Source organism: Drosophila suzukii, chromosome 3, assembly GCF_043229965.1.
Source record: "Drosophila suzukii chromosome 3, CBGP_Dsuzu_IsoJpt1.0, whole genome shotgun sequence".
In the NCBI taxonomy this organism is placed as follows: Eukaryota; Metazoa; Arthropoda; class Insecta; order Diptera; family Drosophilidae; genus Drosophila; species Drosophila suzukii.
Window position 1 is genome coordinate 17999266 of NC_092082.1, and position 277917 is coordinate 18277182.

At 38.6% G+C, this 277917-nt stretch overlaps 36 protein-coding genes across 55 annotated transcripts; 19 read left to right on the forward strand and 17 right to left on the reverse strand.

Annotated features, from left to right (window-relative positions):
• The first annotated feature begins 880 nt into the window (after positions 1 to 880).
• On the forward strand, positions 881 to 1980 carry LOC108005613 (angiopoietin-4-like). The gene is made up of 2 exons (XM_017068923.4): positions 881 to 1699; positions 1801 to 1980. Exons 1-2 carry the CDS (start codon positions 1020 to 1022, stop codon positions 1952 to 1954), a joined length of 834 nt encoding a protein of 277 aa, XP_016924412.4. The 5' UTR covers positions 881 to 1019; the 3' UTR covers positions 1955 to 1980.
• Positions 1981 to 20483: 18503 nt separating this feature from the next.
• Positions 20484 to 21946, forward strand: Lamtor1 (Late endosomal/lysosomal adaptor, MAPK and MTOR activator 1). The gene is made up of 5 exons (XM_017067885.4): positions 20484 to 20646; positions 20712 to 20875; positions 21369 to 21502; positions 21561 to 21631; positions 21711 to 21946. The coding sequence occupies exons 1-5, from the start codon at positions 20566 to 20568 to the stop codon at positions 21801 to 21803; spliced, it is 543 nt and encodes a 180-aa protein (XP_016923374.1). The 5' UTR covers positions 20484 to 20565; the 3' UTR covers positions 21804 to 21946.
• A 49-nt stretch (positions 21947 to 21995) lies between these two features.
• On the forward strand, positions 21996 to 25289 carry LOC108004814 (dynein regulatory complex protein 11). Its single transcript, XM_017067883.4, has 8 exons — positions 21996 to 22734; positions 22846 to 23170; positions 23221 to 23510; positions 23676 to 23832; positions 23898 to 24161; positions 24218 to 24375; positions 24435 to 25018; positions 25078 to 25289. The coding sequence occupies exons 1-8, from the start codon at positions 21999 to 22001 to the stop codon at positions 25180 to 25182; spliced, it is 2619 nt and encodes an 872-aa protein (XP_016923372.3). The 5' UTR covers positions 21996 to 21998; the 3' UTR covers positions 25183 to 25289.
• Positions 25290 to 25297: 8 nt separating this feature from the next.
• On the reverse strand, positions 25298 to 44094 carry kug (FAT atypical cadherin kugelei). Of its 2 annotated transcripts, XM_036815810.3 has the most exons (22): positions 43872 to 44094; positions 37725 to 41177; positions 37560 to 37666; positions 37297 to 37504; positions 37176 to 37237; positions 36928 to 37083; positions 36450 to 36822; positions 35377 to 36385; positions 35118 to 35303; positions 34885 to 35059; positions 34560 to 34822; positions 33766 to 34495; positions 33527 to 33704; positions 33022 to 33462; positions 32557 to 32957; positions 32189 to 32497; positions 26818 to 32113; positions 26477 to 26758; positions 26228 to 26416; positions 25987 to 26016; positions 25613 to 25744; positions 25298 to 25552 (listed from the first exon to the last, which is right to left on the reverse strand). In XM_036815810.3, the coding sequence occupies exons 2-22, from the start codon at positions 41149 to 41151 to the stop codon at positions 25416 to 25418; spliced, it is 14091 nt and encodes a 4696-aa protein (XP_036671705.3). In that variant the 5' UTR covers positions 41152 to 41177; positions 43872 to 44094; the 3' UTR covers positions 25298 to 25415. The 2 variants fall into 2 exon arrangements, with proteins under 2 accessions (XP_036671705.3, XP_036671706.3); XM_036815811.3 differs by lacking the exon at positions 25987 to 26016.
• A 2482-nt stretch (positions 44095 to 46576) lies between these two features.
• On the reverse strand, positions 46577 to 48625 carry LOC108005541 (zinc finger and BTB domain-containing protein 24). Its single transcript, XM_036815447.3, has 4 exons — positions 48486 to 48625; positions 48226 to 48415; positions 47865 to 48159; positions 46577 to 47379 (listed from the first exon to the last, which is right to left on the reverse strand). Exons 2-4 carry the CDS (start codon positions 48391 to 48393, stop codon positions 46652 to 46654), a joined length of 1191 nt encoding a protein of 396 aa, XP_036671342.3. The 5' UTR covers positions 48394 to 48415; positions 48486 to 48625; the 3' UTR covers positions 46577 to 46651.
• A 1498-nt stretch (positions 48626 to 50123) lies between these two features.
• LOC108005537 (fibrinogen-like protein 1) lies at positions 50124 to 51925 on the reverse strand. The gene is made up of 3 exons (XM_017068831.4): positions 51726 to 51925; positions 50548 to 51653; positions 50124 to 50322 (listed from the first exon to the last, which is right to left on the reverse strand). The coding sequence occupies exons 1-3, from the start codon at positions 51795 to 51797 to the stop codon at positions 50190 to 50192; spliced, it is 1311 nt and encodes a 436-aa protein (XP_016924320.4). The 5' UTR covers positions 51798 to 51925; the 3' UTR covers positions 50124 to 50189.
• A 564-nt stretch (positions 51926 to 52489) lies between these two features.
• Tom20 (translocase of outer membrane 20) lies at positions 52490 to 54801 on the reverse strand. The gene is made up of 3 exons (XM_036815455.3): positions 54605 to 54801; positions 54469 to 54544; positions 52490 to 52949 (listed from the first exon to the last, which is right to left on the reverse strand). Exons 1-3 carry the CDS (start codon positions 54732 to 54734, stop codon positions 52640 to 52642), a joined length of 516 nt encoding a protein of 171 aa, XP_036671350.3. The 5' UTR covers positions 54735 to 54801; the 3' UTR covers positions 52490 to 52639.
• A 1150-nt stretch (positions 54802 to 55951) lies between these two features.
• Gabat (4-aminobutyrate aminotransferase) lies at positions 55952 to 58127 on the forward strand. The gene is made up of 5 exons (XM_036815454.3): positions 55952 to 56144; positions 56199 to 56323; positions 56495 to 56666; positions 56753 to 56915; positions 57051 to 58127. Exons 1-5 carry the CDS (start codon positions 56108 to 56110, stop codon positions 58012 to 58014), a joined length of 1461 nt encoding a protein of 486 aa, XP_036671349.3. The 5' UTR covers positions 55952 to 56107; the 3' UTR covers positions 58015 to 58127.
• A 710-nt stretch (positions 58128 to 58837) lies between these two features.
• Nca (neurocalcin homolog) lies at positions 58838 to 64653 on the reverse strand. The gene is made up of 6 exons (XM_036815692.3): positions 64543 to 64653; positions 63258 to 63315; positions 59720 to 59819; positions 59534 to 59652; positions 59238 to 59426; positions 58838 to 59164 (listed from the first exon to the last, which is right to left on the reverse strand). Exons 3-6 carry the CDS (start codon positions 59787 to 59789, stop codon positions 58970 to 58972), a joined length of 573 nt encoding a protein of 190 aa, XP_036671587.1. The 5' UTR covers positions 59790 to 59819; positions 63258 to 63315; positions 64543 to 64653; the 3' UTR covers positions 58838 to 58969.
• Positions 60499 to 64625, reverse strand: LOC118877338 (neuronal calcium sensor 2). 2 transcript variants are annotated; one of them, XM_070996625.1, is made up of 6 exons: positions 64543 to 64624; positions 63258 to 63315; positions 61798 to 62012; positions 61585 to 61728; positions 60904 to 61032; positions 60499 to 60795 (listed from the first exon to the last, which is right to left on the reverse strand). In XM_070996625.1, exons 3-6 carry the CDS (start codon positions 61906 to 61908, stop codon positions 60619 to 60621), a joined length of 561 nt encoding a protein of 186 aa, XP_070852726.1. In that variant the 5' UTR covers positions 61909 to 62012; positions 63258 to 63315; positions 64543 to 64624; the 3' UTR covers positions 60499 to 60618. The 2 variants fall into 2 exon arrangements, with proteins under 2 accessions (XP_070852726.1, XP_036671590.1); XM_036815695.3 differs by lacking the exons at positions 61585 to 61728; positions 61798 to 62012 and having other exon boundaries at positions 64543 to 64625.
• A 1365-nt stretch (positions 64654 to 66018) lies between the features above and the next one.
• Positions 66019 to 67787, forward strand: fln (flightin). The gene is made up of 4 exons (XM_017068852.4): positions 66019 to 66136; positions 66682 to 66957; positions 67031 to 67186; positions 67256 to 67787. Exons 2-4 carry the CDS (start codon positions 66686 to 66688, stop codon positions 67386 to 67388), a joined length of 561 nt encoding a protein of 186 aa, XP_016924341.1. The 5' UTR covers positions 66019 to 66136; positions 66682 to 66685; the 3' UTR covers positions 67389 to 67787.
• Positions 67788 to 68314: 527 nt separating this feature from the next.
• Csas (CMP-sialic acid synthase) lies at positions 68315 to 69463 on the forward strand. Its single transcript, XM_017068851.4, has 5 exons — positions 68315 to 68461; positions 68516 to 68706; positions 68760 to 68964; positions 69032 to 69199; positions 69263 to 69463. The coding sequence occupies exons 1-5, from the start codon at positions 68394 to 68396 to the stop codon at positions 69369 to 69371; spliced, it is 741 nt and encodes a 246-aa protein (XP_016924340.4). The 5' UTR covers positions 68315 to 68393; the 3' UTR covers positions 69372 to 69463.
• Positions 69464 to 69466: 3 nt separating this feature from the next.
• schuy (schumacher-levy) lies at positions 69467 to 71639 on the reverse strand. Its single transcript, XM_036815842.3, has 2 exons — positions 70927 to 71639; positions 69467 to 70786 (listed from the first exon to the last, which is right to left on the reverse strand). Exons 1-2 carry the CDS (start codon positions 71453 to 71455, stop codon positions 69504 to 69506), a joined length of 1812 nt encoding a protein of 603 aa, XP_036671737.3. The 5' UTR covers positions 71456 to 71639; the 3' UTR covers positions 69467 to 69503.
• A 118-nt stretch (positions 71640 to 71757) lies between these two features.
• Positions 71758 to 73603, forward strand: hale (hale-bopp). Its single transcript, XM_017068850.4, has 2 exons — positions 71758 to 72147; positions 72558 to 73603. The coding sequence occupies exons 1-2, from the start codon at positions 71909 to 71911 to the stop codon at positions 73582 to 73584; spliced, it is 1266 nt and encodes a 421-aa protein (XP_016924339.4). The 5' UTR covers positions 71758 to 71908; the 3' UTR covers positions 73585 to 73603.
• Positions 73604 to 73928: 325 nt separating this feature from the next.
• LOC108005527 (mediator of RNA polymerase II transcription subunit 15) lies at positions 73929 to 80309 on the reverse strand. 5 transcript variants are annotated; one of them, XM_070996655.1, is made up of 4 exons: positions 77182 to 78434; positions 76582 to 76839; positions 76308 to 76526; positions 73929 to 76246 (listed from the first exon to the last, which is right to left on the reverse strand). In XM_070996655.1, the coding sequence occupies exons 2-4, from the start codon at positions 76590 to 76592 to the stop codon at positions 74164 to 74166; spliced, it is 2313 nt and encodes a 770-aa protein (XP_070852756.1). In that variant the 5' UTR covers positions 76593 to 76839; positions 77182 to 78434; the 3' UTR covers positions 73929 to 74163. The 5 variants fall into 5 exon arrangements, with proteins under 5 accessions (XP_070852756.1, XP_036670503.3, XP_036670501.3 ...); XM_036814608.3 differs by lacking the exon at positions 77182 to 78434 and adding an exon at positions 79975 to 80309 and having other exon boundaries at positions 73930 to 76246; positions 76595 to 76839; XM_036814606.3 differs by lacking the exon at positions 77182 to 78434 and adding an exon at positions 79919 to 80309 and having other exon boundaries at positions 73930 to 76246; positions 76595 to 76839.
• Positions 78567 to 80022, forward strand: LOC118877218 (uncharacterized protein C16orf52 homolog A). Its single transcript, XM_036814614.3, has 2 exons — positions 78567 to 78764; positions 78830 to 80022. Exons 1-2 carry the CDS (start codon positions 78659 to 78661, stop codon positions 79228 to 79230), a joined length of 507 nt encoding a protein of 168 aa, XP_036670509.1. The 5' UTR covers positions 78567 to 78658; the 3' UTR covers positions 79231 to 80022.
• A 755-nt stretch (positions 80310 to 81064) lies between the features above and the next one.
• Positions 81065 to 124349, reverse strand: Ac76E (adenylate cyclase type 2 Ac76E). 3 transcript variants are annotated; one of them, XM_036814604.3, is made up of 21 exons: positions 124112 to 124344; positions 113724 to 114071; positions 96479 to 96612; positions 95692 to 95889; positions 95498 to 95620; positions 94452 to 94646; positions 93901 to 94128; positions 93346 to 93473; positions 90894 to 91052; positions 88177 to 88931; positions 87218 to 87316; positions 86128 to 86246; positions 85483 to 85709; positions 85191 to 85398; positions 84562 to 84872; positions 84345 to 84507; positions 84072 to 84284; positions 83801 to 83905; positions 83664 to 83678; positions 82956 to 83198; positions 81065 to 82192 (listed from the first exon to the last, which is right to left on the reverse strand). In XM_036814604.3, exons 2-21 carry the CDS (start codon positions 113902 to 113904, stop codon positions 82061 to 82063), a joined length of 3936 nt encoding a protein of 1311 aa, XP_036670499.3. In that variant the 5' UTR covers positions 113905 to 114071; positions 124112 to 124344; the 3' UTR covers positions 81065 to 82060. The 3 variants fall into 3 exon arrangements, with proteins under 3 accessions (XP_036670499.3, XP_036670500.3, XP_065721173.2); XM_036814605.3 differs by lacking the exon at positions 83664 to 83678; XM_065865101.2 differs by lacking the exons at positions 81065 to 82192; positions 82956 to 83198; positions 83664 to 83678; ... (2 more) ...; positions 84345 to 84507; positions 84562 to 84872 and having other exon boundaries at positions 85268 to 85398; positions 85479 to 85709; positions 124112 to 124349.
• On the forward strand, positions 106223 to 107408 carry LOC108005558 (uncharacterized). 2 transcript variants are annotated; one of them, XM_036814618.3, is made up of 5 exons: positions 106223 to 106439; positions 106499 to 106593; positions 106658 to 106802; positions 106859 to 107028; positions 107143 to 107408. In XM_036814618.3, exons 1-4 carry the CDS (start codon positions 106295 to 106297, stop codon positions 106948 to 106950), a joined length of 477 nt encoding a protein of 158 aa, XP_036670513.3. In that variant the 5' UTR covers positions 106223 to 106294; the 3' UTR covers positions 106951 to 107028; positions 107143 to 107408. The 2 variants fall into 2 exon arrangements, with proteins under 2 accessions (XP_036670513.3, XP_036670512.3); XM_036814617.3 differs by having other exon boundaries at positions 106226 to 106439; positions 106646 to 106802.
• LOC108005561 (potassium channel subfamily K member 10) lies at positions 107705 to 108535 on the forward strand. Its single transcript, XM_036814619.3, has 5 exons — positions 107705 to 107851; positions 107940 to 107975; positions 108041 to 108126; positions 108176 to 108338; positions 108401 to 108535. Exons 1-5 carry the CDS (start codon positions 107731 to 107733, stop codon positions 108481 to 108483), a joined length of 489 nt encoding a protein of 162 aa, XP_036670514.3. The 5' UTR covers positions 107705 to 107730; the 3' UTR covers positions 108484 to 108535.
• On the forward strand, positions 108647 to 112100 carry LOC108005524 (uncharacterized). Of its 6 annotated transcripts, none has more exons than XM_070996656.1 (7): positions 108647 to 108780; positions 108851 to 109012; positions 109674 to 109730; positions 109785 to 109952; positions 111394 to 111420; positions 111481 to 111648; positions 111706 to 111956. In XM_070996656.1, the coding sequence occupies exons 1-7, from the start codon at positions 108672 to 108674 to the stop codon at positions 111939 to 111941; spliced, it is 927 nt and encodes a 308-aa protein (XP_070852757.1). In that variant the 5' UTR covers positions 108647 to 108671; the 3' UTR covers positions 111942 to 111956. The 6 variants fall into 6 exon arrangements, 4 of the variants coding, with proteins under 4 accessions (XP_070852757.1, XP_070852758.1, XP_036670516.3 ...); XM_070996658.1 differs by lacking the exon at positions 108647 to 108780 and adding an exon at positions 110009 to 110630 and having other exon boundaries at positions 108956 to 109012; positions 111706 to 112100; XM_070996657.1 differs by lacking the exon at positions 111706 to 111956 and having other exon boundaries at positions 111477 to 111616.
• A 13648-nt stretch (positions 124350 to 137997) lies between the features above and the next one.
• On the reverse strand, positions 137998 to 142271 carry RhoGDI (rho GDP-dissociation inhibitor). Of its 2 annotated transcripts, XM_017068862.4 has the most exons (5): positions 142091 to 142271; positions 139890 to 140092; positions 139718 to 139827; positions 139542 to 139656; positions 137998 to 138942 (listed from the first exon to the last, which is right to left on the reverse strand). In XM_017068862.4, the coding sequence occupies exons 2-5, from the start codon at positions 140071 to 140073 to the stop codon at positions 138746 to 138748; spliced, it is 606 nt and encodes a 201-aa protein (XP_016924351.1). In that variant the 5' UTR covers positions 140074 to 140092; positions 142091 to 142271; the 3' UTR covers positions 137998 to 138745. The 2 variants fall into 2 exon arrangements, with proteins under 2 accessions (XP_016924351.1, XP_065720188.1); XM_065864116.2 differs by lacking the exon at positions 142091 to 142271 and having other exon boundaries at positions 139890 to 140106.
• Positions 142272 to 142478: 207 nt separating this feature from the next.
• LOC108005528 (angiopoietin-related protein 7) lies at positions 142479 to 144387 on the forward strand. The gene is made up of 3 exons (XM_017068821.4): positions 142479 to 142722; positions 142779 to 143854; positions 143987 to 144387. Exons 1-3 carry the CDS (start codon positions 142648 to 142650, stop codon positions 144117 to 144119), a joined length of 1284 nt encoding a protein of 427 aa, XP_016924310.4. The 5' UTR covers positions 142479 to 142647; the 3' UTR covers positions 144120 to 144387.
• Positions 144385 to 145890, forward strand: LOC108005562 (metaxin-2). Of its 2 annotated transcripts, XM_017068859.4 has the most exons (3): positions 144385 to 144520; positions 144594 to 145303; positions 145788 to 145890. In XM_017068859.4, the coding sequence occupies exons 1-3, from the start codon at positions 144437 to 144439 to the stop codon at positions 145792 to 145794; spliced, it is 801 nt and encodes a 266-aa protein (XP_016924348.4). In that variant the 5' UTR covers positions 144385 to 144436; the 3' UTR covers positions 145795 to 145890. The 2 variants fall into 2 exon arrangements, with proteins under 2 accessions (XP_016924348.4, XP_016924347.4); XM_017068858.4 differs by lacking the exon at positions 145788 to 145890 and having other exon boundaries at positions 144594 to 145599.
• A 412-nt stretch (positions 145891 to 146302) lies between these two features.
• On the forward strand, positions 146303 to 147359 carry LOC118877410 (GPN-loop GTPase 2). The gene has a single exon (XM_036816119.3). It carries the CDS (start codon positions 146340 to 146342, stop codon positions 147261 to 147263), a length of 924 nt encoding a protein of 307 aa, XP_036672014.3. The 5' UTR covers positions 146303 to 146339; the 3' UTR covers positions 147264 to 147359.
• Positions 147360 to 160759: 13400 nt separating this feature from the next.
• sens (senseless) lies at positions 160760 to 165818 on the forward strand. The gene is made up of 4 exons (XM_036816210.3): positions 160760 to 161145; positions 161722 to 162806; positions 164629 to 164779; positions 165002 to 165818. Exons 1-4 carry the CDS (start codon positions 160986 to 160988, stop codon positions 165232 to 165234), a joined length of 1629 nt encoding a protein of 542 aa, XP_036672105.1. The 5' UTR covers positions 160760 to 160985; the 3' UTR covers positions 165235 to 165818.
• Positions 165819 to 173436: 7618 nt separating this feature from the next.
• Positions 173437 to 175964, forward strand: Poc1 (Proteome of centrioles 1). Its single transcript, XM_017068833.4, has 3 exons — positions 173437 to 174425; positions 174486 to 175812; positions 175866 to 175964. The coding sequence occupies exons 1-2, from the start codon at positions 173535 to 173537 to the stop codon at positions 174786 to 174788; spliced, it is 1194 nt and encodes a 397-aa protein (XP_016924322.3). The 5' UTR covers positions 173437 to 173534; the 3' UTR covers positions 174789 to 175812; positions 175866 to 175964.
• Positions 175965 to 182402: 6438 nt separating this feature from the next.
• LOC108005564 (transmembrane protein 19) lies at positions 182403 to 184024 on the forward strand. 2 transcript variants are annotated; one of them, XM_017068863.4, is made up of 2 exons: positions 182403 to 182610; positions 182676 to 184024. In XM_017068863.4, exons 1-2 carry the CDS (start codon positions 182502 to 182504, stop codon positions 183569 to 183571), a joined length of 1005 nt encoding a protein of 334 aa, XP_016924352.3. In that variant the 5' UTR covers positions 182403 to 182501; the 3' UTR covers positions 183572 to 184024. The 2 variants fall into 2 exon arrangements, with proteins under 2 accessions (XP_016924352.3, XP_016924353.3); XM_017068864.4 differs by having other exon boundaries at positions 182409 to 182610; positions 182688 to 184024.
• A 604-nt stretch (positions 184025 to 184628) lies between these two features.
• On the reverse strand, positions 184629 to 185774 carry LOC108005532 (uncharacterized). Its single transcript, XM_036815458.3, has 2 exons — positions 185705 to 185774; positions 184629 to 185654 (listed from the first exon to the last, which is right to left on the reverse strand). Exons 1-2 carry the CDS (start codon positions 185766 to 185768, stop codon positions 184666 to 184668), a joined length of 1053 nt encoding a protein of 350 aa, XP_036671353.3. The 5' UTR covers positions 185769 to 185774; the 3' UTR covers positions 184629 to 184665.
• A 1347-nt stretch (positions 185775 to 187121) lies between these two features.
• ImpL1 (Ecdysone-inducible gene L1) lies at positions 187122 to 188428 on the reverse strand. 2 transcript variants are annotated; one of them, XM_017068838.4, is made up of 2 exons: positions 188268 to 188428; positions 187122 to 188193 (listed from the first exon to the last, which is right to left on the reverse strand). In XM_017068838.4, the coding sequence occupies exons 1-2, from the start codon at positions 188296 to 188298 to the stop codon at positions 187199 to 187201; spliced, it is 1026 nt and encodes a 341-aa protein (XP_016924327.4). In that variant the 5' UTR covers positions 188299 to 188428; the 3' UTR covers positions 187122 to 187198. The 2 variants fall into 2 exon arrangements, with proteins under 2 accessions (XP_016924327.4, XP_065720325.2); XM_065864253.2 differs by having other exon boundaries at positions 187122 to 188190; positions 188268 to 188369.
• A 1290-nt stretch (positions 188429 to 189718) lies between these two features.
• Positions 189719 to 190753, forward strand: LOC108005545 (neurofilament medium polypeptide). Its single transcript, XM_017068839.4, has 2 exons — positions 189719 to 189878; positions 189943 to 190753. The coding sequence occupies exons 1-2, from the start codon at positions 189851 to 189853 to the stop codon at positions 190659 to 190661; spliced, it is 747 nt and encodes a 248-aa protein (XP_016924328.4). The 5' UTR covers positions 189719 to 189850; the 3' UTR covers positions 190662 to 190753.
• Positions 190719 to 193328, reverse strand: LOC108005534 (uncharacterized). Its single transcript, XM_065864254.2, has 4 exons — positions 193210 to 193328; positions 191602 to 191939; positions 191420 to 191452; positions 190719 to 191126 (listed from the first exon to the last, which is right to left on the reverse strand). The coding sequence occupies exons 1-4, from the start codon at positions 193271 to 193273 to the stop codon at positions 190764 to 190766; spliced, it is 798 nt and encodes a 265-aa protein (XP_065720326.2). The 5' UTR covers positions 193274 to 193328; the 3' UTR covers positions 190719 to 190763.
• Positions 191984 to 193197, reverse strand: SNCF (SoxNeuro Co-Factor). Its single transcript, XM_036815460.3, has one exon. It carries the CDS (start codon positions 192639 to 192641, stop codon positions 192189 to 192191), a length of 453 nt encoding a protein of 150 aa, XP_036671355.1. The 5' UTR covers positions 192642 to 193197; the 3' UTR covers positions 191984 to 192188.
• Positions 193329 to 219991: 26663 nt separating the features above from the next.
• Positions 219992 to 220945, reverse strand: Nplp2 (Neuropeptide-like precursor 2). The gene is made up of 3 exons (XM_070996022.1): positions 220789 to 220945; positions 220607 to 220717; positions 219992 to 220168 (listed from the first exon to the last, which is right to left on the reverse strand). The coding sequence occupies exons 1-3, from the start codon at positions 220918 to 220920 to the stop codon at positions 220058 to 220060; spliced, it is 354 nt and encodes a 117-aa protein (XP_070852123.1). The 5' UTR covers positions 220921 to 220945; the 3' UTR covers positions 219992 to 220057.
• A 1347-nt stretch (positions 220946 to 222292) lies between these two features.
• LOC108005535 (uncharacterized) lies at positions 222293 to 246757 on the reverse strand. 2 transcript variants are annotated; one of them, XM_036815084.3, is made up of 9 exons: positions 229437 to 231553; positions 229116 to 229381; positions 228512 to 229059; positions 226887 to 227929; positions 224598 to 226731; positions 223895 to 224038; positions 223557 to 223834; positions 223336 to 223497; positions 222293 to 222891 (listed from the first exon to the last, which is right to left on the reverse strand). In XM_036815084.3, exons 1-9 carry the CDS (start codon positions 229457 to 229459, stop codon positions 222711 to 222713), a joined length of 4779 nt encoding a protein of 1592 aa, XP_036670979.3. In that variant the 5' UTR covers positions 229460 to 231553; the 3' UTR covers positions 222293 to 222710. The 2 variants fall into 2 exon arrangements, with proteins under 2 accessions (XP_036670979.3, XP_065720503.2); XM_065864431.2 differs by lacking the exons at positions 229116 to 229381; positions 229437 to 231553 and adding an exon at positions 246510 to 246757 and having other exon boundaries at positions 222294 to 222891.
• A 5863-nt stretch (positions 246758 to 252620) lies between these two features.
• Positions 252621 to 253131, reverse strand: LOC108005548 (uncharacterized). The gene is made up of 2 exons (XM_017068842.4): positions 252982 to 253131; positions 252621 to 252931 (listed from the first exon to the last, which is right to left on the reverse strand). The coding sequence occupies exons 1-2, from the start codon at positions 253000 to 253002 to the stop codon at positions 252701 to 252703; spliced, it is 252 nt and encodes an 83-aa protein (XP_016924331.3). The 5' UTR covers positions 253003 to 253131; the 3' UTR covers positions 252621 to 252700.
• A 22155-nt stretch (positions 253132 to 275286) lies between these two features.
• Positions 275287 to 275666, forward strand: LOC108005547 (accessory gland-specific peptide 70A-like). Its single transcript, XM_017068841.4, has 2 exons — positions 275287 to 275416; positions 275471 to 275666. The coding sequence occupies exons 1-2, from the start codon at positions 275287 to 275289 to the stop codon at positions 275521 to 275523; spliced, it is 183 nt and encodes a 60-aa protein (XP_016924330.3). The 3' UTR covers positions 275524 to 275666.
• The last annotated feature ends 2251 nt before the right edge of the window (positions 275667 to 277917 follow it).

The window sequence follows — 277917 nt, forward strand, 5'->3', positions numbered from 1 at the left end:
CATAATGGTTAATGGTTTTTTTCACAGCGCATACTCGACTCTCTCCAACTGCCATTGCTGCTGTGCCAACACCACATGGACGTGGGACTTTGTTGGCTCAGTCCTGGCTGTTTGTCATATACCGCTAATATTGCCGAGCCGTTGGCTGTGGCTTAACATTCAATATGGGCGAAAGGGGGGCTGCTCTTGGCTGTTTGGATGGTTTTGGCTGCCTGCAAATGTCAAGGGGCCTTGGCCGGATGGCAGCTTGCACTTAATTGCCAGGCGAACAAGAGCAACGCATTTCAATATCGCCGTAGACATCGAAATGTTATTAAGCCAATGCATATTACATTGGAGCGTACTTCATAGGAAAATTTTCGTCTCCCAATTAGTAAGACACGACGTTGCACTTGGAACTCGGCACACATTCCTCTTAATTGGCGTCTAATCCATCAGAAGTACTAAATATGTAAATTCAAAGTGCATAAGTCTTAATGCAGTCAGAAGCCATCTAAAGTTAGAATATGCCACAACCAATAACAAGACATTTGAAATTACCTTTATTGATCGCTTCTTATCGATAACTTTTAAATGAAGGAACCCAAATATTTATCTGAAAACCAGATGGAATCTTCGGGGAACTTAGCTGTATACAATGAGTTGCTAAGTATCAACTAAAGTAATACGTAACCTATAAGGGGAAAAACACAGTAAAAACAAAATGTATAATTTAAGAAAGTTTTTCTTCACTTTTGAATATTCTTTATTTTTAATTAAAATAACACTAAAACATGTTTTTTTTTTAAAAATGTTATATTTTTTTTTCTATAATTTTTTTGTTAACGTGGAAATGTTTAAAAAACTTATAAAGGTACCTTTGCGTTTGTGGCCCAAGACTTAGTTTTTCATAACAAATAAGGAGACAGTCGCCTTTCGACAGTTATTTGGTGAGGGCTAATAAGACCCAAATCTCAAGAAATCGAAGTACGATTCAAATCCAAAATCGAATCTATCAATACAGATCTAACCAAAAAAAAATGTCCTATCGCGGTGATGTATACTATGAGGACGACCTAGAGGAACAGGAAGATGAAGAAAATGAGATTGATGTATTGAACAGCAAATTGGAAGATCTAAAGGCTAAACTCGTAGAGAAGGAACGAGAGGTTTCTGATCTCAAGAGCGCCCTTAAAGTCTACACCGAACTAGGTCCATCTGGTCCCCATAAGGGTCCTCTTGTATTCCTAAACCACTCGAAGATCCCTGGCCTTCGATTCGTCTCTACGATTGGCGACAGACCCTTTGCGGCTATTTTCGTGGATATTCCCACCGAAGGTCCTAACTGGATGGTAGTTCATCGTCGGTTAGATGGAAGTGTAGATTTTGGCGCACAGCAGGATCATAGAAATCCTTTCGGAGACCTAAATGGAGACTTCTTTCTGGGCTTGAAGATTCTACATAGCGCGACTAGTCGTTGCAGGCACGAACTGTACATTGAACTCGATGACTTTCATGATGTAAGAGCATTTGCCAAATACGACCACTTTGAGGTGGGAAGTGAGAATGAGCACTTCCGATTGAAATCCTTGGGCGCCTACACGGGAAATGCTGGCGATGCTTTGCACAGCCATTTGAATCAGAAGTATGTGTCCATAGATGTAATTAAGGATGGTGATCTCAAGGTATTCGAATGGTGGAGTAGTGATGGTTATATGTGGTAAGCAGCAACTTTAATTTCACTTTTGAATTTCACATTTATTAAAATTTAAAAATATTATGTACCTATCACCCTCACTTATTTTATATTTATATTTTTAGCAATTTGAATGGACCATATCATAAGACGAAAACACCAGTTAATGAGAATTTGGGCATTTTCTGGGGTAACTGGTACAATGGCAAGGGATACTCGCTGAAGGCTTGCAAAATGCTGATAAGACCACACGATTGGAAAGCAGAGAAGTGCACTTAATAAACGTTGTTAGCTTTATTTGATGTTCTAAATTGCGTGTCTTATTGTTTTCGGATACCCACATTTCCCCAAGGAACCTGGGATACAGATCCTTTATACATTCACCCATATAGCTGCCGGGTTGGGCTTATCGCATGCGACATGCGTCAATATTAAATTAAAGCGATAACAAATTGTAATTACCCAGCATGTGGCGCAGCGCGAAAAACACTGCCCTACCCAGTCTCGACCCGAATCCGTGGAGTCTGGGGCTAATGGAGTTGCGACGGCGACCGCAGTGCGGCACATAAATATCCAAATTGACATAAATTAGTGGAGATTGAAAAAATTGCTGGGGAGCGGTGGTCCGGGATATGCCATCGACCAAGTGGCCAATGCCTTTGGCTTTGTCTTTGTCCCTGTGCCGGTTATAAATGTCTACTTCGTGGCCCTGGCCCATTGGAGTCGTGTAAAGCAGTCAGCCAGCATTAAATACTCGTATCCTGGCGCTTACACACGTCCTGTCCTTTTGTCCTTTGTCCTGCGGCATAAATAAGAAGCCAAATAAGGTCAAACGATAAATTTCAATTTGATTGCCCCGAGGCACGTCAGGTGGCTGCAAGGCACAACCAGTTGCTTCTGAATCATGGAATAGATTGGAAAAGGATTGGCCAGACCTGAGAATGATCTTAAGGACCGCTTTAAAAAAACCATCTATTGAACACAAAGAGTTTTTAAGAATCATTACGATTTTCCACAGTCTTGTCTTTTTATATCTCCTACTTAAATAAGTAACTTTGGTGTTTCTTATTTATATCTTGCCAGCCTAAGCTGCCTGGCTCTTCAGTTTTCGATTTTCAGTTCCTGACATGTGTTGTGGATTTATGGCTTAAACTTGAAATGGGGCATGTGCCCACCAGTTTTGTAAGCTATGCAAATGAGCTTAGGACCCTGGACCGGCTCCTGACAAGTCGCTTAGGGCATATTTAAATTGCAAACAAATATTTGCCGTCTAAGTGCTGCTTTTGGCCAAGGGGAGTGGCTTTTGCTTGGCCGTCAAAACGCTGATAACATTTTAACAAGCTCAAAATGTTTTGCAAGTGCGAAATGAAATATTTGCCAGCCAAAAGAACTTAAATTGAAAACATCTTTGTTCAAAACGCGCACAAAGTTTCAGGGTCCCGAGTGCCCACCTCAGAAAAACTGAAATATCGACAACAAATCGTATTTCATTTCCGTCCTGCCAAGGTGTTTCCAATTATTTATGGAACTGAGTAAAGATTTTCAATATCCTTAGCAAGGAAAAGGGGAGGGGAAAGTGTGCCACATGGGTATTTTAACAGGAAACCATAAATTGACAGGCTTCAGTTTGTCAAGAACTAAGTACATTCTATATATGTAGAAAGAGTAATATTATTTTTGAACATACATTAATGTAATTTTTAATAATATTGTAAATTTTTATTTATTAACTGTCAAACCAAATCGGTAAATAAGATTACAAAAACGATTCCCTTGCCCATTACGCCATGTTCTATATCGATTTTGATGGGAAAGTTCGTTTGTTCATCATACAGCCATCATCGGAGCCTCCACCTGTCGGACATTCAGAGCAAAAACACATTTTCCCAGCTCCGCTCACGAGGAAATGACCGAATAATTTTTCCCCTCTACACACCAACACTGTGTGTTGATTAAGCACCTGAGTGTGTGTGTGTGTGCTTTGCATTTCAAATGATTGATTGCAATTTGATTCTAGATACTGGAAATTGCTTTTCAGCCGTGGAAAAGGGAGAATTGCGGAGCGAAACATGGCGGCAATCCAATCCCTATTCAAACAATTTTCAAAATCAAAAGCCGGGGTGCGGAATAGGCTTTCAAAGGGATAAGTATTTAACAATATGTTTGGCTGTTTCTGATTGAGGTTTATTTTCCATTTTGCGACTGTAAATATTTATGTGTGAAATGTTAGTAATGAAATGCTCAAATGGGAACAAAAATTTTGACAACCTTGGGTGGAACACGAATATCTATCATCAAGTTTCACACCGGTAAAATAACATCTAATAATAAATACAGGCCATTAGCCCACCCATACTGTCACCTAATTTCAAAAACAGAGTTCACACAGGACGAACTCATTAACAAAAGTAACAAATTCCACCAAAAGGCGAAAAAAGATGAAGACATCACCTGACTAAAGCAATTTGTCAGCGAGATACCCACGAAAATAAGGGAAATACTTCCTGATGAATAGCACAACAACAAAGGAGTGAAGAATAATATTAGGGAAATATAACCCTTTTTATCCCTACCCTTTTATGTTAACTGCTTTTTCCGAGCCCAAGGCTCCTTTTTTGACCAACAACCTTGTTGCCTCACAAATGCCTCGAATTAAAAATGCTTAAATTTCGAAGTTGCCACGTCTTTTTGTAAAAAAGTCGCATAAAATAAATGGCGTCCTTGGCTGCCAATAAAAAACCCAAAAAAACAAAGTGTCATTAGCATGACATGAAGCGTTTGTCCAGCGAAAATGAAAACAGAAAACCAAATTAGGAAAATAACGAAGAATGAAGAAGTGACTAATTCAGTAGTTTTAATTACTTAAGTAAAAATAAAATAAATACATAGCTAAAAAAATTATTTTTCTTTACCGTGGACATCATTTTACTTGTGCAGTTAAAAACGCAATAAAAAATCTAATAAAACATTTTACGAGAGGGAAGCAAAATAGTGAAGCAAAAAGAAGACCCAAACTAACCAATACAAAGGGTAAAAAACAAAAAGCTGATGCAGCTGAATAATAAACCAAATGCTGGACAGGACATTACCGACAGGATGCTGAAAGTTTTGCATAGGACATCACAAACCCATGGCCAATTTATTGAAAGGAAGACGTTTTTTCTCCCCACTTAAAGCATAGATTTGAGTTTAATGGCCATCGCATTGGGGACCAGAAAAAGTACAACAACAAAAAGACACCAATTGAACAATGGAATTTGCTTTTAAAAACAACTCAATGACTCAGTCCCGGCTACTTAGCTCTTATTCCCAAGGACCAACGGGCAAAAACAACAGCATTTTGATCCACCTCCTCGTTTTGTCATTTATATAAGTCAGATACATTTTAAGATACTTGACCGCAGCGAACATTTCTCAAGCTCTACTAGCTGTTGCTTTGAAGTACCTACAAAAAAATGATATAGGACCTGATGGTAATGAAAAACACTTGAAATTCTTTGAACAATTTGCACAACATGACTTTCGTATCAGTGTTTATAAAAAAACGTTACTTAAAAGGTTATAGATATGCAAACCATAAATGTTGTTATTCGGTTTCGTAATTTAAAATTAATGTTTAAGCTGTAAAAAACACAGTTTTTGTTATCAACTGACCACTCAAACTGGTTGAAAAATTAATATAAATATCTCACTCAAAACAAATGCAATAAATTAATGAAAGCCTCTGAAAAAAGTTCTAGGAAAAGATAAAACATATCTACAAAAAAGGGCTACATTTAATTAATTTAATGGTCATGCAATTAAGTGGGTAGTTATTAATGTGCGTTAAACTGTGAGTGCCAAATAAAAACAGTAAATAATAATTATGTCAGAGAGTTTTTTAAACACTATATTTGCAATGTGAACGAAATTATTAGCCCGCGGCATTTTTTCTTTAAACTTACTTTAAAATTTCAGGTGAACGACAAATCAGGAAGTCCCCAACTGGCTTAAAGTCCTCGGGCTAATCAGCTGGCAGAGTGTGAAAAAGCCGTGGCTGCGAGTCATCCTGACCTGTTCGGTCTGAACTCTTTTCGCATAAATCACGGCCGGGAATCTCCGCCGGAGGGGATTCCTATCCTACCGTCATCGGATACCCGCCGCAAGAAATGTCAAATTAATTTAGCAGGCCTCTAACTTTGGCTCCGGCACTCGAGACCGTTGCCTTCGCCTTTTTCAATCAAGGTAGACGCTGTGGAATCATTTTGCATTTCTTGTCACGTTTTATGAATTTGCTGCCGTGCCATCCTCAGAGAAAGTGGCTGAGACCGAGCAAACAGGCCTCTTACACATGGAAAAAAGAAAACTCCGCCAGAAAAAATAATATTAATTCATTCTAATGTCAAACGATAAAGATTATATTTTTCCTGATATAGCTAATATATAATTAATAAAAGAAAAGAACCAACTATAAGGTTTTAAGCTGCAATCCTTCCCTATTTATATTAATTTTTAAATATTTATGCTTATATAATACATGAAACTATTATATCTTATTACCTGTTATAAAGTAAGGTATATTAAATTAATATAAAAGCTTTGGAGATATATTTTTAAATCAATATCAAAGCTATGGTGATATATTTTTCATCATCATGTTTTGCTTATACCATTGAAATGTATTCATGTTTAGGAGTTATAAGGGATTTCAAAGCTGTTTTTGCTGTGTGTACACAATATCCAGCTGAATGGTGAAAATGTCGTCGGCATTCGGCATAGATAACGCGCCGGCGGGCTTAAATGGCTTTCGCAGGGGCTCGGTGACTTCCAAGACGGATCTGCAAAGGGTCCCCACTTGGCTACGGTGGCGGATGCGTAACGACAAACACGCATAAATTACTCAATTAGTAGGCGGGATGCGAAGCGATGCGGGGCGGCCTAACAAGACAGCCGGAAGTGGTGAGCCGTGCGCCCCACTTGACTGCTACTTCCCCGACTCCGCCTCGTATTGAGTAATCAAATGACGGGATATTAGGCACGCGTTCCTCGTCCTGCCACATCAGCCCATAAATCAGGGCGCTCGGGCTCCCCAGCAAACGCCACGGATTTCTAATTACAATGGCCGGACCAGATCAGATTGGAACCTCGAATCTCGAGGAGAGACCAGTACAATTATGTTCAGTATGATATCATTTATTGGTGTTGTTTAATTTTTGTGATTAATTTAAGGATGTCTCCAAAATCATTATAGTAAATGGAGAACATTCTTCTAAAATTTCTTCTCCTACTTTTAAACATGCGGAAAAAAATTAAATGATTTAAAGAAACATAAGTGATAAATAAAATTCATTATCAATACAAATATATTTATTTTATAATAGTATATCAATTTACATGGTTACCATTTACTTTAGGTATTTATGTTTTTGAAATAATATTTTGTTCGGTGCTTAAATGCCATTTAACAGCTTTTATTTGCTTCAATTGCTAATGCCATTGTTTGTTGAAGCAAATAAATGTTTCCAATCGGTTATATTTTATTGCCTATTTTCACTCATAGTTGTTTTATACGTTTATTTAACACGATTCCCACGACCTTCCGGTTTTATTGCCCACTTTAATAAATTTAAATTTGAGCTATAGGTACATTGGGAGGTATACTTTTTGATTAGTTGCGAGTTGGAAACCTTTTTTTTCTATAAAATAAAAAACGAACGTTTAAAAACTCGACTGAGAATTAAAGATTATAATAGATTATACTGGGCTCTTATGTCGATGTTCGTGCTCTTGTTGATAATTAGCCACATAATTTGTTTGCTCGTGGCCTTTGTCACTTCCCACTGGCCGTGTTGACGTGTCCGAATTGCGATAATGTGGCTATTTGCTTTGTTGGCAGTGTCCTTTGCCGACAGTCCTGTCGTTTCAGCAAGCAATTAGAAAGTGCGCACAGTTATTATTAGAAACGTCGACGCCATTTGCTAGGGATGGTGACCAAAGGCCCCGCCCACTCACCTGATGATGGCTATCAGCTTACAGAGACTTATTAACTTGATGAAAGTGGGCAATACTGCTGGACAAACACGTCGAGGTGTCCGAGAAGAGATACTAAAAGGGCCCAACACAGGAATTAATTATTCAGGCTGAGGTGCTACATTAATTAAAGCTAAGCATATTATTACTACGATTGTAATACGAAGAATTCGTGAAATTATCTTATGTTTGATTTAAAATTTAACCAAGTATAAACCAATCAGTCAGAATATTTATATATAATATTCTGCCATTTAAAACGTAATAAAATTATATTCATTTCAGTAGTAATTTAAAACACTCTTTTATTTATTAATCTTAAAATAAATAGACAGAAATAAGTTAGCTTCGCTTCAACACAGAGTCTCTTGGCATAAATAACTCCCCTAACTTTGTCATATGTTCATCCAGAGAATAAGTAATTAATTGCACTTCTAGGTGGTGCGTGCTTGAGGCACGACTTCCTCTGGAATCAAGGTCACTTCGAATGCCATTAATCAAAGCGGAAATAAAACAAAGTGGCAACAGGCAAATGGCCAGAATCCACGCCCAAAGCAAACCCACCTAGGGTCCCTATCCAGAACCAGATCCTTACCATACCATTCCATACCGCCACGAAACGTCGGAGGTGCACAGCGAAGATATTGGAGTGAAAGGCCCGCCTCAAGTCACGTCACTCGCCAGATGGGAGCGCGAAGTGTACGAGGTGTACAGCAGTGCGTATGATTGATGTTGTTCAATGCGCTTCTGACAGCACCATTATCTGAGGTGTGTGCCTTGCCGGATCCGTGTGTGTTCGGGTTGGGGTCTGTGTGTGTATGCAACACGCACGTGACAAACAACATCAACAGCAACCACAGTCAGCTTTAATAGTGTTGGACACCTAGACATTTTCTAAGCCCTCTTAACTACTTTCTTGATCTAAGAAAAAGGTTATTAATCACTAAAATGTATATATAAATTGCAAACAACTTCTTGACTATAACATTATTATTTTATTTATATATAAAACTTACGAGAAATATCACACATTTGATTTATTTTATTAAGTTTAATATGCCACTTTTGATCCAAAGATCATAATCATTTTTTAGGATTAAATAGTGATTTCTCAAAAATGATTGCCTGTTTATTTTAATTTATTTATTTGTTGTTTTTTTCCCCATTGAAAAATTTTAAATAATAATATTTGTCAGAGCCAATCGGCTATTTGATCACCTTTGGCTGTCACCACTGACTAGCAACCCAAGGAGTCGCCGAATGCCCTCAGCCTGGCAATGAAAACAAAGACGAGCCTGCAGGAGAGGAAAGCGAAGGACTTCTACTCCAGACCCCTCCTCGTTCTTCCTGGCGGCCATCTGGGTCCTTGTTTCAATTCCCCCTGACTTTGACAGGCGTCCGACAAAAGTTGAGCAGCGCCCCAAACAGGAAAAAAGGAGGGCCAAAGGGAAAAGACATAAAGGAAAGAGAACACCAGGACTGCAGGTCGCCATGCACCTCGGCTGCCAAGTTGGCTTAATTAAGCTGCCAAGCTGTTACCAGAAGCCAGGTCGGAAGTTTAATGCCCTTTAAAGGTTTTAGAGATCCTATTTCTATACTTCAGTTTCATATTAGGTGCAGAAAATATATTTTTTCCACAGAATATTCTTATGCGTTCTTTCGCAATAAGCAGAATGATTTTTATAATGATAAAGATTTAAGCAATTGTTCATATGTATATTTTACAAATAATTTATAATATGAAACATCTTGTTTTTATTCCAACACTTCAATGATCTATTATTCTAATTATTAAATATTTTTTTTAAAAACAAGAGGTAATAACCCAACTTGATCGTTTTTATTTAATTTATCAATCCTCAACTGTTGTTTATTCAAAAGATTTTCGCATGCAATTTCCAAAAGACACAAAAATATCCCATGCTCTGGGCACTTTTTCCAGAATGAAATGATCAAGAATTAATAATGTATGGGACTGTGGGAACTTAATTGTGCTTTTCCCCATTATTATGCAACCATGGGACTGACAAAAGATGCCATCAGATTGGGACGCCGTTGGATGTGGAATCAGGATCCGGATCCGGTCAGCTCATCCTCATGCCCGACAATCCCATTTTAATCAGCCAAAGTCCGCGATAATTGCCGCCAGCGAGCACGTGCCGGCAGCCCACGAATATAATTGCACCTATCGATGGCAAGGACCCTCCCAGGACGAAATCGAGGGTCCTCCGCATGGCAATCCAATGCAAATGAAACGACTCGCTTTGTCCCTGAATTTCCACAATGGCCCGAACGTTTTCCACTTCATTACAAAAAGCATTCGATGGAAACAATTATTATGTATGGCGAAATAATAGTCCGGCGGACCATTGTGTTTGCCCTGGGTTGTTTTTAAGCTGATGTGCGTGCAGATCCGTAAAAACAATTAAGGCAAACAAATTTGAATTTAAAATTGTAGCTGGGCGGGTCACAGTTTGGTTAAATATTTTTATTTTGTCAAGTACATAATAGCAGTTTTTTGCCACTTGCATTGGCTATAAAATTGCAATCTGATGTGGTTTAACGCAGTTGAATATTTATATTTGGAAATCTACATCTTTTTTACAATTGGTTCTTTTGAAACGAATTATGTTGCATTGATTTTCAGATACTCGGGCACTAAAAGGACATTTTACGGACTTGAAATCTTTAAAACAAATGTGTTTAATTATAATTTGTCTTAAATTACTTAAAGCCAAGAAAGTATAAATGTTAAAAACATTTAAATGAGTGTTTCCTGCTGACTGTAACTTATATTTCCGACTCAGCTGCACTAAGATGGCTTGCACAAAATAATTCCGTTTGCAGCTGCTTCAGTGAATTATTGAATTAAAGCCATATTATCCACAAAGGCGGTGACCACAGGGAAAAGACTGTGGCGCCAGAAGTGCAAAATAAATTGAGACGTCGCAGTCTCTACTTTAAGCCAAGAGCTGATCAAAGCAACAAGTTGCAGGGCCCCGGGACACTTGCCACTTGAGCAGACCGATTTCCCTGGAAATCTCGTGGTAGAGGAAAATAAATCCGCGTGGGCGGCCAGAATAAAATTCCAAGTTGGTCCAGTTTATGGCCCTTGGCGAGAGAGCTGATCAAACAAAATCCTTTGAAATTGTCCGGCCAAAGCCAAGGCAGTACAATTAGAAGCCATATTCTTTTTACAAAGAAAAGAAGATAAATAAGATATTAGGCCGTCTGCCTTTAAAATAAACCACATTCATATCTCTGACCAAAAAGAACACGCAACAGGTTCGCCCGATGAGGAAAAATCTCAAAAATGTCCAAGGATATGTTTTGCCCCAAATGGAGTCAAAATAAACGCATGCGCCCTTGAAATCACTCAAAATCTGGAGCCAAACTCCATTAATGAGTGAGTTTAACAATTTGCTTCAATGTTGGCAAAGATATTGGTTTCCGCCCCATTAAAAAACCAAAATGGAGCCAAAAAACTGACCAAAGTATGTGAATCCCTTGGGATGTTCCGTTTGATTTTGATTTCTTTTATATTTCCGCAAGAAATTAAATTAAATGTGGCTTGTAATATGATTGCAATAGAGCCGAACAATCGGATGCCACTGGCGAACTGCAGGAAGTGGGCAATAAAAGGACACCAGTCGATTGCTGCTCCTCTCCGGTTTGGCAGGAAGCGGAAGCATTAGCCCAGGTCCCCCTCCTCCGGCCTGCAATGGACTCCTCCGACCTAGCTTCCAATACATTTGCCATTGTCAGGACAACGAGGAGTGTTGCGAAACGATAGTTGAGGGCGGTGGAGCGCCGGTTAGGTGACATGACCAAGTGAGGATGACTACTTGTTCCACTGCCTTCGCGCTTTCCGTTGTAAGTGCTTTCCTTAACTGCTCATTCAATCTGAATGCTTTGATTATACACAGAGAACTGGAATTTAAACACACTTTAAAACTGAACCAAACTAATGGTCCAACTATTTGTGAACCACAGAACTAACTACATTATTACAAGGATACAAAAATGATAAACAACGTAAGAAATATATTTTTTGAATTTTCTACTTTCTATTAAAAAGAATTAAAAAGATCTTAGTCATATTCTATTTAATAAAATCATTTAGATTGTTGTACTTTATTATACCCTCAAATTGAATACTCGTATATTAATATTTTCAATTTTACAACACTGGAAATGTTTTCCCCAGTACATTTGTTTGACGCTTTTTCGTTTTCTTAGTCGGTTTTTTGTTGTTGCTGCTGCCATTGGAATTGTGCATTGTTTGCTGATGTTTGCTTTCAGTTCGCCCCTCAATCCCCCTAAACAACCTCAGTCCCCTTAACCCCCTGACCCCCTCAGGTTATCGCTCGAGTGTCAAGCGATGTCGCGTCGACATTTGAAGCTCAAGCACCCGCAAGGCGAACAATAAAAGGTGAACCCATGTGCGTGGAGTGCTCGATTCTTCAGAGATGCACTGCCAAGTCATTAATATAAGTTCGAATTTGTCGAGCCAGTCATCGGTAACAGCAGCTTTTATTTCATTAGGGTTCGAGGTTGAGCGGCAATAGAATATCTCAACGAAATCAACGAGGAATTCCAATTTTCAAATACTTGCAAGGAGAGCTGAGTATTCAATTTCTTTTTCAAAAGGAAATTGCAAATGAAAAATTGGGAACTATTCTTGACTTCTTATTAGAGTAATTGTTTTATCTAAGCTGATGATTAAATTGATACAAAATACTACTCGTTTTGATGAAATTCCGTGTCATCCTTAACTTAAAACTTTTTACTACACCTTTGTATTTAAAAATAAAATTTCTAAAATATATTTTACTTTTTTTTTGAGTTAAATTGAATATCTCATTGATCCTGATACTTTTTATTCTGTGTAACAGGTCCAACTAATTCTCCTTCACTTGTTAAGTTAAATAATAATATGTTTGAAGTACGACTTTAAGATAGTAGTGTAATTTATATGTAAATTAATATTTGAATAAATTATGTTACTTTAATAAATGGTTGTAATTCTTACCGTGCGTGAGTTTCGTTCTTGTCCGTCTCTATTGCCGCCCCAAAGACCCTCTTTTTCCAGGTGTGTAGCCTCCACTCCCCCAATTCAGAGTTGAAGAGGATGCCGACTTTACCACCCCAAAATGCTTCCTTCCCCCGGCAGTTAATTGCAAGACAAATTACTTCTGTACAAGTGGATGGAGCTTTCATATTTTTATAATTACTTATTGCCATGTGAGGCGGCAAAAGAAATTCTTAGAATTATTCTAGCAGAGCGTAATTGTAAAGGCATATATGATAGACTTCGCTTTAAGTTTGCCCAAAAGACCAAAGCATTTAATCCTATACTACGATTGCACAATTTGAGTTGTTGCAAATTCCAAGAAATTTTGCAAATTCGATTCCACAGAAACCAAAGGATTAGGGCGAAACAGAAAGCCACAGAAATTTGCATTCTCTATGCGGGCCTACACGTTGTGTACCTTCCATTGTGAACCGATTCGATTGCACTTAATTAAGGTATTATTTTCCAAATTCGGCAGAACCAAATCAGATTACGAGTTCAAGGTTTCTAGGAATTGTAACAGGAAAGGCACACTATTCAATTACTTAGAAATATTACGAGTATAAGAGACCTCTTTAAGTTGAATAATATTTAATATCATTTGCTGTTAATATCAACCACTTAAATATGTGAATTGCCAGCACCTTTTACTGTTTAAACCCATTGAACTGCATACCAAACTGCAATTCAATTTCTTGTTAAAGCAAACAAAACCATGGCGTCCCATAAACGCTCATGAAATTATTATAAAACATATTCAGCACACAACAGAAAAGATTCAGAAGCCAACGGTCCATAAAAATAAATTCGCATAAAATGAGATCGCTAGGGCACGCAGCCATATGAAGCATCAATATACAGAAAGCAATAAAGTGAAATGGCCAGTGGCGTGGTGAAGGGGGATTTGGGGAGGTGGGAGTCGACTCAAGGGGCGGTGGCGGAGGGGGCGTGGCTGAGTGCTGCAATAATGCTGCACTTGCCAGAAGTTAAGGGCACCATCAACGATTTCCGTATAAAAACGAAAGGACGTCACTGAAATCACTTACAAGTTTTATTAAGCGATTATGAGGCATTTATGAAGAGAATCACAAAAATTATTAAAAACAAAAACATTTAAAATGTATTAAATATTTTTAAGAGAGAACTATTATTGGAGATTTATAATGTTGTACAATTTGAAATGTTATAATAATATACCTAATCAGGCAAAGTTTAAAATCTTAACTAATGAAGCAAACAACAAAAATGTAATTATATTACAATCATCTACCAAAACAAATAGGTAGCTTGTTTCGTGAAGTATTGTATATTTTCCCATTGTTTGCTGTGAAGTTGAGACCTGCTGCTGGGTCAGTAAATAGTACATCAACCATATCAGCGGGACTTCGACTGAGTTGAGTTCGCTTTATGAACATTGGGGCTGTCAGCCAGTCAGTCGGTGCATGTGCATCCGTCAGGTGGAAAGTGGGGGAAAGTCAGGGAAAGCGGGGAGGCCAGGTGGGCGGCACCAGGCTCGGACGAAATTCCGGCTGCACCAAGCGGAAATTGCATTTACACGGTTGCCTACCAACGCCAGGCCCATGTTTCTGGTCAGGACGCGGGGCTGCCATTGATTTCGGGGCGAACTTTGATTACAATACAACACCGCCCATCGCCCATCGCCCACCGCCCTCAGCCCTCTGCCCACCCAGAGTCTTCAAATATAGACGAGCACTCTACAAACACAGCGGGTTCAAAAAGGTGGCTTGCGGTTGCTCCAACTGAACCTTGGTCATCCTGCCCCCAGGCGCTGATAGCCCTAATCACCTGGTCAGGAAGACGTGATATGAAAGCCAAGCCGGCGAAAGGGATATGATGATGATACTATGGCAAAGATTTCACTGGCAGACAGCCACATTAAGGGAATTATAGTCCAATTTACTCTGTACTTTTACTGCAGGTCTTATAGCATACATAAGAAATCGTAATGGATTGTGAGCTTAGGAACATTAAAGTGTAATATATATTTTGCAAGTTGTCCTATGAAAAAATATGGTCTTTAAGAACAAGACAGATAACAGATAGTGCAAAAATACGATATTTAATTGGCATCTAATATAAATGTTCCTATCCATTCATTGATCCACTTTATGTTGCAAACTTTGCTCTTAAAAGTTTACTCAGCCGCATTAAGGGAATTAAAGACCAATTTATTCTCTACTTTTACTGAAACTCTAATAACATACATAAATAATCTTAATGGATTGTGAGCTTAGGAAAAGTAAAGAACAAATATTGTAATATAATCTTTAAGAACAAGAACCCCAATAGATAGTGCCAAAAAATGATAGCTATAATTGGCAGCTAATAAAAAAATTGCCTTTCCATGAATTTACTTTGTATATTTTCAATCATTGATCCAATTTCGTGTTGCAAATCTTGCTCTTAAATATTTACTCAACTCCCAGGAAAACAAACCACACATACCCAGGCTTGATTTGACCACAGGGCGCAAAACTCAAACCGAAAAGTAAAGCAAACACAAGCTGAATCAGAAATCCGTACATTATCGTGACCAAACTATAAAAGCTTGTAAGTGCCAGAATATCTATTTTCAAACTGAAAACAAACAAAGCGTCCAGGCGGCCAAGGGCAAAGACAAGTCCCAAACTCAGATGCCCCCAAAGATTAATCGGCGGGAATTCAAGTGGATCGGGGGAGGTAAATTCAAATAATTTGCGGCAAACTGAACAAACAGACCAGACAAACCGCTGGCCAAGATAATGCAAGTGGGCGGCCAGGGGAGGTGGTCTAAAAAACTTTCACCGAAAAAGTTTTGCTCAAAAATTCCCCAAATAGTCGAGGTCAGGGAAACAGAGGGGGCAATAAAACAAATCATAGCATACATCAAAGCGCAAACGAAGCGTGTGATGACACCAAGGAGAGGGGTCGGATGGAAAGACAGGACTACAGAGGACGACAGGACGACCGACAACAGCTGTCGGCTTGTTTGATGGCCAAAGTTTGGCAACAAGTTCAATTACTTTTCACCTGGCCCAAAAAAACAAACAGTTCGCAATTTGACTAAAACCTGACACGTGGTTTCCTTTCCCTGGCTGAAAGTGAATCCTTCAGCCGCTGCGGTGAACGTTTCCTGCCTCTTTAAGCGATTTGATCTGGTCCTTGTTTTCTTCAGAAACAGGTTGCCTATTAAGTTTTCCCAAAGTTAAATCTGGCGGTTTCTTTGGTGTGGGAAGGTGTAATTTCAAATTAAGAATCAAGCTTGTGCACGGAAAATGTTATAATAGTAGGATAGGTTCTCGTTCACAAAGCTTTTAAGTACTTTAATCATTTTCTAAATACATTGCAAAATTAGATAAGTAATCCGAAATAACTATAAAATATTTTTATATATTTATAAGTTCAAATTGAAGTTGTTAATAATTTTCAAGAATTAAGTAATAGTATTTCTGCATACCCGATTTTTGTATGGTTTTTTTGAAATTTACTTCATATTTCCACTATGTACATTTTTAACCACCAGTAGGCGGTTGCTGTAAAACACATTTTATTTCAAATTACATTTCTCCAAATGTGGTTTAAAACCTCTGTGGCTAAAAGTTTCTTTACAGTTCCATACACAGTGAAAATTTTGACTTTCTCATCTAAGTTGAAAATGTTCTTAAAAATAGAAAGACATTTTTGAAAGACATTTCTCATATCAAGGTAATTTAGCGGTATTTACATTTATATCTCAACAAATAAACTATTAGTCCAGTAGTAGTGTTTAGTTATCAAAAAGTTGTTGAATAAACTCAATTTAACTTTTCTCTTCTCATTATTTCGATCTAATATTGAGAACATTGATACCAAAATGTACTTACACGGTTTTTAAGAACGAACGTTCTCAATTCAAGAAAAATATACGTGAGTATTACTCTCTGTGTATAAATCCCTTTGTAATGGGCGAGCATCCAGTTATTTGCATCTTATCCCATTTGAATTAATTAAGCTTTTTGCATTTCACTTTTTCCTTGCCGAGTAATCCGATGCTGTAATTCACCCGCCAGCTGTGTGTAAACAGAATTTACCATATTTGCTAATGGTTCGCCAGGTGAAAAATCTGCTGCCTCGACTGCTTTCAACCTTCCTCTGGAAAGAATCGATTTGCAAGCAAATCGGGAACAACTGCCAAAGCCAAAATAATCCAGCGGTGTCAATTGAAAATTAAACCCAGCTAAGTGAAATGTCGAACAGAAATAGAGCAAATTGCTTCGCGAAACGTTTTCGGTGAATTAAGGCCAACAATCCGGCGATAACAAAATCGAAAGTACCACGAGCCACCGCGGAGGAAATTGAATTGCATTCCAAATGCATTTGTCGCACTCACAGATGTCGTAGTTCACCTGCAGCTTAGACCCCGTGTAACAGAAAGTTTATGGATTTTCCAGCGATTTATGACGGCTTAAATGGGGGAGTGGAAAAAATACTCGGATATATTTTTACCCGTTGCTGGGGATCGATATTTTTCATTTCCCCACGCAAATTAAAGTAGTAGTTGGAAAGAAAAACTTATGGAATTTAACATTTGAATGGTTATCTGTTATTATAATGTGTTGTAAAATGATATAATTTTAAAAATCTTAATATAAATGCCTTTTACATTGAAAACCGAACAATTTAGATACATTTTCTTATCTTATTTAATGACATGCATTAATGACTCCAAGACCTCTTTTGCTCCATTTTTCTGGGCCATTCCAAGTTGATAGTTTACCTTAAATATAGCTGCATAATCAGGCTCAACTTTATCGCCTGGGTCGACGTTTATGGCCAGATGCATAAGGGCTCGCCGACGGGCCAAGAGCTAACCAAGTCAACACAAACAGGCTAGGGCAAAAAAGTTACTGGAGTTGTAGGATGCACAGCTTACACAGAGAGAAAGGGAAAACAGATCTTAAAGGGGCACTAAATAATTTCAGATCATTCCTAACCTTTGGAGTTGTTTATTTTAGTTTAAACTAAAGACCCAAATTACCCTTTTCAATTTTTAAAAATTATATATATCTCCGATTCTAAAGAAACCTTTTTCTCTGCGTAATGCAGGCGCAGGCCATGTAAAAGGCAAGTGTGGTGCATAAAAATGTTGTTCTTCCTGCTGTAAGTTTGCGCCGCACTGTTTATCCAGAGAAGTGGAGGTGGAGGTGGTAGCTGGAAGGCGGAGGACGATGTGGCATCCGGATGCTGTCCGCTTTGCATATTAAAAACGCTGCTGGCGCACTTTTGCGGCTGGACTGCGGGGCTCGGGGTAGTCGCTCCGATAATCCCCAGTTATTCTATGTAAATTGGGTTTTCTTTGTCGATGCAACAATGAGCCCGAGGATCCTGAACCTGGACGAAGGGCTTGGCCCATCCTAAGCGGGCGTTGAGGCTGCAAGTCTGAGGCGTTTATAAAACACCAGCTGAATCCAATCAGCCAGGACTTGAGCCAGGCCGCAGGCAATCAAGTGGCAAACTGCTTCGTGGGGGTTCATTAAATCGTTAATGTGGCTGAGGTTTTTCGCCTTCAGTTCCGCAGGGCAAGCCCATCCAGACCAATTGAGCTAGCAGAAATTGAACTGCGTAAAGCCATAAAATCAAATAAATACATGAGTGGGTGTAGGCAAAAGAGGAAGTTCAAATGATTTTACAAGCCGGAAAATCATTACCAACTTAAGTAAATGCTATCATGCTTCTCTTTCAATTTGTGAATCCCTTACTTATACCAATGTACTCTACTGTTTGATAGCGTATCCGAAAATTACAATCAAAACCTCCGATTCACAGATAAGAAACCACAGACACATGCTCGTCTTTAGATGTAATGATCGATACCCTTTGGGGCCGTGTGCATGCGGAGGATAATTGAATTGAAGGGAAGCTGCTCCTCATGGCAGTTATGAAATTTCTGGCCCCGCTTCCGCTGCCAGGGAACGGAAACAAAAGCGAGGCAAAATGAAGTTACAAGTTACCAGCGAGTGTGAGAGTGCGTCTGCCGCAATGGATGGATATGGTGAGCCGGTCTGGAGGTGGAGCCAAGGATCAGGGGATGCTGGGGAACCAGTGAGCCGCACAACAGTGCTGCCAGCAGCATATTTTACAAGCAGAACCAATTCACTTAAGGCGGTAGAAAAACACTCCTAAGGCTCGAAGAAATTTTAAAAAATATTTAAAATCAATTTCCTGTAAGATATAATGACACTTATTTTGTCTAAAGCTCATTAGGGTATAATTTCTTAACTATAAGTTCATTTCATTGGGAACTTGTTCATTGTTATTGCCTGTTAAGAATGTCATACAACACTAAATATGTAATTTTTGATATTAGCTCTTAAACAAACATCATAGTTTTTTTCTACAATGTATATTAAAATAAAAAAGATGTTATTTCTATGTCAACACAGTTACCCAATTGAAAAATATAACAATTGGGGATCCTTTTAAAGAATTCCTAGGAAAAAAAACTTTGAAAGCGAAAGTCTCAAAATTTCCATTCCAGAACAAACTGACAGCACTGGCACACATGTTCCCATGTCTTGCAACCTCGGCAATGAATTTGCGTTTCCGCCTCGCTGCTTTTGCCATCATGGTTAACCGCATCGTTGATTTAAGGGCGTTCCTGCGTGGGGCTGCTGTATTTCGCATCCTTCGTCCTTTTGACGCGAGCGACACAATTAAAAATGTGCAGCCCAATTCATTTGATTGGCACGAAGGAAGAGTCGAGATAAGTATCTTCCGTCGGCTGCAATTGCGACATCTTCATCAATCAATAATGTATATATTTTTATATGCTTGTGCCGGAGTATGTGGCCAAGTCGAGATAAATTTCTCCATAAAATGGTAATGAACATGTTGCGTATCAAAAGGCATGTACAAAATTACGGCTTCAGAAATCAAAGAAATTGCAAAAAGGGTTTGCATTTGCATTTAAGATTTAAAATTTTTTACTTTGGTTGAGTTCATATGAAATCCTTTACTAAAATTATCACAAAATAGATGATAATAAATAAATTAAAGGAATATAAATGTTTTACTACTTATGAAAACTACTTTATGGTGTGCACAATATGAAAACTTTACAAATTTCATAATCATTTACTCAACATTTTAAGTTAAGTTTAAACACTAAAAAATATATATTACAAAACAATTTTTAATATTTCAAGTTTGTCAAAAATGAATTTAATAATAAAATAAGTATAAATAGCGAGGTCGTTATTATTAACCATTTGAATTTCGATAATAATTTCGATTAAGTGGTTGACGCCGATAGCTCCGCTAAAAAGGTTCGCTTCATAGATTGAATCCTCCAATTTTGGAGGGTTCGAATAAAGACTCAACCCGATGGTTTGTGGCGAGGGTATTTTATAATATTTTTCCCGCGTAATATTTCAAAAGCTGTTATAGATAAAAATGACATTTCATCCTCGATTTGAAATGATTTTGCAAATTTTAAGATGGAGACAGCTTAGTGGTTCTTAAGAATTCATTTTTACTTAGGTAAAAATTTGCAATAGTAGTTAGGGACTACTTAGATATGCATAAATAATAAAAACTAAGATTAATAATAATATTTACTCGTACTCTCCTAATTTAGCAGTTCAAGAGACCTACAATTAAAAATTTTATCCATTTAAAATTAAAACCATTTTGAACTTAGCGGGAAAAGATTGATTTTTTAAGTGGAAAACCAGGGCTGGTCGAAAACTCTTGGCATGAAATCTGTAGTCCAATCTGGTAACACTAAAGAACTTGCATAAAATAAAAATAAAGAACAATTGCATTTAGAATGGATTATGTGCACTCTGTTTGGAGCTACTTCGCCTCCATCTGCAACTGCTGGCAATGCACCGAGGACACGGGTGCCCAGGTAACCCATAGATCACATTCTCCCAAGATCTGACCATACTGTAGTATTGCCCGTCTTATCTGCAGCCCAACGAGCCGAACGAGAGGACACACCTTCTGGTGGACCCCGTGAACCATAGTCCTGCCCTTCGGAGGAGCAATTCCGATGGCCTCAGCAACGACTACGCCCACTCCCTGCCCAAGAGGGACGACCAGAATGCCCTCTCCAGATTGGTGCAGAACACTGCGATGTACGTAGCCCCACGGGCGTGTTTTGCTAGGGTGTTCCAGGAACACTTTTTCTACAGGAGATTACAATCTTGTAACATTAGCTTGTGAATGCTGATAAGGGCTGGGGGTTCTATTACCTACATTGTAATGCCAATATTCAGAATAGTTAGGAGTGCAACCATACCCTAGATAGAGTGCGTTTGTCGACCGCATGCTAGACTAAAAGTAGCTTTTAACCATGTTAAAAACCTACTTTACGTTTAACATGCGGATATGAAGTGTTAGAGTCCTTAAGAATCCATCTAGCTTAAAAATTATTTTACATATGTGAACAACATCTGAACATTCCTTTTTCCATTTTCTAATATTATTTAAATTCAGTTATTATTGTAGTGTAGCTGATCCACTGGAAACTTGTAATCTTACATGTTACAGCAGAAGCGTGATTATCGCCCATCTATAGGATTCCGAATTGATAAAGCCAATACTAACATGCACTCTTTTGTTCTTCAGAAACATGATAAACGTGGGGGCCATGGACTGCCACAGCTTGGAGCACCAGGAGTACGCCGACAGAATAAGATTGTACTCGCAGCGGTTGCATCAGCAATGGAATAATGTTCAGCACCCCAGTATCTCACTAAAAGGTTTGACTTGATACTATCCGATGATTTATGTAATTTCTAACATGTTTTGAAACTACAGGCCTCCTTAAAGATGTTCCAAGTCATCAATTCTATCTGTCTAAGCCCATTTTCCCCGAGGATACTGCTCAAGTAATTAACTATTTTCGAATTGAAATTTGCAACACAATGATATTTATTGATTTAACCCTTAAATTTATTGCATTTTCAGATGAAACTATTTACCGAGAAAGCACACATCAGTGTTTCGCACATTCAAATCGACCACAAGGAGGCTGTGGTCGTACCCTTCCGGATTCCCTGATTACCTTATCATAAGTGAAATAAAGTGATAAATTTATATGAAATCAAAATCTATATTGGTACTAAGTAACCCTTGAATAATCAGGTAATCGACTTATTTTTATTTAGTGTACAGAAACAAATAAATACAATCTATATTCTTAACACGGCCGAGACTTCTTAATTTAGCAAGGTACAAAAAAGGCAAAAATCAAAAATGTCTTTCGACTTGAATCATAAATTTTGGGTGTCCACTCGAAAGGAAATTGGGCAACTAATTAAAAAACAGAACCGCTTGAAGAAGATAGATCCTCCCCAGGAAAAAGCCATATCGTTTAAAATTTTCGCAGAACTCTACGTTTTGTACGTAGAGCTAGTCGCCAAGTTAGGCTTCATTTACCACAATACTTTCCAAGTCCAAAAGCGGGAATTAGTTCGTGTTTTGGTCGAGAGTGCGACTCAGCAGCTAATGCAGCTAAAGGAGGAGTTAAAGGACTTGGAAATGAGCGAGTACATATATATAGATAAAGCGTTGATCGCCAGGAAGCTAACGCCGCGAGACTTGGTCATATGGAGATCGCCACAGTTTCTGTACCGCCGCCCATTGGATATTCAAAATATTCTAGCCGACAACCGATTGTACATGAACGATGAGGAAAAGGAGGAGAAGGCTGCTCAGGATTGGGTTCCTATAAGTGAGGCAGTGAAGCTGATCCAAGCTCATGAGAGGGCACGCAGGGCCCGAGTGTATAAATCAAGCATTAAGTACGACAAGAAGAAATTCCTCAAGGTGTATCAAAGAAAAAAAATCAATTATAAGTTCACTTTTAAACCTGATCAAGCCATGAGTATTCCCGTCAAGAGAACCATATTTTCGGCAGATTTCTTGAAAGCTGACGAATCCTGTGAAAACTTACGAAAAACTGACGACGTTGCGGAGACAGTAGTGGATGGTAATTTTAAAAATAAATATATATTTTTAGAATATGAACACTGCACTTTTATGTAGTTTTAAAAAATTACCGATATTTTAATTATTTAGTACAATGTTTACCCTATTCCAGATGAAGAAGCCTTGAACATAAAAAGGAATATTGCTGCTTGTAAAATCCAAAGCTGGTGGCGAGGTTACAGAACAAGGAAAATAGTTAAAATTCGAAAAAGATTTAAGGAAGAATTGTATGGTATGAAGAAAATAAGAAAACTGAAGCGACCGAACCAAAATGCAAACGCAATTATGGAAATGTACAAAAACGAGATGCTCAAAAGAAAACTGGACGAGGATTTCATTAACTTGATCAATGATGAACGCACCAGGCTTTTGCAAGTTCGAAGTCCATGGATGATGGAAGACATTTCCGATCACATTCGGGATTGGTTTAAAGAATTGTAAGGTAATTTATTACAAGACATAAGATTAACATGTTTACACTCTACAGTTACGAAAAGACTGGAAACTTTCATCCTTATCCTGATCCTGTAAAAAAGGGAACAGTATTAGTTGTCATAGATGAAACAATGACCCCAATGGAGTTTCAGCAATCCCTAGGTAAAAAGCCCTTGACAAAAGCAGAGAAAAAGAAAATTCGAGATAAGGAAAAGAAAGATAAAAGAAGAAAGAGGGAAAAGGAAAAATTAATAAAAATGAAGGAAGCGAAACGCAGGAAAAAATTAAGAGACGCTGGAATCATCGATGTCGGTTATGAATTAACTGCAAGCAAGGCAATAGGTAAATTATTTAATTTTCTAAATTACACAGTTTACAAAATAAAATCTATATGTACATACATAGTAGTCTTCGTTACATCGTAGACTGTCGTCCACAGTGGTTGTTTGCTATAAAGTTAGATAGCTTGTTACTGCAATGTCTCCTGTTCTTGGCTCTAATTTTTAGAAAACATTGAGGAAACTATGAAGAAATATGCTAAGGACTGGAGAAATGTCGACGAATATCTTAACAAAAATCATGATCCTATCAAAGATTGGGTTACAGAGGAAGAGCTGGCTAAGATACACCAGGAAGTAAGAGGTTTGGTCGACGAGTACATGAGGTAAAATTATTTTTAAACCACCATTTCAAACTTACAAATTGGAAAAACCATTATTTAAAATTTAGGGTAGAGTATGAACTGCTCCGGGAAGCTCTAGCAAAGGATAACAATGAAAAATATAAGGCCCTTAAAGTAAAGTATCCAAAAAAGAAGAAGAATAAGAGGAAAAGGAAGCCAAAGGATATGACAGGAGATAGAACCCTTGAATCCTTGTACCAAGAACTAAAAGATGGGGGAATAATAGAGAAAGTTGCTCATAAAGACTTTGACGAATTTATTGCGGACTTTAACTTTGTGGCAGACGACACTCGAAATGAAGACGATTTGACGTACCTATTTAATTATTTAATTTAATTTAACACTAATTAAGCTTCCCCTTACTTAGGACATTGGGTCCAGCCAAAGGTGATATCAAAATGGTTATTCAAGAGTCGATGTTAGGAATGGGAGAATTTGATATTCCAAAACCCAAGTCTCTTTTATTAATTGGACCCCTAAATAGCGGAAAAAAATTATTATGTCAAATCATTGCATCTGAATTAGGTAAATTGATATTATATTTGCAGGTGCAGTTAATCAGTTTAAAACTTTAATTATTACAGACGCAGTTTTTATGAATTTAAGTCCAGAGAAGACATACAAGTATGCCAATGACTTGAAGTATTTCCTACATGTTGTCTTAAAAGTGGCGAAGGCATTTCAGCCGACCATAATGTATTTCGAAGAAGCTCATCGATTATTTTGGAAAAAAATTCCGCCAGAGGCAGTCGAGATAAAACCAAGGCTTCTGGGGTCCTCTATAGCCAGTAAAATTTTAAAACCCTTAAAGAAAAACGACAAAATTGTAGTGGTCGGCACCAGCAACATGCCCTGGGCTGCCAATGGGGGTATTAAAAGAGCGTTCCAAAAAGTTCTGCTAATTCCAAAGTGCGATTATGGCACCAGCTTCCTACTTTGGCTAGAACTGATGACCGAAAACGCCCCAGATGATATGAAGGAGCACGCGTATTCTGCTCTGGCAAGAGTATTACAAGCCTATACCTCCGGCGACATCAATGAAAATATAAAGCAGACATTAAGTATCGATCGAAAAATGCGACTCAAGAATGAGGCATTGGATCCCAACGAGTTTTTGGAATACTTTTTGAGCAAGAATGAGCCTCCTATTTTTCCCCCAGAGGAGAAGGTTTATATGTTTATACATTTTGCAATGCTTGACAATAATGAAATAATGTTTCTTCTTAGCTCATGGAAAAGTTTAATAAATGGTTCGGCAGCGCAAACAAATTGCAGAAATTGAGAAAATCCTATGATGCTCAAAAGTTGGCAAAAGCAAGCAAAAAGAAATAGCCAGCGTGAAAAAATATCTTTCTAAATCGATCAGCAATATATAAATATATATATGTAAACGTACCTTGAAAGAAGCGATCCTAATAAATTTTTAATACGTACTTAAAGTCAGAACTATATTTATGTATTTTTTATTGAAAATATATAACCAAAGTTTTTTCCTATGGAAAATAGTATCTAACGAAATCAAATAATTTGTGTAAAATGTAGTTCTTATATATTTAGCATGTCATTTAATTGTTTGTTTGTTGTTGTGGTAAAAACTCTTCCAACTCAGAATCTTCAATTTCGCACAGTCGAACCGAAATATTGCTGTTGGAACCAATTTCTCCGACAGCGCATGGAAATAGGTATGCCTCCTCTGAATTCTCTGAAAAAAGTAAACGATTGTGATATTCGTAATATATGGACAATTAATTCCTCTGCTTACCACTTATCGTCCTCCTGGTTTTCATTTCCTTCCTTGAAATCGGCCCCTCGGTCATAGAGCTCTCTCCGTCTGTCTCACTTGGAAAATGCATCGTCGGTAAATACGAATCAGGATGTCTTAAATATACTTTGCCTGTTGATTAAAACAAATGAGCTTTCGTTAACGTGTTCTTATTTATATACTAAATTCTTAGTATATAAAGTTTTAAATTAAAAACCAAGATGTATTTTAATGTACATAGCAATGCGTCTGATCAATGAAAAAATAACATAAAAAGAAATTTTTAGAAAATGTAAACGTTGAGATATGTAGAGGAAAAAGTATTGGATAAAAAACAGTTTAATATTTTAACTTTCAATGAATCAAAAACTTACACGAATGACTAACTTTCGACGGTAAAGGCACTGATTGCGTGAAATAAAGTAGTTAAGTAGATTAGTACACATAGGTGTTATTATGGTGTCAGAAAGTTCAAGAAAATAATATCATTCAAATTAATTAAAAGAAAAAAATACTTTTTGGATTTCGTTACACCCAGTCATAATCTTTGTTCCAAGATAGGTGTTCTTGGAAAATATTAAGATATCGTCTTCAATAGTCAACGAATTGTATTACCTGTATTTGATTTATAGTCTTCATTCTCGATATTATTAAAAGAACTCAGTCTTGAAAGTGGCTGATTACTTGATCTCGGCAACATAAACGGCTCCAAACAGCTCTCTGCCTCCGAATCCAAATACTCCGATCCGATATCCTCATTTAATGCAGCTATATCCCTAGTCGGATCAACATCTCCGTCTTCCCCTGTTAATTATAAACATTTTTATTATGCGGAAACTTAGATTTATAAAAATATATACGTACTGTGGACGAAGAACGCTTTCTTAGACTTGGACTCGTTGCTATCGTTGCTATGTAAGCTCGATGAGTCAGCTATTTCTGCTCCAGGAACTTCGGTTATGTCTGGCAAGGGATTATGGCTTTTGCGAACCCAGTCGGAACAGTCCCAATGATACTGACCATTGGCAAGAGCTGAATAATCAACAAAGTTCGCACTGGAAGAGTGGCACACGTTTGGCATTTCAACTTGGATGAGTTTTCCAGTTGAAAAGCGACTAACAGATGGTCCGAAATCTCGTTTGAGTTCTGAAAGGCAAACAATTTAGTATTTTTCATAAAGTAAAAAAAATGAAATATAAACTAACCATTGTTCAGTTTGTTTTCACTGAAGGTTCTTAAATGCATTTGCTCGCACCATTCCTGCTTGTAGGCATTGTCTGCATCGGCGGAATGGCAGGAGTTTATATTTACGTGCTGCTTATTTCGATTCACCTTCTGGTACTCGAATGGCACATTTTCCAGTTCATCACCGGCCGAACCGTAGCTCCGCAATATATCTAAATTATTTACAAAATTCCTATTGCTGAGAAACAGGTTGTCGTTTGGGGCTGCAGTGTAGCTAATGGGCCTCTGGTTGACTTCCAAATTGCTTAACTTTACATTCGGTTTGCAGTAATTGTCCTTGTCCACCAGCGAGTTTAGGTTTGCCTCCTTGTACGAAGGCTTGTTCTTGTCTTTTTCAAGTCGGTTCCTTCGCTTCGAAGAGGAACTCCTCCGAATGACCACGCAGCATAGAACACAACTAATGATCACTAATACTACAGCCACTCCCGATATGATCCCGCTTATGTGCTCTAGGGAAAAGTTTTTTAACTTAGTGGAAATCGAATTCGAGTACAGGGGATCTCCGCAGCTGGCTCCTGTGAGGTAGGACGGACAGATGCACCTGAAGCTTCCGGGTTCGTTAATGCAGGTCGCTCCATTTCCGCATGGCTGGTTCTCACACTCATCCACATCAATCTCACAAGTAGGTCCAGTGTAGCCTCGGCACATGCAGTGCGATATTCCATCGCCCTCCTCGCAAATGCCACCGTTTTTGCATGGATTCGGTGTGCAGAACTTTCCGTACTCACACCTCCTTCCGGATAAGTGAATAGGACACGTGCAGCTGTAGTTGTTGGGCCCGTGATAGTCACACCTTCCGCCGAACAAGCAGGGTCCCGATGAGCAGGGATCAAGATCGATTTCACAATGTTTACCGGAATATCGGGGCTGGCAGGCACATTCAAACACGTCAGTGTCCAGTTCCTTGCAGATTCCACTGTTGGCACACGGTTGAGATCCGCAGATACCCAGACGCACCAGCACATTCGACGGATCGCACTTGAACTCGACATTCGTGAACCGCTTCAGGGCAGCAATGGTACTTCCGCCGGAAATGTACAATGGCAGCGACTCCTTGGCTATTTTTATGTTGGCCATGCAGCCAATAAAGCCGCGCTGAATGTCCTCGTAGCCGATAATCGATGGATGGGGTCGAACTTCAGCGCCCACAAAGATGTCATTTGACTGGATGTTCAGGATGCCATTCACACCTGGAGCACTGCCATGCGACACGTGTTTGTTATCCACCATTACTTTGGCACTGTTAAGGGATCGCTCCAGACTGATTAGATGCCACTCGCCATCGGAGATGTTAATGCTCGACACACTGATGACACCCTCGCCCGAACCCAAATCGAATCTATACTGAACGGCTCCGTTTATGATTTCCAGGATATTGTAGTCCACCTTGCCGCTGGCATACAACAGGGTGCCAGTTTGCTGCACAGTTCTTATCTGCAGGGAATAGGAGAACTCATTTTCCAGCGTGAATTTTGCCTTGATTTTGTTGATCTTATAGTGGGCATAGCTCTTTCCGCCGAAGGAAACCGCGGTGAATAGACCCATATCACAGGATTCATTGCTGCACTTTGAAGACTTTCTTTCGCAGTAAGTTCCTGAGAACCCTTTGGGGCAGACACATTGATATCCCAAAACCGATCCAGATGGCATGCAGATCCTCTGCGGGGAACAAGGATCCGTTGAGCAGGCATTCACCGTCTCATTGCAGTGCTTTCCATCGAATCCTGGCCTGCAGACGCATCTGTTCACCTGACTATACGAAGGAGCTGCAAAACTTATCACATCCGTAAAGGTGGTGGTAACATTGTTCTTCAGGATTCGTAAAATCTGTTTGCATTCCCCATGAACACAGGCATTTTTGTTGCTCTGACATGTGGATGGTAGTATATCCTCCACAACCAAGTTGGTTTCGTTTTCAATCTCGTTCTTTTTGTCAATCAGTGTTTGTCGAATTTCGTCACTGGTGAAAAATTCATCAGAATCGGGTATTATTTGCTGTTTTCGCACTGCAAACACCACATTTAAATTGGAGTCAACTGATCTCGCATGCCGATTGGTTACTGAATGTTTTTGTGCTTCCGATTGAAGGGTTATTAGAATTACATCCTTTTGGCGACATCGCATGATATTGCGAATTGAGCGCATGAAAGTTTTCCTGTGACTAAGCAGAAATTCAGATGCCGATATCCTACTGAACCGAATGACAACTGATTCCTTGAGCATATCATTGGTTACCAGTTCTACATTGATCTTGACAATCGAAAAGACGTGGAATTTTCCATCTGAAACTGACACATTAAGCTTGTATAGACCAATGTCTAGATTTGATATGGCGTAGATCTTTCCTGTTTGGTTGGAAATGTTAAACAACTTAGAGCTCTGATACATGTCTTCTGATCCAGACACCAAACTAAAGTTTAATTCATCGTACTTGTCTTGGTCGGAGGCATGGACCTTTCCAATAAATGCGCCGGAGAAATCGTCCTCAAATGAATTAATTGTAACTTCAAGGGGAGTGACAATTGGAGGGTACTGACTTTCCTCAATTATTTTCACAACTACCCAGGCATCGGAATACAATGGAGGGGTGCCATTGTCAAAAACTCGAACTTGAATCACGAATTCATCCTGAAGGTTGTGATTAAATCGAGAGGCAGTGCTTAAAGACCCATCCTGCTCCAGTCGGAAAAGTCCACCCTCATTACCAGACCTTATGTCGAAGGTATATGGAGTGGTATTGGGTGATTCGTCTGCGTCTGATATTTTGAAAGTCAGGAATATATAACCCAAAGGTCGGTTTTCTTGAAGAACAACACTATAGTTGGCGCTGGAAAATAAGGGCGCGTTGTCGTTCGTGTCCAAAATATTTACATTTACTGGAACACTGCTGCAACGTTGAGGGATTCCCTGGTCACAGGCTTGAATTTCCAGATTGTAGTGCGAAATAGTCTCACGATCTAAGGGCCTCGATACGCTAATTGTTCCGTTTGTCTGATCTATTGAGAACTGGCCTATGTTGTCACCCTTTTCAATGTTGTAAGTTACGAGCCCATTAATATCAGAGTCCTCATCTGTGGCTTTAATATCGAGAATCTTGGATCCCACGAAAATATCTTCATTGACATTAATACGGTACAAGTTTTGCAGAAACCTGGGGCTGTTGTCATTGATATCCAGAATAGACACGTTCACATAGGCGTTGTTGCTAAGTGGTGGTGTGCCTCCATCGATAGCTTGAATTGTCAAGAAGTAAAACTTAGACATTTCATAATCCAAAGTTGCATTTAACACCAAGTCGCCTGTCATGGAATCCATCTTGAATTTTCCTTGTTCGTTGCCACTCATTATAAAGTAGTGAATATCCGCGTTCACCCCAATATCTATAGAAGCGGCATAGACCTTACAAACCTCAGTGCCATAGGTGGCGTTTTCCAGAACTTTGCAGGAATACTGTCGCATACTGAACTCTGGTGGATTGTCATTGATGTCCAATATGTTTACTGCTACTGTTGCAATTGAATGTAATTTTGGAACGCCACAATCCTCGGCTTTGACAGTTACGTTAAATAACGAAATTGTTTCACGATCGAGATTCTTATCCAGCCTTATAATACCAGTCGACTTTGATATTTTAAAGTAATCATGGTTTTCGCCCATTAAGGAGTACTTGATTTGTCTATTGACCCCAAAATCTTTATCCATTGCATGTACTTTCGTGATCAAAGTATTTAATTGAGCATCCTCGGGTACACTCACTCTATATTGAGCCATTGAGAAAACAGGAATATTGTCATTAATGTCGTTGACTGTGATGATCACTTCGGAGAAGCATTCTTGCGTAAAGTCTTTGCCATCCTGAACATGTGCTACTAGCTTATATTTTGGAGTAGTCTCCCGATCCAGAGCGTTAACTACCTTCAGTGTTCCACTTTCCTTTCCAATGGTAAAGTCGTCTGCACCTTTGCCGGATAGATAGAAACGAAGTTTGCTTTGTAAATCGAAATCAATTGCCTCGATCTCAACAAGTGTAGTTCCAATAGAGATTGATTCATTTGTGGAGATATGATAACGGGGTTTTAGGCAGTAAGGAGTATTGTCGTTTATATCTTTTACATCTATTCCAACATTGGCTTTGGCAGTGAATTTTCCATCAGTAGCAATAATGCTTAAGTTATAGAACATGATTTGTTCGCGATCTAAGGGCTTGGCAATAAATAGCTCTCCGCTTTTACCGATCTGGAACTGAGCTTGTTTGTCTCCAGAAACGATGAAAAAGTCCATTTCCTGTTTTTCAATATCCGGATCAATTAGGAGTAGGTTAATTAAAACAGTACCAGGCAGTGCATTCTCGAACACAGAAATTCTTTCGATAGGTAACTTAAATGCTGGTGCGTTATCATTATAGTCTACAATTTTTATAGTTACAGGTACTTTTGCATCATGTTTTGGGTGGCCATTATCGGCAGCAATTACTTTGAAATTGTATTCAGATTGAACCTCTCTATCCAAGGAGGTCAGTAAGGTGATCCAGCCAGAGTAAATGTCAATGTCGAAAATATTTTGGATGTTTTCGGTATCACTTTCTAGGTAGTATCGAATATCTCCATTTGGACCGGTGTCAGAGTCAGTTGCTGATACTTTTACCAACGAAATAACCTTTTCACTGTTTTCCGCAACACTGGCACTGTAAAATGTGTTGTCGAATTTGGGGTAGTTATCATTTTCGTCCCTCACTTCAATTAAAACATCAGCATAGGCAAAAAGCACCGGCACCGTAGAAGTTTCCGCCACAACAATCAAATTGTGCGATTCTTGTTGTTCCCTGTCCAGAGTTTGCTGAAGGATCAATTCGCCACCATCGGATATCATGAAATGATCCTGATCTGCTGCTATTGAAAACTTAATCGTAAAGTTACCAATCATGTGTAGCTTTGTGAGCACGGTTCCCGGTGACGTTGACTCTATAATCTTAAGCAGTAGTGATGATTTCTCAAAAACGGGAATGCTTGCATCTGTTTCAATTATTTCGATTGAAATTGGAACTTCCGAATGAAATTGAGGTTCGCCGCGATCAGAAGCACGTACGAAAAATTGAAATGAACCAACTCCATAGGTTCCGGCATCTCGTGTAAGGACAATATCTCCAGTTTTTTCGTTAATATCAATCACATCCTTTGATGCCTCGTCGATAGACTTTTGAACAATTTGGTAGTGCACCGACCCATTTTCATTGATATCGTCGTCCTTGGCTTTGACCTACAAAGTGTTTATTAAGATTTTTATTTCTACCAACATTTTTAAAAGGTATAAACTTAATAAGAAAATTCTTACCGTTAAAATAGTTGTGTTCGCTTCCGTTGTTGTGCTTGCAACAATCTTGTACTCTTTTAACAGGAATTTAGGAACGTTATCGTTCACGTCTTCTACTATAACCTTGAGGGATGCAAATCCGAATTTACCGCCACCATCGTTCACCTTCAACAACACCACATACTCATCCCTTTTTTCACGGTCAAAAGTTACTTTAGATGTTATAACCCCCGTAGATTGGTCGATAAGAAAGAACTTTTTCATTTCTTCGGAAACAATTTCGTAATAAAGGCTCGAGTACGTGCCAAAATCGCCATCCGTTGCTTTTACCTAAAAAACATAAATATTTATTTGTCAAGTCCATTACCTTTAAATATACCGTAACATACCGTAATTATATTGTGACCATGTAACAAATTTTCTGGAATTTTCGCCTCATAAGTACTTTTGTCGAATTGTGGACTATAAACGTTTTCTGGTAATAATGATATTTTCAAACGAGCATATGCCGTGTGCACTCCATCAGAAACAGAAATATTCAAGACTGTGCTACTTTTATCGGTGAAGTTTAACATGTTTTGAAGGGATATCACTCCTGTTAGTTTATCAATGTTATAGGTTTGCAATTCATTTCCGTAAACAATTTTATACTCCAGTAAATCAGTATCAGAAATATCCTTATCGTAAGCCTTTGGTAGAGCAACAAATTGTCCACGAACAGCTGCGACAGACAGTTTTGTGAAGTAGGAAGGCTCAACAAAGCATGGCGGATTGTCGTTCAAGTCTTTAACTAAAATAATAAATGTGTGTAAATACATTATATAAGTGATACCAACAATTTTTCAATATATTACCCGTTATAAATACATTTGATCGGGAACTTAATGATGGCGAGCCGTGGTCCTTTACATTAACAACAATATGATGGTATTTAATCTGCTCATAATCCAAGGGAGTCTTCAGGTACAGATTTCCATCTGTGACATCTATATAAAACAGTTCAGAATTGTTTTGCCCGTTTATGGATTCAATATAATAAGAAAGTTTAGCGTTTGCTCCGGAGTCTTTATCAGTTGCATTAATCTTCAAAATTTGCGTCCCAAAGGAGGAATTTTCCGGAATGGTTATGTTGTAAATATCACTTTCAATCTCTGGATAACAGTCGTTGACATCAATAATGGAAACGGATAAAACCACTTCTGCATAAACCCCAGAAAGACTATCAGTCGCTCGAATAGAAACATCATGGAAATTCATTTGCTCGTAGTCCAGTTCATTTACAACAAAAATTGATCCTGAAAAAAAAGAATTATAAACCATAATTTCCGTTGGAAAAATTTAAATAGATTTTAAATGTACCTGTATTGTAATCAATTTCAAACGACTGACTGTCTGAAGATATTGTATAAATTAGACTCCTCCCCAAGGGACTTTCGGCTTCGATGGATACGGAAAGAGCCGAGTACATTTCCACGTCTTCCTTGACGCTAACAGTGTAAAATTGTTTTTCAAAAACGGGCATCGAACGATCAATCACCTAAATAAAGGAAGTCAATCGTTATAAAAAAATGTCCTATTTTAATCCTATGAAAACCCACCTTCACTTGAAGAGGGGCTTCTGAAGAACAAGGTGTTATGGCCCCATCATAAGCAGCCACGGTTAGCTCATAGTTTCGGTTGTGTCCTTCCACATGCTGCTTTATGGATAACTCTCCAGTTTTGCGGTCCAGTTTGAACAACTCCCCATTTCCCTTTTTTAGTTCATATCGAACTTCACCATTTTCTGCACTATCCAAGTCAACGGCCTTAACTTGCATTATAATCGTTCCCCTTGGATCGTCAATTGAAACAGTGGCATAATACGGCATATTGACAAATAAGGGGCAGTTGTCATTCACATCCAAGACAGATATGTATACAGATGTTACCGCCCTACGCACATTAGAGTTCAATCCGTCGAATAATACTGACTTGGATTCCACAAAGAGTCTGTACAAATCTTGTACTTCGCGATCGAAAATGACTCCAGTGGTTTTTAGGGCTCCCGAACTGATTCCAATGTCGAACAATTTTGTTGGGTTCAAGATACGGTACTCGACGTTTTCGTTCAGTGAGTTTCCAACCACATTAACCAATCCGATGGTAGCCACCTTTGTGTTATTTTCAAATGCAGAAAATCTGTAAGATTCCCTTTGGAATGCGAAATTTGAGTCTAAAGCAGACAGGACCTTAATCTTAACTATTAAAATTGCAGAGAATATTCCGTCAGAGGCACGGATGTGCAAGGTATAGTCCTGATCATTTTCATTATTTAATATTTCGAAATTTCTGAAATAAAATAACACAATTTTAATTGATTTCATTTACAGATTAATATCGTAGCGAATTTTACCTTGTTGTTATAATGCCGGTGTATTTGTCTATTTGGAAACATTCATTTGTGTTTCCATCCACAACGTCAAACCTTAAAGTATCGTTATCAGCATCCTTTGCATTAATTTGTGCAACAAACACGTTTTCAAAAGTTGGAAGGTACAAGGTTACATTGAGTTCTCTTTCATTAAATACTGGAGGACAATCGTTTACATTAATCACACGAATTGTAACGTGTGCTGTTGTAGTGGAATGTAGTTTGGGTTTTCCCATATCACTAACCTAAAACATTTAATTAAATAATTAAAAACCAAAAGCTACAATTTTTTTCATTATCTATTCACCGTAACATCGAAAGTATAGCCCGCGTTCGTTTCATAGTCCAAGTGCCGTAACAGTTCAATAGCGCCAGTTGTAGAATCTATTTTGAATACGTTTTTGGCCAGATCATCATTTATGTGGTATTCAACCATTCCGTTTACTCCGACATCAGCATCCTTAACTTGTAAAGTTAAATGACTGAAGTACAAAATATTATATTATAATCAACATTATTAGGATAAATACAATCACATACTCTTTTGATGAATCGTGTACTTTTAGTACGTAAGATCCAATTGCAGCCGACTCAGACAATGCTCCAACATATTCATTTTGAACGAAATACGGAATATTATCGTTAGCATCTAGGATATGTATAATTATATTTTGGCAGGATGACTCAGCTGCCATGTTGGTTCCTTTGACCGTAAGGTTGAATACTCTAGAAAGAGGAAATGCAATATATTTTAGTAACTACATACATTTCACTAGATATTTTAACTTATATATCTTACTTGATTATTTCGTAGTCAATGTTTCCATTAATAACAATAACTCCAGTGGAGGGGTTTATGCGGAAGCTTTCATTTGTGTTTCCAGAAATAATATTGAAGAATATAGATGACGAGGACCGAGCGGTGACTTGAGTAACAAACGTTCCGATGCCCAGATTTTCGAAAATTTCTATGGCAATGTTATTCGTTGAGAACTTTGGTGGATCGTTTTCAGACATGGTAACAATTATGTGTACCGGTATCTGCGATGACAAAGGAGGGTTGCCCAGATCTACAGCCTTTACTTGAAGCATGTACTCTTGGATCTTGTTGATATTCAAGCTGCCAGCTAATGTGATTATACCAAAAGTCGGGTCGATCTCAAAAACACTACCCACGTTACCCGAGATGATCGAGTACTGGATCTCGGCATTGTGGCCACTATCTCGATCTATGGCCCGCACTTCGGCTAACTTGGAGCCAATAGCTGCGCTTTCGGGTACCTTACTTTGAATAATTTTCGCAGTAAATTCCGGGTGATGGTCGTTGTGATCATGCACATTTACAATGATCTTGGCATAGTTTCTTTTCCCAGGCGCTCCTTGATCTTTAACAAACACGATTAGAATGTGCTGCGCCGTCTTTTCAAAATCCAATCTTTGAGTGACAATAACATTTCCGCTTATAGAATCGATTCGAAACAATGCCAGTGATGAGGGATCCTGGGTAGCGTGGAGATGATAGAATAGCTTCTTGTCTTCATCTCTGTCAGTGGCGTGAAGTTGCATTATAACTGATTCCTCTTCAATGTTTTCCGATATATTGACATGATAAACATCTTTCGGGAACTGCGGAGGATTATCATTTATATCGATCACTTGAACCAAAAGATAAGTAAAGGATGAAAATGTGCCATCAGTGACGCTAATAGTCAGATTATATGACTTTTTAGTTTCGTAGTCCAAATATTTGGAAAGTAAAATGTTTCCGTTGTCTTGGCCAATATAAAATGTGTTGTCTTCATTGCCATCTATAGAAGTCAATTAAAAAGTTAAGGAGATTTACGCGATTTTGTTTAAGTTGAATAAACTTACTGGATATATTGTACCACAGCTGATCGTTGTCATCATCGACTGCCAAAATTTGAGTTACCAAAAATCCAGGCTTGTCGTTCTCCGTCAGATCAACGACATTATCAGAAGTCTTTTTAACTATCAACGGTGCGTTTTGCGAATTAGGATTAACTGGAACTACAACTATATTAACTCTAGCAGTTTGACTTTTCTTAGGAATCCCGTTGTCTTCAGCCTTGATGTGAATTTCAAACTCATTGTCGGATTCCAATGGTTTTGCTATATGAATGTGGCCCCTTTGACTGTCAATACGGAATTTGTTTTTACCCTTTCCGGACTTAATTGAATAGGTAATTCGGCCATTTTCACCACTGTCGTTGTCGATAGCATGAACCTGTAAAGGAAGACATAAAAAAGAATTTGTTTATTTAAAGTAAAGATACAAATTTTATAAAACCTTTCTTTCTTTTACTTAAAATATTTTAAACGGTAAAGTTACCTGAAAAATAGATTGATTGACAGTAGCTGAAGACGGAACTTGCACTTTGTAAACCCTTTGGTCAAACTCCGGGCTATTATCGTTTATATCTAAGACCGACACGACAATTCGCGAGGTAGACGATAGAACAGGCGATCCATTGTCTGAGATAGCCACCTGAAAAGATAAGTTAATTTTTGTTACAACGTTAAATTTGATATGTTATCAATGATAACTACACATAATATATTTATTTCTTCTTTTATTACCTCCAATATATGTTCTGCTTGATTTTCTCTGTCCAGTTTGCGTTCAGTGGTTGTGATAACTCCTTAAAGTGTAATCGGTTATGTTTAAATTAAAATTACATTAAAGTAACAAATTTAGTACCTGTCTTTGAATCGATTTCAAAGTAGCCGACCAGATTTCCAGAAACGATATTATAAGTAATAGACTGTGTGGGATCTATATCTGGATCTACTGCGTTCAGGGTAATGATCTCAACGTTTTCAGCACTTGCTTCCGTAACATTAACGTAGTACACTGGCTTGTCCGTCAGGGGAATGTTATCATTTTCGTTTTCGACTTCGATGTATACCTTATTACAGAATGCATTTATTAATCAGTTTAAGAATTTGTATATATGTACTTACTTCCACACAATTGCTGAGGGGAACTATTGCGCAATCCTGTGCACACAAAGTGAGCCAGTAAAAGTTTTTCGTCTCAGCATCGAGTTGTGACAAAGAAGTTATTGAACCTTCGATAAATATTCATATTAATCAGTTCAAAATTGGTCATATAAAGCCAATACAAACCTTGGTCGTTGACCGCAAAAATTCCCAGCCCATCGCCACCTGTGATGGAATACGTGATTTTTGAGTTCAGGTCAACCGTATCCAAATCCCGGGCAGTGACATTCATTACAAACGTCCCCTTGGGCTTGTTCTCCTTTATTTTCCCTTCATACACAAAGTCTTCGAACTCGGGAGAAAAGCGGTTCTCGTTCACATCAATGATCATTATAACTATGGACATATCCGATGTTAGAGATGGATCTCCGCCATCGATGGCGCTGACAATAAGGTTATGCACTTGTTTGTTCTCGTAGTCCAGATAACCCTGGGTTCGTATAGCACCAGTGTGCTTGTCGATCCGGAACAGTTCCTCATCCTGCATCTCCTCCTTGAGGGAGAAGAGGATTTCAGCATTGGGGCCAATGTCTTCATCCACTGCCTCGATTACGGCCAACACTGTTCCACGGGGCAGATCTTCGCGCACTTTAAATATGTACTCTTGGACTCCGAAAACCGGGGCATTGTCGTTAACATCATCGACTAGAACGTAAACCAGAGCTTCCGAGGATAGTACAGGATTTCCGCCATCCTTTGCCGTAATGTGAAGAGCATAATTGTCCTGTCTCTCGCGATCCAATGGTTTGTTTAGACGAATGCAGCCCGTAGTCGCATTGACCGTAAAATCACTGCACTCAACCGACAAGGCATAAGTCACCTGAGCATTGATCCCCGAATCCGCATCCGTGGCATGAACGCAATGCACCACAGTGCCTATCCTAGCACTTTCTGTCAATCGGAATGTGGCCAATGTCTTCTGAATTACAGGTCGATTATCGTTTACATCGAGAATCGTTATTGGTAACATTTTCGATGTTGATTTCGTTGGGTTTCCCAGATCGTAGACCGTTATATTTAAAACATATTCATTTTGACGTTCCCTATCCAAATACCCAATTATCTGCAGCTCACCGCGATCGGGATCAATTCGAAAAACCGAATCGTAGTCGCCGTCAGAAATGGCAAATACCAACTTCCCATTGTAGCCCAAGTCCCGATCTTTGGCCTCTATCCAAGCCACTGTTTCGCCCAATTGGACACTTTCATTGATGGACAGCTCCTGTGGGAAGTTTATGAATTCAGGTCTATGCACATTTTGGCCATATCGACTGGGTGTCAGGGAAAGGTCACTGAAAACGGATGGCGACACACTCTTCACGTTGTTTTTCTCGGCCAAAGCCAAGGTTTCCGCCAACCTTCTGGCTACTCCAGTTTCACGACACTCGAAAGATCCATAACCGTGTAGAATACTGGCATCTCCACCAAAGTCCTCAGGCATTAGATGTACATTGATAATCAAATCGTCCGAAAAGTGGGTACCATCCGTGGCGGAAGCTTTGAGAATACGATTTGTTAGAGAGGTTTTCTTCAGATCGCAGGAAATGGACAGGGAACCGGATGTGGGGTCCAAGTTAAAGCAGCCGTCCTCGTTGCCTTCGCTTAGCCGATATGAAATTATGTCGCCAGCATCGAAATCAATGGCGGAGGTAACAAAAACTTCAGTACCCATCGGCGCCGATTTGGTGACTTTACCATAGCAGTTGACCCGTTCAAATTGAGGTCGGTTGTCGTTAATGTCCTTTACGACGATGGATAGTTTTACTTCCGTCTGCCTTCTGTACGGTAATCCCCAATCCGATGCACGTATTATCAGTTCATAGTTCCGCTTCATTGTTTCGAAGTCAATTTGAGCTGTGGTCTTAACTATACCGCTGAAGTGGTCGATTTCAAAAGGAACCGTATTAAGGTTTGCAATACTGTACGATATGTATGAATTTTCCCCAGAATCCCTGTCCTTGGCTGTGAGTTTTACAACGAAGGAGCCAGCCAAATTGTTTTCGTTTATACTAATTATTTTATTTACATTTTCAAAAATGGGATCATTGTCATTCATATCCTGAACGCTTATTTTCACCTTGGCTGAAGATTGTTTTCGGGACCCAACGTTTGCCTGATCAATGGCGGAAACGGTTAGAGTGTAACTTGATTTCTTTTCAGCATCAAGTTGCTTGGCTGTGTACAACATTCCGGAATCGGGGTTGATGCGGAACTCATCGCCCTCATTACCACCCACTATTTCCAAATAGACCAATGCATTTTTACCCAAGTCTGGATCGCTTACTTTCAGCCTTATCACAGGCATGTTTATAGGGGCCGTTTCTGGAATTGAGACTTCGTATATTTCCTGCGTGAATATGGGTATATTTTTGCTCTCTGGCTTTATTTGTATCGGAACGGATTTATAGGCGAATCTACGGGGAGTTCCTAGATCCTCTGCTCGTAACGTTAGGTTGTAAATAAAATGTTGTTGATTTAAATGCGCGAACTGATTTAATTCGATATAGTACTCGTCTTTGGTCTCTGCCCCTTTCAGAAGAAAAGTGCCATCCGGGTTCCCATCGACTATTTCCAAACGACCAATATTGCCATCGATCCCAGTGTCCTTGTCGTTAACGCGGACAATTCCATAAATTAAAGGATTTGAAGTTGGGGTCACGCTCGAAAAGGTTTTTGTGAAAATTTCTGGAGCGTAAAAGTTAACCTGTTTCACCGAAATGCTGACCTTGGCTTTGCTCGCCTGGTGGTTCTGGTGGTTTACCCACGATCCCCGATCATAGGCCAATACCGTGAGCTCAAAGTGTGAGTTCTCCGCATATTGAAGCTGCTGCAGTAGGGTAATTTCCCCTGTGGTTGGGTGTATAGCAAAGTGTTCACTGTCCATCAGAAGACTGTAGTAGATTTCCCCATTGATGCCGAGATCCGCATCGTCTGCCGTGACCTTTAGAATACTTTGATATTTGGGAGTATCCTCTGGAATAACTACGGTATACTGGGTTGGGTAAAATAGTGGACTCAGGTCGTTGCGATCCAATACTTTAATGTGAATATTCGCCTCCGTTTCATAGCTTGATATATTTCTGTCGTGCAAATGTACATGTGCTTTTACTCTTATTACGTATTCCTCAGTTTTTTCTCTGTTTAGCACAACGTTGTTTGTTCGAGTTCGAATAGCTAAGAAGGCAAAGTCTCCGACCAGTTTCTCCTCGGCTTTAAATAGCTTCTCCTTATCGCCACTTATTATCCTATACTTAACTTCTGAGTTCAAGCCAACTCTCATGCCGGCCAGTCTTTCATGCAATACTCCCTTAGCGTAAGTCTTTCCCAGACTATTTTCTGGTATGGTAACATTATATACATTATGGCTAAACCGATATAGATCTTGCGATTGGTTTTCTAATCTATATTCGAGGGTCGCTGTGTGCCTTTCATCGGGTTTGCTTTGTACAGTTGGGATTGCCCATAGACTACACAGTAGTGAAATCCATTGGAATATGTTGAAAGCTTTTCTTTTTACAGGAGTTACATATTTTTTAATCTTCATAGTAAACATATACTGCTCTTAGTTCACATAATATCCTGCAAGGTAAGCAAGGTAATCATTTTATTAGGCAAGAAATATTGAAGTCATTTTAAAATTTTTTCTTATAGTCATAAAATTACTGAAATTTTTTTTTATATTGCATATTACGATTATAATGAGATCAAATACAATAAACTTTAAAAAAACAAAGTTGTCCAACATTTTCCACTATGTTTGCCCTCGTGCTTGCATGGTTGCGTTCACATTAATCCATGCCTTCTCAGACAGAAATTTATAAACAAAACAAAATATATAAAATTTTGAAAGACTGATATGGTGGTGCTAAAAACGTTAAGCCAAAATAGCCACGGATAAAACATAAAGAAAGTAAAGTTAGAAGCTCATCGAGGACGCAACCGCTTTGGATACTTTAATCCAATGTACCTATTGAGTAATCCATTTAAATAAACAAACAAACATCACTCGCTGGGATCTTTTGTTTATAATAATAATTTTAAACTGACTTTAACTAAAATGATGATATGAACAATAGTAACATTCAAATAGTTTCTCATTTACTTTTGACAAAAAAAAAGCAGTACTCCTCATTCTTATTTGCTGACAATAGCTTTTTATATCTTCCGAAGTTATATTACTGTCTTCCAAAAATATTTATTTTTAATGGTTTTAAACATACAATAGTAATTGAAAAATGTGATTAGTAATACCTAAGCCTTTCCGACTAAATAACATCAAGGATGCTCCTTCGCTTTTGCTTATCGTGAAATTATTACTTTAGAGTTTGTATTTGAAACGATTATTTATATAAACAATTTCAAAGAGTTTTCTTTGTACTGAAAAACACAATAGTTCTTTACTCGTTGTGACACAAGTGGGAGTGCGTAAAAGATTAGAAAGTTTAACAAATAATTTATATTTTCGTGAGTGCTTCGGAAAACTTTGTTTTTGCGAATCTTGTAAATCTACCTTAGGAATCTTAATAGGGTTATTTTTTAACTTTCCGTAAAATAAAGAAAACGTCCAGGACGTTTTGCAAAAAAATATTTTATTTATGTAAAAGTATTGCTTTTGTAATACAAAGCATAAGTAGGAAAGTATTTATGATTTTAGATAGCGATATTGATACTAAAAAAACCCCCATAAATGAGTTATGAACTTGCCCCAGTTTTTTTAAAGTTATTCCTTATATTTTAAAATACCCGAAAACCATTTTCGTCGCCAACAGTAGCAAACCGGTTTTTTTTAAATCGATTTGACCTAGATTTTACATTAAGGGCGCGACCACCTTATCAGTCAATGCACTGTTCATTTAAGTAATAGGTTTTTAATTTTTGTTTGTTTTTTGTTTGTTTAATTTAGCAGTCACCTATGCTTTAAATGCGGCATTTAATTTAACTGTTGCTTGCTACATGGGTATTTATATATTTGTGTACCCAATAATTCTATATGTTTGGTGAAAATAGAAGCATAGTGGTTTTTAAAAGAGCATAATATTGTCCACATGATTATAATGATTACTGATTCGTTAAATATGACTGGAATTTTATATTCTGTGTTAAGTCTCAACAAAAACGAAAGCAAAAATATTTTCATTTTAAATATTGGTATACTGGGTGTTATCAAGTCAAAGAATCTAGTGATTCAATAAATTTAGTCCGCACATATCTTTCTTAGGTCTTAGGTCTTATTCAGTCGCAAAAATAGCAGAAATTACATTTATACTAGACACATTTTTTAGTCGCAATCTATTTCATTAAATAAGCAAATATTGGAAACAGTACTGATCAAAAATTGGTATAAACCAGACTATCTTTATTATCTACACTGTATCCCCAACATTTTTTATAAAAAATTTTAAAAAATAAACTCTCATAAGAACCGTGAATTTCTTCATAACTTGATTCAACTGTTGGAGCTTCTAACAAAGCCCCTTGACTTGACACCTTTAACAGATAAGGAAAACTAATAAACCAAAAGTGTGAAAAAGAAGGGCTGCGTTTTCCCCATAAAAAATTTATTAAAGAAGTTGTAAGAATATGTTCGCTAACTCTCGTTTTTATGGATTTCTTTTTTTATAACCGGGAGAGGGAACATTTTTAATTAAGCTTGCTTTTCCAGATAATTTAAACATAATAATTGTCACATAGTCACTTGATTGAAGAACCACTTGTTGGCAGAAGAAATTTCGAAACGATTCATGAAAATGTGAAGGTTGCAAAATCGGTGCGGCGCGTAGGTAATTATGAGTAATAACCCCGTAGTACATAAGAAAAGAAGTCGAAACGGGTTAATCAGCACAGAAAATGTGAATCAGTGAGTGATCCAGATTTCAATACTTATTAAGAAGATGATCACAAGTAAGCCCGAATCACAGATGTCGCAATATTATAAGACCCTTTTTAACTTGTCCGGTTTCTCACACCGAAAATCGGTCCACAAAGTCACAATTACGACCACAAACTCCAGTTTTTTGTATATAGGAGTGCAGCATTTACATAGGTATGCAATGCCTACATACAGACATATGTACATACATCGGTGTACACAGATAACATGTGTCTCTTTTTCCGTGGGCCTAATTTTCCGATAAGGTAAGTAAACACACACCGTGATAAACTCCGTGTAGGCAGCACTTTGGTGGAATAAAATACAGAAATGCACAATCCGCAGTTGAATCTTTTCGAAAATGTTTGGCCAACATACAAACGAACGTAGGTGTGTGTGTATACCTTTATAATTCGAAGTTGAAGCCACTGCGCAAACCACTTTGCTGGAACCCACTAGCACTCGGCTTTTTCGTTGGTCGTTCGTTGATTCAGGGGAGATCACTTTCATCGGTTCTTATTTCATTCATCGCCGAATTCTCAAGCGCTTAACGAGATTGCACATTAATTAAATGGCCAGCTGCTTTTAACGTCTTTAACTCCGCCCGATCGTCTATTACGCGCCAGACTGACCGTATTTTTACCTAAACACCGTACCGTATGAAAATACCTACATCGACTAGATCGATTATTTTGGTTGGCGTGATCGAGTAGCCGCGAACCGATTACTTGGCTTATCGAAATGTAACCGCCGAAATTCAAATCAAATCGATCAGCTGGTTGCTGCCAATTAAAAGTTGAAACAATCAAAGATATCACCCCAAGTTATTTTGAAAACCATATAAGTAAACTCAAATCTCGTTTAACCTCTGCAAATTAATAAAATTGTACCCCTGAATTGTTTACATAACACCAAATATTCAAATGATTAATATGGTTAGTTTAAAAGAAATAGAAGCTTAGATATTTGAGGTTAAATAAATAAAGTTGAAATAGTTTTCCCCTTAACTTTATTTTCCTGAGGAAATGGCAAAACAATAACATTAGGATATTAAGGAACATTAATATTTCCCATTTTTTACTGTATTTAATCTGTTTAATTCAAAAGGTTAATATTTTCTCAGTTCATATTGTCCTTTGGATAATATAAAAAGTATTGATTTTCAAATGCAGCTTATACGAAAAGAATGATAATACCAAAGACAAAACCGGCAATTAGGAATTTGAGTTGGTAAGTAAAAGAAATATGATACTTTAAACCGAAATTAAAGCCTTTTAAAATCCTTCTGAATGCGTTGACCTTTTGGTGAAATTATATACTGAAATATATTTAGTTCCTTATCTAATAAATAAAGTAATTTCCAGAAGAAATTCTTAAAGCCAACACAGGAAACCAAATATGGAACCCTGCATTCCCCCATAATCCGCATTGCAATGGTTTCGCAATTTAAGAAATGTAAGCCACTCGATTGGGGAAGTTTCCTTTTTAAAGGTGTATTTTGCAGCTAATTCCACTGAAGTTTGTTGTGTATATTCCGTTTCTGGAAATCTGCTTCACCACATGGGGTTATGCAACCTTTAATCACTGTTTCACTTATTCATAAAACATTATTATCATGGTAGCGGTCGATTTGAACGTATTTTTGAACAACAATACGTACGTACATATTTTTGCATTTTTCAGATAAACATCACTAGCACTTAAAATGCGTTTTGGCGTGGATTCGCATTTCGTCGTTTACACACGCAGTCATATTAAAACAACAGCGCCACTTTTGATTGAAACATACTTTTCCTTCATTCAATTGCAAGCTACCGACGCACAGTATACCGCGATTTAAACCAATATAAACCGCAGTCAATGAGAACAGAAATTCAACTGATTGGACTTTTCGTCAACGCAGTTGTCCTGGCCATCGTAAGTCCTTTCATGTTGCAACCACGAACTGGAGCATCGAACATCGCATCCGTCGAACGACAACCCGCCGCACCCCCTATTTCTCCTGAATGTTACAGGCGCACCTGGTCCTGTAAATTAAATATTTCCAAATGAAAACCAAAAATTATGTTTAAAAACCAGTATTTTGGTATCAGGAATAAAAAAAATAGAGTAGCAACATGCTCGCGGTGAAATAATTTCAATATGAAATAACAATATAAAGCGGAAGACGCTTCCCCTGTCTGTTAAAAATATCCCGATATTTCATTTGTTCCAAGACCGTAATAAAGTATTTCCGTGTTTGTTACTTCTTTAACATATCTTAAAAATATACCGATATTTTTGCAGACAGTTTTGCTGGTTACCAAAATGCCCGACGCAAAGAATATGTTATGTAAAGTATTTCCAACTTCCCAGGTTCAAAAGAAGTTCCCTTTGTGGGAAGTTTGTGAACTTTTATTTAACAGAGAAATTTTGACCTACCTTTACATTTTAACCATAGCACCACTGGCTTCATAAATGGTTAGTTAATTTATGCCAAATTGTCTTTATAATATTTAAGTATTGAGTATTAAGTTAGTATCTGTAAAATATATATCATATGTTCTAACCAACCGACGCGTCACAATTTTTTAACTTAATAAAGTTTGTTTCAATACCGTAATAACATAGATCATTACAATATTAGGGTTTTTAGGGGGTGGCTCCACCTAGTGAGATTTTCCTGTAAAAGGTTTTCGAGTTTCCTAAGTGGAGAAATATTGGGATTTTGTAAGTTTCACGCAGTCCGCATCAAACGGATGCTGTAAACATCCTAGCCGATATGAATCATCCTATTTTCCGACTCTCTTGAGTAATTCTCTTAATCATTTTTTGGGATTATTATTGATTATTGATCATTGAACTCAAGGCAGGGCAGTCCGTTTTTGAGAGCCGAATCGAGCAGTTGAATAAATCGAAAGTAAAAGAAAAATAGTAATAGTGAATAAGTGATTATAAAAAATAAAAATAAATTTTTTTATCAAACTCACTAGTGAGAAACCTAATTTGCATTCTGGAAGGAGGAAGGAAAGGTGATACCAGATCGGGAAGATCTTGGATCTGTTTAAAAACTTTTTCCCCAATTTCGCACAAAAAATTTCTGTATCACTCCCGATAATAACTAAACAACTTACAAATAATAATTTTTATTTTCTGTGTTGGTCTTGTACGGTCAGAAAGTGTAAATAGTTTTTGAATAAATAAATTAACATTTTTCTGAGTCGTTTAAATCAGATGGATTTTTCCTCTTATATATCTTATTCTTAATTTTACTAAATGCAGTGCGGATATCCGATTGAAATTCGGAAAATGTATAATGATCTCTTTGCACAGCTTGGAATAGGGCGTTAAGCAAGTTTTTATATTTTGAAATCCCTATTTTTTGACTTTTCCCAGATAAATTCATTTCGAAAAGTAATTTTTCGTCAATTATTCTCTTCAGGTTTGCTGAGACTCCGCCAGGGATTAGCAATGCCTTGAAAATGGGAACGTAATGGTTGAAATTGACTTCAATCGCTTCTTCTAAGTTTTCCAAATCCTCGAATGATGTAACAGGGAAGATTGGTTTTGACTGGAAGTTGTCAATGTTTTCACACAGTCTTGAGACTCCCTCTAAAATCTTTGGGTTAGTACTTGTCACAATATTTTTCAAACTATTTAAATCGTCCCTTAATTTTTTTATTTCGTCAGCCAAAGCTATATTAGTTGATGATAAATCGCCGAACGGATCAATTTCATGGTTTTGCTGTTGCTGACGACTTTGAGCAAGGAGTTCTTCATGTGTTTTGTTGTCCTGAATTGGCATGTCCCTCTCGCTCATAGCCCAATCATCTTCAAAGCTTTCGTTTCCGGACTCGGGTTTGGTTATTTGAAAATCCTGGCTCGAAAGTTCTATATTTTCCATGACTGATGCATTGCTGGCGGTAGGACCATCTACAAAGAAAGGGAACGATAATATTTAGTCATCTCAAATATTTTAAATACTTTAAAATGTTGTTTATTTTTATTATTAGGTAAGAACACGACACAATGTCAAGTGCTTCTACTATCTACGAGTAAGGGTGTAACATGATAACAAGCATACTTCGGCAGGCCGAATATTAACACCCGTGAAGATTTTTCGAATAAATATGTGACCAAAATAGTTTTAATACAAGGTATACAATGGAATATTGTCGGTAACAATGATGCAGTTTCCCATATCTTAAACTTCCCAGCAGGAAAAGGAAGGTAGAAAGTAGCTTGCATTCCAGACACCCTTCCTCTAAGCCAGAAGGCTAAGCCATCTAGGCGACCCTATTCCTTCTGGTTTCCAAATCCACGGTAGTGATTCCATGCTGGTCCCCTTCTCCAAACATCACTTGTTATTTTGTACACTGTATAGAACCTTTGCCGCATTTTCCCCACTGTCTTCTCACCATTTGTCGTGAAGCGACCGAGTTTTTGAGGTCGATATGATAGATGCTTATCCCCGCGGGATACATTTTTGCTCTTGCCGGGAGTACGTTCTATCTGGGTATCCTCCTGTTGATTCTCCTTCTGGAGACCTTTGATCTTCAGCGATTCGGCGGCTTTCAGGAAGGAATTCAGCTGGCTTTGCGGAATGTGCACCTCGCCGTGATACATATAGAGCATTAGGGCGCGAAGTTCCGTGTAGCTGACATCCTTGAGCATAAAGATGGGGTGTTTGTCGTACTGTTCCTGCAGTAGGGCCTGTGATGGATGGTAATTCAATTCCTTGAGAATGCTCCCATTTAGCCAGGAATATAATATACTCACCGCAAAGTAGGGACTGAATGCCGACAGCACCAGTTTGTGGGCCTTGAAGTACTTTCCTTCGGCGGCGACGGTGCAATCGGCCAGGGATCCGTTCTCCAGCAGATTTTCAAACACCCCGACCAAAGTTGCCTGGTGGTTGTTGCAACTCAGGCACAGCTGATGTTCCATTTCAAGGATTAGCACAGGTAATATGAAAAGTGCACCAAGAACATGGAGACTAAGTTCCGTTTGATCTACAGTAATAAGATAGAGATGTATACCCTTTCCTGTAATTTATTGAATGCTGTCCGTTTCCAATACCGCCTTGTTATAAATAAATATTGTAAATCCAAAACAAAAAGACGCTGAATGTCGCAGTGTGACCAGACAAATAATTCAAAATCTTACCAAACTACACAAAGGGCGCCAACTTTTTAAAAGATAATTAAAGATTAGGGGTATTCAACGTAAAAAAATTTCAACGGTGAATAAACGATACAATTTTTAATTTATTTTGGTAAAATTATAAAGGATACAAAGTTACAGCTAAAACACGTTAAGTTCTACACGTTTACATTTAGTATAAGGTGCTCAATATAAAGTAACAAAAAACTAGAAATAAAGACAAGTAAAAAAAAAATATTAGCTTCATTGGTCTTAATTTTGGATTTTAGCCGGGCGATGTGGTCCTCATTCTCTTTCAGATCGTCATCACGTTTCTGGACTTTCTTTCTTATTTCAAAAAGTTCAGCGTCCATGTCTTGAACTGCACATTTATATTTGGAAATTTCGGCATTCAGATCTTTAATGTTTTTCTTATATTGATAATTAAATTCTACAAGGCCGGATGTTTCCTTTTCTTTAATTAAGGCCTGACTCTTGCTCAAATCAAGTGCATTTTTCAGCTCCGAAATTTGACTTTGAAGTTGCTTTTCACCTAAATCTTTTGTTTGATTAGTTAAATCGAGCGACAAGTTTAAAGTCTTTATTAAACCATCTTTATAATTAGACTTTTCTTTTTCACTTGACAAATGAATTTCTGAAATTGTTAACTTCACAACCAGATCATTTATTTTGGTGTTATTCTTTCTAATAGTCTTTCTTAGTCCTTGAACTATCTTTTTTCGATCGCTAGCCATGTCTTCAATATCCGAATCGCTGCTGAGCTGCAAAAAAAATGTATGTGATCTCAATACTCTAGCGCAGTGGTGCCCACTGGCCAGACTCGCGAGTCTGGGAGTCCTCTGCCGGCGCTCTGCCACGACTTTGTAAACGGTCGGCGACTTCGGCTTACACACACAAATTCAAGTCTTACATTTCATTGTATTTGTGTGAGCACCACTGCTCTAGAGAAATAACATTATATTTACCGAATTGTTTTCAGTGGTTAAATCTTCCACTGAAGTCAGAGGATTCTGCGACGGTTTAAGTAAGTTGTCGGATTTCATTGCGACAGTGGACAGTTTCTTGTTTTCCCAGATGCACTTATAAAAGGAATTGAATGCTGTAATATATTAAAGGTGAACAAAATGTAAGCAACACAGGTGGCTCTTCATCATTGAGTGTGGCCAGACTTTATCCACAAAAGGTATATAAAAAAATAGGGGGGTTCTTGATTAAATAAAAAATTCGAGTTTGATTTTTTTTATGTACATTTTGACTGTAAAAACGCAAGAGGGGGTGTTTTTAATTTTAAAGTTGTAAAAATATATATATTTTTTTTCATATGCCATTGAATTTATAAGCAAATGTAAGTTTGTAAGTTCATCTACATTTTTTGGCAAAATGATCTATCCACACAAAACATTTTTAAAATTTGGAAATTAACTTTTTTTGTGATTTAGTTTTATATAGGAATTAAAATTTGTCTCAACCATATTTGTTTCCATTTCGATATAGATACATACATTTATATAGTCTTGGTTATCATACAAAACATTTTATTTGTTCATCGCAAATATTAGTCTAAAAATAAGTATATAAATTCACGGTATTGGCCTGATTAGCATTTTACACGATTTCAAAGAACATCTGTTTCCCAAATTCCAACGGCCCCACCAAATTCCATCCCAGGTGTCCAACTGAACTTTAGATCCGCAGTATTTTCCGTTCAAATTGCTGAAAAAGTAAGAAACGTTGATCGTGTTATTGCACTATATATTCAAATCAATTTTTTTATCAAATCTTCAAAAAGAAATCATTGTTTGATTAGAAAAGTAAACAAACCAATGCTTGCCATTTCCTTTCTTAAATAAATAAGAAAAAGGTAGTTTAAAATTTTCCAAAAATTGTCTTTATAACGGTTAATATACTTTTAAACACTCCTCCAACAAGTATACGTACCAATCATCTTTACCCCACCATTTTGTACTGGGAGTAAAACCAAAAGTATGATCGTGAATGCTTCTTTCGTTTATATGACTCCGCAAAGCATCGCCCGCATTTCCTGAGTATTCACCAAGGGACATCAATTTGTAATTATCTTTTGGGCCTCCAACAACAAAGTTATCATATCGTGCAAAAGCAGTTCCATTGTCAAAGTCGACTAGGTGGATATACAATTCGAATCTTCGATTTGTCGTCATCCTATACAATTTTTCGAGGCCAAGCCAGAATTCCCCGCCCAAGTCTCCACAACCGTTGATTAATTTTTTAATTATGTCCGCATCGAAGCTTCCATCGACTCTACGTTGAATGATCATCCAACCAGCACCGGCTGAAGGAATATCTTCAAAAACTGCTGCAAAGGGTTCGAAATCAGGAAGCGTTACCAACTTCATTGAAGGCACTTTAGAAGAGTTAAGAAATACGTGCGATTCAGTTGTGTCCTCAGCATCTAGCGTATACGCAGCCAATTTCTTTTCCATTTCAACTAGTTTGTCGTCCTTCTCCTGAACCACACCCTCCAATTTCATAATTTTCAGTTTCGATTCGTCTATTTTGAATTCAAGCCTGGCGATTTGTTCTTCTTTTTCTCTTAGGTTATTTTCATATTTCTGTGTTTTATCAATCCACTCAACAAGTTCACCGCTCTTCTCTTTCAATTTTCCAATATCCGAATTTAACTCATTGTTTTTCTTTTTGTGTTGATAGTTGGAGTCCACTGATCCCGATATTTCCTTATTGTCGTTGTCCTTCATTGAAGTACTACTCTTGCTCAAATCAAGAGCGACTTGCAACACCCCGATTTGACTTTGCATTTTCTGTATGCTCAAATCTTTCGTTTGGTTAACTAAATCGATCGACATTTGTAAGGTCTTAATAAAGTTATCTTTATCCTTTATACAACATTCAAGTAAATTGACCTTTTCCTTTTCGGCTTTGAAATGGATTTCAACCTCTGCCAACTTTCGCTCCAGATCGGAGATTTTCCGTTCGTTCTTTTCTTTACTTTTCCGGAGTCCCTGAGCGCTTGTCCCAACAAACTCCATATCAGAATCACTGCTGTGCTGAAATATAATGCCGCATACAAAAATTGCATCGAACTAAGTGCGTACATATATATGTGTATTGCTACTTACCGAATTGTTCTCTGTGCTTGAGTTTCCGGAACATGGCTCTTTCGACAAGTTGTTCATGCTATCGGGTTTCATGCTCAATTGCTTAGCATTAAAAATGTCCAAAATAAAATTGTTAATGCTTAATTTGCATATAAAATTGTAAGTGAAAAGCGACTGTGTATCAACACAAAATCACAAACTGTCAGCAATGATAATATGTACATATGTCTTTGTCCTCTGGTGTGACCAGCTATTATTATAGCGATAGTGATTTTCGACTGATAAGGCATAACTTATAATTAGGGTATTCCCAAGAATTAATCTCATTCACGATTACTAATCAGCCTTTTAAAGTTGTTCCCTAAAAAAAAATTCAACAATTTTAATATCCCGGTTCAATATTTATATATATTTTTTTAAATTTAAACACCATTTCAAGTTTTATTATTTATGTAAAATTAAGAATATTTTCATGCTTCCTGTTAACCAATAAATGCATACTATTCGGTCTTCCGTCTGGAAGAGTTATAAGACCACTGAGATTTCTCGAGTCCCTGCCATATCAACCTATTTTAAAACATTAGTACGAGGTCCAACTCCGATTCCCAAGATTAAAAACACTTTCAATATTTCCAACATTTTCATAACCTTTTATTGTTGTTATACTTTTACGCACATTAACATACCCGTCATATGAAAATGTTTGGCAAAATATAGCTTTGTAGATTGATCTTTAATAATCGCTTAACGCACTACCACACAAAACAAAAATCAGAGCTCAATCGTTAAGTGTTAACAGTTTACGCATATTTATTTTTATGTATTGGGAACATCCAGAGAAATCAATATATAAAAAAAATATTATGTTTTTGTATGAAGCCCTTAATTTCTACTGTTGAAATTTATATTTCAATTTCTGTAGCCATCTCCAAATATTATTCAAGGTCATCGATACTTGCATTTCCAGATGAACACTCTATAATTTTGGCACCGTCAAGCTGCTGCCCAGAACTTTGCCCCAAAGTGATTGGCCCATCGTTACCCTCGGCCGCCCGATTCCCGAACTCCTGCATTTTGACGATCAGCATCGCGAATACTTGAGCTGGAAGGGAGGATTGCAGCACCTGCAGCAGACGAGCCGGCTGGCCACACACCACGATGGCATTAGCCAAGTGCTCCACGCCAGTCTCGAAATCTCCACGGGCGATCAGGGTCTCGCCCAGCTGGATTTCTTGTAGGAAATATCTGAAAAAATTGGAAGACATTTATCAGTTGGGAAGCATTTTTTTCAATTGCACAGAGTGATATATGAATTTTGTATAATGATTCCATTTAGATATTATCAAGCCGTTTAAATTTTATGGAGACAGAGGTGAAAGGCTCTTATCTTCTTACTGTCAACTTTTAACATCTTACTTGATCAAATAATTTAATAATAATAATTTAAGCTTGATTGATTTGCTGCCGTAACTATTATTATTTGAATGTTAAAATATATTTAGGGTATTCAATTGCGTTGCAAAAGTGTAAACTTTGTAAGTTTGCCAGACGAGAATTGTGAACGCCCTCTATTTTAAAACATCGTTGCAGGATATTGACGTAAAAAAGAAAGCTAACTTTTAAATTTTTGTGAGAAGAAGGCTATGACCATCGCTTAGTTTCGACCTCCCTGGCTCTCTTCCTTGAGGGTTTTTCTTCCATTGAAATTGTTATTCAATTATTTTGTTTTACAGAAGACAAATATTTTTCTTTTGCATTTAAAATTCAAATTTGTTCCTTTCCTTTTACTGTCATTACCATGGATTTGAACCCAACTTTTCAGTATATTTTTAGTATTTTAGATAAAGTTCCTTCCCATTATTAACCCCCTATTTCTACACAAGTACAACAGATTTGTATACATAGGCTGGGGTGTTGTAGGCCTTGAAAACTATTTTGTATGGAAATTGTTGTCGGAACTGCTTACACTTTTACACTTTTCAAACGTTTGCAACGCAATTGAATACCCTAATTATAATACAAATATAATATTAAAAATGAAGAATTACTTTAGATTGTTATTCCAAATAAATTAAGTTTAATAATTATCTTTAATTTCTATTTCAAAAGATCTTTGATAAGACCGACTATCAAAAATCAGTTATTTGCTTCTTTTATTTATAAAAACTGGGTTGTGCTAAGGGTTTAAAACAATTTTTTGGTGCACATCACCACATTTCACTTCACTTTTCTACCAATTTGGGCGGTTATAATCCCAAAAGTGAAACTTTTGTTTGGTGGTTACAAAATTTGTGTGTAATAGATTCGTTAATAAGGCGACAGAAACTTTCGCAACAGTCATCAAACATATGCACCAAGACCAAGGTTGGAAACAGCCCCGCACGAGTTAAGTTCTGAAGCATCCCCGAAAACTGCGTTCAGTCGGACGGATATGGGTAGATCGGCTCGGCAGGTGATCCTCATCATTAACATAAGTACTAGGGTGGGTCGCTTTAAGGCTTATTTTTCATCCGTGTTGGGATTTCACTTTAGTCCATAAGTTTGTTTGCTAACATAGCTTTGAATCCTTTAAAGTTTTCGTTCCCCCATACAAACTTTAGGCACCAAAATCGAACCACCCTAATGTATGTATACTTCTGTACATACATATGTACATCGACTTGGTTGGAAAAACATGGACTTGCGTGTATGAATGGAGCTGCAATGTATCGGCACCACTACACGTGCCGCATTATATAATATAATTTCTATCGGGGAATCCTACCTTTCAATGGCTTCATGGTCGTTCAGGTTTGGAATACCAGGCTTGGCAGTGCCGCTTTTCCGGTTGCGACGGCGACCTAAAACGTGATGAAACGTTAAGTTTCTTTCATAATTTACTTGGCCCTCTTAGTTCTTACGCTCACGGACTTTCTTCTTGTACTCGGGGTCATTGCGGCGCTTCTTGTCGAAGTAGATGCAGTATCCAATGAACAGAGTGCCAGCCACTCCCGCTGCAATGCCAATTGCAGTTTTGTTCATTTCAATCATTATTATCTCGCCTTCAACTATTTTATTTTACATTTGGTAGTGCAGTGTGACTGTGGACTTGTCAATCAATAATCCCGTCCGGAAATATACTTTTAATACCATTTCAATTTTGTAAATATACCAAAAATATACCATTAAATAAATAATTTCAAAACAATAAAATAGTTATTATAGTTCATTTAAATGTTGACCTTATAAATATATAAATGGGGAAAACATTGATATTTATATAAGTTGGTTTTAATTTGAACATAAGAAATGGTAGGTATCGATTTTGCAAGATGCTGTCTCTAACACGGAACTGTATTAGCTAAGATATAATATAATTGTTATCATTAATATTTGCATTTATAAATTAGACATTGGGACATTACACATAGTTCCGTTTACCATACGTTCAATAAAGGTTTTGTCCTTCCGAAAATTTACCACATATAGCCTTTTCCCACTGAATTAATTCGTTTGAAACAGTTGGGATTTTTGTCAAATGTGAAACCCGAATTCGGAAAAAACACATCCACCATCCACTAACAGCTGAAGTGAACAGCAGTTCCTCATCACAACATAAACAATGGTGAGCATCAACTTGGCGAAACTGTTATGTTTTTGAACCTGCTCTTACTTTGTAAAATGTCACAAGATAATGGTTGCCCTTTCTGAATTTTGAAAGAATATCATTAAGATGGCTGAATAAGGAAATGCCGAGCCTACCAAATGCACTCCCTCCATTCTTAGTAAGCCTCTAACTTTTAACTTGTAATCTTGTAATAAAAATAAACAAACCAAAAGCCTTTTTGTCATTTATTTCAAAATTTCACATTACAGGAGAATACTTCCAAAGCCTATATATTGTTAAAGTGCCTAAGTTCCTGAATACGTATTTCGTATGGAACAGCTGATAAAATGCTGACCATATAACAATTTGGCAGTTCAACAGCTTAGCTCTGTCAAAACAGATATTCAAACCGTTACATTTTTATTAAAAAATAATCAAATTTTCAATAATCAATGCAAAATTAATAAAACTTAAACAAATTTTGAGCATGGCTTTTAGTCCATACAGCTTACCCTGTTGCTTTAGGTTTCGTAAAAATTCAATCATCGTTCTTTACTTTCACCCAAGAACATCTAATTGACGCAGAACCATGATGAATTCCAAAAGCTAAATTGATAAGTTCCAAACTGAGAGTGTGTGGTTGGGCCCAAGAGTGTGGATATGTGTATATATGCGCATACATAAGAACCTATATGTTTGTATTCTGTAAATATTCATTTCTCTTTAATAAATAAGTATTAGTGGCTCGTTGTTAGGTTCCCTATTGAACAATTCTTTCACTTAACCCGGGAGCACTCAATCGACAGTAACAGTAACCATGCGGAGCTTGTGGCTAAATACGTTGACCAAGCAAAGTAAGATAAAATAATATTAAAACTTATACTGAAACTGATAGGGTACCGTTCTAGGTTTATATCGGTTGAGTACCAAGAGGTACTCCACCAACAATGAGCCCAAGGAACCCGTGGTAAAAACTAAATCGATACCTGGCCCCAAATCACTTGAGCTTAAAAAGCAACTGGATTCTGTTCAGGTGAGTTTTCTTTTTCGTTATCAAGAGTTACATATATTACTATTGAAGCACATACGTATTTCTTTTTACATCGGACCATATACCCCACTTAAAGATAATTTTTTAGACAGCCCAAAGTGTCTTATTCTTCTACACGCTGTTTATTTATTAAAACGAATTGCTCTTTTATAGGCCACCGGAACCATCCAATTTTTTGCTGATTACGAAAAGTCCATTGGAAACTACATCTACGATGTTGATGGAAATATTTTACTAGATGTCTACACTCAAATCTCATCAGTGCCCTTGGGTTACAATCATCCGCGACTTTACAATGTTTTTAACAATGAGCAAAACGTGAAGAGTAATCATCTTTATTACAAAATTACATACCTTTTATAATGTTATATACTGTGTCATAACTGAAAATCTACGGTTGACTCTTTTCAGCTTTGATTAATAGACCAGCCCTTGGTGTCTTCCCTGGAAAAGAATGGCCAGAAAAGCTACATTCAGTTCTTTTAAACATTGCACCGAAAGGACTTAACAAAATCACAACGATGATGTGTGGTTCGTGTTCAAATGAAAACGCATATAAGAGCATCTTTATCTGGTAAGATTTAGAAAACATCTTAGAACAAGCATGGAAATTTATATAGTTAAATAGTAAAGTAAGAAAAATAACCATGGATATTATATTATAAAAATCAATAAAGCTATTATGGTTTTTTTTATATTTTCCCTATAGGTACCAAAACAAAATTCGCGGTAACACACCCCTTACCGAGGAGGAAAAGAACTCTTGCATGATTAACATTCCACCAGGAGCTCCAAAACTAAGTATTCTCTCATTCAAGGGAGCTTTCCACGGGCGTACTTTAGGTGCCCTCTCCACTACACACTCAAAGTATATTCATAAGCTGGATGTTCCTTCCTTTGATTGGCCTATTGCCTCGTTTCCGGAATACAAGTATCCTTTGGACGAGAATGTAGCGCACAACAAGAAGGAGGACGAAAAGTGCCTTAGCGAAGTACAGGATCTTATTCAGCAATACGCAAGCAAGAATCCTGTCGCCGGAATTGTGGTAGAGCCCATTCAAAGTGAGGGAGGAGACAACGAAGCATCGCCCGAATTCTTCAGGAGTCTTCAGGCTATTTGCAAGAAGAACGGCATCGCCCTCTTGATCGATGAAGTCCAAACCGGCGGAGGCAGCACTGGAAAATTCTGGGCACATGAGCACTTCAACTTGGAGAGTCCCCCAGATGTCGTGACCTTCAGCAAGAAGCTGCAGTTGGGTGGCTACTTCCACAACGATGACTTCATTCCCAATGAGCCGTATAGAATTTTCAACACCTGGATGGGCGACCCGGGAAAAGTCCTGCTCTTGGAGGAAGTTGTGAAAGTAATTCAGGAAGACAAGCTTTTGGCCAATGTCGATGTGGCCGGAAAGGTTCTGAAGAATGGATTGCTAGGCTTGGAGAAGGAATTTCCACATATCTTGAACTCTACACGCGGTCGTGGAACATTTTTGGCAATTAATTGCACCAACACCAAAGTGCGAGATCAAATAATTGGCGCTTTGAAATTACATGGCATCCAAACCGGCGGTTGCGGGGATATTTCCATTAGATTCCGCCCAGCTTTGATATTTAAGGAATATCATGCAAACATCGTCCTGGACCGCTTCCGCAAAGTTCTTCAAACTATTTAAGAAAATGATATAGAAACCCAAAGATGATTGTGCTCTGAAAATTGCAAGTGCATGCAATTTATATATGTTACCAAAATGAATAATAAAATGAAATTATTTTATCCATCTGTTAATTGTGGTGTTTTTCATTGATTATGTATGTATGTAATATTATTCATGAGAAAGAGATAAAAACATCAGGCACGATTTCATCATTAACATGACAGAGTATGATATGCCAAAGCCAAAGCCTCCCTATGATAAACGTAAGATAAAGCCACTAAATTATATTCATTAGCTTATAGTCCAGTTCAACAAATCAGATAAGGTAATCTTATCTTGGTAAGGGTTTTCCCTAACCGAAATCGAGATATTTTTTTAAACGATTAGTGAAATGTTCAATTGCGATCATATTTTTTTAGGATAACAAATAAATAAACATCAAATTTTGCAAGTTTAATTAAAGCATCCTGAAGGTAAAAATCTCAGACCACGTAGTAACGAGGCGTACGTAAGATTTAAATTAGTTAATATTTAAAGATTTTTAAATGCGAATTGCCCAAAAAAATATGCAACACTAATTTTGTGTCAAAGTCCTTGAAAAATTTTTTCTTTAAGAAAAATTATAACATTTTGAAATGAGCAAATTAGAGAAAGGGGTTTTTTTTATATATGTACGTTAAGCGGTGGTTTTATTTGATTCATAATAAGTACTTACCTTTTCTTCATTTTCATAAATTATTTTACCAAAACGCTTCCTTTATGATCATTTTATTATGAAAATTTTAAAACCTCAACATGGGTGTTTTGGAACGGTCATAATAGATATTATTTAATATTATAATTTAATATTATAAGAATTGTTTATTATTAGAAAGAAATATACATAATGGCCATACTGAAACAAAACAATTTAAGTCGCAATTACTCTATACACGTTTAAATGATTATTGCTTGCTTTTCAATAGTAATTAAGTTAATGAGACTGTGGATCACACTGTAATAATCGTACTATTGATGGATCACTTTTGGCTCCTTCTATGAACTCCTCCAAGCTTAATTTTCCATCTTTGTTTCGATCCATTTGCCGAAAAATTTTATCGGTTCGTTTTTCCGGAGTACTTTCGTCCTCTGGCATTTTCATCACCGATCCAACCATTTTATATATTGCCTAAAGAAATAATATTTATTTTAATTACCTGTGATGCAAAATAAATCCATGTTAACTAATTTTAGGAACTTACTGTAACAATTTCTAGCATTTCCTGCCGCGATATGTATCCGTTTCCATCTAGATCATACATTGAGAATGCCCATTTAAGTTTTTGCTCGAGTTTACCTCGAGATGTGACACTTAGTGCACATAAAAACTCTCTAAAGTCTATAGTGCCATCGCCGTTTGCGTCAAATGTTCGAAAAACATGTTCTGCAAACTATAAAACGGGTTAAAAAACAATGTATTATAAGGGGTAAATGATAAATCGAAATGTATTCCTGTTTATAATAACTTTAAAAACAAAGGTATAGCCCATAAGCTTACCTTGCTGGCATCACCATATGGGAAGAAGTTCCCATAAATCTTCTTAAACTCCTCTACTGATAAATGCCCACTAGGGCAATCCTTAAGAAAGCCTTTATACCATTCTTGGATCTCAGCATCTAAAAAAATTGTTTTTTAATTTTTCGTTATGCTTTATCGTACCGATAATATCAATTATGAACTCACCTGTGAACTCTGTGTTTTGTTTGAGGTCCTCCAAAACTTCAGGCTTTAGTTTACTATTTTGCTTTCCCATTGTTGCAGAACAATTTCATTATACAGTTATCTTAAAATGCAATATAATATTTATCATTAGCAACTATAAATTGGACAAACCAAAATTGTTTCATCGGGTACCGAAGTTTAAATACTCTTGCAGACCGATTGTTTCTGAATAACCAAATTAGGCAGGTTGCCATTTGAAAATGTACTACCTTTTTGCAGTGTAAACCTTTATTTCTTCTTTCTTATAAAATATAATTAATATAGTTGGACTAAATGGAAAAATTAGACTTTTACAGAAAAGCATTCCTGGTGTGAATAGGAAATATATTAGTACATATATTGATACTAAAAACGAAAAACTAAGCTATTGATTATTTGAGCAGATACTTTTTATCCATGTAAATAACTTAAAGCAGTGGAAAAAGTTGTATCTATGCCTAATAGACTAATTAAGCGCACTAAGGTAAAACTTTTTTTAAACATCGAAATGTTACAAAAGTGAGCACTAGAGAAAAACGCATAACCATATTTATTTTGATTCTGTCTTACAATCCATTACTTAACATAGCACTTGTGATCCAATAAGTTATCATATTTCGAGATTGAAGAGTAAACCGCCGTCGTGACCAAGCTGAGGAAAACCACTACCAAAAAGTGTGATCAATGCGAAATAGCATAGGTAAAAATTATAAATTGAATGATAAATTTTTAATGTATTATTTTGAATGACACACTGAAAATAGTTTAATGATTTCATAGTTTTATAGTAGTTTAATTTTAGTATAAGAAATATAAATTAAATATTTATACATTTCATTACTGATTTCATCAAATACACACATATTGTAGGATATAATTGTTTATGGTGCCAACATTTTTGACAACTCCTCATCTTGCAAACATCCTTTCAAGAACTCATCTTGGGTTAATTGACCATCGTTATTTTCGTCCATTTTTGCAAAAATATTTTTTGCTCTTTCTTCTGCTGAATCAGCTGGACGATTAGATGAGCACGCTCCTAGCATGTCATAAATTGCCTGAGAAGACACAAATCACATTAATAACGACAACTTAGAGGGTTAATATATAGTAAGATAATTGGAAGTAAATATAGATGTCTTTCATCAAAAGACTTTAGTTCCCACCTGAACAATTTTGGTCATTTCTTGTATGTCTATAACACCGTTGCCATCAACATCGTACATTCGAAAAGCCCACTTTAACTTTTCTTCCGGTGTTCCGCTTGAAGTTACATCTATTGCGAGTAAAAATTCCTGAAAAAACATTTTGTTTTTGAATAAAAAATAAAATATTAAATCTTACGCTTTAAAGAATCGTTGTCAAAATAAAGATGCATCTATTAATTTAGTTGATTCATTATTATAAGTATCATGCGCGAAAGGGCCCACAAACTGACATAGCTATACAATAATAACACAATATGCATTCTCATCACATATACAATATACATACGATCATCCCGATCCACAAATAAGGGACATCCAAATATGTACAATCGGCTTTAAAAAAAAATTATTAAAACATCTCAAGTGAACAATCAAGTGAATGGGACTGTCTCGTTCAGCTCTATTAAACCTACACTCTGAAATCATAAAAAAATAATCTAATTTCCTTTAAGCCTGTCCAGAAATTTTTAAATATTAAAATGCCTATGCGACTACAATTAAAATGCAATAGACAGTTTATTTAAACGAAATACGCAACCGTAGTTTGCTGTAATTATCAAAACCAGCATAATATCAAGAGAAAACTGTTACAGTAATTCTGTGTCGACAGCAACGAAAATGTAGTTGATGAAAAATTACCTTAAAGTCAATATATCCATTTTTGTCCATATCGAATGTACGAAAAACATGGTCACAAAACTCTTCCGCATTTCCGGATGGGAAAAACATTTTATACATATCGACAAATTTTGCTGGCGTCAATCGGCCGTTGGGACAATCTTGCTATATAAAATGAGACGAACGTACATAAAATGAGACTTTTTCCTTTGGTGGTGTAATTTTTGTACTCACCTTAAATCCTTTATACCACTCTTTAATTGTGGCTTCGTCATATCTCGTATGCGTTTTTAAAAACTCCATGTCTTCTTTGGTTAAACGGTCTTTACTACTTAAGCACCCCATGTTTTCACTGTTTATAACTTTTTAGGAGCTAATTTGTTTCTATTTAGTTTTTTCTTTGTTTAAATTGCTTTGCCTGGTCTGTACATTTGACTTAATGTTTATTTCTGGACAGAAAAACTCCAAATCAATAATTGTGTTTGTATAGCATTACGTTAACGATATGTATGAATTGTGGCACGAACAAGTGATGATTGAACGAGCGACTCATTTATAAATTTTTCTTGATAATAATAAGCAAAAATGTACTTGACTATTAACTTGTATATTTCAAACCTGATGTGTACCGAAGGACTAATCAAATGGTTGAGGCGCATGCGCGGAAATTGTCTCTATACATGACGATTATTGGTTAACCATATTTTCTGTACACGGTAGGACTTTTTTAAAAAAGGAAACAGGGTTGCCACGTTCACCTACAACATTTAACAATAATGTCAATTTGTTTAATAAAGTGACGTTATTTTTAGTTTAAAATTGCTAAATGCTAAAAGGTAAAATATTTTGAATGAGAAAAATTAAATTAATAAACTTCAAAGTTTCCCCTAGTAAGGTTATTCCGCAGCATAAAAGCTTTTTATTTTAATAGCAAAATATGCTTATTGCTTTCCGCTTTTTAAGTTATTTAGAATACTCAATAGATTTTAGGAAAAGATTTATTTGTATATCACTTTTATATTGTTATTAAGTATTATTTATAAAAATGTACAAAAAGCGATGCAGAGCTGCAAATTAAAATGTTGTGTCAGTCAATTCCCACGTAGATCGGTTACCTCACCATCAAAACAAACCGTCACACAAATTGCGATCCCGTCAGAAAAAGCAAAATGCCATTCTGGAGAAAGCAAATATCAATGATCTAATAGTGCAAAAGATGAGCAATGGTTTAGTTTCGCACAGCCACGAAACAATTAATTTTTATTTAAATCGACTATAAATTTAATAGAGACATTGTTTCATTTTTGATTTTAAAGTTTCGTTTTTATATTTTTTACCGAGAAGACAGTAAGATTAAACTATAGAAACAATGTATGATCTCTATTAGTATACGTCATTTTTGTCAAGAAATGTTTTTATCAAAGAAAACATCTGCAAGGGTATTTTCTTATGGTTTTAACCATAATTTTATTGGTGGTTTTATAAAGTCCGAATGGGTATTAAACATGATCAGTTAGTATGATTGATTATTGTAAAGGTTTACACACACATTTGGAAAATATTTAGTACAAATCATATATTTTTAATTGGCTGCTTAAGTATTGGATTAGTCATGCATTTTAGGCTATATTAAGCTAGGCACAAATATTAATGGTAGGATTTAATATTTGCTTCGTATAAGACCGTTTACTTACGTGAGATTATTTTCCGTCGACCAAGTCAAGGCATTATATACCTCAAGAGGTTAATATGCTGAAAAATAAAAAGCACAGCTGGTTAATATATCCATATAGTGTTGAAAGACTTAAAATTATAGAAAAAACAACTTCTTAATTTGTATCAAAAACAAATTCCAAAACCGGTTTTAAATAATTGTTTAAAGAACCGAAAATTTTTGATAAATGCTTTTATATGTTTTGGAAGATGTTCGTAAAACTATTAATACGAATTTTGCTGAGCTTAACTTTTATAAAGAGAAAATAAGCTATATAAAATAAATTTCGGATCCAATTTTTTAAAAATTCCACTTAAAACTTTGGATATAATATAAAAAATCGCTAAGGTCACGGCCAATCTAAAAGTAATTAGTTCACTTTATAGAATATATTGTTTTTATATAGGTTTTATTTAATTTATTCCACTTTCGAATGCGTATCTTGAAAGTGCGATTGAGAACAAGGCTATAATAGCATTCGGGTCACTGGCTAAATCTTGTTTCTTATTAAGTTATTACTCTTTATACCGGAATATGCGAATGCGAAGCCAATGCAATTTTGAATCTCCTTTCATGATGAATACGTTGAACGAAATGGAATTTTTGGCACACGCATACGCCTGCGTGTCACGTGGGGAAAACACGGCCCGCGCCTACAAATTTTTTTGCCTTCCCAGAGTTTGGTGTTATGGCTTTTTTTGCATATAATATTCACACACAATCGGGTTAAGTTTCAGATAAAAAAAAACTTGGCACTTCCGAATTAGGCCGAACCAAATATTCCCCATAGTTAGTTTAAAAAGGGGTTTATTTTCGATTGGGTGGCCCCGCTAACTACACGTTTCAACTCCCAATGGGGTTTTGGATTCTCGATACACCGCCGTCTTACATAAATTGACACTATTTTCGCCCAGAATTTAAATGCATTAATATAACCGGCTCGAAATGGTGGGGGCTTTCAATTTAAATAAAGTAGTTTGTTGTTTGTCCATATGTATGTGCATATGTATCGAGCTTGTTTGTCACACGGGCCACATGCCCTCAAAATATCCAGAATAAACGCCAATAACATACACATTTTATATTTTCAATATGAATTCGTCCTAAATTCTTATTTTTGATGTTTTATTATATATATGTACTCTTAAGTGCATATATACATACGTACACACATACAATATATGCACGCAAAATGAGTAAAGTGTGTATATAGCTCGGATCACTCGGTACTAGGGTGCCCCCATGGGCGTATTTGCGTTTATTACCTGAAGAAAAATTACACATTGAATTCAGGCACATTTCTGCCACCTGCTAAATTAAACAGTTCCACTTTTTGCAAATGCAATAAACTTATTCGACCAAAACACAATCAATACAACAAATTTAGGGGTGGCTGAAACTAACACGATATATATTGAATTAGAGTTGTATCGATATAATCTTGTTGTTCATATTGTTGTTGGATTTGCCTTATCTGAAAGAAAACAACAACATTAGGGTGACCGTATTTAGGTCGGTAATAGCCTCTATCCACTACCAACATTTTTATGCGATAGTTTGACAATGGTCTTTTTATTTTTCTTCTTGCTAATAAAAATTGGTTCTCCAAATACGTATACGAATTAATACCAGAAAAAATCTAAGAATTGTTAAACATCAACATAAAATCTCAGTAGTAGAGGGAACGACCTTAAATGGCAGCTGTGATTAGTTGTCAAAATATTCCAAACATAAATCGTATACAATGTTTTACTTCATTAAATTACAGTTCATTAAATTACTGTTCAAAGTTATCAATAAAATAATTAGAGTTATAAATGTACTTTGTGACATGATTTAATAGTAAACACTGGTGATCGTTGAATGTTACAGAGTTGTTATGATTTTTTAATAAACAAGGAAAAACTTTGGTTTCTATGATTCAACAACATCGAGCTGAAAAAATACATTTTATTTAAGTTTCGAAGTTGAACCTCACTTTATTTATGTGTGAACTGCTGTCACGTCAGCTGTTATCGGATGACGGATGGTAGATGTGCTGTGGGAATCGGATTTTCACATTTTCACATTTAGGACTCTCTGGGAAGAGGATAAATAGTAAGAGTAAATAAAGATTAACGGTTATTTTTTAAATAAGTTAAGTTTTTATTGTGATTTTTGTTATTTATTTATGTTTTTTTGCGGGTTTCTTTACATTTGGTTAATTTTATTTGTATTTAAAAAAAGGGTTAGCCTAGGCTGACAAAACCCAAAAAATATTAAGTTAATTCATTTTGTTTTCCTTTTTATAAATAGGATAAGCCCTGCTTAGTTTCTGTACTAGTTTTATATTTTGGGATTTAAATTCAATACATAGAAGATAAGGCTGTTGGTCCTAACAACATATACTAGTTAGTTTTATTTTAATGTTTTCCATTTAATCACAAGAATATTCATAGGTAGAACAAAATATTTTCACCTAATAAGATAATACTTAATAAAAGTATTAATATTATGTTCTGGGATTTTCACGCTCGTCATTTCTGTTTTTATCAAAATAGTTTCAATCTTAATATAATGGGTAATTATACAAAGGGCTTCTTCGGTTTCCAAAATAGACATAATCTTTCTGCTTCGTATTGTTAATCTAATTGTAGGACTAAACTGTTGAGTTCACTCAGCTGATTGCTCGGTTTATACATAGGTGTTAATAGTGCTTTGGCCAATTAAATTTAGTATGTGTGAATGTATGTCAATCAATGTATATAGATTCTGCTTCTCGATATATTTAGATTAAGTTTTCTAAGTGCATTTGTTTCGAGCAGCAGTTCGATCATTTAGTCTTTTTTCTTTTATATCAGTATCAACACTATAGTAAAGGTATTATCGCTGAATTTTCTAGCGAACCCAATATCCTAGATAAGCAGTGCTAGGTGATAGAAATTCAATGTGATACCCTTGCCCATAACATAAAACGATATATTCGCAGTTCACTTAATACAAGGATTATTCTATATCCCTAATATTTAATATTGAGTTTTTAAAAAGATAAAGTAAATTAATTTAAACAGACTAAAGTAGTTTAAAAATAATTCCGTTAGACGAATGATGTAACTTTTTATATATAGACTTAGATGCATTGAACCATTTAAGTCGTCCTGAATTCGAAACATTTAAAGAAATGCGAACAATGTGGGTGTCCTTATTTCGGAAAAGTTTAAGAAATGTAATCTGTTTTAGTTTATTTTTAAATGAGAATGCAGTTTAGGTTGAGGAAAGTTATGCAACTTTTGAAAAGGTCACCGAGTAACTAAATCAAGAAGATGATAACTAATTAGGAAGTTTTTATATATTTCCGTAAATAAGATGTTACATTTTGAGTACTTGATCTTGCTTGACTTATAAGTCCATCGTTAATATTCCAGTAATATGGCAGACGAAGAAGATCCATGGGGTTTCGACGACGGCGGCGAGGAGGAGAAGGCGGCTTCGTCAACTCAGGCATCCAACCAGGGAACTCCGGCCCCACCCTCAAAAGCACCGAGTGTGGCATCCGATCATAAGGCTGATAGCGTGGTGGCAGGCACTCCGGCCAACGAGGAGGCTGCTCCTGAAGAAATCGAAGAAATCAAAGCGCCTCCACCTCCGCCAGAAGATGATGGATATAGGAAACCGGTGCAGTTGTACCGGCACTGGGTCAGGTTGGTATTTCTGGAACAAGAATAAAAAGGTATCGAATTCATCTTGCAATCTTATGCAATCTTGTACTTGCAGGCCGAAATTTCTCCAATACAAATATATGTACAACTACAGAACCAATTATTATGATGATGTAATTGACTATATTGACAAAAAACAAACTGGAGTGACACGGGAGATCCCAAGACCCCAAACATGGGCGGAACGTGTTCTGCGCACACGAAATATCAGGTAAAAATATTAAAAATAACCCCAAAATTTAAACAAAAAATTTATTATTTTATTAACCACTCATTTTAGTGGCAGTGACATTGATTCCTATGCACCTGCAAAGAGGGACAAACAATTAATTCAAACACTGGCGGCCTCAATAAGAACTTATAATTACCACACCAAGGCATATATCAACCAAAGATATGCGAGTGTTCTTTAAGTAAGCACACTTAAATGTAATAATAGAAACGTCATAAAAGATGAATACTCGTAGGTATAAAAAATAATATCATTTTTAAAAGATGTTTACATATAGTCAGTCAGTAAGCGTTTGTATATCTGCGCATATCCAAACTCTGTATCGGCCTTAAATAACGAGGTTAGTAAGGATCGGAACACTTTTCAAGAGACAAAGAATATATTTTGTATATTTTCTTAGACGCGTAATTTCTGTTAATATATTGGTATATATATTTTTATATATTAACACAACTTACCTCTCAATACGTGGTATTTTTAAGATTATTTACTTGATTTTTAGCAAAGTAAATAAATTAAAAAACTTATTTATATCGTAAAGCCTAAAATAAAAACTGTGCAATAAATAAAAATAAATAAACTTTGTCATTTTATTTGTCTGTAAATTGAGTGGTGGGGAACAGTACATTAGGTAATGAGGAAAAAATCATTTAAAATTATAAATAACCCTCTTTCGTTTTATACTTTTTAGTATTACATCACATTTAGTCCCATAACTTTTAAATATCACTTGGCGATGAAACTTGATCTGTATTTTCATTCGTGCAGATACAGATTAAGTAACATCCACATGGGTGAAAAGCCAGCTTAATACTACTCTCTATGCCCGCTTAATAAAAATCTGAATAGTCCAAAGTCCACATACATAAGGTAGAAATACAGAGATTCTCACCCTAATAACACATAATAGAGTAAATTAAGCTATTGTGTGTGTTTGAATTAGTAAGAATTTCAGAGTGGACAACTTACAAACTTTTTGCTATGGTTTCAAATAACAAGTGTAAAAATGACTATAAATAAAAAAAATTAAACCATTACTAGTACACTACCTAAATATTTTAGGTGTTCTAAAATTATTTTATCACATTATAATTTTTACTCACTGGCTCACCTTAACAAATAGTTTCCATATGGGATGCAAGTTTTTGGTTTTTTTATTCAGACCTGAAATAGAAAGCACCACGCGATGATAAAACTTAAGTCGGTGGTTTTTCTTGTTTTACTTGCTTTTGAAAACGGGTGCACAGAATTTTGGTAAGAAAAATATATATAACCTTTAATCTTCTTTAAAAGATATTTATTTTTCAGTTTGAAAAATGATATTCATGCATTAATTTTAGCTAGAGGTGGAAGCAAAGGCATTAATCTGAAAAACCTTGCTGAAGTTGGCGGTTTGTCCCTATTGGCCCGCACAATTATAACAATTAAAAATTCTTCATGCTTTAAACACATTTGGGTTTCCACAGACGACAAAAGAATTGCCTTTGAAGCGCAAAAGTGTGAGTTTTAAATTTATAATTAGGAATCTAGCATCTTTAATTACAAATTTCAGATGGTGCCATTGTACATCGTCGTCCTGAAAAATTCGCTAGAGACGATACTCCTTCGATACATGCAATTGAGGAATTTCTAGATGTGCATACGAGTATCCAAGACTTTGCCTTGTTTCAATGCACATCTGTGTTTTTAAAAACTAATTATATTCAAGAAGCTGTTAAAAAATTTGAGACGCATGACTGTGTATTTGCAGCTAAGAGGTAAGAAATTCCACATACCAAATATTGCTTCCAAAAACATTCAAAAAACACTGATTTTCTTTTTCAGATCACATTACTTAAGATGGAAAGTGGTTGATGATGAATTGATTCCGGCTGAGTTCGATTTAAATGCCAGACCAAGACGTCAGGACTGGGAGGGGGATATAGTGGAAACCGGAATGTTTTATTTCTCACGAAGAAGGCTGGTAAAGAGTGGGTTGTTACAAAACAACAGGTAAAAACTGATAGTATATAAACTATATATCCTATTTGTACCAACATTTTGACGTTCGTTTAGGTGCTCAATTGTGGAAATCGATGTCAAAGACGGTTTAGAAATTGACACAAGCCACGACCTTATATTAGCCAAATACATTTTAAGCAGTGAAACAAAAACCGATTTATAAACTTAAAAATGCATATTGTGTTCAATAGTGAAGGGTTACGTCTCTAAAATATTAAATGTGAAAGAGAAAAGTAAAGTCGATCCCCTTGAAAAGCTTCTTTATTGTATAATTTTTCCCAGATAGATAGATAGTTTAGGTTGTGTGTACATTTGATTTGATATTATTTGTGGGCCAGGCTATTACCGAGGTATAGCGACTGATTCGCTTGGTCAGGAGACGTGGCATTATAGCCGTACTGATGGGTCTCAGAATCAGGCAAGTTTTTCCGTATCGAGCTAAATACAAGGGGGTGGGGTTGGAATTGCTTTTAAAGGACGATACACCTCCAATCGATCGAGGAGCTTCCCTGCTCGTCTTCTTGTGGCTTTGATGCTCTTCTTGGTCCTTGGCCTGCTCCTGGGCTGGCGGTTTCGGGATCTCAGCTGGCTTCTTGCTAAATATATGCTTTAGTCCATCACGGTTGGTGGGTTTTCCAGTGGCTTTCAATACCCTAACTCCTTTGGAAGGAGAATGTTGTTGCTGGTTCACTTTTATGGGACAGCATACACAGTTAGATTGCTGCTGCTGCTGCAACTGTTGCTGCTGCATTTGATGCATCTGTTGACTGTTAAAGAACCCTGGGCAATGGCAGCAAGGATGATGATATGCTGGCATCCTGTGGTGGGAGCACTGGTTGCAAGGACATATTGAGTGGCAGGAGCAGCCAGAATAAAACCCCCCGGCAACCGGAATATTGGTTTGCTGTTGCTGTAAAGCTGAAGGTGAAGTTGTCAGGATGGGATGAATCATGTGTTGACTGAACTGGCCGTTAAATCCCATAGAAGGATGCGCTTCCATATTCGAAATCGGACAGCAGGATCCGCTGTTTGGAAAGTTCTCCGGTTTCAACATGCAGCAGTTGCTGCCGTATACCGGATTTTGGATCTGACAGCAACCATTGCCCATCGGCAGTTGGCAGACTTGAGTTGCCCTAGGCGGGCAGCAATTGCTGCAGCTGCAGCAGGAGCAACTTGACATGCTGCTCGGTGTAGCACTCAGGAATTGCTGGCAAGGATACATCACAGGACTGCTAGAAGTTGCTCCAGGCTGGGTCATGGGTAAGAAACTTATGGTCACATACGGAGAGTTGTTGCCAAACTGTTGTTGAAGTTGCTGCTGCTGCAGTTGCTGATGTTGCTGCTGTTGCAGTTGCTGATGTTGCTGCTGTTGCTGCTGTTGCAGTTGCTGATGTTGTTGCTGCGTCTGCTGTTGCAGTGGCTGATGTTGCTGCTGTTTTTGAACAATCAAACTGTTGCCAGCCCTCTTCATTGATTCGGAAACCAATTCCGGCTGTTTATTATTCAAAGTAGATAGTTTTTGACGGACCTGAGCTGCCGTTTGAGTGGATAATTTCCGAAGAGGTGCTATGGCATTATCTAGAATAAAAAATGGAATTAAAAATGTATATATAATCATTAAGTAATACAGGTTTCTAGGGACTAATTTTCATTAATGGTTCGACAAATTCCAATAACTAAAATAATAGTAGTAGAGACATGGACTGTCTATAACATACCTCTCTGGCTGACATTATTGGTGGATGTCACACTATTCTTGGAACCAGTTTCACCTGTTTGAGATTCAGCATGGGAGCTTTTTTGGCATTGCTCTGAATCTTGTTTAATCCGATTGCGTTCCAAAGCATCTTCGAGAACTACGAAAGAAGGCCTGTTCGCCAGGTCCTTGTTGCAGATCTTCACAAAAGGCGGCACAACTTCGGTTTTCTTTTCTCCGTCTAGCGATTGCAGATTAGTGTTGATCTTCTCTGGAATTTTAGCAGGGCCTTCATCGATATCATTGGAGTCTTCTTTTAGAACGGCTATGCTAAAGCGCTGTTTCTTTGACACCATATCCGAAACCTGGTTTGTTGATGTCGGATTACCACTGTTTATTTCATCTTGTGGTGCTTGCGAGTCTGGATTGGGGGAACTAATTTCGATTAGCCCGTCACTTCCCACGGTTATCACAAAAGAACATTTGGCTACGTTTTCTTCGGTTGTTTTGGTATTTTGGTCCAAAGATTCACTTTTGCCTTGGGACTCCATTGCTGACTCTATCTGGGTCTAACCGCGAATTTTGGTGTTCTATCCGGGGAATTTGGTGCTCGTTTTTCTACAGCATTTCTTTTTGTGTTTGAGGTGATTGAATTGGATTGTCAATTTTGAAAGCACATTTAACAGAAATGTTGAAGTTAACTTAGTTTTGTAAATAGAGGGTGCTTGCAAGTTTAGTTGGGAGAATTCATTACCCTAAATATTTATTTTCAGCGCAACAGCACCCAAAAACATTTTGGCCAGGAGGTTATAGAAAGATAAAAGATCACAGAATATTTGGATTATTAAATCACTGAAAACTAATAGATAAAATATCCAGCAATCTGTAATTCTCAACTCAATATTGTCAAAAATTTCTACACTTTTTGTGACTTAACATGTACAAAATTTTAATACCCCGGGGTTAGCCGCTGCTAACACTTAGGCCAAATCGGAGTGTTAAAGATGTTCTGCACGGAGAGCTGTGAGCATGGATGCAATGCCACCTCCTCGGGAAAGCTGATCTCCAGTGGAAATGGCAATGGCAATGGCTTGCAGCCGCAGACGAATCCACAGCAGCAGTTCAACATGTGCTATGCTCCACTGTCAATGCAGTCCAACAACGAAGTGGGTTGCAGCAAGTGCGAGGTGGAGCCACCTCGGGTGGGAATGTGCCTGGTCACCGAATGTCCAGAGGGTCTAAGGTATACTAATATTAATTATTAAGATCTTACTCCAAATATTAAATTTAATTGTGTATCAAACGTAAAATTGTATTTATCTTAATACTTTCCATGTTTCTATTTTATTTTCTATTTCTATATTTTTCAGAAGAACCCTTTAATTTCTTCAAAAATTGTATATATTTATGTATCTAAAATATAGGTAACGAAGAGGAATTCAAAGAACAAAGAGTTATACATAAAATACTGGACATAACTTTTATTTTTATTTTAAAAAATTCCATAGCCTTAACAGATTTTAAAATATGTTTAAAATATTGATGTGGTCATTATGCAGCACATTTATTGAAATTCATGGTATTGTTTTCAGATTTCTTAAACAAACACTTACATTATAATACGTCTAATACTTAATAATATTTCCCTTCTAGCATTGACTGCAATGTTCCCCTGCCCAACTCCTTCAATTTGGATGAGTACAAGAATCAGATGATCTGCTCCAGCTGTTCACAGTTCAATGGGGGCTACTTGGATGGTTTCTGTCCGCCACAACCAGGGGCGACTAGATCCATTCCCATTCCTAGTCATACTCCCAATCCTGTCCAGTCGCCTGCTTGCAGCTTTCAGTGCCAGTGCTGTCCCATTGGAGGAGCCTGCTCCGGATACGATTCCCTGTCGGCTCCAAAGGCTCCAGTGAGTCCTTTGCCAAAACCACCAGCGACACATCGACCAGAGCCACCGGTGATGACGGTTGCTCATCCAAGTCCCGGAGCCATTGTAGTGCCGCCGATCTTTTGCCTGACTGGACCCAGTTCAGAAGGTGGCTTCTATCAGCCGGAACACACACCCGTTTACTTTTGCAGCCTGATTCCAGTGCCCCAATCCTGGAACCTGGTGCCCGTGGCGGCCCAGTCGCAGCCTTTGCCGCAGCAGCAGCTGATGACGAGTCCTGCACAGGATTCGCAGCTGCCGGCGCAGCAATTGGTGCCCTTCACCCGCCTCCTCGCCGAACTGCGAAGGGATCGGGAGAGGTCCTGCTGCGAGCTCCAGATTCCGTCGCCCCTGGCCTTCCAGCTCTATGCTCCCACGGTTAAGTTTTTGGATCAGCCAGCACCGAGTCCTGCCAAGAGACAGGCCCCTGATCCTGCGGTGACAACTCCTTGTGACCCACCACCACCACCATCACCACCACCGGCAGCATCTTGCTCCTCCTCCGCCGGATTGCCCCGTACCCGTTCAGCCAGCCCGAAGCGCAGTCGATCCTGTCTCCGGAACAAGGATTTGTGGGCCAGTGGTGGTGCCACCTCAAGCCACGCCCCCTATCCCTCGGCCGCCCAACATGGAGCTGGCAATGTGTGCATGAAGTGCGGCAACTGTTGGCACTGTCCGCGCTGCAATTGCTCCAACTGCTTCTGGCATCCTGGCTTGGGGCGAACTCCTCCGAGAGACACTCGATAGAAATGGAAGTCAATAAATCGAATCTTTATAATAACCTTGTTAAAAACCTCTCTCGAAATAAAGGCTATTCAAAGATATATGTTTTAGAAATTGGGAAATAGGTATGTACCTATTTTTGTACATAAAGCTTTAGTTTAAATAGAGTGTATAGGGTATCCAAAAGCTTTCCTTTAAAACATCTCAAAGTTAATAGATTATAATAATTATTCCGAATTCTACAAAAGCCTACGCTAAAAAAAATATTCCCCGAATTTGAAGAATTCGGTGTAAGGGACAATGTTTTTATTAGGTAAATTTAAATAAATAACTAGATCTATTTTCAGATAATTCTTTGATTTCGACATTAAATTGAATTTTTTAAATTCTGGACGAATACTTTTGTGAGTGTATGTAATAGCACCTTTAAAAATCAATATTAACTTTTAATTTGGTTTTAATTTATTTACAGTAATAAGGAAAAATATAAGGACAGAAATGAGCCATTTTAACACATTCAGTTTTCTTTTAATTATGTTTATACACCCTTGAAGAGTTCCTACATAAATCACAAGTAACTATCAGTTAACGCCGCCCATGCAATTATCTTTCATTACGCATATTCATGAAGTTTGCAACATAGTTCGTCATGACAGAGGTTAATCCGTAGGGTTCGTTTCTGGGTTCGTGGACTTGGGCTACGGGTGGACTCATCCTTGGGTATCTCTGGAGTTGCATAATCTCTGCGGCGGGTGGCAAAGGACCTCTTAGTTGGGCCCTGGGATAGGGATCTGACCTTTGGTCGGCGGTTGGACGATGTCTCACTTTCCGCGAAGTAGGACTAACTTCAGTGGAGGTCCTGTTGCTGGATTGGCAATATGGAGGCGGTGGCAGGAGCAGTCTTCTCTGCAACTCAATTGCTGTGGTCTGCGATTCTGCTGCATTGTAATTCTGCTGATGATCATGATAGGCCTGTATGCGCTGTTGATACACAAGGGATTCCTGATAGGCAGTTGGGTACAAATAAGGTGGCGGATCGTAGAGGAAGGAATGCTGCATATATGGCTCTTGATTTGCAGGATGGGTTTCCTGGCTGTGTGGATGATGCATAAAATGCTGCTGCTGCAGTTGCTGTTGCTGTTGGGATTGCTGTTGCACTAGAAATTGCTGTCGCTGCTGTTGCTGCTGCTGCTGCCAGGACCAGGCCAAAGCCTTCTCCTCCTGCTGGCGCTGCTGGTCGGCTATTCTTAGCTCCAGAGTTCTCAGGTCGGATCTCAGTTGGCGCTTTATTTGATCCCTGTCCGACTTTAGTTTTTCCTCCACCTTCTTGAATTGCTCCATCTTTAGCATGAACAATCGCTTCTCCTCCGCGTGATGGCGTTCGCAGGACATTCGATCGTCCAGTAGCTTCTTCAGGGACTTGCCCAGCTGATGCAGTTGCTCCTCCTCCCGGCACTTGATCCTCTGGTACATGACCCGCATTTGCTGCAGCTTATCCTCCGCCTCGTGCTGATGTTGCTGGTAAATAACCTCCTGTTGCTGTTGGCTGGACGACTGATGGAGTTGCTGCTGCATATATTGCTGTTGAATATGCAATTGCTGCTTGTGAAATGATTGATTTGGTGGGTTCCACTGAGGACTTGGATCACTGGCAACCGTAGGACCAACAAACTGATGTCTGAGATTTTGGTTTACTCGATCAACAGCGTTATTATTGCAATTGATAGATTGATATATCTCCTCGTTGCACAAATTTGGTTGGACAATGTGATGGATTAACTGCTGACGTAGTAGGGAATTGGCTGTTTGATCCGAGTCTTCAAGGGATACGGATGTTGCAGGTTGCGGGTTGAAGTTATTGGCAGGCACTTCCTCAGCAACTTGCAGTTCGAGCTGAATTTCAGTGGTTAACTGATTCTGGGCGGGATCGTACAAGTAACTGATTGTCTCTGGTTGCTCGGTCTCCACTTCCGATGACTGTTCAACCTGATCAGGAACGGCTAAGTCTTCCACCGCATCTTCTGCGTTTTCTAAATTGTTAGTATCATCATAACCATCTTGAATTTCCGGCTCACTTTTGGTCTCCCATTGCGTCATGGGCTCCATCTTAAAGTGCAGGTCTTCTCTTTGTGGATTGTGCCAGCATAAGTAGGGGTAATGCTGACGCCTAGTGCTGCTGGTCCTTATCACACTTTCCCGCTGGCTCTGCAGGATTTTTCGGTTCTCCTCCTCCGAAGAATCGTTAGTCTCGACCTCCTGCTTCACCAAATCGAACAACATAACGCTGATTTCTTCATCGTCCGGCAGTTGAGTCTTCACTTCACATTCAGCACTCAAATCGGGCATATTCAGGGGTTGCTCCCCTAAATCCTGAATTTCCTCGGAAGGCTCCTCTGCGAACTCTTCCTCTTTTATGTCTACAGGGTATTCGTTCGTTTCGAATTCATTATCGGTTTCTTGGGATATAGGATGGTTATCATCCCGATCTTTCTTCATTTGCTTGGCCACGTAACGAGGACGACCGGATCCCACGGGAAATTTCAACATTCGCAGGTGGTATTCCCGATTCTTGGCGTATCTGCTAAGGGTCCTTGTGCGCTGCTGAAGTTCGCTGCGAGCCAGTTCCTTGGGTATGAATAGTAATTCGTTGGAATATACACTGGCTCTTCGCTTTTTTGTCTCCGCTCTTTGAAATAATAATATTAATATTAACTTTAACTTAAAACCATATTTTAGGTTAAGCTTACATGGACAACGAGTGCCTTTCCTCTAAAACTAGAGGTCTTGTTGTATCCTCCTTTGTTGGACTTTTAATATCTGGTTGACTTTCATCCAGATCCTTGGGTTCAGCGATGTCGTCTTGATTATCAGCTTTTTGGTTGGTATCTTTTCGATACACGTCACACTCAGCATTCAAATCAACCTCTCCTTCATGAGTAGAAGTACTAAGCGAGTTTTCAAGATTTCTGCATATAGGAAAGCGAATTAGTAAAAATACGAGGCTAAAATTTTATATTTTACTTTGCTACCATACCCGTCGATAGCTGCCTGGTGCTCACTCATAGGTTCAGGTTCAGATTCAGACAGAAACTCGGGTTCTGATTCGGACACGACCATGTCGTGCCAAGAACTGCCAGTAGGCAGCCTTCCGTTTCCTTATTATAAATGAAAGTTGTATACAAAAGCCTAGTTATTGTTTGGCTGTGGTATCGAATGTCCGGTTTAGCCTATCAGATTCCGTGGAGTTGGCTTTAATAAACTTTTGACAGAAAGGTAATACTGTAAATAACAAATTGAGAGGAAATACGATTTTACTCAGAATATAAATAAACAATAGCGTGAAAGAAAAAACCCTGTCTAATGAAACTATTCAACCAAAAGTTCTATATTTGTAAACCAATTCTATTGCAGTGATACTTTTTTTACTGTTTATTAAAATAAAAAGAATAGTATGAACTTTCTCAACTTTTTTAACATAAAATTCGAAAATATGCTTTATTATTATTCTTTGCACAGTACACCTGATTAAATTTGAATATACCCTACATAGTTTAAAAAAAATTTATATAATATATTGATGGGATGCCAGAAGGGATCCAATTTCTTTCTGTGCATGCTTACCGCCCCACTGTGCATGTCCCACCATTGGAAAATGAATCCAGTTCTGAAATCACAGCTCAGCATAATTTAGATACGTTTGTAAACAGGAATCGAACTAATCAACAAACAAATCTCCATTAGTAAATAGCCCCTTTCCGACAGGATTTCGCGGTGGTTTCGATTTCGTATTTGGGCTCCTCGATGTCGCGACGGAATTGAATGTCGGTGGAGAACCGAGCCGCGCAAGTGTTGAGTTGCACATCCGAAAAGTGAATGAATGCAAATGAAATTTGCTAATAATAAGAGAGTTACATGGCCCGCCGGCGATAAAAAATACAGCCCCACCAGCTCCTGGCCGGCAATTATGGGGCATTGAAGGGTCTGAAAGAGCGCTGTCCGCTGGCTTCCCCATTAGATATCACTGGGCAGATATAAGCACAGAACCTGAACAGAACCCACCCCGTTTATAACGCTGACCGGCCGCATAACCTGGGTCAACCTGGACGAACTAAGTTGGCAAGGACACGTCAGCGGCGGGCATGTGACGTGGCCACATTCAATTCCCTCACTTGTAATTGGAATTGTAATTTTATTTTTATACACCGGTCAGCCCCAAATGCCAGTGCATTTCACTCGGGTGTATTGCTGGCCAAGGGAGTTGTATGCAATTTTGTCTGGGGTTTTAATTACCCTTATGACGGCAATTAACTTCGGGCATTATTGTTCTTGGCCAGTTTACTAATTTTGCTTTCAATAAAACAGTCTATTTTTCTTTTGGAATTTAAAAGTTTGCTTTAGATATTAACTTAGTTTATTGAGTTCTACAACTTTCAATTTTCTGAGCCTCCTCAAAATTTAGGTGGTTTTTAATAATAGTAAGGGGTAGAAATGCTGGAATCGAGAGCTTCATCTAGTAAATACCCGTAAAAATCGTTATTAAATTAAAAATGCATGATAAAACCGATCCTGTTGATACTATTTTGTAATACCTGTTCCTAAATAATTAACAATCTTGATTTGTAAGCATTAGAGTGGGCGTGGCTTTCGCAGTTCCCGAGATTTCGACCTTTAAATGGACAGACACGCATGGCTTCTACGCCTGATTTATATATATTTATATAATATAGGGTCGGAAGGGCTAAACTGGCAACCTAAACGTTCATATATTTTTCTTTGTTATTTCCAACTGCATACCCCGATAGTCTAAAAAACCGGACCTTAAATTACTAATAAATGTAAAGCTATTACGGTTAAAACAAATTTACCCCATTTTGTTTGAATTTCGCGCCAATAGCCACCTGGTGGACAAGCAGCGTACTAAAAACCCACACTTGATAACAGTGACTCCTTTCACTGCGATAACAAATCGACCTCTGCTTTGTTTATCAATCGCTGTGAAAAAGTCACGGTTATCAATCGCTGGTCCATCGCTAACGAGTATAAAAACAATTGACTTTCAAGAAATTGCATTTTGAATCTCCATTTCCTGTTAATTACAATGGATAAACTAACGACAATTAGTGCCACGCTCTTTATGGCGGCCGATGTGTTTGCGATTGTCAGCCTGGCGCTGCCGGATTGGATCATCACGGAATCAGGGACGGGTCAGTGCGAAAAACACGGAAGCACCACTTTCTTACAATGTATCACAAAATCTTGAATATTCCAGGTGACATACGACTGGGCCTGATGTGGACCTGCATGACGCTGTACAATAGACCCCAGGTGTGCTACACCCCCGACTTGCAACCGGAATGGCTAATCGCCCTCATCTGCATCTTCGTGGGCTGCATTTGCGTGACCACCACCGTGATCCTGCTGGCCTCGTCCTCCTGCAACCGAAATGTGATCCCCTATGCCCGCTGGGTGGGATTCACGGCCATGGTGCTCTTCTGCATGGCGGCCGTCGTCTTCCCGCTGGGATTCCATGTCGAGGAGATCGGCGGCCAGGCCTACCAGCTGCCCAACACCTTTAAGATCGGCATATCCTACATCATGTTCGTCCTGGCCCTCTGGATCACCGTGGTGTCCGAGCTATTTGCCGGCAAGGTCTGCCTGCCGCACTTCTAGAGACGCGAGGACGGCCTCACCGGATTCCTGATTTCATTTGCAGTTTGCTCTGTGATTTGTTATACCTTTTGTTTTTCCCTGATTTTTCTCGCTTTTAATTTTATAGATTGACTTAATGTTGTTTTAAGTATTTTGACATCTAGTGACTCGAACACGAGCTGGATACTCGAACAATACCTGTCTTAAACGAATCTCCCAAGCTTTAGGACAATTTTCGCATCATCCTGCTAAACTAAAAGTACCTTTTGTATATTTTTGTATTTTTAAAACCCACCTTTATCTTAGTTTATGTACTGTTTTGTATGTCGAACATTGGTGCAGTATTCCAGCTAAAAAATCGAGAACTTGTGTCTGGATAAATCTCACAAATTAAGCGTAGTTCTAGGATCAATTTAGTTAGTACGATTTTGTTATACGAATATAGTTATGGTACTGCAACATAAAAATAATGTATTTTTGTGTGCTTATTTAGGCTCACGGTAAAGGTCAGATAGTTCTCCCTTTTGAGCAAGAAGATCGAGAACTAACGCATCCACCTCGCGAAATAAGTTTACTCTTAAATTGTTGTGCTGATTCGCCTAATTTATATATAATCATAAGATCATAAGTAGTTGGTTTTTTGTAAAAGAATTTATGTACATAGTCCAAAATGTAAACGTATAAAAATATCCTTCAGAATCATACTAACATTTTAGAACAATATAAATTGTATTTGTGTGTAAATTTAAAACAATTGTATTTTACCACTTTATTTATTTAGCAATGGGTATTAAAATGAAGAATTCAACAGCACTTTGTAAATATTCCAACAGTCTTCTGTTGTTCTAGCCCAGAGGTAGCTATAAAGCTGTTTGATAAGGCACATACACTAAACACTGAACATATAAAAAAAGGCAATATCCGAGCGAGGAACTTGAAATTTTCGAGACTCTGCCACTTCGAAGGCCGCGACGGCAACTGAATGTCAAGGCAGACTGGAGTTGGGATCTCGATGGGTCTCGTGGTCTGCGCATGCGTCGTGTTTATGTGCTCATGGCTATCCGAGATCCGAGAATGCTGACCAAGCTCCCTGGCACAACCGATTCTAATAAAGGCTGTGACATATGAGGCGATGTGGTTGGAGAACACTGCTGACCCCAGCAGCATTTCAGATCGGCCGCGCACGTTATCGGTTCTGCATTGCTTACAAAATTTTGTTTGTAAACCGAGAGCCCTTCACAAATTCTTTCTCATCAGACAACCACATAAACAAACCCTCTACTCATTAAAATCCTAAATAACCTTCCTAGATCGAATTTTCTGCAATTTTACACCATTATGAAATATTCTTTTTTCTTGAGAAAATCCACTTAGCTAAGTTTTTATTATTATTAATTTATATAGCATATCACCATGACATAACTTAAGAATGCTCCAATTCAAATAAGTATAGAACCCCTATTTACAAATAAAAAAAATTAATAACAATAATTATCTTTGAATAAATTATAGTGGAACAGTATCAAATCAGATTTTCGGCTATTATTTGTATTTAACTTTAAGGTTTTCTTTTAGCACATGAAACTGAATGAACTTGTTCTAAACCTATAATCCAAAGTAGTTAAGCTATCAAATCCATTTTGAGTACTGATTATCTGTCTGGTCCCTGGCATCCTATATATTTACTTGTCTACTCTTTGGTAGATCAGTCCTAGCATAATTTGTACTGCCTGAGTTATTTATAGATAAGGGTGAACTCCACTTGACCCGCTCATTGCACTCGCGACCAGAAATACTTACAAAAATTTAGATCACATTTCGATCTTTGTAATGCCATATAAAAAAAACACGTGAATTAAATACATCGTAATATTTTATTGATTTCCTTTATTGATCATATAATAAAAATCAATTAAATCGTTTAATAATATCAAATATTGTTCAATGAATCTACTTTAAGAACTACTGCAGCGTGTTCAGAGTGTTATTACAAACATTTTATTCAATATTCGTATTCCAGCATAGGTTTTTCAAAAACAGTTTCCAAAACTTGGGAGTTCGTTTTATATCCATTGGGTATGCAAAGTGCACAATGAAGCTGGTCAGTTTTTCTCGGAGGTATTGTGTAATTTGTTGGGATATGTTAGGTACACAAGATGCGGTTGTTGAGCTTAGATTTGTCTTAAGAAGTAAGTTCGCTTTGGTGGCTTTCATCTTATATAGTTATATACATAAATATATCAAAACATGATGTAGTGAATAGTTTGGTAACAGTAAAATACGCTTGAGTAAAAAAATATATAGAGTTTTAATTGATTCTTTTTACAGAATTTAACTAGTGTCGTTTGAAAAAATAGTATAGTTTAAAAGTAGTGAATTATATAGTGCTCGATAGGGAGAGAATAGCGACAGAAACATATCTTGAGAGCCTCAGAAATGAATTTAAGCAGTTAGTAAATAGATATGTTTTTCAGCTATATTTATTTGTTGGTTAATTTTTGGGCTAGGGTGGGCTAATTTGCATTTCTTTGTCTATCGTAATTTTAATTCGAATCGTATATAATTATTCGCTGTTTAAGTGATGGCTACGCATAAGATTAGCTAACAAATTGTACGAAATAGTCAATAACCTTTAAATTCTACTAACTAACTAAAAACAAATTGTTGCTAACAAATACTTAACATGTGCGTGTGATGAGCAACGTACTTTAAATGCTTGCAAATTCATTACAACTAAAATGAAAAGCTCAAAATAAATAAGAAGATGCTTTGAAGTGACTTTTGGCCTACGCTACGTGTACATGATCATAAATATCCATTAAATAGTAGGTATCAACAGCAACTGGGCGATTTACAATTTCCCGTCGAAAGGTGTCTTTACAAAGTAGGTGACTAGATTGCCCTTGCCCTTGACATAGGTCAGGCCGCGGCACTCGCACTCATAGCCGGCTGCCATCAATATCTTGGCCGTGTTTTCCGTCGTCTGTAGAAAGAAAAATATTATTTTAGATTGGCTTATATTTTTTGATCTTCCGTTTTATATGTATTTACTTTTATTTTATGTTAAGACTATTGCCTAATTTGTAAGCAAAATTATATCAATAAAGTAAGGAATCTGTAAAACCGAACTATTTATCAAATATCAGAACAACTATAGGTTTGCTGTGGATGCATCGATATCTGATCCTATATTTGAAAATCATATTTATATAATAACAGTTATACTAATATTTTGAATACTTTGTATCTGTATCGCATAGGTTTTAAAGCTTATATTACCTATAACTGAGATAACTGATCCTATATTTGAAAATCATATTTATATAATAACAGTTATACTAATATTTTGAACAATTTGTATCTGTTTAGCATAGGTTTTTAAGCTTTTATTACGTATGACTGAGAACTGATAGAACTGACTATATTATCCACAAGTGATGATATTTTAATTTAACCATTACTTTATTTTGACGTTTTTCGAGTGACTTTTAAAAAAGTGGAGAACAATTTTCTAAATATTATTAAGGAGATCTTTTATCCACACACGTTTTTCGAGTGACTTTTAAAAAAGTGGAGAACAATTTTCTAAATATTATTAAGGAGATCTTTTATCCACACATTTTTGGGTACGTTTTCCGCTGTCTATAGAATGTAATGACATCACTACTAAAAAAATATTTAATCTAAAATTTTAAACTGTGATTTTTAAATAACCTTATACAATTAATGCTGGATCCACCGCTTACCTGAAGTCGTCCCATTACGCCACATGAGTCCATGCGTGAGGCCACATTAACTGTGTTACTCCAGATATCGTACTGCGGTTTCTGGGCGCCAATCACACCGGCAATCACAGGACCATGATTGAGCCCTATGCGGAGACGGAATCGTTGGAAGGACTCGCGATTAATCGAATCCAATATGGACATCAAAGCAATCGCAAACTCGACCAGTATGACCACGTTGTGCTCCTCCGTTCGCTTCTCGTCCTTTATGGTAAAAATAAAAAAGGAGAACTGCGTTAGGACTAACGAACGATTCGATTTAGTCATAGTCGTCCTTACGTCCCCTGCCTAGAAACCCTCCACCCCACCGGATTCAGCTAATCCCAATCCCTGCCCACCGTTCGACCCTCATTTGGCGACCCTTTTTTTATTGGTCTCCCTTTGGCCTTTGTTGAGCCAATGTGATTTGATTTCCTCTTTGTTTGGTAGTTGTAAAAATTTAATTAAAGTGCTAAGCAGCGATTAAAAGGCATTTGAACAGTAAATAACATTCGGTCGATTGGGATTTATTGGGGGAAAGAGGGCCAAAGGTTGGAATTTCAACTGAATTCCGGCATTTTTTTTTTTTTTGGGGTTGAATTGAAAACATTTAATTTGAATTAGGTAGTATTGGCCAATTTATCATCGTTTTGAGCAGAGAATGTGACAAGTTTAAAGAAGAAGACTTACCGCAAAGCTACGTGACTAGATATGGCAATCAAGTCAGGTTGTTATTTACAGGATTAGTGAAAGCATTGAAGGGATATAAGTGAGACAAGATAGACACAGATATTATGGAGAAGGCTTTTGAAAATAGTTTCACTTACCGTAGCGCCGTCTTCCTTTCCGGGCCTCAAACCTGAAGCACACATATAGGTGCTGGCTATAGTTTTAATCTTTTCGATTCCACTGAACTTTGGCTTTAACAGGAGCTGAAAATAAACCGAAATAGGTTTGGGGCTATAAGTGGTAATTTTTTAAATAGAAGGGGTCCCCTATAACTATGGTTTTTCCCCAGTTAAAAATTTAAAATAAATATTTAAAATAGACAACGAAATATTTTTAAATTTCAATTTAAATAAAATACAGCCGCATTACCTTATCGAAATCACAAATGATTTCATTCAACAGACGCAGGCACTCCAGACCCTGCTTGTTGACATCTGTCTCGTCGTAGAACTCCTTGTAGTTGGGAATGGAGGCGAACATCACGGCCACGCAGGAGTAGCTCTCGTGGTAGAGCTCCGTGGAGCGTTCCAGGTGCAGGAAATGGGTGGCCACGTGGGCTGGCAGGATGTTCTCCAGCAGAATCTATATATAAGAGAATTGCCATCGAACTGCTTTCATGCATTTTAATATTATTTTTCGCACCTTGTTGATGCCACGCATGGTCTCGACCTCCTCCTGTTCGACCTTTAACTTGGCCTTCCACAAGAAATCTGTGCGCGCCACATATTCACCCTGGCGATCCAAAGTGTGGAGCACCAGAATGATGACCAAGAGCAGCAGGAATCCCTTGATCTCCAGGGGTAAGCTAGGGTTAAGGAAAAATTAGGAATTTTGTTTGTAAAATATTATTTCTCCTTACCCATATTTAATATTTGTGTCGTTGTAAATAACAAAGAGATCGCTGTATCCAAGAACTGTGACTTGTGCGATCAGAGCCACCAGCATGGCAATCAACTTGAGGATAAAACCAGATCTTAGAAAGGCGGAAATTGCCGCCAAACTAATGGCACAGCAATATAGAAACACGGGGGCAATGTGTATGGCACGGGCGATTTCCCACGGCTGCATCTCCTCCTGGGTGTCGTTTAAAAAGTCGCTGAAATTGCTGGCCAAGTTGGTGGCGTTAGGTGGTGGCTCTTTGTTTACCCCATCAGGCACCGTGAAGTTGATCTAAAATAATAGTTTAATGCTCTTATAATTAGAGTATTTTATTATGTATTGCAAATATAAATAAATCCCTTTGAAATTTGCGTGTAAGTGATTATTTTTGACAATCGAACTGAATGAGAAACCCATTAGGTATGCTAACATATGAGAACAGTATTCTTGTTTTGAGGTACAAACCAACTTTAAAGTCACGGAACACTTAACTTTTGTAACTAGTTATTAAATGTCTTAGTTTTTTGTATGGTAAACTAACCAAGTTAAGAGTAAACTCTATTTGATAAGCCCTTTTTTGGATTCTTCTAGAGCCTTAGCTGGACTTACCACACTGAACACCGCGCAGGACGAGATGAGGATGTTGACTACGACGAACATGGCCAGTCGCAGGTAGCGACTGCTGGCCACCACTTGTCCAGGACCGTTTCTTTCCGTGGCCGAGGAGTGGACATCCGGCACGGACATGTTGCTCAGATAGAGGAACAGGGCCAGGGACAGAAAGCTGGCCAGGAGGGATCCAAGGAGGGCCAGGTTCCTGCGATTCACACGGCGGTGGGGGAGTGAGCAAAAGACCAAGGATGAGTCGATGGGCTCCGTAATGCGAGTTGATCTCACCTACAATTTGATTACAATCAGCTGGACGATGGCCAGCGAGAGGAAGAGGACAAAGGCGCATATCAGGTCGAACCGGAAGTGCGTATCCGGCTGGGCGCGGTACATTCCCTCCCGGGGCGTGTTGCGGTACCACATGGTGAAGGGCTTCAGCTCCGTGGGCGGTCCGAAGAAATTAAAATTGAAACATTTACGCTCCGGCGGCAGTAAATTTGATTCAATCATGGCGATGCTCTACGGAGAGAAAGGGAAGAAATGAGAAAAGGACACATAGTAATAAAGTTGGCTCCTGGTGCTTCAGCTTACATACAGTAGATATTGCCTACAGGCAAAACTTTACTAAAAGCTTCATTTCACTTCAGTGAGGTTTTGCAAGTGAAATTTATAGATTAAAACCAAAAATAGCGATAATATCAAACAGTAATTTTAAAACTGAAAATGTATTTCCATATTTTAACCCTTAAACGTCAAACAATTGCTCATCATTGCTTATAACAAATATCTACTGTACTTGGCTTACAGCCCTAGCAATCTTAGAAAATGCTCTGCTTTGCCTTATCCAATTTGCTGATATTTCCTGGCCATTTAAATTTGATTTGCCATACTTCTGGGGCATGAAAACCCATTCCTCCCCATTCGGTTCTTAACTCACCGCCAGTCCAATGTTCTTCACCAGTTTGGATTCGGCAATATTGGCAAAGGGTCTATCTGCCCCCCAGCACTCCACATATTTGGTCATCTTCGATGAGGGACGATTGCGTGTGACATGACCTGAAAGGGTTTAATGTTATATTAAAGTTTAATGCAATCAAGTTGAAAGTTCCAACTGGTATTAAATGTATGTTACAGTTAAGAAATTTAAAACTCCCCGTAAAATTAAACCAATTAAACCGGAGGTACAAAAAATAGTAACTCAATACATTCATATGTATATTATTGTACTTATTTACTTAACTTTTTATAGAGTTGTTAAACAATTAATTGAAGATATTTTTACACTTTTTCATGGATAAATTCCGTTGTATTTTTTTCTAAAAATCCTGCTGTACATGCAAATTTGAAACTTTGAATTGGTTATAAAAAATTGTGTGGCACTTAAATTAAACGCCGCACAAAGTAAAAATTCCAACCTTTTTAAGTGCCTTTCAACATTGTGATAGTTTTTACATGAATGCAGCAGATATTCCAACAGTTTTACGACAACTTTTCGGTCCAGTAAGATGCCATTAATAATGAAAAATCTGTCCCAAATCGCTGGCATTATGACACCCCGAAAGCTGCAGAGTTTTTACAGTTGAGCTAGCCAGACAAGCTCATTAAAAGTCAACCATTCGCATTAAAAATGCCATCAAAATGACTTTGCCGCATGCCGTACTCGATGTCCTTGGCAAATTAAAACTCATAAACCGACACAAAACCTCGTGGCCTCACGTGCAGTACCCAAAGTCCCCATTCCATTCCATCCCATCCAATTCAAAATATATATTCCTCTAAAAGGGCCAGAGCAGCCCAGCTGGCTGTCAAAGGAGCTTAATTGCCTGGTCCATGGTCCATGCTTCATGGATAAAGTTTTCACAAAGGCCAATCCGCAAACAAATGCAAGCCTGCGATAAATTTATGATGCAAAAGTTGCCCTGCCAGCGATAAAATTATGCATAACCTGAGCTCATTTGTGAAAGTGATTTTCAACTGTTGCGTTTTACGAGGCGGTGGGCGGTGAAAGGTGGGAGTGGGCAACTTACCCGCATGACTGCGGAAACTTTCTCCACTGTGGATGGACAGCTTTCGTCCTTCGATGAAGGCTCCGGAGGAGCGGCGTCTGTCGGCGAAGGACATCAGTCCTGGGGGGCAGAGAAACAAAAAGGAGGTGGTCACATAAATAAGAGCCATCGCAGGCAACGCCAAAGTGTTAATGCCCATTACAGGTGGTGATTGATGGCATGGGGATGATTGTAAAAACTGTACAGGTTAACTACTATTTAAAAAAAAAACTATAAAATGTAAGGATCTTCAAGCATTATATTGAATAGGAACTTTGAGTTTATAATGCACTTTCTGAACATCAATTTAAAATATTAAAATCCGAAAATTCAGTTTAAAAGCGACTTAAAAACTTTTTAATGGAGATATTTAAACAGACAATTTTCTGTGACAATGCTAAGTACTTTTTTTTAAATGTAATATTTAAAAAAAAAATTGTCTTAAAAATTAAAAAAATTAAAAGTAATTGTGTTAAAAGTATATCGCTTTTTAAATTGTTACAATTCTTAGGGTATACTTTTCTGTAATGGAAAACGCTTTCGGGTTCATGATTTCGGATGTACCCAATTTAAGTCGTTTTAAATTATAAAGAAAATATATTTAAATTTCAGGAACTCTTAAGAATTTTACGGTAAAATAGTAAATATATTTTACAATGATCATTTCTAAAAACTTTAAGCTAATTCATAAAAAAATAAAGCAAAATATCTCGAGGACCCAAGCCTGAGTTCATTTATGATGTTGTGGTTCAAAAATTTAATTGTTTTATAAAGATCATTTTCAAAGAAAAAAAAAAGTAGATATTAGAATATCGTTTTTAAAAATGATTAATTAATATAAATTTGACATTTCATATGATTGCCACACTAATATAAAATCTATCTAAACATTTTTTTGTGTGTGGATATTTTAAGTGTTGAATTGATTTCGTTATTCTCACCTTGAACGGACAACTTCCGGCGGGAACGCTCCGGGGCCTCGGTCACAGTGAGGCTGTTGGTGCCGGAGGAAGCTGCTCCGGCGGGGGCGGCTGCGGTGGGCGTGACGCTCGTGGGATTCGAGGATGGAGCCGGGGTGCCGCTGTTGGAGATGCCGCTCTCCGATCCGCTCATGCTGAGCAGATCCTCGGCGGGCAGGGAAAGAGCGGTGGACTTGGCCGCGGACTCGGAGGCGGCGGAATCGCCACTGCCGCGATGGCCACCATTGGGCTTGACCTCCTGGCCATCCTTGCTCTCCTGATCCTTGAGCATCAGGGGCTCGGTGACCGCGGTGGCCTCGTCCGCTTCGTCCTCCTCCTCGGACAACTCCTTGATGGACATCGAGGCGGCGGATGCCAAAGCAGCATGCAAAGGGACCTCCTGGCTATTCGTCGACGTGGGTGACATCTTTTCGTCAACGACCAAGGGTATGGGATCCACCGTAACCGGGATTAGGCTGTCGGTGACATCCGCGACCTCGTTGGAGTGATCCACTACCACCTTGGCCTCCTTCTCCTCCGTGGGACTGGGATCATTCTGCTCGATGCACTCGACCACTCGCGGAACGCTGTAGGTGTAGGCCGGCTTGGGCGGCACTATGAGATACGATTCCACCTTGTGATCCGCCAGATACGCATCCCGATTGCCACCCTCTCCTTGCTCAACCTCGAACTTGTCGCCCAGGAAGTCCAAAGTTTGTTTCGTGATGTGCACGCGCCTGCAGAAAAGACGCACACATCAGAAATGATGATGAATGCTTGTGGGCTGACATACAGGGCGTATGAGCAATCTACATTTATGCGCTATTCAAAAGTTTTTTGCTCCCACACAATTACACAGAAATAAATAAATGTTTTTGTTTCTATGATATTTTTTAAAAATTTAAATCAAGTTTTTAATTTTAGTTTTAAAAATCTTTTTTTTAAATATTTTTACTATATGAGGGTTAAAAATATTTTTTATAAGCCCCAATTCTAAAAATTCTTATAGCAAGAAAGGAAAAAATGTAATAACAACTTGTACAATCCTTTCTTAAGGTCAAACTTACATGAAAAAAATCTGTTAAGATTCTTTTTTGACAATATATATTTGTAATCTTTTTTCCCAAGTGCATTTACACAAGCTTATGCAAAATAATTTAGGCTGTGGGTGTCTTTGTCTATTTATCTGGGTCCCGACGCAATTTTGTTTATATTTATGCCCCGGAAAACGGAACTCGTGCGAAAGGCCCGAATTGAGGCGTCTGAGTGTTTTCCGGCTCATTGACTGTAGCATTTCAATTCAATTCGAAATAATTGAAGTCAGCGTGTGTGACCGCAGGTAAGATAAGAGAAAAACACATCAACATGTTCAGCTACCATTCATCTGAAAGTCTCGAGTGTGGCTTAATAACGTAAAATGAATAAACCCAAAGAAACTTGTTTGTTTGTGGGGGTATAAAAGTTAAACTGTTGAGGTGACAGGAGAGTTTTAGACTTTGGTATTTGCAAAGCAAATATGCGGAGTATGTAAATAAATGCATAGCCTTTAAAAAAAATTTTTTTAAAGAAAAATGTGGCCTACAAAAATTGTCATGGATATAAATAAAATTTTTAATGGCAGCTGCTGCCAAAGAAATGTTTGTTTTTTAACTTTTACCTTTTCAAAAAATGTATAAGATTCACATAGCCCATCATTAGTATGAAAATGTACGCAGCTCACAGTATTAATTTGTACAATGCAACTTCATAATTGAAATTCTCAACCTCAAATGCATTACGAAAATTTAATTAAAAGCAAACCTTGGTAATGCGAATAATTAATGTTAGCATATGTAGGAATTCTTTAATTGGCAAATTCCCTTGGATACTTGTGTTTCTTCTTACACTGCAGCTCACCTTAACCTTTGCAGTCGGATGTTATGCAGACTTGAACTGAAACCCGTTTAATTGGGACTACACGTGGCTAATTTAAATTGCCATTACGAGTGCTTGACTCGCTTTGTGCTGCCACACCCATTAGAGGCGCCTCCCCAAACCCCATTCTCACCACCCGCGGGCTCCGCGTTTTGTTTATTTATTTTTGTACGCCTCGCTCCTTATCGTTGTCATTCGTACAAACATAATGGCGAAATAAGAGAAAACACTTGCCTACACCGCTAAAAAAAATCATCAAAGTCTGTCCTATAACACTCATTATTATACCTATTACCCTATTACGAAATGTTACTAATTTTTTTAGAATTAATACTTGGTGTCACACAATTCGTTTGGTGCTGAATTGTGATGCGTTTCTTATGTGCATCAATATAATTTCTACGCGACTTCAGCGCGATTTCTGTGGCACCATATCACCATTTTTAAATTTTTTATATTTAAATTTAAGCTTAAACTTCCATGTATTTTCTTAAATTAATATAAAAAGTTTATTTTTAAAGATATCAACCTATCTGTATTTTTGTTTTGGTATATAAAATCATTTCTGGTATAAAATTGGTTGAATAAAGTGCATTACTAATTAAGATTTTATGAAAAAAACAAGAATCAATGTAAGAAAAATTGGTTTTCCACAAAATCGGACTGCTAGTTTTAAGTATTTTAAGTAAGGTACTCAGAAAGCTTGCTTATATCATATTAGATATAATCGATTTTTGATTGCACGATCTCATGGTTAGTTTCTCCCAGTGTGGGCACACACTTACCCGGCGACACCGCCACTCTCCATGTGGTTGGCCAATGTAACATCGTCGCTCCAAACATCAAATTGCCACTTTCGGAGGCCAAGGACGCCGCAGAGAACGTTGCCCGTGTGGATGCCGATTCGCATGTCAACATTTATGCCGGTCGCCTCACGCACGTGTCTGCAGGAATAAACGAAGAATAAGCGAAGGACAAACAATGGAGGGAGCACAAAGCAGCAGATGTATTATTAAGGATATGTGCGCACAACTACGGGCTAGTTGGTGCCGTAGTATTAACAATTTTATGGGCCATAAAACACAAGCAGACCAGGTCGACTCCAGCCTGATGTACGACTACGATATGGGCGGGAATCGGCCATCGAGTGGGGACAAACACACAACTTACAGGTACACTATAAAAAATCTATAGAATGGTATAGGATGAACGAGAAAATACAAAAAAAAAACTTGAAAACCTATACAAAGATTTAATTTCTCTCAAATCTGTATAATTTTGAACTTTTTTTAACCTTTATCTTTTTTTTAATAGTGTTTGTATTAACAATAAAATACTATCGTTTTAAAGGATAAAGGTAGCAAACAAAGTATTTGTTATGTTTTAAAAACCATTTATAAATCAAAAGAATGTAAGTACATAATGATTTAGAGAGTTAACTTTATAAAAGTAAATACCAATTTGGTAGCCAATTTTTAAAGAATGCTCTGTACATCAATACATTTTCAAAGCTTTAAAAAACACCAATATTATTTAAATCAAAAATTATATTTAGAGTGTTTTTATTTTCTAAGGATTAAAAAAAATCTTAAAAATATAAAAACAGAATAAAATATGTTTAAATCATAGGTCATATTTTAATTGACCTCTATTTTTTTCAGTGTCTAATCTAGTCTTGCCTGTACAGGAACTTTAGTTCCACGGAAAGTGGCTAGAAACCGAAGGTCAGCCAACAACAACCTACTGAGTTATTAACGTTAACCAGCATTTTCTTTGGCCTGAATGCCGTCGGGGTCAAATGAGCCGCATCGAAGGCCAAATCACTTGGGAGCCCTTCAGGGTTTTATTTGCTTTTGCCCTTCCTGTTCATTTGGTTAGCAGGATATGGATATGGCCGCATACAAGGCAAGCCAGGAATTGGATTTTCGATCCGGATTTGGGGATTGTGAATTTCTAACTCCCAAAGTTTAACGAAAACAAAAAGTTCCGAAACTCTGATTGAACTGCATAATTCATGTAAATATTTTCCAAAACCGACGGAGATAAAATCAAGTGACTTTGCGTCGAAAAGCATAGCATACTTTCTTGGGCGACGCGCCAGCCAAATTAAAGTTTGATGTTGTTCTGGCTTTTCGACAAAAGGAAATGCAATTCATAATTAAATGATATTTCCTTTGCTGCTCAAAACTTTTGGCGTTTTCCCCGGGCGGCTTGTTAAGTTGCCCGAAAGTCAACAGCACGAGTATCTTTTTGACCAAGTTTGCGGCAGGAACAAAGCCAGAGTTTCTGGCCACTTGAGGGGCACTGGCCGGGGCAAAGATTAAAAGGCCACGGCTCCGAAAAAGCAACGGAATCAGGGAAGGCCAGCCGTTAAAAATAAACAATAGAAATAAGCACAGAGTCCAATAAAAAGCAGGGAAAAAGGCCAGCGAAAAGCCAAAATGAGAGGTTCCTTTTGGTCCTAAGGCCACTTGTGCATAAATTCTCGCGTGTAATAAAATGGCCTTTGTGTCGATATTGTTTATTGTATTTTATGATGTTTCTCTTTGCCATTCGTTTTTTTCTCATCTGCCTTTATTGCATAATACGTTTTTAATGGGCCTCCATAAAACGGAGACTACAAGGGAGTGACTTCAGCTGGAATATCAGCATATATCTGCCGGCAATTAAAGCCTCGAACCAGTAAAAAATGAGAGTAACAGATCCCATGCGATGTCACGCTTTTAATTGGAGTGAAATTGGATATAATGCGTAATTTAAATTTTTCTTATTTAATTGGTTTTAATACTGTGCCACATTTACCAAGGGAAATTGTCGTAAAAAATGTAGTAAATAAAAGTGGTTAAGGATTTAAAGCCGTTTAATAACATAAATTAAAAAATGAAGATGCTGAACATCATTCAGTAAATTTTAAATTCAATTAAGTTTCAAAAGATCTTAATATTCTAGGGCATTGAACCTTAAACGAAGACCAAAACCAAGCAAACAAAGGACGCTTTATGGCCCAGTTAACTGTGACTGCAGCAAAGATTTCCGTTTCCCGCTAGCCACAAAGTCAACAATCACGGTGTCAAATGGCCTTGGCCAAAGGAGCTCCGTTTGAAAGTCAAAGGCTGGCCAGGAGCGAAAGACAAACAAGTCGTACACCCGATGACGGGTCCAATGCAAACATTTGCATTGCCGGCAGGACTGGCAAAGCCATGTCGGCCCAAACCAAACCCGGCGAAACCCGCTCACCTGATGGCATCGATCATCTGCAGGCCCATGTTGACACAATTGGTTGCATGTTGGGGCCGGGAAATGGGCAGGCCGGACACGCAGTAATAACAGTCCCCGAGGATCTTGATGCGCAGGCACTGGTTCTCCTGCGGGGATAAAGCAATTAATTGCTATTTAAACTGTACACACAAGTCATACATGTTTACATGTACATTATGCTTATTAAAGTCCCTTCAACGAGAATGCTTTATAATATGAATAATATCTCATTTTGATGAGCTTATTGATTTTATGGAAAAACAAAGAGAACTGTGCTTTCGTTTTTAAATTGCCGGGATTTATCTTGAAATTATCTTGAATTTTATTTATTAGCTAAATTAACATGTATAAAACTAATTATGGTAATACTATTTTCTGCAAAAATAGTTTTATAAATTGAATTGTGATTATATACCACGTTTATCTAATAGATCATAATTACATTTCGTTTATAATTCACGTTTTTGTTTAATTAAATTTATCTCTCAACACGATTATATGCATTCGCGGTCTATTCATATTTAAGAACTTTACCTGAGCTATTTGATCGAATCTTCCAAACAGATCGTTCAGGGTCTTGACCAAATCGCTGGCCGTCAGGGAACTTGAGAGGGGCGTGAAGTTGACGATATCAGCGAAGAGAATGGTGACATTGGTGTGTCGCTGGACATGGAGTTCGTGGAACCGAGTGGCCGAGGTGGACGCCTGTCCTCCAGCTCTTTGACAGGCATCCGCCATCTTCAGCATGATGCTGCGCTTCACCTGGAGGAAAGGAGAATTATAATTATCTAATGCAGTGCATTGAACCAAGAAAGATTTGCAATAAAAAAATGTTCAAGGTTATGTTCAGTAACATTAAAGAATTTTATATTCAAGGGAAACCCGAAATACTTTGCTAAAATGCCAACAAAGTTAGGAAAAAAGATAAAGAAAGGAAAGGGTTAAGGGAAAATGTGCCCTTTTTGATTAAATAAATAGACTGTATATTTATTTTCGATCATATCTAATGGTTTTTTCTATGCTAATAATAATTTTAAACCTTTTATATTGTTTTTATAAGCTAAATGATTTAGTTTTCTACCCACCTCGGCGGCAATGTAGGCTGGAATGACGCTGAGGAGCAGCTGCTCCTGCTGCTCCCGCTCACACTCGAGCTTCACGCGCTGCTCGATTCCCGTCCGGGTTCCATCCACGGTCCTGTTGTGCGCCGCATCCGACATGATGCGGTAATAGAGCCCGGAAATGGAGGCGCTGGCCAGCATCACAATCTCCCCGAAGAGCTAAGAGCGCCGGGAAAAAATACAAACGGGTAAGAATGTGTAAGGCAGCACGCTCCATAAATAATAAATGTCTAACCCGGAATGGCAATTACCAGACGGCACATAGCACATCATAGTGTCCTTGCAGCGCGGCAAAAAACACCATGCAACCTAATTAACAAATCACGGAGCAGGGGGATAGGGGTTCCGGGTATACGTATATCCCACCGCAACACATTAGGGGAGTTGGGGGAATTGAAACGAGCTGGGAAACAAATTATTTCTCACCGAGATAAAGCAAAAGAAATTAAACAGTTGCAAAAAGGGGTTAAGCGAAAAACTGCTTTTAAGAAATGAATTCTGTTTGGCTACGACTGTTGTTCTGCAAAGAAATAAATCTGTCTTCTTCCACGGAAATTCAAGATGGGGTAAATAAAATAACTTTAGCATCTTTAGATTGGTCTTTGTCTCTTAAACCCATTTCAAAAGTTAATCCTTCCGTTTGGGGAAGGGAAATTTAAAATTTAAAGAACACATTTTATAAAACCTATATAGAAAATTGAAGTGTATTTATTGTTCTAAGAGTATTTAAAGTCTTGTTCAATGTATACTAATGGTATCTTGGGAACCATTGTAGAGTTTTCTTTCCTTCAAATAAAAAAAAGTTTATAATTGGTTTTAAGTTTTATACGACATTAAAAGTAGAGCTCTAAAATTAATTGTGCCACCTGATCCGCGGTAATCCCCACTCTCGTCACAATTGTAGTCGCCCAAACACATATAAACTAATCCAACTGCTGGTGTCCGGCCCGCATTAATGGGGCTTTATGGTTTTGCGGGTCTATGGAGAATGCAAATAAACGAGGACTTACCATTGACAAATTGGGCGCGTAGTCGGGACTTGTGCCGATCCGGTAAACGATGTGGATGGCGGTCATGAATAAAGCCAGCACCACGGAGACGGGCCACGAAATGGGCAGCATGGAGTGGATGCACTGCAATGGACGCTCGAGTATTATAATCCCCCCGGAGGAGTGGGATTGCGACTGCGATTGCACCGGCTTACCAGGAACAGGGCGTACATGGGCAGCGGGGCCAACTCATCCCCGGTGATGGCCGCAATGGTGCCCAGCGAGAAGGTGGTGACGATGGCGAAGGCCAAGGCGGCGGCTGGGGAGCTCAGCACCGCCGGAAACTGCAGAGCCGTCAGAATGGATCCCGAGATTAGAGCCGCCAGCACCAGCAGCAAAGTTTGCAGCAGGCTCTGTGGATACACAGAGAGAAATATAATAAATAATATAAATAAAAAATAATATATAGTAAATAATATAAAATACTATATAAACATAAAGATTTTTATATAGAATTTTAGAAACTTTTATTGAAATCGGCCAATATCAACCCATCAAGACAACAAATTTTTTGTTAAAGAAAAATGCCTTTGCTTATAAAAATCCTTTCTGCATCCATTTAAAAAAATGGTCTTAAGAAAAAATATAATTTTACTAAACAAAAGTGAAAATTAAAAAAGAATTACCATGAAACAAGACAGTTATTTTTTTTAAATTAGTTTATCTTGTTTTTAAGGAAATTGGCAGAGATAACTTTATTTGTATATCGTTTTTTGTACAATCTTGTATTAATTTTTATTAATTTAATTATTAAATATTATTGTAAATACTTCTGAAACATTTAAGTTCACTTTCCATTATATATTACAATCAGTTATTTAAGCTAAAACATCGCTCTTAATATTTCCCTATTGGGTTGAAGTAGACGGAAAATATGGTTCTTTATTTTCTGTGCTGAAGCTCGGTTACCCATTCGAGGCAATCTAAGTGGTAAGTGCTCACCTGGTCGTAAACGACGCCAATTATTATGGACACAACACATGCCAGCAGCGAAGTTAAGAGGCCCGATCTGAAGAGAGACTTGCGGAGCCTCTGGCGGTAGCGGGTATATAAATCGTTTAGGTGGATGTCCTCAGCTGCAAGAGAGAAAAGAAGTTGAGTTTATTAGCATCCATTAGGTAATCATTTTCTAGAAATGGGGAAAGAGGAGGTCTTAAACTATGTGGAAAAGATATAGAGCTTCAGTTAAAAATCCTTAAGGCGAATAGTAGTAATATTAAATCTGTTAAATCTAGATTGTATTTATCAAACTAACAAATTTCTATCTCCTGAACAAGTAGTAACACACTCTTTAGCTTTTCATAACAGTATTAAGACTCGCATAAATCTATAGTCTTAATTGGTTTATCCTAGGGTAAAGTTCATCAGCCTCCTGGCAATACTTGAGTTCATATGTGTTGGGCGCCTTTCAAAGCGATTTAATGGACCGCCCACTGAAAATAAAGCCGCTTGTCTGGCATTTAAATTTGACATTTAACAGTGGCATACATTTCACTGACGCTCACGCAATGAAATTGTATACTTTGCAAAGGCTCCACATCCATTTCCATTCACCTCCGTTCAATTTCACAGACAATTGTCTTTGAAAAGCAACTTAATTGAGCTGTCAGGGGCCAGAGCGTGCTGTCGGTGGTGGATGTATGGGAAAATATGCAAATGGAATCAAATATCACCTTTGGATAAATGAAACGTTTCCTGAAGGTTATTCGGAAATAGCTTAATCAATAAAGAAATAATTTAATGGGGCAACCAAAAGCCAAACATTAAGGGATTACTAGTAGACAGGTTGAAGAGCCTTAAATTGAAATCGAGGCAGGCAAACAAACATTTTCCCTGCTGCAATTAAGGGAAAATAATAATATCAACACACGCTCGCCGCATTCATAAATCAACAAGCCAAAACACACTCACAGTCACCCATAAAAGTTTTGTACACGCACTTAAACTACGCTCAACATCAAAATTAGCATACTGCGTTCGTTTGGCCTTTGTTGATATTTCCCCCTTTGTACAATTTGTAAATCGATACGCACGGACTTATAGCTTGCTAATTGACTAGGGGCATTTAAAGTGTTTGATTTATTTATGGTCGCAGACAGGCCAGATAAGCCAAAAAGTCCAATGGATGTTTGGTTATGACAGATTATTCTGTTTTTGTTGGGGTCAGCCTATTTATAGATGTGTTGTGGTAACTTGATTTTTTGTCTGCCAGCTGAATTGGTTTTTTCCCTTACTCACAGGCCTTTTTTCTGGTATCAGTTTCCAACAAGCCGATCCGATAAATCAATATATGGCCAGTCTGAGGGCCCTTCATGAACAGAAATGAAGACAAGTCTGAGAGGTTGGGTCAAGTTGTTCTGTCTAGTGGTCTGAAATATGTCTGCTTAATTAATGAGGGACAATCCCGCAAATTACACGCACAATAAAATGTGTAAACATTCTATAGGGGTGACTTATTATACCCGTTACTCGTAGAGTAAAAGGGTATACTAGATTCGTCGGAAAGTATGTAACAGGCAGAAGGAAGCGTTTCCGACCCCATAAAGTATATATATTCTTGATCAGGATCACTAGCCGAGTCGATCTAGCCATGTCCGTCTGTCCGTCTGTCCGTCTGACCGTCTGTCCGTCTGTCCGGATGAACGCTGAGATCTCGGAAACTATGAGAGCTAGGCTATTGAGATTTGGCGTACAGATTCCTGAGCTTCTTACGCAGCGCAAGTTTGTTTCAGTAGACTGCCACGCCCACTCTAACGCCCACAAACCGCCCAAAACTGTAACTCCTACAGTTTTGATGCTAGATAGAAAATTTTAACTGAAATGTATTGTTCTCATCAATACCTATCAATTGACTTTAAAAAAAGTTTGCCACGCCCACTTAAACGCCCACAAACCGCGAAAACCTGTGACGCCCACAATTTGCATGCTAGATAAAAAATTTTAACTGAAATGTATTGGTGTCGTCAATACCTATCAATTGACTTTAAAAAAAGTTTGCCACGCCCACTTTAACGCCCACAAACCGCGAAAACCTGTGACGCCCACAATTTGATTGCTAGATAAAAAATTTTAACTTAAATGTATTGGTGTCGTCAATACCTATCGATTGATCCAAAAATAAATTTGCCACGCCCACTCTAACGCCCATAACGCTTAAATCTGTCTACCGCCGGTAGGTGGCGCATTTTAATTTCGCTTTGCTGCTTGCATATCTCCATTTCCCTTTGAGTAACGGGTATCTGATAGACGAGGTACTCGACTATAGCGTTCTTCCTTGTTTTTGTGTATAAGGGTATAAGTTGAAAGCTTTGGGGTTACCCTATTTTGGGTAAATGATTACATTTTGTAGGCAGCTTAAAATTTACAAATGAGAAATATTTTGTCATTCTTATTTTCGTTAACAACAAAAAATCCCTAAGTACATTAAACCTTTTAAATTAATTTAAATCTGCTACTGTTGTTTAATACTTCTATACCTCAACTTTTTAAGTAAAAGCCATAAGACATAAAAGAACGTAAGGGCTATAAATTCGCTCAAAATGCATTTTTATTAAAGGGCAAGGCATAAACGCATTATGGCTTTAGATAAGCTTGTTTTATTTTTTATGAAAGCTTAAATTCGGATTCTGATAAATACATTTTTGCTACAAAACGTCTTAGCCACAAAGTAGACATAAAGAACTTTAAAAGCCAAACAAAGCGCATTAACTGCATTATTATTTATAAGCAGGGGTTAAGGTATAAAATACATATAACAACTGCTGGGAGGGTTATAAAATGGAAATCGCATTTAACCGCCCTGTCGACATTGCATTAAGCTAAGGATTCTCCAATTGCTGCACAAGGTCTGAGTGAAAAATTCTGGAAAAGCCACAGGCAGGAAAAAATATATGTCGAGAGGAAAACACCAGAGGACAGCGGCACATACTCGTAGAACGAGTTTACGTTCCATGTTACATATATGGCGAGTGGAGCTGCCTTCACTTGTTTATTCTCTGCAATCAAACAGGAATTCTTTTGACACGAACCGAGATCCTGAAAGTGTAAGCGTGTGTGTGTTTCTGTTTTTATAAGCGATAGCACACACACCAGTGCAAGGCGACAGATGCTCTTGTGTGTGTATTAGGGTGGGTCGATTCGTTTTTAGAAATGGAAAATAGTATATATTTATTTTACAAGCACAAGAAGAAAAAATAAATTAATCCTAAAAAAAATATAGTAAATTTATAAAAACTTAAAAGAAAGAAAGAGAATTCTGACGTTCTCATCTGAGTTGAAAATGTTTGTAAAATAGAACGAAATTTTTGAAGTTAAAATCAAGTTAAGTTGGTGGTATTTACATTGTATATCTCAACAACTAAACTATTAGTCCAGTAGAGTATACTTATGAAAAAGTGGTTAAGTAATCTCAATTTATCTTTTCTCTTCTCACCATTTCGTTCTAACATTGAGAGCATTGATACCAAAATGTACTTACACGGTTTTTAAGAACGAATGTTCTCAATTCAAGAACAATGTACTTAAATATTACTCTCTGTGTAGGCTTGAAATCTTTTTGAAATGAGTTTAAAAGCATGCTACAATATGTTTCTAGTTTCGAAGTGCTTTAGAGGAAAGCCCAATAAAGTTTTCCTTTTTTTACCAGCACACCTTTAAACAGATTCTCTAATTCCTCTAGCACCTCTAGTTTACAAAGTCAGCACCTCTCTTAAAGCATATCTCAAGTTTTCCATCCAATCAAACCGAATCACCCCAGTGTCGAGTAACTGCGCGTTGGCTCATAAAAAATAAAACGGCTAAAGTGAAACAGTTGCAGACAACCTAGACGAAGACACGACAACGACAGCCACAGCGACATTGCCGAAGCTTTTGGCATAGATTTTATTTCATCCCGTAGCTGAAACGCTGGGATCCTCAACGGCTTCCCCTCCATCTGCTCCATACGATTAAGTATGTGCGGACACATTGTCAAGGCATCCTGGCAAGCCGTTGAGAGGGGGGGCAGGCGATTAGGGAGATTGAGTTCGTTGCTAACGAATTTTCATGTGGGCTGCCATCACATTAAAGATGCAGAGCATCAGCCCCGAGCAGGAGCACAAGATGGCTTAAATCCATGCCTCGGGTTAAGCTATTGGGTAACCGGCTTAGTGGTAAAGCTGCTCTCTGAATGGCCATAACCCATAACCACAAAGGCAGGCAAAAATTCAATAGGCATGGCATTTTTTATATTTCTATGTTATATGCTTATTTTTGTATTTCTTATAAATATATAAATTATACATTTATTATATGGAAATTTCTGTGATTGCTATTCCACAAAATATAGGATGGAAAAAATCATTGCTCACATTTACTTATTCAATCTATAGTCGAAGTTATAACAATCCCAATCTAATCAGCTTTTCTTTTTCATTATTTACCAACTGCATAAATATATGCCAAATGGAAAAACTGTCAAATTCATGTCACCAACTGCTGTCACTTTAATATTTCATCGCTTAAATGATTTCAAGAGTAATCTATAATTCTGACTGCCAAAAAAAGGGTTTCTCTTTATAGTTTTTATTTGTGTATGCTTGTTGATAACCAGTTATAATTAAAAATTAAACTATTGATGGCTTTAAATTGCACATTTAAATGATTTACGTTTTGCGGTTTTGACAGTTCTTCCATAACTGCAAATTGAAATTGCATGCAGCTGTGCAGATTTTAAATCACTTCAGATACATTTATTTTATCTCTGGCTTGTTACCTCCTGCCAGTTTTCATTTATTTAGCAAGCGTTGTGAAATTTTCCAGATACTTTACTGTTCGGTTTTAAGGCAGCCTGAAAGTATGCAACACCATTCGCCCGTGGCAATGGAGATGCGAAAAATATTGCACATACGACCCGTCGGCCCAGGCCGACAACATAAAATGCAACAAAATGCAAGCTGCAAATGCCGCACATGCCTGTCAGCCGACCGAAGAGCCACTCCAAGTTGCAACCGCCACCTGCTGCAACATTGTAAATTACATCCTTCGGGCTGAGACAGGAATTACAAGCTTTTTGCGCTGAATCGTGGGCCGCATGGCAAGGAGAAGGCACAAGGAACATGTCCTTGCCAAGGATTTGAAAGTTGGCGATTTTAGCGCGGAGCCTTGAAGTGGATTCCTCTTGGAGCCGCAGTTTGTGTGAGGCTTAGTCGGACGATCTACTCGGTGGGATGCTTTGTTTGCATTCACTTTGATTTTATAGCCCATTCAATAGGGAGATATATTTGAGGGTTTTTTTTATATTTTTCCAAACAGAACACTCGCATATGTAAAGAGAAGATATTTGGGATGATGTGGGTCACAATTTAACATTTTTTAGCCCTAAGCGACTTTTTTAACATATTTCTTGCTATTCAATATTCTCTTTTGCTGTCTTTCCGTAATATTTGACATCATTTTATATAAATTGTTTTTGTTAGGGAGCTTTAAATAAAAAGTTTATATTATACGCTTGACAAATTTAATATCAATGATGGTTTTAAAATCCTTTAAAGAAGATTTTTTGTTTATTTCAATGTTTTTAGCACCCCTTTTTTAATTTAATCAAATCATTATAATGTTCAGTATCAGAAAGGTGAATTTTTTTATGAGTTGGCAGAAAATCTTCCTACTTGATGATGGCATGATTCTATCTTATTTCCATCAACGCAACTACTAGATACATCAACTTCTCTGACACGGGCCATCATCACCTAGCTGGAACAAATAAAAGTCCATCGGGCGTAAGAAAAGAAGCCGCATCTGAACAAATTGGTGACAATACAACAACGGAAAAGAAAACAATGAAAGTGCCCGTGGCCACCGCAATTGCTAATGGCGACACTGAAAGGATAGAGCCGGGAATGGGAAAAAAGGCGTCCTGGCAGCGCATTAATCAAGGTGCAGTCAATGGAGCCTTTGGTGCCATGCGGTGGCGAAAAAAGGAAGCCAAATTGGCAACAGACGCTTAAGGTAATAGACGTGCCAACGAAGTCGACCTGCGGGGCACGTATTCTCCTGTGTCCCCCATAGTTTTCTTGGGTCTTCTGGAGGGGGAACACAGCTGCTTATTTGGTTTTCTGTGCGTGTCGCTGGCACGATGCTCGTAAATAATGTCCTGGCTAAGACAAAAGCCGTAGCCAGTCAACTCAACAGTCTGCCGTTGACATCGAGAACTTATTTTCCAGCCAGCTCTTTTAGCTATCCTTTTCCCATTCGCTTGGGTTGACACTTTTTTAGAGGGTAATCATAGGATAAACGGGTATATTGCATGGGTCTATAGGTATATTATTTATTTAGTTTAAACATCCCAGCTTCAGCGCACTTAATTTTTTATTTCAAGGTTTTAGATTTTGCAAAATATTTTCAGATACTTTATTAAGGAAGAGGTATCCTTTAGTTTAATACTTATATATTTTTGTATTTTTTCCTTTTTCAGCATGTGGTTTGGCTTCTTGCTGCCTTTACTTCGATTCTAAGGCACGAAAGCCAATCAGCTATAAGACCCAAAACGCTTAAGCTTTCAAGTTTAATAATGGCAAAATAGTATGGAATGTCCCCTTATGGATTCTTCATAAATGCAAAATGTGTGGCTAAATGGTTAAACTATTTTCAGATGATATAAACATATTTTTGTTTTTAGAGAACTAACAATATCCTTACTTCAAAAATATTCCTGTTATATTTAAAATGTATTTAAATCGCGTTATTCTCAAGGAGGAATACTGTTGATGTCAACATGTTGATCCCATAAAACACTTAACTTGCCAATCGATTAAGAAAAGTGTCTTGCTAACATGAATATTGAATTTGTAGCGCGTCGCTATCAATTTCCTATTAAACGGTGATTTGCTCTAGCTATGCAAAGTGGAGTCCCCCAGGGCAGGGCAATCAAGAGATAGATCCCAAAAATCTGTATCCGTAATGTGCATATATTAGCAATAAAACGCTGACACTGCCCCAGGCGCGTATTCACTGTCAAAGTTATTTGCATACATCTCTTTGCTGGTTGCTATTTTTTGCTTGGCTTTATCTTTGGGGGCCAGTTTCGCGAAATTCCCGTTTTTACCAGAGCCTCTGTTGTTGTCACCTTCGACCCCAGCATGCAAATTCTGCAGGGGGTCGACGGGGTCTATTGTCGGGGATATTTCGTCTTGTGTTGAATGGCATAAATCTCATATCGGCTGAGCCTCAGATACACTCGTGTACACACATGCCGGCACGATGATGAATGCAAACTCATAAACAGATGGCTTGGTCGAGGAGACACTGAGGAATGGTGGCCGCATAATAAGCCAGACTGCCAACAAAATGCAGATTCATCGCTACATGCAGATACAGATACAAATTCTGATGCTGCTATGCCATTTCTCAGAGGTGTGTGTACCGGAATTCTCATTTCGCATGCAAGTTGCATTCATTTGAATTTCTATTTCTATTTGTCTGATTTGCGTCGGTGGTGACGGATTTTTTTCCAACGGGATTATGATTTCTGTGGCACATGTCTGCATTATTCTGGAATTTTTAATGAAAACACGGGGACCGATGCTGGATTCTTGGGTACAATAAAAAAAAACGTTGAACGTCGAAGAATGATACAGAATTTTTAACACCTCTCTGAATTCTGTGATTTGATTTAATACCCCTATTTACCTTTAAGCAAACATCATAAAACATGAAACACAACCGACCGAAATTATTGCTCACATACTGAGAGGGTTAAACTTTTTGGTGTTTCATTGCATAACCCACTAACCCCCGAAATTGGTTTGTTTATCTTGCATTGGCCCACACTCGCCCACAGTCGAATCAATTTACAACTTTTCAGTCAATCACAAACCAATCAGAGTGCAAAATATGAGCACAATCACATCAAGCCAATTGTGAGTCGTTTTAGTACACTTAGGTGTGCACTTGGAGAAAATTAATTGCCGTTTGATGGTAATGGAAAAACTTTAATGACCGTTTTCGCGCCCGAATGTTAAAGTAAAAGGTTTTAAACCTAGGAAAGGTATGGCACTCTGGAGATTAAAAGCTACTTTGAGTTTAAGTTGCTTTAAAAATTCCAACAATCATCTTGGAAATGTGAATACTGCCTTTTATGGGTAGAACTACTAAAATTAATCAATTGCAAAACCATGAAGTTGACATTAAGTCAAACAAAAATGGAACACTTTTTCAAGGAATTATCCTGAAGACAAATATTTTTTTTAGTCCTTTTGATTCATTCAGCTATAAACTATATTTAATATATTTTTTAAGAAAAGACTGGGGAGCCACGGGTATTTTTTTCAGTGTTGTGGGACACGGGCTCACTGGGGACGCTTTGTGGCCTGGACGGCGCCATCAAGAGCCAGCCAGGCGGCTCTCAACTGGCAGCTGAATAAACAGCATCAACAACAACTGCAAGGGATCGAATGGAGTGGTATAGTATGGTATGGTGGAATGGCTTTTTGAGGGTATGGGACCGTGTTGAATACCGTCTCATCGACACTTTTTCATTGAATTCAATTAAAAGCGAAATTGAAAATTGAAATTCAATTAAGATGCTATAAATACGCCAGATGGGGTGTTAGGGTGTCAACCGGGGGCACAGAGGATAGAGGATACAGTAAAAGCATTCCTGGATAGAAAGGACTCATGCCAATGATGATAGATGAGCTGCCAGTGGCTGGTGAAAGTGGATGAAAGAGATTCTCATTGGCCCCCGGAATCGATCGATGTATCGACGAGGAGGACAGAACAAGTCTGGTGATATGTGACATTGCCTTTTTCATTTTAACTTTCTCTTCTGCCTTTTCTTTTTCCTGACATTTAATGGGCCATCAACACGTTGCTTACCCAACTTGATATCGGGGTATTAATGACAAATAAATTGATGCTGCAATCAATCAAAAATGGAACCACCATATGGTGCTCTAAGATAATGAAGTCTGGGAAAACAATACACTAATCTGATTAGCCCCATTAGTAGGCATCAGTATAATAATGCCCTTCATCATTTCTAAAAAATATTGTCTTTAGGGAACCTAATCAATTTGGGTTTGTTATGGAAAGCTTATTCGACAAGGCCTAATTGGGGATAAAAAGTTTAAAAGTTTAAAAATATTACTTAAGTTAAAAGCAAAAAGGAAGGTTTTATTTCGTTTATGTTCAATAAATGGGGTTGTTATATTCAGTAACTCTTATTAACTCTACAATTTTAACCTAGGTAATTACTATCTAATTTATCTGCATCAGTAAACTTTTTAATTGGCTAAGCCCCTCATAAGTAAACTAAAACTTTCTTAACACCCCATTTAGTCTACAATAGGAGTTTCCTTTATTAATCTAGATACCAAGCCCAACACATCATCCTTTTCTGCCAGTCGATTGGAAGAATACTTTTTAGACGGCTGCTGCTTTCAATTAACGCATTAAACAAGAAACAGCAATAAAAAAGGCAACCATTTGGCTTTACTCAGTGGAGGATGTGCAAAAAAGGCCAAGGGACTTTGTCTAACTTTCTGAAAAGCTAAAGTTTCTTGGGGGAGGGTCGAGGTCGTTTGAAACTTTGTTGAAAAAGATGGACTGCAGTGACCTAAAACCAGAGGAGATGCAACGATTAAGTTTCGCCAGCTGATGGGCGAAAGACCCCGGAATAATCAGTGAAGACTTAAATTTTAAGGAGCTTTGAAGTTTAAAGTGGCAAGAATTGTTTGTCAAATATGAGGCTGTTTTTGGGAATTTATTTATTTTTGTTTGATGCCATTTATAAGGAAGCTGATCAGAAGAAAATTTTGCTTTTGTCTCTCCCTGACTTCCGGGTGCATCATCATTTCATTCTACACCTTGTTTTTCGGATTCCTCAACGCGGGCACCACTGTCGATGAAGTCATATACAGAGAAAGTAAGTTTAAGAGAACAGTACGAAAAAGTTTGACTTAATTTGGACTCCCAAAATGACAGCATTTAAAACTGATGTATGGGCAAAATGGTTCAATGTTTTCCATATAGCTCTGATGATTGCAGCTGCAGTTATCCTGCTGATATCTGTTATGACGGTGAGCCACAAATCCTCATATGGATCCTTATTGAACTCTTAACTCGCTTTAGAAATATATAAAGGTGGTTTTCATATGGATGGCAATGTTCATCATCCACATGATATCCTACTACATCGTCTTCAATGCCTTGGTAAACGTTCGCAACCCGTTCTTCACTAGTGCTCTCTCTACATTCTTGTATGTCCTGGTAAATCTTGTGACGTTAGGTAATGTCTATATAAAAAAATCTTTAGCGCCTGTGTATAATTTTCAGACCTCATAGCCATAGATATATTTTGCCTGATCAAAGTCTATTCATATTATTACGTGAAAAAGCATCCAGATGAATTCAGACCGCCATGTGTTGACAACTGAGACTCAAAAGAAGCATCCTAAAAGATAATAAAACTAATATCAACGATTTGCCGAGTTTATATCTTGTGGAAATTTAAGGTAATAAAACATATTTTATGCCGATCAGTGTCTGTTGCCACATGTTTAAATAGTGTGGATAACGGTTTTGCTGTGCTAATATGGCAGACTCAATTTTCCTTATAATTTCATTAGCATCTTGATGAGAACTGAAAACGATTCCACGCGTGCCTGCCACACACAAGCCCACATACAGCAGGAAATTCTAGGCTAATGCTAATGAGGCCATAATACAAATTGCTTAAATTGAAATTATGCAAAAAAGTTAATACTCTCGTTCAAGAGGATATGGCGGAAAATGAGGAGGCAATTTCGCTTGAGTTTGGCACCAACAGCTGGGAAAGCAATCCAACAATCTTCGCCTGAAACTTCTGCAATGTTAATAAATTACGTATACGCCATGTGGTAGACAGTAATTCATTTTTTACAAAATAAAAGAAAGGATTATTTTCCATGTTTGAAATAAAGTACCTACTCTTTAACTTTCAGATGAAAAAATTATACAAAAGCGTGAAATTTTATTTCGGCATAACATGCAATGCAAGAATCTTTAATTAAATCATTCCGATATTAAATTACATTAATTTTATAAGCCAACTAGTCATGTCCTTCTGTTTTAAAAAATTCAATGTTAAATAAAGGAGTCAAATATTTTTTTAAGCAACGTATACAATTGTTTTCTGATTAGGTATTTTTGCATTTTCTGTCAAAACATCTCAAATTATGATTACGGCCAAAAAATGTTGCTTCTGTATATCTTTGCAAACGGGTTGTATAATGCTTGCTCTGGTTGGAATATTTTTGTCTGGCATGAACATTGACTATATAATGTATCTATTAAATAGTAAATAAATACCAATACCCAGTGTACATATTACATAATATAATATTAGATTTGTATTATTTGTATATTAATTCGAATGTTTTAATAGGAACTTATTCCCGAGAAACCCAATATAAATTCCCAGGTAACATATGAAGTTGTAAAAATAACTTAAATAATTTCAGTCTTTGTTTTATGTTTAATATTTAGAGCAAGTACTATACACCTGCTTACAACTGATCCCAGATTTGCTGTCTGTCTTGGCATCGTGCCTGCTGCTGATTTCGATCATATCCGTAAGATTCACAAAAACTGATTTCCAGTTATTAACGAAGAATATTCTAGCAATACTTTTGGCTGTTTTGGACAACGCTTTTTATTCAAGCCCTTCAAGCGGTGTACCTTGTTGTATTCAGTATCATTTCATCGATAATCGGATTTAATGCAATAATTAACGAGAGCTTTTGGCATAATATCACCTATTGGATCTATGTGGTACTTTGGCTGGGTAAGTTGAATCGAAAGGTGTATATACAAAAGATATTGATGGCAATCTTTTCTTTACTTTAGCTTTGACACTATATTTTATGTACATAATTTATTCGTACTATCGACAGCTAAAGGAGAGAGAAACTGAAAATGCTGTAGAATGATTGGTGATATGAACATTCCCTACTTTTCTTGACTAACAATTAATTTATGATTTATCTGAAAGCAAATACAATATTAATAAAAAATACTAACCAAATTGATGTCTGTAACTGTATAACACTGGATTTATCGTCATTTACACACAAACGGAATCGATAAATTTAAATGTAGATGGAAAAAATTTAAAATAATGTGGAGAGCGCAAAAGTTTTGCTGTTGTATAAGCTTTCAAATTGGCTTCGCAATCATATCATTTGTTACCTTTTGTTTGTGTATCGTACACCTGGTTGAATTCTTCAGTAAGTAACGATAAAGAAACATTGAAAGATAATTTTTTGCAGGTTTTTATTATAAAGTTATATTTTGCAGGAGTACAGGAGATTGGTGTTGCTTATGCATCAGGTAAAATACAAAATATTCATATCATTTTTAAAGAAAACCTTTCAATTTCGGATTTTAGACTGGTTGAATGTTCTTTGGGGAGTGTTACATTTGGTGTCCGCTATGTGTTTATCATATTCTGTTCTGGTGGTAAGTGCAAAGAAATAACATATTTGAATAGACGTTTTTTAACTGATTGTACATTTAGCAGAGAGCTCTCATCTCTATTTTGATTTACACAATAATCGAGGCGGCTTACGTGATTTACGTGATTATTTATACCTCGGTATCCTGTGCTTTGGGAACAAATACCTATGCAAACTATAGTCTTACGTACAGTATTGTATTGTGGATATTTGTGGTCCTAATTTGCGGTAATATTTAAAATACCATCTAGGCTCGTTGATTTTAATCGTAGATCTTTTTTAATAGTGATAATGATGTATTTTCTTTACATTGTAACATCATATTATTTCCTTAGAAGGCAACAGCGCAATGATGAAAATCAAAAAGTTTAGCACAAATTTAAGATGTTTCCCAAAAGAATACCCTCAATAAAAAGATTATAAGGATTCCTGGAATTTATTTTATTCTATCATATTTATTTTTTAAACTACTATTTTATGTTTAATTTAAAAAAAAGTACTGGCGAACTATGGTTCTTTACATGATAAAGTAAGCGGAGAACTATTCATCATAATTTCTCTAAGTTTATCAAGTAGGTAGAGGGCAACAAGTCAAAAATTAAAAAAAAAAATGAATAAAATAAAATTGTTGTTGGAAATCCTATTCATTTGTTTACTTCTCAAAGGTACCACCCCATTAGACCAGAGATATAAAAAAGAGCATAGAGAGAGTTACTCTTTAGGTAAATGACTGAAATATTTAATTTTTATATGTATTTATTTATTTTTTTGCGCAGCTCATGGCCACATACAGTTTCCTATTTGTAAAAATTGTTCCCATATAATAAACGTGCATGGCACTCCTGGATTCTATTGCCATTACCAAGATGGGGGAGTTGTTGAAAATAGGTCTGGAGCTAAACAAAATCATTCAGAATGCGTACCCAAGAAATTCATGGTTAATCGTGAGTCTAAAATTACAAATTAAACATCGGTTAGCATCGCTTACATCCAAGAATAGGTAAAATAGATAATTACTGCTGCTTTTGGTCACCGGATGTGGGTTGTTCAATGTTAATCGGTAGGCAAGTCTTCGATGAAGACATCGAATCTTGCGAGGCTTGTTCACTATCTTGCGCCGGACTAAAAAGTAATCTTGAATCGAACGGAAGTAATAAGATCTCGGAATATGGATATTTAGTTCCGCTTTCTTTGTTCGGACTGTGGATAAGATCAAATGACCAAAATGACTAAGAATAATATCAAGCAAGTTTGTTTATGTATTCGGAATAAAACGACGAAGCACTTCTATTTTACTTTCTGCACTAGGAACCATCATTCGGGGTTGCCAATATTATTGATATTTATATAATCTTGGACCTATGTACCACTTAATAATTCAGAAACCTAAAAACGGGCTTACAATCAACTAATTTTCGATTAATTAAAATAAAATTCTACATGTTAAAAAAATGTATTGACATTTTGCGGAAAAATATGTTCGTTAAGTAGGCAGGGACAAACTTTTTAAAAAATTATCTATCCAGTTATTCGAAAAAAAATGAAATTTCTTGTAATAATACTTTGCATTGCATTGGGTGTCGAGGGCGCTATTCCAAAAGATTGGCATCCATATAAGACAGGTAAATGTATAAAGTATTTTATATCCAAATTCTACCATTTTAAATTTCGTCTAAAAGCCATTTTGGGAATAAATTTTCCTATGTGCGCGAATTGTTCAGATATAAAAAACTTTCGAGCCAATGTTGGTTTCACTTGCCATTTCGACGATGACCTAGCAATTGAAGAAAATTTTCAAAAATTGGAAAATAAACATCCAGAATGCATGCCAAATGAGTTCACTTTAACTCGTGAGTCTACATGAATACAATGAAAAATATTATATTGGTTTGCAGCTCTCGTCATCCGATAACAGGTGAAGTAAACCACTATTGCTGCTTTTGGTCGCCAATCTTGGGATGTTCGGCACTTATCGGTAGACAGCACTACGATAAAAAGCAAACTTTCTGCACTACCTGTGGAAGGTTTTGCTACGGGACGAAGCATAACTTTGATGTTGATACGAGCGGAAATAAAAAGGTGCTGCCATATGGATACCTCAATGCGCTGGTCCTGTCTGTACTGTGGAGAAGTTTATGAACCCAAAGAACTCTTATATGTTTTCGGAAATCCTTTAGTCGTTCGATTTTTTTGCAATGGTATTATAAGTCTAGTTTAGTAACAAAGATAGAAAACAAATTAGTTAAACCAAAAAGTTTCCTTAATTATTCTTTCTGATAATAATAGTATTAAGATACTTCCTTTCGGACCTAAAGTTATATCTCTCAAAATGAACAAAAGAAACTTCACTAAGAATGTTGATACTTTTTTTATTTTTAATTTCAGTGCAGGGAGATAATCCTGGAAATATAAGTATGCACATTCTATCTTTTTGTAGTCAGTTATGGCTTTACCTAATTCTCTCCAAGAAAGCAACAACCAATATTCCAGGTTGTGAAGGCTGTTCGATGACATATATTAACCACGGCAATAGAACAGGTTATCAGTGTCATTATGAAGACGGCACTGCTGTTAGAACCAGATTCGGATCAACTGAATATGAGTACCCGGAATGCGTTCCCAGGCAATATGAGCTAACTCGTAAGTCGGCAATGGAAAATACATCTTCTGGAAAACATTTAGATTCCCAAATTTTAGGAGATATAAAAAAGTACTGCTGCTTCTGGTCACCGGATTTGGGTTGCACGGCACTTGTTGGGGATACATCACCAGATGAAATTTCGAAAAGCTGCAATCGATGTCGGGACCTTTGCGAGTATCAACAGGTCGATGATATTGATGATGACAATAGCGCTAGGGATCCGAATTCAGAAAATATCTCAATCGTACTTCTGGCTCTACATTTTCTGTTTCAATTAGGGTTATCACCATGAACAGTTCTAGGATCATGTTGAAATTGAAATATGGAATGTTCAAGCTCAAAATGATACTAAAACTATTCATTTTGAAATCATTGACAAGTTACCCAAGTTGACAGCGACACAGCTGTCAATATATAAAAACTACATTGAAATTGCTTTACGGAAAATGTTATTGCTGCTTCTATCTTTCTTCTCACACCACATCCATATAGTTACTTCGCAGACTGATAGTTATAATAATCACCTCAATCATAATCATAGTAAGTACTTATAATTTAAGTAATTGAAGGACTAATTGTAGTCCTTTTTCTGGAATACGCTAGCGCCAATTAGTGATTCATACGGTTGTGGAAATTGCTCGGGGGTAATTTACAGTGCCGGTGCTGGATTCCATTGCCATCCAGATGATAAGAATTCAGTTATAAGAAACAAATGTCAAATTGAAAGTCCGTACCCCAAATGCATGCCACGTTATTTCGACATAAAGTGTAAGTCGTTATTGCAATAACCTGCTATTTAATGAGCATCTTTGACCATTTTCATAATAGATCCTATCAAAGAATTTTGCTGCTTCTGGAACTCAGATTTGGGATGTGGAATACTAGTTAATGAAAAGTATTTCGGTGATAAAGATATATGCCACAAACAGTGTCATTGTTTCTGCCACAGGACGATAAGTGGAGCGGGGAAAATAAAATTTAAACATGGCTTAGTAATACTTCTTTCGGTAATTTTCGTCGCTAGCAATGCTAGAATTAGTTCATAAGCATAATTCCAGTCCATAAAACAGAAATACATATTCCAAAAGACTCTTTGACTTTTGACTTCTTAACTGAACCCACTCAACGAACTCCAGCTAATCAAAAACTACTAGTTAAAGTAACTGTTTTGTCATCATTATTTGGGTTATCATTATGAACTGTGCCCAGAGTGGGGTAAATTTAATTAAAACAACAAACGCGCAATGGGCCAAAGAAAGCAGCCGTCGGTGGAAATTGTAAGTGGAAATAAGGGGAGAGCCTGATGTTATCGTGACAAGCCCAAATTAAGTAGCGCACGGGGTTACATCAGCCAGCTAGGGGATAAAACGGGCGGCGGATGGGGAATCGGGGTTGGGCAATTCAATTTAAAGACCAAACCAAGGCAACCCGCGAACATGGCCCTGAGCTGGCCAAAAGATGAATGGCAACCGGGCCTGAGGCTCATTTAATAGACCAACCAACACCCAAGCCAAAAATTAAATAAAGGCGACATTCGGTAAGTCACACCATCGTATCCAAATTTAAAGCAGTGCAAAATGAGTTTGTTTTTCGTTAAATATTTTTTGCCTAACGACAAGAAGTCACCGTAACGAAAAAGTAGCAATGAAAAATGTTAGTTAATTAATTAATTTTAAATAAAAAATCAAAAGATCAAAGAGCAGATAGATTTTTAATAAATTGAGATAGAACTTTTTCTTTAAAAGTTCAACAATAATTACACAGATAAGTAGCCTCACTTTTAATATTAATTTATACCTAATTATTATTAATTAATTAATTATAGGAAATGCTTTGAAAATTACAATTCGATACTAAACGATGGAAAATTATAAAATGTATACTATATAGTTGCAATTCAGATATCTTAGTATTAAGACATTGTTTTTCCGGAATTAAACATAAAATTGAAATAATGTAATTTCCGTTACTTGGAAAGTTCCACCGTATTATTCAAAATGCTCCCTTTGTGAAACTAATTTGATTTTGAAGATGCTTTTCCCATTCAGGGATTAACAGGGATTTCCACACTCACCCGTGGTTCCATTTTCCTGCTCGCTCAAATCGGCCAAAGATGCCGAAAGGGCCTCCGTCATCCTGGCAGCCGAGGACGTCATCGTCTTGGTCTGGATTGCATTTCCGCCGGCTTTCACAATCAGGTTCGTTGCATTCGTGCCGTTTTCCGTTTTCGCAGAATCCGCATTGTGATTTACCATGGCGAAAACCGGTGGCGGTTGGCGGGAATCGGGTGGCACTCCTTACAGCCGCCAGCTGCGCGTCCTGATTGCCTCACCCTGGCCCAAGGTCCCACTGATTTCCGCTTCCGGTGATCCAACACTTGTTGCTGACTTCCTTCCTTCCTGGCGTAAATGGAGGGAAATAACTAAAGCGAAGCGGAACAGAACGGAAAACGAAAATACTGGTTTAGTTCAAGGGCTATCCTTCCGAAAAATAATTTGTTTTCGTTTCATTATTTTAATTTTAATAATATTTTAAAGGTAATACCTTTAAAATTCTATCATATTTATTTGTGCAGAATACCTAATAAATTAACTGTAGTACTTGGGCATCTTTAAATGCAATACTATTTTTCTGGTTACTATTTTTGCCAATATGTTTTGAATTACCATACTAAGTAATTTAAAATTTTGCAAGATTTTCTTTTAACAATTTCTTACATCGCAGGTAGCAAAACTCAAAAGGAAGTTCAAGATGCAAGCAGTAGCTACAAGTGACAGCTTCGAATTTAGTTTCAATTTATGTTGTTAAATGTTTTCTAAACCCAGCATTTCCTTACGCTTTTCCACGTCGCTTCTCTTGGCAGGAGTAGCATGTGGATCTGTATGTAAATATGCTTTTCTTTTGTGGGCTTCGCTTTAAAAGTGTCTATGCAGCAATTAGAAAAGTTTCCAACCAACACACTTCAGAACGCAACAAAAGTAACTTTATCTTTGGCTCAGTGAAGATAACATTACACTTTGAGGAAAGTAAAGAATTGAATTTTATAAAATAATCAATTAAATTGTGGTTTATTTTTAAATAAAATATTTTAGTGGTGTCCTAATTTATACATTTTATTATGATATTTTTTAGTTTCATCCTAGAGTGATGGTGATAAAATGGGAGTAATGTTTTTAGGGAAATACATCTGCTAGTCTTTTGAGCACTGTGCAATAAACGCCAGTATGTCAAGCCGACTCAGTTGAAGTTCTCGCATATCCTTAAGGCATGCGACATGCGACACTTTCCTACCATCCTGTCCCTTTTTCCATTGAGAAAGTTTTTACCGCCTTTGTTTAGCTACCGAACTAACTACACTTTGGCTCCACCGTTGTTCATTCAAGTTGGTAAAACTTTCTGCTACTCAGAATTGCTCAACGTTTTTGTTTCTGAGTTTACGGTTGCAAGTTAAATTGTATCAGTTTTTTTTGAAGTGGGGCGAACATAAATAAACTCCAGATTCAAAGAATCGACTGCTGAAGTAAATTTACTTTCAAAGAAATGTATCGTAAACTGTTTAATGTCTGTTTTCTTTCAATTGAAATCGCTTACAAATATGATAATGCAAATGCAGAGTAATGGCAAACAAAAGTCTAAGTATATTTATTATTATTGCATTTTTAATTGTGTTCATGGAAACGGATGATTTATTTTGCAGATGTAAGAAGATCATGAAAGGGTACTAGCAAATATATCTAAATTTTAGAAAACACTTTAAAAATATATTTTTTCAAATAATGTACATATATTTACAAAAAAAGTAAAAAATAAAAATATTGTTTATATATCTCTGTTTATATTTCAAAATTATTTCCACATTTGTTGAACTTTATGTTTTCCTAAAAATGCTCTATTTTGAAGAGTCTGTTTCTTTGATTCCAAGAAATTCTCATCTAATTTGGCCTTGCTCAAAGACCTCAGATGGAACATATAATAGCGCCGCTGATAAGCCTCAAGTCCAACTTAAATTCATTGTCATTTTCACCTCAGTCTCGCTTTTGTTGTGAACACTTGTGGAATTTCGCATTTGCAAAGGGGCAACTGGGGAAAGGCGACCACGCGTTTGACCTCTGTCCAGAACAGAGAAGCACACAAAGTGGCGGGGGCACTCGCTGAAACTACTCATAAATAAATATACGGAGATCCATTGTTGTTCAGCCGCATTTCGCTAGGTTTTGGATGGGTTCATTTCTTTTTTGAATTGTTTTGTTTGGCTTTGCTCGCCGGTTCGTGTGTTCGTCGCTTTTTGTTTTCTTTTTTATAAAGGGGGTTTGTTTACGCTCTACCATTGCCCAGAGGGGTGCTTCAGTTGGAAATGGAAATAAATAAACAGAACGTTTTGCAGGCTGCTTAAATTCATATAAAGATTAGGTTCAAGTTTGTTTATGATTTTCGCAAATATTCAATTGCAGTTTTTTCAACTCGATAGTACTTTTTGATGTATATTTCACATTTTTGCTAAGTTTTTGGTATTAAATTTGGGTTCTACTGTTCATTATATTATTTTCTTACTTTAGAGATAGATAAGAAATAAAAAAAATAAAAAAATTTTAAAAAATACTTTTATTTTTCAAGGTTGAATCCTTTTTTTTGTAAAAAGTAAATATAATATCATTTTATCAGAAAAGCTATTCTTTTTTTTTAAATTTTCTTTTACAACTCAGTAAACAAACTGTGCCCAAATGCTTATCCCAAGCGTCTTTAGCACCCTGCATCTAATTTGCTTGAGTAAACATTTTATAAATTATCTGCAGTTTAGCCATAAGCCATAAATATGGCTGTGCAATGTGCATTTCCTTGAAAATCTGCATTGCCATATTTTTATAGCTAGCCGGCGAACGTGGCGGATGAGCAATCTCATTCGCACTTGCTGATTTTTCGCTCTCGTTCTCTGGAAAATGCACTGAAACCGAGGGCGTAGCTTTCTCGTCGGCCAATTATCATAATTTTTGCACTTAACCTATTATCATAATTATCATCTTTCATATTTCTGAGGCAACAGAAATGGGAAGAACGGAAACTCATAAATTTCCACCACCACCCCCCATTTTTTTTGTTTTTATGTGTGCTTTTCGTTTATTGCAGTTTTAAAAGTGCACAAATGTCTCGGGGGTGTCCGCTTCAGGTATATAAAAATACAAAATGTGTGTTAATATTTCAAATTTGGCAAATGTGACGTCGTCTGTTTGCTATCCGCGGGCATTTATCACCCAAACAAAAATTCCCCATATTACCATTCAAGCCCGCAGCTATATTATATTTTTTTTCCTCAATAAACATTTATATACAATAATACTTGCCCAAAGAACCTTGTGTTCTTTGAACGATGAGTGCGCTGTGTTTGCTGTTTGAGATTGATTAAAGTAGCCCCCAACCATTCATCCAGAAAAACGACGACTGTTCCCCAAACAATTGTGCACAGAAAGAAATTTCGGTTGTCATTCCAGTAAATATAATATTATTTTCACTCTTTCAAAAATATATTTTAATTTTCTAAAGCTTGAAGAACTCAAAACTCACTGATGCTAATGGTTTTATACTCGCTAAAATCCCCTGTACATTTTTTTATATATATGCCGTCTCTTGAAAAAATTCTTTAAAGTTTAAGAACTTTCTCTAGGTGTACTCTTGATTGAATAAACGTGAGTGTAAATGTTACTGTGTCAGTGGGTTTCTTGGTGTGTGTTCATACGTATATGTATCTGTTTTTTGTATCTTTGACTTTGATCGCTCATGATTAATGATTACGCCTGTGTTTATTGCCATCGCCACTTCACTTCAAGGGATTCGGCGAGTTGGGGGTGATAAAAGTTTTCTTTCCGCCGCTTTTGGGGATTTTGATGCCCAGCGTGTCTCTCATATTTCAACTTGAGCACCTCCATTTGATGGTTTGGCGGTGGTGAGGGAAGGTATTGTATTCGTGCGTTTGTCATCATTTATATATAATTGGACAAACTTGGCTTATAATATATATCACATTTAAGATGAAGCCATTAAGAATTAATGTACACAAAATATGTGCTGGTTTCAGGTAGAGGGTTATAAAATTAACTAACAGCATCAGTGAGTTGTCGTTTTATAACGCTTATTATTTTCAAAACAACCGATTTAGTTTGGTTTTATGAACAACAAAATCCAATTAATTCCTAACACCCTTAAGGTCTTTCTCAATCTCTATGTTTTATGTTCTTATCATCCTCTGGACATCCCCAATTTTACCCGTGTTAAAACATTTGTTGGAACGGTCATAAAGATGAACATATGTTTATAGGAAGTGTAGTAAAAAGTTTGTGTTTTCGGGGCACCAAACTTAAAATACACTTTCATATCAATGTTAAGTGGGTAAATAGTTTCTAGGTCCTTTTGAACCAAGGTAAATCTATTTCTGTTTGTTTCTGGGCGATAAACCCAGCAATTTAAAGCTAATTTAATTTCCCGGCCAGCTTTATCAAATTACTTTCAACCAAACTGAGTTAGAGTTGCAAACTTCCGAAAGAGTGTTAAAGGCCTAGTAAGCAAAAAGTTTCCCCTAAATTTTGTGGCTGGCTTGCCTTGCTTTTATGTCAGTGGCCCCAAAACTGTTGTCCGAATAACAAGCTAAAAATTAAATTAACGTTTAAGAGAAGCCACACGAAGGAAACAAAAGTGTGAATCAAAACTTGGGGCTCGAGGGAAACTTTCCTAATTGAATGCCGAAAAACGAGGGGCAATACGGGGGCTTTCGGTTTCAATGCAATTAGATGGAGTGCAGGTCCTTGCATTCTTCATCTGCAATCAAGTTCCAAGTGCTCGGCCACAAGGGCATCGAGTATACGCCATGTTGGACCGCAGCAGGGCGCAACTTTTCAATAGAAGGCTAATTTTTGTTTTCTAAGCTCAAATTGCTGGCCAAAAAAAAATAAATATGAAATAAAATGGGTGAGGTGCAGCCATTATATATGTATATTTGTGTTTCCCATGGCTCATGAATGCTGATTCATTAGCCAAACCTTCTTGTCCACAGACTGTGAGCCATTTAAATGCGAATTAGGCTAACCGCCCTTCGGTTGCGAGTGTGCGTGTGTGTGTTTTTGGAGGGGGTGTGTGTATGGTAGGGGGTGTGTATGGTAGGGGGTGTGTATGGTAGGGGGTGTGGCTGATGTGGTTTAGGTGGTTCTTGTGGATTCAAGACCCTAGTTCTGTGGTCTCCCCTTGGCACGTCGCAGCTTTCCCAGAATCCTGAATTGCAATTGGTGGGTGGGGACGTGACTCTTGCCTGTCGGTGTTTAATTTGATTTGGCGGAGAAGGCATAAACTACTTATAGGGAAAACATCAATTTGGGTCTGGAATGTAGTTGAGCTAATTAAGAGGCGGCACAAGAGGATGCCAATTAAAATCTAGAGAGTATATCACAATACATATCTTAATAAAGTAATTAACAAGTAAGGCCTAGGCCAATACTTCTCCAATCTTAAAGTAAATTGAGTTTACAATGTTGACCCTTAAAAAGAAAATAACATAATAATATCTATGGTATTATAAATCTATCTAATAAATAAAAAAATGATGATTGATTGCTACTGTGAAACAAGTACATTTATATTGACTGCAATTTTGTTGTCCATTAATTATTTTAGAGACGTATTCAAGTGTCTGGAGTCCAATTCTCATTAGATTCAAGTACCAAATGGCTGGCATACCCAAAAACCAATTTCAACCGGCTATACCAGTTTTTACCGTTTTCGGGAGCAGATTTTCCGAACATTCTCGGCATTTCCATATTCAAAAAGGCCTTGATGGGACTATTTAATTAAATGTCTCTCCAGTAGCCGCTAATTCCCTGGCAGCTGCATTCCAATCGCTGGGTTGATGGCGTTATGATATGCTTTAATTGCTCATTTATGGATCAAACAGAAATGTTTGAAACATGTGCTAAGCGATTTTATTAGCTACCGCCGGCCATTAAAGTCGTCGACATCAAAAGTCTAAAAATAATTGTTGGCCAAAAAGGCAGCAAGTATAAAAGCCAAGGAAAAAATAAAGGCAAGCGGCTGCCAAAGCCAAAACAACAGGTAATTAAGAATACAAATAAACAATGGTAAACATTGTGAATTGGCGAAATGCAGAAAATCGCTTTCCACTCGGCTCTTGGATTCATTTTGGATTCTTTATTTTTGCCAAAATACTTGTGTGTCAAAATGAAATATTTGTGCAATGTGCAAGACAAACTTGATTTGCCATAAAATTAAATTTCGCGCCCATTTGGCGAGGACCAGTGGAGCGGCCCAGCCCAAAGATTTGTGCAAATGGCCAAGCCATTCGAATAAAATCAATTTTTGGCTTCTGGCATCGCGAGGCTGCGGCCTTTGCATTATGGCCAAAAAGCCTGGGCAGATAAATCAATTTGCAATCACTTGAAAAATGTTGAAAAATGCTACGCGATCATTTGACATTCTCGAGTCGGACAAGTGTGAAAGGAAATGCTTACAAATCTATGTGTAGGAACTTTCGACAAATTCGCGACGCTCGGAAATTGATTGCAATAATTTAAATGTGTTTAGGCAATATTTCAACAAGGTTCAAGCTGCAAATTATTTACGTCAACGAGTTGCACCCAACGTAAGCAAGCTGCAAATAGCTGGAATAAAAAAACCTAAAGAAATCACGACCTAAAAAAAACACTCCTTAGTGACGCAAAAAATATTAATCTTTAAAAGTATACTTCAAAATGTACAACAAATTTAAAAAAGCATTATTATATTTGTTTATAAATACTATAAAACCTTTTTATGGATGTACTATTTAATGTATAAATATGAATAAATAAAATGTAAAGAAAAAACAAGACAAATTTAATTTATGTTTTTTTTTTGCTTTCCATTTATGGAAACCATTCACAATACTATGCCACTTTTATGGAAACTAATTTAGTTTGATAAATTAGTTTTCCAGTGCTGGTAGTATTTATCTCAATTAAATGTGAATGATCCACTACTCTTTGTAATTAATCAATTATAACAGCTTATAATCGTTTCCTATCACATGTTGAAAACACTTTCTCACATTAGTCTTGCACCGAGACATTGTTTCTTATAATTACACTTAATTAAAACGAAAAAGGTTCTATTCTTTTTTATTTATATAGTCTGTTTGAAAATAAATTCCCTTGAGAATGCTTTCATAAATCCCATTTATTTTGAATTTGTTACAATTCTTAATTTTGTTTGTTGTTCTGTTTTCGTTTTTACACTTGTTCCCCATCATTACACATGTTCATTATACATGTTTTTCAGAGTCGGCCCTCTGCACACTGAGAAAAAATAAAATAAAAAAATTTTAAATATAATAATATCGTTGTTAGATACAATATAAATGTTGTTGTATAAGATATTTAGGACTAAGTGGTGCCCAAAGAGTATTGAATTTATTATGAATATGCACCCTGTTTTTCAGTATTTATTGAAATAAGTTTCAGCAATTTATCAACTTAGTAGAAATTTTCTCTCTGTGTAGGGTTTGGAATTTGGCTGATATAGCCTTTGTTGTTGTTGTTTGATTAGGCGTCTAGGTTGACACATAGGGGGCACACAAACACGGACGGGCGGACATATAGACAGATCGGCCGACTGACAGAAAGTCCCTCATAGATAGACACCCATACACACACCGAAAACGAGAGACGGACGGAGACACATGTGTTGAAAATTTAACACAAATGTGCAAATTTAATTAAATTCAAACGAGAAATAAATATAAATAAGCTTCGTTCGCATATTCATGCATGTAGGTACATATATGCGGGTAATACTATATAGTGTCGGAGATCTGGTGAAAATAAGAAGCTGTGTGACCTGAGGAAAAAACAACAAACACATTTGCTACTGCATTTGTGTACGTAAATAAAAACGCAATTTTCACAAATTTTTTTAAACTTGACAAAGTCACAGATGAAATGTGAAAAAAAGGAAGAACATACGAACAAAACACGTGGCAACATGTTTCCTGAACTGAAATATTTTAAAATTCTGTAATTTCACATTACATTAAAATATATATATTTTTTTTACACTCTAGTTTAAATGTTCTTTATTAATTTAATATGAGAATTGCTAAGTTGTGTTGTGTTGACTAGTGTATGCTGAACAGAGGCCCGTGCAAAATGTGGGCTCTGTAAATGCTGTAAATTAGCCAAAACCCCAAATAGAACATACCTACTATAATAATTTATATTTATTCGCAAGAACGGAGATAAGGTCTTTAAAATGTAGACTACGAAAAAATGTTTAAGAGATAAGAAATTTCCCCAAGGAATCTTGAAACGCACTGGATAGTGACTCATTCTTCATTTTGAATACCTATTAGGCAGCGCTATTACTCATTCCTAGTTAAACACTTGCGATAAGCCAAACATTTCACTGGCTTTCAAGTAGTTCTGTCAATCATTTTATAATTTGATATGAAAATATAAAATAGGCTTGGCCAAAGAATTTCAAATACAATTTGTCTCATTGGACTTAGTGCCGGCTTCTAAAAAGTATTTTATCGGCGCTATCGCCAGTTGATAATGGCCCTGCCCAAAACCCCGAAAATAACCCCGCCCAGGTCGCTTCTTCATTTCGTTATCGGAGCAGCATATGCCAAGTGGCTTTGATTTGGTTTTTATTTTCACTTATTTATACGCACGGCGTGACACTTTTTTTATAGAATCTTAACTCGGTTCTTTGCCATAAAGATAAAATAAGAGCTGGAAAAAATGTGAAACGCTGAGCGGGGGCGTTAATTTATTAATGCGGAGCCGTGAGCCAAAACAAATCTGCGGCAACACTTTTATAACTTGATTTATTTAAAGACAAAGGCATTTGGCATTTGGTGTTTTTAAGTATGTGGTTGGGATTTAAAAATAAATCGAAATTATGAGGCATAAACAGAAGGACATTGGCAAAGGTCACTGTTGATACTAACAACATAAGTGAATAAATTTAATTTGTTAATAAATTGTCTGGGATATTTCCTTTCTTAATTCGTTATTGTCAGACATTTTAAAGAACGGAATTTATTTTGTCAAAAATTATAAATTACCCCATTTAAATAAATAAATAATACAAATTCCTACCCAAATCCAACCTATTAAGAGATATGCAACTAAAAATACTAATAATGCCAAAGTCAACTCTAGAAAAAATATAAACAGCTGTGTTCAAAACTATAGCACTACAATTTTAAAAAATCAAAACACGTTTGCTACTATTTTTCAACAACTAGATATGAACAACAATTATATTCTAATAATAATATTCAGTACAAATAATTTGTTATAAGCATTTTATTTGTTTCAGTACTTGATTTTACGCAATGGTATATAATCTTCTAACACTTTTTACTTGGGAATTAATTTTTGTTTACAATCTACACCCAAATGTTAGTTTTTGAGGAAGCTCTTTTAGTATTTTACAAGCTCCATTCATTTGAACACAGCTGTTTGCGAAACAACATACGCAACCGAACTCATACATGTTTTGTATCACTTTTTTCATCAAACATCCACACATAGGCGATCATCAACTCGTTCGGCCGTTGAACAAAAAATTGCAAATAAAAAGAAACCACTAAAAAAACACGAAAGAGCTACAATAAAGATCAGAACTGACGCAGAATTTCGCTGCCAGCTGCCAAGTTGAAAGCAGCATTAATTTTTTTTATTTTAATTCGGGGACACTTGTTGTTGCTGCCGCTGCAGCCTTTATTTTTCAATTAATAAACAGCAAACCGAAATTCAAATGAAAACAAACAAATATATTTTATAGAAAACCCGAAATCAGATGCGATTAGCACTATCGAACAGAGCAGAAAAATAGAGAGAGGGCTGTGAATATATAATACTTCGATCTGTCGCTAACCATTCAGATTCGTTTGCTCGCGATCTCACATCGTATTTTTGTATTTTTAGCTAATTTCAGTTTCTATTGAGCTTGGCAATTAGTTACACTTGATTATATGAAAGCAGATCGCGAGTAAACACTTTGCCGGTCCCCCAAGTCCGATGTTTATTTTGTCGAGTTGTATTTTTGCTTGTTGAACTAGTTGTAGTTTTTAAAATGAGATGAAATCTTTGATAAAGTTTCTATAATTTAAAACCTAAATATTTAAACTTTTTAAATAAAATATCAATTAAAATATTTGACTGGACAGGTCACTATTTTTTGGTTTCTTTACAAACTTGTTTAGGTATTTAATCCAGTTTGGGTCAAAAATTTGGTTTCAAAATATTCCTTTTGGATATTATGCGTGGAATTATTTTACTCAGTACGGAAACTTTTTACAGCACTGCCATTTGTTTTATTTATTTAGTAAATGTTGTTTACTTATAATTTTTGATTATTTGTTTATAGCTCAGTTTTCCATTGACTAAACGCTTCATTTTCAGATAAACTTTTGTACACTACCTAATTGCTGGGTGTTGGTTTCGCTGCCGCTGTATATTTCCTAATCATTTGTATCAATAAATTTATTTATTTATATATTTTTGCATATATATGAGGAGACATTTCCCAACAGCACATGATGTTTAAAAAATTCACATTAACACACACTCGCTTTTTCGGCTGGCAAGGAAACGCGCGAAAAACGCGTCCGCCTGAAAACCGCTTGTAAACCGCCTTCAGAACGCCAGCGAACCGCACCCGTGCACGTTCTAATCAGAACTGAGACTGAGCAGCGAAAAGTCCAACAGGCTGAACCGAACCACCCCCCACAGCAACATGTTGCCGACCTTGTCAGAAGAGCGGGAGAGTGACTTGGATAAAAAAGAGAGCGAGAGTGTAGAATGGGTTTGGGATTTCATGTTTTCATCTTGAAGGCGCCGGCACTCTTTAAATATTATATCATTTGATCGTAATGGATCAACTGTGATGAAGGAGGTAATATTATCTTATAATAACATTAAAGTAAACAAAACCATGTAGTAAATTTTCTTGTCTATAAAATAACTTGCACTTGGAAGAAAAAATGAAGAAATTGCAATCTATCGTGTTGATAAAAAGGTATCTAAAACTTTTTATGATAGTATTAAAGTTATAAAATTAAATTTAAAAAAAAGAATCCAAAATCTTTTAACTAACGCATTAATGTTGTAGTTAAGCAGAACTGTTTAGAAACTTACATGAATTATTAAACTACATAGCAACTGTTCTGCAAAATCAAGCAGAGTTCCATGACACAAATCCGTCAGTTAGGTAATAATCAAGATAATTAAAAGTACTTGTTATGATTGTTAAACAATTAGTGCTAACAAGTCGAAGTCGAGAGATTTATTTCCATTATGATTTCATTTCAGCGGCTGCCATTTTTCAAGGCCTTCGAAAACCCATAATTTAAAGTACTCCAATAACAATGTGCACTGAACTATGTCATAATTTGTACATCATTACAGACTCAGTCTTTATACAGTTCAATAATTTCACATAATATTTTTTTAAATATATACATTGAAGATTATTTTCTTTTTTAAATAAGTTAAAGTTAAGTAGTTTATTCTTAGAGTTCAACTTAAAGTGGAATGTTCCTAATCAACTCAAAGTATGGAGTGTCGGTGAATCAATCATTATAAAATCTGACAGTAAACCATAAGTAAAACGAAAACGGCAATTCTTCATCTGCAATCAAGTTCCAAGTGCTCGGCCACAAGGGCATCGAGTATACGCCATGTTGGACCGCAGCAGGGCGCAACTTTTCAATAGAAGGCTAATTTTTGTTTTCTAAGCTCAAATTGCTGGCCAAAAAAAAATAAATATGAAATAAAATGGGTGAGGTGCAGCCATTATATATGTATATTTGTGTTTCCCATGGCTCATGAATGCTGACTCATTAGCCAAACCTTCTTGTCCACAGACTGTGAGCCATTTAAATGCGAATTAGGCTAACCGCCCTTCGGTTGCGAGTGTGCGTGTGTGTGTTTTTGGAGGGGGTGTGTGTATGGTAGGGGGTGTGTATGGTAGGGGGTGTGGCTGATGTGGTTTAGGTGGTTCTTGTGGATTCAAGACCCTAGTTCTGTGGTCTCCCCTTGGCACGTCGCAGCTTTCCCAGAATCCTGAATTGCAATTGGTGGGTGGGGACGTGACTCTTGCCTGTCGGTGTTTAATTTGATTTGGCGGAGAAGGCATAAACTACTTATAGGGAAAACATCAATTTGGGTCTGGAATGTAGTTGAGCTAATTAAGAGGCGGCACAAGAGGATGCCAATTAAAATCTAGAGAGTATATCACAATACATATCTTAATAAAGTAATTAACAAGTAAGGCCTAGGCCAATACTTCTCCAATCTTAAAGTAAATTGAGTTTACAATGTTGACCCTTAAAAAGAAAATAACATAATAATATCTATGGTATTATAAATCTATCTAATAAATAAAAAAATGATGATTGATTGCTACTGTGAAACAAGTACATTTATATTGACTGCAATTTTGTTGTCCATTAATTATTTTAGAGACGTATTCAAGTGTCTGGAGTCCAATTCTCATTAGATTCAAGTACCAAATGGCTGGCATACCCAAAAACCAATTTCAACCGGCTATACCAGTTTTTACCGTTTTCGGGAGCAGATTTTCCGAACATTCTCGGCATTTCCATATTCAAAAAGGCCTTGATGGGACTATTTAATTAAATGTCTCTCCAGTAGCCGCTAATTCCCTGGCAGCTGCATTCCAATCGCTGGGTTGATGGCGTTATGATATGCTTTAATTGCTCATTTATGGATCAAACAGAAATGTTTGAAACATGTGCTAAGCGATTTTATTAGCTACCGCCGGCCATTAAAGTCGTCGACATCAAAAGTCTAAAAATAATTGTTGGCCAAAAAGGCAGCAAGTATAAAAGCCAAGGAAAAAATAAAGGCAAGCGGCTGCCAAAGCCAAAACAACAGGTAATTAAGAATACAAATAAACAATGGTAAACATTGTGAATTGGCGAAATGCAGAAAATCGCTTTCCACTCGGCTCTTGGATTCATTTTGGATTCTTTATTTTTGCCAAAATACTTGTGTGTCAAAATGAAATATTTGTGCAATGTGCAAGACAAACTTGATTTGCCATAAAATTAAATTTCGCGCCCATTTGGCGAGGACCAGTGGAGCGGCCCAGCCCAAAGATTTGTGCAAATGCTCAAGCCATTCGAATAAAATCAATTTTTGGCTTCTGGCATCGCGAGGCTGCGGCCTTTGCATTATGGCCAAAAAGCCTGGGCAGATAAATCAATTTGCAATCACTTGAAAAATGTTGAAAAATGCTACGCGATCATTTGACATTCTCGAGTCGGACAAGTGTGAAAGGAAATGCTTACAAATCTATGTGTAGGAACTTTCGACAAATTCGCGACGCTCGGAAATTGATTGCAATAATTTAAATGTGTTTAGGCAATATTTCAACAAGGTTCAAGCTGCAAATTATTTACGTCAACGAGTTGCACCCAACGTAAGCAAGCTGCAAATAGCTGGAATATAAAAACGTAAAGAAATCACGACCTACAAAAAACACTCCTTAGTGACGCAAAAAATTTTAATCTTTAAAAGTATACTTAGTAATAATTACCTAAAGTGAATTGAAAATTCTAGAATGTATGCCAAATTTAAAAAAGTATTATTATATTTACATATAAATAGTATTAAACCTTTTTATAGATTTAGTATTTAAAGTATAAATATGAATAAATAAAATGTAAGGAAAGAACAAACACAAATTTAATTTTTTGTTTTTTTTTGCTTTCCATTAATGGAAACCATTCACAATACTGTGCCACTTTTATGGAAACCAATTTAGTTTGATAAATTAGTTTTCCAGTGCTGGTAGTATTTATCTCAATTAAATGTGAATGATCTACTACTTTTTGTAATTAATCAATTATAACAGCTTATAATCGTTTCCTATCACATGTTGAAAACACTTTCTCACATTAGTCTTGCACCGAGACATTGTTTCTTATAATTACACTTAATTAAAACGAAAAAGGTTCTATTCTTTTTTATTTATATAGTCTGTTCGAAAATAAATTCCCTTGAGAATGCTTTCATAAATCCCATTTATTTTGAATTTGTTACAATTCTTAATTTTGTTTGTTGTTCTGTTTTCGTTTTTACACTTGTTCCCCATCATTACACATGTTCATTATACATGTTTTTCGGAGTCGGCCCTCTATACACCGAGAAAAAAATAAAATTAAAAAATTTTAAATATAATAATATCGTTGTTAGATACAATATAAATGTTATTGTATAAGATATTTAGGACTAAGTGGTGCCCAAAGAGTATTGAATTTATTATGAATATGCACCCTGTTTTTCAGTATTTATTGAAATAAGTTTCAGCAATTTATCAACTTAGTAGAAATTTTCTCTCTGTGTAGGGTTTGGAATTTGGCTGATATAGCCTTTGTTGTTGTTGTTTGATTAGGCGTCTAGGTTGACACATAGGGGGCACACAAACACGGACGGGCGGACATATAGACAGATCGGCCGACTGACAGAAAGTCCCTCATAGATAGACACCCATACACACACCGAAAACGAGAGACGGACGGAGACACATGTGTTGAAAATTTAACACAAATGTGCAAATTTAATTAAATTCAAACGAGAAATAAATATAAATAAGCTTCGTTCGCATATTCATGCATGTAGGTACATATATGCGGGTAATACTATATAGTGTCGGAGATCTGGTGAAAATAAGAAGCTGTGTGACCTGAGGAAAAAACAACAAACACATTTGCTGCTGCATTTGTGTACGTAAATAAAAACGCAATTTTCACAAATTTTTTTAAACTTGACAAAGTCACAGATGAAATGTGAAAAAAAGGAAAAACATACGAACAAAACACGTGGCAACATGTTTCCTGAACTGAAATATTTTAAAATTCTGTAATTTCACATTACATTAAAATATATATTGTTTATACACTCTAGTGTATGTTCTTTATTAATTTAATATGAGAATTGCTAAGTTGCGTTGTGTTGACTAGTGTATGCTGAACAGAGGCCCGTGCAAAATGTGGGTTCCGTAAATGCTGTAAATTAGCCAAAACCCCAAATAGAACATACCTACTATAATAATTTATATTTATTCGCAGGAACGGAGATAAGGTCTTTAAAATGTAGACTACGAAAAAATGTCTAAAAGATAAGAAATTTCCCCAAGGAATCTTGAAACGCACTGGATAGTGACTCATACTTCATTTTGAATACCTATTAGGCAGCGCTATTACTCATTCCTAGTTAAACACTTGCGATAAGTCAAACATTTCACTGAATTTCAAGTTGTTCTGTCAATTATTTTATAATTTGATATGGAAATATAAAATAGGCTTGGCCAAAGAATTTCAAATACAATTTGTCTCATTGGACTTAGTGCCGGCTTCTAAAAAGTATTTTATCGGCGCTATCGCCATTTGATAATGGCCCTGCCCAAAACCCCGAAAATAACCCCGCCCAGGTCGCTTCTTCATTTCGTTATCGGAGCAGCATATGCCAAGTGGCTTTGATTTGGTTTTTATTTTCACTTATTTATACGCACGGCGTGACACTTTTTTTATAGAATCTTAACTCGGTTCTTTGCCATAAAGATAAAATAAGAGCTGGAAAAAATGTGAAACGCTGAGCGGGGGCGTTAATTTATTAATGCGGAGCCGTGAGCCAAAACAAATCTGCGGCAACACTTTTATAACTTGATTTATTTAAAGACAAAGGCATTTGGCATTTGGTGTTTTTAAGTATGTGGTTGGGATTTAAAAATAAATCGAAATTATGAGGCATAAACAGAAGGACATTGGCAAAGGTCACTGTTGATACTAACAACATAAGTGAATAAATTTAATTTGTTAATAAATTGTCTGGGATATTTCCTTTCTTAATTCGTTATTGTCAGACATTTTAAAGAACGGAATTTATTTTGTCAAAAATTATAAATTACCCCATTTAAATAAATAAATAATACAAATTCCTACCTAAATCCAACCAATTCAGAGATATGCAACTAAAAATACTAATAATGCCAAAGTCAACTCTAGAAAAAATATAAACAGCTGTGTTCAAAACTATAGCACTACAATTTTAAAAAATCAAAACACGTTTGCTACTATTTTTCAACAACTAGATATGAACAACAATTATATTCTAATAATAATATTCAGTACAAATAATTTGTTTTAAGCATTTTATTTGTTTCAGTACTTGATTTTACGCAATGGTATATAATCTTCTAACACTTTTTACTTGGAAATTAATTTTTGTTTTCAATCTACACCCAAATGTTAGTTTTTAAGGAAGCTCTTTTAGTATTTTACAAGCTCCATTCATTTGAACACAGCTGTTTGCGAAACAACATACGCAACCGAACTCATATATGTTTTGTATCACTTTTTTCATCAAACATCCACACATAGGCGATCATCAACTCGTTCGGCCGTTGAACAAAAAATTGCAAATAAAAAGAAACCACTAAAAAAACACGAAAGAGCTACAATAAAGATCAGAACTGACGCAGAATTTCGCTGCCAGCTGCCAAGTTGAAAGCAGCATTAATTTTTTTTATTTTAATTCGGGGACACTTGTTGTTGCTGCCGCTGCAGCCTTTATTTTTTAATTAATAAACAGCAAACCGAAATTCAAATGAAAACAAACAAATATATTTTATAGAAAAACCGAAATCAGATGCGATTAGCACTATCGAACAGAGCAGAAAAATAGAGAGAGGGCTGTGAATATATAATACTTCGATCTGTCGCTAACCATTCAGATTCGTTTGCTCGCGATCTCACATCGTATTTTTGTATTTTTAGCTAATTTCAGTTGCTATTGAGCTTGGCAATTAGTTACACTTGATTATATGAAAGCAGATCGCGAGTAAACACTTTGCCGGTCCCCCAAGTCCGATGTTTATTTTGTCGAGTTGTATTTTTGCTTGTTGAACTAGTTGTAGTTTTTAAAATGAGATGAAATCTTTGATAAAGTTTCTATAATTTAAAACCTAAATATTTAAACTTTTTAAATAAAATATCAATTAAAATATTTGACTGGACAGGTCACTATTTTTTGGTTTCTTTACAAACTTGTTTAGGTATTTAATCCAGTTTGGGTCAAAAATTTGGTTTCAAAATATTCCTTTTGGATATTATGCGTGGAATTATTTTACTCAGTACGGAAACTTTTTACAGCACTGCCATTTGTTTTATTTATTTAGTAAATGTTGTTTACTTATAATTTTTGATTATTTGTTTATAGCTTAGTTTTCCATTGACTAAACGCTTCATTTTCAGATAAACTTTTGTACACTACCTAATTGCTGGGTGTTGGTTTCGCTGCCGCTGTATATTTCCTAATCATTTGTATCAATAAATTTATTTATTTATATATTTTTGCATATATATGAGGAGACATTTCCCAACAGCACATGATGTTTAAAAAATTCACATTAACACACACACACACTCGCTTTTTCGGCTGGCAAGGAAACGCGCGAAGAACGCGTCCGCCTGAAAACCGCTTGTAAACCGCCTTCAGAACGCCAGCGAACCGCACCCGTGCACGTTCTAATCAGAACTGAGACTGAGCAGCGAAAAGTCCAACAGGCTGAACCGAACCACCCCCCACAGCAACATGTTGCCGACCTTGTCAGAAGAGCGGGAGAGTGACTTGGATAAAAAAGAGAGCGAGAGTGTAGAATGGGTTTGGGATTTCATGTTTTCATCTTGAAGGCGCCGGCACTCTTTAAATATTATATCATTTGATCGTAATGGATCAACTGTGATGAAGGAGGTAATATTATCTTATAATAACATTAAAGTAAACAAAACCATGTAGTAAATTTTCTTGTCTATAAAATAACTTGCACTTGGAAGAAAAAATGAAGAAATTGCAATCTATCGTGTTGATAAAAAGGTATCTAAAACTTTTTATGATAGTATTAAAGTTATAAAATTAAATTTAAAAAAAAGAATCCAAAATCTTTTAACTAACGCATTAATGTTGTAGTTATTATTAAACTACATAGCAACTGTTCTGCAAAATCAAGCAGAGTTCCATGACACAAATCCGTCAGTTAGGTAATAATCAAGATAATTAAAAGTACTTGTTATGATTGTTAAACAATTAGTGCTAACAAGTCGAAGTCGAGAGATTTATTTCCATTATGATTTCATTTCAGCGGCTGCCATTTTTCAAGGCCTTCGAAAACCCATAATTTAAAGTACTCCAATAACAATGTGCACTGAACTATGTCATAATTTGTACATCATTACAGACTCAGTCTTTATACAGTTCAATAATTTCACATAATATTTTTTTAAATATATACATTGAAGATTATTTTCTTTTTTAAATAAGGTAAAGTTAAGTAGTTTATTTTTAGAGTTCAACTTCAAGTGGAATGTTCCTAATCAACTCAAAGTATGGAGTGTCGGTGAATCAATCATTATAAAATCTGACAGTAAACCATAAGTAAAACGAAAACGGCAATTCCATCTTTTAATTCATTCTTGCTAATCTTTTCAAGTATGTTCTTCAAAGTGCAATTCAATTTGCAATTGTCGTGCCGTAACCAAGATAATGTCTAATCTAAAACTACTTGTGACCTAATAGAGCTATTCCTTCAACTGATTACGATTTTATTCTCTTTTATAACTCCGATTTTTAAAGTATGACAAGAGATATCTTTAAACCAAAAATTCGGGAAACCTCTGATAACCTAATGAAACTTATTAACAATCGTTAATTCATAACCGACCCTATTAAAATAGTGAGATCCATTTCATAGATCCAATTGATTACCGGAATAGATTTACCATTTAATTGGTACACCCTTGATTTGCACCTTGTGCAATTGCCACCAACACCACTTCAACCTCAATTTCCTGAAATTAAATTACTTACTAGCAGCTCAGTTCGTTCCCAGTTAATTTCAGCTTAGCAGGATATTGTCAACACTCACTTTCAACCCCAGGATCCTGTTGTCCGAGTGTAGGAAAATGTTTGAACTGCTTTGTTGGCACACAAACACCTGCACAAAGGTAGTACTTTGGTTGCACTGTGTTTGCTGACTTGTGCAATTTCCGTCTGACAACACGGGGCGTATACGTAATGAACTTTGACAGAGCCCGGCCAACAGATGTCCACAAGTTAGCCATGATATGGAGAGATCTATGTTTTCAACTATTATTATTTTACTAAAATGCGTTGTTTTAATTATAAGTATTTTAATTATACGCTATAAAAAGGCATTGATTATTTGAAAAGGCCAAAAACCTATGGCAGAAGAAAGTATTTGAAGTTTATGTTAAAGGTAAATGTTGCAATACTTAAGTTTTTATATTTATGTTCAACCAGAAATCATTAACATTCCTTACATCTCATCTCATTAACATTAATTGCCGGCTTTCCACCGCAAATTCATTTGGAGTCCAATAAATTATTAACGACCAAACACGTAAAATATATGTGACACACACCTTAGCCTGCGGACAAAATTTCGCAGGCTACATTTCCATGGAGCTGCTGGGGGATTTTGGATTTGCATAAATAATAATGAAATTTCAACTGGTGAATAAACAAAAATAAAAGCAGCTTTAAGCATCAGCCACCATTAAATGGCAATTTAAAGTGTGTAAAGCCACCGACCGAAGTACCCCGGGATCATGGCAAATTAACTAATTGAAGGCTCAAATGGACTTTGCATACATTTGCGGGCCGATAAAGGTGTCTCGCCAGCCGATAGATTAAAGATGGCATCGGTAATGGCCGGTCCCCGAGGTCAAGGTGGGATTCGTTGACTTCCCGGGTGGGAGGCATGCATAATACATTACCAGGTCGAAATCAAAACATGTTTACCTTCGCACGCCGTTCAGAAAAGTTAGTCCTGACTCAAGGATGGCACTTCAGACATGTGGCCAAGTCAAAGGACTCCTTCCCCACGGGATTATTCGAGGCATTTCCATGGCTTGGTATTTAGCTGGCTTGGTCTTGAATTTGTAATATGTCATACGGTTTAAAATGAATATTTTCTACAGAACTGAAGGCACTTCAAGCGGACTATTGAAAGATGATGATGTAATATTTAGATGAGGGATGGCAAAAATTATCCATTAATAAATACTAATTTATTGATGATTATTTAAACCAATTCTAAATTTCTAGATATGTTTTTCTTTAAACTGAAATAATAAGTGTGTTTTAGGCATTTTATATAAATTAAGTAAGTCTATAAAAGTTTTTTCCTTTTATACTATTTATTTCTTTATACTATTTACTATTTATACTATTACTTAGTAGTATTAATCTGGATGATGTTATAAGCGAGTAAGCTACACAGCAAAAATTATATTAGCAAGTTAGCTAAAGTCTTTGATTTATTTAGTAAGCTTCATCATATATGAAAACGTTCCCCTTTCTTCTTTCCATAAATAATTTTCAAGGTTTGACTTTCTTCGGCATTGGTGTGCACCATGAAAGTAAAACAAGTAAATGATAATTTAATGAACGGCTATTAAATGTCAGTCAATGCCATTTGCTGGGGGTCATAGTCAATATAGCTACTAACGTTTTTTTCATTTTTAATGGCCTCCCCTGGGCTTTTTGTGTGAGGGAAAATCAATTTTAACAACAGCAAGGTCAAAGATTGTTTAAATTTTTCACATACTTGGTTAAGGCGTACAAATGGCTAAGAAGTCAGCAGTTGGCTATGACATAAAGCCTAATTACGAAATGTTCCTTAATTAGTGCGCTCGACTTAATTACAGAACTGCAAAGTCAACAAAAATAAACCCGGGCTGCCTCGGGATCTGTGTCCTTTGGTAGACAATTAACCGGCGTTGGAAAGTATGTGTGTTTTCGTGTGGGGCGCAACAGCTTGTTGACATCGTCCTTTAAAGCGCTGGAAAGTATGCTGTGTCCCTTGATATTCGCCACTTTCGCCTGCAAGTTTGAGCAGAACAGTCTAATAAGTTTGGAATTAGGGTTAAATTGCCTGAATTCATATTACATATTCCGGGTATACGCCATAAACCATAATGAACACTGGCTTGTAAAGTATAAACATATATTAGGGCTGTTATTTTTTAAATATACCTAGATGAATAGTAGTGTTTTTGAGGAACTAGTACATATCTTTTCGTTATTCTAACAAACAATCTTAAAACTCACATTTCCCTCTAATTATAGAAATTATAAGGGGTAATATTTAGACACTAAAGCCACACACCTATAGAAAAATCAAACCTTTCACACAGATCTTTCTTCCAAAAAAATCCCAGTTACGGACTCTAACTTTGATTGCCAATAGCAAAAATCAATGTCGATATGTAAATGAGGAGCCCACCGCGAGTCCGCTTGTATAAATATATTCAGAAATCATGCAATTTCTTGCCAACTTCGGACTGAATCTCCAGCAGAGAGCCCCACAAAAAACAAATTCAATATAAACGCAAATTATTTTTGCTGTCCGGCAAAAGCATAAAAAGCTAAATAAAACCGTAGAGCTTTGAAAAAATGTATGCCAACTGTGGGTGTTTGTGTTTGGTTTTTATGTCCTGCCGGCCACGCATAAATCTGATGACTAACTCCTCAGTTTTTGACGTGTTCGACACTCCCCGTTAAAGTTGCTTAACCTGCGTGTGCTTACTGAAAGCCACAAAAGTATTAAAGTAATAAAAAGACCGATTTATAAAATTTACGAGTGAAGGCAGAAAAAACGGTGTAATAGAAAAATGGCTTGCCTTGTATGATTTCAAGAAAACAGTTAACTAAATTTATTCAGAGTTATATTTAAAAAGCTTGAAAAAATGTGCATTTAATTTTGAAAATTCATTCCATTTTTGGAACTTTAATTTTAATTTTGCAGTCTTATACACATTTTATTAAAGAAAATATTATATTGAAAACAATAGGCTGCCCCCCCTGTTGCTTCCATTCTATTTTCAACCGAAATACCCAGCGAATGTTAAATAAAATTCATCATACGCCCCGTATGCGCCTGTGGCCGAAAACAGGGAGAAACTTTCTCACATTTCTCCGTTTGCTGACCCGCATACTAAATTAGAGACCAGCAGAAACCGAAAAGTTGCTCAAATCTTTGTTAGATTTAATTATGTTTAAATAGGCTTAGCAAAACTTGCCATAGTGGCAGAGAAAATCCAATAAAGGTGAGTCACACATACAACAGGTCTAAAATGAAACTAATTGAATTTTGCGCAACGAAAATTTCATTGTGCCACATGACCGGGTTTAATTTCATTGTTAGTTATGCATATTTTGTGGATAAATGCTTTGTTTTCCGGCTTATTGCCATTTGATCTAAAATCCTTTGGATGTGTATTTTGATTTTGAAAATTCTCCTAACCTGTTAATAAAAAAAATTCCCTAAATGTAGTTTTGAAATACATATGTGTGAGGATTTAACATTTTTAAATGGCACACAAAGTGCCAGTTGGATATATGCAAACAGCCAAAGCCCATTAGCAGAGCATGTATAACCATTCCTAGAGATTAAATATGCATTTTTGCAGAAAAGTTTATATGGCTTGACATCAGCTGCATTTCATGGCTTTTTCCTCCATTTGCAGTGCAGCAGATGCCAATAAGCCTAGTGGTATACCACTATATATATCACTATAGTGATGGGGTAATAATTACCCAGGTAATATAATATTTAATATAAACTAAGATGTCAAATAAAAAATAGTTTTTTTCAATTGTAACATTTTTAACACCCTTATTTTCTGGTATACTTAAATTCAGCATGTTCTGAAAGTTCTTTAGTTTTAAGATTTTAAAATATTACATTTTAAAGATGTATCATATTAAATGATGTATTATATTTTCAATCTCTGAATCACAAATTGTATTTAATCTTCAAGTATTAATATTAACAACAAATGGACTATAAATCGGTTGACTTGGGCAGTGTGCACTGTGGTAAAATAAAAATGGCACCTTTTTCAGCACTGCCTACATGCGGACAAAATGGCCACCATTCGCATTTCCGCCCTCGTGTGCATGTGTGCGTTACAGTGAGTGTGTGTGTGTGCACTTAGCCTGTTGCGTTTTCTGGTTTCCTCTTTTGATTTCATTTCCTTTCTACTTTATTATCCCCACTCTAGCAGCTTTTGTTTTTCCCCATTCGTTTGGTTTTTTTCCTGCAAATTTCATTGAACCTTATCCCCGGATGCAATGGACCATGCGAACAATTGCGAGCATCGGGTTAAAAGGCCACATTGGCATGGGAATGAACAATGCGGGTGAAGGTTAAAATTCGACGTCCCGTCCGTCAATCAAAGCATCCTCGACGGACAGGGATAGACGTGAGTGCTGGATGCTAAAATATTGGCATTTCAAAAAGCTTAAGTTAGCAGGAAACGAATTGAACTCGTGAATTGGGATGCTGAATTAAGTATAGACTGAAAATTGGAGTGCTCACATCAATCATTTGACTGTCGATCAAAATATCCTATAACATTCTCAATGGATTTCAATACCATTAAGGTATTGATGGATTCGATTAAGATTTTAACCTTTTTAAGTGCAAAGTATCTAGGAAAAATAGCATTTCCTAATATTCTATGGTTGTTTTAAATAAAATAAATTAAATTATAATCGAAATTTTGTTTTCTGAACATTTTATGTATACACAATTTCATTACAAAACGCTCAAGTTTTTGAAGTTCCAGAATTTTTTAACCTGTTATTACTTCTCACGTAATGAAAACAATCAAGCAAATACTCGCTTTTTTAATGACAATCGCTAAGGTTTCCCAAACAACATGGATGCGCCAAGCTTTCCCCCAACATATTTGTGTTGTTTTTCTTAAATTATTCAGTTTTCCTTCTGGCAACTGGAACCACAAAACAGATTACTTATTCATGCAGGTTTTCGCGAATCTGAAGACAAATGAGCATTTGAATATAAAATGTAGATATTATTTTCCGCAAATGTTGAGCAACAAGTTTAAGTGCAACAGGCCGGCCTCAAAAACTGGAAATCGTGTTGATAGAGTCGAATGTAAACAGAGAACGTATCTCTCTGGTTTTTTGGGTTCTCTCTTTCATACACCTTGAGAAAATATTTGTAGTGGCGCACATGGCATAAGAGTAATTCCTTGTGCCGCTGCCTTCTGGCCACAATTTATGACGTTTACCCCTTGACAAAGTGAACTGATAAGCATTATAATGTGTGAAAAAGGTAAGTTATCTTTAACTAAGGAAATATCAGTGCTAAGGACGTCACTAAGATTTATTCGCAATTATTATTACCAAAAAAAATTAAACACTCATCCCAAGTTATAATGAAACAATCTCTGAATTTAAAATATGTATATTTTATTCTTTATTGCTCTTCGGTTGCATTCAATCAGCATTCCCATATATTGTACACAAAAAATACACAGAGATAGTATATAGTTCGAATAATGTAGATTTCCGTGTTTGCATGCTCCACAAACATCAAATGCATTATTAAGTATCAGCTTTAGTTACATTTAACAGTTCGAATTGCATGATTTCAGTTGGATGGTTACGGTGAGTAAATCATCTTTGGGTATTGTTTGCTTAAAGTTGGGGGGGACGACTTGATCTTACATTAAACATAAACCTTTCCGTTCATTCATTTTAAATACATAGCAAAATGCAAACAACTTTCTTAAAGTTTGTTACTCAAGGTTAATCTGTTTGAAGATGTATGTTAAACATAGGCAATGGCATTTAGAACCAAACGACTGACTGACTGGTCTAGTGACTTGACTTGGATTTGACTTGACTGATCGACTTGCCGTCTTATTGAGGACTTAGGCGAGAAATGCTCTTCATATGCACACATTCAATTAGGTATTCAATGGGTATCAAAAATACTTATCATGGTTTTTCATTACACTTTAGATACAAAAATATTTTAAATTTAATACCGTTAACGAAAATACTTGACGATCAATTACATTTTGGAAAATCTCGCTTACACTTTTGGAACAAAAATAAACTCATTTACAAGACATGTTGGGGAAAACAAAAAGCGTATGTCGTGTGTGTGTGTGTGTGCTATTTGATGTGCTTCTTAGGCCCAGTCCTTTTTAATCTCAAAGGTCCAGTCCCACTCCAGGTGTATATGCTTGTCGTCATCCGTGAAGACCGAACTGACCGAGTAGGTGCCGCGGGAGAATGTGCCTGAGGGAGCCTCCTCGGCGGGCGTCAAATAAAATTGAATTTCCTTCTTCGGCGGATAGGAGCCAACCATATGCTTCATTTTGTCAACTAGAGAATGATACAAATATTTTCGTTTTAGTAATTTATAACATTATTGTGCATCCAGCGCCAGCTTACCCACAACTTAAAAAATCATATAATCCGAAATTAGAGTTTGGCATTAAAGATAATAGGATGTTTATACAAGTTATTCTCAACACATGACTAAAGTAACTATAGCAAAAGTGAAAAACAATATATAAACAGCTCCGCAAAATCCCAACAATAGGGTCGTGCCATCAAACCAGCGATTTCCCATTTCGAACTTAAAATTCTACTAGCCAGCACAAAAGTCTATCGAGAACTGAGGTGTAAAACTGACAATTGTGCTTCGGCCTCTAGAAAATTGAAGTCCCAAAAGTGCTTAAATCGTGTAAGGCATAGAAAAACCCCAATAGCAAACAATGTTGCCCGGGCCACTTTTTTTTTTTTGATTCTTTTTTGTATTTACCGAAATTGGTTAGATTGCAATACATTCAAATAAACCTTGACCTTAATTGTTGCCAATAGTGAAAAAAACTAAAAATCTGATTTAAGGACTATCAATGGAACTTTGTTTCAACCAAATACCAACAAATATGTTATGTAGTGGGTATATTAACACTTACCATTAACTCCCAAGCGAGAAGTCTTTTGCACATACTTAAGGCCATGGACAATTTCACGTTGCACTATAAAATCAATGCGCACCTTGTACTGAACACCTTCTTTGATCACAAAAAGCTGTTAAGTTATGGTAAATTAATGGAAATAATAAAGTGGCTAAATGGATATAATAATTAACCTGCTTTTTGAGCTGAGTAAGGTCACCGGTAAGATCCAATTCCATGTCATCGCGTCCTTCTACGACGAGGGCAAGTTTCTTCACGATCACTTTTCGGGGATCATTAGGTTCTGAAAAATGAAGTTAAGGTATTTATATTGTTCTCATTATATTTAACAAGCCATTCCCTTACCAACGATAATTTTCTCGGTCTGGGCTGCGCCCAAAAGTGCCTCCTTATAGCGACGCAAGCTCTCGTCCTCCTGATCGGCGGCCATTATCTCCTCGATAGTCTTTTCCGGCGGCGCCTGGTAGTTGGCATCATGGACATCCTCATCGTGGTGCTCGGGATGGGGCTTCGTCTCTGTTTCGGCCATGGCTATGTAGAACCTAGAACTGTCCAAGCAGAACTGTTTACTTTTCAATCAATTACATTTTAATGAGTAGCACCGATCTTAATTTCTATTGGTGCTATTGTTAAATGGCTGCTTGAGTTTTTGTTTAGTGTTTCTCTGTTGCTCTGGGAGAAGCATGTGGGTCATAGGCATATTTTTAGTAGTGTGAGTAACATGTTGACGATAATGATATTGTTTTATATATATGCCTACGTATAAAAGTATGTGCTATTCCCCTGCTGCACATCCTATCGAAATAAAGAATTCCTGGACCAAACGATTGGGGAAAAACTCTATTTTTCTTATTTTGTGACACCTAGAATATTTGAACTTATGACTGCACAACGCCTAAACTCGTATTCAAATTAATAAAATGTTGTTTTTTAACTTTTAAACTCAAGAGTAATCATTATTTCGAATATTGTTTTCCAAATATATACTATTTCTTTACTACAGAGATCCGAAACGTGAATACATAGTGGTATCGAACATTGAAATGTTCTAAACCCCAAAACGTATTCAATACTTAGCATATCTGACTGCGTTATCATTCAGTCAACATCGAGTGGGCTTATTCGTTTTTTGGCCAAACCAACGAACAAATGTTAGCCACTTCATATGCCCGTTCAATAATATTGATTAAATTTCAATTATTAACGCATTGATGAACTGACGTGTTGATTGGCAGCGGGCGGGGCAAAGGGGCGGTCGACTTGCAGCTGGTCCGCTCGGGAAATAAAAAAGGTCCAACCAAATACGGCGAGTCAGATAAGGCAAGAGCATTCGATAGCCAGAGAGAGGGCGAAAGAGCGGATATCGGCATTGAAATAGTATTGACCAGAAGGGGCGACAAAAACCGAGAGCCCTCCGCCCCCGCCAGGGCCTTTATTATTATCTTGCTTTGTTTTCCATTATCTAAATACACGTCGCTGGCTTTATGTCCATTTTCAACGAATGTTGGCCCAATAATAATTCTCGGTTCTCCAGATTTGGCCTTATATATAGTATAACAGCTAGTGCAAAAAAAATTGTACATGAAATTGAAATGTTATTACTTGACATCAAGTTGTTGTGAGATAATAAAAATGTATCTATACAAACGATTTTTGCAGGCACATGTGTACACAGAAAAGTTATAATAAAGGTCTATATATGATTCTGTTTTTATCATTTATATTCGGCATATACGAAGTAATTTTTTTTAAATTCTCTTATAAAAATATACGATCATATAAATAATATTATTTTTCTGATGGTTATGGATTATCTACACATACCAATTAAATAAACTCTATAACAACTTTTAGCATAAGCAAAAAAAATAGTTAATAATAAACTAATTCATGTAAAATTGATGAGCATTTTTACATTCTTAAATAAATTGTTTTGACGATCAGATAGATTTCGAAATTCCCCTAAATGCTTTTCTCTGTGTATGTGTGGGAATAGCAAAAAAATAATAAACATTTTTCGGACTAACAACGAAAGTTTGGGCCAATAAATACAATCGGAATAATTAAGGTTGGGTGAGAAAAGGTAATTTCAAGAACAAATCTGACCAAACAGAAATTTAGAATTCCAAACAAAGTGCGAGAATCGAAGGGAGAGTGAGAGAGACAGGAAGGAAAGAGCGAGAGAGATGGACGACCCCCCGCCAAAGTGTGGGGATAACTCAGGAAAAAGTACGAACCATGCCAGTTTTTTTTTTTTTTTTGATAAAGAAATGTGCACGAAGAATCTTAAGACCCCAGACGTATGAATCACACACACCAGCTCGCACACACACACACACTCACACCGAGACCGGCACATGAATCGTCACTGATTTTCAAGTATATTTTTTGGGAGTGGTTCCTTGGCCAGCAGATAACCACAAATATTAGCTAATAACTCTAACTGACATTCAATTACTATATTTAAATTTGAGTTTAGTTCTAATAACATGCATTGGAACGCAGCACACACACACTCTCGCAATCCAGAGACGACGCGCACTCACCTTTCTAATATGCAAAATTATTCAAAAACTGTGTTGTCCTCGAAAGTGTGTTATTTTTGAAAAATGCAACTAATATCGGTTTATTTTTTACAATGTGTGTCCTACTAACTTTTAAACAAAAACTTTTTAACGAAAAACACTCGGCGAAATAAGAATTGTAAGTGTGAACGCAGGCTTTTCGGCGCAGAATACCAAAACGCCTCGAAAAAGGGATAGGAAAAGGCAACCTTTCACACTGCCTGCCTAGAATTGAGTGTTTCTTTGATTTTATTATATAGATTGGTGAAATAATGAAAACTCAAGTTAAACTAGGTGGATACTCCTTCAAGTATCACTGTTTTTTTTTTCAAGAATCCCCTCTATGTCGTCAGAAGCTGGTCACACTTTAGGCTGAGCAAATTTGTTCTTTCCATTTTTACAGTTTCTGGTGACGCCACGAATATTTCACGTTTTTTCGCATATATTAAAATTTTTATATAAAGTCGCACTGCAACTATCATATTTATTGAAGCATAAGTACTGTGTTAATGTTATAAAAGTTAGTTACTTAGTGAACAATGAAACCTGATAACTTAAACAATCTCTCAGAGAAACCTCGATCATGCGAGGACTCAATCACTGAAAACAATTCGGTAAGTAACATTTAGCAATCCATAAACACTAAGATCATTTACAGTCTTTTATCCAGCTCAGTAGCGATTCTGATACTGAAGATACGACTTGGGAGCCAATCGACCAAAACAGAATCATCCAAGGACTAAAGAAAATTATTAAAAAATATAAAACCAAAATAAATGATCTGGAAATGCGTTTGGCAAGTGAAAAAGAAAAGTCCCATTATAAGGACGACTTAATAAAGTCATTGCGTATGTCGATCGATCTGGTTGTTCAAAACAAAGACTTAAACATAAAGCAAATGCAAAATCAAATTATCGAGCTTGAAAATGCGCTTGACTTGAGCAAGAGTCAGATTTCAAATAAAGATAAGGAATCATCCGGCCTTATAGACTCTGACAAAGAAAAAAAACATATCAACTTTGAGGGGGAGTCCCATAATAACCAAAATAACACTACAGAGAAAAAGCAAATCATAAAGCTAGAGTGTTTAGTTCATAAAAAGAATGAAGAGCTTGAAGAATTAAACAGAAAAACCCAAATATGTGAAGCTAATCTGTCAGAGAAGGAAAATCAAATAACCCAGCTAGAGTCGAAAATCAAAAACGATGAAGAGAAGATAAACGAATTGAATGAAAAATTATCTAAAATCACCCTATATACCGAAACAAGTCAAAGCCAAAGTGAATCGCAAATATTTCTCAACTGCTCTAAAGTTCCATCAGTAAAATTGGTCACGCTTCCTAAATTTGAGCCCTTCCTAGCAGTTTTTGAAGATATTCCCTGTGCTGGCTCTGACTGGATGGTTATACAGCGCCGTATCGATGGAGAACTCTCGTTTGAAAATACTTTTGGCTTGTATGTAAAAGGTTTTGGTGATCTAGCAGGAGAATTATGGCTAGGCCTCGAAAAAGTGCACAGGTTGACTGCAAATCGTAGGTATGAACTATGCATTGAACTAGTCGATTTTGACGATGCTAGAGCCTTTGCACGATACGATCACTTTGTTGTTGGAAGCAAGGAAGAGGGGTATACTCTAAAGTCTCTGGGTGAATACTCGGGAAATGCAGGCGATGCTTTGCGGAGTCATACAAATGAAGTTTTTCAATTTAATTTGAGATATCGTAATTGGTGGAACTTTAAAGATTGGTAAGAAAAATATTTAAAAGGGTGTATCAGAAACCTTTAACCTTTTAGTACGTTATTTATTCTTTAAATATTTTTTGAACACGCTGGAATACCATTCTTACCTTTCATTCTAAAAAATGTTTACTTTTTCAGTAATTTGAATGGAACATACAACAAGTCCAAAGCTGTGTTGGAAACTTGGAATGGAATATGGTGGGGTCGTTGGAATCTGAGCCAACAAATTTCGCTGAAATCGTGCAAAATGCTAATTAGGCCAAAACTCTGAAAGCGAGGAGAAGTGGCTGTGCTAACACGTTTTTTACTTTAACTTATTAGTTTTAAGTGCTACCAACGTAAGTTCTTCTGTTCTGTTAAAAATCTTGAAACCATTTTGTAATGCATTAATGCTGTTTAGCCATAAGATTATCTGTTTAAGATCGCCATGACTTAATATCAATATAAAAATCAAAAATAAAGTGATTTCAATGGAAACATCAATAGTCTGGCAGCACTGTCGGCTTGATAGTTTTCCCATCTGGCAACGTCTATACAAACAGCTGTTTATTACTTCATCGGCGAGTTTTGTGTGGAATTTTTTTGAAAATGACTTCCCAATTCTTGAGCCAACTGCATACGGCCGACAAATTGGCCGCCGAGCCGTGGTCCGAAGATGCCACCCTATACCAGGTGAGAACGGTCACCAAGTAGTCCAGCTCCCTCAGTTTCAGTACTCCATTTCCACCCCATCTCGATCCAAAAGCCCTACGAAGCGGAGCAAATCCTGCTGCCGGAGAACGCTAGTTGCCTGGCGGTTAAGGCTTACCTGAAGATGTGCAACCTGCCCTTTGGGATCCGTTCCTGCGCCAACGCGGAGCACATGTCCCCGGGCGGCAGGATGACCAAGTTGCCCTTCATCCGTGCTGGGGCATTCATCTTTGCGGAATTCGAACCTATTGTGAACTTTGTGGAGCAGAAGGATCTGGCCATTGGCAGCTGGCAGGACGAGGACGAGAAGGCCGATATGCGCACCTATGTGTCCCTGGTGGAGAACATCTTCACCATGGCGGAGCTGTATATCAGCTTCAAGAATGAGCGCGTGTACAAGGAGGTGACCGCTCCCAGGAACGGCGTCGTCTTTCCCTGGCCCCTCAACCACATGCAGAACTATGGAAAGCGGCGAAACGCTCTGCGTTTGCTTAAGGTCTACCAGTGGGACGACTTGGACATCGACAGCGTCATCGAGAAGGTGGCCAAGTGCTGCGAGACCCTCGAGTACAAGCTGAAAGAGTCACCCGAAACGCCCTTCTTCTACGGCGATCAGCCCTGCGAACTGGACGCCATCGCCTTTGGACACCTCTTCAGCATCCTCACCACCACGCTGCCCAACATGGCGCTGGCACAGACGGTGCAAAAGTTCAAGCACCTGGTCGAGTTCTGTCGCTTCGTCGATGAGAAATACTTTCAGACCAGGTTCCTCTAAACTTAGTTATTTATAGCTCTCGCACTAAAATGCTGGCATATAAAATCCCAAATTATAGTCGTAGTTGATCTTTTATTTTGATGTGCATAAAAAATTCTGTCAAAGCCATTAGAAACTTATGTTCTTAACGCTGTAAATCAACATGCTTTTGTAAACAGCTACCCGCATTTATGAATCGACTTCGCTTAGGCTAAGAAAGCCGCTGCAAGTTAATTTTGATTTTTAAAACATTGTTTTTCAAGCTAAATATGTATGTGGAAGGAGTAAAAATTAGACTCCCGGTCGAGCTGTTTTTTTATTACGATTTTACGTTCAGATTTGGTGCTTGCAAAAACAATTATAATTATGCTGCCTTCAATGACAAATTGTACATGTTGCACTAGGGCTTCGATTTGCCGTACCCCAAATTTCTATTTGAAATTCTTTAATTTTTAGTTACGACTAATAATGACATTTTTCCTATTTTACTTTCAGCAAATAATTTGATTCTCAAATTTGATTCTTGAAGGAATTGTGTAAATTAGTAATTATTATGTTAAATACATCAAAATAAATTGTTTGTTGACGCTTGGTAAAATGTTGTACACATGTATCTTCGGTCTGATCAAAAAGAAGGAATTTTTAAATGCGCCTTGGGTATAAAAAAATTGTTCAGTTTGGTCAGCTAATACCACAGCTTGCATCTACCGAGCCTTATTTTACAAATATTGTAGGTTCTACCATTTTGTCAACTAAAGGTAATTCAATAGAACCACTTTGAGGCGTTTCATATTAAACGCTAAAAAATAGCAAACAATTATAAATTTAGCAACACAAATGTATGAAATAGGCAGTGTATATATTTAAATAAATATAAAAAATATATTTAATTTTATTAAAATAAAAATGCAACAATTTTATAATTTATTAAATAAAATATATTTTTAACGGTGCACGTGGAAAACTATGGTTATTCATTTGTGAGTGTGCATTTTTCGGTGACATAACTCTGGTCACACTACTTTTTGTTTACTTTTTGCCTCAAAAATGTTGCAAAGATTCCCTACGCAGCCGACGGTGGAGAATCCCCGCTACGGACAGCTGATCATTGGACCTCCTGGCTCCGGAAAGACCACCTATTGCGCCGAAGCCTTGAAGTTCTACCGCGAACTGGGCCGCCAGGTGGGCGTTGTGAATCTGGACCCGGCCAATGAGAACATGTCCTACGAGCCGGTGCTCAGTGTGATGGAGCTAATCACCGTGGAGGATTGCATGGAGCACCTGAAGTTGGGCCCCAACGGAGCTCTGATGCACTGCGCCGAATATCTGGCCGATCACCTGGAGGACTGGCTGCTGCCGGCACTGCGCAAGCTGGGCGCCACCTACAACTACTTCCTGTTCGACTGCCCCGGGCAAATTGAGCTCTATACTCATCACACCGCCATGGCCCGGGTTTTCGAACGTTTGGAGCGGGAGCGATACAGCCTGGTCACCGTGAACCTTATCGATTCGCACTACTGCTCGGAGCCTGCCAAATTCATAGCCACCCTGCTGATGGCGTTAAATACCATGCTACGAATGAGTCTGCCCCACGTGAATGTCCTGTCCAAGGCCGATCTGCTAAGGAAGCACGAGGCCAAGCTGCACTTCAACGTGGACTACTACACGGACGTCCTGGACCTCAAGTATCTGCTGGATAAGCTGGACGATGATCCCACCATGCGCAAACACCGCAAGCTGAATGCAGCCATCTGCTCCATGGTGGAGGACTACGCCCTCGTTTCGTTTCAACTGCTGGATGTCTTCAGTACGGACAGCATGCTGCGCCTCCGCAATCACATCGACAAGGCCAACGGTTACGTCTACAAGGCGGGGGAGGAGCAGACGGTCAACTCACTGCTGGCCTGCGCCGTGGGGGCAGAAACGGAGGCTGCTCGCCAGCAGCGCGACATCCAGCCGTATGTGGAGTAGAAAAACTGGAATTGATTGAAAATAGCCTGTGATAACACTCCATGTATTAGAAAGAAAAGACATTCGAGCGAAAGTAAATGTGTCCAAGAAATTAAATCTGAAAGATTTAAACCAGTTTCGGGTAGAAATTATGTTGATGTAAGGACTAAGCCCGCAACCCCGCAGAAGTAATTGTATACTTTTCATTGAACAATTATGAAGATTTGAAAATCAATATAACGATATGTTTTTAAATGTTTTTAAAGCACCCAGAGACACCTGTTGATGAAATTCAAAGGTTATAAAACCACCACTAGATGTCGCTTAAGATATTTAAATGTGGTGTGTAAAATACAGGTAAAATTGTAAAGATGTAAATTGTAAAGATTTACATGAACTTTACGTGCCAATGTAAATGAAATGTATAAAAGCAAAGCAAAAGTAGAAAACGCCCTCAGGTGGCCAGATTTGTGTCAAATTAAAAGAATCAAGCGTTGCCAGACCGAAATGCATTGGGCAAACTTTTATTTTTTGATTTTCTCGACTTCTTGGGGCCGAATCGAAAAGTATTAAGTACAGAATTGTTTAGAATGAAAATATATATCGATCTAGATAGTTTGCAACCATATCCGATTTCTAGAAATCTATTAAAAATCGATCGGGTCCCCACAATTTTGTTTATTGCTCCCTTCACAGAGGTTGTACCAATATGCAGGGTAAACTTTGTTATTGGGCGTTAATTCAAGCTTCTTGAATCAGTTTTTGAGAAAATCGCTTAACAGTGAATGCACCTCGGATTTTCCCCATACAAATTTGAAGCAGAAAGTTCCAAGACAGGAACCACTATGTAAAAAATGTACTCAGGACACTAACCATGTGTTTTTTAGTTAATTTGACTTTCACAGACGTTGTACCAACATGCACAGCGCCTCGTTGGAAAGGAAATTAGTTTTACTAATTAACTAAAGCGGTACGGTAAAAAAAAGCCGTCAGTTCTTGAGAAAAAAGCATAGTGCGTTGTGGGCATCTCATTTGTTCCACTCAGTTCCACCCTGTTCTAAGCTCCCAAGACACTAACCATGTGGGAAAAAAATTATGTTTCGACGCTATCTCTATTTTTAGTTAATTTGACTTTTACAGACGTTGTACCAACATGCACGGTACCTCGTTGGAAAGGAAATTCATTTTACTAATAACCTAATGCGGTACGGCGAACAAAAAGCTGTCAGTTTTTGAGAAAAAAGCATAGTTGCTATGCAGAATGGGGGTCAAAGAGAAAGACGATGTTGGTGTTACCAGCTCAGGAAAATTATGACTCATGTTCATGAAGAGGAAGAACACTTGGCGCCTTGATTCAAAAATATTGCAATTTTGAGCTTAATAAAAGTGTAGGAACAGAGAAGAACGAGAATGGATAATATAAAAAATGGAGAAAAAAGGGGGAGAAGGTCGCAACCTTTTTGAAAAGATAAATGGAAAATTTGAATCCGCAAAACAGGACCCAATCATAGGCAATTTGAAATAGTGGACACCTAATTAATCGATACGCAATTAAGTTCATCATCTAGTTCATCTAGTTCTAACTCCTTGCCCTTCTTCCATTCCCCCACTTCACTTCAAAATCTGACACAGTTAAATAATCTTTTAAACAAAAAAAAAATTATTGAAATTAAAATAGAAGAGTTAAAGCTAGAGCTTAGGAAAACCGATATATCGTTTCAGAGCCACGGTGAGCTTTTGAATTTTATTAAATCTTACTTGAAAAGGTAATTAATTTTATAATTTTGCGCATCATTGTAGATCTAGGACTTATTGAATAATAAACTATCCGAAAAGAGTAACTCCTGTTGAAAAAATGTATAAAAAAATGAAAATATATTAATGTTTCTATTTCTAACGATTTCTAAAATTATAACCTTAGAACAAAATCCAGCTAAAAAAAGGTATCCCACATAAAGCTAAATTAGAGACATTAAGACAAGCAGAAGTTAACCGAATATCTTGAGAATTATTTATGTTATGAACAATAGCTCCGGCACGTATAAATAACAATGCCTTAAATAAAGCATGCGTTAATAAATGAAACATAGCTAATTTAAAAAAATTCTTATTATTAAACCTAAATGTCTTAAAGTAGATAAAGCAATAATTTTTTAAAAATCAAATTCAAAATTAGCCCCACTTTTGGCGAAATTCGGGAGAAATAGAGAAACTTAATACCACTTCTAAAAGGGGTTAAGAAAAATGTATTCTTATTTAAAATAAAATTGAGTTTGGCCAATTTTATTAACTTTTCCTAACTGGCCAGGTCTTGAACCTTCAAGTTTTGTACTTATAGCTTTATAACAACAAGCACTTGAGCAGTGAAATTAATATTTAAGGGATCAGTTGGTTATGTTTTTATTTTAAGTGCTAAAAAGTACACACATGTATTTGAAAAATTAAGAAGTCCTCACTACATTTTTTTTCTATGAAGCAAATAGGCACTTAGCCCGTTGATTAAGCAGAAGGCAAATATTAATTTAGACACCGTTCCACAAATGCAGATCCCTTAATGTCGTTTTGCAAACAAATGGGTCGACATGCTTCAGGTTCAGCTTAAGTAGGGAAGAATATATATAGACCCTTTACTTTGATTTAACTAAAAGCCAAAGCCTCGTTGATATAAATAAAAATTAATTAAGTCCAAGGCGCGTTGTTTTGCGAGATAAGAGCTCGATCGACCGGTGAACATCTCGTGGCAAGCTGCAAAATGTGGCACGTGCACCTCAAAACGGGATCGATATAGAGTCCTATCAAGACCAGGTCGTGAGCACTTGGGGGGCAGTTTTACAGGCGAGTAGGGATATAAAAAAACAGCACAGGTTGGTAAAATTAAGAGCCAATTCATGATATACCCTTTCAAGCCTTTAAAATCCTACGGTTGGAGGTTTAATAATTTGGTTATTGCAATTTAGTAAAGAAAAAGTTTAATGGAAATTATTTCCGCCTTTTTACTTGGCACAAAGGAAAAAGAGAACATTTCTAAAACTGTTGAGATTAAAAGCAGTTTGCTTGGGTTTCAGTAGTCCTAGCTTAGTACAAGTAGTTTTGGCCCCATTCTTTTAGACGAGAAAGTCTTTTTATGACAAATTTTAAGGATATAGCTAGAATCGAATTATAAAAATATTCAAAAATACCTGCTTCACTGGGCTTGGCTAAAGATGGTAGCTCGGTTCAAAACAAAGAGTATATGGAAACGGCGGCAAAAACGAAAACAGTTATTAAATGCAGCAGGCTCTTTTCAGATTGCAGCAGGCTGGCTGCCAATTCTCCAGTCCCCGAATCCCCAAAAGCCCCGATTCCCTGACCGCAAGCCAAATTAAAATAAACGAAAGTGGTTTGGGCCCAGGACGAAGTGAGCCGAGCTTGGATTCGTTTTGGCTTTGGGATTTGTGTAAAGCAGCGGGTTGCGGTTTTGTTTTTGGCACACGCTCTGCAGGATAATTCGTCCCGTTCCCAAAAAAAAAAAGCCATAAGTGCGATCCCCTGCGATGTAAGCGCGCCAAGCTTAACAGTTAAGCGACCTGGCCTGTAAGAGCGCTATTTTTGTTTGGTTTTGCTTTTCTGGCGGGTCCTGTCCTGGCAACGATTGCGGTCAAAAGACGCGCGTCCTGAGCCCAAAAAGCAGGTGCACACCAGCAGCGGCAGTCGGGAAAAAATTCCAGCTAAGAGGAAAAAACAAAGGAGTCGCGGTACAGGACGGAAAAGACTGGGAGATGACCTGGACTAAAGTGGCGAAATAAATAGATATTATATAGAATTTTTGAAAGACATCAAAAAGTGATTTTTAAATAATAAAGCAATATGCTGACTGAAGCACACAGACTTTTTAAAATCAATCAAAGGTTAGTATTATTATGATACGATATGGAAACATTTTGAGGAATGACATAACGAAACTTTAGGGTCGAAATATATAATTTGTTGTAGGTTTCCTTAGAAAAAAAGAACATGTTTTACACACTTTATAAGGTACCATCAACCATCATACCCCATTTACACCCTGGCATCCCCAATCCCTATTATTACACGGTATAAATGCCTAAAAAACAGCCAGAGTCAAGTGGGCATCTAGATACGAGCAGAATTCCTTCTAGGGAGAGTTGAACTCGGCAAAGGTAGCTCGATATTTGATTGATCTTTTTACATATTCCAGAGAGGGGGGGGGGGGGGGGGATTGCCAGGCCCATGTGAAGGATAGGAAGTGAGCGGACCCATAACTCCGATCGTAGGTAGGCCGGCATTGCGATCCCGAGTATCCTGCGTATCCTGCGTCAGTTGTGCTGAAGCCACAGCAAGAGGAGTAAAAATGCCATATGCTGCACTTGAAGCGCAGGCAGCAACCAAAGGCATCGGCCAAATCATCAACTTAAGGTTAACGGTTGCCCCGCTGCATTGTCTTCATCCCCGAAACAAAAGCGGAACCAAATGCTCAATCTTGACCGGAACTGTAATTTGATCGAGCCCCGCGCACAGATATTAGAGACGATAAGATCGTCCATCTCGCAGCAGCAGCTTTTTCCTGTCGAAAATTATAAATTAACGTCCCGATTTTCCAATTCTATACGGGATATGGCAAAGAACTGTGGAAGTAAATCTAAAAATATAAAGAATTTTTATCTTTTGATAACTCAATAAAAATCCCACATGAGAATCCCACTTAGATGTTATTAAGTTAAATTCAGAACCAATAGTGCAACACCTTGTGACTTCTCTAGTATGAATAGGCAATATGCTTGTAGCACCTTCAAACCTTTATAATAATAATAATACAAAAACTCTACTAGAACCAGATTCTTTGAGGAACGTCTCCGGGTTATTCACCCGATTCGAAAGATCTCCCAACAGTTGCACAACTTTGGGTCCTTTTTCGTTTATTCCCTTGATGTTGCTCTTTTTTTTGCCATCCTGTACCTGAGTTCCCCCGAGTCGTCTTTAGGTTTTTGGATTTGGGATCGGGCGCGTGCCTGCTGTCGTCGTCGTCTTCGGCGGGTTTTAAGACCTGGCTTTCAATGTATCTGTATCTGAACCGAGCACATGACGCTGCTCAGCTCTGTTTTCGCCTTTTGCTCTCTGTTTTTGAGGTTTCTGGTTTAAACTGTAATTCAGACCTCTGCTTATGCAAATATTTTGATCAGAAGCCGAGACGAGGACACTTGGAAATCAACGGGATTGAAAACAAAGAGTAAACAAAGCTCAGATAGACTATCAGAAGAGGGACTAAACCGTTCTAAATTGTAAGAATATTTGTAGTAAATTTTATATAATTCATATGGTTAGACGATATTACGACAATATTTATCTAAAGGTCCTATGAAACATTAAATATCTTCTAGTCTGGGTTCTCAAACCTTTTCTAATTGTTGCTCAGCTGATTCGAGAAGCCAAACAAACTCATAAATCTCCTCCAACATAGCTGCTTTCCTGAAGTCTGCTACCACTTTTCATGCAAGACGCGTTGACACTTATGAATTGCTTGGCAATTTACGCGACAGAAACCGCCAAGACACCCACTACCAAACCAACAACAACAGCAGAAAAAACATCTCCACTGAGAATAAAATCTGAGCACTAGCGAATTGGTAAGAAATATTACCAAAGAGATGACTGGATCTCTATTAATCTCTATGTTATACATTTTAAAACCTACACATCTGGCTTAAAACTTTAAAGCTCACTTTTAATTTAACATGCGGATAAGAAAGTGGCACCAAAATATATCATTTTAGCCATCTTGATCAGTAAAGTTGCCAAGGTGGGGTGTTAGGATATGTAAGGAAGTGCAGAAAGATCTTTAATTTGATATACAGGTAGCTTAACTCATTTTTTTAATTTTCTTCAGTGTATGACTAGCTCCACACGTAGCATTCGCGGACGACAATTTACACCAAGAAAGAACCCGAGAGCGATGATACTGGGATGCGGCTGGCGCCGACTTTTCGCCTTGAATGGGTCGCTAAATCAAGCAATTATGAGGGCCTTTGTCGCAAGCACGAAAGTACCAAAGTACCACAGAGAAGTACCAAAACATATGCAAATCAGCCGACCAGTCAAGACGAACAGGCTAGAGGCTGCCGGAGATAAAGGGAAATCTGTTCAGGCCAGGGAATTGATTTTTCCTGCGCCCATAGCCAAAGCCGACCGCCTGACTTACGCGACTGACTGGTGGACCTGGTCGAGATCGGGATTGGGAACGGGACCGGGGCTAGTTTATCGGCCAACTGCCACGCCCCCCGCCGCGCCGCGCCCCCTTTTAAGCCCTGCCACACTGCATATATGCAAAGCAACCGCCAAAGTCAAAGGAGAGTTTCGGGAGCTCGTTTTGGTGCCGCAAAGCATCCTCGGCTGCCGCAGTTGCTGCGACTGCGTAGAAACCGCACGCCACATTTCAATGATAAATGTTGCCCAGAGTCCAGTAACAGCGGCGGACTCACACTGGAAAAAATATTAGTACAAATTAAAAACCAATTATTCTTGTAAATATCGGTTATACTAAAGAGACCCACACTAGAAAAAATATTAAAATGAATATATTAATCTTGTAAATATTATTAAAGAGATAGAAAATTATACAAAAATGTCATTACCTAAGAATGTTTTATAGCTCTATCTCTTACGATAAAATGCACTATTTTGTAAGCTGACGAAGCTATGAATAATTAGGTGCAGATTTTAAAATAGAAAATAATTTATTATAGCAAAAATTTGATTTGTAAATGCACATATTGTTTAATCTTTAAAATTAAATGTATAGTTATAGTTAAAGTTTTCCACAAAAAACAATTTTTTCTGCTTTTCAACTTAAAGCCCTATATTGATTTCTTTATGATTTCTATAGCATTTTAATTATATGCATTCAACTTCAACACGACCTCAACCTTTTCATGTGTATCTGGGGATTGTTTTTTCAAAATCTTTTATATCCCACATTTTTTTCAGTGCCAATGCAGTCTGATGCCAGGTTAACCAGCAGATTGCTCTTGGGCCGAGCGCTATTTTGGGTAAATTGTTTTATTGCAGTTCAATTGTTGGCCGGGCTTCAGCTCCTTTGGGTTTGTTTGCTGCCTGGGATCTTGTCAAGCGGCGCTCGTTGGAGGTCCCCGAAGCGAAACAGTAGCCGCAGTTAGCAGCAGTAAATTACCGTCTTCCCGAAGGGCATTACAGCTTTATAAAGTCAGGTGACCAGAGCAATAAATTCAAGTTTAAATTTGCAAATAGCTAATCGCTTAAATACATAATAATCTAATTTAAGAGTTTGACATAACTCAATATAATATCAATATAGCTTTCAATAACTCTGAATAGTTAACCTCTGGTTAAATTCAAACTCTATATAATCAGCTAGTTGTTTCTATAAACAGTACCGACTTCAGGGCATCCCGCCTTCTTCAGGAAACCAACCGATTCTCCTTCCGTTCTATCTGTTTGCATCTTTCGGCGCTGCAGATAGCCGTGGCTTCTCTCCCATATGTCTAACCGAAAGCGGAGATTATGGCATCATTTGGAGGTCTTGTGAAAAGTTAATAAATGGCTTATCTCCGCCGGAGACGACATGTGTTTGGCTTAATTGTGTCAGCGTGTGGGTTGCCGCTTGCATTTCGAAAGTCAGAGTCAGCTAACGCCAACCGATTCCTGAACTTTCGCACAGCCCGGCCAGAAATGGTCAAAATAGCCCAGTACCAATAGCAAACCCCGATCCGAGGGGTAGGGAATTACATGCAGAGGTATCGTAAGTTAACCATTTGGCTGCTAATTACGACAAACGACAAACGGCGTTCAGCTGTCAGAGATTTGTGCGGGCGAGACCCCGGGTCGGTGCCTTATTTGTAGCCCGAAATCGTTGTTCGTGGCGCCAGCCCCCCGAAGGGGGTTCGGGGGTTCCCAATCCTAACACAATCCTAACAAGCCACCGACATAGTCAGCGAGTGAGAACTCCCTGGCCCGATTTGTTTGGCCTCCTCCACTGCGTAACCAAATAAGGCAGCCCATTGGAATTCAATCTTAAGGCCATTAGCAATTAATATCAAATGAAATTGAAATAAATTTCATTTAGCCACCTAGGCAGGCGGAACGAGGTCTCGGTCTCGGTCTGGGTCTGGATCTTCCATCCGCACATTACCATAGATTCGCAGTGGCTTTTCCTGCGGCACTCGCTGATTTTCATCATGCGAAAGGGGTCGGGTCTGCCCCCACTGCCATCCCATGTTGGTCAGTTGGGGCCACTGCAACGGCAACCTTTTGGCTCCGGGCTAATCGCCCATCGAGGCTCCTTTGGCCAGCGGCAGCAGCAACAATAATTTTATCAATTTTGTTTTATAATTGTGCGCAGACGCAGTGGAGGGACAAAAGTTGGCCAAAACAAAGGAAAACTAAGCAAAGCAAAGCAGAGCGGTGCTGTTAAATGGGACCAAGTTTTGTTTAAAAGGGATGTGAATGTAAATATTTTGAAAATGTTTTGAAAATTCGAGAACCTTACAAAGTATGTAAAACCAATAATTTAAAGTTAGATGTGCAACAAAACCAAACATAAAAACAAATATTAAAAAATAAAGGACAAAGGGGTTGATTTTTTTTGGAAATTGAATTTAAATAGAATTTTTCTAGCTATATACTACAACAAAATAATAGATCTTACCCGAAAAAAGGCTAGATATAACAGCTTTGGGTAGGAACATTTATGATTATTAAAAATATATAACTTATAGAACGTTTGCAAGGTTTTTTAGTACACAAACCGATTTGACAAAAAAGGGAGTTAGACATATTTTAAAATGCTAAGACTTTTCCCAACATTTATAATTTTAGTATATTTGGGATCTAGTTTTCAGTAATTTTAAAAATTTGAAATTTGTAATTGTGTACATACTACCAAACCTTTAAAATCGAATTTTACAATCAGTGAATAACAATATTTAATTTACCTTAAAATTCATAACACTATTTTAGAGATAAACTATTTTCAAAATATTTAAACTTCTCAGCTCTGGTCACATCTGAGGTCTGACTAAGCTGGCCCATTCCGACCCCTCCTGTGGGACAAAACAAACTACGCAGATTTCATTGTTAGCCTCGTTGGCAGCATGTAAATGTCCGTCTTTTGTTTTGCTGACTGTGGCCCAAGTGGCCAACAACTGCCTGGGCCCGGTCGGCTGTTGTGCCCGCCGCTGTTGTCTTAAATTAATACCAAATTGTCAACGCTGGCGAAAAGCAGCATAGCGCGCCAACGCCGCATGATAAGAGCCAGGAGCCAGAAGAGACCAGGCCAAGAGGAACTACTGGAGATCTGGGTATAGGGAACTGGCAAATGGTAGCTGGCAACTGAGAGACTGGGAAATGGGAGCCCGCCGACTGCACTGCATCTGCGCATGCGTCTGAGCTGGGGATTTTGCCTCGGTGCGCGGCGCGGCTTTCGCTCGTTTTGGCCGTTTGCTTGGCGGCTGGTCTAAGGTCTTCGATGGTCGTCAATTGATAGCCAGATTTGTGCAATTATCATTTTAATAATTGCCAACAATCTGCACGATATGAACCGGCGACAGCGACTCCTCCTGGTCGTGCTCATAACCAGTAGCCGGTCGGTCGGTGGCCACGGCCACTGTCGCCTCGCTGTGGGCATCGTTCCGGCCTCCATTTGTTGCCAAGACAATTATAATCCACATGGCCCGGCCACATAATAATAAATTTATTACAGATTTCCGCCTGATTTGTTGTAAGGAATTTCCCTGGCCAGCAGCACCCACTGTGAGACAAATAGAGAATACTTAAATGGTCTCTTAGTGCTTTAAACGATGTCGGCAGATAGTACGATAAATCAGTAGAGATCGGCCAGCTGGAGCAGATGAGCTAAGGAATCTCAGTGGTTAAACAATTAGGAAACTATTACTATGTCAAGGAAACCAGTAATATTTTTTATGGCCTCTAATAATTTCGATTTATTAGACGACCCTAAGCAATCAAAATTAAATAGACAAAATATTAAATCCCTTAAGTAGTTACAAGCATTCAAGCATTTTATTCTTATTTACAAATAAGAAAGAGTGGAAAACAAAATTAAATACATTTAAAGGAATATTTAAGTTTAAATATTAAACCTTAAAATAACGAAAACTAGTTTCTTTTCCATCACCATTGGGATCTTTACCTTCATTTTAAAGTTGATGAAATTTTAAGGTTAAAATAAAGCATTATTTTTGGAAAAATTATTTTAAAAAATTTCAATAAAAAAATGTATTTAAAATCTAAAATTTAATATATGGATAGCATAAAAAAAGATTCAGAATAGGAGGATGAAATATTGTTACAAGCGAAAAATCATTCAGTCTGTTTAGCTTATGAGATATCAGTTGATATTGCACTTTATCTAGCCATTCACTAAGTCAACCCGACCATTCATCATGGGGGTTTTCATTCAGCCAATCCAACATCTATCTAACGGTCCGCACAACCCACACACCTCCAAAGTTGGCCAGAAGCAGAAACTCACCTCAGCTCACCTGGCTCACACACACCGACGCGAACCCGTTCCGTGTAGGTGTTACCCGCCCTCTCGGCTTTCTTTTGGCCAATCAGCGGGCCGAGAGCCACGAGCCAAGTGCAAAGGTATTTCCGAGGCTCAGACTGTGGGATTTGCTCAAACACAGGGGCTCTCAGAGGGTGTCGTAAATAAAATGTCGCCCGAAACGAAAAACAGAGAATGGAAATTATTTACGACTCACGGGCTGCTTTACCTGTGATGCGTTGCACTACGAAAAAATTCTGATCTGTACTTATGCTAAGAAAATCGCTTTTAAGATCCTAAACGGAAATTCACATTTTAAACTACAAACAAGTAAATTTATATCCTAAAAATGTATTTTAAAAATATCTAAAGGTCTATCAAGTAAAAAGGAGGAGTTGAGCTTGAGAAGGGAAGCAATACTTTTGCTTGTTTAAAAGTATTTTATTATTATGTTTATGAATTCATATTCTTAATATAACAGCTTTTTTTATGTAAGAGAAAGTTCAAAAAACGGCACCGTTATACCATTTTTACACAGAATCATTAGATTCTCTAGATCTCAAAAAAAATTACTTAATTAAACTGAAATTATAGCTTATGCTACATAAGATTTAAAAAGAAAATCCCTTTTTCTACCCTTTAAAACATAAATAAACCTATAACTTGTATACTTTCCAAAGGGTGATGGTTTTGTTTAAAACTATATATTTTTCGTTCAATTTTGGTTTTTCCCAGTGTACTGCATATCAAACTTTGATAGATGTGAGCGGCATACGGTGAATCCGTTACAAAGCGGCAGGGGATGAGCACGCGCCCTCAGTTGGCCAGGAAAAAAGAGAAAACGCCGCCAAGCGCAACGATGTTACCAACTTGACTTGGCCAGCCCTCATCGCGGTCGAAATTTCACCATTTTGGCCCGCTTTGAGGCCGCGTGCCTCGTACCGCTTCGCTAGATCAGACAGGCAGAACCCGTGGCGGACTCGTGTCCTCTGGAATTTCGGTGTCGCCTCAACTCTGCACATGTCCTGTTCCCGGCAAGGAAATTGCGCCAAAAAATAGGGGAAGGGCAAGCATTGCTGACAAGCCCGAAGGAAGAGGATCGTTAAATGTGGAAGTGTGCGCCCGCCACTTATTCTTAGCCCGTTTTCTAGCCACTAGGCAGGTGTGGTCCGCGACAAGGATAGATAAACTGGTATTGAGGCGGCCAAGACGAGGTGGCCAAGCGTGGCGAAGGACCAACTGAGGAGGAGGACCTCGAGCTGGCAAAGGATAAGCTCGGGAAAAGGTGCAGCGATCGGGAGTGGGAGAAAGTGGCAGGTGCTCCTCCTATCCGAGTGGTTTAATATGTACGATCCAACGATCTTTAATGCTTATAGTTTTGTAATTGCTTTTATGGGAAAATAAACCATTGGCAGACATAAACGACTGAGTTCTGAATCGTATACACACATTTCTGTTCAGAAAATCTTTTTAATGGGTTTTGATATTTTTTAGGATGGTAATATAAAAAGAAATTTGCCTTAAAAACACATAACTGGGTCAAAAACTGTTCGGAATGATAAATTCGTGTAAGGATCAGGGCTTACCCTTTTGAAAACATATTCCCACCCAAGAAACTATTATACTTGGGTAAAAACTTAACATTATAAGAAAATGACTTTTGCATAAATCGCCAAGACCATTACGGCCTTTAGTTTAGGAATCCGTGTACTTAAATTAGTTAAGTAAAAGTTTCATTTATGAATTATATGAATTGTTTTATTATTATTTTTATATATGAATTTTAAAAACATGTATTACTGTTTGCTTCAGTTTGGTAAAAATCTTTATCTTTATTTCGTTTGCCAACCAAATGTGGCCAAATTATATATACATTTATCGACTAACAACATTTTACAAGGCGGAACCCAAATTTTGACGATTTATTTTTAACATTTAACACATTTTTGGGCAAAGGGGATTATGCTATGGAACTTAGGAAATAATTGACAAATTAGGGAACTTGGGGTCAAGATATACAGGGGATTTTGGTTTTTGTGATCTTAAGAGTTAAACAAAAATACAAATTGAAAAAAAGTTTAATAGATCTTGAATGAATCATCAATCTGTTAAATAATATTCTTTTTTAGGGTTCTATGCCTAATAGGCGTTTCAATACGATTCCAATAAGCTAACACAAGTATTATAACACCTGAAATAAATTTTCCATATTTCTACGTTATTATAATTCATTATTATATTCATTATTATTATGTAAAATAAAATGTTAATTTTTAATTATAGTAAAATCTAAAAGCAATCTTAACATAATCCACGAACATTTTCTAGTCAAATGTTGAGCTGCCTCGACAGATGTTCCATCTGTGGATTCATCCACCTAAATATTTGTGGGCTATCCCGCCCCGATCCCGCCCTCGTCCCTTCCTCTACCGACGATCAGCAGTGAAATCCTCCGTCGATTCTTCGCTCTTCCTCGCTGCCCCTGCCCCAACCAAGTATTCCCAATATTCCCAAGCCAACAACAGTTGGTGGCAGCAACAGCAACGGCAAGAGCAATTGTAACAGTTACAGGGAAGCGGGAAAAGGACAACAAACGGACGCCCGCCAAACTTTAACTGCATACCAATTAGTAGGGAAACGCGTGCTGCCGAGAGGAAAACCAGTAGTACTCGGGATCGGGGAGAGGGAGCGATCATATAGGGTTCCTAACTGTGCGTCTTGACCCTTGCAACTGCAACAGCCGCCAACTGCTGCCAAAGGTGAAAAACCAGAGTTGGTTGCAACACGGACACAAATACACTGAAGGGCTCTCGAGAGCCACCACCAAAGAGTCAACACCACTACCACAGAGGGCCCGTTTTGATTCGACTTGGCTTGCTGCCGCACTCACACAGAGAGAGCCCGATTCGTACCTTTTTTTCGGGCCAAGTCAAGTCGCTTCACCGTTGGCTCAATTTAGAACCGAGCCATCGACCAAAGATTCAGTCAGGTGCGAAGCACCGAGCGATACGGACGTGTTCGTCTCCAGAGAGCCAAGAATTCCGCACGAGAATAGTATTACCCATCGAAGATCCGTTCGAATCGAAGATCAGTCCGCCAAGAAAGTGAGATTTGTGCAGTGAAATACTGAAAATACTGAGAGAAATTAGCCAAAGACTGTAAAATCAGCCCAGTGAGCACCCCAAAAGTTAAGACCCGTTCTCAAAATGAATCACCTATCGCCGCCGCCATCGCCGCACTCCCAGCAGCCGAGTCCCGCGGGATTGGGCTGTCATGGAGCGGCTCTGGACAAACAGTGGATGCAGCGGGCGTCCGCCTTCAACACTGTGATAGCCTCGGCCGCGGCCCAGAAACTCAACGGAAGAGGTGAGTTCCACGTCCTGAGATTCATCTGGATTTGCAGAAAAATAGATGGGGAAGTTAGGAGCCTAAAAAAGGTTTAGTTGTCTTCGACAAAAATAATTCATAAACCATCAAAACTAAATGTGTTGAAGTGATCTTTGACTCTTTATTCTATATGGATTTGTAGAAATATATTTGAGGAAGACAGGAGCTTCAAAGAGTTCGGTTCTTTGGTCAAAAAAGCTTAATTGCAATCAAACTAAACGCTTTGAAGTGATCTTCCAATCTTATAAGTTCGACTTTTATCACAATGGTCTGTTGATAAAGATAGTTCGAATGTGACTCTTTGAAACAAGATATCATTCAATTCCTAAAAAACACATTTGGTATTTAGGAATAATATTATAGTATAGTATAGTATAAAATCACTTGATATCATGGTTTAGGAAATTCGTTCTCTTGCCTTAAAAACCATATTTTTGATCTCGATATAATAAAATCAATAAGAATAGCTCAAGCACTGATCAGTATTTCAGAAATACTTTCCATTCCTAACTTCTAGTAACCAACTGACCTGGTTTCTTTATAATTTCCCCGTAGATCTGCCCTTTTTGTACAATCCACTGCTCTACTCGAGTGCTCTGCTGTGGCCCCAGTTCCTCCTGTCCTCGGCCACCGCACTAGGCACGCCCCTGACCCCCATGACCCCCAAGTCGCCCGCCTCCGTGGTGCTGGGTCAGCGGGATCGTGACTTTGCCCTGACCCCCGAGAAGGAGCACGAGCTGCAGCTGAACAACAACAATGAGGTGGCGAAGCAGGAGGATCAGGAGCAGGACGAGGACATGCCCCTCAACCTCAGCACCAAGGAGCGCATCACAGCGGACCACTCCAGACAGGATCAGTACCATAGCAGCAGCAACAACAGCAGCAGGAGCAGTTCGAGCAGCGAGGTGGAGCCACTGCATCCGCTGACCTCGCTGAATGTGACCCCTCCTCCCCTGAGGGCGGTGAACCTGAAGAGTTCGGGCACGCCACAGCAACAGCGCCAGCGATCGCAGGGTAATATCATCTGGTCACCGGCCTCCATGTGCGAGAGATCAGCGCGTCGGGAGCAGTTTGGCCTGAAGATGGAGGAGCAGGGCTACGAGGATGAGCACCAGGTGGATCCCATTGTCCGGAAGTTCAAGTATGAACGCAGGACGGCTTCCATACAATCGCTCCAATCGCCCATCTCCTCGTTGTCCGCCCCGCCCTCCTCAAACTCCGTCCAGGATTTGGAATTCGAGGTGGCCCAGCAGCAGTTGTACGCCCATCGCAATGCCTTCATGGCAGGATTGACGGGGAATAACTTGGAGCTACTTACCCAGCATCTCAAGCAGAAGAGCAGTGAACAACCACAGCAGCAGCAACATCGCATCAAGGACGAGCAGCAGGACAGCCGATCGGCAGCCGCTCTCATGAATTTGGTGGCAGCCGCCGAATTTGGCTATATGCGTAATCAACACCAACAGCCGCAGCAGCAGCAGCAGCAGCAACAGTTGCATCACCAGCAGCAACATCAGCAACATCATCAGCAGCAGCAGCAACATCCTGACTCGACGGCCACAGATGTTGCGCGTCGCTCGTCCTCCTCGTCCTCTTACCAAGGTGAAAACGAGGAGAAGCGCAGCGGCAGGAATTTCCAGGTAAGCAGACTCAAAACAGGATATGCTCAGGGGGAAATGTATAAAAACAAAAGGAAAGGAAATCGAGGGCAAATCTCTGGATCCTGGTCTGCCCCACTCTAATGTTCTTATCACGTGTCCTTCAGGACCCCTTGATCTATAAACCCCAAACCAAACCTTCTAAACTGTAATACTTTCATTGCATAAGGTTGCGTGTCCTCGGCAATTCCCCCGTGTTAATTGTTTCATATTTTGTCCTCGAGTGTTTTAATTGTCACCGAGCCAAAAAGAAACCCCCTTTCAATTTGGAAAAGTGGCACAGCAAATACTGTAATAAAATTGGTAATACAAACCCGAAGCGATAGAGCTCTATGGAAATTCAATTAAGTCCCATCGAAATCACGCAATTAGTTAATCAAATAATTTTGATTAGCGGCAGTGGGGGTAGTGGTGGGACACCAGGAAGATTTCTGTACAAATTACAATCATAATTGTCATTTCGATATTGGTTTGCGCGGAGGTAAGAGGGCACACGACCCCTAGGAATTTGATACGACTTACCCTTATGCCTAACCCGATGTCATATTGCGTTTATATCCATCAACACCCGCCGCGAGTCCTTTTCTTCAACCTTTTTTTCACACATCCAAGGGTCAGTGAAATGCGATAGGCTTGCAGGACGGTCTGCAGGACAGCCATATGGCCAAAAGCCTGGAGAAGACAGTTGTCCGAGTCTTTGGCGCAGGCGCAGGCCTTGTTTTTTCCGCTGTTTTATGGATAAATTCGAATTTTTTCTGTAATTCGTGCCTTACATCTGTTCGCCGTAGGAGGCCCACCCGGCTGACTCAGACTTTGGGGTTTCTCCTGAGCTCTTTTCCCCCGACTTTTGCTTTTTTTCGAGCTTTGCCAACTTCCGTTCCGTTGTCGGAGCTAAGCAAATTGACATTATGGCTCAGGCTGGCGAGGCAGCTTAACAATAGAGCAACTAATTGGGTCTGAGTCTAGCCAATATGTGTGGATATTGGTCCACTCGAATGCAATGCGCAAATAGAAAATCCCAAAAACAAGGCATCAAAAAAAAATAAATAAAAATCAATAAAAAAAACAGAGGGAGAAAGAAATTTAAAAACAGACACTTGTGTCAATTTACAATTACGCGTAGACCAGGCTGGCTTTTATTTTTTTCGAAAAAATTGTCTCACATTTTTTAACCATTTTTGTGCTTAATAAATGTCGCCCACGTAGGCCGACGACGATTTGAGTTGTGTTATGTCAATGTTTGGTTACTTGCATGTTGCTGCAACTGGCAAACTGTTCAAACATTTAATCTGACAACCGAAGATGTTACAGCCAGCGGATCCACGATCCCCATCCATCCAATCCGCGATCGATCCACTCCGGCCAGCTGTGTTTGGCCCACAAATATGGAGTAGAGCTGCCTAGAAAATGTGTTTCACTTGAGATTTAGCATTGGGCCGAGACAGACCGCCCCTTGTCCTGTTTAACTAGCTGTTTTCGATCCGAGAAATGCAAAAAAAATTCTATCTTATGTGGGCTAACCAAGTATGGCTCTGGGTTTTCCATGGTCTGTCGTCACCTGTCTGACAAATATTTGAGCACTCACAAATCTAGTTTAATTCATGTTGCCACTGCGAATTTGGCTCAGACACACACAGCAGGCGAATGTGCTTAAATATAGAGTGTGGCAATTCTATTCAGATTTTTTTTTGGGGGTACTTTGCACAGGCTGTTCAAATATGGGGCATTCTGGATAACCAAAAATCGTGACTCGTTCCGTTTGAATGTGGTGTTAATACCGTGTTTTCTATTTGTTTTTTTCCAGTGCAAACAGTGTGGCAAGAGCTTCAAGCGTTCATCCACCCTGTCCACGCATCTGCTCATCCACAGCGATACCCGGCCATATCCCTGCCAATATTGCGGCAAGCGGTTCCACCAAAAGTCGGACATGAAGAAGCACACCTACATACACACGGGTAAGTTGAATTCCGGGGAAATCAGAACTTTTCTCGGGGAGGGAGGGACTAACCAAGTGTGTCAGCCACTGACTGACAAATAAACTAACCCCATTCGAAGGCAGATCCCTATCGCCTTTCAATTTGTCTAATTGCTGCAAAGCTGCCGCTTCTCGGCCACAATTAATAAACTTTGAACCGGCATTTGACTAATTGTGTTTATCGATTTCCCTGCGATTCCAGGCGAGAAGCCCCACAAGTGCACCGTCTGCCTGAAGGCCTTCAGCCAGAGCTCCAACCTGATCACGCACATGAGGAAGCACACGGGCTACAAGCCCTTCGGCTGTCTGCTCTGCGACCAGTCCTTCCAGCGGAAGGTGGATCTGCGCCGGCATCGGGAGAGTCGCCACGAGGAGGCGCCCCCGCTGGAGGACCTCAAGCCCCTGAAGATGGAGGTGAGCAGCAGCAGCTGCTGACCTCGGCTAGGACATCTCTGACATCCCGGTGATCCCAGTATTAGCCGAGCAGGATCGATGCAACCGCAGCCGGAGGAGCAGATCACAGTTGGCCCTAAGTCTAAGTCGTTGCTATGAAGCCAAAGTTTGTTTTGTTTAGGCCTTCGCAAAGATTTACCTAATCATAAGAACTATTGTTAAAAACCCCTTAAAAACCCCTTTAGCTAAGATACTGCCGTAAGCCTGTACATAGTTATCCGAAAACAAGACTCTTCTTATAGCCGTTAAGACCTAGCTTAATAACTAATTTAATTTATTGCATTAACCCTTATTGATTTGGTTTAAACTTAACCCAAAATTGGCAGCTAAACGTACCAAAGAACAACCTCAAACAATTGAACTACCACTTGGCGACCACTTGTCTAAATTTAGTTTCCTAATTTATTTAAGTTTTTCGATGGCATGCCCCATTTATTTATACCATTTATGCGAATTTTTAGTTTATTCTTATTTTGTAATCTACCCAATGACTTTTATTGTAATTATATTTATTAAGACCCTATATGATTTTTTGGAAAATAAAGTTGAAAGCAAAAAGAGAACAAGAAAAAGTTACGTTTTCATTAATGGATGGTTGGTTGCAGAGGGATATTACATAAAGAAATAACGCTTGCTAAGGAACATCCTTAAATTAAAATAATGCAAGTGCAACGTATTGTATGTACTTCAGATAAAGAAAGGCAGATTTCGGTATAGCTTACTTGAAACAAAAAGAATCTTTTAATGACCGATTTCTCAATGTCGTGTTAAGTTTTGTAATTCAGTTAAATCCATGTTTTGGAAAAATTAAAGTTCTCAATGTCATGTTGGATACTATCTGACCAAAAAATCGTAACTAGAGACAATGTTCTAGTTTTAAAACGAAAATTAAAAAGAAAATTTCGCCTAATCGTCCTTTTTTAGTTTTGGCAGACCGAATTTCTCAATGAATCGTATGATAACAGAATATCTAATGGTTATCATTCGTAACACTAACATGACATTGAGAACACAAATTTGTCTTTCTAAACAATTTAATTTCTTGTTAAATTTCTCTGACAGCAAACTAACTAGAACCTTAACATGACATTGAGAAATCGGCCCTAAGTGAAAATGTTAATGTGGGGTAAATATCTCATTACTTCGATCATCCCCTCGCACGGCTGGGAAATTCCGCAACATCAAGGACACAGCCTCCTCCTTTGAAGTACCACATTTTGATACAAATTGTCCAAAGAGCTCCGGATATTTTTTGGGGGTTTGGTCATAAACCTGATTTTATAGATGAATTCCTGCACGTACTCAATTGATGGGGAATAAGTTGCTCCTGTTTCGGGTGACGCGGTGATCTTTGATCTGTGCTCCATGTGGAATTTGGGGAATGCCCTTTGTAAGTCGCCGCGTTACAGCAGGTACTTCCCCTTGGTCACCCACCTCCCCTCCTTGGGGAAAACGCCAATAAGTGTTCGAAGTTCGAGCTAATTGCTGACGGAATAAAGTGAGAAATGGGGCTGGAGGGGTACGAGGACGGGGAGACGGGCTGCAATGGTCATTGAGGACTGCTGATCGCAATTTTCGGTAATCGAAATGTCCGAATGCATTTTGCGGCACTTTAAAACGCCCGAAATGAAGTTTTGCAGTTTACAAATCACCGACTTCCCTCATTATCGCCATTCATCGGGAGTCGCAATCAGAAATCGACGAAATCAGCGAACTGGGGCCACTTTCTGCGGCCAAACTCGATCGTCTGGCTGTTCTTTCGGCTTTGGCACGCCACAAATTGATCGAAATTGACAAAATATTGAACAAAAAACAAGGAAGGAGAGAGAGAAATATGCAGTTCAATTGTTGACGAAGAAAAATGCAGTTCAAGGACTTTTCGCCAAGTGCCGACAAAGCGAGGATCAAAAGCCAGAAGAATGTAGATGCAACTGGAGCTGATCATCGTACTATTAAAATTACTTTTGCATAAGCCAGGCAGGTGGACTAAGGATAAGGTAAGGAATTGATCAGCTCAAGGTCGAAAGTTATTTGAAATTCTTCTTGGAATTTTTGTTAAACACAAAATTGTTTATCCACTGTTGAAATAACGCTAAAAAGATTATATGTTTATTATCAACTATAACAACGCCATATATGGCTTTAGATCTATAGATCTATAGAATACATTTTAACGTAGGTTTTAGGTTGTATCACCTAGTAGCGTTAGAAATCCCAGGTTTTTGTTAGCCCTAGAGGTCAGAACGCTAAGATAGTTCTACAAATTTAAGTTAGACTCCAGATAGAATAGCTTGCACTCTGTAGAGCGCACCCGAAGAGATCTACATATGAGTCGTAAACAGATCTTGTTTATCGATTACAATAATGTTACAGATCTATATAAAGGATTTCAAGGTATGTTTTTGGTTTAACCAACTTGAAGCGTTGGGGAATCCTTTTTATAAAATAATAATAACAATTGTAGGCATATTCTGGTTATTATCATTCTACAAATGTATGTTAGACCCCAGAAAGTATAGCTTGCACTCTATAAAGCACACTCGATAAGATCCAGAGAGACAAGTCGCATGCGCTGGCTGGCATATGCTGGAGTTTCTCCGCTGACTCTCGGTTTATTAACCCCTTTTTCCGCATAACACCTGAGCCCACATAATTTGTCATGCCGTTTGGAATTTATTCAACAGTCAGGCCAAGCCCCCATGGAAACAACGGAGAGCTACGAAAAAAGTGTGTGGCTATCGAAAAAGACTGGAAAGCTGCAACCCCAAAACGCAGACAATGGAAAACCCATGAGTGGGGGGAAAATGTGAAGAGGAAATTGATCTTAGAAGTGGCCCAAAGAGGCTATGGGTCCCGAACCCGCAACATACCTAGGTCCTTTCCCTTCCCCTCGCAGCCCATTTGGTTCCGTTTTCCGGCTACCCTTAGCTCTTTGGGTCTTTTGGTGCCGGGCAGGTGACTTTTGACTTTGGCTATTAATAAAAATAATAGTTGCGGCTAAAAAAAAAAAAACACAAAATGAAAAAGGTGAAGAGCCCGGCCAAGAGCAAGGGCAAAAAAGATGTCTTAGGTCAGTTGCGTTGCAGGTGAAGTCGAGACCGAGAGCCAGGCTCACAATTAAAATTCGGAGGGGATGCAGTCGAAAAGGCACCTGTAACACACAGATAGAGGGAGACGGCAGGACTCGAGGATCGAGGAGGAGGAGCAGGAGCAGGAGCAGGAGCTGGGGCAGCGGCTCAACATTACATCGGCTCATTTATGTTTATGTCCTTTCGTTGTAAGCAGCCTGGCGCTGATTCCCGATTCCCTCCAGCGGCATTGAGCACCTGCTGCCGTTCCTGATGCTCATTCTCCTGCTCCTGCCCTGCTGGTCCTGCTGCTGTTGCCGCTGGAATCGGAATCCTGGAACCTGTCGCACAATTATTGAGCCAGGACGAGACGAGACGCGTGCTCAAAGCCGGTTTGCGGCAAAAAGCCATATGCCAGGAGGCAAATTACAACGGCGACCTGCAACCAGTTGACATGGGCCACACGACACCGGCAACATTGGCAGCACTTCAAGAAAAATCAGGCCGAAAATCATTGTAATCGTATTATGTAAATGGGACCTATAAAGGTCGTAACCGTAATGAAGAAATTCCAACTGAAATTTAAATTATATAGTTTCAAAAAATTTCCTAGCCTTGAGAAAAGAATTTAGAACCAAGTTTCCAAGTGCTTCCAATACCGAAGAAAATAAAAAACAATTATCAAGAACAGCAAAGGCTTTATAAAACCAATTATATCATCCTATAATCTCTGGAGTATAAGATGCTCGTATTGAAGTTCTTTCTATGGTGCAAAAGAACTGAACATGTTACATGTTATAATTAATAATTTGTATCACTTTTTAAGAGTTTTAATAGCTCGACGCATAACAAAATCTACATAACCTATTTGTATATAAAGAAAAATGTTATGTTATTTATTTGTGTTGTTATAGAGTCGATATGTTAAAATGTTTCCCTGATTTTGTAGGTATTTGAATATTCTATTATTTTATTTCCAGTGCAGAACCATCAGCAGCACCTACAGCAGAAGCCAAAAGACACGGCAGTCGTAAAAATCTCTCCCCCAGACGGACAGACCGCAAAAAAACATCCGAGATGCGAGACGTAGAGTCGGAGAGATCTGCATCTAATCTTGGCCCTCAGGGGAGTCACTACCGAGTGCGTTTTGGGCCACAAGCTGTCGCTTAAAATCCACAAGCGAAGGTGCAACAACAGTCGTAAGTGCGCCGCTGCACCTGTCACGTCCGATCGATATTACAAGATCGACTTGTCGGCCAGGCCAAAAGTGACCCAATTTCAGCAGGCCGGCGGCTTCTGCTTCTTCTTCGTCTTTGTCCCTTCCATTTTTCCCCCTCTTAAAACTGATAAGTTATGATTGCTTCACTTTTGTTTGATTGAGCATTGTCACCTGGCTGGAAAGGCTGATCGAAATTGATTGTTAGACGAACCAAGTCCTCAGGTTGGGGTGTTTGGGAATGGGCCTATACGATTTTAATGGATGCTCAAGGACAGGTGACTGCTGCATATGTTGTCATAAAAACATAGAATGTCCTCTCAATTGTAAAGTCATTTCGGGAGTCCTTACAGAAGTCATATTTTGATTAGTTCTAGAGAGAAAGATATTGGTTTAAGGAAGGATGGGTTATTTTTAAAGTATTTCTATATCTTCGAAGAGCAGGTGTCATTTAAGATTGGCTATAATGAAAAACCTAATATCATACTTCCGGGTACTTAATAACGGAGAAAATAAAAACTATTCCAACCCTTTAAGATTTAATACTTTGGATAGTTTTAAGATACTGCTTATAAAGTATGGTGATATAAAGTATAAGAAGAACTTACTTAATTTATAACACTCCCAGAAAGTAAGATCTTAAATCCTTCCCAAGTTGAGATTGCATTGACCTCTTTAATGAGGTTAAGATACCGCTCATAAGGTATGTTTATATCTACTATACGAATGACTTTATTTACCATACCCATAGAAAGTGCGATCCCAAATCCTTGTCCTCCCCCAGTTGAGATTGCATTGGCCGGTCTTTAATCAGTCTTGGCCAAGAGGCCGCATAGTGCTGCAGTTTGGCCAAGTTCGCTGGCCAAATCGGAAGCCAACAGAGTGCCGTGTCAACGACTATAGTCTGCAGGTTGCAGATTAGTATCCAACCCCCCGGCAAAATCTTAAGCTGTTTCGATTTGAGTGCAGAGGACAAATCCAAGTCAGATATGCAAATCAACCCCTGGCCCAGAAGGCGAATTCTGAAATCTATTCGCCGAGCTTAATTGGCAAAAAAGAGAAGGTAGGAAGACAATGACCAATCCGCAGGGCTTAGCTAGAAGGGTTGCGAAGACGAGAGTCACAACAAAAGGTTAAGCTAAGTCCAAACAACAGGGTAAGGCCCCAGCAATTAAAATGACAAAATCTAAACACGAAATTGGTACGGATTTTGTGAGAAAAGGTGCAAAGTCGAGGGGCAGGGGCGGGAGACACCGATCTCAAGGTGTTTTCGACTCCGAACCCGAAGAACACAGATTATAGACAGATTTTGAGAGGCGGCAGCAGACGGAGGCAGGCAGACACACAATGGTCCAACAAATTGCGGCCGAAGATGCAACATTTAGGGATCAGATCAGCAGGTTGAAAACGCGAGCCAGCCAAGTCATTATGGGAATTTAAGCGCACCTTTCGTTTTGTTTTCAGGACCGGGATTCGAAATCGAGTTTCAGTTCGTATTCGTATTCGTATTCGGATTCGGGCGACAGGTGCTCGGCAGATAAGAGCAGAGGAAAACGGAGCACAGCGCATAGCGGTAGATGATTCGGATCGGCTTGGATCGTTATCCTGCTGCCGCCTTGGTCCTTCTGCTCCTGCTGCTTCTTCTGCTGCTGCTGCTGCTGTGCCAGATTCTGCCGACCAGGCCAGCAGGGGCCGGCCAAATTAATTCCTTGCCATATTTTATAATTCAACAGATGACACGAGCCAACCACCGAGGGCACGAGGGTCCGCTGCTTGATTGGCCGCTCGGTGGTTGGGCTGCTCTTAGCCCCTGGTTTGGGGTCTTCCCGGGGTCCCGATCCCGATTCCGATCCCGGTTCTTGGCACCACAAGCCACATGCCACGCTTCCAGGACCTCTGCTGAGCGGCTTTTGGATGATCCTACCAAAGGGTTGCATGTGCTATGTGGTTAGGGTTGCATTGAGACGAGATCTTGAGATATATTAGATCTTAAAATTAAAATTTAGAAAAGCAAGGCCATATTTCTTATTTTTCCAAGGTTTTGAAAGTAATGTTATATAAATAGTAAGGGATAATTCTTATAAAATTGTACTCCGAGCCATATAAGAATAAAATCATTTCCATTATGTTGAGCTTTGTAATCGTTAAAATCGAATACAAATGTTTGTTAGTCTAAAATGTTGCATAATAATAGTACACCCAATAAAGTCTATTGTTTTGAAAACCTATCCGACTCAAAACCATCCTTATAAACCAAAACCAAAAAAGAGTATTCACCACTCGATTTCAAGGAAACTTTCGCCTGCTTTGTTTTTCGACCAAGGATTTTCGCTCAGCTTGAGGTTCTGCCGACTTTTCCCCTCTGGCACATTAGCTTAGTTTATTTGAAAGTGCAACAGTTTTTTGATAAAAGCAGTTTGTTGAACCCTCGCCCAGGTGAGGGGCAGCCAGTTGGAGTGGGATCCCCTCAGGGAAGAGACGCCAACGACCTTTTGTCTATGCGATCTGCGGGAATAAAAACATTGCCAGGGGTTGCAATATCGCTCCTAACTGCATTTTGGCCAAAAAGAACAGTTACGAGTTACGGGCCTGGTAGCACTCCATGCTACAGGTGGAAATCGAGAGCTTGTCACACTAATTTCTCAAGGTTCGAGTTCAGTTTTCGATTGGAATTGGGATTGGGTCGGTGGTTTCGTTTGTAGTCCGCTCCCTTGGCCGTTGCACTTTCACAGTTGCACTCCTGTCACTTTTCGTTGTTTAATTTGATGTCAGTTTGTGGACCTCTTGGACTCGTGGACTCTGGGACTTTGGACTGCCGGGGGTACATTGCCCGACATGCTGGCCAACGCATAATTAGCCGATAGAGATAGCGACAGCAGAGAGGAGGCATTGAACCTGGCCAAAACCCAGCAGAGGATCATTAGAGAGCTGGATCGGCAGCAGGTTGAAGTTGAATGAACTAGCCCAGGCAGTTCGACGCCCAGGTGAAAGGATAATGACAGCAGGTAGGGACACTTGCGAAATGGACAGACCCAAATATAATTCTCTTACGTCTAATACCTTTGGTGGTCCACCAGGGTGACTGTCTTCAAGCGTCATGAATTCCCATCAGAAACCTGTTCGAGTTCTGGGTAATTCATGAAATCACAGATTGGTTTTTTGTTTTAAAATCTTTACAAATCAGAAGTCATACGAGAAATCACTTTTTAAGATCAAGTTTTACCCAAAGAAATAACGTTTTTAACCAGGATTTTTGTATTATATTATTGTACACATAGAAGGAATATTATAAAACATCCATGTCGGTTAAATATTCATTATACTAATATAACAATAATATATAACCGATTCGGCTTTTGATGATTCCTCTTTTCATTTTGTATTAATAAGATTAATGTAACAAAATGTAAGCTGTCAGAACTCAGAATTTCGGAGGAATTTTGGAATTTAATATAGCCATCCTTAACTCTAATTTTACCACACACAAAAAAACTATGGTTCAGGACCAATATCATAATTACATGAGCACACGCCGTCGAATTTTAAATTTGAATAATTAAAAAGTTACTCTCACATCAACAAAATTCATAAATTCATATGGTAGTCTTGCTCACAAAAAAATTAATCAATTTTATCCAAAACCTTTATTTCGGTAAAATTTTTTTTTGCTGAACAGGCTAGCTAGAGTTAGATGAACTAGATTGCCTAAATTGTCCGTTAATATTTTTTAAAAATTATTCACGTACTTACCTGTGTTTTGATTCTCTACATAGCATTGCGATATGAACACTTTGGCGCTAGTTGATTTTACATCATACATCTTGAACTGGTATATTTATCGATTAGTTTAGTATATTCCCTTACTCCAAATCTGACCACACTGCAGGGTTGCCCTGGCGACAGCGTCACAATTTTCTCAATTTCAAACTCTAGCGGCAAAGCAACCCTGTTTTGGTGAACATTACTGGCAGAAAACATTTAAACGAACAAAAATTAAAATGAAAAACGAGATGCAGGGATTGTTTAGTGACCCGTCGCTGGAGCGCCACTTTACGGGCCACTCGGGCGGCATCACTCAGCTGCGCTTCAGTCCCGACGGCGCCCAGATCGCCACTTCCTCGACGGACGCCTCCGTGATCCTGTGGAATCTCAGCCAGGCCGCCCGCTGCATCCGCTTTGCCTCGCATTCGGCGGCGGTGAATGGGGTGGCTTGGTCGCCCAAGGGCAACCTGGTGGCCTCCGCCGGACACGATCGCACAGTGAAGATCTGGGAGCCCAAGTTGCGCGGCGTTTCCGGGGAGTTTGTGGCCCACAGCAAGGCTGTGCGCAGTGTGGACTTCGATTCCACTGGTCACCTGATGCTCACTGCCTCGGACGACAAGTCGGTCAAGATGTGGCGCGTGGCCAGGAGGCAGTTTGTGACCTCTTTTGCCCAGCAGAACAACTGGGTGCGCAGCGCCAAGTTCAGTCCCAATGGCAAACTGGTGGCCACCGCCAGCGATGACAAATCGGTGCGCATCTATGATGTGGACAGTGGCGAGTGCGTGCGCACCTTCGCCGAGGAACGAGCGGCTCCCAGGCAACTGGCCTGGCATCCTTGGGGCAACATGTTGGCCGTGGCGCTCGGCTGCAACCGGATCAAGATCTTTGACGTGGCCGGCAGTCAGCTGCTGCAGCTGTACGTGGTGCACTCGGCGCCGGTCAATGATGTGGCCTTCCACCCCAGTGGACACTTTCTGCTCTCCGGCAGCGATGACCGCACCATCCGCATCCTGGACCTACTGGAGGGCAGACCCATTTATACATTAACCGGCCACACAGACGCGGTGAACGCGGTGGCCTTCAGTCGGGATGGAGATAAGTTTGCCACCGGCGGTAGTGATCGGCAGGTGAGATTGGGTTGCTTACTGAATATGGAGTTACTCCTTAATGTCCTCTTCGCCTTGCAGCTCCTGGTCTGGCAGTCGAATCTGCACACCTACGACGCCTCCCAGTTCGAGGCCAAATCGGCCCTGGCCTCTTCCGGTTGCGACACCAGTGCCGTCTCCTCGAAACAGAGCCTAGCCAGTGGCACCTCCAAGTCCAACGACCTGAGTATCCGCATAGATCCGCGCCAATCGCAGGCCTACCAGCTGTCGGAGGAGAACTTCCAGGTGCTCGACAGTAAACACTCGAATCAGCCGCAGAACGCTCAGGAAAACATCCTGGGCCGTGGCATGGACTTCAAGCCGCAAAGCCCGCGCTTCTTCTAACCCAAACGTTCAGTAGCCCTTGACGCACATAACTAGCCGAACTTTCCGCAGGTGCTGGACGTGTCCTTCGAATCTGGCTCGGAGTCGTGTTCCTGTTCTGCGCAGCTGGAGGAAATCACAAAGCTGTTGGCCTTGATCGATGAGCGTGTGCGGCGATTAGAGGGGATATACTCTTTGTAGCTATATAAGCGCCTTAGTGTAGTTTAACCTAATATAATTAATGAAGCTAATATAATTCGTTGTGCATTACGAAGACCATAATTTAAAGTTAATTAGTTTTGAGATAATCGCTATCCAAAGCCTTGTTCAAAGATATGATACCTATTTGGTATAGGCGATAGACTTTAAATCATTTATTGACATGCTCTAAAATCGATATTGAGTTGTTTTGGAATTTCTTTCTGCGATTTTAAAAGTATGTTTTCCACGCATGCTCTTGGTCATACTTTGGAGGTTTATGGGAATTTATTATATTATTATTAATAATAGACTTCTTGAATGTGATATTAGATGTCGTTAATAATGTGGCAACACATGAAATTTTGGTGTACTCAAACCTTTTCTTCAAAAAGTTATCTTTACTTAGTTATACAACAGAAATCAAGCCGATTTGTCTTCTTCAAGCCCACGACTTTGGGCTAATTTAACTTTTATTGAAGTTTTTTAAACGTCCTATAACATTCACACATTTTTATTTTATTCTGACACGTTATACTTTTCCACTATGAATATTAACGAGTAACAAATTATATTTTAAAGGCCGCACGAATTTTTCCAATAAAAGCGGAAAATAGCTTCATCGACTATAAGAACGATGGGCATGTCGCGGCCTAATTCAGTCATTTAGCCACCTGCTGTCAGGGTATATAAAAAAGGGAAAATGCCTCATTTCAACACAATCCAAACCAATCCAATCCCACAATGAACGCAGCGGTGTTTCTACTATTGGTCCTCGCTTGCATGGCAGGAATGGTCCTCTCCCTTAATCGGAGTGATCCCGCATTTATAAAGGGCGAACAAGATCGTAAGTTTCCAAAATGGGACTACACAGTGTTTTTCTAATACAAGATTTTTCAGGCGCGAAATGGGACCGACTTAATTTAGGCCCTGCTTGGGGCGGAAGGGGTTAGCGACCCTTAGTCCATTATTTAAAAAAAATAAATTTGTGTGCAATTACATAGCTGTGTGTTTTTTATATTTCTTATCAAAATTTGAAGCCGTTTTCTGAAGTGCCGGTTAACATTGGTCCCTGTTCAGGAGCGTCAATCTTTGAGCTCGGTCGAACAGGGGGCTCGATCTTCCTGTTAATTATTTTTCGTATTGTCTCCAAATTTATTTTCCTGATCTGCATGAACTCCAAAACTTAGCACACTATAAAAGCTACTAAGTTGGGATTGCTGATTCTAGAGATTCCTGCGCAGCTCCTACATTTTTTTAAGATTTGGTTTCAGCGTAAAATTAAATAGATTTTATTGATCAATCAATATCTGTAGTACATACATACATTTAAGTAATTGTACGAAACATTTTTTAAAAAGTTATGAGTACTGATCGATGACTTTTTAAAATTGATTAATGTGTTGTGGACATGTCCTAAGCGTTCAATGATGAATAATTTCCTAAATGTAACAATTGTCATCGTCATTTTTTTTAACAAAATAAAAATGTTCAGAATACTAGGAACATTCATCAACACTTTACATCAGGCCATCATCGATCTTTTATTAACTTTATTATACGACTGTTGCATGCAACGGAGGTGTTTGAGCAGTGTGTGATACTAACCGATTTTTACTTTTTCTGTTTTTTTCAAAACAAAAATATAACGTAATATATACGTTTAAATACTTTTTATAAATATTTGTCTGTTTTTATTGGTTAAATAAACAATCAATTACGGGTAAAGTTACTCCAAGAAAAATGGCCTCCTCCGAGGCCAAGGGTAAAAACCCTTACTCGGAGCTGAGCAACGTTAAAAGGCCGAAATTATCGCCCTTAAATAAAAAGAAAAAACCTACGGATAATAATTTAGTGGAAGCGGAAAGCGAAGAAGTTGAGATGAAAGAAGTCAATGACCCTGTAAGTCATCCGAGTCCAACCAGCCAAGTAAGTGGTAGAGCTATAACGGATCCTGCTAGCAAAGAAGAGAAGAGAGAAAGTGGAAATTTGGAAAACAACGGATACTCGTACAGCAGCGCTCACAAGGGACCCTTTGTGGTCTACATAGACAAAATTGGTGAAACCAATGGCGAAAATCGACCTAGAAGAGTTCCTATAAATCCTCTTGAACTAAATGCTGTCTTGCTAAAATTAAATATTAAAGATATAATTTCAGTTAATAAGATTGGTTATGGGCGCTGCAAGGCTGAGTGCAAGTCAGCAACGGCAGCTAATAGCATCCTGTCCTCAAATCTTAAAAGTAATGGTTACGAACCTAAAATTCTTAAGCATTTCATTTTTAAAATGGGTATTATTTTTAATATTCCGACAAAATTTTCCGACTCTGAACTTAAGGAGTACATTTCTTCTCCAGTACCTATTCAAGAAATAATTCGTGTGAAGACTAAGGACCGAGACAATAAAGATATTTTTATTAACACTCCTAGGGTTAAGATTCTTTTTAAAGGTACTCAAATTCCCAACGAGATTGTCTTCCTGTACACCAAAATTAATGTTAGTCCATATGTTCCTTTTAGTCAATGTTTTCGTTGTTTTAGATTTAATCATTTTGCTCAGCATTGTAAACAAACTGAACAAAAATGCAGTAAATGTTCTCTTTCGCATTCAAGAGAACAACAATGTAATCAACTCGTTTGTGCCAACTGCAAACAAAATCACCCAGCCACCTCTCTTGAGTGCCCTGCTCGTAAGAGAGCGTACGCTATCCAGAAATGTATGACTATTGAGAATTTATCACGAAATGAAACGAAGATTAGGTACCCCTCTCTCTTCCAAATTTTAGATGAAGTCGACACCAACGACTTAACCCACTTCCCCCAGCCAACATGGCAAAGAAAATCTGCCATTCCAGTATTACAAAATAATACCAAAATAGCTACCCAACAAATATTTGCACAAAACCCTTTTAATAAGGTTGTTAAGAACTCTCTTAACAAGAAAAACGAAGAGAAAAATTCACGCGACACTATGATCAGCTGGAAAGCTGCTCTTCATGAACATGAGTACACTCCAAACGAAAAGTTTTCTCACATTCATTCTAATCCACCTAGTTCCTCACCCTCTAGTCAACCTTTCTTAGACAATCCAGCTCTTGAAGCTGCGGAGAATAGTTTAAATCAATTAGCTTCTGAAATATCCTCATTTCTAGTCAACGAAACAACCAATTTAGTACCTGAATCAAGAAACTTTTTAGAAAATTTAAGAAACAGAATAGCACTTACAAACTCAAAAATTGATTTGTTCAAAATTAATCAACTTGTTTAATTTTGAATAATAACTTTTTTATTTATTTATTTATCTATTTACTTATTTTTTTTTTTTTCTGTTAAATTAATTATTTTTTATTTATTCGTTTTTCTTTTCTCTATCATTTGTCTATCTGTTTTCATTTGAAAATAAAACATAAAATTATATTATTTAAATGACAATAAAAATCCTACAGTATAATATTCAGAGCTTAACTGCTAATAATAACAAACAATTACTAGAATTATTCTTAGTAAATAACAACATAGACATAGCAATTTTATCAGAGATATGGGTTTCCAATAATTCCATGTGTAGCTTGGCAAATTATAATTTTGTATGTAAGCCGCGTAACGATGGTTATAGAGGCGTTGGAATTTACTTAAAAAAACATATACGCTTTAAACAAATCAACTGTGATATTAGCTTAGAAGTCATTGGTATCCGTACAATTAACCTAAGAAATAATATTAATATTTTCAGTGTCTATGCTGCTCCCAGCACAGACATTAGTTCATTTCAACAAGGTTGCGATGATCTATTTACTATTGGTGCTCAATCGAGTGGTCTAACTGTCATAGGTGGTGACTTTAATGCCAAATCCAGCATTTGGGGTAATAATACTCAAGATGCCAGAGGCGGCATTTTAGAAAATTCCCTCTTACACTCCGGTTTCTTTTGCCTTAACAACGGCTCTCCAACTTACTCTCATAACCCATCCTATAGTTCAACACTCGATCTCACTTTCATTAATAGTAGCAATCTTTGTTCTAACTGGTCCTCAATAAATTCTAAAATATCAAATAGCAATCATTTCCCAATCTTAATTGAAATAGACCAAATTTCTGCTTCGACTAATATTATTAAATTTAACCATAATAAAATAATCAAAGACTTTTCCAAAATTCAAATTACAACGTTAGATAGCATTTCCAACTCATCCCAAACAATACACTGTAATAATTCAATTAAAATAAATACAAACAATAGGTATGTTCCAAAAAAGTATTGGGACGAGGTATGTGAAAAATTGTTTAGATTAAGAAACGCGTGCAGACAAAAATATTTTAAATCCAAACTACAATCTGATGCTATTGCCTATATTAACAGTAATAAAAAACTTAACAACTATTATTATAAAATGAGAAAAGAAAACCTCAATAAGATGGCAGAAGACATTTCCAACCCCTCTTCTCTGAAAGATATGTGGAACATAATCAAAAATCTAAAACTTTATAAACAAATTAAACCGACAAACAGTGCAATATCTGACTCAGAACATAGAGATTTTCTCAATCAAATAGCCACAGCTCCCAACACTGCGATGTGTCCTGACGTATCTTTTTCTCCTGATCTGCTTTATAGATATACCAACTCTAATTTCTCAGCGCGTGAACTTCTTGACTTCCTAAACTCTCGTAACCCAGACTCCGCTAAGGGTCTTGACAACATTTCATACAGAATGCTTCTATCTCTACCCTTAAATCAAATAGAAAAACTGGTATCCCTGCTAAACATTACTCTAGACAATGGTGTTATTCCAGATCAGTGGCGGAAAATAAGGGTAATACCTGTTCCCAAAAAAAATCTCGACTCTTCAATTATTACCAACAACAGACCTATCTGCCTTCTAAGTGTGACTTTTAAGTGCTTAGAAGGTTTGATTAAATTGCGTATGGAAGAGCACATTAATAAAAATAAAATTCTGCCACCAAGATCCTATGCGTTCAGAAAAAACCATTCTACTGCCCAATGCATCAACGATGTACTAAATAACATAGCCAACCTAAAAGCTCGTGGTTTCCACGTTACCGCAGCTGTTTTAGACTTAAGTAAAGCCTTTGATGCCGTCAATATCCCTATTCTGGGTAGCAAATTAGTTAGTTTGGGTTTCGACCACAATCATATTTATTTCATTACAAACTTCCTTAGTAAAAGAGTTCTCACTATGGGTTCTGCAGAGGTTACTGTAAACAAAGGAGTTAGTCAAGGTAGTTGTCTGAGTCCAATCCTCTTTAATTTATATACAGCTGAACTTCACAGCTTAAGTAATGACCATGACAGTATTCTGTTCCAGTACGCTGACGACTTCTTTCTAGTCTGTTATGACAAAGTCTTTTCGATGGCTGAAGAGAAATTAGAACAAAAAGTAAATAGATTTATGGAACTGTGCAATATTAATAATCTTACTTTTAATCCAGACAAATCAGCCACCATTCATTTTAATTTAAGGAAAAAACCTTTAAGTATCTTGTGCAATAATATTATTTTAAAAAATGTAAATAGCATAAATTATTTAGGTAGAGTCATAAGTTCAAACAACTCGTCTGTTCAGCATGTAAATAAAACGATCTCTAAATCGAATCAAACGAATATGTTTATTCAAATGCTCAGTGGCTGCCGCTTCGGAGTACATCCAAGCAAGTCACTACTTTTTTATAAAGCATTTATTAGAACTAGATATGAATACGCCTGCTCCTCTTTTTCAAACATATCAAAATCAGTACAAAACAACATAAATAAGCATGCTAATTTCCACCTTAGAAAGGCCTTAGGACTTATTAAATCGACTCCAATTAATATTATTTATAATCTTGCAGCTGAACTTCCTCCAGCTTATAGGATTAAATTCGCTACAGCGAAGGAGTTGGCCAAAACGTTCGCTCATGGACTACCATCTGCGTCGCTTCTGTCAAACTCCTTTGTAGCCAAAAATACTAGTTACAGTAGAATTTATGCTGAATTTAAAAATATCCTGGATAGTATTGCTCCTATTTGTCCTTATTCTCTGTCCACACGAAAGATTTCAGTTGACACAAATTTCTTTAAAGGTACTTGTACGAATAAAAAAATGGCAAATGAGACTATAATTCTCTCTTTATTTAAAGAAAAAATAAGAGGTTTAACCTCAAAAAATATGGAAATCATCTTCACGGATGGTTCTGTGTCGGAAAATTTTACAGGCAGTGCCTTTGTTCACTTAAGTTCCAATTCGATAAAAAGTTTCTACACCGACAAAAAACTGTCGTCGCTGACTGCTGAACTCACAGCCCTAGAAAAAGCCATTGACTTCGGTATTTCAAAGAAGTTCTCTAAAATAGCAATTTTAACTGACAGTCTTGGTGCCATCCAGACAATAAAGAACACGAACTCCAAAAACTGCATCTCTCAATGCATTCTGAAAAAAGTCATAAACAACCCAACCCTGCTATCCATAGAATTTCACCACATTCCAAGCCATTCCAATATTTGGGAAAACGATCTCGCAGATACAGCGGCTAAAAATTCTAGGATTAACGGCTCTTTCGCACCCGTCAGATGGACCCTCAAAGACGCTATCAATCATATGTTCGCGCAAATAAAACAAGACTGGGAGCGTGAATACAGTCTGTTTTCATTAGAGCGTAACAAGGGTTACTCTCTCCTCTCACCATATACCACTTCCAAGCCTTGGTTTAAAAACAAAGAAGACCTATTCAACCGTATAGAAACGAAGACTCTAAACAGAATCTTAAGCGGACATGCTTTTGATAAATACACACTTTCCAAAATGAAAGTTTACGATAACGCCCTATGCGATTCGTGCAACGTTAATAAAGACATTTCGCATATTTTGTTAAATTGCTCAAAATATACACCAACAAGACAGAATTATCCAACACTAGTTAAATATAACGATATCTATCGTTTACTTGGAAATGAACCAATTGAAAATTGGACATCGATTACCAGTTTCATTCGAGCTGCTGATATTAATATATAATATTATATAATATAACACACTCCACACTGCTCATTTAATACACTTTAACACCATTCACGCTTATACCAACTCACAAAATCTTAAAATTAAAATTTCTCACACACATTGATAACATTTTCATCGCTTATCGTTCATCGTCATCACTCATCGTTCATCGTCATCATAACATCACCAGAAACTACTGCACGCTATTTACATAGCTGTCCATTAAATTTTGTTTTTCTTGAAATTTAATTTCATACATTGGCAGTGGCGTTAACCCGTTCCAACGGGGCGGCCAAATAATTCTTCCCTCTTCACGGAAGGAAGTAACTTAATATTTAAAAAAAAAAAAAACTTTATTATAGATGGTACAGATGGTTTGAAACAATGGTGGTGAATTTCTAGCCAGGTTCGCCACCCATTGAAAATACTCACTATTGGTGTTTTTGAGCTCTCGTGCAAAGGGTCTCACTGTTCAAAAAATAAACAAATTCCGGCGGAGAAAGTGACGATAAACAAAAGCGACTGTTCGAGACGTCAAGATGCGCGACTGGATGCCTGTGCTCTTCTGCGGACTGTCCGTGCCGCTCTCGCTGTTCATGTGGCTGGGGAACGTGGCGGTGTCGAAGATCTGGACGAGCGACTTCGAAGGTGAGCGGTCGAGTCCGGGTTTCGGATCTCCAAGCGAGCACACCGGGGTCAACTAATGCCATAAGGTTATCCAACAGAGTCCCGTGTGATTCCGCCGGTGCGCTGGCTGTTCTCCACACTGGCCCCCCTAGCCCTGATGACGGTGGCCCTGCGCAGGAGGAGCGTAAGCCGATCTGGGGCCGCACTGGGCATCCTGGTGGCCTTCATCCTGTCCATCGCCAGCCATCCGTTCTTTGCCAGCCTGGTGGTGTTCTTCTTCAGCTCCTCGCGCGCCACCAAGTTTCGGTCGCACATGAAACGCCGCTTCGAGAGCGATTTCCGCGAGGGCGAGGGCCAACGCAACTGGGTGCAGGTGCTCTGCAATGGCGGAATGGCCGCGCAGCTGGCGCTCCTCTACCTACTGGACTGCGGCAGTGGTGAGCGGGCGGTGGACTTCGCTCGGGAGTACCGCTCAAGCTGGCTGGGCGTGGCCGTGATGAGTGCCTTTGCCTGCTGCAACGGTGACACCTGGTCCAGTGAACTGGGCTCTGTGCTGTCGCAACGCGATCCCGTGTCCATCATCACCTGGCGACGGGTGCCGCGTGGCACCAATGGCGGCGTTTCGCTGGCCGGGATCGGGGTGAGTCTGCTCGGCGGACTGCTCGTTGGATTTGGCTACTTTGTCACCGTACGCTACACGGTGGAGGCCAAAATGCTGCTGATCAGCCCACCACAATGGCCCATCGTCGCCTTTGGCGGCATCGCTGGACTTTTTGGTTCCCTGCTGGACTCCGTTTTGGGCGGCCTACTGCAGTTCTCGGGCATCAATGAGGAGGGTAAAATTGTGGAGGCACCCGGCAAGGGAGTGCGCCACGTGAGCGGACTGCGCATCCTGGACAACCACAGTGTCAACCTGATCTCCAGCATCGTAACGGGCGTCACCATTCCCATCCTGGCCCAGAGATTCTGGCCCGTGCGCTGATTTCCTGTTTTTATTTTTTATTAAAGTTAAGAGCATCGCGGCATTCACTCGACCAATTCTAGGGAAAAATTATTTGTTTATACATCTGAAGAAGTGTGCCTCACAAGATCAAATCTATTGTTAAACATAATCGTCATTTTATGAAGCCTTTGAGACGGCTATTTACATAGTTACCCATTTATCACTTCTTCAGGTCCAGTGGATACCGTTCACATATATTTTTGTAAAGCTTCCAGGTCGCCAAGCGAAACAACCGACTTAATAAACAACGATTTGGCCAAATGTAGCGGATGGCCAGGGCATAAATTATATTTAACACTAAGGTAGCTAACCATGTTCCTGTATGGATTATGACTTTGTTGATACTGCTTTAAATCACCGCGACTGTCCACCTAGATTATATGTAAAAAAAACTCGATTAAACGCTAACCTCTTATTGTTATAAATTTGAAATTCTGGTGCGTGACTTTGGACATGTTTGGATATATACATATATATATGTTCTCAGAACGTCATCGCATTTGTTTTCTCTATTGAGAACAATGATTGGTTCCAGCTGGAATATTTTAGCAGACCAAACACGGTCTTGTTTGTGCAATGAGCAATTTTGATAATCAAAACAAATTAAATGTGGTCTATATGTATGAATGAAATGACGAAAGTCTATCATTTAAATACTTGGACGAATTCTTTTAATTCTGTTAATTAGTGGCGTGGAAAAGTGTCGGCTAAATGTGGTGACGTTTAACCTTTAAGATTAAAATTTCTCAGTTATGTGTACTTCAATTTTTTTTCTTTTTAAGAATACCAATTTAATTGTTGTGGCAATGTTTAGAAGTTTACCCCTATATAATTACTCAAAACCATAAAGGTATTTGTAAAATAAAATTTGTAAAAATCCGAATATATATTAGGGAGGATCTGTTGATGAAAATCGTAACAAGTTAATTTCCACTTCCCTGAAAACTCTCCTGAAGCATACTAACCTGCAAATATCCAACTACACTCAAATGGATAGACAAAACCAGAGATTGTGAACTAAATGCCAAATGTAAAGTAAAATATAGTTATTAATTTGTAATTGTACAATTTATTTAATCTTTTTGAACTTTGTTCGATCTTTTCAGCTTCTGCAGTTCAAGATTTCGGATGAAGTTTTGGGAGAGTGCGCGCAAGACGGCATCGTTGGAGGAACTTGGGGATCTGGAGGAGCTGACAGATTCAACCGGAGCAGCTGGGTTGGCGAATCCGATGGAGAACTTAATCATTAGGTCTCCAATGGGCGAGTTAACGAACTGGGAACCCGTCGAGATGGTCTTGAAGACAACGCGGCGCTTGTGCTGGTAGACCTGCGGATCACTGGCCAGGCTGTTTCCCGGATGAGGATTTGCCTTCAAATGGGTACTGGAACCAATTATTGGCCTGTGACTGGTGGTGCTGGCATTTGGCGGTGGCTCAGTGGTGCTGGTTTGGTTCGAGGGTCTGGCTGTGATCCTGGGCTGTGCAGTGCTCCTTGTCCTGGTGGTTCGCGGCTGAGCTGTGGTGGATGTGCTGCGTCGCCTGTGCGGTCTGCGAGTAGTGCTGCTTGGATGGCTTGGTGCTTGATAGCTCGCCTCGTTCTGGTCCTCTTCCTCGGGAGAACCTGCCACGGCATCCGGTTTCTCTGGGTCCAAGGCATAGCCCTGATCCGTTTGGTCCTCCTCGTCCTCGTAGTCGTCCTGAAGATCACCGTCTCGATCTTCGCCGGAGAAGTACGGCGGTTGGTGGGGTGGCTGCTGGTCGCGGCGCTTCTGATTCTCCCGCTGCTCGTAGACAGGATCGTTGGGAGCCGACGAGGCCAGCACTTGCTCCATCTGCTTTTGAAGGATCTCGTAGAGCGGGGCATTCTGCTCTTCGTCCAGCACCTCAGCCGGCTCGCTGGGCACAAACTTATTGTTGATGTAGGCATTTCGTCCGTCCAGGTCCTCGTCCACAACCAGGACTGTGTCCTTGCGAGAGCGAGACTCCGTTTGCAACTGATCGGGCGGTGGATGGGTCACATCTTCTGTTGCCTCCGCTGGAGCAGCTCTAACGGTGAGTAGCACTAAAAAAGGTTGTCTTAATAATTCAACAGAAAACCCTCTAATATCTCACCTCCACTCAACAGGATAAGTAGCTCAATCTTCCAGGTCCGGGTTTCGATACTTCTGGCTCCCATTGCAGTTGGTCAACTTCTGTGATATGTGACACAAAGCCCCCTGCTTTTATAGGCACCTCAACTGCAACCTGCTGCATTGTCCATCCCACGCCCAATTAGTTTTTAGGTTTAGTGCCTGGCCCTTGATGATGGCCCTTTCAAACTTCTGATGTCAATCAGTTTATAGAACTCGTTTGGAGGGTCAATGCACTTGAAAGCAACTGCATCATCTCAAATGTCTTCCCAGTTTAATTATAAAGAAAGGAATTTGCCTCTACGAAAGTTGTTAAAAGGTTCTGATTGGAAGAGAAATAGTGTTTTTGTTAATTTGGAGTAGTTCATACATAAATATTCATTTTGATCTTCTCGAAGATTACGTATTTTAAGGTAACTTAAACATTTCAAATTTAAAGTTTTACCGAATCGCTGTAAAAGTTTAATAAAGTGTTTCCGAACTTGTAAAATGTACCTATATATTTTTGATGAACAGGAACACAAAATTCAACTGTGTGAAATTTCCAGAAACTTTTTCTACTTTTCCATGATAATTGGGTCCTCATGAGTAACATTCCCATATTTTATTGCCATCACTTACAGGTTCCATGGTATAGCTGTTTGACAAGATATAAATGTAGATATTGCAACAAAAGTAATGTATTTATTATTATAACAAAATCAATAAAATACCCATATAAAATGGTTTTAAACCGAAATTAAATCATATAGTGGACAATAGAATTCAATAAAAATAATTTTTTTTCTATTTAAGATATATTTGTTGAGGCGGTTTCTAATCAAAAACATTATGAACAATTTTGCAATTTCAACTTTGACGTCAAAGTCCAAAGACTTGGCAATGGTTCAATATGGGGACTGTATTTTAGTAATGCCTTCTTGCATTGAGAATGTGTTTCAGCAAAAAGTATGTAGATAAGTCCAACTATATAGGCCACATAATACAAAATGTCGGCAAACATCGGTATTTTTAATGGATTTTTTTTTATGGAGGGGATGGCACAAAAGTTTGTATGGTAATTTTACTCAGGAGGACCCAATTATCATGAAAAAGTAGAAATGGTTTATGGAAATTGTTGGCTGTGTACCTGTGTTATCAGTCGATTTGTTCTATTACAGCGAGATAATAGCAACATTTAAAATTCGAATTTTATATGTAGGTTTAATGTAAAGCTTGGAAATCATGTGGATTAAATTCGAACGGTAAATCTGGTATTAAATATGGTATGGATAAACTTAAATTGAATTAGGGATGCTTTAAGGATCTAGCGGATAATCCCATCGCTAGATCAGCAAAACTTCGTGAGCTGTCATTAAACTAAGGCAATTTTAATCATTTTTAATGTTAACTCAAAATGATTTTTAAATGTTTAAAATTGTTTATTTTAATAAATTAAATAAATACTTTTTATGAGATTTATATGGCTGTTACCAGCTTAAGCTACATGGTACTTTAGTCTATTATTGTCCTGGCTTCTGGGTTGGGTCTGCTCTTTCAGGGGTGCGATCTCCAGTGGCTTGGGTGTGGGAGTGTCCTTCAGGGGCATGGGAGGCAGGGCGATGTCCTCGGTCGTCTTCGCAGGCTCCAAAACAGGAGTGGGTTTGGGAATGGCTACATGGATAGCAACGGGCACTGGAATCTTCGGAATTTCCACGGGTTTCTGGAGAGTCAGAGGCGGGAGCTGCTCCTCGTCCTTCTGCTTTTGGTCCTCCTTCTCTTCACTGCTTTCACTGCTGTCCTTGTCCTTCTTCTTTTTCTCAGCCTTTTCCCGCTTCTTCTGCTCCTTCTCCAGCTTGCGTTTCTCCTCCTCCAGCTTCTTTTTCTCCTCCTCCAGTTTCAACTGCTCCACGATGGCTGCGTCCCGAAAGTACGGGGATGACCGGAACTTCTTGTCGGCATAGGCCGTCTCCTCGGGATACTTCTCCTGGCACTCGGAGTAGGCGAAATCGGACCAGAGGCCGTGGGATCGGCACTTGGCCACGCCCAGCTTGCACTTGTTGTAGAAGACGGCCACCTCAGAGGAGGTCCTGCCGCAGATGGGTTCGTAGAGCTCGTTGCAGTCGTCGTCGCACAGATAGCCCTCGCTCAAGGACTGGGCGGCACTATTGATGGCCGCCGAATTCGAGGTCTGGCAGTCCTTCTGGCCAGACTCACAGCTGAACCAGGCGATGGGAATGGCCAAGTACGGCGGACTCAAGCGCTTCTGACCATCTCCATTCTCTCCGGGCGCCGCATAGGTACGTTTCACATAGTAACCATGCTCCTCGGTGGATACCTGAGTGCTTCCGGCCAGATCCGTAGAGCTGGACCACTTGGTCTTCGTCTTGGTCTTGTGGGGATCGGACTTTTCATGTTGGTAATCGGAGCCCTTGTGCTTGCGACGTTTCGCATCCGCTGGTGTAGCCTCCAAAAGCAGCAAAGCTGCCACTGCTGAAAGGAAATAGATGGTTAACAGTTAATTATAGGATGTCCAGAACTGGTCAGGCTGGATATGGGAGACTCACCTACGATGCAAACAACTTGGTATGGCCTCATATTGATCTGGTCAGCTGCTCGTCTCCACAACAACTGATCGCATCTTCTGGCGAGCTGTGCTTAAGTACCAGTCTTAGCCACTCGGCGGTGAATTCTTCGAGCTCCTACCGGTTTTCTTCGCACTGCATCTCTCCCATCGGCCGGTTCTTCTTCTCGGCGTTTGTTTACACTTCGCACCGTCTCGAGATCGGAACGAAAGTACGCCAAGTTTTTGGTACCACTCATATCTTATTTGGTGAAATTTTATGCAAGCTCATGTGGCCGTACCCTTTCCAGCGATAGCCATCTAGAATGTCTCGGATCTGGAACTGGTTGTGTATTTAACACCTTCGGTGCCCTCCATTCGACGCCCAGCCTCCCGAGCTCGTCCGCTTCTCGAGCCGGTTCTTCGAAATTGGGTCAATCTGGAAAGGTTCGGTGATCTGGTTGTTATTTTACGAGGTTCTTCTGGCCGAGATCGCCGGCAGCTGCACTCGCTCGCAGGAAATCCACGTCCAATCAAGCGTTGTTATTCTGCCGATCTCTGTTGATCTTTGATCTGTGTGAGAGATCACTTCCATCGATGGGAGCTGTGAACTTAATTAGAATGATCTTTTCAAATGGAGGATCGAATTACTTACTTTACTTTCTTTGCATCTTTATTACATTCAAAGTCACTAATTGTAATCAAGCGGTAAACATAATAAAAGTGGTAAATATTTACCACATAGGGGCTTATATCTTCCTGGCTATTCAGCGAAAACCCACTCTACAAAGATTGTAAGTCACATAATATCTGTTGATCAACCCATAGACCCATCCATAATTGCATTTATTATTACCACCATTACTTTGATGACTCATTCAGCTCGTGATCACTTCTTGTTGATTTTGAAATGTAGTTCCATGGAAAAGTTTTCAAATTTCCCATTAGCATTAGAAAGTTAACCGATCTGTGATGCACTGCCGGCTGGTTGGGGGCGATCCAATCGAGGACCAGACGCCAAGCGTGTCTAATTACATAACTAGGGCTTTGACCGAATCCCAAGAAACGGGGGACTAATTGATCTTGTAAGCAGTTTTGCATATCAGCCGAAGAGTCGAGCTGGGTCGGCCAAAAGGCGCTAATTTCTCAGGCAAACAGATCCAAGCGAGATCGTCTATGGACCGAAATCAACAGATTTATGAAAGAAGTCGCCAGAAAGACTGTAAAATTTGAATAAATGATTTCGGTTTCTTTGGGGTATCTTGTAAGCCACCGCGTAAACAAAAGAAGTTCGTCGAAAAGAAAGAAACCAAATGAGATGGGTCGAGGTGGGAGGAAAGAAACCCAAGAAAGAGAGCTTCGGTGCAGTAAAAGCGGCTGGACAACGCTCCGGTTAGTCCGCTCCAGAGATCGGGGGCTCAAATCTTGCCGAGAGCGGAGCGTTTTGGGATCGCCTTGTTTGCTCGCATTTACTTTCATTTTTGGAGGGGCTATAAAAAGCGAAAGCAGAGCGCTGGATTTGCTCATAAAGACCGCAAAACTGCAAAAGTCCACTACGAAGCCAGCTGGAAACTAAGGATTACCACAATGGTTCGACCCATCTACCTGGCCCTCGGTGAGCTGAGTTAATCTCTAGGTCTTCAGCAATTCTTACCTAAACTTTTTGATCTCGAAAACAGTTGCTCTATTCGTATTGACCTGCTCTGTAAGTGCAGCTCCGTTGGGGGAGTCGGAAATCCATGATAGTTCTGAACTCTCAGTCTCCAAACTCGAGACGGAGGTCCAAGACTCCAGTGCTGGTAGTAGTGAGGAGAAGGACGACGACGACGAGGAGGAGACTGAGGCTCAAAAGGTGGAGCAGGAAACCGACGAGGATAATGATGATGAAGAGGATGACGACGACGATGATTCCTCGCTGATCCGTAGACGTCGCGGGGCAGAGACCACTGAGGAACCCTCGGAGGAGGAGACCGTCACCGAAGCCCCCACCGAGAACCACAAGGTGGATACCACCACTGGGGCAGCTCCGACGCGCAAGCCTGTGCTCGTGCTCATCCGTGATGCCCTAAAGAAGGTCACCACCGATCTGCCCACCGCCCAGGTGGCCAACAATGCCCTGCAGTACTTCCAGCAGTTCGAGCACTTCATCCAACAGGCCATCGAGGAGGTGATTGGCGAAGATGACGACGACGAGGAGGAGACCCCGGCTACTGTAATTCCCGAAACGGAGACCACTGTCGAGGATATCAAGAAGCCCGAGGTGGAGAATGCTCCAGAAAAGGTTCCAGATGTCGAGGTCTCTGCTGAAGTCCCTGAAAAGGAGACTCAGGCCGTGGAACCCATCAAGATGGAGGAATCTACCTCTTCGACTTCAGCTCCCCTTAGCAATGCTGTCTAGTCTAGCTATGTATTAAGTTCCACAAATCACTTCTCAGATATTTATTGTCATTTATTTATTGTTAGCTATAAACTGTATGCCATGTTCTGAAACCTAAGAGTTTTATTGCATTGGGTGGTACACTAGATCCTTGCGATCCTTCCTCTCCTTCATCGCGTGGATGTGACTCTTGAGCTGACTGCGATGGCGATTGGTGGTTCTTCTCTTGGGCGAATCAATCTGCTGGAGCAAGCGATTGAAGTGCGAGTTGGGTGCCTTGGTGGAGGGATTCCTCCGCCCGGACCCAGATCCACTGGCCTTTCGCAGGGACAACTCCTGGTCGCCAATGGTCAGGGTGAGGGGCAGCTTACCACCAGTGCTGATGTAAATGGGGATAGTTATGTAGATGGGTGAGCCGGTAGATTGAGGAGCCACCATGGGCAATTGGGGCTGTGACTGGACTTGGAGCTGTGGCTCCTGCTGCGGCTGACAAAAAAATTAAATTAATTATTAAATTCGACACTATATTCGTAATATTGTGTTAATTAGCAATTATGTGCAATATATTCATATACAAAAAAAGGAATTCGATCAAAATTATAATAAGTATGATATCGAAAAGAATAAATATTCAACAATTATAATGGGAGTGGGTGATTTATAAACCTATAATCAAATAAAGAAAGGAAAGTGTGAAAGTTAAAGTGTGATATTAACAAATTGGGGTTTCTGGGCACTAAAAGTGGTTTAAGGTAGGATCTACTACAAGGATTGCTTACCTGCTCGACTTTTTCTGTCTGAGGCGACATCACCTTATAAAAATGAAAACAAATAGGTATATATAATTAATAATGTATTTAATATTGTTCAAGAAAACAAGAAAAAGTAAGATTTTAGAATAAGACAGTTAGCAATGCCTTAACATTGTACAAGAACTGATCCAAAATACAATTCAATTCACCTCCTCTTTTTCAAGATCCAGTGGCTGCTGCTTGAGGAAGTGCAGCGGATTGGCATCTTCACCCAGGTTGTTGTACTCATCCTGTGATAAGGCAGGAAGACGATCATTGTGGAAGTTGTCATCCGCCTCATTGACTTCGTGAGCCTGAACTGAGGACTTGGCAGTCGGGTTGTCCTCGGGATTGGGAGTCGGGGTGATGGTGCTAAAGGAGCTCGTTGAGGGCTCCGATGTGGTTGTCTCCAGCAAGGACTTCACGTTGACGGCCTGCCGCTGTCTTTCGCTATCTTTCGAGCCTGTGACATTCTGACCGGAGCACAAAATCAAGCAAAGCAGCAAAACTAAAAGGCCACAGAGTTAAAAATATAAGTTATATCTCTCTTTTTTTGTATAATACAGTGGAACTTAAAAACAACTGAAAGTTATAATCGTTATAAGTAATCTAAAAAAAAGTTTTCTTTTGCGATTTCCATGTGATATTTTATTTGATAAAATATTACAACCTAAAAACTACCGACTAACTTAAGATAATGCCCCATCCCAGCCTAACAGCCCGTCCCATCGTGCGTGCTCCTTCCGATTTCCACAGACTACAGGGTCGTCTTCTTGCCGTTGAGGATCATCTCGGTGAGGCCGAGTTGTCGGAACTGCTGAAGGCGCTCCACTTGATGGCATAGGCGTTTCTGGAACTGCACCTCCCGGCTGAGTTCCTTGAGTTCCTCCACACTGCTCATGGGACTGCAGCTGGCCATCCTTTTGGCGATCAGCTGAGAGGTTAGCACTATCTTGGCCTTCGAGAGGCGGAGATAGGAGAAATCCGCGCTGGATCGCTTCAGTTCCTGGCGATACAGGAAGAGTTGGTAGGGGAAGTTCACGGTGGCGGCATTACGGCGCAGCTTCTTCAGGGCCCGCTTCTTCTGTTTCTTCAGTGGATCGTGGGTCTTCACCTTGTGAGGTTTATCGGAACGCTTTTTCTCTAATTTGCGACTGGACTTCTCCGATTTGCGGCTGGACTTGTACTGGTCAATCATCGTGTGTTGCATGTTCTACGTTTCTGGAGTGAATGATGCTTTGACCAGTGGGTGGAGGTCCTTTTAAAGGACCTGATCGGCAGGTAGTTCCAGCGACCAGGTAGTTTCTGTAATTAGCGGGTGCCAGTCACGCGTTTGCATGTCCGTGTCATAAACCAAAATCCGTCAACAGACACTTCATTCGGTTTTCCTGAGCGATCCGGGTCGCCGGGAATTTCCCCCGGTTCGTTTATGGCTTTATGACTAGCCAGATATCCGCGTCCCGGCCTAATCCTCAATTATGGCAGCCAACTAAGCGCCGTACTGGCAGATCCTCGGGGTTTTGTGGCGGTTTTCCAGCCAAACCCAGCAGGGGATACCCATTTATCCTTCGCAGAAGTCTTGGATAGTTCTAGAAGCCCATTCGGTGGAAATCGGCGAGGAGGTGACCCTGTCCCCCTACAAATTTCTAGCTAACACTTGGTTTTCCTGGAGGCAAGAGCTGCCCCTAGGCCATTTCTCTTAACACAGTCACTTTATAGTTTTTTTCTATCCCCAGTGATTTCTTGACACCTAACCCATTTCTTACGCCACAACGCACCTCCGCAATTAAAGCTCCAAGATGTCTTCATGTTTCGTGCTTGAAAATAATACTGAAACCGCATTTGGCATGAGATCTCTATTTTATACCTGAGACGGCAAAGTTTTTGGCTCGAGAAATTTCACTTGAATGGGAACAATGCGAAGTTCTACCGGCAGAAATTTGCATATTAATTTCTCAATAGTCTGGCTCCACTTTTCTCTTTCTCTTCGAACTATGCAAATTTAGCTTTGCCTGCTTTTGGCCCTACAAATTTAAGCGCCGATGTCGTCATTGATTGAGTCTCTTGTTAAAGATGGTCAGGGGCGTGGGGGGAAATCGAATAAATAATGATGATGCGCCACTTTTTCGGTTTATTTTGCATGCATTTTATGAATTTCGATTCGAGAGAGATTCTTCCGCCTCAGTGGTCGACAGAAGTTGTGAGGTCTCTACATATCTTCATATTGCCCCATCTTTTCTGCACAGAGAGAAATATTTAAACGGTATAAATTAAAGATTAAGAATTTTATATCACTCTTCAAGGCAATTTAATGTATTTACATAATCATCTTCGTTTTTGCATTAAAAATATTAAATTTTTTATCTAATGTACATTTAATTAATACCAATATACAAACAAAAGCATTTTTTTATTAAATAAAAAATATTAAATCTAAAAACTTTTTCAATAAATATTTTTTTTAATGTTTCAGCTTTATATTATTTTTTAATTTTCTTAATCAGAACTTTTGCGAATTTAGATAAATTTAGTACGAAGATTCTCTATATGATATAATAACATTTCATAGTACGAAGAAAAAGAGAAGAACCTAATTCTTCGTACCATGAAATATTATTGTATTGAAATATTTCATCGTATTCTGAAATTTTATTAAGATATTTCTCAGTACTATGAAATATTATTAAAATATTTTTTCTTTAATTAAAATTAGTTTCCATAAATACGCTTTAAAAGACATTAACAAAGCTTATGATATAACACTTTTGTTAATATTCAGCAACCAAATTAGGTAACTTTTCCTGTCAGTGTGGGGTCAGTCGGAATTAGCTCGGACTATTGGAAAGTCATCGATGGGTCGCTGCATCCATTTAAAGTTCAGTTTATTTATCTAGCAGCCAGACGGGGAGTCAGGGCATTTCCATTTGACTTGGCTCCGACTGCCTTGCATAACGTTTCCCTCAATGTCCTTCATCTTTTGCGGTTTGCGTTTGTCATTAGACAACGTCTAGACCAAAACCCAGTCAGCCAGTGCCAGGCATCGATCTGCGGCGATGGCCCCAAGAAGTTGGCTACACAATTTTGGCCATGGGGAAATGCTCGAAATTGGCAACGTTTTCCGAGGCAAACTGACTCAAATTAATTTTGTTCGGTTAAACAGAGCGGATACATAACGGTATTGGCAAAACGTTTACATCTTACGATAATTCTATTTCTTATTTAAACATTGTTTGTTTATGGTCACAATAAGATGCACAAATATAGATGAAAAAACAGCTCCTAAAGGACGCCAATTACCACTCTTCAATACGACAATTGTTATTATCTTTCCACTTAGGCAAATCGAATATTTTATTCCTTTTCCTAAATTGCATTCCCCTGATAGAGCATCACTTAATTCTGCTTAACTGTTTTTGGTTTTTATGGCTGAAGGCGCTTTACGATCCGCCCTTTATAGATTTCCAATTATAAATGCAGAAAAAGTAAAGCCAAAGGAGGGAAAACTTTTTCATTGCATCCAATCGAACGAACGGCGCAATAATTTTCCCATAGCCATTGTGTGTTTGCAATTTGTTAGCCATGAGGCCAATAAATTGGCCAAATATGCGCTATAAAGTCGATGGCAGAAGGAGCCATCAGCAACCGGGAGATAATATCCAGCAGGGAGCAAAACGATGGAAAGGGATCCGCTAAAACCTATGCACTTTGTAATGAAATAAATGGACTTTCATGATGGACGGTCTACCAAATTAAATGATTTTTTTTCGCCGGTGGATGCATCTATTTTTTGTTCAGCATGCTGAAATATAATAAAATACACACGACTAAACTCCTCTTGCGGAGTTATATTGTTTCATTTTATGTATTGCTCTTGTTTCGGTCTGTAAAATGCATTTCACATTTTATTGTGCACTCAATCAAAAATCCATTTCCGTTTGTTTCGAACCCACACGTCTGGTCCAGTCTCTCTGGGCGGAGTGTGGAGATTCCGGATCCAACGGCAGGTGGTTCGCGGGTTCCCGGATTGGCAGCCAAAAGTTTGATAATTGAGTTGGAGCCACGCGTTGAAGTTGTGCCCATCTCCGCCTATATAGCCCGTTGATACACCTTCACAAAATCGTTAAAAACCAATATTTCCATCTTAATCTTCTTAATATTTTTAATTGCTTAATGTACGTAAAGGTTATATTTTTACAAATTTAAAGTTTACGAACAAATAACATGCATACAAAATTAGGTAGGGAGTATAAATCTTAGTTCTGAAATTAAAACTGGAAAAAACTCTTCAATATTCGATATTTGAGGTTTCTCTCAAAAATATTTTGAAAACATGGCTCCCTTGAAAAAAGAGTTTAGGGCTGCTATAGATTTTTAATCGATTCTTATACCGATTGATGGCAATTATCGATTAATTAAAGATTTATCCCCTGCCCCTCTATAAAAAAATATAAAATAAGTATGACAATATATAACCAATATTTTAATATAACTAATATCTTAGCCAATAATTTTGATTCGTTTTACTCAGTGTATCGCCCACCTCCTGCTTTTCCCAATCATCATCAGCTTTTAGCGAACCGGGGAGGAGGCCTCCTTTTGTATGCGCAGGACGAATGCAGGGACTTCATTCGTGTTGCACGTGCCGCATGGCAATTCAATCGACTGTGGGGCAAGGAGTCAACTGGGCGACCAAATATCATAGGATGGATGGCTATCCTGACAGCCAGAGTTCCGCTCTTAAGCCCCCAACTCCACCTCTGCCCGCTGCAGTCAAAGTAATGCAATCCCATTGCAGGAGAATAGGGTAAATGGTTGGGGATCTTTGCGGAAGGACCTTTATTGTGTTTGTGCAGACCATATGATGGAGTCCTCGCCGGCAACTGACTTTGAAATGGTTAAACGATGGTCAAACGATGAATGAATTATCCGCCTAGCAAATGGGCCAGATGGATGTGTAATTTAAGCACTGATGTTTTTTCATCTGCCCTCTAAGTATCTCTAGTTTGCTATAATTGACAATAATACACGTACAGAAAATGTGCAAAATTCTATGCAGTCAAGAAAACGTAGAACGGAAGAAATGTTCTTTTTTTGAGAACACGTCCTCCTACTTATTTGAGAAGAAAAGTTATTGATATCAAGTAGCAACTGCTCTCGAGTTTGTAGAACGGAAGAAATGTTCTTTATTTGAGAACTTGTCCTCCCACTTATTTGAGAAGACAAGTTCTTGATATCAAGTGGAAACTGCTCTCGAATTTGTTTTTCGTAGGAAAGAAGTAGAGCCAAGCTTTTACTAAAAAGTATACAATGAATTTTTAAAAGTAAAGTTACGACTATACGCTTTAAAACACTTTTTAACTTCTTAAAGGTTTCTTAACAAAAAATTATTTTTGAAGCAGTTTAGCCTAAAACATTTTCTGGTGAAATTCAAAAAGATGATTCAAAAGAGGGTCAAAGAATATGCATTCGAGTATCTGACAAAAACTGACGTGAAAAGAAGAAGATACAGTTTATATCATATGCACGAAAAATTGTCGAGCAATAAAAACTAATCAAATAAATAAATAAATGAACAAAAGCTGGCACAGAGGCACCGGCAGAGCAAATAAAGTGACAAAATAAAGGAAAACAATTGCGAAATAAATGCCACAAACAATTGACAATAAACTACACGACATACATATAAATGTGCCTGTGAGTGTTTGAGTGTATGACCTGATTCGCATACATACATAAATGCGTACACACACACACACACATGTTTGCATGCGTCAAGGATATAAATAAACTGAAAAGAAGCCAGAAGAAGAATGAGGCACAGAGAAATAATAAATAAACTACAGTTCATGTCATGTCAGCAAGGATAACAGAGGAGGAAGGACCAACAAAACTGACAAAACGAAATCGAGAAGAGGAACAAAACACACAAACACCCGGGGAGGAAGAGGAAGAGAAAAAGATAATAATAAATATGTAGAACAAGTGAAAATGGCCAAAAGTTCTACAGATGCGTGTAGTTAATTTGATGAGCTCTTTAAGTTGTCCAATTTGTTGGCATCCCGGCCAAAATGAATTGAAATAGGCCTTGTAAACACGAACGAACACGCAGTCACCCACTTTCTAGGGAAGACATTTTTGGATAAAGATTAAGATAAGAAGTGGGTGGAAAAACACACCCGGGGAGTTCCCAAAACCAATAGAGCATTAAAAGTGCTGGTCTTGGGTTTTCAAAAGTGTGAAAAACAAACCGCAGATATACAGATATCCCGACTATAAAGGGATGGTTAGACATTGTATTAAATTTGGTTGAAACAGATTTCTGTATTTTTGTGGTCGACACATTTTCCAATTGTAATTGTAATCCTATAAATTAGTTATCAACAGTTTTTATAGCAAGATATATAAACGACTACTACAAAAGGTATCAGCGCAAAGGTATAATGTTCGATTTTTCTGAATTTCCAATGACTTCCAGAATGGCACCCAAAACTCCACTTCTAGATTTCATAGTTTGAGTTATTGGACTCCGATTTTGATGAGGGATACCTCTATGAGTTTGTAGTTAAATTATTAAATAATCTGCATTCAAATTGTTCTTTGAAAAGAGGGTCCAAATTTTAGCCCATTTTCATGTCTGATTTTTCTGTATTTCCAATGACTTCCAGAATGGGACCCCAAAACTGAACTTCTAGATTTTATAACTTGAGTTATTGGACTCCGATTTTGATGTGGGATACCTCTATGAGTTTGTAATTGAATTACTAAATAATTTGCATTCAAATTGTTCTTTGAAAAGAGGGTCCAAATTTTAGCACATTTTCATATCTGATTTTTAAGTATTTCCAATGACTTCCAGAATGAGACCCCAAAACGGAACTTCTAGATTCTATAACTTGAGTTATTGGATTCCGATTTAGATGTGGGATACCTCTATGAGTTTGTAATTGAATTATTAATTAATCTGCATTCAAATTGTTTTTTGAAAAGAGGGTCCAAGTTTTAGCCCATTTTCATGTCTGATTTTTCTGTATTTCCAATGACTTCCAGAATGGGACCCCAAAACTGAACTTCTAGATTTTATAACTTGAGTTATTGGACTCCGATTTTGATGTGGGATACCTCTATGAGTTTGTAATTGAATTACTAAATAATTTGCATTCAAATTGTTCTTTGAAAAGAGGGTCCAAATTTTAGCACATTTTCATATCTGATTTTTAAGTATTTCCAATGACTTCCAGAATGAGACCCCAAAACGGAACTTCTAGATTCTATAACTTGAGTTATTGGATTCCGATTTAGATGTGGGATACCTCTATGAGTTTGTAATTGAATTATTTAATAATCTGCATTCAAATTGTTTTTTGAAAAGAGGGTCCAAGTTTTAGCCCATTTTCATGTCTGATTTTTCTGTATTTCCAATGACTTCCAGAATGGGACCCCAAAACTGAACTTCTAGATTCTATAACTTGAGTTATTGGATTCCGATTTACATGTGGGATACCTTTATGAGTTTGTAATTGAATTATTTAATAATCTGCATTCAAATTGTTCTTCGAAAAGAGGGTCCAAGTTTTAGCCCATTTTCATGTCTGATTTTTCTGTATTTCCAATGACTTCCAGAATGGGACCCCAAAACTGAACTTCTAGATTTTATAACTTGAGTTATTGGACTCCGATTTTGATGTGGGATACCTCTATGAGTTTGTAATTGAATTATTTAATAGTCTGCACTCAAATTGTTCTTTGAAAAGAGGGTCCAAATTTTAGCCCATTTTCATGTCTGATTTTTCTGTATTTCCAATGACTTCCAGAATGGGACCCCAAAACTGAACTTCTAGATTCTATAACTTGAGTTATTGGATTCCGATTTACATGTGGGATACCTTTATGAGTTTGTAATTGAATTATTTAATAATCTGCATTTAAATTGTTCTTCGAAAAGAGGGTCCAAGTTTTAGCCCATTTTCATGTCTGATTTTTCTGTATTTCCAATGACTTCCAGAATGGGACCCCAAAACTGAACTTCTAGATTCTATAACTTGAGTTATTGGATTCCGATTTACATGTGGGATACCTTTATGAGTTTGTAATTGAATTATTTAATAGTCTGCACTCAAATTGTTCTTTGAAAAGAGGGTCCAAATTTTAGGCCATTTTCATGTCTGTTATTTCCAATGACTTTTAAAAAGGGACCCCATAACTGAACCTCTAGATTCCATTACTTGGGTTGGATTCCTCTTTGAGTTTGTTGTGGAATTCCCTAAAATTCTACATTCAAATATTAAATTTAAAGGAGGGTCACATTTTTAAGACATTTTCATGTGCGATTTTTCTATATTTCCAATGGATTTTACAAAAGAAACCTAAAACTGCACTTCTAGACCATTTTTTTAATATTTTTAATTTTGAAATATTTTAATGGCGGCATAATGGGGTAAAACAGTTTTTTAAACGCGGACATAGTCGCGGAGTAAAAAGCTTGTATTATATAACAGTTATACAGAAAATCCTTAACATTCGAAATATTTTATTTTGATGTTCGGGTCAACTTCAACTTGTTAGAAAATGAAATATTAAAATAATTGGTAGAAATCGCTGTTCATACTGATACGAATTTAAAAAAATATTATTTTTGTCTAAGGTGCTTGCATAAAATAGTTGTTTTTATTATTTATATGAATAAATATCGTTCAAACGAATCTTATTCACGTTCCAACAGCTGGATTTCCCTTGCCCCCTTATTGGGGAACATACTACCCCAACGGATCCCTTCTTCGGTTGCCCATTAAACACCATATCTGCGGCAACAATCTGTTAAGTCCCTTTCAACATTGTTCAGGCAATTGCAATCTCATCGCCCCACCATTATGGAACCAGTCCACGCCCTGTGCCTCTAGCCGCAGCATCGAAGCCTCGCTTATTGGCCATAAATTTAACGTGCCCATGGTCTATTAACTCCGTCGAGATCTGGAGAAGGGTGCCTCTTAATTTAGCCACGTTTATCTGCTGGCAGTTGGGGCAGGAAATCTCTGTTCGCACAAATCAAAATATATAAACCCATGGCAGGGCCAGGCCGCATCCGACTTTGGCGGCTTATCTATCGGCTATGGAAATTGAATTTCCCCTCGATGAGCAGCGAAGAACGGGACCAAATTGGCAGTGGAGTCACATGTGCAGAAAGGATGCGTCCAGATAATTGCGCGATAACAGGCTAATTTTCAATTAGCGCCATTTTGATGAGTGCACATAAATTAGACGATTTCTTTCGCCCGATTTCGTTCGGTCTTCATTAATCGGCAGCAACAAATTGCAAATGGATATTTTCGCTTGCTGCTCATTTCCGGTCGCCGATGGGATTGAAATGGGCCGGGGTGCCACAAACGTGACTAGTTTATTGATTTTGATCGGACTTTCACCGCTTCACTGGCGGTACATAAATTAATAATAACACCGAAGAGCAACCAGTAACAATGTGCTTTGCTCTGCAAAAGCCGGCGAGAGCTCTCTATGACCAACTAAAAGTCAAACACCACCCGCTGCTCCTCAATATACGTGTTGGCCATTTTGACGGCGTCGTCGTCGTCGAAGTTCGAACCTTTTGGCCATATAAAATTCCAATCATACTTGACCAAAAGCAAAACACTGGAGAATTTCCTACGCCAAAAGCACTGAGCGGCAACAGGAAAAAAGGGAAACGGTATCGGCAGAAAGTTAAGTGAAGTGGGGTGTTTAAGCCAGAATGTGTGGCGAAAAGGGGTGAGGAGAGGGGGTTTCCTGCTACTGGCAGCAGTCAGCAGAAATTTGTGCTACACTTTTGCCAATAACTTACCGCTGCTTAATGTTGCCCCTGCCTTTTTTGTGCCCTCCAGTGGCAGGAGGGTTCTAAAACTTTTCGGTGAAGTTTGAAGATTTCCAATACAATAGAACCCTTGGAAAAAAAACCTGTCAAAAGTCGAAATGTTAGCATTATCTTAAAGTATCCCCAAAAATATTTGCATCTATTTTGGTATTTATAAAGAAATTGTAAATATTTCTTTGAAGTAACAAAAACTTCAATCATATTACCTAATTTTTAGCAAGTGAAATTTACAATACAAAAATATGTGTATACATATTTGAAAATCGTAGTATTTGATAGTATTTGTAAAAATATGAGTAGTTTTTTTATTTTTCTGAAAATTCTAAAACCATTTTATAATGTAAAATATTAAAAAGAGCATAGTGCTATCCAAACGTGGCTTTTTTGAAGGGCATCCCACCTTCAACTTAAAGGGGCAAGATTTTATTCCTTTACAATTTCCAGGTTACTTTCAAACTTTAGACCCCAGCTTGACTGCCAAATGGTCCTTCCTTTTCCACCTCCAGTTATTTGTGTTCTGGGGCTTATTGCCAGTGGGCAAAAGTGAACAATTTTCGACAGATTTTCGGAAAATAGTTGCCGACTGCATAAGGTGAATGCATCGCTCCCAGCGCTTCGTTTTTGCGGTTGGCCTTGTGGGAGCATTTGGCCCAAGTCCAAAGCCAGTCAGTCGGGCCAAAAAAAAAAGAGAGTAGAGTTAGAGAATTCCTTTTCACTTTTCAAACGATAACCTTTAAACATTTCCGAAGGACGAGGGAAATGCGGTGCGAGAAAGAGGAGTTCTCCTTGGAACAGGTAAGTTGTCGCAGCTTAATCGATTTGGAAAAAGTTGCCATGTCCTGTGAGCTACCTTTGCCATGCTACTTTATTTTTACGCACCATTTGTTCTATCCCCGCCCCCCAACGACGCCCCTGGAAAATTGCAGAAAATGGAAAATCCGCTGGTCGACCCTCTCCGCATCCAATGATAAACTTTCGACACATTTTTCATTTATTTTCAACACCTTTGATTGATATATTGAACACTTGGCACCCAGCTCAAGCAACAGTCTTTGGGGTCCTGCCTTTTCCTCATGTTCCTCAGTTATCCTTCACCCCTCTTTGTTGGGGTGATTGTGTACTCCACCATAATGTGCACTAAAATTTCCATTTGCTATTATAAAATGTGCTTATCTTATGTTAAGTGTCGACTGTATAACTTATAATTTTTAAGAGAAATAAAATCGATTGGGTATTTTAAAAACCTTAAATACTGTCTTTTTATAAATAGGTTTAACCTTTAAAATTTTTGAAAACTACACATAGATCATTTGGTATAATTATTTTAAAATCATGTTTTCAGAAAATGAATACTTAATTCGAATTATGCATTATAAAATTTTTTTGTTTAAAAATAAAAGTATGCATTGGAAATCACCAATTGTCCTATTATATGTGAAATAATTTAAAAAAATAAGCTTTCTGGTATATTTTAGTATTAATAAGTATTTATTTGTTTTTCAGTATTTAACCTTGGTATAATTATATCATTTACTAAAAGTGTTTAAAATGTTCAAGATTTCCGAGAAAAAGATTGTTTTAAAATGATTTCACATAAAATCCAAAATTGAGTGATAACAATCTATTTAATATTATTTCATAAAATGCAATTTGTTTTCTTTGTGTAAAAACGTGCTTATATTTCAAACTTCAGGAACTGGATTTTCGGAGTGTATGACGGAAACTCGCGTCAGCTGGCAGACATTGTCCCGGGCTTTTCCAGAGGATGCTGGGGAGAAACGGAGGTAAGAGGGCAGTCATGTCAAATGCTGTGACAAAGGTGAAATCTACCTCCCATTCGGGCAGCCACCCAGCCACTCCCATTTTGCCCGGCTGAGCTGAGAGCTGGCTTACGGCTTAAATTGAAGTGCAGGACACACTTCCTTTGAGCACGCAGCATCCTGGAGGCAGTGCGTCAGTTCCTTGAGCATTTGATCTACCTCAATGTCGGTTGATAGATGGCTCCTGATCCGGCAACAGAGAGCGCAATGGCCAGGGGAGTCCTCCATTTTATTTGATGACCCATGGAATTCCGGTTTCCTTTGTCTCGCAGCTCAACCAAAGTGGCCTCCGAGCAATCTGCTTTGTGCACTAACTTGACAATAACTGGCCATAAATAAACAAATATCATTAAACTTAAGCAAGTGCCCGGGCTTCTGGCCGCCATTGAGGCCAATAGCTCGACCGGCAGCAGTCGACTGAACAAAACCGAAAGATATGCCAAACTTTGGCCAAAGTGGCAACAAGGAGTCGAAGGAAACGATGGCGGATACCAGCGATGCGGGGCAACTTTTCATAAACATTATTAACAATTATTGTTGTTAGCTGAAGTTACCCGGGTGGGTGGATGCTGGTTGCCAGGACTCGCCTCTGTCGCGTGCAGCTAACAAAGTCCTTCGGTGCCCTGCCTCCTGGCAAAAGTTATAAGCACGGCCAAAAGTTGATAAGAATGAGCCATAGACGTCGTAAGGCAGCCACTTTTGGCCTGAGCTGAACGAGGCGGGGCTGAGGGAGTTCTTAACACGGCCAAGCTTTGTGCATTTTTTATAAACTAACGCCCTAAAACGCGACGGAAAAGAGAACATCAGCAACAATAACGATGGGGTCTGAGTACCCCGTAGGCCATGTCTGGAGTTTGTCAGAGGTACTTGCAGGTGGGAGCGTGATTCGTGAGTAAGGGCTGAGTTAATGGGTACTCTTAAGGCTTATAAATATTAGCATTATTCAACGAAAATTACATTTAATACTAAGTAGCTGGGAATGCTTAATCTGCACTCAACAGATCAAACCGCGAATTCTTTAGCATTACTTTAATATCCAAAAGGCGAATTCTTCAGCTTCACCTTGCAATTCAAAACGTGAATTCTTTAGCTTCTCCTTACAGTTCAAAGCGAGAATTCTTCAGCTTCTCTGTACAGTTCAAAACGCAAATTCTTCAGCTTCTCTTTAATGTTCAAATCGTGAATTCTTCCGCTTCTCTGTACAGTTCAAAACGCGAGTTCTTCAGCTTCTCTTCACAGTTCAAAATGGGATTTATTCAGCTTCCCTTAACACATTACAACGCAAATTCTTTAGCTCCTGCTTCTCTTGTCTACATTTCGTCATCTTTAAAATTATTTAGCTTCTCAAATATTAAAAATTCATTCACTGACTTAAAAAAAAGCCTTATTAGGCTTACTATTTTACAGTTGTAAACATTTTAATTTTTATAGTTCGGATAACTTGACCTTAGATTTATTATCCTGCAGTCAGGGCTGCCATCTCTATTGAAAAGTTTGTTGCAGGTTGCTACTTCCTGAGCTTGTTTATTGATGTTGCTTTTGCTGCTGCATCCACTTTTTTTCAGCACTAAGCAGACAGTTATTGTTGTTGCCGCTACTTGCACATACTTCAAATAGTCTTACAGAAGTTGCACACTATCTTCCTCTGCGGAAAGTTCATAAAGTTGCGACGAAAAACGCCCACAGGTTGGCCACGTTCAGCGCTCAACGTTCGCCATTGCTCATACGCCATGTTGCACGCCGGAGAATATAGAGGGGGAACTTCTTTTTCGGCGAGTGAATGAAAGACTGAGCCAAGTCTCGCCCTCGTCTCGGGGTCCCAACAAAAGTTGAGAGCATTGCACGAAAGTTTAATTGAGAAAGTTAAGGAATTTCAATTAACTGTGGATATTTGTTATTTTTATTCCGGGGATGCCTGGCTCTCTGTCCTGGTCTCCTTGGCCCTTCGGCCTGGGCCAAGTCTGGGCTGTAGCATTTTTTTGGCCAAGTATTTTGTGTGTTGAGTCATGTGTGCTATTGGCTGGCAAGTTTTTCCCTCAATCCGGCTAGTTGTTTTTCGTGTTGCTTGCAGCATCGTGGCTTAATATCCCATTAAGTGGAGTCTATTAGCCAGCAGGCCCCAACTCATTTACCAGGGCGAAACATGCACTTAAGGGAGCCGATGATTTACCCCTGATTGTAGTCAGATATCTTTTATAATTTATACTTTTTATTTGGCCAGCCTGGCCTTTTGCCAGCCTTTGCCTCGGCTGACTCATTCGATCGCTACCAAATCAATCCGAGCGGCTTAGCCTTTAATCAGCCAACTGCAGACTTCTTTCGGCCGGCCCACTGTTAATCGCATTAATTGCACTTAATTGAAACTACAATCTGTTCCTGATGATGCTCTGCGCACTGCTGGCTAAGATTTGTGGCCTTCGGACGGGGCCAATCAATCAATCAGCCAATCATTTGCAAATTGCCAGCGCCAAATGTTCGCATTTAACCTGGACTTTGGCCTGCTGATCTCGGTTGACAAGTCGTGTAAGTCGCTCGCCACCTGCTCTTGTTTAATTATTGTTCGCGCTGCCGTTGGCTTACCAATATAGCGTTAACCGCTAACGAGTTAAGTGCTTTGTACGTCCTCCGAGAGGCGACCGCAGCCCACGGGGCTGGAGTAAAGCCCCCGGATCCGGGATTTGGGTGGGGTATTCGCCGGATGGGCGGTTCAAGGGTACGCTGACATATCGTTGATGAGTTCTGTTGACCAAAGTCATTACATGGCGAATGTTGAATGATGAAAGGGCTCGCCCACCCCTCCGGAACCCATTGACCTGAATCCCAACGCCTCTGCCCTTTAAGTCGACTCTGTGGGCGTTTGTGTGTGGTTTGGCAAAGTGATCATGGGTGGTGCGAAGCGGTGGGGGGAATTTAAATGCTGCGGTGGCTGCGGATAATGTGATTGAGGCCGATTGAGGTATTGGATAAGCAAATTAAGGCAAATCCCCGGGATTAGTTCACTACTTTTGTCATGAAAAAAGGGATTCAAAAGGGGTTTCCCTTTTTAAAGGGATAATTAAGGGTATTATAATGATTTCTATTTGAATTCTGTGTTTAAAAAAAAAAAAACAGATTATTATTAAAATATTTTTCAAAAATATTTACTATTTTCGATACAAATTATAATGATAAACAACTTTGAAAAATAATTTTAAAGTTTTTATTCACTGTATTTTACTAAAACGATGTTATTGAAAATTTAAGTAATATTTGTAAAATATAATGTATACAAGGCAATTAATACTCATCAAAAGCAATTAAGTAAAGTTAGCAATTAGTTTATTTTTTTATATACCCACAAATATAAAAAAATTGATCGATGCCAGCGATTTGCAACACTTATGTATATCGATATATTTAAATACTTTTCCAGTTCGACCTTGTCGTGCTATTAAGACCCATTAAAACCATTTGGTTTGTGGTAAAGCTTGTTGATTCGGCCACGTTCTAATCCGAACCTATACAGTGGCAACTGGACAAATCTATAACCGATAACCGATTACCAAATGCCCATCCATGGGCAACCGCAAAATGAGCCCGATTTAAATGGCCACAAAATGCCCAACACCAAAAAATGGCAGGCTAATAAATAAAATAAATATTACCGAAAATGTTTCGAATTTAAGCACATTTCATTAAGTTTGTTTGTGTTTGCGTTTGTTTTGTATTTTCGGTGAATGGCGAATGGGAAATGCCATTAAACAATTATTTACACGGCTTAGGCAACAATGGGCAAAATGAATTGCAACAAAGTGCAAATCTAAGCAAATAAATAATAAATATTTAATTCTATTTCAATTCATTAGCTAATGTAATTAGTGGACCACACCCACGCCACGTCGAAACTAATGTGGCAGCCCCATGTAATTGGATTAAACTCGTAGTCAAAAGGCCCCAGGATAATGCGGGGGATGCCGAAACACACCCGGGCTCACCTCACCTCGCCCATTATTAAGCGCACACAAACAGGACAAAGTGATTCTGCAATCGGAATAATGCAAATATGACAAAACAAAGGCGAAACTTACTGAAAATAAGCGCAGTCGAGGGTAAGGGAAGTGGCCCACCTGCACGGCGGTTTAATTACATTTAAAAGGCTTGCTTGTGCGTCACACAGGGCGTATGCTTAATAAACCAGAACGCAGCAGCAGAGGAGCAGCACATTTTTGGCCAGGAGGACTGGGGAATTCAGCTCAGAATTTGTTTGTCTGTTTGCGTGTTTTGCACATAATTCAATAAACAGAATAACGAGTGACGTGCCACAAAACTAATTAACTTAAAGAGCGACAAACAAACAATAACCAGATTCGAGTGTCGTACTCTATATTCATCTGCATTCGTCACGTTCGCCAGTCTGTCTGTTTAATTAGGCAATTAAGCCAGAGGTGAAATTAATTTTATAGGCGAAGAGAAAACTGATTAAAATTTTGCTTTTCTTCTGCTGCAGTTCCTTTTGTCATAAGTCCTAATGGAAAATCTCTTAAAGCTGATACTGCAACACACTAGCTGCCATCTTAAGTGCAACTCCAGCCGCAAGTCCCCCGGCACCCCCTGCACCAGTCGAGGGTTAAAGGAGAAGAGAGCTAACATGCAATCACGTTGACAGACTCTCTTAAGTAGAAAATGCTCGGGTGCAAAATGCAGCTGGAGAAAGAAAATAATCCCCAAGTCGGGGGGAAAAGAGGGTAGAAGTCAGTGGGGATTTCTATAATAGCGATGGGACCAGAGGTGTAAAATCGCAAGTCGAGAATAACTGCAAAGCTGTGCTGAGAAAATAAATAAAATAGGTTTTATAAATGGGAGAAACATTTTAAAATCTAGAATGTTCTGAAGTGAGGAGTGTGACACGATGCAGTCACTACTTTCGATTAAATATATTTTGTGATATGTTGTATCATTATATTAAAGAGGACAGGCTTTTTTACTCTTATTTCTTTAAAAGTATTTCGAAAGCCACCTAAAAATAAATTGGGAAAATTGTTTAAAATGATGTCATAAAACTATAGTTATTAAAATGAGTGAAATAAATGATCCTTAAAAAATACGATAATACTTTAATATCCTTATCAAACATTTTTAAATACCATCCTATAGAAACTTTTGATCCTACGATCTTTCTCACGGTCTCATCTTCAAGTGAATAAATTAAATTATCCTAAAAAAAGAAAATACTATGAATCACCATCTTTTCAAAACTTTAGATCCTAGGACCTTATGAAGGACTTTTCTCACGCTTTCATCTTCAAGTGGATAAATTAAACGAAGAAACTTTGAATTTCCTTTTTAAACATTTGTAATCACTATCTTATCGAAACTTGAGATCATAGAACCTTTTGAAGAACTTTTCTCACGCTCTCATCTCTAAGTAAATATATTAAATTTTCCTAAAAAAACAAAAATACTTTGAATTTTCTTTTCAAGCATTTTTAATCAACATCTTTTCGACATTTTAGATCCTAGTACCTTTTGAAGGATTTTTATCACGCTCTCATTCCTAAGTGAATCAATTGAATTATCCAACAAAATTACGAAAATACTAGGAATTTCCTTTTCAAGCATTTTTAATTCCCATATTTTAAACACTTTGCATCCTAGGACCTTTTGAAGGACCTTTCTCACGCTCTCATCTCCAAGAGTGACACACACCTGCTGCCAGACGAACACATATGAGTTGATCCCTGCTACTTAAGAAAAACTAAGTGAAGCATATAAGTAGCAACTAATTTTCAAGCTGATGTAACAGCAGACGTCGACGAGGACGACAAAGGACAAAGGACTCGGCTGGAGTGTGTGTGTGTGTGTGGCATCCATTTTGGCTCTTATCAGCTGCTGCTTCTTGCTCTTTTCAACTCCGCCAGATGCGCTTAATTTGCGCTCATTGCTCGCCAATGCGTAAATGGAAGGAAACAAACACTAACGTTTGTGCTCGTTTCTTGGAAGCTGAAACAAAAATCGTTGCATACTTTCCGGGGAGAGCCGAATCACAAGGAGTGTGCCATCGAAACTTGCCCAAAACAATTTAAAATTGCCTCACGTATGTGTGTGAAATTGCAAACGTATTGTGGGCGTGTCACCGCCCCCACTGCCACCATGGCCAATATATATGGCAGCTTATAAGTCAAGTGCACAGGCAGCACCAAACTGAGAGAATAAAGAAAAGGAAGCTCTACTTCGCAGCTCCAGGGTTGCCAATTTAGCCATTTTAGAGCTTTTAATGGAGTTCTTATATCATCGAATATTACAGAAGATGAGCTAAGATAAGTTAGAAATGAACTGGGGAAATAAAATATTATTGTAAATTATTGTTGGTTAGTTTTTAAAGAACTTACTCCGTGTTAAGAGATGCAAAAACTTTAAAAAATATTTTTGTATATCTAAAATGGTATATAAGAAAAAAGGAAATTGATCTTCAAGGCATGTTTGACTATCAATCATATAATAAATTTGTCACTTGGATCTCAAAGAATCGATAATACATTTATGGGAACATTTTTCCATCTAAAATTTGGCCAACACTGCCATACTTTCTTCTTTTCTCAACTGTCTACAGCAATTTTCGTTACAAAACTTTCGGCTAAGCAACTCGAAGCGAGAGTGTGGGCGTGTGGGCGTGGCAGGGGCGATGGCAATGCTGTGGCATTTTAAGTAAAATTTTATAGAGCATACCTTGCGGGTGCTTTTGCAGTTGCTAACGATGTGTGTGTGTCTAGATGGGCGGTAGATTCGAGGGGGCGGGGCAGGAAAGGTGTCGGAGAGCTGAGGAATGCTACTGATGACGTCGCTAGACGACGACGAATTAAGTGTTTCGTTATTGTTGCTGGATGGGTTGTGCAACGAAGCGTATTGCAGTTCTTGCTGTGTACACACAGACAGGCGACAAATTGGTCAAATTAGTTAAAGATTCAAATTTTAACTGAAAAAATGATGGAAGCCAAAAGGTCTACGATCTTAACATATAGAATATTATCCATTACTAAAATATTCTTTAAAAAATCTTAAGTTTAATTTTATTTATTTGAGGGAATGCCTTTTATACGCCAAGGTATTTTAAAATAGTAATAAATTCAATCAAAGTAAATACAAACTCTGCCTTCAGATAAAATTATTATACCATGTCTTTTGATTTCCAACTGTTTGAATAAGTATTTTTATGTGTCAAAGAATTTTAAACAAAATTATGAAGACATACAAATTTGAGATATTGGTTCAGGTCAACTTATTTTACCACGTTTCTTGATGTTACATTATAATAATAAATTGGTAGAGAAGGCCTTTTTTTTCTTAGCGTGTCTGGAATTTCCCATCTTTGTCGCCTGTCTGGCAATTGTCTGGCCGAGTACAAGTGTCTAAGTGAGTTTGTCTGCCAGTCACTGTGAGTGCGTGCGACTCCTTTTGCTTTCCCAGCCCGAGTTCCCTTGGTCCTGCCGGCTTCAGCTTCAGCATTGCTGTTTCCTTTTTGGCTGAGGAAATGCATTATCCACTTAGGAGGCAAGAGGGAAAAAGTGCCTCGCTGGGTTAGCAGCTACTTAGCGCACCAGAAACAAAACCCACCGATGCCAGACAATCCCAGGCGGAGGATACGGCTCTGGGATGGATACTTCATTAAACTTGTGCTAATTCTCAACACCTTTGATTGTGTGTTCTCACCCACTCACGGCATAAAAACCGATTGACACGCACACTCAAAGCAATTGCAACGATTGTCCATTGATGAAGTACAGAGGAAAAAATGTTAAGTTAATTTAACTACAAATATTCTTTATTTTTTGTCATTGCAATTAAATTGTTATACCACTTTAAATAAAAATATTTTAAGGTAAATTGTAAATCCGATACAATTCCTACAAAATTCTCACCTCTTTCGCTAATATTTTCTACTGTGTACCATATCTTTGGACAAACACTTCAACTCTAATGAGGCAACTTTAAGTGTGCTAAACTTTCACCTGGAGGGACCAAGTTCTGGCGTGTTCTGGTCTGGTCTGGTCGGTATATTGTGGGTGATGCGAGCCGTAAAGATAAGGCCCAAAACGCAGACAGAGGCGGAGACAGATTCGGATAGCGATATGCGGGGTGTGGGTGTGGGCAACCACTTTGGGAGTCACGTGCAGCTGCTTAGCATCCAACAAAGCAACCACCATCAAACCAACCACCAAGCCGAGACTTCGACTCCCCCATATTATCAATATGTGGAGTGGGCACGGAGATCCGCTCAATCCCAGTGATTGACATGCGGGTTCGCATGATACGCATCACATTTGGAGCCAGCATTTAAATGACAAACCAGAAATCACGGAGTTAACTTTAATATGACGTTTGGGGGAACGAATTGGATTGGATTTAAGACAGATTTAAAGGATTGAATGCGAAGTTGTAGTGGGATGTTTGTAGCCGTCCGATAAGGGAAATGTATACTTCTTTACATTATATTTCACAAAGCTAAGTTTTATATACATCTTCTAGAAAATCAAGGCATTGAAAGTTGAATATATCGAATTTTTACAGAGTTAAAGTAGGAAAAGAAAGCAAAAAATAAGATTTTTTTGTTAGTTATTACAAAACTAAGTTAAAAGACAAGTAGTTTCATAACTTTTTTTACGAAGAGAACTCTTTTTTTATATTTATAAAATTCTGATAATCAATTTATTATTGACAGTATCATTTTTGAAGACAAGCACTTATAGTTGAAGCCGTTGTTACTATTTTGGACTATAAATACCATATGTGACGTCTGTTTTACTTCGACTTCTTCGCACAAGTTTGTCCTGATCAAAGTTTCAGCTTCATCAGCCCGAAAGTAAGACGCATCCTTGCCGAAGTGAAAGCCTTGCTGCATTTTCCGCCACCCCGTCCAAAAAGTGCAATCAATGCCAGAAACAATGAGCGAACAAGATGAATCGTTGCGCTGACTTTTAGCAAAATTTAATTCAGCAAAGTTATGACAAAGTTTTCGTTCAGCGCCTCCATGTTCAACTGTCAACGTTTGGCAACCCCCTTTCCGGTTTTCCACTTTCCACTTTCCCACTCTGGCCCCTTTTCCGCCTTCCCACTTTCCCGGCTTTCCTCTTTTCCCATTGCAATGTCAGACAGAGAGCCGTGTCCTGCAGGAAGCTTTCTTGCTGAGCCGTTTGTGATATGCTGCTTAGCTCTCGAGGATTTGCCAAGCCGCTTTTGTGTTTGGAATATTTGAAAACGCGTTTTACTTTTTTATGTGCTCTGATTTCGCCTGTAAGGAGCAAAATCTTTTATTTTCCCTCCTCGTGTTGTGTGTAATGCAAATGCCAAGGAGCTCAGCACGAGGGTCTCGCATTTCAAATGACTCATACACGCTGAAAATGAAAATACAACACAGTAAAATATTTTCGAATAGATTGACAATATTTGGGATTGAGCAATTATTTTTTAAACATACCTACCATATTATATCGAATTGAATTGAATGGGTAGTTCATAATAGTTTGATGGAAAACTTGAGAAATATGTCTTCGTGATGAATGCGGAATTGAAATATGGGGATGTTAGGTAGTATTAAATACACTTTAAAAAAATTTAAGAACTTTTTTTTTATAATTAATTGAGATTTTTTCATTCTAATTAATTTTTTATTTTAGAGATTCTTTTTTTCAGTGTGGGCAGGGCAAGCATCTTAAAAGCTTCCGTACCGCCTTACATAGCGTACATAGCACCGCCCGTTTTGGATTACACACACATGACACCCAGACAATCAATAACCATTGACAGGCCACAAACGGCAACAACAAAAGTACGAGTATATGGGGCGGGATATTTAGTTGTGAAATCCGTCAGTCCCATGAAAGAATGCGCCGGATTCCTCTTTATGGGTCCTCAAACTGCAAATCGTCGACGCAGACGATGACATCCATCGAAGCCATCTTATTTCGTTGGGGAGGACTTTCAACTTTCGTGGCTTTTTCATATGATTTGATTACATTTTCGTTTATTTTCCTGGGGTTTTCTCGTCGGCTGCACTAAGTTCAATTGACAATTGAAATACAATATTTTTATTTGTCCTGAGCAGACAGACGAAAATCCTTGCTGTCATAATAATATGAATATTATTTACGTCTGGGCTTTTACTCCAAAGCGATTTGATGTAATGGCTCGAAAATGTATGCCAGGGTATCGAATGATATTTGGGGATTATGGGCGATGATGGAATATTTGCGGATTTTTCATAGTTCGGAATTCCGATTGGGATTTCAAGTTTGTGCTTTTGTGACTTTAGTAAATGCGACTCAGCATTTTATAATATAGGAATATTAAATTCCTTCAGTTTTTTTTAATATTTATTTAAAGACATTCAGATGCATACTCACTTTAAACAATATTGCATTGTATGTTTTATAAACAACATTGCACCCATGCGATCAGCCATTTCCCTTCCTACAAGTATAATAAAATTCACTAATGGTTTCAGAGATGTTACCCCTTAAAGCTCCGTTTCAGATTGCCAGTAACTCGATCTGCATTAAAGGAAGCTGGCAAGTTAAGTGCTTGCCAACGCCGCTTTTTTCCATCACCTCTTTTATCTGCCAACGCCCATCAAACTCTGCAATGAACTTTAGATTTTAATAAAGTGCTCACTTGCCAGTGCCCCCCTCACCCTTCTGATATTCACGCGCTTTAATGATGAAAAAAAGGATAGTCTGGGCGCTAACTAACACTGAAAAGTGTATATCCTTTTGAGAGCGCGAAAGGAGGTGCAACAAAAAAGAATCAACTAAATGAATATGTGTTGCTTGCTCTGGCAGCTTTGAAACTGCATGAATTAATGCCACAGAAAATGGGGAATGGGCGGATGGGGGCGTGGCAGGGGCAGGTTGCAACATCAAAAGCGACAGCGGCTCCGCCAACAGACCGAACCCAGCGACGTCATCATCATCCTCGTCATCGTCGTGGAGTGTTCCAATTAAACTCAACACGTCAAACAACAGAGGCGGACATCAAGTATACGCCACGTTGTGCTGCTGGTGGCATTGGCCATGCCGCTCGCCAGGATCTGGCTCTAACGATATACTCGTTAGTCACGCGGTTAAATTTCACATGGCGAGCGGAAGGCAACACAGCGCATCTTTTTAGTTTTAAAGCTGAAACCGCCATAATGCCGCAATTCGTGGGTACAGTAGATATCGTCTATAGGATATAATACAAAAAAATATTAAATTTACACAATTTTTTAAGTAAATGGAAGGTAACAAAAATAATATTTTTCATACACAAAATTTCCATTCGGTCAAAAAATACAAATACATTTTGTATGAAAAACTGTATTCCTTTCACATTCCATTAGACATGTGAAAAGGCAAAAAATTAAAAAAAATATATCTTTGAATTTTACGGATTTATAAATGGCTTAGACAAATTTTGTAGATACGAATTACTCATAAATCCGGAAAAAATGTTATTATTCTCAACAAAAATAATTTCTCCTCTGTAAGCCTGTCGCCTTTTTGAAGATAAAATGTCTTCTGATCTTTAATAACTTATATACTATCCCAAACTTAGGGTTGTTTTGTAATGTTACTTTAATTCTATTTAACTCTGCCTTTCAGAGGTATGTTTCTGAATACCTACCGAACTGTAAACGAAGAAGAATTATTATTATCTAAGAATTATCAAAATCCCTGAAGCCCTTCCAAAAGGTTTACAAATTTAGATTCAACTGGTCAAGCACCTCAGCGGTTTTTTAAAGAAAACATCGCGAGCGTTTCGTATACATAATGTCCCTGGCAAAAAGCGATATCTACTGTAGCTTCAGCGTTTTTTTTGCAGCGCGTGTGTGGCGTGTTTTGATGGCTTGTAACTGCTCAACTGCTCATGCATATTCATGCAAAACGGCAGCCAGAGCAAACGAACCGACGGGATTGCTGTGGGGCCGCCTGCAAATCAACGCGGCCACAGTCGAGTGCTCACAAGGATGTCATCGAGGACTTCCTGGCCACCACTGTCTGCCGTCTGCCGACTGCCGCCTGCATTCGGCAGTCTTAGCGCTAAGGCAGCTGTTGCCGTCAATTTTCGTTGTCGGAATACATGAATATGCAAGGACCACTCCGTGAGCCGCGACTCCAACTCAACTAACTCACTTGATGAGACAAAAGGTTGTGGTTTGGTTCTTGGCAAAAGGCAATCAATGGCCCAAAGCTGACGCTGAGTGGCTGGGAGAGCTCTCGGAAGATCCTAGAGAAGCTCCAGGTTTTTACACAGCCAAAAACCACGCCCATGTTTGTTATATAATTTCTTTATATAGAGCTTATACATTTCGTTTATATATTTATAAAAATGAAATATTTTTAAAAAACAGAATTTAATTAGATTTTATTTGTCATTAACTTTACTTTACTAACCTTACTTATTTTTTTGAAAATAATTGTAAGTCAAACTAACAATAAATATGAAATATATGTTATTTTATAAAGTCTTGAACTTCTTAAAGAATAAAAATCACACCTGGGGTTTATGCACAACAAATATTTGTAAATATATCGATGCATACATAGGTATAATCACAGTGATTTTCATAACATTTTTTAAGAAGTATGTACGAGTATTACCTATTTTAGCAAGAAGAGGCGTTTCTTGTCTTGTACAGGATCAATATCTCAGTGGTTAACTGAACCCCCTTTTTAAACTTTGTACTAAAAATTATGTTCCTTCGAAAACGTCTAATAGAATTGACCAAAAAGATATAAGGAGATTCCAGTGACACACTTCTATAAGCTGAATAATATATTTTTCCACGACAAGAGCAACAGATTATTAAAAACGTACTTATGTGAGATGCATATTGGCCCCTCGATTTCATTGAAGTTTAGTCGTACCTGCCGCACCTTAATATACATATTTTCATGCTCGCATTTCGAATGCATTGAAATGCATGCAAAGAGTTATGTATGCATTCATATAAAGTCCTGCGAAGGAGCAGCCGAGCAACTTAAATACTTGTCATGGCAAATACTTCGATGTTGTTGCTGCAGGCACGCTGATGTTGCTGCTGTTGCTGCTGTTGTGTTGCTGTTGCCGTTGCTGCTGGGCAACATGCAAGGAGCAACATCCTTCGGAAGTGGCAAGCAAATGTGTCTGTCAGCGTGCCAGTGTGTGTGTGAGTATGTGTGTGCTCCGTGCTGCAATGTTGTTGTTGTGCATTATGTTGCATTTGCAATGCAAATGCTTTTGTGCTTTTTGTTGATGTCGCTACGACAACGACGACGATGAGGCTTATGTTGCTGCTGTTGCATTTGTTGCTGCTGCTGCTGCTGCTGCAGAGCCTTTTATTTCTTTATTGTGGCTGCCACATTGTGCGTCTATTCAGCTATAAATGCATCTGTGTGTGTGTGTGCCTTGGTGTGCGTATTTGCATTTGCTTTCTGCTGTTTATATTTCTAATAAAAATTGTACGTTATTTTATGCTCCGATGCACAGCACTAGGCGTTCTGAACAAGGGCAGTGCTGTCAGCGTGAGATTTTTAAAGAAATTGCACTATATAGTCCTTAATACATATATAAATTTGTCAACTAACACCATCATCATCTTGAGCGAATGATTATAATATGGAAGATTGATATTATATGGTGGGGAGGTGTATTTTAAAGTATCTAGGTGTATCAAAAATACATGCACATAGTTTAAAATATTCAAGAGGGTTGATATTACATAGATGATATATATTACAGTCCAAAGATACCCATTGCTTTTAAATTATTCTAGATTATATAGGTAATGTTAGAACGTCGTACATGTTTTTTATTATTAATTATCGGATCATTGGTATTTTTTAAAATTTACCCTTTGAGATATTTTAAAAATATATACTTAGGTTGCATACATATTTTCTAGGTTAATAACCTTACTATGATTAAAAGTCTTGAAATAATATAGATCCACAATTGTTCAAGGGGCTTGATATTTACATAGATGATATAAGATACAAAAGACTTTCATTACACTTAAAATATTTCTAAAGATTATATAGGTAATGTTCGAATTGAATACATTTTTAAAACTATTTATATTCGGATCAATGGAATTTTTTAAATGGTTTTCTTAGAGGTATTTTAAAAAAATATTCCAAAGTCGTATATAGGTTTTCTAGGCTTATAGCCTAACTATGCTTAAAAGACTTGATATAGATCCAGAATTTATCACGCTGCCATCTTTGAGCAGCGAATAAAAAACATTTCCCTGACGAGGCGGAACCCTTGGCGGAGTGCGTGTGGGCGTGGCTGGAAAAGCCCCCTTTTTTGTGGGCCCGAGCAACTGGCTGATAAACACAAACAAATGCGGGCGACAACAGCTCGAATGGGCGACGGAAAATGGTTGGCGTTGTTCCCGTTTCGGTTTCCGCGCAGTTCCCGCTGCATTCCATTAACATTACAAATGTATTCATTGTTCGCAACAGGCAGCGGCAGCAATGACGCCATTATGCGAAAATGTGACAAGTGATAGAAAGGATAATGCCACCCCTCTGCATTTTCCCCCCCTTCGTCCTTCCGCCCGGGAAACTTTTTCCTTTGCCGTTGTTTTTGCTTCTTTATGCGCAAGTGGCTTTATTATTTGTTTTTCCCGCTTGCACGCTAATATTGCTAGATGTGTGTGTGTGCGTGAGTGTGTGTGTGGTGTCTGGCTTACTGCAGATGCTGCACACCCAGCAACAAAAAAAAACAATTCCAAGGGAATTCATTTTCTGGAAGAAGGCCTAATACCCTTTTTGATTGAGCACAGGCAAAAAACCAAATTCTTGATTTACGAAATGGTAAGTAATAAATTCCAAAATATTCTGAAATCAATATTCAAAAAACAATATTCTTCTTAATTTAATAATTTAAAAATGTGTATTATGGTCGAATATAGCCAATAATTTTGTTATTTATAAAATAAATAAATACGTTTTAATATATAAATATATTATTGGATATTATTGTTGAAATTTAAATATTTTATATTACTTAACAGAGCTGCTAACAAACGTTCATTTTAAAGAAGTTGTAAATGCTTATGAAAATATATTCCTAAGTCATGCCCTACTCAAAACAAATTGAAATCTCATATTAACCTTTGTATTTATTAGCGAAATTGATTTCGTAGAATAGGGACTTTTCCCTTCAATGGCAGAGCATCAACAACTAACAACAACATTCGTGAAAGGATGACAAAATCACAGAATGCCAAATTGTTTTCCTATTATTGTTGCCATTGTTGTCGCTGCCATCATCATGAACGTTGTTGTAGTTGCAGTTGTAGTTGTAGTTGTAGCTGGTGCTGTTGTTGAGCTTATCGTTATTTAAATTAGCATTACAATGCACTCACACTGGCACACACACTTCGTGACATGGCAACCATATTGTTGCTTTGGGAGTTGTTTGGTGCAACGCAGAAGAGCGCAGTTTTCCAACTGGGTTGCACTCCTGTGAGTACCCCTTCCAGTTCACCCCTTCCTATGGCATTCCACCCAATCACTCCGGGGCTCTTTTGTGATTCCTTGCGATTGTGTCGCAGCATTTAATAAATTTTTAATTAAATTCGAATTGCTTTGAGAACGACTGACAAGAAATAATAAAATGAAACATTGTGCTCAAGATACTTTCGGATTTGTACAGTTAGCGAAGTTAAGAAACAAAGATATTATAATTCAGGACAAATTCCATAAGAGAAGTTGATGACTAACAGTGTACTTATGTCTTCCAACATTTCAAAACTAGTTAAATATAGAGTAAATAGAATTCTCTTTAAAGTATGTTTCAATAAATGAATATAAGTAATAATATAATATTCAGAGCCTTATGTTAGCAATATTACCTTATTTAAAACTTGTTCAGAATTTAAATTACCACTTATTATATTGATAAACAATCTGAGATCTAAGCATATTTATTTGCCCATTCGTGTGACAAATTTGGTTTCAAGCGTACCCTCCTCTCCTCACGACAAACATCAAAGATCGAATGGATGAGTAAGCCCCAACGCTTTTGAATAAGAAAAGCTCGGAAAAAAGGAAATGAAAACATTTATAAATTTCACACAACAATGCCATAGAAATGGCACAAGAGATGCCAATTGATGGACGCACAGATACACACGAGTACATAGAATGTGTCTAAGCAACAATTTGGCATTATCCGCCTCAGCCAACTTCCGTTTGTGCAACCTCTGGACCCCTGGAAAGAGGAAAAATCCACTTTGATACTATGCAATCGTGCGCGGCGGAGGAGTTAGATTGTGATGCCGTACAAATGCCAATACATTATTCATGTTCGAGGCTCAGATAGGTGTGCAAAATAACTGACAAATAATTCACAGGCGCCACCCTTTCACAGCTGTGTATTTCTGTAGTTCGAATAATTTGCCAATTACTTAATGTGCATTTATTTCCAATGTAGCCAATCAATAACAGGAACACTATATTGTCATTAAACGTTACAAGCAAATATATGTTTGAGCCACTATCGTGTCATTATTTAATAAAAAAAACTTTTCATGAAGTGAGTAAGTCTCTTTAAGTGTTTTTTGTATTTTACTTTTTCACTTAATGGCCATTTACCCTGAACCAATTGAATTTTAAAGTTCACTATACAAATTTACGCTTAGATTATCACCTGAGGCGTATTTATATACCTAACTTCATATTTAAGATTTCTTGCGATATAGTTTTATAAATAAGTTTGAAATCATTAAATTTTTTTAAACCTCTGTTATTAATATTTATCAATCCCAATTAACACTGAAGAAACATCGGTGCTAAGCATATTTTTCTTCGTGAATGTGTTGGAATAATATAGTAATTTAGAATTACAAAAATCCGTACCATTAAAAAGGTAAAAACTTGATTTAAAGTTTACACATTTATTATAGACTTTTTTTGTGTAGTAAATATTTTGCCATCCATCAACGTCTTAGTGGGCTTTGTTCTCGAATTCCTGGATTTTCTGGTTAGTCTCGGCAGAGATCTTCTTAGCACTCTCAAGAGCAGCATTCCAGAATTCGCCGAATTTCTCCTTGAGTTCCTGTAGACAAAAGGTCGCGGTTAGAAAATAATTTTAGGCAAAAATAAGTTTGTATCGGCAAGCCGATGCTTTCAAAACATAACATGGTATAATTAACCTATAAAGAAAGTTTAAGGCCTTGTTCAGAGCTGAAGGCCTTCTAGTCCAGTACTCAGGTAACCAATTAAATAAATTTGTTAACTAATGGTCCAATTCGAACAATTTAAGGCGATAAGTATTGATTAATTATATTATTTGTAGTATCCAACACCACAAAGTGGACTTTTGATACATAAATAGGCTAACATTCTTTTCAACGCACACGGTACACGGTATTGTAAATTATGTCGAATTCAGGAATATAGCCAAAACTGACAGGCGATCAGACTGACAAAGAAGTCTATAGTGGTTTATACCTTCTACAAGAGTAGAATACTAAAACATATTTGTTAAGCTTACATCAATTTTTTCCGGAGTAGTGTTTTCCCTGAAGGCCTTGGCGATTTGGTTGGCAACGTCTTGCACGGGGTTAGATGCCTCCTCGCTGGGGACACTAGCGGACATGGCCACCTGAAAGCAAAGGCCCGAATTATATCCTGATCCTGGGGGTCCGTTCCGGGACTTGATGAACATCAACTTACGGCGAACAGGGCGAACAGAAGGAAGATCAGAGCAATCTTGGCCATTTTGAGTTGGATTTTGTTACTGCTGCGGAACTCTGAACTAGAGAACGATGACTTGAGTACTGATTGAACGTCTGCCAAACTACTCATAACGACACCTCGTTTTGCGTCGCAGCCGCCCGAATTCGAGCCCGGCTTATCGCCACTAGGAAGGCCGAGCGTTTAGCGCTAGGGAACTGACCCGTGATAAGCGTACTTTTTTCCGTCGCATGCTGGGTGTTGTGGTGTACCGCCTAGCCTCCCAGCTGTGGGATTACTTTGATGGAGAATCTCTAATTTGCTGTTTCTACAGGAGACAACGGCTATGCGAAACTGCTTGTTAGTATGACAATGTCTTTGATTTCGGTATCCTAACCCCTTTTTGATAGTGAGAACATATTTTTAAATAACTGTTGACGTTCCTATTTAAAGTTTGATTTTAATAACTTGAGTTTCCATTTAAAAGATATATTTTTAATCAAATATTTTCTTTTTAAGGGGCGTTCGTTTGTTTGATTTATATATGTATATATGCATATATATGCAACGCCCACTGTAATTCGATGGACCTTGCTGAAGGCCTTCTAATCCAGCACCCGGAAATATGGTTATCTACTATTGTTCGTTTTCTGTTTTTGTAAAATGTTTAAAGCTTTAATTTTGTTTTATTTCTCTTATATTTTCTTATCAATTTTATGTTTGGCAGCATCCATTACCGAGCTGCACGTGGCAAATAATTTCAGCTTGATAAGAGGCTTTTTTGAAATTCCTGATAAGACGACCCACATTCCAACAGTTGTGCACAATCATTATTAGACTTAAAATACCTCAAAGCACGGAAATTTTTTATTGGCAAGCTTATACAGAAATTTGAAGTCAAAAATTAGAAGACATTTTCAAACCCTACAAACGTTGGACGTTCTTACTGAGGTTTTACTTAATGTGAACTCAGAAAAGTAGCTTGATTACGTTGATCTTATCTTTAAGAGGCGGTAAAAAAACTTTATAGGGTTAATGCGGTAAAAAAACAAAGTTTATAATATAGTGTATACAGTAGCTCACCTCCAAAGGTTAAAGCTTTTCATTTTGGTCTGTTCATAGACTTTTTGTGAATGATTTGCAATTCAATTAGAATAATTGACACACTGAGCGAATGAAAGTACAGTTCGCTGATTTTGACGGCCAGACAGATAAGAGGCTAGTTTTCTGGTCAGAGTTCACAAATGACATAATGTTTACGATAGGTAAATGCTTTTGTTGATGTTTGAAAAACAGTTGATTTTAGCTTTGGGATTTAACTAAGTTTGGTTCATTTAAAAATTATATAAAACTACAGTACATGTATTGTAAGCTACATAAACCGGACATTTTTATTTAAGAACATGTTCCTAAAATAAACTTGCTCTTGCAAACAGTAATCTTATGTTATCATTCGGAATCATATTTGTATAATTGCAAAACGTGTTATAAATTGGTTCTTAATTCTGAAAATGAAATTTTTCGTATGATTGTCTCATCGCGTAAGTTATTCCAAAATATAACCACGGATCAACTAGCTTGGCTCCAAATGATTTCAAGAGAAATCCATTAAAACAATTAATGTGAAGTGCGACGCTGAGGGTTTTCCGTCCCGCCAATTTGAGCCCCAAAAGCGGTTAGTCTACGAGAAGCAAGCAGAGCTCAAAGTGCATGACTTTGTGCCTCGTTTTGGTAATTTTCCTAGACACAAACAAACCCAATTAAGTGGCAGCGGCAGTCGTAAGACCCCGACCAGATCCCAAGAACCACTAATAAATTTTCATTTGGCGCAATGAAAATATTTAATTGCAATTTCGCCAAGTGGCTAAAACTTAGCTCCATGGAATGGTCTGCTGGCTGGTTTTGGTCGGGTTGAACTTCTCCTAGGGCACCGAACTGAGGATGTGCTCCGGCACCGGCGGATGGCATTGGGGCAGGGGTGGACCCAAAGTGGGGTAGGTTCGCAGACGAAGTAGCTCCAGAATCGTCTGCAATTCCAGTACATGGGCGTAGTGGCGGCGCACATTCTCCATAAGCTGGCGGTGGGTCTTAATCTGCGACATTCTGGGGGTGAGAGAGATGGTGCTCTTATCAGTAAACAGAAAACAGTACACAAAATCAATTGATTCACATTAGGTTCTCATAAAAAATATCAGAAAATAATTTGATTTTAATATGTTATTATAAATCTCTAAACACTGATTTGACAAAAAATTGTTTTTTTGTGCAGAAACGTGTTGACCTCAAGATGTAAACATAATTATACTGGTAAAAACATATTAAACATACACATTATTAAATATACTACAAAGGGGGCTTATTCTAGCGTAGAATCAACCGATTTCATACCCTTCGTAACAACGCCAATCTACTTTTTACATAGCTTGGGAAATCAATGGTAAATATTTAAAAATAGAGTCGCATGGAAGATTATTTTAAATAAGGTAAGCATAATTTTGTACAGTGTTCGTGTGCATAATTCAGTTCCCGTTGGAAAGGTTATCATACCGCTCACGCTGCTCGCGATCCCGCTTTTCCTCCATCATGGTATCGCGCATGGTGTTCTGGAAAGTGACGTCCACCTTGATACGCTCGATCTTAAAATCGATGGCGTGGTTACTGCGCTTCACGTCCAAGGTCTGTGCCTTTACCGCATCGATTTTAATGTTCCTTGGGTAACAACAGGTTTGGGTTTAGATCTTGGCAAGCCCTGAGAAAGCACTACTTACACGCGTTCGATGTTCTTTCTGAAGTTAGCTATCTTTTGCTCTATCACTCGTTCGATGGCACCGGCTATGTACTTCTGTCGCTCCGTCTTGACCTTTTCCCAGTTGCGTAGGATGTTGAGGAACTCCATGGATACCTTGCACTTCTCGATGGCGTCCAGCATGTATTTAAGATAAGCTATATTGGCCTTGTACAGCTTGTGCTCCCACTCCTTGAAGATCACCTGGCGTCTAAATACGGCCACTCGCTGCATAGCCTTGATCTTCTTGTTTCCGGCGTCCTGTGGTAATAAGATGAAAGTTTATCAAAGTCCCTCTCACCTGGGAGTTCCGGGGCTCACCTGTATCTGGCGATTCACCTCGTTGATGTCGTCCACGTGCATAAGAACTGTGTTCGAGAGATTGGTGAACTGGCCCAACACCGAGACCTCGACCTGCCCCTTTGTGAGGGTCAACTGAATGGTCATATTTCTCATCTTTTCCAACTGTAGTGGGAAAATGTATATTTAATTCTTAAGAAGAAAAAGTCTTAAATATTATGAAGCAGAAGAAGCCCAAGAGTATGCTTTAATTGTTTTCTAGTTGGGAATGCAAATCGATTTCCTTTGGCATTATGACACTACATTGTTCGGCTGATTCATTGTAGTAATTCTTTCAGCAAGTGCAAGAGCAAGTTATGAGATTAATTGTAGTTTTATTAAGTGCAACAAATGAATAGTAGCTAAAACAGATTAAGCTAACTTAGCTTGCCTTTTGTGATATTAAGACAACTTTTATATATGTATATTAAAAGCAAATTAACATGAACTTCAATGAGCTTGTTAACAATTTAATACCACAGATGATTAAATAAGAAACATTTATATGCTTTGTACAGCCCCAAAACTATTCCTATTTAAAGTTTTGAGTACCATGTGTTATATGTAGTTGTCTTTTCTTGAGCTGCTATAAATGAGCTGAAAAAAGCGGTGTCATAGTCGTATTAGAGGGAAAGGATATATGCAGATCTGGCCATAAAAGTATAATAACCAGAGCTCAACTTACGTAGGCTTGAATGCTCTCCTCGGCATTGCGCTGCGTGAGCACCTTGGACTCCTTGAGCGCTGCGAGGTCCTTGTTGAGGACGCCGAGGAGGCCCTGGCTGTCGAGCAGCTGGTAGCCAATGCCCTTGAGCCGCAGCTCGCTCTCGGTCTTCTGGCGGCGCAACTTCACGAAGGTGTCCCAGGACTTGGCATCCACCTGAGGCGGGCACTGCTTGGGCTGGTCGAATTCGGAGAGATAGTTGAGGAACTCCAGCACGTCGTCGGGCAGGGGAAAGGGAGTACGGTGGCTGGGTTTTCCACTAAGCTTGTTTGAGGCCTCCATGCAGATAAGCACCGAGTTGAAGACTTTGCCCGGCAGCTTGGGCCGCTTCTTGAACAGCTTGGTCATCTCGTGGGTGGCATGCGGGACCAGGGGCAAAAACTGAGCCCTGAACTGACGCTCCACGGCCCGATCGCGGGTCTGTTGGGCCTCCAGTCGCGTCTTCACATCGAGGAAAGCCTTGTCGTAGAAGTCGAGCAGGTTGCTATAGCGCGTCATGTAGTCGTTCAGCTTGTCGATGTCCTTACGAAACATGCAGAAGCGTTTCTGCAACTGGACCCGTCCAAAGTTGATCTGCTCCAGGGTGAGAAGACGCAATTGTCCCTGCTTAAGAGCAAAGTCGTACTTCAACTTCATGATCATCAGCTCGGCTACGCGCTGGTTGAGCTTCAGGATCTGGGCAGCCTTCAGGGCCAGCGTCTTCTCCTCGTTCTCGTGCAGTATGCGAAGGTACTTGCGACGATCCAGTTCCAGCAGGTGGACCGCCTCCTCGTAGGCCCGGAAGATCTTCTGCTCCTCCAGATTGTACTCGTGCGGCTGCTTCTTCTGCATGAACTCCGGCTCGGGGATGTCCTTCTTGATCTCCTCCTCCCACAGCTTCTCCAGCACCCCGTCCATCATCACGATGAGGGCCCGAGACCAGAACTCGGGGCTCCACAGGAGCAGTCTGCCCTTCTTGCCGCCCGTATCAATGGTCTTGGGCTTTCTGCGATTGATAGCCTTGATCTCCGAGTCGTCCACCTCCATGATCCGCTTGATGACCTCATCCTGGGCCAACGCAGGCACGGTCAGTTCCGGAAGCTGAAATTGATCCATATTGAGCAGACGTAGCATGATGTTCATGTTGTCGTAGATCTTGTTGAGCACCACATTGGTGTTCATCACACTGTCGATGGTGTCCTGCTTGAGCTGCTGGGCCTCGTGGAAGAGCTTGTTGAACTCCGCCTTGAGCGGATCATTGAGATAGTAGCGGATCTTGCAGTTGTAGTTGAACAACTGGTTCGAGGTCACCAGATTCTTGTCCTGCAGCTGGAAGACGGGTGCCATTATGTGCTCGTAGACACTGGGTCCCTCCACCACGAACTGTTTTAACTCCTTTAATCCCTCGACGACCTCTTCCTTCACCTCATCGGCCCGTTCACCATCCTCGATGGCAGGAGGTGGACCATGACCGCCGGCGGCTGGAGCCGGGGCCTCCTCCTCCTCGAAGGAGCCCAGGGAGACGCGCAGGTGGTCCTCGAGGTCGTAGAAACGATATTTGTCGAACTCCGTCATCTCCACTTTGCGTCGTAGGGAGAAGCTCTCGAAATTGGCATCTGCGAAAATGGAGCGTACGCGATAGTTGATGCTCACCGCATCGCGGGTCACCAGGCGCAGGATCCAGTCGCGAATCCTGGCCTGATCCGCAATGGCCCGTTCCAGGGATTCCCGCTCCAGGGCACACAGCTTGTGAGCCTCCTCCGTGAGGGCATCCAGCCAGCGGTAGTGAAAGCAGAACTTCTTGAAGATCCCATGGGTTTTGCCCGTCTTTGAGATATCATAGTCGATCAAAGCCGTCACCTTGGCGGCAAAATCCTTGATGCTGGCCAGCAGCTTGTCCCGCTTCAGCAGATCAGCCCGTGTGTACTCCTCCTTGACCTCCTGGCGCAGACTCAGGGGCACAAACATCTCCACCTTGTGGACCACCTCCTCCACGAAGCAGGGAATGCCCTCCTCAACGGGTAGCGGCAAGGCCACATTCTCCCTCACACAGTCTGCCAAGGAGGGCAGTCGCGTCACCCGCATGCTCTTGTTCGCCAGCAGTATGATCAGGTATCTGCAGATTAGTTAAACATTTAGACATTAACCTACCGAAAATATACCAAACTGGTATTAGATATTATTCTGAATAATACAAAAATATCATAAAAAAGTTCTTATTATCCCCTCACTAATAAATATACTTTGTATTAGGTGATTATAGTTACTCACTTGGAATTGAAGCACTCCTTCACCCGCAGTATGTACTCCGTTTGCATGCCCAGGTTGAGGAAACGGCATATCATGAAGGGTTTCTTGGCCCGCTTGTGCTGCTTGAAGTGCACCAGGATACCACCGAGACTCCATGTGACCAGGTGCTTGGTCATGCCGGCGCCCAGAATGAAGCTGAAGTGCCCTGACTTGGTTGAGGCGATCCACTGCAGCTCGTCCCGTTCGTTCAGCGCGAACTGGTCAAAGTTCAGTGTGTTGTTCTCGGTGGCTACGATCTCGATGACGGCCCATCTTCCCACCGGCGGCTGGACGCAGAAGAAGCCGTACTCCTTGGGCAGGACAAACTCCCGCCGGTGCAGACGCTTGTCCTTGCCCCAATTGTAGAGCCAAAGTTCGGTGGCGTAGCCGGGACGCTTCATGGTGTGATCCCTGTTGATGAAGACCATCAGGCGCGGTCCGTCGGCCAACATGAAGGTGTGGATGAACACCTGCCCCAGTTCCGGCTGGTTCATCTCGAAGTAGTGCGTCAGCTTGTGCGGCCTGTTGTCCACCTGGACGACGTGCAGCAGCTTGGACTGATCCTGGAACACCAGCCAGCTGTCGTTGAACTCCAGTCCGACCACCGGCGCCGTCTCCAACCTCAGTTCGCAGAGGACGTGGGGCAAACTGGCCCGCTCGAAGTGGATCAATACGATGCGGGCATCCAGGGTGCCCACGGCCACCTGGGCCAGGCTGCGGTGGTTGCACATGGCCGCTGCCCCCGGCACTGAGACCTCGCAGAGGGTGTTACCCTTGGCCAGGTCTATCATGGCCACCCCCTCGTCGTGCAGCACACACACACACTCGTCCTTGAGGCCCTGGAGCACACGGAACGTGATCACCGGCCTGCCCGTGGGCACCACGCACTCCAGCGAAGCCGTCCCGTTGCGGTCCACCATCACCTGGTCAATGTGACCCGGTCGGCGCTCAGCGTAGATCTCGCCGTTGCTGTTGCTCTGGAAACGCACGACCTCGTGCAAACGGGACTCCAACTCCCACTCAATCTAGGAGAAATAAGAGGATATTATATTGGAAACATATTCTTAGATGAAAGTCGATTTATGAATTTGAAAGGGATTCGAGCACACTATTATAGTTAAAATATATTCTTTTGTATCGTCAACTATTCGATTAAGAAATAAAATATAGTTATAAAAACTTGTACAGAATTTTGCAAATATTTTGAAACCGTAACCGTAGTTTTGATTTCAAAAAGTGGTTTCTTCGATATAGCTCGCGGGATATTTTAGCGACATAGACATGGAGTGTAACTTTATTTTCGAGGACTTCATTTCTTAAGTCAACAATAGATCCATTCCTAATAGGATAGAACATAAAACTTTAAATTTTAATCGGTTCCTAAAACGTAAACAAGTTTTACTTGTAAGCAATACATTAACTATAATATTATAGCTCGAGCTAAGCTAGTGAAACTCAAGTGTGTTTTATCTAGTCCCAATGGGAAATATCTGTTTTCGGAGCTAAAATTATATTAACACTCCAAAAACCCTAGAAAGCGTATTTGTTGAACAGAATTTTGTATCATTATTAAAATTATAACCTCCTCAAGGGCATTAGGAACCTACCTTGTAGACCCCGGCCTTCTTCTTAACGTAATAGGCGTTTGTACTGTTCCAGATGATAAACCCGGACCGATGGTAGGTAAGGCCGTGGGCGCGGGGCATCCGTTCCACGTCAATATCCGATCCGTAATTGGGTTCCCACTGTAGCTTTAGAGCGAAACAGGCCACGTCCACCGTTAGCAAGTGACCAAAGTCGTTGGTGGCGTACAGAATGGTATCCTCGCCGAAGGATAGACACTTTTCCCAGGACTTGAGGTAGTCCTTGCCCAGCTCCACCTCGGCCACTTTGTACAGGAAGGACTCCTTTTCGACGGTGCAGATGTCGTAGCACAGGATGGACATCTCCTGTTTGTTGAACTGTATAATGCTGGGTAAGCTGGTGAAGCTCATCACAATGCCACGTGGCACGGTGGGCACATTGGTGGATTGTTCCAGGACCAAGGTACCAGTGCGGTAGTTGTAAACGCACAGGCAGTAGTCAGGAAAGCCGCCCACGGCGACCAGAAGATCCAGCTCCGAGAAACGGATGTCGGTGTAGCTTACCAGGTGAGCTAATTGGAAACAGAAATTTAAAGGTAGAACAAAAATCCATAACCTGGCAACTCACGTGGAATGGAACTAAACTTGGCCATGTCCGGATACCGGTATATAAAGATATTTGGTCGCAGAACGACCTCGGCAAAGGCGAAAAGCGGAAAACGGTTGTGGCCAGCAAAAGCGCTGATGCTAAGGCCAGTGGCCACCGTTTCCGGTTTGAAAAAACTTACGACCTTCGTCTGCATGTGAACGAACTTGATCGCATTGCCATTTCGCAGGCACAGGACATCGGGACCCACATTCACAATGGTGTTCTTGTCCCAGATGTTGCACCAACTGGGGATCGCTTGAATAAGTGTTTGTTGGCAGGGAATATTCGGGGAAAACTCACCAAACTGCTGATGTGATATTCATTTTGGTCCTGTTTAAAGTTCAAACTTCCTGCTATTTCTTTAACTACGTTTCGACTATCCGTCAACAAGTTCTGGGGTTGCTAAGATAACCAAACACCTGCTAGAGTTTGTTTTGTTTCCCTGGATACCCACATTAAAAAGTAAAAAGTTAGCTGCTTTGTGTTTATTGGTTAACTATATTCTAAGTTCTCTAAGATTTACAAAACATGTATTTATTTGATATTATATTAACATATCCTAATTAAAGATCATAATTCTTCGTTTTCTCGTTTCCCAGTCAAGCCGAGTAACTTTCTTATATGGGTTATTCCAGGCCGATGATCGTGTTTTAACTTTTTATGTTCGCATTCAATCTCAAATAAGCAGGGGAACAATGAGATACCTATGGTTCGAATAGCTGACTGGATGCGTGGCACCTGAATTCTAAGGAATCTTCCATCACTATTCACTTGCTTTCCATTTTTAACTTGAAAATCGGAGTCTGTTCTGGCTGAATGACCATATACGAGAACGAAAACAACCAACTTGAGCCACATTTTAAATGGAAATAGTCAAGAAAAAGGTTCAACCCCGAAACCGATACAAATTCAATCAAAGCATAGCTGTATCACATTACCTATATAGCAAAATCCTCTTTAATAAGGAAGTTCCCCCACATTTTCTGTCACCGAATTTCCCAGGCGACAACTTCTTTGACCCAAGTAAATTGTCTTGGGCACTTTCCCTCAAAAGTACAAACAATAAAAGTCCTGGACTATAAAAAGTCAACGCCTTGGACAGCCGCTGCCTTTGACGCAATTATATTTGTTTGTTTTCTCCCTGGCAGAACGTTACTTTAAAATTTGATGCGGCTTGTTATTTTTATTGCCTAAGCGTTATGGTTAATGGGTTTCTTTTTTCCCGGCCCTAAGTGGTGATAGGTAATTTTTTACGGGCCACATGGGTGTCGTTGTTTGTTGTTTGCGGTTATTATTAAATTTCAACCAATAACACAATTTGGCTATATTTATTGTTATTTTTCATGAAATTATTGCATATTTTAATTGAATAACTATTAAACAAAGATCTCAGCTGTTTCGGAACAATTACACAATTTACATTTTCCTTTTAAAATAGCCCAATTTAATGAGGCTAAATTAGTTAAAATTGGCTTAAACGCACATAAATTAAATCGCTTTCCTATCGATTTATTCCTAGAGGAGGCAATTAAAAACATTTTAGCACAGATTTTCATTTACATAGGGCCATAAATTTCATTAAAAGCCCGAAATATGTTTAAATAAAATCCTAAAGCCCGGCTCAACACCGACAACTAATGGCTAACAACAAATACAATGCATGTTAAATTGGGCTAACAACGGAAATGGTCTTTAGGCCGTTGGGCCAGATTTGTTTGCTGGCCATATAAAAACTAATTTGCTGGGCTTGCTATTTAAATTTGTTAAACATTCCGCACTCTAACAAATTAGGTTAAAAAGTGTGGAGAGCAGAGCAGAATTTCATATTAATGTGGGGATTTCCCGACCCGTCGAAATGCTAATGAATAAAGAAATGGAAAATCCCGTCGGTCCATGTGGGTAGGGAAAAGAGCTCGGGGTGTTTGGGTCAAAAGGACAACCCCAGTTTGTTCCTTGGTTCTGTGCCAGACTCTTAGCCATCTGCCAGCCAATTGTGTGGCCTATTCAGCTGTTGTTGACAAGACGGAAGGAAGGAATTTTCAGCACATCAGCGCAATCTTTCCTACAAAGTTGCCTTTTTTACGACGGTCGCTACCTGTGGAGGATGTTATATGCATGTTCTTGTTGACGTCGTCTGGCCTTTATAAAATATTTATTGCCGCCACCTGAATGGGATGGTCGGCTCTCCCCTCCATTTGAATGCCTTGGGATGCGGATGGCATTACCCCCCAGGTGGGGTTATTAACATGTTAAGCAGATAAGCAAAAAAATTGTGAAAAATTGCTGGTTTCGACGGCCATTTGATGATGCTTTGTAAACGCTTTCCATGGGTTGAAGGTTTGGTATATCAGGGGGATTTCTGCATTCCAAGCTATGAAGGAAACTTGGTTTAAAGGCTAGATAATATTGTCACTGAAAACTATATTTTATTTGATTTCGATGCTTTTAAAAATACCCATGAACTTGGATTTATTTTCAAAGTCCTTATACAAATCTTTATATCTTTAAATAATACAGAAGATTTTTTAAATTTTAAAATAATCTTTCCGGCTTCCTTGCTCACTGGATTTGCCCGTAAGAGATTCACCCTGGATAAAAAGCATCTGCGGCCTGTCTGAGGCCTTCGACCTGCGGGTCAGTCGGCAGGATAACTCATAGGTTGGCCCCTGACATTGTTGAACACACATATCCGACGCCATACACATGTACACAATCATGGGATGACATAACTGCTGCCAGATGATACCGATGCCCCGGGGAGTGGCGGAGTGGTACGAACCGGTTGAGTGCTACTTATGGCACAATAATGATTTACATTGCATAGTTAATGCGTTTTTAATGAGTGCCTGCATGCTATTATAAAAAGTTGTGTGCAGCGGAAACTTGTCACCAGAGATTTGAGATTTCCCAGCCGCACAATGGGAAAGTTGCCGGCATCGTCGTCTTGCCGCAAAGCCGCCTTAAGCGTTTGCAAAAGTTCTGCGGCACTCGAGTCATTAACATTAAAGACATTCCGTGTTGGCAACGTGGTGTGCGGATGTGGATGGCGAAAAAGTTCGCCCCTCATATGGGGATGGCAACCCTGGCACTGCAGGGGCACATAAATAATTGAGTGGCGCCCCAAAGTAGGCAGCAAAGTGCACCCAGCAAACTGCAAACTGCAGACAGCAGGTGCGGCCATCGGATGTTAAATAGGGTGGCTCAGTGGGTGGTTGAGTGGGTGGCCGAGTGGGTGGTTCATTGGGCGGTTGTTTGGGTGTCAAAGTGGGTGGGCCAGCCATCCGGGCTGTTTGGTTATGCGAATGCTGTGGGCTGCATTTACTTAAATGGAGCAGCCGCAGGGCGAAAGCGAATGGGCGTGGTCTTGATTTTGGTTTTCTATTCGCTTAAGGCTATTGCATTAAATTAAGGTAGAATTGAAGAGATGTTATTAAGGCAACGCCACTCACACAGGTTCTAAACCATTTTACGAGAAGAGCATTGAATGCATAAAATGCTTTAGGTAGATTATAGGTTAGGCATTAGACAAATTAATCTGAAGGAGGAGATAGTTAGGAGATGTTCTGTAAAAATAAATAGACAGCTTTAAAGGTAAAGTAGAAAATTAAATAATCTCTAAAAATTGCTTTTATTTTTATTTATTCAGGGTAACATTATAGACTTAAAGTTAAATATTATAAATAGATAATATTCGAAAGATTAGAAAGGTGACAGGTATTTTAAGTCATTTAAATGGCAACTTAAGTAAAGATAGTTTGATTTTCTTCCTAGACTCCAAATCAAGTTTGATCAAATTTTCGATTAAGAGTTAGGATGGTTTAAAATTTTTTTTTTTAACATCTATAATATAGCTTAAATTAATTGTTTCCTTCCGGCTTTCCAATGACCTGTTTATTATCAGTTCGATGCCGGTCTCTCGTCAACTCACATTTTTCGATCTCCAGAACTGGCAGCTGATTATGCTGTGCTGCTATGCATTATAAGAGCTGTTGTCGCGCAACTCGTTAAATTTCCATCAGGGAGCGTGTTGTGCACCATATTGCCCCTAAATGTCACCCAGCCGAGGACGAAGCTCCAGCAATGAACTCTGATGTCCTCACGTATTCGCATGATATCGATTTGACTTACAAAACCCATACACCCGAACACACTCGCTTAGCTGTCACACATGTCCGTAATTGATATTTTATGAATGAAATGTAAACACTTTTTTTACGATTCCGGGCAAAAGAATGTCGCAATGGGTCCCATAACTTTGTTATGGCCCAGAGCCCTTTTGGAAAATAGAACTTAGAAAGTTATAAACTTATACATTTTTGAACATTGTGACAAGAAAGTTATTAAAAAAAATCAGACCTAAGCACTTAATTTAAGAACTGATTCAAGTATGTATAATAAAATAAATTATAAAAAGATTATTGAAATAATTTTGAAATATACCAGTACGTGAAACATTGTTTTCATTTATATTTTTTGTTCGGCATGTGGCAGCTGCTTATCTGTACAGAAAAATTATATTTGAGCTTGAAAAAAAATTATTAAAATTAAATTTTGATAAGAAACAAAACCATTTTAAGTGATTATAATTTCTGCCTTACTCTTACAGCAGTTTCTCAAATGAAAAATTACTAAAACTCAAAGTATTTTAAATGGTGCACAAGGAAACCAACAAAGAAACAATACATTATGCTACTCTAGTAAAGCTTTACATAATTTGCAAGCTAACTTACTTCAAAAATGGTAAATTAAATAATTTTTAAAAGCATTTCCAGTTAGGTCATGTGTGCTTCCACAGTGTCCAACCAACTTTGAAGCTTCAAAGTTGTCAAAAACAAAAAGAATTACCCAACTGGCCGGGTCCAGAGCGGTCGTCAACGCCTTTTGGCCTGCACACAATTGCCCAGACCCATAAAAAGCCGAGCGCCGGCGAGCCGTAAAGAGCTCTCCAAAGCACTTTCCAACCAATATGTGTAAACCATTAAACTCCACAGGCCCCGAGCTTTTAACCCACAAGACCGTACAGAAGTATACAAATATTGCATTTAACGTATATGTGTGTACACCCTATATGTTTTCAATTCATTTTTGTGTGCATATTAACACGGGGTGGGGGGAAAATGGAATTGTTTATAATACAAAAGCAATTTATTGATGATGTCTTTTAATCGAGTGTTTTCCCAGCGGTTTGTTGTCTCTGAAAACGTTTATTTTAATTATTCGAGTTTTGCATGCAAAAATGCAGTTTGTGATTTCTCGCCTTCTTTTTATTTCATACATTCTTCTTATTCGGTTATTAAATCGAACATTTTTAGTGTTTTATCGTCTTGAGCAGCCAATAGTGCGTATGATTGATAGTGGTGAATTTATGAGCTCGACTCGATTGAGTGTGGCTCTTGCTGAAAAATATTCTTCTCCTATTTGATTTGGCTCAGCCAAAAGTGCGTCATCTCTTTTATTGCCTCTCAAAACAGAATAACATCGAAAATGTATCGCATGCGAAAGTTTATGTTTTCACAAGTGTGATGGATTCGAAAGTGTGTGCGGGGCACTCAAGTAGCTGGGAGCCCCTTGATCTATTCCGTGGATAAACTTGGTGGCCACAAGGCGTGGCTTATATATGTCAATGACAAAATCAGAGCGGGCCTTGTTGTTTAAACTGCCGCTGGCATATGCAAGACCACTACACGATGATATATGATCTGGCTGGGGGACACAATTACCCAAAGACACAGATCTGTGCTCTGGGAAGTAGGCGAAGTAATTCAAATGTGCCTGCCATAAATCACTGGCAAACTGGGCAAATCTGTTTGCAGATAAGCTGAAAGCGGCAGTAGGTTATTGAATCCGTAGTCAAGCTGTGCCCACATCGGGATTAGAACTCTAGCGGATTGTATGTGTAAAATTCAAGTTGTTGACTGGAAAAAGTGGAAGCCATACTTTTTTATAAAAATAAAATATATATTTGTTTTTATCCCATAGTACATGTAAAGTTACTATCATATTATCAAAACTATTTGAAAATCTTAAAAATTATCTCTAACCTTTCTTTGCTTTAAACATTAAAAATCATATAAACATACTACCATTTCTTTTGACAAAGCGTTAATAGTATTTATAAAGACACTTTCTTTTTTTTCTGTGTATTTATTCGTAGTACAAACAAACCCATAATCAGCCCAATCTAATCTCCCCCTCTTGTCAATCTCGGCAAGCTCATTTTATTAGGCACATCTATAGGACTCTTCTCATCCGCAGATTCATTCAAAATTCATCAATGGTGCACAAAAGTATGCGGCGAGAAAAATGCCAAATATCCCCGATAGGTGTCGCCCTGCCAAGGAGACTTGCCAACTTCTCGCACGTCCTCAATAGCCAATGTTGCTCCTGCTGCTGCCGAATCCTGTTGTTGTCATCAGCATAATTTGCTTTCAAGTGAAACTTTGGGCTAGCCCCCGAGACGGAACTCGACTTGGGGCCCAACACACTCAACACAGGTACACTTAGCTCGATTTATTCGGGGCACTGAGAGAAAATATGGTTAAAGTTGGTGGCTTTCATACTTATTCTAAGGGATTTATCTTTGATAATATGGAATACTCACTTTTACTATTAAATATTTTATAATTATATTATATTATATTATATTATATTATATTATATTATATTATATTATATTATATTATATTATATTATATTATATTATATTATATTATATTATATTATATTATATTATATTATATTATATTATATTATATTATATTATATTATATTATATTATATTATATTATATTATATTATATTATATTATATTATATTATATTATATTATATTATATTATAATATATTATATATTATTATATTATATTATATTGTAATTATTATATTATAATGTCGCATTATAATTGCATTTTAATATAATACCAACTTAAAAATTGTTAAAGTTTAAAAAAATAATAAAAAACAAACAAGTAAAAAAAAATATCATTCTTAGGGCAATACTCAAGTCAATTCAATTTTTAATGAGATTAGAAGCTTAAAAACATACAATAAAACAAAATATACATTTTTAAATGAAACCAAAATCCTATTTATTTTTAAAATTTTGAAGAAAACTTAATAGAATTTGGACTTAAAATTGAAGTCAATGTAAGTTCTTCGATATTACTGTGCAGCAAAATACACGTTATCATTGCGACACGTAAGCAGAGTTGATTTCTGTGGCAAGGGGCTCCGGCTGGAGGGGCGTGGCTGGGTATTCGGAATAGGCTGCTCAGGTATGCCGTTTGCTCAAATCTGAAATTGAGCATGGAATTTGCGTAATATGTAGGCGTGTGTGTGCGTGTCTGTCTGCCTGCCTTTCCGTGTGTGAGTATTTGCGTGTGTTGTCGCATTTATAGCATGCAAATATGTGTGAAGGCATTTCCGCTTTCCCCCTCCCCCCTCCTCTGCTTTCCACTTTCTCTATCTTTTGGGCCGTGCCTTTTTTATGCCTGTGCGTATGAGTTACGTGCTCGAAGCTCTAAATATTACGCATACGCAATGTTGCTGCAAAATGATAGAAAGGAAAATTCATTTTGCCATCGGTCCAGTCCATTGATTGCAACTGTGAATGAACTGGGTATTAGCATAAAATCAGTAAAGATTGAGTGTTGCTAAGGGGAATACTCCGTGCTTATGAAGTGAGAAACTATTGAAGAGATGGAGTGATATATTAAACTCGGCTATTAGTATTTTTTGGGTTGAAAAACACTTTCTACTTGCACCTTTCTAGGAATTCTAATCAAGTTTATGTGTTTTTTGTGGCCAGTCAAAGCCATGAGCAAATCTAAATACCAGACACCACGGAACCCTATATCATTCACTCCCACACTTTTGAATACCCCTGCCATTCAAAAGCTCACCACACACGTTTGCCCGCTGTCGTGTTGCGTCTGGCACGGAAATGAAGTTAATTTATGGCGCTAAAAAGGATTTGACTGTCTCTGCCCTTGGCTCCCAGTTTGTTTTGGATTTCTGTTTCGGTCGGCGGCCCCTTGTTTTAAAAAGTGAACCGCCGTCTTTGGTATCACCGCCATAATGATTTGTGTGCTTAACACGGCGCCGTCGCCGCCGTCCTAGATTATAAACTATCTGGCGTATGCACAGAACTTTTCCGACCCCCCCCCCCCCCCACACACAACATATGTCTGTTTTGCTGGGGGTGTCACTGGGAGCCTGAGACTGTGGCGACTTAGTAGCAAAGTTTTGTTGAATTTGTGGCTAAAAGTTATAATCATATCAGCGCCAAGTTGCCCCAACTTTAGTACTCCGGTGCTCTGGCTTGAAGGCCCTGAATCCTCTTTCCACGGCTTAACAAACCGATTCTAATTACAATTTCCGTTAACATTAATTAGCATGTCTGTGTTTTTCGGTAAATGGCTTTTCATTTCGCCGCTGGCATTGCCATTGGCCTTGCTTTCGAGTCGCGGGATGGGAAATTATGCAAAATAGATGCTGCCGGAATGGTGATGATGATGCTGAAGCCATTATGGCAGCTGAAAGGTAAGTCAAGTTGAATGGAGTAAGCCATTCAAAGGGTTTCTCTAAATGGGGGTAGAAATACTTTCATCCGATTGGGAAATTACAAAAAAAGTTTAATTGATGAATAAAAAATTATGGTTTAATAAGTATACGGTTATTATTTTGGAAATATTATTACAGCATAAGAATAAGTGTTATATCTGTTTTGAAAAATAGCTAAATATTTTAAGATTAACTTAAGTTTACTGATCACCAACAGAGCTTAACTCTTTAAGTGACATTAATGAATTTTTTAATGAAAAGTACTTGTAATACTAATTTATTTACTATTATTTGTTAGTTGGCAGAGTATTTTCACCGCGACTTTGGTGATCCTGCAGGACGTTATGACTATCAAAGCCCCGCAGACGTTCATTAACTTGTCATTGGGGGTTTTCCGAAAAATGTCAAGCCTAGACGGCGGCAGACAAAACAAAAGCTCACCTGACTGAGCACCGATTTTTCTGTGGCTTTTCGCTCGTTTTCGGCAAAGTCAATGCCATTTTTTGTCTTCTGGACGGCGGCTGTCTGCATCTGATAAATGCCCTCAGGTGGGACAGCAAAGAGACGGGGCCGAGTTTCGATTTACGGCCTTTGAGATGTCTGAGATTGCGGAACGAGAATGTTTTTGGCTCTTTTGGCTATTTGGCTTTTTGGCCGGGGCCAAAGTGGCAATGCACATGCAGTCAGAAACTAAAAGCACCGACATTTACTTAAGTTACTCCCCTGATGCAGCCGTAAAGCGAGGCAGTTATCATAACAATTATGTAGCATAGACAATGGCAATCCGAAGTGCAGAAGGAGTCGTCCTCAAACAAAGCCATAAAACAATGAAGTGGGTGTGGGGAAATGCGGAGTGGTGCTCGCAGGATTGCTCTGGGCATTGTAGTTTGCAAATTAAATAATTCCCAGTTACATTTCCGTTGCGTCGACAATATTATTTCCCCCAACTCCTTTGGCCCGCCCGGCCGAGTTGTTTCCGAGTGCTAATTGTGCAGTTGGCGATGTCGCATTTGCCTTTTGTTTGAGTCCCGAGTCCTGCGTCCTGAGTCCTGCGTCCTGAGTCCTGCGTCCTGTGCTCGGTGCTCTGGGTCCTGCGGCCTCGGATGGTCCTCCCTCGGTCGCTCGGAGTCCCGTTGGCAATCTCTGGAGTTATGCGACTGCAATAACACTAAATTGGTCTGATATCTCGCGGTTTTTGCCTTTGCGTTCGCCACTGCAATTCCTGCAGCGGAGCTAATTAACCCATTACCGCCCAGTGTCCTGGGAGAAAGACGGTAATCTGATTAACAAAGAGTGAGAAGAGTGTTTTGCAGTGCACTTGAAGATGCTTAGAATGTATCGGTATTGTTTTAAATGTCGTTAAACTAGAAGAAAATTCCTTATAATTGAGGAATGTTTCATAAGTAAGTATGTACATTACTCAAAAATGTTCTGATGATTGTTCTTAAATTCTTAAAAGATTTTTTAATATATATTTTTTTTATTTACGGTTTGAATTTATAACCAAAACAGTCTTTTTAAATCCAACATTCTGTTTTTTTAAATAAAAATATGCTATGCATTTGGACATATTTACCATACCATTGAACGGCAATGGTTGTTGAAAATGATATGTTAGTGTTATGTGTCATAGTTCTCATACTCAAACCCTTTTAATTTTGACTGTAATTTTTTGAAACTCCTCTAAAACCAATTCCATTTTAAACTCGGCTGATATTCCTTTGAATTTCCAAGTTTCAGTGGGTTAATGGTTTGTGCGCTGAAACTTGACGCTATCGTCCAGTGCATTTAGCTTTTAATTGCAGCCAAGATTTTTTCTCCCCTCGGTTAGCTGCATTTGCATATCATTTTGTAGCGGCTTTGGCGGTGCCCCCCTTTCGGCTGGCGACGCTGCTGATGATGAGCCCCTGGGCAGAGAGGGGGCGTGGCTGTCACTGGCACATCGCCTAACCATATGCAATGCAATTGCACAAAACTGTCCATCAACGCTGTCATTTGCTGGCCAACTGGCCCAAAACTCTGGCCTGGCTCTGTCGTCACTGACTTGGATATATTTGGCTGACAGGCCCGGTTTTCCATTCGCATCCTGTGGGCATCCGGCTGCATTTGGTAGGCATTTCTTAAATGTTGGCTTGCTCTGCAGAATTTATTTAAGCGCGGTCCTGTCATACACATGACATATGCATACGCAATGCGTCATCGTCATAGTCTCGATGGCCATTCTTTCCTGCCTATCTTTTGGAGGCGGTATGCCAAAGGGGCGTGGCATTGGTATTGACTGACTTGTTTTTGTGGCCTCGTTGGAAATTAATGTAATTTGTACGCCTGCCAATGACAGGCTTCTCCATTCAATCTCAAAGCCGAATGCTCCAGCTAAAAATATAGAAGTGTAATTATCTTCTGACACGCTGGGATTCCTTCAAATTGAACAGTTATTTAAAATGTGGCTGAGGTTTAATTTATTTTCATCACTTTTTGGCATGTTGGCCAAGCTTTTTGTATGCAATTATATCTCCCTAATAAAATATAGTTTAAATACAATACTGTTGGAACTATCAGAAATGTATTTTCCATAATTTCTAGTAGTAATTTGTAAATAAATAAAACTGAGAAATCCTTAAAGACCATATCAATCAGAACCACTTAACCATAATGTACATAGCTTCAAGGTGTCAGGTCTTTAAAACACTGTGGTTTCCCCTGCCATTTCTTAAACCAGCATTAGTTGGCCCAGTAAAAGTTTGGGTAAGCCACATGTTACATTTTCCTTTACCAATCAACAGCCCTGGGTGCATTTTAATGGCACTCGAAGCGAATCCTTTCCATCTGCAGTTGGGTGTCCTTGAGCAGGGGGGGGGGGACTGAATGCACCGACCACAGGGCGGGGGATCGGAAGACGAAGAACCCAAACCACAACAAACCCGAGCAACAGCAAGTAGTTAGTGTAAACAACAAAAAAAGGAGGGGAAAACCCACACGGAATAAGAAAAACAGAGGGGGATCGGGGCGGAAAAGCAAAGAAAAACTGCAGGCAACATTGGAAAAACAACATGTGAAATGGGGAAAAGAAGAACAAAAAGCAGCTGAAGAAAAAGCAACATGAATCTAGACAATGACAGCTTCTCAACGTTGTGTATAAAGCCGCAGGCTATTTGTCATACGAGTTTCCCTCGTTATCCCCCGCCACGCCCCCTTTTCCAGCACCGCCCCGCCCTGCGGAAAGTGCATCGAAAGCGAAAGAAAGTAAAAGAACAATTTACTGGGAGAAAGCGTGCAAAGGGATGCGGAATAAAAAGCAAACCAGGCAAGCAGCACCTGTCAAAAGAGTGGAAAATGGGGTTAAGGCTATGAGCGGTCCCAAAACAGTTGGATGCGCTAATAATTGCCAAAGGAATGCTAATAAAGGGGGTGTTAAAGTACCAAGGACTTGCTAAGTAATTCTAAAAACCTTTGAAGTTAAATCAAAGAATTATATCAAAAAAAATTTTAACTGAAAAATATTAACTGCACAAAGATAATATTTTCCGAACAAAAAACCTAAAGTAATGTTTAAGTACCGGTTCTATTAAAAGTATTCCAGAGGAAGTATTAAAATAAAAGTATATATTGAAGACCAAGTAATACAAGTACAAAGTCTATACTTTATAGATTCATATATATTTTAAAGAGTATAGAATTTAGAATTGTGGCATTATTTTTAAACCATTTAATTTGAATTTAATGCTTTAAAAGTATTAATTTAATACTCATCATATCGAACCCAAATCCATACTTTACAGTGTAGAACTAATTTAACAATAATTGCTTTTCTATGATAATTTTTTCGATAAAACTAATTACAAATACTGTTTGTAACCAAAACAAATTTATATTAAATTAAATAAATTAGCCTAAGTGTTCGTTGCAATTATTAAACACATGGCCTGAAGAAACCCACAGGATTTCCAAGCAAAAACATGATTCCCTCGCTCTTGTATAAGCAAATATTTATATGGCATATTTACATTCCTATGTACGCACAGCCAGTGTGTGTGCACTTTGTATATTTTGCGCATAATTATGCACAGTTCACATGCGTTTTGTTTGGCTTAAAAAAACACTTTGAGTTTGCGGGTAATATTGTAATGAGTGCAAAACAGGCGTACACAAGGGGATTTCTATAAATGTATTCGAAAAATTTAACTCACTTTGATTAAATAGAAAAAACAATATAGTTTTTGGGTAGCTAATACCCGAGGATGCATTTTCAATGGATCCCCTTTGAAAACAATTAGGCCACGTCTCTGGGCAGCCTCCTGTGGCGTTTGGTTCATGCGCTCTAATGTTAAAATAGTTGCCAAAGCGACCGCACGAATTTTCTTAATGAGCTCAAACGTCACTAGCACACACATATACCTACTATATATATATCCCTGAACTTTAGACCCATTTACCCCATTACCCCATCCACTTTCAAGTCTCTATTTTCCCCATTTTAAATGTGCAAAAGAATTTGGCTGTAGGAGAAGAAATTCAACATCTTGAGGCGAGGCCAAATTTAAGCTAAAATGCCACACCCTCGCACCTTCAGTGAAATGGGGAATTCCCGGGCAGACATAACAATTAAAATTCATAAACCGCCAAGCCATTTTAGCATAATTATTTTTTACAGCCGAGACGAAGGAAAAAACTGAGCAGCAAATTGCGAAGGAGGCGTGCGAAATAAAAAGGGAATGGGCGAGGAATAATGAAATCCCAAGGTCCCATACCTTTTTTACCCTGTCGCCGACTGGCAAACTGGGCGTTGGCAGCTGTTTCCACTCATTAGGCGCTTTATTAAGCGAGATAATTAGCCGAAGCACGTAAAGTTGCAGTTAATTGATATTATTTGAACTGTTCAACAGCTCTCGCTCATTACATGCCCTGACCCCTGACCCCTGACCCCTAACCACGCACTCCCACAACCTCTGCGTAATCGCTGCACTCGCTTAACCTTTGACCCGCCTGCAATTGCGCTGAACTTGAGTTGCAAATTGTGTATTAATGTTAAGTAATTGTTTATAATCCGATTAACGCCCCCGGAATGTGTTTCGGCTGAACTCAAAGTTAAGCAAAGGTACTTGATAACGACTCAAGTACTTTGAAGCGGTTTATTTCTGTGGAAAAGTTGCTTTGCCTTTATTTTCAGAGGCTTTTCCTTTAAACGCTTAACCACTAGCTTTCGTTACACAATAAATAAAATAAACACAGCTATTAAATAAATAATGTTCTTTATTTAGTTATTTAATATTTATGAGAGATGTGGGGCTTCAAAAATGCCTTATAGTTTGGATGTAAGAATTGTATTACTTACAAAAATGTATTTATTTTTAAATAATTTTTTTTAAAGGGTATCTTTAACTATTTCATAACTTTTATAAATGATAAGTTATATTTACTACAAGTTTTCTAACTGTCCTAAATTTAATCTGTAGGGAAAAGAAATTATGTCTTTCTGTATATCTATTTTATAGGTCTGAAAATAATATATAATATATAAAGAAATATTAGTAGTTCTACGACATCTAGTCTCAAAGTAGAGTTTCTCCCAGTGGCCGCTAATGACTCAACAACTTGTAGGGCTTTCCCAAGTCGATTTATTCACGCTTCCTTTAGTTTACCGCCCTGGAAAGCTGTTTCTTTATGAGCTCGTCGGGAAACTTTGGCTGCTCCGCTCGGCCATTTAAATCTATGAGCTGATGACCCGTTGCCCACCTGGCTGTTCATTAATTTGATTTGAAACTTACCGCGCTCCAACAACAACACGATTTAACGGCTTTAATTAAGGCAAAGTCGCCGCCCAGGAATTGACGTCGCATCTGACCTCATTCTTTATGGTTGCCATAAATAACAGAAATTATGTGCAGGCCCTACTGGACTCGGGACTGCGGTTCGTTCTGGCTCTGGATTTCGGACCAAAGGAGTCGCGTTTTGGGCGCGTTTCTTTATACGCTTTCAGCTTTTTTGGCCTGCGAGTTAAATGCGCTGCCATGAATTTTAATTCGACGACACTTGCACAGGGGGCAGGAAAAATACAGGACACACGCAACGCGACAGACGCCGCATAAACCAAAGAAGAAATTTAAGCAAAGTACTCGGACTGCGACACAGTGGGTAGTCCCTGCACAGTGGGCAATTATTGTTGATGAGTGGAATATCAATTAGTGAATAATTGTCCCGACTGCAGAAATCAACTGCGCAATTGGCATAATAAAAAGAAAAATAAATATCACTTTTAATTATGAGCTATAATAGTACTACACAGAAAAAAACACACACAGATCAATTTGATATTCGCATTGTATATTGTAAAACTGAAAAATCTATCAAAGCACCTTATCTATATAGAAATAATACTGAATTTTATCGATATGATCAGCATAACTTATCAATTTTTTCTTTGTGTAGGCTAAACAAAAATAGGTCTTGAAAGTTTTTTTTAAGAGAAGTATTAAGTAAGAATATTATGGTTTTACTGATTTTTTAGAAAAATATTTTGTCAATAATTAAACTTAATATTGAACTAAATAATACAAATAATATTAATAATATTAATTTAAATTTTTTAAAATAAAACAAAATGAATGCCATTGGCAACTCTGCGTATGAGTAATATAATTTGAAACCCTGCGTATGAGTAATATATTTTGAAACCCTGCGTATGAGTAATATATATTGTAACCATGCGTATGAGTAATATGGCACCTTTAAAGGAAACAAACATGTTTTTCTTTCTTTTTTTATGTTTTTCATGTTTACCTGATTATAAATACAATCTTTAATTTATAGCATTTTATTTTTACACCCGACCCACTGTCCGCTTATTGCGAGAAATGGAGAAATTGTTCTGTTGTTTTTTTGGTTCCAGTCCGGTCGACGCCAGTCCAGCGGCTGTCCAGCCGCAGTCGGTATTAATTTAGCGGAAGTAATGCGAGAAATTGTTGTAGGTCCCTCCCCGGCGACCTTTCACCCCGCCACCACTCGATGAAAAAAGGGGGACAATTCGCCTTTGTTCTTCTGTATTGAACCCAAAGCTAATTGTATCTTGGCTCCTGCTCGGCATATATTTCATTGCTATGGCAGCTGAAAGGGTTTGTCGTCCGAAATAATTCTATGCTTATTTTTATCATTTTCTTGCTTGGTTAATTTTAATGTACACAAGGCATTTAGTTTTATTTCCGTCGTAGGCGCTTTCCGTTAATTAAATAAGCACGCTTCCCCTGGGCTTCCAATTTTTTTAATGACCGCATCAGTTTTTATCGCTTAATGCCTTTGGGCTGGCTTATGTAATGCAGTCGGTTGGGCCTTGGATCAAGGACTTGGAATCAGGAATTGGGCTCCCAGTTAATTGCTTTTGGCCCTATCAAATCATCTTGTTTTGCGAGGAGAATATCGTTAATAAAAGCGCCACATTGCCTGACTCGTTTGTATTATGTTAATGTCTTTATAACGTGATTTATAGAAATACGTTCGGCGGAATAAATATAATTTTAATTGCCTATATATCATACGTTCCAAAATTAATGGCTAGTTTGAAGGCGATACTGATCAGAGGTTATAGAGAATGGAATGAACATTGAAACGCTGCATTATTTTAAACCTAAGTCTGCGGGCTTTGTGGAAAAATCCGATAATATTCAAGGTATTTCTCAATGGAATGTTGCAAACATTTTGTCTCAGCCTGCTTCACAAAAATTCGACACATCTTTAAACACTCATTCACACGTTTCGGCCAACTTATTTAACAACTCAGGGCGTACGAGAACAGAAACAGAAGCAAACCGACCAGGATCTTTGCACATTACTTTGCCGAGCAACTGCTCAGCTTGAATGCAATTTAAGTACGTACTTCAAGAGCAAATGTTTTATAGAGCACCGACACACATTTACACAATTCCCCTTCCTTAGATCTGAAGAGCACTTTCAGCATTTCCACCCAAAAAATGAAAGAAAAAGAAAAAAGAAACAGGACGCTTTACTTCTTGGATGTTGCAAAGGCGGAAACATCCTCTCGTCCTGCCAGAACACTCAGCCCCCGTTCTAGACTCTTCCCCATTCTGGCACTGTATTTTATTATTTAAAAGCCTAAAATATATAAAGTGCGGTGCAAATATTTGAAATTGTCGAGGAAACATTTCTTCCCTGCCTGACTCGCTGACTGCAGTTGACAAGAATATTTAATTTAACTGATATGCCAGCGCCAGGGGAAACACAAGACCATTTCCAACCCAGGCACACATGTCGAGCATTTGCATTTGATTTCAGTTGGAGTGTACAAATACTAAACTCGGATGAATTGACTGGGTTGTGTGGAATAGACCCGAAAGATGTCACTCTGAAGAAGTAATAGGTTTTGTTTTTAGATTACAGTGAACAGTAGGGTTGGGAAAACATCGATAGTGGGTATGATCGATAGTTTTGGCTATCTGTAGTGGCCAACATCGCTACTATCGATACTATAAAAAAACCAGAGAAATTATCGAATTAACACTTGAGACTTGAATGTTATAATTAAAGAAAAAAGCTCATCCAAATTTTACCGCCAATAAAGTGATGAAGTGAAAATGAGGTGCCTTTTCTGAACGATACTATCGAAAGTAAGCCCAAGCCATCGATATTTCCCAAATTTTGAAGGCATTGATAGTTTCGATTGTGCTATAGATCATTTTATCAATTGCTATGGTGTCAAAAATAGTTTTTGGGCTTTTTCACATGCTGAATATCTATATATCTATTTTTGAAGGTGGGTAATTTTTAATAACAATCCTTGTTCCATTAATTTCATTTACTTACAGTTATTATCTAGGATAGAGATATATATTTCACAGTTTTTTGCAACCTCCTAGATTATGTAGAGTATCAACCGCGTGCCTTTTATTTGTTTCTTGAACTTTTTAAATGTTCTCTCGTCAATGGCATTTTGGGCCTCACTTGTTTGCTCAGCTTCCGCTTCCTGTATTTCTTTATCCCTTACTTCGGATTTAATGCCAGTCGCTTGCCTTTCGTGTTAGATGCAAAAGTTGTGGCCCCGGCAAGTTTCTTTCGGGAACTACGTGCACAGCTGGTGGTAACTGAGGAAATTTCCACACATTGACTTTCCCAGACGGGGGCAAAAAGCCTGCGTCTGCCCATTTAAATTATAAAAATTTCAAATGCTCTATTTACCGTAAATATTTTCATAGTAATTTACGCAAATTTACATAAATAAGCAGGCGAGAGTGGTGGCAGTCGGGCCGTTCTAACCTCATTTGAAAAATGTCAAACACAGAAGGACTTGGCGCTTCCGCCCACTCCACTCCAAGCGGCCATTTAATGGGGCGCCTATTTTTCCACACTCAACAAAGGAGCCTATAGTCCTGCGCCCTGGTCGTGTCGTTTGTTGTCCTAATAGCTTTTCTATAATTTATCATGCAATATTTATGGACCGCGCTTTTCCATCTAGGAATTATGCATTTATTATTCAGAGGCGGTGGCGACGGGGCCGGGAACTCGGCTCTAAACGTTGTCAGCATTTAGGGGCACTTTTTTTCCCAACTCTGTGGCCGGGTCGCCCAGTCCAAGTTAATTGGTAAATTTAAATTGAATAAATATTCCATGATAGTGCAATGGACTCGGCCACAAAACTTTTTAGATGCCTAACGATTCTAGTGGTTGTCATATGAGGGGTCGTGTGCTCATGTCAGGATGTTTGGCTGTTTGTCCTTTGGCCATTATTGTTGGTTTATGGCTGTGTCGGAATTAAGCCGTTAAATGTAATGACTGCGATTTATACGGTTCGACCAGAGTAATTGGCAACTAAAATGCTTTGAAAACTGAAAGCCAAAGAGATCACAACGGTTTTTGTTCTCGACAGATTGATCGGGATGGCTGTCATTTTAAAATAATTGAATTGACCTCTCATCCAACTCAGAGCATGAACACATTTTATGAATAAAGAACGTTGAAAAAAAATTAAAAAAATGTTTTACTTCCAGAATTAGGAGCTATACATTAACAGAACAGTCGATTTTTACGGACATGATCTAACATTTCTGTCATATCACTTGTTCAAGTATTTATATTTAAGTTATTCTTTAATAAACTTTTGTAAGGTCAACTCAAGTACACATATTTTTTAAATTTATTCTTACATTAATACTTGGTAACAACAAAGAAAATTTTTGTACTTCTTAATATAGTTGTAGTCAAAAATACAACATTATTTATTACATCTTATTATGGTAAGGGGGCTTCCCAGCAATTTTGCATTGAAGTACAAGGAATTATAATTGATAGAACCATTCCCACCAGGTAGATGATGTCCAATTGTAATAGCAATGACATCGACATCATTTTTTGTGTTTATAACACTCTATTATTGTTTCGTATTTATATAGATGCGTAAGCTACAGCTTAAATTTATTAGTCATGCCACACATATGTTAGTTACACCTTAATAATGTTAGGTAACTAGACCCACTAGTAGGTCAGAAAAATAAATGCAGAAATATTATACTTATATTTAAATTGGATATGAATTTATAACAATAGTGGCTAATTCTTTGGGCCTTTTAATGGCACCGCATGTTCTGTAATCACCCTGAGTTACGGGTCGAATTCCCCTTAAAGACCTCGATCTGCTGGCAACACTTTATCTGTCAACTTTGTTGCCCTATCTCTGTTCGAGGCAGCTGGGAAGGTCTCGTTCCTCTGTTTGTTTTACAATTTGCACCTTCAAGGACTTTTAGCAGGACGTCAGCACGACGCTGGACACAAGGACGTGGCGGCGGTAAAGCAAACGCAAGTCGCATTCAATTTAGCAACAAAACCCAACTTTTTTCCTTTCCACGCCGGACAACAAGCGAAAGCAAAAACTTGCCACATGGAGAGAAAGGAGGTCCCACGAAAGTAGGCAACAAAAGTTGCCGCAACGACTTGAGATAGTTGCAAGGATCCTGGCGAGGGGGTTCAGTCGGAGGGGAACTTGCCACTGCAACGCGCTAACATAAAAAGCAAAACTTTTAACTGATGCCACAAGTAAAAGGTGCTACTTGTCGGGGACAGGCGACTCGTCCCATTGTTTCGTAATGGAGAAATATTGTTTAGCATGCGAACACAAGTCGAGGAACAGGAACAGACAATGCTGACATCGGACAAAGGCCACAAGGAAGGGGGTTTTGGGGATGGGTCCTGGGTCTTGGGTATCCAAAAAGGGGACTCCCCGTGGCTTTTGAGCAGTTGCAGCGCTCCAACGACTGCGAGTGGGGGTATTACTATGCATAATGGTTTCTGGTCTATTGACATTTATGGCACTTGGACTGCAGTGATGGGAAATGTTATGGTACTTAGTTTCGTTGGCTTCTTACCTCTTTTAGGTACAATAAATATTATTACTTTCTCAGTCGATTTTATTACGCAAATACAAATGATAAGTAAAATCAATTTGGAAGATTCGTCTGTATCCTTAAAGAAAATATGTATCTCTTTGGTAGGTTTTCTTTCATAGTGCCCATATACTTGGTTATGTTTTATCCCATCACTGTTGTACTTAGGGATAATAACCGAGGGCTTGGTTCGGGTGTCACTAAAGTTTACTTGAATAAAAGAAAACTTTAGTTGGAATTGGATAGTTGCGAGTCAGGCAATGGAAATGGGATACGGATACTTAAGGACAAAGGTGAGGGGATTTCAGAAGAAAGTTTTCACTGGATATGCTTAGACATAACCACACTTAGAAAATATTGTAAATATTTTTTATAAAAAGAATTGCTACTTCTTGTTTAAGCTCAGGTTTAAGACAATTCAGATGCGCATTTTCGGTTACCCCAAACATGAACCGTATTCTATGCAAACTTTTATTTTCCTTAGGTGCTAACTTTCGAGTAGCCTCAAAATATTTATTTTCGTATGCATGACTATCAAAACAAACTAAACTATTTCAATCAAAGCTCACTCTGGGCCATTCAACAAAAAACTTGATTTGAAAGCAAAATCAATAGAGGGGAAAAAGTGCCAAGAACTTGAAAAAGTTCACTGTTTGATTGGACTCGAGGAGGTGGTGGTCAGGAGTTGAAAATCCCCCCGTTTCAGAGTATCTCACTCGCATACCAAAGTTGGCATAGTTTACGCAACTGTTTGCTATCATTCCTATGTGTATAGCAGCATACACTTTATTTTTTATCCTTTCAATTGCGGGATTTAAATAAAAGGAAAACAATTTCCGAAAGCGAAGCTCTTTCCTAATTGCCTTCGCTATTTTCAGGAGCTTTCTAAACTAATTTTAACATAATATTTAGACACCGTGCAATTGCACCAGTCGAAAGTAAATTTTCCGTGTTATTTTTATTCGTTCACATAAATTTGCCATAATTCTATTTATTTTCATATGTTGATGGCCACCCATTTCCCTGTCGGCCTGTTCCATTATCATGTGCGTGAACATTTATCCATTAATTTGCGCAAATAAAGTTGCCGCAACATACGCGTACTCACGTAACCGCAATTGAACTGGGCAAAAATAATACAAAATACAAACATACTCGCTCGTCGGGCTAACAGGGAAACAACAAATAAACACCGAAAGAGATAGCTACGTATCGCTGTCTCCCTCCAGCAAACTGACGCTTAACGCCGCTGAAAGGTAAACAATTTTAATTTATTTACCCAATAATAAACCCATCAAATGGGCGGTTATCCCCCCCAAAAAGGGGCGAGGGGAAATGCTTCTTTGGGGCCTAAATGAGCGTTGAGTTTTGTGTATTTGTTATTACATGTCTGCGGTCCTTACACAATGGATCGTAATTTAACTTCAGACGAGGCTGCATTGAGGTTCGAAATTTAATGTTGGGATTTATTAGTCACCACAAATAATGCTTCAATTATTTGGCATTTGGTTATAGAACCTATTGGTTATGGAACTATAACTTTTTGTCATAAGAAAAATTAAAATATTCTTATAACAGTACTGTTAATATTATTAAGCTAAAGGATTTATAGTATAGTATTGTCAAGAAAAATAGTTTGATTTAAAATTAAGTATAATAACAAAAGGTTATATAGGGTGGGTTAACTAATCTATTTTTTTATGCTTGGAAAGTTGACAGACATCAATGTTTTGGGCCCAAAATCAATAGTATCACTCTAAAAAAATGACTTATGGTATGGTAAAAATACCAAAAATATAGTATTTTTGGATGAGTTAAACAGTTTATGTGAATTGGTATATTTGGAAATACACCAGTTCAAGAAAACATTAATTTAGGTCTAATTTGAATTGTAGGAAAAGTTAGTTAGAAAAAGCAGCTAAGTTTATTTTTTAAAGTATTAGAATTCAAGCATCAGTTTCAATTCAGTTGTAGCATATTTAAAGTACCATTATGTTGTCTTTAATTTTGTAACGGAGTATAAATTTATAAAATGTTGTTGACATGACTTTCTAAATAAATCTAGTGATTTGAAATTAAAGCACGTGTCAGATTACCATTAGTTCTGTGACTCGGATTCTGTGTCTTAAAAACTAATCCCATTTTTAAAAAGATAAATACATATAATATTTTAATGCACTTGTATCATTTCGTGGATCAACACTGTTAAAGAACCTTATGTAGCATTATCTGTACTTTATACTACTCCATCAAATACAATCACAATCACTCGCTTTAATTAACAACCCTGAATGGACTCATCCCATAGCCGGAATCCAGGCGATTAATCAGTTTACGGCTTAAAAAGCTTCATCAGTGAACACGGCGCTCGCTGCTTTTGAGCTTTGCAACGCCTTTTAATTCAATTAAGCCCGGCTTTTGTGCCATGCCCTTCCAAAACGGAGGTTGGCAATAGGCAATTACCAGTAATCGAATTTGGGGCGCAGCGAAATCCGTTTGAAACAATAAATTTTTCACTTGTTTGCGAGGGTTGCAAATGCGGAAAACCCCTTGGGGGAAAGAAAACCCCTCCAAAGAATTGACACAGGAGGAAAATGCAAAATGCAAATTGAGCGTTTCGCGTCGGGACATTAAACTTAGTCGCGGCTTAGGCGGCTTAAGCCAAAAGCTCAACTTTCACTTAACCGCAGAGTGCCGGAATTGCCAAAACCATCCAACCCCCAACCCCAGCACCGCCCGCATTAATTCCTAATTAAATGCAAGTCTCTCGGCGAGGGTGGAAATGGCCGGGAATTCATTTGCATTTTACAGCAGATCTGGACACTCGGTCATCCTGACAATGACAAGCGGATGTATTTCATCTCGGGAGCGCAGGACACGGCTTCCTTCGGCTGCTCCTTTATCCCGTGTAAATATTTCATGGCTCCTGGAAAACAATTCGTGCCCGTCGCTCAGCTGTTGCACTCGCTGAATAAATTATCAGCTGTCATTAAGGCTTCTCCGGTGCAACTCCTTCACTCCTTCATTTGTCACCCGACTGCGTTTGACAATTAAAAATTGTCCAACTCTACGCGAAATGCTGGGAAAATGCAGAGCAACTCTGGAGTGTTGTATGCAAAGATGTCGAAATGGATGGGGAAAAATACGACCGTGGCAAACAAAACCCACTCAGAGCATACTTTGAAATGAATCAGTTCGTCTGGGATACAATTTATTATTAAGTCTTTATAAATAAAATATAAATTTAAAAAGCTTAGTTCAGCAAATGCTTCTATTGCCGATTTGTCATTGGCATGTTAACTTTTGTCATTGAAACATAAAAAAGATCGACTACACTTCCCTTTCTGGTTTGCAGATTAAAATACAAACTGATACGTGAAAATGGACTGCAGACTCTTGTCATTCGTAAAACTATCATAGCATTGACAAAACGAACTTGATTTTCCCAATAATTTAACTTATGGTTAACTTTCGCTGACAAATATCAATAATCCAATATTTTATTATGGCATTCATATATAAAAAACTCATTAAATGCCTTTAAGGAATTTATTTCAGTTTTCTGATCTCTCAAGGCAGTTAACACAAACGAAATATAACATTATAAACCATAAAATACTTTTACAGGTCACGGGCTACGGATTGGATCTCCTTGTCCTCCCAGTCTAAAGGCGGAGGCTCCACCTCTGCAACAGGATTCTGGGTCATCGAGGCTGGCATCACCTTATCGTCTTGGGATGGGTTCCCGTGTAGAATCCGGACATACTTGAGAGCACAACCCAACTCTGACATGGGCAGCTCGTGCTCTTGTATAAATAACATGGCCTCGTTGGTCTCCTCTTCTGTGTATTCCTAAAAATTAAATTTAACATGTTCTTCAAAATGTATACCATGCAGCTAACCTCTTCTTCTTCTGAAGCCATCTTGCCTATTAATTATTTTTTTAGAAGTTTCCTTAAATAAATGTGACAACCTTTTGAGCTCGGTGAACAGCGTTCACTGTGAGAAGGTTTTAGTAGCCTACTAAGCGCCACTTCATCCTAAAACGAAAATAGCATCAAATGCACAAAAATGATTTCTGCATTGCCGACACACACACAGCATGTGGTCGAAACTGACCCATCAACACTTTGGCATGGCCTTTAATATGGTCAGGGAGCAGGACCAGTTTCCCCGGCCAGGAATGGGAATGGAAACAGGACCAGGAGCAGGAACAGCCCAAGCCAGGATATAGCCCACCCCAACCGAACCGAACCGAAGTGAACCAACCGCATTTTGCATTTGCAGTTTACTCGGTTAACCGCTTTTATAGCGGATTTAACACATTTCAGCCTCAGTCGGGCGACAACTGAACTGTGGAACGAAGTTATGATAAATTATGAAATATCAAAAAGAAACTTTAATTGTACGACTAAAATATTGTAAGTCTTATCTGAACATTTAGGGTGGTAATTTTAATTATTACTAACTTAAGGGAACATCCTTTTTTATTTTGATGAATTTACATTTATAAATATATGTGTAATTAATAGATCTCGGATTTTATCTGGTTTTGCATTTTCGATCAAATGGCTGTCGACCTTTGTATTGAGGCTCCACATTTGATGAAGAATACAATAAATACGATATATTTTACATTTTTTTTAATGTAAAATTAACTTAATAATATAATCACAAATAGTAAGAGTAATAATTGATAGTTTTCCTATGTACCCAAGGATTAAATTTTTGTTAATTACCTACCTGCCTAATAAAATAAGGTGTTTTTATGATATGAGCAATCCGTCAATCTTAGGAAGAGTATAAAAGTATATATATTTTGCTTTCATAACTCTATGTGGGACTTAGTAATATATGATCACGACTGCTTTCTCCATGGACTCCACTGTAGTTAGTTGGGTGGTTGGGGCGAAAGTGAAAACTAGTTCAGCTGCCCGAAACATGCCAAAATGTTTGAATCGAACAATCAACGCACAGAGACGGATTCAGTGGGGTTTGTGGAGATGAAACGCTGGTGGATCGAGGGCGGGAATGGGCATAGCTCATATCGTGTGGCTGCATGCATTTGCCATTTCCTCAGCAATCCGACTGGCCCGCCGCCCCCAACAGAGTGCCACGCCCACTCATATGTCAATGGGGCATGCATTTCATTCAAAGTTCTTTTTTGTTGTTTTTATGCCTCACAAAACCCGACTCGTCTGACGTTGTGCGAATGTTTGACCCCCGGGGTTCAACTTTGCGGAAGGTGGGAGGCTGGGTCGATGGCAGGACGGTCATGTGGGCGGCGGTTGGTTTCGGGTTGAATTCTAGCCAACATTCCTTTGTTATGGCCAGCAGGCCAATGAGCTTTGGGGCCTGACCATTATAATTTCAAGTGCAAACTTTGACACTTGAATTGTTGGTCCACAATGGGTTAAATGGCGCCAGAAGCAGGAATCCTCAAATTAAATTTTTCTCTTCCATCGAGCTTTAAGGTTAAGGATTTTTTCAAGGGGTCTTCTAGACCCTCGGCACGAGTCAAAAAGATAAAATTTAGCGCTTGATAGAAAAAACAAGCAAACAAAGATAAGAAAATGGGTTCGGCGAGTACTGGCAAATAGAATTGCACGAGGACACAACAGAGCACAAAAGGCAAACAAAATTATGTTTAAGGTTATATGCTATGCATAAGTAAGTGAGGCAGACGGAATGGAGCGGGTCAGGCGAGCGGAAGCGGAAACGGAAGCTCAAGTAGCAAAAAGAAAGTGTCTAACTGGCTGGCCATGTGTGCTGGTGTTGGTGTTGGTATTAGTGTTAGTGGGTGGTCCACCTCCTTCCACAGGCACATCCGACAATTGGCAAAACAAAACACTCGCTCACACACAGGCAGAAGGAAAGCGCAACCGCAGGCGACTTCCAGGCCATGTCTTCTTCCTGCTTTTGTCCTTACACAGCGAACAAAATCTACAATATATATATTTTATATATTATATTATATTATTGACAATTAGTTGATTTTCACCTACTAAAATTCTTTTAAAACCAATTTTAAGAATCTGAATAATCAGCAATATTAGTTAGCATTATAAAAATGGGCTTAAAATCAACCATCAATTTGAAAAAATACCAAAGAAATACCAAAGAATTTTCCTGAAAGTCGACAGATTTTTTAAGGAGTTTGAAGAACACTAAAGTATACTTGTCTTTAAAAGTTTTTGTCTGTGTTTGATTAGCCTTTTTATATTATATAATCTAAAATCAATGGTTTAAATTATTTTTCTTCGTTGGGCCAATAAATACCAAATTTTTCTCTGTGTATTTCGGCTTGCACACGCGCCGAGCGAGATAAAACATTGGTATGCTCTGATAAGAACGCATCCACTTACTTTTGGTCGCACATGACCTGAATTTTCGCTCTACGGGGAACCAGGAGTCAGACGAAGAACAGACAAAAAACTTGAACTTGCACACGGACCGAAAGGCAAATGAAGAAATTTAAATTTGATACCAGCCAGGGCAATCAGACGATGTGAATGATGCCCACTTTGCATACCCTGTGAGTGAATCGAATGGGGTATTATGGATTTAGATTATGAAGGATTATACGTAGTCTTATAGAGATAATTATTAATACAGATATTACAGGAAATCTTACATCAACCAGGTTCTTAGGAGTGTACTCAATATGTTTAGGTAAGATGCTGAAATATAGTTTTAAAGTACCTATTATAATAAAGATCATACAAAATAACAATTGTTCTGTGTGGTAATTCTATTGTTTTATTGTATATAAAAACTAATAGTATAATTTTATGATTCGATTTAATGTTCATCCTAGTTTAGAGGCCATTTCCTCAGTCGATCTCCATTTTCCACCCACATATTGGCAATGGCTGACTTTACCATAGAGCAGGCAGCATCCTTTGCCAACTCCATCAACCACCCTCCATCTGTCTGGTGGTAGTAACATTCCTTTTGGTGCCCTCTTTTTTTCTAAAGTTCCAGTTCAGTTACACGAAATTTTGAACGGAAATACGAAAATGAAAGATTCGTATCTGGGCAAAGTTGGAACGAGATTGATGTGTGCACGGGCATACGACCCACAAAAAAGAGAGCAGAAGCATCGAAACGCCCGCAGCACTCAAATGTGGTTCGTTCGCTTTCTTTTTAGCCCGGTTTGTCTCCGCCCGTTAGAGTGCGCTCCTCTTATACGAAAATAGGATTTGCTTGCAAATTTTCGGAACCCCTTGCAGATGGTGGGGTAAACTGGGTGGTATATCGTATAGTAGAGGGAGTTGGGGGAGTGAGCAGGCCTTGGGCTCGTTTTGTTTGTTTGACACTTGCGTGGTTAGTGATTGTCCATATTATGTGACAGACGACTCAGAAAGAACTCTGCTGGGCAAGGATAGATTGAAGATTGGGAAAGGGAGTGGCTCAATTTCGAAATGCACCCAGCTGAGTTGGCACTTTTTATTGGGCGTCTTCGAGCTGTCACAAATGTGAATCTTGTCTAAATCGGAAAAATCCCATTGGTCAGTTTAAAACATGATTAGACAATATATGTTTGAGGTTCGAAATCTTAAGAGATTTTATTAGAATAACTATACTTGATTGAGATACTTAACATCTTAAGTATGATAATGATTCCTTGATGTGATTCCTTTGAAATGATTCTATATATAGGTAGGACAACATTTAGAAGGCATCGTGTAATGTTCCCAGTCTTAACCAAGCCACCAACAAATATACTGTTTAATTATTGATCTTTAGAAATACCGAGTGGTTTTTCGAGACGCTGACAAACCAACAGCGATTATTATCATACATCAAAGTCACAAGGGCCCCACAATTAATCATCCATCAAAGCCATAAATTGCCAATTTGCAGGACCAAAACCATGCGAACTTTAAGCGGCTTAAGTTACCGCCTGCACAATTTAACCAGAGAATCATCGATGGTAATTAGCCCTGTCGACACTCCAAGAAACGGCCAGGAATTATTCAAAGCGAGCTGGGAAAGTGTCAGCTGGCCGAACTGAAATTAATATTTCAGGTCGTGCCAAATAATAAGCCAGGAGCCACGACTCGGCAGGAGGTCGCAGCAAAGCTGGAGCATCGTTTAACACTTCATTAAAAGCCATTCCGACAACTTGTAGACAATTAAAGACAAGTTGAGGGCAGTGGAGTGGGCGGCACTTAACACATTTCCAATGTTCATTGACCGGCAAATGAAATAAAAATTGCAAACATCTTCAACTCCGGCAGCGAATGCTTCATTTAACAGCGACAAAAACAACATCCCGGAGAGCTATTTGCGGGGGGTCGGAGGGCAGTGGCAAAGGACCCTCCACACCGAGGCAATAGACAAAGTTCCCAGGCCACAAATTACACTTTGGTTTGGCAGCACAAAATGGCGTAAAAATTGCAGCTGTTTCTGCCACTCGAATGCGAACAAAATTATTGAATGTCCTTGCCTCCTGTCTTTCGAATTGGTTGTTCTGAATAGCAACTTCTCAAATCATCAAAAACTATAAATATACTGAATTTGTTTATAAAAATATTATAATATTTTTAAAGATCAGGACTAATATTTATTTATTTTAGGTTCAAAAAAGGCAAAATCTCATATTTTTCAGGCGAAATCATAAATGGGAACCACTCCCCATCCCAGCCTCCTTTGAGTTCCCTTTCTGGCCATGGCTCTCTGTCTGGTTCTGTGTATGCCTGTGTATTTTTTATGATGCTTGAAAATAAATAAACACTCAATACCAATGCCAAAGAGCAGACAGAGCCAACTTTCAGTGGCAGATACCAGGGAATCCGTGGCGGAGGCGATGGTAAAGGCAGACTGGCAGCATCGCGCACATTCAATAAATCTTCAACTGTGAATAGTCACTTGAGACGAAACCGGAGGAGGAGCAGCAGCTCCCCAGGATGCTGGGACTCGATGCTTGGATGCTTTCCCTTTCAGTTTCAGCTGCTCCTTTCCCCGTAATGGTCGCACTCATGAGCTGCTGGATAATAATAATAATGATGATGCTCTCGTCCCGGCACAGAACGTGTTTTGCGGGGCATATTAGAGCTAGTGTGTGAAAAAGCGCAGCCTGCACGTATGAACGACGGACTTAAAGCCTCTAATAGCCTCATATTTTGCACTCCAATACATAACTCACTTCGCACAGGAAACGGAAGTCGAGAGCGGAGGACGCGAGATCAAGACCAAGGCCAAGTGCGCAGAGACAAAGAACAAAATAGGAAACAAAGCCGGAAAGATTTACCGAATTTCTTATATCCTTGATATAAAATTCAGGGTTGTGCCTTTTAGACAAATTCATTTGCACTTAAATTAAAACAAAATGTATTCTCTTTTTAATGTACGACTTTACTTTACGTATCTTAAAGGTTTTTTTAAAGTATTTATGAATTTTTTAAATAGAAATTATACAATTTTATTGGTTATATGAAAGGTAAATTAAAATGGAAACTAAATATCGACGCTTAGCCTTAGTAATACCTCTCTGTTTCCTCGAACATGGGTATCCTAAACAGAAACGCCTCAAAGTAGGCAACATTCCATGCTGAGCACAACAAAATGGATGCGGATGCTAGGAAAACGTAAATCAAACGGGGAAAAAGGCAATCGCAACTCCCGACCCCGAGCAAACATTCAATCTATAATGGCATTTACACGACTAGGAACAGGATATGTAATATCCTTTTGGGGTTTTTAGCCAGAACTGAAAACCGAAATGCCTGGCTCCCCTCGCTTAGTAGGCAGGTCCTTCGAAAAAGCCGGCTGACTGGGATGCAACTTACTTTCAAATAAATATGGCGCAGCCCTTTGGAACCCCGTCGCCATAAATCTCAACAATTTCCGCTGTCTGTGAGAGCAGAGGGATCCGCTGCTCCCATGGCCATCTATGGATTTGCTATTGAAATTTATGCGCATGGGAGTGTCTGGCCAAGTGGATCCTAACTCTTTTGTTTTATTTACTAACGCAGGAAGAGGTGGGCCAGCCGGAGATACTTTCCCCGTGGCTTTAGTTTCGGTTAGTTAATGGATTTGTTCGGTTTGGATTCAACGGGGTGTCAGTAGTTGAAAAATATGCCAACTTGTTTAAACATCGTGGTAAATCAACTAATTAAAAATTTCAAACATAACATAACTATCTAGATATTTCCTTTTACCAGTTAAATTAATCCGATGGGTAGTTCATTTGTTATGAATTTTTCCTTTGGAACCAAACTATTTCTGTTTTCCCCATCCAATCCTAATGGCACACACTTGTGCCTTCCGCTCGAGTTTAAAAGGTGCTTTGGCTCACCACGCGCCAATCATAATTCCTAAATCTTAAACAGCCACATAACACTCGAGTGCGAGGCCCACAGAGAAATGGCAACTTTCACTTGGCGTAGCTAACAACCGAAAGGAGGCCAGGCTAAAACTCCGCTTGGCAATTTAAAAATTAAGGCGAGGAGGTGCGAAGCGGAGCGGCAAAACACTTTAACTAAAATTAGAAAAACGCAAACGAGCAGAATGCAGGCGAAGTCCAAGATTCCCTCCTTCCTATGGCCATAATCAGCACTTGCAACTTGGCAAGGAAAACAAGCGAAGGATGCACAAGGAAAATCGAATTTAACTGAATGACTTTTATTGAAATCTTGATTGGATCATACAAAGTGAAAGAAGTCCAGGGAAACTTGTCATAAAACTTTGTATATCAATATTGGAGTTTATTTGAAAGGAAAGATATTGGGGGCTAAATTAATAGAAATATCAAACATTTCTCCCTGTGTATCAGCCAAAGAGGCAATATGCAACAGCAACATCAACGGCAACTGCAACACGGCACTATAATGAAGCTATCAACCGTAAGATGGCGCTTAGGCACGCAATCATACTTTGGAAACCTTAGAGACCCCAGGCTATATGCGACGAGCTCGAAAGGAGCGTCATGTGTGCTAGCTAAGGAGTTCCAGGAAACAATTTCAATAAAATATGATCTAAAGTATCTTGTGAAAAGATAATTTTCAAAAATACTTATATTCTAATAATATTTTTTTAATGGTTTCTTATTTAAAAAGTTATCTATAGAAGACTTAAGTAAGCCCTTGAATGTTGGGCAATTATTCAATATTGTGAAGGGATTTTTTTAAAATCTATTTATATTCTTAGGATATTCTTTTAATGGTATAATATTAAAAAATATTTTTTTATTTAGTACAAGTATTTATTTTATAAACGATATATTATTAACATATTAATAAAAGATGTATCAAAAAATAGCTAGATTAAACATTAAGATGTGAATCTATAACTTGCCTTCAAAATGGTTCTCCTTAATTACGGAAAATCAGAAATCCGATGCCAGAACAACCCCTAGATCAACTAGCCTGCATCGTTGGAGTGGCCGTTTTCGTAATTTTCGCTATGCGGCATAAACACGGCAGGCACTCACACACGCGGCGTATGCTTAATATTTCCGCCGCATCCTATGCGCATATTCATTTTTGACGACGCTTTGACGTCGTCCGTACGTTGACCGCTGGGGAATCGCCCGGTGGGGGCTTCAGCATTAGCGTTTAATGGTAGACGACGCTGTCCTGGGCGCTGCCATCTTGCCAGCTGTACGGAAAAACCCCGCGGTGCTGACCTAAATTTCCCGGTTTATGAAAAATATATGTGTGCAATATAAAATGTTTCCCTCTGCTGCATGCATAAAGCGTTGGAAAAAATGTATTTCATATATATATATAAATATACACAGAGCTGGGCACAGCGCGTCATATTTATATTTATTTACATAGGATGGGAAGGGGGCGGTGGCCAAGTTTATGAAGCCTCGCCCGCTCGCTTTTTTAGTCAAAATCCAAATGGCGACAGTAATGGCGACATCACAAACGGAAATGCCACTGCGGTGGTGCAATGAAATATCAAAGGATTTGAAAAGCTCTTTCAAAGAGTTCCTTGTGCTGGGCGAGAACTTTCAGTGGCAAACATTATTTTTTGGAACAAAAATTAACGTCCTTTAGGCCTGGTTGGCCGACATTGCCTTTTTCTCCAAGCTCGTCCATGTCATTCCTGGATTCTCTTGGAACCTTTAAGTGGTGATAATAAGTTTGAAATGTTTGGAGAACTCTCAAGACCTTGAAGCTCGTCTTTGCCACTATCTCCATTTTGGCCTGGAGGACTAGGTTAGGGACACTGTTTGAACATTGGTTTGGACCAAGCAATCAGATTTTATAGATTCTTGCCCATTGCAAGCAGACACATACACACGATTGCAATTTTCACATTTTTGAATATTCTGTTTCAAAGTAAATAATATTTAGTAAACTATTTATTATTTATTCTTCGCTCTATTAGGAGAAATATCTATTTTGAAATGGGTTAATAAAGATATGTCGCCATATCATAGTCAATGCATTTTACTTTAGCATTCCTTCTTCTTAAAATTACATTTTTAAAACCACAAGCAATATATTTCGAATCGAAATTGGCATCGTACAAAAAGGTAAAACCAGCTTCATTCCTCTACCAACCTTGTTGAAACGAAAACCAAAACCATTTATTTTAATATGTGTCAGGTCCAACGCGTTTCGATAAAAATTTTTTAATAAGCCGTATACGAATGTCAAATGGTTTCTTTTGTTAATGTTTTTACCGATACACTTCATCTGATTGGGGTAAAATAACGACAGGTGTGATTGAAGCCCGTTGACATCTATAGCAAAATGAAGAAAATAATATGAAAAATATTTTATACTGGTAACCGCACCGCAAAACACCCTGCATCCTGGGACAATTTATTTATTCGTATATTTTATTTATAATAAGGACAGTAAATTGTTGTTCTGATCATAAAACGTATTCTGAGAAAGAGCGGTAGAATATGCGAGCATCAACTGGATCAGAGATAGATAGGATATAAATGACTTGCCCTGAGATGCCGATAAAGAGTATTCATACCACATTTTCAAGAATACATTGTGCCCCTGTTCCCTAACATTACCAAGTATAACTAAGAAAACATGGACGATGAATAAGCAGTCGAGTGCAGAGCTCAGCAAATGTGGCCCCGTTTGCTTTGCACTTTGAAGTGCGGTCAAGCATTTTGTAATAATATTTATGCTGATTCCCAGATTTCTTTCCTGTTTCGTTGAGTAAGCGTAAATACCATTCTGGGGGAGGTATGTGTGTGTACAATTGCCAGCTTGGGGAGGCCACAAGCCACCATCAGATGCAAAACCAACTTGAATTTATGAACAATTTTTGGGGGAAGCATGGAGCAGCTTATCATAAGCAATAAACGCTAATGGACGAGCTTTATGTCGGCCAGGAGGGGGAACCGCACTTCTGGGCACACTTGAGGTCCAACCCCGAAAAGGTGACAAAAGATATCGCAATTTTATGAGTAATCCTCTGACACCCTGACAAGGACATGCACTGATTACAGTCTCGCAGACTGCTCTCCACCACCAACCTCCCGGGAAGCGGTAATAAAATTCTCACTTCTAGATAGATTTTAGCATTGTCTCGCTTAGTGCAGATAATATGTCCGACTGTGAGATCCTGACGTCCTTTCCCACCTTCTAGTACGCCCCCCCAAAAGTCTGCCCGCCTGTCTGTGCGCTCGGATGTTGTTGTGAGTCATATTAAAAAGTAACGAGCAAAATATTATGAAGCCAGACAAAAGGCATTTCCGGCAGCAAAGGGCGGCATGGTATGGGGATCTCCTCCTATATTGGATTCACACGATGCAATGTTTTGTGAAGGATGCCAGCCAGCTTAACTCTTGTTCATTGCCCGTTGTTGTTTGACCGGCGAACACAAACCCCTCAGCAATCCCACCATCCCATCTATGCCAGTATTATATTGTGTTCTGGGCCCAGACAAGTCTGCATTGCCGCATGTACCATGTCCTGTCTCGTTTCCGAGGTTATCTCGTCCTTTGCCCGGGGCAGCTCACACAGCATTATTAATAACCATAACTCAAATCTATTGCCGCTTTACTGCTCATTGATTCTGTTTATGGCCATGATTTCGTCAGTTCTTTTTGTTTGCCCTCCCCTCTGCTGGGGCATTTTCAAAAGTTTTGATTTCACCGCAAAGGATGGGGCTTACGGCGAGGGAAGGGACGTCGAAATGGATTTGAGAACTTAAACGGGCTGGAGCACTTTCGTGAAGATTGTGGGCAGAGATACTTTGCTTTACAACTAAACTAACATTTATTTTCAAATTTAGTGAAATCCACAAAAATACAAAAAATATGTAGCTATAAAGCTCTAAAATCTTTCCAAAGATCTGGGCTGCAATCCAAATCACTTTAAATGCCATTTAAGGTGTCTAAAAGTATGCAACAAAATATTTTAAATTCAGAAGCACAAGGAATTTAATGAGAATAGCGATTCTGCTTAATTCACTGCGTACTTTTGGACACCTAAAATAATATTTAAAAGTGATTTCTGACTCATTTGTGTGGCACCCCCAATAATAATTCTAAATATATAAAGAAATTCAAAATAAATATGACATATAATTTGAAACTAGAAAGAGATCACGATAGAACTCTTTCTTTTCAAGCTTTCGACCAAGATGAAAATGCCTGCTGTCAGTATAGAGCCCAGATCGATTTCTGTGGTCCACCAAAACTATATTTCCCCTTTTTCGACCATTCCTCCGCTTTCCGTTACGGCTTATCACTCAAAGCTGGCACTTGTGAGATATCTCAGAAACGCCACCGCCAACTGGCCTTTTGCGGCAAGTTTTAATTGTGCTCATATCTCAAGAACTCTTCTGGATCGCTTCGCTGCTTGTGGCAAAGTTTGCATTTGGCCATTTGTGTGTGGGCCAAACTTTTTTGGGGCACATCCCCGCGCACACTCCCACACACACACACACTCCCTGGCAAATTGCTCAACAATCCATGTTGCCATTTTACAACACTTGGAATTTCTTTTGGACAATTCGCCTTTGGCTTAGACCCGCTCTGGATGTTGACTTTTACTTGGGCGCAGCGGAGCAGCGCTCGCTGGGCGTATAATTTCAACGCTCACTGTCGTAAATAGCCTGGCCACCGCCGAGAACGATGAGTATTTTCTTAATTTTCTTGCACTTCCTGCAGCCCGGCAAAAGTTTTCCCAGCTCTGCCAGCTAGAATCATCATCAGTAGCAGTAGAAGCAGCGGCAGCAGCTTTTCCGTTTGTCAGCTGACAGGGGGCTGGAAAAGGGTCTGGAAAACGGGGGACAAGCTCCGACATTAAAGTATTATGCAAGCGTATTAATGCACTCAACGGACACGGAGATAAGACAGACGGAACGGAATGAAAAGTGACCGGCTACACTGAGAAAAAAGAACATAGACGATGCTGTAGAAACTTATATCCTCAACTTCTGCTATATCTTAAATGCTATCTATAAAAATAAATTGGTATGTATAATATAATACAAACATACCTTAATTTTGTATACTATTTGCGAAACGGTTGAATAAGTATTGCAGTCTCTTTAACTTAGTTGTATTTATTAAGCCCCAATTTGTTAGATCCCTAACTTATTAAAAAATTTTACTATACTCCCTGGAATACTCCATTCGTTCCTATATTTTCTGAAAATGTCTATGTATGTTTATTATATCGTCTTAAAGTATTGTAGTAGGGTTCTATAGTTTTTTGTAGTATATTAAACCTTATTTGTAGAAATATAATTCTATTTTTTAATGATCCTCATCCTAGATATATTTTTCGTCTGTACAGAATAAGCTTGGAAGCAGGATGCTGCAGAAGGACAGCAGAGAAATGCCAAGCTGGAGCGAAAGTTTTCCACCAGCAGCAGTGGCAGGAAGCGTCTTATCCTGGCCCAAACTCTTGGCTTAGATATTAGCCCATCGTGGCTGATTCTGTAAAGGGAATGCATCATATTAAAAGCGTAAACAAGTTTATTAAAAATACAAGCGGTGGCTTTAAAACTTCCCATAATGCTATGAAGGTCTGTCTTAAATTGGTGGCCATAATCATTTGCGATTCGTCCCAGACGCGGGCCTAATTGAATTAGGCGTTAATTCTCCAGGGACCTCGACCCATGTAAAAGATCAAGTTGCTGTCTGGTCAAGACGGCTGTTGTCTGGCCTTCTGTATTGTGTAGCGGTGTCTTGTCAACTGTCAAAGTGAATGCTGACCCAACCCGCCCACAATTGTACATAAGTACACATGCACATATATCCCCATGCGCTTCGACAGGCTGTGTATTCCCAAATGCACTTCGATTTGACTCCTCGAGAAAAACAGTTAGGCATTTGAATAAGTTCCAGCAATAAAAATATATAAATCCAAAATTTCTATATATGTTTTGACGTATAAGTACCTTAAAAGCAATATTAGTTTATAATAGTTATAGATCTGTTCCTTGAACTTTGTTCATATTATATAAGGAATTGAAAAATTGCAAGGTCCCTTAAATTGTACATGTGGCATATGTTGAATAATAATTAATCAGACTATGTGGATTATAATTATCGGAATATGTTCATTATTATATAATCAGAATATGTGGATTATAATTATCGATTTAATCGTTTCCGGGAGGGATAAACCTTTGAAACAAGTATTACGTTGATGAAGAAGTGTACGGTACTAAAAAGAATTTCTGTATTATAGAAACAAAGAAAAGAAATTGTGGAAATCTCCCGTTTTTCGATTCGTAAATAACGTAAGACAGATAGAACCCCAAGAATTTGAGGATATCAGGCTTCAACAGGGCTTATTGAACCAAAGAGGAGCATATGTAGAAACAGGACCTCATCCCTTGACTCAAAAGCCTAGTTAATAAAGACGGCTTAAAGGAAAGCCGGGTAGACAAAAACCAATTGGATAATCCTGACCAACAGATCCACCCGGCATCCAGATAGTTTTCCTACGCAAGAATGAACTGTGAAATAAATAAAATTAACACTCTTTTTCTTGGGATATTAGTTATTTTGCGACAGGTGACGGCATGGACAACACATGTGATTTGATTAGAAAACCCGAACAGGACAGTCATTTATTTTACAGGCTGGATCTGCTATTTGGGCGTTTACTTCCACCGCCTGTCCACTTGACATATTTTTACGGTTGAAAAACTCGGATGGATCGGGCTCTCATTCATTCCTTGATTCGTTTATTCATTCATCAATCAGCGTACGCGACACAGCATGAAAAATGTCACTGAGGAAAGCATCAATGCGTGGACAGGGAGTGGGTTTGGACTCGATCTGCAGGATACCCAGGAAGATGGCCCGACTTCGGCAGGGAGTGCCATTACCTTTCTGGCTGCCAAGCGGAAGCTGCTCCTCGCCCGGCTTTTCCGCAGAGGGTATGGGAATCCCGGGGGAAAACTCTTTGCCACCCCCTCTCGATTGGCTTTTCTCCTTGCCGCTACCCATTTGGGCGATGCGTTGTGAAAATTGGCAAGTCACTTTTCAACATTTTCCGCGAGCCGTGAAGCAATCAATATTGATTGCATAATGAATGACAATCAGCGCTGCGCTTGACACTTGCCACCGAAGCATCGCGAGCCACCCACATTTCATATTTTTGCACTGAGAAAAATAACAGGAACTTGGCTTTAATGTAAAGTTATTTAAGTAAGCGTTGGGTTTCATATGAAATTGATTTATTTAATCAAATTACAAGCGAGTCATGATTTCTAAAATCACAATTTTCTTTAACGTAAATGGAACTATGATTTGAATAAAATATTTCTTTAACAATCAAATGTGGCTGGATATTATCTTTAAAATACTATCACAAAATGGAGTCTAAACACACTTAATTTTCAATATATTTTTGAAATAACTTATACAAATCCGTTTTATATTAGATACTAGATTATATTGTATTGGCAAAATTAACGGGTTACTAAACATTTTAATCTATATACCTTCTAATGACTTAATAAAACTAGGATATCTGAACTCTTGTGTAGATGTCAGATTTGGCTTTCCCGCAGTGCGGCGATTTCCCCTAAAGTGGGACATGTGTTGACCTGTGGCATTCTAATTGCGCTGGCTCTTTTCCGGGGTTCAATTGGCAGAAGCAGCCTAAAGCATTCCAGCGCCGGTGAAGATGATTCAATTGACATTCCCATTGCCATTGGGGGGATGGGATCCGATCCGGATGCTCCGCTCGTGGCGTTCATGTGAACGTCCGCAGGACGAAGGACGTCCAGTCAACCAAACCGACCAGTCAGCCACACAATGGCCGCCACTTGGCTGGTTGCTGTCATGGCCAACTTGGCCAACTTGGCCAACAATGATGGCGGTTCCAGTTCCTCTGGCCTCCTCTAACCCCCTTTGCCACCGTATCCCCCTTTTCCTCTGTCTACGCCACTGTTTTTGTTAACTTTTCGAGCTCAGTTCGCTGGATCTTCTGGTGTACGTGTGCACCGTTTTGGCCCGGCTCTTTTATTTCTCGGTGCCGTCCCTGTTTTGGCCTTATTTTGTTGCAGTTTGTTCTGTGTTTTGTTGGCTACCATTGCGCCATTTTAGCAGTTGATGTTACCTGCTGCCATTGCTGGTAATACTCTTTCAGGAAAAACAACGCTTCAGGGAGCTCACCTCAGCTTATCCAAGCTAAATAAGCTTAAATTATATATATTATATATTTAAGTAGATGAATTCGATCTGTAAAAATGTAACTTTTTTGTTTTGTAACTTTTTAGCAAAGGTTCATGATGTAAAAAAAAATATAGCACAAGTCGTAAAAATGTATGGCCATGACTTACAAATCGTATTTTGCATTTAAATATTTTTTAAAACAATAACAAACATATTTAAAAGCAAAAGGTAACAAACAAAGCCCAGTATTTTGTACTTCCATTATAAAATCAGAGTACTCCTGCCTCTAGTATAGCATTTTTTTGGTTATTTCTCGGTCCTGTCCTAGTTTAGTGTGTATGTGTCACTCAATAGCATTGAATTCGATGTGAGTGCCGAAGTCTGTGTTCCTGTTCTTGGGTTATTTTTTAAATTGAACATATTTCCGTTCGAAATATACGTTTTTTTTACCCCGCTCTGTTGCTCGCTGCCGTTCCATCAACGGGGTATTCATTTCCTGTTTGTTACGGTCGAGACTGGAAACTTTCTCGAGCGAACTGACCAAAAACTGAAGCATCCTTCTGCTTTATTGAGCTGGCAACTTTAAACCGAAACATTTGTTGATACACGGCATAAGATGGCAGAACTATTAGTCTGGTATTATGACAAAATCGTTTAAAATACGCACCTAAAACCTAAATGCAAACACTGCAAATTGCTTTATGCATGTTTAAAATCAATTAATTAAGCAAAATTCGATGGATTCACCTGGCCGAGTGTCCTTTTTTGCTCCTTGCTTTGTTGCGTTTAGTTGGGAAGCGACAAGAATGTGAATGTAAAGCAATTCCAATTTAATGAATTTCAGATTCCCTTTGTTGTCCACTACTATTATTTCGTTATTATTCTCACATGCTCTATTGCGTCGGGCACAAAGGCTTTGCCAGCAAATTATTTAAGCGAAATCAATTTTATTAACTTTTATTGAATTTTTCATTGGGTTCAGCCAATTAAACCTATGGCTTTTCCGCCTTTTTTATATAGTTCCGGTTATACTTTTTTCAGTCTGCCCTGTTTGGGTCTATCATTATTGTGGAGGGATGTTTCTGACAAGCGAAAGCCGATAATTGACAAAGTGCTGTTTTACAATGGCAAAAAGGTGCAAATGGAGAATCGAGATAAGGTCGTTCCGGAGTGAGGATCCACCGGATGTCTCGAAATGGGGTTTTAAAGGTAACAATTGATTTTAGGGTAGTCAAAGAAACTAATTTTATTTAGTTTTTTCAATATAAACCTATACAGAGTTTCTTGACATAAAATAGATACATTTTCCGTGGCTATTGAAAACATAAAACTTAATATCTGTATACTTCTGTGATAAGAAACATAATAAATTAGGAAGCTTTAAATGCAATATTAAAATTTATAAAATCAGTTATGGCAAGGTGTAAAATTCGAACTGCCATAGTCAGCGTTTTTATTACACGCACATACATTTATGTGCATTTTTTCACCTCTGACTCTTCTCCAGCATAAAATAAATATTTTAACAAGTGTTATTTTAATTGCGTGCAACTGCAGCATGCCCAACATTTCTGCGTTGCAACTTGTTGTTTTTGCCGCTGCTGTTATTTACCTTTGACTGTTGCTGTAATGCACACATGTCCGAGGGGTCAGAGGTCGGGGGCGGAGGCGGGCCATATAAGTATGGCGCTGACTGTATGCTGCGTGAGGTCGCATAACTTTCGGGCGGCAGGACATACCCAAACTCATGCCCTCGCATGAGGACCAAACCGAGGCTGAACCTTTTTATCTGATTAACGCGATGGCTGCGTAAAAATTCCCGCCATTCTGATTTAATTTGCTCAACTGGGGCCAAGGAAAAGTTTTCACTTTGTCACCTTGCTTTCCCAGCGCCGCGCGCTGCATAAATCAATTCAATTTGTAATAAATTTCAAAACTTTTCATTTTATATTAATTTTGATGCCAGCCAACGCCTGTCGTCGGCGCAGTTTGCCCTTCCTTTTTTGCCGCCACAAGAAATCAATTTAATTCTAATAAAATAAGTGAGGGGAAAGTTCCGCCGCCTTCTTCGGCTTTATGGCACACGGATAGAAAAGGATTTCCTTGGAAGTAAAACTAGAAAAAAATCAGGTATTCAACCTTATAATACATGCAACTAAATTTCTTAAGTGCCTTGTGTGCTGCTAAATTAATTCTTATAGATAGCCAAGTAAAAACTAAAAATTTTTTAAAAATCATGATCATAAAATAAAGATATAAAATATAATATATTATCATCAAGATTGTATTTACTATCTTTTTTTTTAAATTAAATTAATATTGGATTTATATTTGTGAACTTAAAGATTTTTAATAAATTTTTCCTGTGCAGCCAAGACGTTGTCTCTTTGGTCTCTTACCCTCGCATTTTGTGGAGCATATTTCTGCGGCCCACTTTTCCGCAATTTCCTTTGTCCTGCAGAGGTCCTTTCCCCGCCTTTTTTCCCAGATCCTGTTCCTGGCTGCAGCTTAACAAATTGACTTTCTCCGGCCGCGGTTCGCCTTAGTTTTCCTGCCCTTTTTATTCTCTGCACTGCATACTTACTTACTTTTTTATGATTATCGGCTGAGTTATTGCTGCAGGCAGCCAGGTCCTTTTTATGGCCCGTCTGGACGCATTGTCGTCACTTTGTCGACGAGGCGGGCAACCGGGCACATGATCATTTCCAGTGCCAATTCCTTCATCCTTCGCCAGGACTCACTGACAAATTAATTCGGCTTGATTTTGTGGCTGGGTGCGATGCAGAAACCCTGGCTGAGTGGCAGGGATAACAGGATATACATGCACTGGCAGTCGAGAGGCTTTGACAAATGATGTGTGATTATGCCGCACTCACTTTCGCCCACTCCACCTGCTTTCACCGAAACTATTTGCTTAGCTGCTGTGCACTTTCCCCTTGCCCGAGGAGCAACCAAGAAATGCAATCAATTTGCTCAACAATTTTTGTCATTTGTTAAATTGGAAATTGCCAGCTGCAGGCCTTTTGAATGCAAAATGGGGAGTGTGGGAGCTGGCGAATTCCTTTGGACATTTCGAGAATTCTCTTTGTCCTGAGCCTACCGACTGCAAGTCCTTTTGCCCATTTTGTTGATTGGTCGCCTTCAGGCCTTGAGAGCTCTGTGGAACTTTTGTTGATTTTTAATTGCGTCGATTTCTCCAGCATACAGCCACACCGAGAAGAAATAATTTATAACCCGGCTAAAGTCCTATAGCCCAGCCTCTTTGGCCAACTTTCGAGAGCTCATCTCGCATGCAATGGCCAAATAAAATACAGTCCGAGCTGTTTGCTCAGCTCCTTTGTGTCTGCCTTGCCAATTTGTGGCAGAGACAACGATTTGCGATTTTCAGTGGTGTTAATCCTGCGAATCCCTAACCGTACACTCAAAGCCACACCAATTAAAAGTGACGCCAAATTGGGTAGATCATTAAAAACTTAAACCTTATGGAGATAAAAGAGGTTTACTAGATAGCTTAAAGATTTTGATCTACCTTGCTTGACATTTGTTAAAAAATTAATCAAACTTTAGTTATTATTATTATTGTAATTTATAGAAAATGAGATAATATTAACATTCTTAAAGCATTTTTTACCTTTTCTGCCTTGCTAAATATTATTAATCAATCAATTGTAACAATTTTCTTAGTTATTATTAAATTTTGCACCTTTGTAACTAGCTTATTTACAAAAAAATAGATAATATAAACATTTTTGAACCATTTTTTTGAGAAACCTACTAGTTACTTTAGTCTGCCTTGCTAAAAATGACTAAATCTCTCCAGTTCCTTTGCTCATTTTAATTATTTTATTAGCACTGTGTACGTAATATAATAGTGCTTGCGCCCAAGGACCAAACGTGGCGAGGCAATCGCTTTATAGTCCTGGCCAGCACACATGCTCACGTTTTATTGAAGTGTTTAACTCATGACCAGACATTAACAACGTCTGGCGTCTCTCTCCTTTATCTTCCACTGGGCAATCAAAGCATTGTCCTTTTACGGCATCGCCCTCCCTGCTTTCTCCGCCCCCTTCGATGCCAGGATGCGAGTACAGTGAAAGCTGAAAGCACTTGGCTGCATCTTGGCTCATCATCAACGCCAAGTAATTGCCATTGCAGCACTCCATCGCAACCCGCATCCCCCAGATGCTCCGCAGCTCGAGATCTTTCGGGTTTTTGTGTGTTGTGGCATTTATGGTGCACTGGCGTAGTCCTTGCCGGATAAGGTGTCCTTGCTCGGAGTGACAATTAATAGAGCGCTTTATAGGAAGGGAGGGAAGGTAAAAAGGCCATCCTGAACAACACATTCATACTATTTAAAATTTAAGATTTCGGGAGCTAGGGAAAGTGGTATTATATTTCATTAAAATGTTTTAAAATTTTGTATTAGGATATATTTGTTTGTATCATATTTTTATCAAGATCATTGATTGCGCTGCTTTTAAGCAAGGTGAAAAAAGTGTTTCTACAAAATATTCCTGAATATTAAACATTTCTCTAGCTATGCGAATAGCTTGGTGTTGTGGCAACTTAAGGCTAAGCACATTTAATAGCCAAAGTGATTTCAATGTATACATGCTTTTAAAATAAGTTTTAATAATATTTGTAGACTCTAAGGCTCAGCACATTTATTTGTCATATTAATTTGAATGTTTTCTAAGCTAGACTTACGGCTGTTAGTGGAGCTTCACCTTCAACACTATTTAATATTTAAGTCAAGGGCTTCCATTAAATGCAAATCTTTTCTAGACTTAACGCAAGTATCATTTGATCATCTGCATATTTTCTGCCTGAATAGTCAGTCATCTCAACTAAGCCTCGACAAATATCGAAGGGCCCACGTCCCCGCCCACTTTTCCACCTTCGCATCTGCTCTTTTCTGCACTCGATGCCCTCCACTCCACTTCAATTCATTTAACTGTGTTAAATTAAATCACAAATCAAAAATCAATTACAGTTATTACAACGACTGCGACGATGTCTACGATTTCCAATCTCTAAACGAGCGCGATTTCCACCCCCGTTCGACTTTTCCGACCCCCAAACAGCTGCATCCCAAGTGGGGGGTTCCCCGGCAGGAGGAAGTTCCGGGTCCTGCGACTGGCATGGTGACCTCTATCTATATCTCTGGTCTCTGGCTACGGGTCTGATGCTGATTCCCACTCGGAGTCGGGAGTCGAGAGTCGCGGGAGTCGGGAGTCAGGGGTCCGGAGACTGGGTCTGCGGCTCCTTGGGCGCACATTCCTGCAATCTGTTCGAGCTGCCTTTCTGCCTTTCTGCCATTTGCTGGCTGGTTGGCTCACTGGCTGCCTGGCTGGCTGGCTGCCTTACTGCCTGTGACTTCTGGCCAAAGCTTCATCAATAATGATGTTATCGGTTGCACAGGCACACACCGAAGGCAACGAGGGCAGCACACGCTGCATATTTATTTAAAATTTTATGGGTTGTCCGGGCCGGGCCAAGATGAAGACTAGTTGGAAATGGAAATCGCTCGGCGGAGGAAGCAATTCCAACTGATTTTTAATTTCGATTTGATAAAGATTTTAATATTGTTAGCCGAAGATGGTGCGGCCAAACGGGGGGCAACATCAAATTAATGTAACGGATGTTGATTGCTCGACGAGCTAAAAGTGATTGCAGTTGGTAAAAAAACGTTGATTGATTTTCTCCCTTCTTTAACAGTTGATGGGGGGGATGGTAGTTGGAAAAGCGTTTAAATTAAAAGATTATTTAATTACTGGAAAAGGTTTCAATCTCTATTGCTTCTCTTGGCTAAATAAATGTAGATCAACTTCAGTTTAAAGATAAATTTATTGATTTCTTAAACAGTTCGGTAAAAGAGTAGGTGAATTAATTAGTGTAGGATCATAATCATACATTAGTGAATTTTTTAATTTTAGTGTTATCTACTAATCTCAATTTAAAGATGGAAACATAAAAATTGCATTAAAGTTGACCCAAATACATTATGGTAATTGTTTTTTGTACTTCTCTAGAAAAATGGAAACATTTGAAAGTACCCTATTTAGAGTAAGAAAAACCTTTTTCCAGCTTTCGCTCTGAAACTGTTTTCATTTCATTAATTAATTCAGCTTTACCTCGAATATCCTTTGTATAATTTTCTGGTTACCTCGGTTGTTTTCCTTATTTAATTTCGGTACGTTTCATCCTGAACCCTTTGAATTCCTCGCCCCGTTTTTGGGATTCCTCCAGTAGTTGACTTCTATCTCGGGGCCCCACCCTTCCGTTGTTAAGCCGTTTGCTTTGTCATTTTGTTGGAAATTAATTCCCGTTTATGTACATTCTGGCAGCTACTGATACTTTTTATTTCGGTGGTTGCAAATTTCATTTGGAACCAGTGCCGGGACCCCCAGTCCCGCTCATCCGCTGGCCCAAATCAACCCCGGAGCTCATCCGAGCTTCATTTGCCTGGAATGTAACCAGACAGTAACAAGTCCTGACTGGATTTTATGAGTTCTGGCTCAACTACAAATGGCAGCCATAACACTAAAGAATCCCCGCCCTATTCCTGCGGCGATGGATGTGAGTCCCCAACAGCTGCTGGCCAATTAGATTGAAAAGTTTTCCGGATGGGGGAAGGATAACAATTTACTCGTTCGAGTGGCTGGCTGCTTGATTAATTCCAGAGAAGGAAAGCCCCACTGGAACTGCATTGTCATTTGCATATCCGGAGTCAGGGTCGAATGTCGGTTGGGGCCCAGATTTTGTGGTTTTACTTTTCCGCATCATCAAATCGGAGCATGCAAAAAACATCATGACTGGCGTAATTTACACGCCAATGACTTTCGAATCGACTAAGTACACAGCCACGCACATATGATACATATATCCGTGCACTGATATGGATATGGACTGGGTCTCATCTTGGGCTAATCTTATCGGGCGTGGCACAGCTCATATAGCTTGGCAAAATCGCTTTAATATTGAAATTGCCAATTTTGATATTCATTAAATGTTGCGATGTTGAGCGAGAAAACGTGGAGGGGGCGTGGCGACAATGTGGCCCCTGTGCAAGGAAGCGTGCTTATCCTGCCATCGTCCCTGCTCCGGGGTGTGATACGTCGATGGGACGGGGGCAATCAAAATCCATAAACATCAATGTCGCTAAGCAGCGAAATCCATGCACTGAGGAAAGTTACGAGCCAACTGAGAAATATCAAGAGAACTAACCAATGTAATAATTGTAAAAATTCCAAGTATCCCATCATCTCTTTGTAATAATAAGATACTAGTACTGTAATACTATACTGTGTTATATGATCTACTAAATAAATACACTTTCTAAATTTTTTTATTCGGGACGTTTTACCATAATGTTACAGTACAGTACACAGGTATATTGTATTGATTTAAATGAATTAATATTCTATGATTTTTGAATTTGACGATTCGACGATTTTATAATTTGATGGATCGATGATTCGATGATTTAATGATTTGGTTATTTCATGAACCTGTCCTGTTTTTCAAGCTGTAGCTGCGGTAAAAATAAAAAAGCTTGACAAATCTTTAATCTTTTTATAACCCTTGTCAAATCGTTTAGCAACCTTTCAACAACTTAAACATCAGTAGAAAAATGAAGACCCTGGCATTACTTTCGATTCTTGTTTGCATAGTTAGGTTGGTCAAGACTTGGGAATGGCCATGGCAAGAAGGAAAGAGACCTTGGGAGAAACCGAAGAACCCGATTCCAAGCCCAAATCCTCGTAAGTTCCGCTTTGTCTGATATGGAGTCTTTGAACCAAACTTATTTGTTTCAGGTGATAAGTCATGCCGTCTTAATCTGGGTCCTGCTTGGGGCGGAAGATGCTAGGGGACTTTAAATATTATAAAGAATTACAGCTTCATTTTTTTATATCTGAAATTTTTAAAAAACCTCCAAAAAATTATTTTTTTTTACGTCACAAACGAAATAATATACCCGTCAAAATGGGAATAAAAATACATAAAGCAATACATATGGTGTTGGCCCAAACTGGCAAAATTTCAAAAGTAAATATAATTGTATACCTTTTTTTTGCAAGTGCATAAGTGGCCTCAAAAATTTTTACAGGGATCTCATTTCCGTTTTTTCTCAGACCCCATGCTAAAATTTTGTTCTCACGCATTTTATATTTAATTCCTTATCAAGGCATTTTCGACATTGCGGTTCATTATACAGAGAACCGAATACATTCCTGAGTTAAAGCCGTAAGATCTAGGCAGAATGCATATATATGTATATGCACGCAAATATGTATATGGATTCGTGAAGCCTCGTTTAGGCCCTGTGTAAATTTCATCAAAATAAATACAATTTATAGCGCAATAAGCCAATTTATGCCCCATGTTCGTTCTCGCCTCACTCCACTCACAATTTGCATAAATTTAGCAAGTCAGTTGGAAGAGGGTCGTGGGCGGCTGGCGAGGAAATGTTATATGTGTAAACAGCAAATAAATAATATTTGATTACTCTAACGGCGGGAGGAGCGAGGGTCGCCATAATTTAGCCTACTGAATTATTGTTTAACTTGCTGAGTAGAATTCTAAGGTTCGTTTTTATTTTCCTTCAGCATTTAGCAAATATCCTCCTTGTTTTTTCATTTAAAATTTCTCAAAATTCCGTTGGTAAATATTTGGAAAACTAATGGACCTAATGGTATTCCAAAGATCAATCTAAAGCTATTCCGTCAAAGATACAAATTGAAATTCTATTTAATAAAACCTAAAAGAGTGGAAAAACAAATGAGTGTTGATGGAACGCAGTAAAGGAAACTTACAAATGGGAAAAATACCACAAGCAAAGAAGGAGAAAGAAAAGAGAAATGAACCCGGAAAAAATTAAAACACAGAGAAAAATGGCGGAGAGTGAGAAAAAGTGTCACACAGTGCGTATGTGGAACATTTTTTAATTGCTGCACATATGTTCAAGTAATTGCTGCAACAGTTTAGTCGGAGAATTCCAATGGGAGAAGAGAAAAACAGAGAGAAAAATATCTCAAAAGTTAGATCTTACGAACTAAATAAACTTCCCTTGATATATTTAAAACAAATTCTATGACTATCTAAAGAAACTTAGTCTGTAGTTTATTTTAAAGAATATTTAAAGACAATTTTGGCAACTTTTTAAATTTTGCCAAAAGGGTTCCTTCAAGATTATTCCTTACCAAAGACGTTTTAATTGTCGGAACGAATGCTTTCGACCGTTCTTGGCATTGAACTTAAGTCCCATACTTCCGTGTTCAGCTCACAATCGTGTCCAACTCATAATCCTTTCAGAAACGCTCCTTTTCCGGGCGGTGGCAATAAATTTCCAGGGAACATCTAGGCTCAGTTGAGAGTGTAACAAGCCCTAAGTGAAAAATAGAGAAAAATGACGGCTACACAAGATAAACAACACGGCCAAGTGCGAGCGAGCTACATAAAGTAAAACTGTATTTAATTAACCGACATTGCAATTACAAATTCTGTGCAGCGCGGCGAGAACAAAACCCGGGACTGGGACCGAGGGTTAAAACAGGACACAGAACACAGAACACAGGAGCAAAGGATCCAAGGAGCCAAGGAGTAGCAGCTGCTGTTCGGCATACTAAAAAGACGCCGGGTAAAAAGCAAAGCGAGGCCGGCGACGTAAAGCAAAACAATTTCATTTTGTGCACAGCCGGCTGACTGAACTTATGGTCTGGAATGGTGAATGGAGCCGTGGGGCTGCTGGGAGGCACAAGGCGCCATAAACGTGGCCGTCAGATGAAGGACATGGCACAGTGTATCTAGTAAGGTCGTTTTACCTAACAGTTAAATTGAGCTAAGCTGATTAGTTATAAGCGACAGTTGGTCCTTCGAGCCGGATACTAGTATTTTTCGTGGTATAGAGTCTACTGAAGTTAATAAAAATGTTTATTTTTATATTAAAAATAATAAGTGAAAGAAAGATAAAATATAAAAATAAAAACACAAAACACAAAACCAACTGGGAGAAGAATTTTCATTGAAAAATTGGTCTTTCGAGCCGGATATTAATATTTTATTTTTCACAGTCTTCTGAAGGTTTTTATCAAAGGCAATAAATAAATAAAAGATGATTAAAAAATTAAAAATAAAAAACTAATAATGAGTTACAATAAGTATATAAATAAAGCGTGGAAAACAATTTTGATTGACAAAGTGGTCCTTCAAGCCGGATGTTTGTATTTTAATACTTATGATTCATTGAAGCGTATATAAGAGT

Coding starts and splice junctions, on each gene's coding strand:
- LOC108005613 (XM_017068923.4), top strand. CDS start 1,020: ATGTCCTATCGCGGTGATGTATACTATGAGGACGACCTAGAGGAACAG. Junction 1,700..1,800: donor AGTAGTGATGGTTATATGTG/GTAAGCAGCAAC, acceptor TTATATTTTTAG/CAATTTGAATGGACCATATC.
- Lamtor1 (XM_017067885.4), top strand. CDS start 20,566: ATGGATTATGTGCACTCTGTTTGGAGCTACTTCGCCTCCATCTGCAAC. Junction 20,876..21,368: donor TTGGTGCAGAACACTGCGAT/GTACGTAGCCCC, acceptor TTTGTTCTTCAG/AAACATGATAAACGTGGGGG. Junction 21,503..21,560: donor CCCCAGTATCTCACTAAAAG/GTTTGACTTGAT, acceptor TTGAAACTACAG/GCCTCCTTAAAGATGTTCCA.
- LOC108004814 (XM_017067883.4), top strand. CDS start 21,999: ATGTCTTTCGACTTGAATCATAAATTTTGGGTGTCCACTCGAAAGGAA. Junction 24,162..24,217: donor CGAAATGAAGACGATTTGAC/GTACCTATTTAA, acceptor CCCCTTACTTAG/GACATTGGGTCCAGCCAAAG. Junction 25,019..25,077: donor TTTTTCCCCCAGAGGAGAAG/GTTTATATGTTT, acceptor GTTTCTTCTTAG/CTCATGGAAAAGTTTAATAA.
- kug (XM_036815810.3), bottom strand. CDS start 41,151: ATGTTTACTATGAAGATTAAAAAATATGTAACTCCTGTAAAAAGAAAA. Junction 34,823..34,884: donor GCTATACTTTCGATGTTACG/GTGAATAGATAA, acceptor TAAATGTTTTAG/GTTAGTGATATGGGAAAACC. Junction 26,759..26,817: donor TGAAAACAAACTGAACAATG/GTTAGTTTATAT, acceptor TTTGCCTTTCAG/AACTCAAACGAGATTTCGGA.
- LOC108005541 (XM_036815447.3), bottom strand. CDS start 48,393: ATGGAACATCAGCTGTGCCTGAGTTGCAACAACCACCAGGCAACTTTG. Junction 48,160..48,225: donor CATTCAGTCCCTACTTTGCG/GTGAGTATATTA, acceptor CATCCATCACAG/GCCCTACTGCAGGAACAGTA. Junction 47,380..47,864: donor CGGTCGCTTCACGACAAATG/GTGAGAAGACAG, acceptor CTTTCTTTGTAG/ATGGTCCTACCGCCAGCAAT.
- LOC108005537 (XM_017068831.4), bottom strand. CDS start 51,797: ATGAAACCCGATAGCATGAACAACTTGTCGAAAGAGCCATGTTCCGGA. Junction 51,654..51,725: donor CAAGCACAGAGAACAATTCG/GTAAGTAGCAAT, acceptor ATTATATTTCAG/CACAGCAGTGATTCTGATAT. Junction 50,323..50,547: donor TGGTGGGGTAAAGATGATTG/GTACGTATACTT, acceptor TTACTTTTTCAG/CAATTTGAACGGAAAATACT.
- Tom20 (XM_036815455.3), bottom strand. CDS start 54,734: ATGATTGAAATGAACAAAACTGCAATTGGCATTGCAGCGGGAGTGGCT. Junction 54,545..54,604: donor CAAGAAGAAAGTCCGTGAGC/GTAAGAACTAAG, acceptor ATCACGTTTTAG/GTCGCCGTCGCAACCGGAAA. Junction 52,950..54,468: donor GACCATGAAGCCATTGAAAG/GTAGGATTCCCC, acceptor CAATTTTTTCAG/ATATTTCCTACAAGAAATCC.
- Gabat (XM_036815454.3), top strand. CDS start 56,108: ATGCGGAGCTTGTGGCTAAATACGTTGACCAAGCAAA. Junction 56,324..56,494: donor AGCAACTGGATTCTGTTCAG/GTGAGTTTTCTT, acceptor GCTCTTTTATAG/GCCACCGGAACCATCCAATT. Junction 56,916..57,050: donor TATAAGAGCATCTTTATCTG/GTAAGATTTAGA, acceptor TTTTCCCTATAG/GTACCAAAACAAAATTCGCG.
- Nca (XM_036815692.3), bottom strand. CDS start 59,789: ATGGGAAAGCAAAATAGTAAACTAAAGCCTGAAGTTTTGGAGGACCTC. Junction 59,653..59,719: donor ACAAAACACAGAGTTCACAG/GTGAGTTCATAA, acceptor CAATTTTTTTAG/ATGCTGAGATCCAAGAATGG. Junction 59,165..59,237: donor AAATGCTAGAAATTGTTACA/GTAAGTTCCTAA, acceptor TTATTTCTTTAG/GCAATATATAAAATGGTTGG.
- LOC118877338 (XM_070996625.1), bottom strand. CDS start 61,908: ATGGGGTGCTTAAGTAGTAAAGACCGTTTAACCAAAGAAGACATGGAG. Junction 61,033..61,584: donor ATGGATATATTGACTTTAAG/GTAATTTTTCAT, acceptor ATGTTTTTTCAG/GAATTTTTACTCGCAATAGA. Junction 60,796..60,903: donor AAATGACCAAAATTGTTCAG/GTGGGAACTAAA, acceptor GTGTCTTCTCAG/GCAATTTATGACATGCTAGG.
- fln (XM_017068852.4), top strand. CDS start 66,686: ATGGCAGACGAAGAAGATCCATGGGGTTTCGACGACGGCGGCGAGGAG. Junction 66,958..67,030: donor TTGTACCGGCACTGGGTCAG/GTTGGTATTTCT, acceptor TTGTACTTGCAG/GCCGAAATTTCTCCAATACA. Junction 67,187..67,255: donor CTGCGCACACGAAATATCAG/GTAAAAATATTA, acceptor CACTCATTTTAG/TGGCAGTGACATTGATTCCT.
- Csas (XM_017068851.4), top strand. CDS start 68,394: ATGATAAAACTTAAGTCGGTGGTTTTTCTTGTTTTACTTGCTTTTGAA. Junction 68,462..68,515: donor AACGGGTGCACAGAATTTTG/GTAAGAAAAATA, acceptor TTTATTTTTCAG/TTTGAAAAATGATATTCATG. Junction 68,707..68,759: donor TGCCTTTGAAGCGCAAAAGT/GTGAGTTTTAAA, acceptor TACAAATTTCAG/ATGGTGCCATTGTACATCGT.
- schuy (XM_036815842.3), bottom strand. CDS start 71,455: ATGGAGTCCCAAGGCAAAAGTGAATCTTTGGACCAAAATACCAAAACA. Junction 70,787..70,926: donor CAATAATGTCAGCCAGAGAG/GTATGTTATAGA, acceptor TTTTTATTCTAG/ATAATGCCATAGCACCTCTT.
- hale (XM_017068850.4), top strand. CDS start 71,909: ATGTTCTGCACGGAGAGCTGTGAGCATGGATGCAATGCCACCTCCTCG. Junction 72,148..72,557: donor GAATGTCCAGAGGGTCTAAG/GTATACTAATAT, acceptor TTTCCCTTCTAG/CATTGACTGCAATGTTCCCC.
- LOC108005527 (XM_036814608.3), bottom strand. CDS start 76,677: ATGGTCGTGTCCGAATCAGAACCCGAGTTTCTGTCTGAATCTGAACCT. Junction 76,527..76,594: donor CACCAGGCAGCTATCGACGG/GTATGGTAGCAA, acceptor TCCTATATGCAG/AAATCTTGAAAACTCGCTTA. Junction 76,247..76,307: donor GAAAGGCACTCGTTGTCCAT/GTAAGCTTAACC, acceptor ATTATTTCAAAG/AGCGGAGACAAAAAAGCGAA.
- LOC118877218 (XM_036814614.3), top strand. CDS start 78,659: ATGGATAAACTAACGACAATTAGTGCCACGCTCTTTATGGCGGCCGAT. Junction 78,765..78,829: donor CATCACGGAATCAGGGACGG/GTCAGTGCGAAA, acceptor TGAATATTCCAG/GTGACATACGACTGGGCCTG.
- LOC108005558 (XM_036814617.3), top strand. CDS start 106,295: ATGCCATTTATAAGGAAGCTGATCAGAAGAAAATTTTGCTTTTGTCTC. Junction 106,440..106,498: donor TGAAGTCATATACAGAGAAA/GTAAGTTTAAGA, acceptor CCAAAATGACAG/CATTTAAAACTGATGTATGG. Junction 106,594..106,645: donor TGCTGATATCTGTTATGACG/GTGAGCCACAAA, acceptor AACTCGCTTTAG/AAATATATAAAGGTGGTTTT.
- LOC108005561 (XM_036814619.3), top strand. CDS start 107,731: ATGATTACGGCCAAAAAATGTTGCTTCTGTATATCTTTGCAAACGGGT. Junction 107,852..107,939: donor TATAATGTATCTATTAAATA/GTAAATAAATAC, acceptor ATGTTTTAATAG/GAACTTATTCCCGAGAAACC. Junction 108,339..108,400: donor CTATGTGGTACTTTGGCTGG/GTAAGTTGAATC, acceptor TCTTTACTTTAG/CTTTGACACTATATTTTATG.
- LOC108005524 (XM_070996656.1), top strand. CDS start 108,672: ATGTGGAGAGCGCAAAAGTTTTGCTGTTGTATAAGCTTTCAAATTGGC. Junction 108,781..108,850: donor ACACCTGGTTGAATTCTTCA/GTAAGTAACGAT, acceptor TATATTTTGCAG/GAGTACAGGAGATTGGTGTT. Junction 109,013..109,673: donor TATCATATTCTGTTCTGGTG/GTAAGTGCAAAG, acceptor TACTTCTCAAAG/GTACCACCCCATTAGACCAG.
- Ac76E (XM_036814604.3), bottom strand. CDS start 113,904: ATGGTAAATCACAATGCGGATTCTGCGAAAACGGAAAACGGCACGAAT. Junction 85,710..86,127: donor TGAAGAACATTGGACTGGCG/GTGAGTTAAGAA, acceptor TTCTCTCCGTAG/AGCATCGCCATGATTGAATC. Junction 83,906..84,071: donor TCATTTGTGATTTCGATAAG/GTAATGCGGCTG, acceptor GTTTATTTTCAG/CTCCTGTTAAAGCCAAAGTT.
- RhoGDI (XM_017068862.4), bottom strand. CDS start 140,073: ATGGCCGAAACAGAGACGAAGCCCCATCCCGAGCACCACGATGAGGAT. Junction 139,828..139,889: donor GACCGAGAAAATTATCGTTG/GTAAGGGAATGG, acceptor TTCATTTTTCAG/AACCTAATGATCCCCGAAAA. Junction 138,943..139,541: donor TTCTCGCTTGGGAGTTAATG/GTAAGTGTTAAT, acceptor ATCATTCTCTAG/TTGACAAAATGAAGCATATG.
- LOC108005528 (XM_017068821.4), top strand. CDS start 142,648: ATGAAACCTGATAACTTAAACAATCTCTCAGAGAAACCTCGATCATGC. Junction 142,723..142,778: donor CAATCACTGAAAACAATTCG/GTAAGTAACATT, acceptor TCTTTTATCCAG/CTCAGTAGCGATTCTGATAC. Junction 143,855..143,986: donor TGGTGGAACTTTAAAGATTG/GTAAGAAAAATA, acceptor TTACTTTTTCAG/TAATTTGAATGGAACATACA.
- LOC108005562 (XM_017068858.4), top strand. CDS start 144,437: ATGACTTCCCAATTCTTGAGCCAACTGCATACGGCCGACAAATTGGCC. Junction 144,521..144,593: donor AAGATGCCACCCTATACCAG/GTGAGAACGGTC, acceptor TCGATCCAAAAG/CCCTACGAAGCGGAGCAAAT.
- LOC118877410 (XM_036816119.3), top strand. CDS start 146,340: ATGTTGCAAAGATTCCCTACGCAGCCGACGGTGGAGAATCCCCGCTAC.
- sens (XM_036816210.3), top strand. CDS start 160,986: ATGAATCACCTATCGCCGCCGCCATCGCCGCACTCCCAGCAGCCGAGT. Junction 162,807..164,628: donor GCAGCGGCAGGAATTTCCAG/GTAAGCAGACTC, acceptor GTTTTTTTCCAG/TGCAAACAGTGTGGCAAGAG. Junction 164,780..165,001: donor GCACACCTACATACACACGG/GTAAGTTGAATT, acceptor CTGCGATTCCAG/GCGAGAAGCCCCACAAGTGC.
- Poc1 (XM_017068833.4), top strand. CDS start 173,535: ATGAAAAACGAGATGCAGGGATTGTTTAGTGACCCGTCGCTGGAGCGC. Junction 174,426..174,485: donor CCGGCGGTAGTGATCGGCAG/GTGAGATTGGGT, acceptor TTCGCCTTGCAG/CTCCTGGTCTGGCAGTCGAA.
- LOC108005564 (XM_017068863.4), top strand. CDS start 182,502: ATGCGCGACTGGATGCCTGTGCTCTTCTGCGGACTGTCCGTGCCGCTC. Junction 182,611..182,675: donor CTGGACGAGCGACTTCGAAG/GTGAGCGGTCGA, acceptor TAATGCCATAAG/GTTATCCAACAGAGTCCCGT.
- LOC108005532 (XM_036815458.3), bottom strand. CDS start 185,768: ATGGGAGCCAGAAGTATCGAAACCCGGACCTGGAAGATTGAGCTACTT. Junction 185,655..185,704: donor ACTTATCCTGTTGAGTGGAG/GTGAGATATTAG, acceptor AACCTTTTTTAG/TGCTACTCACCGTTAGAGCT.
- ImpL1 (XM_017068838.4), bottom strand. CDS start 188,298: ATGAGGCCATACCAAGTTGTTTGCATCGTAG. Junction 188,194..188,267: donor CCAAGTTGTTTGCATCGTAG/GTGAGTCTCCCA, acceptor ATTTCCTTTCAG/CAGTGGCAGCTTTGCTGCTT.
- LOC108005545 (XM_017068839.4), top strand. CDS start 189,851: ATGGTTCGACCCATCTACCTGGCCCTCG. Junction 189,879..189,942: donor ACCCATCTACCTGGCCCTCG/GTGAGCTGAGTT, acceptor TCTCGAAAACAG/TTGCTCTATTCGTATTGACC.
- SNCF (XM_036815460.3), bottom strand. CDS start 192,641: ATGCAACACACGATGATTGACCAGTACAAGTCCAGCCGCAAATCGGAG.
- LOC108005534 (XM_065864254.2), bottom strand. CDS start 193,273: ATGCGGTTTCAGTATTATTTTCAAGCACGAAACATGAAGACATCTTGG. Junction 191,940..193,209: donor TTGGAGCTTTAATTGCGGAG/GTGCGTTGTGGC, acceptor GTGGCCTTTTAG/TTTTGCTGCTTTGCTTGATT. Junction 191,453..191,601: donor TGGATCTTGAAAAAGAGGAG/GTGAATTGAATT, acceptor CATTTTTATAAG/GTGATGTCGCCTCAGACAGA.
- Nplp2 (XM_070996022.1), bottom strand. CDS start 220,920: ATGAGTAGTTTGGCAGACGTTCAATCAGTACTCAAGTCATCGTTCTCT. Junction 220,718..220,788: donor TTCTGTTCGCCCTGTTCGCC/GTAAGTTGATGT, acceptor CTTTGCTTTCAG/GTGGCCATGTCCGCTAGTGT. Junction 220,169..220,606: donor CTACTCCGGAAAAAATTGAT/GTAAGCTTAACA, acceptor TTTTGTCTACAG/GAACTCAAGGAGAAATTCGG.
- LOC108005535 (XM_036815084.3), bottom strand. CDS start 229,459: ATGAATATCACATCAGCAGTTTG. Junction 229,382..229,436: donor AATATCACATCAGCAGTTTG/GTGAGTTTTCCC, acceptor AGCGATCCCCAG/TTGGTGCAACATCTGGGACA. Junction 223,835..223,894: donor AGGTGAATCGCCAGATACAG/GTGAGCCCCGGA, acceptor TTATTACCACAG/GACGCCGGAAACAAGAAGAT.
- LOC108005548 (XM_017068842.4), bottom strand. CDS start 253,002: ATGGCTTCAGAAGAAGAAGAG. Junction 252,932..252,981: donor TGGCTTCAGAAGAAGAAGAG/GTTAGCTGCATG, acceptor TTTAATTTTTAG/GAATACACAGAAGAGGAGAC.
- LOC108005547 (XM_017068841.4), top strand. CDS start 275,287: ATGAAGACCCTGGCATTACTTTCGATTCTTGTTTGCATAGTTAGGTTG. Junction 275,417..275,470: donor GATTCCAAGCCCAAATCCTC/GTAAGTTCCGCT, acceptor TATTTGTTTCAG/GTGATAAGTCATGCCGTCTT.